This window comes from Tenrec ecaudatus, chromosome 6 (genome assembly GCF_050624435.1).
Source record: "Tenrec ecaudatus isolate mTenEca1 chromosome 6, mTenEca1.hap1, whole genome shotgun sequence".
Lineage (NCBI taxonomy): Eukaryota > Metazoa > Chordata > Mammalia > Afrosoricida > Tenrecidae > Tenrec > Tenrec ecaudatus.
The window spans coordinates 97286039-97574396 of NC_134535.1; the positions used below are offsets into that span (position 1 = coordinate 97286039).

A 288358-nucleotide genomic window follows, 5' to 3' on the forward strand; every position below is an offset into this window, starting at 1 on the left:
CCAGCTCAGAGCTCTCTCGCCTGTGTGATGCGGTCCCCTGTCAAAGGGCAGCTGGTGGCGTGCTCAACTGTGAAAGAGGCAGGGTGGCTCCAGAGATAAGCTAAACGGGTTTAAGATCCCATTAAAGAGGACATAGGATTGTATTTCTGTTATCAGAACATTAGGGAGGATCACTGATTGTAAAGCTCCTCCCAGTGGCTTTTCCTGGTCCTCTGTTTAGGGGTGCAGAGAGAAACAAAGGAAATGTTAGAATGTCAGAATATATGACACGTGAGAGGAGACCGAGGAGGAGGGAAGAGGGAGCTCTAGCCATAAGGCAAAAAACGTGTGTGTGTGTGTGTGTGTGTGTGTGTGTACAGTGAGTAAAAGGAAAATGGGTTTTATGCAGCACACTATCCAAAAGTAAAAGGAACACACTCGATGCAAACAGGTGGCATGTAAGTCGCATAGCTTACTGTGACTCGCCTTTCCAACACCGATCAGGGGTCTTCTCCTTTGTACCCTCAACATTATTTACAGTCGTGCAACCTCAATAAGAATCTGGAATGGGAGAGTGGGTGGGCCTCATCCTTGGTTTCTGGGTCTGTCTGTAGGCATCCAACCTGGCATCCTCGTGGCCTTTTGTTTTTGACATATAGGTTGTCCAGCTGCTCCTTGGTCAGCACAGGTTGAGCAAGGGCACCTCTTTCTCATCCCGGTCCACATCCATGGGCACAGCCTCCAAAGCCCCCTTGCCCCCATCCTATTAGGCCCTGACCTCTACCATGGATTCTACCACAACCCATAGCTCCATGTCCCAAGTCCCCCTCCTAGGATCTCCACCACCTTGAACACTACCTCTTCTTAAGTCCAGTTGGGTCCCTACGGTTTGTCCACCTCGGGACAGATTTTGACCTTGAAGGGACATCCAGGTCCTAAGTAGAGTTCTCAGGCCACATTCCTGGTGTGGTCCTCCCCTGGGCCAGCCTCTTTGGATTATGGGCTGGTCTCACCCTCCGACTGTTCCCCTGACCAGGGCCCCAATGGGCCAGGGTGTTACTCTTACCCAGGCTCTGCTGTAAGCTCCACTGCTTGCGTTTTAATGCTGCCTGCACAGAAGGTCTCTAGTCTCCGTCTGCTGGGCCAGTCTTCTGATTCTGGGACTCACTAGCTGCTGTTGTTGCTGCATCGCAGCTCGAAGATTCGTGGCGTTAGCTGTTTGCTCTTCGCAGTATTACTAATGCGCTCATTTAGAGACTTGCTGGTGATGGTCCTCAGCTTTCAGAGCTGACCGTGCAGCCATCTTCAAATCTCCAGAATCGATGGAAACAGAAGCCAGTGCTCCACCTGGGGCTGCCACCACGGCTGTTGCAGCAGGGCCGGGGACCGGCTAACCTGAATTAACAATGGGGGCTGGGGACTTGGGCAAACTTGGTGGATGGTTGTTAATTTGTGCAAGTGATCGAGATAGCTAAGCTAAATTTTTGAGGGTTTTTGGTAGATCCGGTGTGTTCACAGGGCCTGCCCTTCCTTTGGTTTATGTCTCCACAGTGCCCCAGCCCCAATCAGGAAAAAAAAAAAAAGTGAATGCTGTCTTTTGTTGCCAAAATTTAAAAAAATATCTTAAATTAACCTTGACAGCCTTTTCCTATCTTTCCTAACGTCAAATTCCTTAAAAGTTTTGCTTACTTTCAAAATGTATACATCATTTGATGACTTGCTTCTCTGTGTCTCAGTTTAAGGCAGCAAGTCTATCCTGAATCCCTGCCACACAAACAGCATCTTCCCCGATCTCTAGGGCTTTCTGCGTGATCCTTCACGAGTCATTCCACAGCAGTCAGAATAGTGCAAACTCCAGTTCATCCTGTCACTTTGCTCTGGACCCCAACGCTCACACCGTGCACCCCTGTAACTCAGAGTTAAAGCTAAGGTCAGCACACTGGTGCACCACCGCAGAGTTTACTGTCTTAACACAAGCCTCATATTGCAGCCAGGTGTTGCAAACTATAGGATAGTTCTGTTCTGGCACATGCAGTTGACGTACATTAGAAGCGATTTAAAAGCACACACTACTCCCCCCATACAATAGCACCTCGCCCTGCTAGACGGTCATTGCAGGATACCCACCTTCCCGACATGATCACTGAAGACAGACGTGTGTGTAAGCAAATGTGGTGAAGAAAGCTGATAGTGCCCAGCTATCAAAAAGATATAGCATCTGGGGTCTTAAAGGCTTGAAGGCAAACAAGCGGCCATCTAGCTCAGAAGCAACAATGCCCACAGAGAAGAAGCACACAGCCTAAGCGAATACAAGGTGTTGAATGGACCAGGTAGCAGACACCAAGGAACAAAACCAATCATGTGTGATCACCTTCCTCACATAATCGCTGAAGACAAAAGTGTGCATAAGCAAGTGTGGTGAAGAAGGCTGATGGTGCCCGGCTACTGAGAGATATAGCATCTGGAGACTGAAAGGCTTGAAAGCAAACAAGCGGCCATCTAGCCCAGAAGCAACAAAGCCCACATGGAAGTAGCACACCAACAAAGGTGATTGTGAAGGGCAGAGGAGACCAGGTCTCAAACAAGAAAGGCGGGGTGGTGGTGAGAATCACATCACCATGAATGAGGGGGAGTGAGTGATGGGGACTCAATGCCCATCTGTAGACAGCTGGACATCCCTTCCAGAGGGGTAGTGGGGAGGAGATGAGTCACTCAGGGTTCAGTGTAGCAACAATGAAACTCAAAACCTTCCTCTAGTTCCTGAACGCTTCCTCCCCTCCCAATTATCATGACACCAATTCTACCTTGCAGACCTGGTTAAACCAGAGGATGGACAGCAGTGCAGTAGGGATCTGGAAACACAGGGAATCTAGGACGGACGAACCCTTCAACACCCGCGGTAGGAGTGGCGACACCAGGAGGGAAGGGGGTGTAGAAGGGGAGAACTGATCTTGGAGATCTACGTGTAACCTCCTCTCTGGGAGATGGGCAATGGGGAGGTGGGTGAGGGGAGACGCCGGGGAGTGTAAGATAAGATATAATAATTATTTATAAACTATTAAGGGACCAGGGGGAAGAGGGGAGTGGGGGGGGAGGGGCAAAAAGGGAAACCGAGCTGATTCCAGGAAGCCCAGTGGAAGGTAAATTTTGAGAAAGATGAGTGCAATGCATGTATAAGGGTGCTTTGCACAATTGTTGTATGTATGAATTGTGATAAGAGTTGTATGAGCCCCAATAAAAAGATTTATTAATAAAAATAATAATAAAATTAAAGAGAAACTGAATAAAACTGAATTGCTTATTAAAAAAGGCACACACTAACAACAGCAAAGCTTTAAAAATAATGTTTTAAGCCCATATTCTGGAATGAACGATTAAAAAGAAAACAAGAAAATAAAACCATAAAGCCAATGCACTAATAAGTTGAAATTCAGTGACAGTTTATACTATTAACAATAAACAGATCACCAATGTTTCCCCCCTAAAAAACCCAAAACAACAAAAACCAACCAACCATCCCCCCCCCCAATAATCATGTATTTATTCATGCTTCTCTAAGCTGGGCAGGTACATCTCCATTGTTCTTTTTGTAGTTCGCTCGAGATCTTTCATCCTGCTACCTGACCTAACTCATGGTAGCTCATTCGGGCTGTAGGTGGGGTTGACCTCAATAAGGAGGACCTTACTCACTATAGAGCACTTGCCTAGAGTTGTTGGCCAGCTTTGTTCCCACGTGGAGCCCCTATCAGAGTAATCTAAATTTCTTTACATGATCAGGATTTCAGGACAGCATATATAGGATTTTCAAACCAGCATAATGTGACAGACAGAGAAGAGGTGGACATATTTATTCTAAAACCAGTGCCATTGAGTCAGTTGTGACTCATATCAGCCCCATAGGACAGACTGCATCTGCTCCGTGGAGTTGCTGTGACTTAAGGTCTTGGGACAGACAGACCTCCTCATTTTGCTCCAGCAGAGCAATGCATGGGGGCCAACGGCTGACCTTAGACTTAGCAGTTCCATGTGTAACCCACCCCACCATCAGGATTACTTAAATACGGTTATTAGCCACAAATAAATAAATGAGCTGTTGACTTGTCCACATGAAAAGCAATTCAGTTGTGTTAAAAACAAGACTTCCACAATATTCAATTTTTATTTGGGTTCATAAGTCCAATTCTTCAGTTCATAAACTGGGGAATGTCTGGTCTGAAATTTAGAAGAGCCTCCTAGGCACAGAAGAGGAAAACTTTTGTTAAGGCGGATAAACAGGAAATAAGAAGAAACAAGAGGCCATTGGGGGATGGTCTCATTTGGTGAACATGGGAAAATTTTAAGCCACATTAAACTGATTTGTCGAGAACAGATTGGCTACCTTTAGTAGCCGATGGATGACCCAGATTTTGAGTCCAAAGTAAATTAAGCATTTACACAGATAGACATTTAGGTTTGGTTTGCTGATGGTTTGGTTTGGGTGCTGGTGAGGACCAGCACAACTGGCTGCAGTTTGGGATGAGTTTAGTCAGATTGTCAGCTGTCAGTCAATGCATAGCGTTTCATTATTCCTCGTGGCGTACGGTGGTGGACTCATGTGAAATTCTTACTTGCTTTGTTTGGTTTGTTGATTTGCTTTGGTTTTCTGCCCACTACAACTCATGAGTCTCACAGACCTTGGCCTTGCTGCTCCAACAGATGACCGCGTCTCCTATATTTTTGACCCCCCTCTAGCCTCCCCAGAGACCTCTTTGTACGTTGTATCTATATTTTAGACTACACAAATGATAGAAACACCTTTTTGTTTCTACAAGTTAGTGTACCTTAGTTATGATTTTCCATTTTATTTAATTGCTTCTTTTTCTTTCCAATACTCTTTCTTCTTACTGAAAAAAGTTTTGTTCACCCTCATGTTTCTGCTCTGTATTGCTATAAGTAAATAATCCTTATTGATACCTTTATTGGAGCACCTAGAGACTTCTATTTGGAGAAAAATTTAGCCATCTTTTGCCAATTCTTCCCTCACCAAACTTATCCCTTCTATTTCTCATATCTGCAGGGTGTATCATGGTGCCAGTCAGCACTTTCACTTATAATCAATTAATATATGCTTAACATATGGCATCTCAAGAGACATTTGCATTTTAATGAACAACTCTAATAGATTAGATATGTCAAGGAAAGGACTCTGTAAGTGGGAATCTTAGATTCTGTAGCAAAGCAGCTGGGAAGTTATTTTTGGCAAGAGAGCCTCTTCTTGGTACTCTGCAGATCTAATACCCTCTCGTACCAGTACACAAGCATGGCATGATATTTTCTGTTTTCACAGAGAAGTATGGCTATATAGAAGGCAAATGTGTTTCGATAGGAATGCAGTCTGAGGTATAATTAGCATGAGCAAATGTTTGCTCTGTATAAAACCAATGTTAAGTATAATCTATTCACCATTAGTAGTTGGCAGATCCAAAATTTGGATCTAGGTAGCCTTATTCTGCACCGTTGTCTGCCATATCTTTCCATATGAAAAAATATACTTTTCTTGGTTCCTTTCATTAAGATTTTAAAAATATTTTGTAGGCATATTTTCTATTAACAACTTTAGAATTGACTGTCAATAAGTCAACATTGTGTATACATTACATTCTCAATTCTCAGTCAACAGTTCCATGGGGGAATTATAAACAATGGGAAGGGATAAGAGTTCTGAAAATACAGGTGTGCACCTAGTTGTAATTATTTCCTTTCCTTTAGCAATTTTCACGGCATACATTTAAAAGGGATTTCTTCCACTTGTGGTGAAATTAAATGAAAAGCATACACCATTCTCTCAGGCTGTAGTAGATCATGGGTGCTTTTAAATCTGAATAAACCAAGGTATATATTTACACTAACAGTCAGAGCCCCTGCGCAGTGTACCCTGAAACCAGCAGAACACAGAGCAGAGTTCAGGCCAGAGGTGATTCTAAAGGACACACCAGCATCGGCGCATTTCACACAGGGAATTCTACCTCAAAAAGAATACGCTGTTGCAAGAAGCACAAATGAAAATACAAATTAATTCATCCCAAGATGAAAAAGATTACTGATGATTTGTTTATTCAAACTGATTGATCTTAATATAGCTAAGACATTTTAAAGCCCTGGGAAGCTGGGCTCATTTTTAAAAATCGAATGGTAGCTATTGCCTCACCACCCCTCCCTTAATTTCTTTAATGACTAAAAGCAACGGGCATTCGAATAGAGAGATTTAGAAAAACAAGTTGATATCAAACTGAGAGGCACTAGATTTTTCCTGTAGTTTTTTTCTTTTCCTGCAGGTTTCTGGTAAATTAACTACAGCAATTTACTGAAGCCCTAAGCACAGTGGGGTTTTCCCAAGTCAATTGTAAGGACGCATCCTAGAGAAGAATGGAGTTAATATGGCAGATTATTGAGCATCGCAAATTATGCTGAAGATTTCCCTTTGTAAATAAAATTGTGTTGATTGACTGGCCATGGTGGTCAAAAAGGTAACAGAGCTGAGCGAGAGAATTGAGTGTGGAAACAGCAGCTCAGAACAAATCAATCAAAAACGACACAAGGCATATAAATTGATATTCATACATCCCAAGTACATGAATGCAAGCAGACTTATTAATTTCACATTTTTAACATGACTACACTACTTATTTCTATCATTGTAAAGAACATCTTTTTAGAGGCATAGTTTAAAAGCAGTTGCTACTGACCCTGGGGTCACTAACTACCAGGGTTTTATACATGTAGTTTCTTTCTTATGTTGGAAATGAACTTGTATGTCATTAAAAATTCTAAGTCCACTCAGTTTTACTTTTGCTTCTTTTAGTAGACATTCAGACCAATATTTAAATCCAGGGGTAGAGAATCTGGAGGGTTTTTTTTAAGGCTATGAGCCTTCATTCCAATTAAAATTTAAAAAAAATTTAGTTTCTAAAGAAGCATATTTGATGTAATTGCACAGCCGGGCTCAACAAATTAAATCACTAATGGTGTTCTGTTAACCCCTGGTCCCCTCTCATTCTTCCTTCCGCTCTCTACAATTTCCTCTCACTTTTCCTGGCCTGGTTCCCACATTAGGCCTCCTCATAACCTTCAAAGTTTTATCTTTTGGTGTGAAAACCATTTTTATTTTTCTTCATTTTATTTTTGTGTCATTGAATATTACTCTTCATCAGATTGACTAGTTTTGCTAAGTAAAACATCCTCTAATTGTGTTGATTACTTGCAGGGTTTAAGGATGTTCACACTGGTTTTAATTGATGCATGATATTCCATTGTGCAAATGTACCAGAGTTTGTCTATTTATTCCTCTATCACAGAAGCTTTTTGGTTGTTTCCATGTTTTTGTAATTATGGAACCTGCTGATATAAATGTGTGTGCATATGTCTGTTTGTGGTCCTATGCATTATTTCTTTAGGGTACATACCCAGTGGAGAGATTGCAGGACCATAAGTTAATTATTTCTGAATTTGTTTGAGGAAGCATATGTTATGTTTTTAAATTGAATTAAAAAGTTCAATTCAAAAGTTAGTAACGCATAAAATGCAAAATCACAAACTGACCATTCATCCTCTTAATCATTGCTATCGAAACACATCACACTGCTAAACTTTGCTACCAGTAATTTTTACTGTAGATGTCAACTTGTTGAAATATGGACAAAATCCATTGGCAAGAATGAAGATATACAAAGTTGAAACAAAAAAGAAAGTACAAAACAGGCTTTTGAATTAAATATTTGAAGATTACAAAGGCAAGTTTATTCCTGCTGCTCAATCTAACCCAGTACATTACCTAAATATTTTGTTGCAAAGATAGAGATGTTATACCCAATGACTTTCGCTGCTCATCGAAATATAAAACAGAGCAAATAATCAAGTTCAGATATCAATGTACCCCACAGATTGACAAACTGATGCAGATATTGGTTCTTTGTTAATTTCAGGCTTTGTAAGTACAGAATTCATCCCAGATAATATCTGAATGGATAAATTTCTATCTTAAAGCGTAATAGTATTTTCTCTTTGGCAAAGGGGACCAAAGGAGTTACCTGTCTTGTTTAGCAATCGATGGTCCCTTGTTCACTCTGTGATAAGTTCTCTTTCCCTCCCCCAGTACCGAGCTAAAGATTTAGCTGCTCTCAAAGGTGGTCATATCTCTTATCTAAAAAGGTACTAATAGGTATCATTTATTAAGTACTTACCATTCCCAGGCATAATAATTGCAAGGAGTTTTCTCTACTCTATTTATGTGCAAAAATTCTATATGCGACATTAAAACCTTTGATTCATAGATGAGGGCACTGAATCCAAGAAGTCAGACTTGTTAAAATCATAGGAATTGCACCTCAAGACCTGACCTTTAATTTTAAAGTTGGTTCTAGCAATTAGAACATTTTGTGCAATTAATGAAAAAGGCAAAAAAAAGAGAAAAAGAATTGTCCGAGTAATCAGCAGGCTGTTTTGAGTTCCATGTCTAAAGCGACTCTGACTCTAAAGCTATTTGAAACTTCTCCCACTTTGTTTCTGGGTTTGAGCTCACATCCGACGTTTCCATTCTATTCTATCCTTGTATCAGATGTCATGGAGTCAGTTCTAACTCATGGTAATTCCATGTATGTCTGAGCAGAACTGAGCTACATAGAGTGGACTCATTCTCCAACCTTCTGTGAGCAAGAAATCACATGAGCTGTTTACATCACCCAATGATACCTACAACCGCTTATTCTCCAATTATCTAGGCCCCCCAAACTCTCCTAAAACAAATGGGGCAACTTCTTTGAAAGTATACGATAGAGTAAGTGGCCAATGTCACAGTACATAAAAGATTAGGATTACAAATGATGATGATAACAAATGTACAAATGCGCTTGACACAATGGATGGATGTATGGATTGTGATAAAAGCTGTACAAGCTCCCAATAAAATGATGTTTCAAAAGGATTAGGATTATAGTGTAAGAATAAATATAAAGTATTAAAAATCTAGTGAAAAATTAAATATGTAACTAAATAAATGATAATACCATACAGACAGCTTTAAAACCCATTTTGAAAGAATATCTGCATATTATATTGGGCAAATCTACTGCACAAGATCTGTCTGCTCTTGAACACAAGAGCAAGGATGTAACTTTGAGGAGAAGGGTACTCCTGGCCTAAGTACGGGATTTTCAATTGCTTCCTATGCTTGTGAAAGTTGGACAATGAATGTGAATTACTGCAGAATAATTAATACACTTGAATTATGGTGCTGAGGAAGTATTTGAAATATCATGGATTTCCAGGGGAACAAGCAATTTTTTTTTTTGGGAAGAACTGCAGCCAGAATGAGCCCTAGAATGGAAGATGGTGAGATTTCCTTTCGCATGCTTTGGACGTGATGTCAGGGAAGACTGGTCAGGGACAAGGACCTCGTGCTTGGTAAAGTAGATGGTAGCACAGAAGGGAGAGTTCCGGGATAAGACAGGCTGACCCAGTGCATAACAACGCGCTCAGACAGGACACAATCTGCAAGGGGGGCGGGGACAACACTGGACAGTTCTCTGTTCTGTTGTTTACACGTTTCTAAGAGTGAGAAGCGACACAATGCAACCTAACAACAACAATAACAGGATACATATTTGCAAATGTATTGTTTATAAGCATCATCAACCCTTGAACTCTGCCTTTAATTTTTAGAGTATATAAACAATTCAAAAACTATTAGAATCCCATCTTTAATTTACAAGAAAAGTTCCATGTTTTTGTTTTGACTGGTGATTGAATTTTCCAACTGGTAAAAATTAATGCTATCAGTTTTATTATTTTGGAAGGCTCATGTTCTTGACTTCCAAGATATATGAGAATATAAAAACCATTCTCAGTTCTTTTTATCTGGGTCTGAATTTGTGAACCTTCTCACACAATCAGACAAATGACTGAATTTTGTCAAAATAATGTGGGGAGCTAGTTCCGGAGATAGAAATCTTTCCTAGGGAAATACTACCTAAGAAAAGTATTGTGGAAGCCAAGTCTGAGAGAAATAGCAGCAGATTTAACTGGCTTTCAGGGTGAAGGTGCTACAGAGGCACAATGGGAATTAGTAAATTCCTAGTCCTGGTTATGAATACATATAGAATTTAATTATGAAAAGGCATGCTTTACATTGTATTGTAAGAGAATTCCAGAAAAGCTTTATTTGTGTTTCATTAACTGTGAAAAGGCATTCAACTGTGTGCATCATAACAAACTATGGATAACCTTGTAAAGAATGGAAATTCCAGCACACTTAAAATGGTACATACACCCAGAGGCAGTCAATGAAACACACAAAGGGAGGCCACATGATTCAAAGTCAAGAAAGGTGTGAATCAGGGTGGTATCCTTTCACCATCCTTATTCAATTTGTTTACTGAACAAATAATCCAAGAAAATAAACTAAATGAAGACCTAAGAAAAATGAATAAATATATACAGCCCTTTAAAAATCATCTTATACATATCTATATGTTTAATAATGAGAGCAATCTCTTTTGTTGGACAGAAGATATGTTATTCTTCCCTTTTTGTCTTGGTGAACTAAGGCTAGAGAGCTTAAGCTCTACACGGGTCATGTTAGGAGAGGAAACTGAGGGTGGCTACTGCGGCCCTGGTGGCATAGTGATTACATGTTGGGCTGATAGCTGCGAAGTCAGCAGTTTGAAACCAGCAGCCTGTTGGAGATAAAATGATGAGGCGCTCTACTACCATTAAATGTTTCAGTCACAGGAACCTTCAGGAAATTGGCTCAATGGCAGTGAATGAGGGTCGTTATCTTCCGCGCCTCTTTCCTATTTTTCAAGCTGGTCTATTTATATCCGAAGATTGTACGTACAAATCAGACAATCCTATATTCTACTCTTTCAAGAATGACAAGTTAAAGACGAATAAGGTCGCATTCATTGTTTGCTAGAGCATTTCAAGATATATCCAGAAGTACAAAGAAGACCAGTTAATACAACTCTTATTCAAATTTACAAACCAACTACTAAGGCTGAAGATAAAGAAATGAAAGATGTTTACCAACTTCTGCTATCTGAAATCGATCAAGCATGTATGTAATCAAGATGCATGAATAATCACTGATGTAAACATTGAACATGAACAGGAAGATTTAGTAGGTGTTCATAATAGTCTCTCATAATTTTTTTATTTTTGTCTGGTCAGCTGACATGTCACCTCTTTCAATAGACAGAAACTATGGCCGTGGACATATAAAGGATGCCAGAGATTTCATGACAGAACTTTGCAAAATCAGTGACTTACTCAATTCAAGTATCTTTTCAACTCCCTAAATAACAACTGTGCACATGGACCTCACCACCAGATACACCACACAGGAATAACATGAACTAAATCTATGAAAAGAGTTGATGGAGAAGGTCAATATCATCACTCAGAACAACCTGAGGGCCACACTTTGGAACAAAATATCAATTATTTATGTGAATGTTCATGAAAAAAATTAAAACTCCACATGAGCCAGAATATTACCTTAAGAATATGTCATATGGATTTAGAAACCATCTCAAGAATATATTTAATGCATTGAACACTAAAGACTAAAGACCACATGATTTATGAGATTGTATCAAAGACATCATACAAGAACAAAGAGGGGTCATTTAAAAGACAGCAGAGAAATAAAAGAGCAAATTGACAGAAGACCCATTGAAGTGTGTCAGAAAGCTGAAGAAACATTGGAAGCACTCACTCGTCCATGCCAGGAAATTTGGAAGCCATATTTGTGCCCATTCTAAAGAAAGGTGACAGAATGCTCAAACTATAGAATGATATCGTTATCACAGGCAAGTACATTTTTTCTGAAAATCATCCAACAATGGTTGCAGCAGTACATTGACAGGAAACCGCCAGATGTTCAGGCTGGATTCAGAAGAGGAGATGGGACAAGGGATATCATTGCTGATGTCAGATGAAACATGGTTGAAAGCAGAGAATCCTAGAAAGATTTTTAGTAGCGTTTTATTTACTATGCAAAGGTATTTGACTGTGTGGACCGTAATAAACTGTGGATCACCTTGAGAAGAATGGGAATTCTGGAACACCTCACTGTGCTCATGCGGAACCTGTACGTGGATCAAGAGGCAGTTGTGCGAACAGAAGGGACTACTGCATCGCTTACAATCAGGTTTGTATCTTCTCACCATACTTATTCAATCTATGTGCTGAGCAAATCATCAGAGAAGCTGCCTTATATGAAGAAGAGTGTGGCATCAGGATAGGAGGAAGGCTTATTATCAACCTGTGATATGCAGACGACGCAACTTTGTTTGTTGAAAGTGAGGAGGACTTGAAGCCCTTGCTGATGAAGATCAAGGATTGTAACCTTCAGTAAGGACTACAGTTCAATGTAAGGAAGACCGAAATCCTCACAACCAACCCAATAGATACAATTATGATAAAGGCAGAAAAACATTGTGTTTTGTAAGGATTTTATCGTATTTGGCTGCATAATCAATGCTAATGGAGGCAGCAGTCAAGAGATCCAAAGATGCATTGCACTAGGTAAATGTGCTGCACAAGAACTCCTTACGGTATTGAAAAGCAAAGATATTACTTTGAAGACAAAAGTGCAGCTGACTCAAGCTAAGTTATCTGCTATTGGATCATATGTATGTGGAGGTTGGACATTGAACATGGAAGACTGAAGAATTCATGAATTTGAATTCATGCATTTACAATGGACTGCTAAAATGACAAACCAGTCTGTGTTGGAATACGTAAGGCCAGAGTGTTCCTCAGGGGCAAGGATGGCAAGACTTTGTCTTACATGTTTGGGACATACTGTTAGGAGAGACCTGTCCTTGGAGAAGGACACCATGGATGGATTGATACAGTGGTGCATCAATGGGCTCAGGCATAGAAGCAATTATGAAAATGGCTCAGGACTGTGCAGGGTTTCATTATTTTGAATTGTGGTGTTGGTGAGAAATATTAAATATACCATGGACTGACTAAAAAACACACAATTCACTCTTGGAAGAAATTCAACCAAAAAATTCTTTATAAATGAGGATGATGAGATGGTCTTATGTATTTTGGGACATGCAATTAGAAGGAATGAAGCCCTGGAGAAAGAAATCATTCTTGGGAAAATAGAAACAGCAACAACAACAACAAAAAACACACACAACTTAGGTCCATTGAGTATATTGCTGTTAGGTGCTATTCAGTTGGTCCCATGGCATCCCACATAGCATTGCTTCAGATCAAGGAACTCACTACACAGAAAATGCAGTGCGGCAATGGGCCCATGCCCATGGAATCCACTGGTCTTATAATGCTTCTCATCATCCTGAAGCAGCTGGCTTAATAGAACGATGGAATGGCCTCCTAAAGACACAATTATGGTGCCAACTAGGTGGCAACACCTTGTGGGGCTGGGGCAATGTTCTCCAGGTAGCTGTATATGCTCTAAACCAGCGGCCAATATATGGTGCTGTGTCTCCAAAAGCCAGAATTCATGGGTCCAGGAACCAAGGGGTGGAAGCTGGAGTGGCACCACTCACTATTACTCCTAGTGATCCACTTGCAGCATTTTTGCTTCCTGTCCCAGCAACCCTGTGCTCCTCAGGCCTGGAGGTCCTGTTCCTGAAGAAAGGAACTTTCCCACCTGGAAACACAGCACGGATTCCACTGAACTGGCAGCTGAGAATGCCCCCTGGCCACTTTGGGCTTCTCATGCCTTTGGATCAACAGGTCAGAAAGGGTGTCACTGTACTAACTGGTGTGATTGATCCTGATTACCAAGGAGAAATTTGACTGGTGCTACATAATGAAGGTAAACAAGAATATGTCTAACTCTTAGTGCTACCATGCCCTGTGATTAAAGTGAATAGTAAGTTATAGCAACCCAATTCTGACAGGATGTCAAATGACCCAGATCCCTCGGGAATGAAGGTCTGGGTCACTCCACCAGGCAAACAAACCACAGCCAGCTGAGGTGCTTGCCGAGGGCAAAAGTAATACAGAATGAGTAGTAGAAGAAGGTAGTTCTACCTATCAGTTACGACCATGTGATCAATTGCAAAAGTAAGGTTTGTTATTGTTAGTTTATTTTCTTTATATGTGCTTATTGAATATCTTTTCTTTGTTCATGTATAATATATCAGATACAATTTGACTAGTGTGTTTTCATTTATATGTATGATAGATGCTTAATATTAAGTATAAGTATGATTTCATTAGTGTCTGGAAATTATATATGGCTAAGGAATTGTGTACAGGTGCCAATTTGGCAAGGGGTGGATTGTGATAGGTAGGTTTATTGTGCCAACATGACCAATGAACACATGTGAGGATAGTTGGACAGTGGGGAGATAAATGGCTTGGTTAGCCTCACCTCTTATCTTGTTCTTTGATCATTAGACCAGTGTGCGGCTGCTTTGCTTGTTTTGTGCCTCCATTTGCAAGCTACACAAACTGTGGGATGCCTAACCTGTGGACTGTGTTGCTGTAATTTGAGGTTCCTTCAAGATGTGCTTCGCCGCGCTACTGGAATGTACATCTCTTGAGCTGGGGACTGCTGGACCCTGCCATCTAGCTGACTGTTGGTGACCTGCCTTGCTGTTTGCTGCCTGTGACTGGATAACCTGGATTGCTCTGAAGACTTGAAGGCCTGCCAGTGGACTAGCTGTCTCCTAGAAGTGAGCTGCACTGAGTCATTTGTACTGCTTTATAGCTTAGTTGTTTATTTCTTATGTTATCTATCTATATAAATATATAGATAAATTATTAATGTCCTGGTTTTGTTTCACTAGAGAACCTTATCAATAGGATGAAAGACTGTCTGTTCCAGTCCAATTGTTAACATTGTTCTTATGTTTGAGCCTATTTTTGCAGCTACTGAATCAATCCATCTTATCGAAAGTCTTCCTCATTGTTCCTGCCTTTTCCCAGGGACTGTTCTCTCCTGATAACATGTCCAACATATGTGAGATGAAGTCTTGCCACTTCTTCTAAGATAGGTTGGCTTGTTCTTTTGGTAGTCTACAGTGTTTTCAACATTCTTTGCCAGCACTGTAATTCAAATGCATCGATTCTTCTTCAGTCTTCAATATCCAGTATCCAACTTTCAAATAAATGAAACACCATGGCTTGGGTCAGGTGTACCATAGTCCTCAAAGTAACTGCCTTGCCTTTCAGCAGTTTAAAGAAGTCTTGTGCAGCAGATTTACCAAACACAATGTGCGATTTGATGGTTTGACTGCCGCTTCTATGTGAATTGATTGTGGATGCCAGGAAGATGAAATCCTTGACAACATCTATCTTTTCTCCACTTATCAGGATGTTACCTACTGGTCTGGGTAGGAGGACTTTTGTTTTTTTTACATAGAGTTGTAATCCACTAAAGGCTTCAACCCTTTATCTTCATCAGCAAGTGCTTCAAGTCCTCCTCTCTTTCAGCAAACAAGTGTGTCATTTGTATATCACACACTGTTAATAAACCTTCTTCTAACCTTGAGTTCACATTCTTCTTCTAAACCAGGTTCTCCAATTATTTGCTCAGCATACAGATTGAATAAATATGGTGAGAGGATGCAATCCTGAGACACACCTTCCCTGATTTAAACCACTCAGTAGTCCTTTGTTCCTTTGGTATTACCACCTCTTGATTCATGGACATGTCTCACATGAGCAATAATCAAGTACAATTCATAATGGCCTTGTTTAGGCTTTCCAAGATCGTAAATCCTGATGAGAGCAGACAGTGTCGTCTTTCTCAGGTGGAATGGCGAGTGGACTGCAGCAGCGAGCTTAGAGGTTAGCTGCCCAATGCCTAACCCCCAGCACTCCAGAGGGTCATCACCAAAGAGACAGACCCTTGAGATCTCAGTCGATCTCAGGGTTGCAACGGATGTTAAAGCATAGGAATGACTGTGAGGATGATATAGGAAGCATTGTATTCTCTTATTCATGGATTCACTATGCATTTAACTGACAGAAGGCTTTTAACAACAAGATTACTTGCAATGACATACAATATGCTCTTAAGAACATGTGTATTCCATTTTGGGGGTAAAATTTTAACCTTTTTCTTAATATGAAAGTAAGCATACCTATATTAAGGGAAGAATTCATATCCTCATAATTAGAAAAATTGATTTAGGACACACACACACAATTAAAGGCTCTTCTTTCTCTCGCCTCTCTCCAAGTACTTACACATACATATACACACATTGAGTTGCAACTCTTTTGCCCAAAGAGAATATAGGAGTTGTATGTAAAAAAAATTATCGAGAAAATAACAAGAAAAAAGATGAAAATGTAAAGCAATGAAACTGGATACTCTGTCAAAGAAGAAATGTTGCGTTTTCTTCCTATTTAGATGTAGTGTATCCTGAGAAAGCGATAGAGCACAGAAGAGGGAATCCCAAGGTAATAGTGAATGCCACAAAGAGAAAGGGGAGCAAATATAAAAGAAATGAATAAGCGCATGGTTTTATAATAAAGTAAATTACCACAGCAAAGTCTTCCTATGTCAGCAAGAGGCAGAAAGAGGAATATCTTCTACTACCTGTCTGTTCTGCTCCAGTGAATAAAAACAGGAATACCATCGTTTGACAAGATCAATCTTTTTATATGGAAGTCCTAGTCAGTTCCAATTTAAGAGAGAAGTATGTTGGGGAAACAGATCTATATAAATATAGAGAAAATGTTAACATAAAATACATATCAAATACTCAGTGATTGTTGCTTTTATGGGTCAACTTGGGTAGTCTATGGGGTCATTTGGTTAAAAATTAATCTAGATGCTCTTGTGACATAACTTAATGGTATTAAATCAGTAGGCCAAACAAAGTAGAATACCTATCATAATGTAAAAGGACCTTAATCAATTTATAGACTTAAGAAAAAAAAGAATATTTCTCTAAGTGTTTTTCTACTTTTAGAAACAGCAAGGTTCTCTTACCTACATAGTGAGGTCTGTTAATGAGCTTTCCTCTAATCCTGCTGCTGTGTTCTGCTTCATAGAGCCCACCTCCTCTGACTATTTAATCAACATACAGATTAAATAATATAGTGAAAGATATATCCTTGACACATACCTTTCCTGATTTTAAATCACACACTTGCTGATAAAAATCAAAGACGGTAGCCTTCAATATTGATTGTAATTTAATGTAAACAAAACAAAAATCCTCACACTTGGGCTAATAAGAAAAACACATCATGATAAATGGGAAAAAGTGTCAACTTGTCGAGGTTTCACCACAGTCGATGCTCATAGAAGCAACAATCCAAAGATCAAATGACTTGTTGCTATGATTGCACGTGACCTCTTTAAAGTGTTGAATAATAAGGATGTCACTTGAAGGCTGAGGGGCACCTGAACCAACCCATGGTATTTTTAATTTTCTCATATATGTGTGAAGTTGGATAATGAATAAGGACTACTGAAGAATTGACATATTGATGGTGTTGGTGAAGAATATTGAAAATATTGTGGACTGATAGAAGAACAAATAAATCTGTCTTAGAAGAAGTACAGCCAGAATGCTCTTTATATGTGAGACTGGTAAGACTTTGTCTATCTGCTTTGGACATGTGTTTAGGAGGGACAAGTCACTTGCAAAGGACATCATGATTTTGTAGAGAGTCAGTGAAAAAGAAGACTCTTGAAATATAGTCAATTATTATGGCCCTTTTATCCATAATTCTTTATGTGATGTGGGACAAATTCTATACTCTATGCCTGTGGTTGCAGTCTCTTTTTGGTGGTGGCTTTTTTTTTTTTTTTTGGTTTCTTAATGGACAGAATTAAGATGTGTTTAGTCACATCCTTTGTGTTCTTTCACCTATGGGCTATTGAAATCCAAAAGCCATTCCTCAGTGCACATGAGACGTCTCCAAATCAGAGAGAACCCCCAGACCACCGCAAGAAGAGTATGCTGGAGCTCACCTTCTGAAGGGATGGAGGTCAAGACTAGAGGCCAGCCGAGGTAAGAAAACCATAGACAGACAGAGGTGCAGTGCCAAGAGCTGTCAAACTATAGTATCAGCGCCAAGAGTATCAGGCTATAAGGCAGAGCAGTGGGCAAGCTTCCTGACCCATTGAGACAGAAGGCAAGGGAGGCAGAGAGACAGAAAACCAGGGAGAGAGACTTGCTGCTGGCTGACAAGAGAGGGTGCTGTCGATCACAGACTGTGTCTGTTAGACCAGGTTGACTAGAGAAACACATCAGATGACATTCATATTTGTGTAGGAAAGAGCTTTATACCAAGAAGTAATGATATATCAAGAAAGCATTCCAGCCCAGTCCAACTCAAATCCATTGCTTCAATATTAGTCCATAATGTCTCTTGAGACTCATGCAGCCACATGCAAGGATGGACGTGGGAAGATCGCCGGTCTGCAGTGCAGAGCGGTGTGGATCCAATGTCGGTGGAAACATGGCAGGGCTTCAGCAGCCCGCACGGTTAGTGGCAGAGAGGTGAAGGGGGAGGGAGAAGGGGTTTTCAGGGCCCTCCTTATAACAAGGCAGTGCTCCCAAGGAGACAGCATCGGGCTGTGGCTCCAATGAGGAGCCTGACACCCACCTAACCAGTAGGGGGGACACTCATTTACATTCATCAAGCCAATTCGGAGTCATGGTGACCTCAGGGCAAGGTAAACTGCCCTGGCTGGTTAGAAACACCCATCTTTTTACCTCGGAGTGCCTGGGGGTTTCTAACTCTAGACTTGTGGACCACACCCCAACTTGTAGCCACTGTGTAACCAGAAGTGTCTAGTTGATATAAAATTATCTAACTACCACAATGTCCTTACCTCTTACTGATCCTGACTTGTAACCTGTTAACTTCCCTGATACACTCCATGGTTGCGAGTTTTGTCTGTGAGTTCTTTGTGGCCATGTCAATGGATTATCAAACCCAGCAAGGAAGTAGAATGCTATGGGAGAAATAGTTGGTGTCAGAAAAAGGAAAGAAGGATGGAAGACGGAAAGGTGGGCCTGAACTCTGCTTTGAAAATTAGGAAAGCCAGAGTAGTCCAGATATGGTCCCTTCTCTTTGCTGTTTTCACATCCTTCAAGATGGGCTGACACAGTGACAGCATCATGGGCTCAAACATAACAATGCTGAGGACACTGCAGGAACGGACAGTGTTTTGTTCTGTTGTACATAGGCTCACTATGAGTTGGAACCAACTCTATCACCAGGGTATAACCAGATATTTGCCAGAATTCCACTCTTTACTATTATCACTGGGTTTGGGGATGCAGACATATGTGGGCCCCCTCCTGTCTCCTAATCTACAGGTTTTAAAGTTGCTCAAATGAAAAACCAAACTCACTGCCATTGAGTTGATTCCAACTCATGGCAACACTACAGAACAGGGTAGAACTGCCCTTTAAGGGTTTTCAAGACTGTAACTCTTTACTAGAGTAGAAAGCCTCTTCTTTCTCCCATGGAGTGGCTGGTGGTTTCAATCTGCTCACCCTGCAGTCAGCAGCCTAGTGTCTAATCACTCTGCCACCAGTGCTCTTTAAACTCACTAACACCCCACAATCGTGTAAGCCAATTCCTTGAAGTAAATCTTATGTAACAGATAGATAGATGATTGATAGATAGATAGAGAGATAGATAGATAGTTAGATAGATAATCATCTCACTGGTTCTTTTTCTCCAAAGAACCTTGATAAACACACATCTCAAACTTGAAGCAAAAACATGTCAGAGTAGTGGTAATACACATAAACAGAAAGCTGACAGAGATTAGTTAAAATATGGTTGCCTAAGTTAAAAATAAGAGACCTTAGTGGTACAATGGCTAAGTGCTTGGATCCTAACCAAAAGGTTACTGGTTTGAACCTACTCAGCTGCTCTGTGACAGAAAGAACTGACAATATGCTCCCATACAGATTACATCCTAGACAACTATATGGAGCACTTCTGTGTTTCATGGGGTCACTCGCTGCTATTGAGTTGCTTCTGGCCCGTAACCACCCTGTAGGATCCAGTAGCAGTATTCTTTTGGGTTTCTGAGATTTTCCATCTTCAGGGGTGCAGGCAGTCTTCTAGGTCTCCCAGGGAGCGACTGGTGGCTTAGAACCATTGACTCTGTGGCTAGCAGCTCAATGTATAGCCAACAATGTAGCCAGGGCTCCACAGGGTCACTACAAGTTGAAGGTCAACTCAGTATTATACGACAGTGTGGTGAAGTAAAACTGCTTAACTATCAGTGTTCTTTCCAAGTCTCTGCAACCCCCACCAAATGACTGGATGGGACATTACAAAGAGAGTGTATGCCTATAAGGGCGCTCTCTCAGAAGCAGTGAGAGGACCCCATGCCTGCATGGAAGAAGAGCCACTGGTGGAGCCCATGCAAGATCCCTAGCTGAATGGCAGCAGCAGAGACACCAGAAACTGCAGCACCAAGATCTGAAGACAGATCAGAGGAGCCCCACCCAGACCAGGAGACAGTAGAGTGGCTGTACCGAGACATGAGACAGAGCAGAGGAGCTGGACAGAGAGTGAGAGGCAGAGAGAGTACCTGGCTCCTGGTCGGAGGGACAAGGCCGAGGACAAGAGACCGCATGACTAAGAGGTCAAGAAGTGGAGAGAGGCATTCCTGTCAGCATGACTGAGAAGAGGCATTTCAGACAAAAGGACTGAAGGACAGGATCCAAAGTGCTTTGAAACCTGCTAGCTTCCCTAATAAACCCTTATAATTGTGAGTTTTGCCTCTGAGTTCTGTGTGGAGGGCAGGGGGAGGGGAGGGGCTTGGTGTCAGATTTGGGGAAAGAGGGTGGAAGATGGAGGCCTTGAGTTGGTGTGGAGTTGGATTCTCTATAATGACCACAGTTCACATTTAAATTAGGCTTTGGAAGGAACCCTAGTGGTGCCGTGGTTACCAGTTGGGCTGTAATCTTCAAGATTTGTAGTTCTAAACCACCAGCTGCTCTGCAGGACAAAGATGGGGCTTTCTACTCCTATAAAAACTTTTTTCTTGGAAACTCACAGGGGCAGTTCGACCCTGCCCTATAGGGCACTATAAGTTGGAATAAACTCAATGACCATGAATGGCAATGAGTTTGGTTTGTTTCTTTGAGTTTGTAAGATAACAAGAGATTCCAAAATAAACAGCAATAAGAAATAGAAATAATCAAAATGTTAAAATGAAACGATGAATGGTTTAAGAGGAGTTCCATGACTTAATCTCCATATTTCTGTCATGCTTCAATTTGTACGAGAGTATTTTAATTTTATTGTATGGCATTTTCGTGATTACAAATACAATTTGAAGTAAGTTCTATACTGGGTGAATGTTCTATAATAAAGAATGGTAGAAATAATGTTTGTGACAATAAAAATATAGCTTATTCTAGTAATGTTAGCATTATAAATAATTGTTTAGCAATATTAATTCAGATATGTATTAAGATTCTGCCTAGGCACCTGTCAAATGGTCTGTACTAAATGAGGTAAATGAATATTTTAGGTTGTGATTTTAAAAATGTATACACAATGCCTACATTGTTACTGGACATATTCTATATTTTTAGAATGACATATTTTCTCTATTTTAATAATATTATAAAGATAAGCTAACACTTATGCCTATACAAACCTAAAATATAGATTTTATTAGTTAAGTTTTATATTTTGAACATGCAGTTTCAACATGAACTAAATATTCATTCTTTAGAATTACACTGAACTTTTTGATTTTCCTAGATAAAGAATGAGATGTTTTAATGCTTTGATTGGCCTAAATGATTTAGTTTCAGTCTGCTATTTTGCATATAATTATTCTTTAGTAATAAATTAGGCTCCAAATTGTTTATCTTACCTACAGTTAGTTGTGATTCTATTTTAAGCTTGGACATTACTTTAGAAATGCAATAAAAATATTAAAAACATAAATTAAAGAAAACACGAGGCTCTAGAGGTTTTTCCAATATTAGATTTGGACACATTTTCAATAAAGAACATGTTTCAGGCTCTGAATATTGTAGTGCCAAATGATGGGAGGAATAAACCAGTCATTTTATATTCGTTCAGTTGCCCCAAGTTCAGGTTCAATCTAGTAGAAGCTATAAATACTGAGTCTGACCATGTAAATTCAGATTACAGATAAATGCTTTATCTCCTCCTGATTTGTCCAATGAAGCAAGTTATCCCCTGTCCCCGGCCCACCACTGCAAGAATTGGGTGTGTCTCCTTTGCAGTATACTCAGATTTACAGAACTACCAGGAGTCATGGACATTGGCCACATTGTCTAGTTATTGATGGTTGGGCTCTGTTCTGGATTTCTTTCTTTCATAAAAATTTTATTGGGGGTTCTTACAACTGTTATCACAGTCCATACATATATCCATTGTGTCAAACACATGTGTACATATGTTGTCATCATCCTTTTCAAAACATTTTCTTTCTACTTGAGCCTTTGGTATCAGGTCGTTTCCCTCCTCCCTCACCCTCCTTCCCTCATGAACCCTTGATACTTTCTAAATTATTATTTTCTTTCATGTCTTATATCAACCGCTATCTCCCTTCACCCACTTTTCTGTTGTTTGTTGGTTCTGCCTTTCTCCCTATTCTGAATTTCTTAATGGGCTGTATGCCAGGCATGCTAGCCAGCTAGGATTAGGGGGTGATACAGTTATGATGAAACATGGCCAAATCAACTGGTTTCCAGAGGTTTCCATGGATGTCATCAGTCTCACTAACTAGAAACAAATAAATGAACATAACTAGCTACAAATAGCACTAGGATAATCTACAAGGGATGCTCTTGTTCTGTTCCCTTGGTATTTTTCCTTTTTTTCTTATTGAAAAAAATTTCAATGTTTCCCATTCCAAATGCTTTGAAGTCAACTCTGGCTCACAAAGAAATCTCTATTTATTTATTTTAAGATCACCAGGCCTTTCTTCTGAGAATCTCTGAGTAGAATTGAGCTTTCAAGCTTTTAATTAGCAGCTTAGACCATTAGCAATTTGCACCATGCATGGATTCTATTTTTAAGTTGTCACCTTTAAAGAAAACCTTGATTTTAATCAAAGGGAGCATTATTTCTTACTATAGTGGTTAATTTGAGGACATATTAGAAGATATTACAATAAAATTTAATGTGATGAATGAGTCAAGTTTACAGGTGGAGGATGAGAAGAAAGACGCAGTCTTTTCTTTTTCTTCCTCCTACCCATTTTCTTTGGAATAAGACATTTTCAAAACAAGCTTAAAGTGAAACTTCATATTAAATTTTTTAAGACTAGAGTTTTGGGGTTTTTAAATATATTTTTATTGGGAGCTCTTAAATCTCTTATCACAATCCATACATTCATCCATTGGGTCAAGCACATTTGTATGTATGCTGCCATCATCATCTTCAAAGTATTTTCTTTCTATTTGAGGCCTTGATATTTGCTCCTCATTTTCCCTTGTCTCCCTCATGAGCCGTTGGTAAGTTATAGATTATTATTTTCATTTCTTACATCATCCTCTGTCGCCCTTTACTCACTTTTCTGTTGTTCATCCCCCGGAGAGGGGTTTGTATGTTGATCATTGTAATTGATTCCCTCCTCCCCCCACCCCTACCTTCCCCTTATCCTCCTGGTATCTCAATTCTCATAGTTGGCCCTGAGGCATTTATCTATTCTGTATTCCCTGTGTTGCAGGTTCTTGTCTGTAGCAGTGTGCATGTTCTGGTCTAACCTGATTTGTAAGGTAGAACTGAGGTCATGATATTGGGGGGAAGGAAGCACCAAAGAACTAGAGGAAAGTTGTGTGTTTTATCAGTGCTATACTGCACCCTGACTGGTTCATCTCTTCTTTGTGACCCTTCTGTGAGGGGATGTCCAATTGCCTACAGATGGGCTTTGGGTCTCCACTCCATGCTCCCCCACCCCCTCCCCATTCAGATTGGTATGATTTTGATCTGTGTCTTAGATGCCTGATCAGATCAACACCTCATGATCAAACAGGCTGGTGTGTTTCTTCCATGTGGGTTTGTTGCTTCTCAGCTAGATGGCTGCTTGTTTATCTTCAAGCTTTCAAGACCCCAGATGCTATATTTTTTGAGAGCCGGGCACTATCAGCTTTCTTGACCACATTTACTTATGCACCCATTTGGTCTTCAGTGATTGTGTCAGGAAGGTGAGTACCACAGAATGGCAGATTATTAGAACGAAGTGTTATTGTATAGACAGAGTACTTGAGCCAAAGCCCAATGTCCATCTGAAACCTTAATTCTTAGCACATAGATATAAGCACATAGATCTATTCCTCTCTCATTATATATAAATATATTTACATATATACAAGCCTGTATTTAGACCACTATAAATGATCTTTGCCTCTGGTTATTTCATATATTTCCTTTTACTTTCCTCTTGTTCCACCATCATTTTAGGCCTTCATTCAGATTTAGTAATTCTTCTCTGCTACATTGCCCTTGATTAAGCCCCTCTAGGCATCCTACAACCTCTTCTCCATTGATTTGAGTTCACTTGTTGTTCCATTGTCCCTGGGTTGGTTTCCCACCCACTTTCTTTCTCCCACTTCCCCTTCTCCCGCATCCCCCTGGAACCCATTCTTTTCATCTCCAAATGCTTATCCTGCCTACCTTATCTAGAGAGACATCCAGAGACAATAATAAGTGCAAAAACCAGGCAGAAACAAACAAAACAACAAAGGAGGTCAAACCAAGCAAACAATAACAACAAACACAAAATAACAAGAAAAAGAAAGCCAGTGACAAAAATGGAAAAGCCTATAAATAGTTTAAGGTCTGTTTGTTGGCCTTTATGAGTGTTTTGCTGTCAAGTCTGATGGGGTGGCACACTCTGTCTCCAAAGTCTATTTTTGGGATTCCCCTGGGATTTCATCACTTTGCTCCCCTTGCTGCTCTGTTGCATACCCTTAGTGTTTCACCCCAGAGTGATGGGGTCAGATTGGGCATTATTCCCACACTCTGTCTCCAATGTTGTCCCATAGCACTATGGTTCAGTGAGAGACATCGTGTCTTGTGGTGCCGCCAGCCCAATGGTCCTCTCTATGCATTGACTACTCTGAGCAGGAATATTGTTCTCAGGGCTTTGTGGGTCAGGATGTGTTCCCCTCATTCTCCATCCCTATTCGTTTCTCCCATGTGTTCTAATCAGATATGACCCTCTCCCCAAGTTGTAGCTTCAGTGCTGTCCACTGAAGTGCATTCTTCTGGGCAGTGGGGACTGGAGGGTGTCCACATAGTTGGGATTGAGACTGGCCCTGCAGACCTCTCTATTGGTCACCTGGTACATGCTGGTATGTGGTGTTCACATCTTGGCTCATCGGGTTGAATCCTGGTCTCTCTCTCCCTCTCATGTGGAAATATAAACAATACCATCCGTGGAGTAGGTAAGTGCCCTGCTCCCCCTCTCCCCCATGTCTTTTCCCCCTCTTTCTCCCCCCCTTCTATTTAGTTGGATGCCATAAGTATCTCTGGATTGGGTTTGGCCCCTGCCATAGTACCTGGACCTCACCCCAGGAATGTATGTATATAGTAGCTTTCCCCTATGTCCATTTTTTAAGCTTACCTCAGTGGGCTCATGTTATACTGTCCTTTTGTGCTTGGCTTACTTCACTTAGCATAATTTACTCCTGTTCTTCCCAAATGGCAATGTGCTTCACGCATTCATTGCTGCTTTTTAGGGATGTATAGTACTCCATTGTATGCATGTACTACAGTTTTTTAATCTATTTGTCCGTTGATTGAAATTTAAGTTGTTTCCAACTCCTTGTAATTGTGAACTGTGCTGCGATGAACATTGGAACACAGATGTCTGGCTGTGGTTTGTTTCTTGCCTCTTCTGAGTATATGCCCAATAAGGGGATTGCTGGGTTGTATGGTAGCTCAATTTCCATCTGTTTTAGATATCGCCAAATCAATTTCCATAGTGGCTGCACATACCTACAGGTCCACCAGCAGTGGATGAGAGTTCCTATCTCACTTTAGCCTCGCCAACCCTTATGTCCTGATTTTTTGAATCGGGCTATCTTTGAGGGTGTTAGGTGGTATCTCATAGTTGTTTTAATTTGCTTTTCTCATGGCTAATGAGCAGGAACATTTTCTCATGTTTATTGGCCATTCGGATTTTTTTCCCTGGTGAAACTTCTCTTTAGGTTCTTTTCCCACCTCATTAGTGGGAAGCTTGTTTTTTTCCCTTATGGTAAGCTTGCAAAGTATTGTAGATTTTAATAAGGCATTTGTCTGATGCATCATTGATAATGATTGTTTCACAGTCGGTGGGCTCTCTTATTACTCTATTGGTGAATTCTTTAGATGTACACAGATGTTTTATCTTCAATATATCCCACTTGTCCATTTCTGACTCCTCTGCATTTACATCCTTCCCTGTTTCCAATAGCCTATGTATTCCCTGTGCCAAGGTTCTCAGGTTTGCCCCAATTCCCTCATCGATGGCTCTAATGGTTTGGAGTGTTACCTCAAGGTCTGTGATCCACCTTGAGTTTACTCTTGTGCATGGAATGAGGTAAGGATCTTGCTTCATTTTCTGAAATGGTTGATATCCATTTATTTAAGCACCACTTTTTGAAGAGGGCACCTGCTTCCCGTTTGATATTTTTGAGCCCTTATCAAAAATCAGTTGTCTGTTTGCTGATGTTTTTATTTCTGGGTTTTCAGCTCTTTTCCACTAGTCTGAATAGCTGTTATTATACCAGTACCACACTGTTTTGACCATAAAAGGTGCTAAAGTCAGGTAGAACAAGCCTTCCCACTTTGTCCTACTTCTTGAGGAGTTCTCTGCTAATTCCAGGCTTCTTCCCTCTCCATATGAAATTGGTAATCATTTTTTCCAATTCTTTGAAGAAGGATGATGGTATTCATATCAGGATGGCATTAAACTTATATAGTACCTTGGGCAGAAATGACATCTGTACTATATTGAGTCTTCCAATCCACGAGCATGGGATATTCTTCCATTTGTTGAGGTCGCTCTTGGTTTCTTGTAATAGTGTTCTGTAGTTTTCCTCATACAAGGATTTTGGGGGCTTTTTTTCAGTCGGGTATATAAGACTAGAGTTTTAAGGTATGTATTAAGGAGGAATTTATGATCGATAAAGTATAGGGTCAAGGAAAAGAGGAAGACCAGATATAGTGGCCCCAACAATAAGCTCAAACGTAACAACAGTGATGAAGCTGGCACAGGCTACGGCACTCTTTCTATTTCTGTGTATATAGGCCAGTTATGAGTCAGAGCCAACTCTATGCTACCTAACACCAACAACACCAACAGTAGGGAGGAGAAAAGCAAAGGGACACTTATCATGAAGGAAGTGACATTATTTAAACAATGAGCAGTCTCCCACCCGTCTCCCTAAAGGAGGCTTCGCAAAGATGTTATTGCCCTGGAGTCAATGATGACTCAAAGTGACCCTATAGAAGAGGTAGAACTGCCCCTGTGGCCTTCCAAGACCATAACTATGTACTGGAGTAGAAAGCCTGCCTTTCTCTCACTGACAAAGATAGAGAAATTTGCATTGTGGGCTTCTGCTACACCTTTTTTTTAATTGCTATTAAAGGCCATTTATTGAATTAAAGTTCCGTAGGGTAAAACTTCTACATTAATGGTTAAGAAATTAAAGGAAAACCAAAGAAGGTAGGTTAAAGAATGAGCAAAGCTGATCTTTCCTCAAACATTGTTCTGAATTCTAGTAATACTAGTCATGTCTTATTTTGTTCCCTTCTCAGATTGAATTTTGGCTACCTCTTCCTAGGCTTGGCTTATGCTAGAAATCTTATGTATCCTCTTCATTCACTTCCTATCACTCTTATATTTGCGATTATTAAATGAACATGCTGCTGCCTTGTAGATAGCCAGTCGATTTAAAATTGCTTCTCTCCAAACTGCATGGTATATCAGAGACACAATCATCTCATGTTCTCTATGGTTCCAATCGCTGTGTTCTAATGTCGCTCAGAGCTATCTGTCCAATCACGATATCAGTTCTGTGTCACAGGACTACTTGTTTGTTCGTCATACTGTGGTGGCTTGTGTATTGCGGCGATGGTGACAGCAATATCACTGGTATTGTCTGCAAGGTAAACTGGTTGCAGCGGAGCTTCCAGACAAAGAACCAACTACAAAGAAGGAGTAGGCCATCCCCTTAGGGCAATCAGCAACTGAACACCTTATGGATAGCAACAGGAAACTGTCAGATACATCATGAAGAATAGCAGAACATTTTAAGAGATGGTGCCAGAAGATGAATCTTCTCTTCGGAAAGCACTCAAAATGAGGAAGAGCTGCCTTCTCAAACTTGACCCAAACGGAGTGGACACAGTACAGTCTTCAGGATGAAAAGGTTTGAGATCTTCATTTTTTGATGGGGCACAACTCAAGAATCAAATGAGAAGAAATATACTAATAATCAGAACTTGGAAAGTATAAAGCCTGAGGCTAGAAAAATCATGTTTCCCTATGCCAGGAATGACAAATTATATCAATGGCATTGCATTATTAGTCAAAAGGGCATATCTGTACCCATTCCAAAGGAAGCTGACAAAACAGAATCCACAAACTAGAGAACATACCATTCATCTGACAAGTAAAACTTTTCGGAACATCCTTCAACATCAGTTGGTCAGTATATGCACAGGGAGTTCTCAGAAATCTAGGCTAGATTTACAAGACATAGAACAAGACATATCACTGCTGATATCATATGGATGTTGGTTGAAAGCAAAGTCTACCAGACAGGAGTTTACGTGTGTTTACTATGAAAAGACATTTGACTCTGGACCACAACAAATGATGGATAGCCTTGAGAAGAATGGGAATTCCAGAACACTGTATTGTGCTCATGTGGACCCTGTGCTTGGAAGATAGTTCTATGAACAGAACAAGAGAATACTTCATGGTTAAAAATCAGGAAGAGTGTGTTTTAGGGTTTTGTCATCTCATGACACATTCAATCTGTATGCTGAGCAAATAATCAGAGAAGCTAGATTATATGAATGTAGTTCCTGGGCTCCATCTCCAGATTTTCTTGCTGTGGCTTCTCAGCTCAGATTGGGTCCTATGCTCTGTCCCATGGTATCCATACTGCAGCCTCTGGTGCCACTGGCTTTGACCTCCATTTCCAGTGATCCTGGCATTTCTCTCGGTGTTCTTGCTTCTGAGATGGCTTTTATACCCAGGGAATGGCTTCGATGGAGGTAAGGCTCTTGTCTTTTAGCAGGCCATAAACCCAAAGAAGCAAATGGTGGTGATTTAAATCATTCCCTCTACTAAGATGGAAACTCAGGATAGATCTACCTTAATCCTATAACAGAAAACTCCCTCGACCATTGGATTATAACCACGGCAGAGAAGTTAGAATTCATAGACCCTCACACAGGGAGTTCTGGTTAGAGGGCCATTTGAAGTAGTTGACAATATCTCAACCCTCCCCCTCATTTTTGGTTCACTTCTTTTACTCCCCACCCTTCCACACATGCTTCATGCTCCAGCTACTGTAGCCAGTTGTTCTACCCCAAAACTCTGAGCCAGTCTTCAGCCCCAGAGTCACTGTACCTGCTCTTCAAGGTTGTTTTCATGACTTAGTAAAATGTGATCTCAATGAGGGCTTCCTCTCTTGAAATAGAATTTAGTTATTTATCTTTGTGGTCTATATACACTAGACGCTTTTCACCAACCATGCTCTATCCCCCTTTCCCTGCTTCCTGCCTGTTGAGTGTTTTAAAAACTAGCTCAAGGAGTCCTGATGGTATAATATTTAAGCATGCAGCTGCTCACTAAAAAGCTGACAGTGTAAACCTTTTTACTAGCTCTGCGGGAGTAAATTTGGGTGGTGTGCTACTATAAAATTACAGCCACAAAAACCATATGGGCCAGTACTATTTTGCCAGAGGGCATTGCTTTGAGTCAGAGTTGACTTAAAAACATCTAACAAAACAAGTACATGCACTTACATGTATACTGATTGCAACAGGGAGCTCAGCAACAGTCATCAAAAAGGCCCCGGGTGGGTAACAGTCCATTGGTTTTACATCAGGTTATCCTGAGTTGGAACCAACTCAAAGTTAACTAAACACATCATGCATACAGGCGCACACACACAACAATTTAAGAAATTTTAACACTATCTGGCTATTTAATGATATTAAGAAATGATTGTTACAATGGAAAGCCATGGAGGTGGGCATATTTGACTTCCTCTGTCTGCCCTATTGCCACTGAGACAGGACGCTCCTTCTTTACCTGTCCTGGCACCACTGTTCCTCCCAGGGCACTCTGTTTCTAGGCTGGCTTCAATAACTTGTTGCGATGGCCACACATAATGCACAGATAATACTCACTCATTTAGGGGGTTGGTGAGGGAAGTCAGGATCAGCAAAGAGTAAGGATACAGTCATTGTCCACAGCAATACTATGCCTCGGCCAGCAGCCAAGTCTCTCTCCATGCTCCAGTGTCTCAGCCACGTGGGCCTTGGCCTCTATTTCCATAAGCCAGGAAGCCAACACACCTGCTGCCCTGTCTCACAGTTTCTTAGTCTCAAGCCAGATGAGGCAAAGGCACTTGACTCTCTCCGCATCACTCCTCTGAGTTTCTGTGGCACAATTTCTAGCTCATCTGGTCTTGACAACCTCTACCGCTTCAGACAGAGATCTTGGATATTCTTTCCAGATAGTTCTGTTGTTTTCTCTGTGCATCATAAATGAGTCATATACACTGACGAATGACTTTGTTGGTGGAGTGGTTTTCTTTTAGCAGACCCTACATGCAGGAGAAATGTAGGATGATCTACTAGCTCACACCCTCTAGTAGAGTTGAAAGAAGTCTCACAGGGTGCTCCAGAGGGAAAACCAAACCAAAAAAAAAAGCTCCCAGTCATTGAGTCAATGCTGGCTTGTAGACACCTCACTGTGGGTTTTTGAGACTGTAATTGTTCACAGGACTGGAAAACCCAGGCTTTCACCTGAGGGGCTGCTGGTGGTTCTGAACAGGCATCATGTAGGTTGCAGCTCCACGCAGAATCACTGCACCACCAGGGTTCCTTTGTAACAGAGAAGCCCCTCCAAATTGGGAGCACAGCCACAAGCATATAGAGCTCATTCAAAATGCATTACTTAAGGATTTATAGCTATAGGGACCATATTAATTGACTATAGCATGATTATATCTGACGATGAACTTTGAAGAAGGAAAAAAAAGACTTCACCACCTCTAAAACACTGATAGCCAAAATGAAATTATATGAGGGATTTCCTGTAAAATAGGCTGATGTGCAGAAAGCAAGAGAAAGAGTGGGGATATGCACAAAACAAGACTCCCCATAATTGCCTGACTTTTGTAGCTTCGTGATGAGGAAAATGGTGGGTCATTGAACTATTTTCTAATTTATGTTTAACATTTTCTAAAATAAAAATTCCTCCTTAAAAGAAAATAGTAAAAAAAATTCTGGCTATTAGACTGAGAATGTATTGGGGAGTACAATCAGGAAGATCCCTTAGTTAAATGTGGTGAATTAAACTGGAGTAACTGGTGGAATTATTGGAAATTGGTCAGATGCTGGGTATATTTTGAAGGTTCAAATCCACTCCTTTGTTCTGATTTGCTCTATGAGAGAAAGAAGTGGTGATCTGCTTCCCTAAAAACTGCAACCAAGAAAAGCCTCTGGGACAGTTCTCCCCTCTCTCGAGGGTCACCCTGGGATTGGGCCTGGAAGGGCAAATACTGCCATGAGAAAGGCCTTAATCACGATATGAAATGGCGATTGGCCATCTGAGTAGGCAGCCATATGTAACTGTGCTCCCACGGGGGCAACCAAATGCTGCCGTCTTTCAGATTATCATTAACAACAGAGTACATCAGCTGAACTCATTGTTATATAAGAAATCTTTAATATAAACTTTAGTTTCTCGCTTTGTGCACAGTCCAAGGGGTGACCAGTAGTGCGGTCTATATCCTTCTTTCGTGGGTTTCCTGAGTGAATTCACCAACACTCCACAGTGTAAATCTTTGCTGTATGGTATTTTGACTTCATTAGTATGTTTTTAAAATGTAAAGAAAATCAGCAGGAAGATATTGAGTGAGTTAAGGAATTCAAATTTTCTCAAAATGCTCTAATATGCAACTACCCAATTCTATACCTGGACATATTTATATTTCTCACAGTTGGCTAACAAACCTTGCACTAAAACTTTAAAATAGTATTTAACAATAAATCTTAATAGTTTATTTGATAATGAAATTTGTACCTCACTTTGAGAATAATCAATCAAAGTCCCAAATGCATTAAATACCCTGACTGTGGACTGTTTACCTACTTCACATAACCATTTTTCTTTTATGGCTCTACAAGTTTCATTAAAATAAAATTATATATATATATACACTACAATATAAGGGTCACACTCCAGAAAGTCAAGGAAATACATCTTCCCAGTGAAATAATGTCATTTGGAGAATCAAAATTTAATTTACCTAGTCAAAGACATTTTTTCTCTATTTGCAGTACTAGTATAATACAATTTTATAAGACATCTTCTCCCACAATAGTATAACATAAATATACTTCTAAGGTATTGCATAATCTTCTTAATCATTTTAGGACAACATAACCTTGCATCAAGCAGATATTGCCTTAGTTAATCTCTTTCCTGTTAGCAACACACTCAGATGCACATATATTCACACAGGTAGTTTTTCTTTTCTTGGGGATGGGAGATAATTTCCTTCAGCACATATGTTCCACAGAGCAGTTAGTCAGAGGTTATGCAAATGTACATGGAATTATCTAATTATTTTCTACAAAAACATGTCAATTTACATTGCTTGCAGCTACACAGTTGTACCAATTTGAAAACACCTTGTCAACACTGAAAAAATTACCATAAAGTGCATTTTAGTCATTTTATATGTTTACTCATTGTTTTAGTTCCATATATTTACTTATCTGTGAGAAACAGCTTCTCTCTTTTTTTGGCTATTGTGTTTCCTCTTGCAAATTTTATTTATTTTCTGAGATTATCTATTGTAGTCTTACTTTGGTTATTCACCAACTTGCATGGCCTCTTTATCTTTGTCCTGATTACAACAATATTCTTCCAATTTATAAAATTTTACAGTGATTTCTTACCTTAACAAGAATAATAATTTACTTTCTTTTTAAAATTTGCTTCATTAATCACACAAAACATGACCCTGCTTAAAAATTTATGTGACTTTTTATATACCCAACAATTGCAAAGCATGAGATATGAAATGTACTATATAGTTTATTAAATAAGTTTAGCTCAACAACAGTTACAATTATTTTTGTATTGGAAAAACATTGTAAAACTATTATTAAATACAAATCCTGGACTTTCACTAAAACTCATCAAATTCTCACAACAACCTTTTATTGTGATTTCTAAATTTGTCATGGTCCTTACTGCCAAAAACCTCTTCAAACTCACTGCAATTGTGTTGATTTTGAGCCCTGGTGGCATAATGGTTATGCATTGGCTGCTAACCACAAGGTCAGTAGTAAAAACTATCAGGAACTCCATGGGAGAAAGAGGATACTTTCTATTCCCATAAAAAATTAGTCTCACAGCTAAAAGTAAGTTCTTTGAAAGGATTAACAGAATTGATAGGCCACTGGCAAACCTAACCAAAGAAAAGAAGGAACAAATTTTAGTAGCAAGAATGAGGGATGAAACAGGGGACATTACAATGCAACCTAATGAAATCAAAAGGATATTTATACAGTACTATGAAGGCCTCTACTCTAATGAATTCAACAACTTAGAAGACATGGACAAATTCTTGGAAAAACAATCCCTCTCTAGCCTATCCCAGATGGATGTCAAGAACCACAACAGACCCATAGCAATAGAAGAAATAGACACGGTTTTCAAGAGAGTACCAACAAAAAAATCTGACCATCGGGCCAGATGGTTTCACAGGAGAATTCTACCAAGCATTAAAGGAAGAAAGGACACCAATCCTACACAAACTCTTCCAGAACATAGAAAAAGATGAAAAATTCCCAAACTCTATGAAACTAGTACAACTCTGATACCTAAAGTGGGAAAGGATCCCACAAGAATTGAGAACTACAGATCAATATACCTAATGAATATCAATGCAAAAATCCTTAACAAAATACTAGCCAATAGAATACAAAGCATATAGAAAAATAATTAACCAAGACCAAGTGGGATTCATACCAGGGATGGAGGATTGGTTCAACATACGAAAGACCATTTGTATTATTCGCCACAGACATGAAAAATTATAAGAACCACATGATAATATTGATAGATGTAGAGAAAGCATTCAACAACATACAACAACTATTCCTTTAAGACACTCAAGAAGATAGAAATTAAAGGGAAATTCCTCAATATCATACAAGCTATATAGGGAAAACCAACAGCCAACATGGTAATCAATGGATAAAAGTCAAAAACAATCCCCACTCCTATTTAACATCGTACTGGAGGTCCTACCTAACAACATAAGACAAATAATAGACATCAAAGGTATTTGTCTGGGGAAGGAATGGGCAAAACTATTGTTATTCATATACAATCTGATTTTATATATTGAAAATCCCCAAAACTCCACAAGTAGTGTTGGAAGCGATAGAGGGATATGGCTGAGTGGCAAGATACAAGAGCAACAATCAGAAGTCTATCAGACTACAATACACATTAGAAAAGATCACAGAAGAGGCAATTTAAAAGGTAGTAGTCTTTACAATAGCCAAGCACAAATTGAAGTATCTAGGGACATACCTGACTGGAAAAAAAAAACACAAAAATTTTGTATGAGGAAAACTACAGAACACGATTACAAGAAACTAAGAGTGACCTCAACAAATGGAAGAATATCCATCCCATGCCTGTGGATTTAAAGACTCAAGACAGTAAAGATATCAGTTCTGCCCAAGGCTTTATATAAGTTTAACACTATCCTGATACGCATACCATCATTCTTCTTCAAAGAACTGGAAAAAGTGATTACCAAGTTCAAATGGAGAGGGAAGAAATCCAGAATTAGCAGAGAACTCCTCAAGAAGAAGGTCAAAGTGGGAGGGCTTGCTCTACCTGATGTTAGCCCACATTATACAGCCACAGTGGTCAGATACTCAGACCCATGGAAAAGAGCTGAAAACACAGAAGTAAAAACATCAGCATGCAGACAACTGATTTTTGATAATGGTCCCAAAATTATCAAATGGGAAGTAGATGCCCTCTTCATCAAGGTGCTGGAAAAAATTAATATCTACCTGCAGAAAAATGAAGCAAGACCCTTACCTCACTCCATGCACAAGAATAAACTCAAGGTAAAACACCAAACTTCAGGACCATTAATGAGGGAATTGGAACAAGCCTAAGAACCTTGGAACAGGGAATACACAGGCTACCAGAAATAGGGATGGATACAAATACACAGGAGTCAGAAATCGACAAATGGGATATACTGAGATAAAACACCTGTGTACATCAAAAGAATTCACCAAGAGAGTAATAGGAGAGCCCACAGACGGGGAAATCATCTTTAGCAATGCCACATCAGACAAACACCTTATTACTAAAATCTACAATATTTTGCAAGTTACAATATGAAAAAAAAAAATAAACTGCCCACCAAGAAGATGGGCAAAGAGACTGAATAGAAGTTTCACTGGGCCAGAAATTCAAATGGCCAATAAACATATGGGAAAATGCTCCCGATCATTAGCCATCAGAGAAAAGCAAATTAAAACAACTATGACATACCAGCCCAACACCTTCAAGAGAGCCCAATTCAATAAAATCAGAAAGTAACAAGTTGGAGAGGCTATGGTAAGTTAAGAACTCTCATCCACTCCTGGTGGACCTGTAGGTATATACAGCCATTGTGGAAATTGATTTGGCGATATCTAAAACAGATGGAAATTGAGCTTCCATACGAAGCAGAAATCCCCCTACTGGGCATATACCTAGAAGAGGCAAGAAACAAACCACAGCGCCAGACATCTGTGCTCTAGTGTTCATCGTGGCACAGTTCACAATTATAAGGAGCTGGAAACAACCTAAATTTCCACCAAAGGGCAAATGGATCAAATAACTCTGGTACATGCATATGATGGAGTACCACACATCCCTAAAAAGCAGCAATGAATGCATGAAGCACATTGCCACATGGGAAGAGCTGGAGTAAATTATGCTAAGTGAAGTAAGCCAAGTACAAAAGGACAGGTACAACATGAGCCCACTGAGGTAAGCTTAAAAAAAACCAAAATGTCCAAAAACTATGGCAGGGGCCAACCCAATCAAGGGATACATACTCTGCCAACTATTAAGAGGGGAAAAGTAAGAGAGAAAAAGCCTTGGGTAGGGTAGAAGCAGGGAATTAACCCATCCAAGGGGAGGGTATTGTTTATATTTCCACAGGAGAAGCAGAGAGAGACCAGGCTTCAACCCAATGCACCAAGATGTGAATACAACATACTGGCATATACCAGGGATTCAATAAAGAGCCCTGCGGGGCCAGCCCCAATCCAAACTATGTGGACACGAACCCCCATCCTCAGAAGGATGCACTTCAAAGGACAGCGCTGGGGCTACAGCTTGATGGGCGGGGTGCATCTAATTAGAGCATGTGGGAGAAACAAAAAGGGATGGAGAAGGAGGGGAGGACATTGTGGCCCACCAAACCCCAAAGATGTTGTTCCTGCTAGGGGCAGACAATGCACAGAGAGGACAATAGGGCCATCCCCAACACAAGACATGACCTCCTTCACTAAACCACAGCAGGGTGGGGGACAATACTGGAAATACAGTTCTGGAATTGTGTATTATCTGAACCCATCTCACTGGGGCGAAACACTAAGGGCATGCAACAGAGCAACAAGGGGAGCAAAGTGATGAAGTCCCCAGGTCATACCAAAAATAGACTTTGGAGACAGAGTGTGGCACCCCGTCAGACTTAATTGCAAAACACTCGTAAAGGCCAACAAACAAACCTCGAACTATTTATAGGCCTTTCCATTTTTGTCAGTGGCTTTCTTGTTGCTGCTGTTGTTGTTGTTTTGTTGGTTTTGACTTCCTTTGTTGTTTTATTTGGCTTTGGCAAGTTTTTGAATTTATTAATGTATGTGCATGTCTATGTAGATAAGATAGGCGGGATAAATAATTCAGAGATGAAAAGAACAGGACCAATGGTTATGGGGGTGTACAGAAGAAGAGGAGGTGGAAAAAAGGAAGGGGGGCTGGGAAACCAATCCAGGGAAAAGGGAACAACAAGTGAACTAAAATCAATGGAGAGAAGGGTATAGGATGCCTATTGGGGCTTAATCAAGGGCAATGTAGTAGAGAGGAATTATTAAATCCGAATGAAGGCTTAACATGATGGTGAGACAAGAGGAAAGTAAAAGGAAATAGAGGAAAGAACCAAGAGGCAAAGGTCATTATATATATATGTGTGTGTGTGTGTGTGTATACACACACATATATTAAATATGTATATAAGTAGAGGGGGATAGAACTATGTATTCATATCTATTTGTTAAGAATTAAGGTTGCAAATGGACATTGGGCCTCAACACAAGAACACTTTGTTCTAACAATCCAGCATTCCTTGATGCTCACCTACCCAACATGATCACTAAAGACAAAATGGGCACATGAGCAAATGTGGTGAATAAAGGTAATGGTGCCCAGTCTTGAAGATAAACAATCAGTCATCTAGCTCAGAAGCAACAGTCCACATGGACGAAGCACACCAGCCTGTGTGATCATGATTTGTCAATTGGATCAGGGACCAGGCATCTATGACCCAGAACAAAATCATACCCAAGGTGAATGGGGGGCAGGGAATTGAGTGAAGAACCAAAGCCCATCGGTAGACAATTGGACATCCCCCTACAGCGGGGTCACAGGGAAAAAATGAGCCGGGCAGGATGCAGTTTAACACCAACGAAACACACAAATTTCCTCTAGTTCTTTGGTGCTTCTTTACCCCCAAATCATGACCTCAGCTCTACCTTACAAACCAGATTAGACCAGAACATGCACACTGCTGCAGATAAGAGCCTGCAACACAGGGAATCCAGGATAGATAAATACCCAGGGTCAACAACGAGAGTACAGATACCAGGAGGATTAGGGGAGGGTGGGGAGAGAAAGGGGGACTCGACCACAAGGATCAATTCTAACCCCCTCTGAGGGGGATGAATAATAGAAAAGTGGGTGAGGGGTGATACAGGATAATGTAAGATATGAAAATAATAATCTATTACTTATCCAGGGTTCATGAGGGAGGGAAGGGAAGAAGGGGGAGGAAATGGGGAACTGATATCAGGGGCTCAAGTGGGAAGAGAATGCTTTGAAAATGATGGCGGCATATGTGCAAATGTGCTGGACACACTGGATGAATGTATGGCTTGTGATAAGAGATGTAAGAGTCCACAATAAAAGTATTTAATAAAAATTTTTTTAATCATTATTTTCAGAAACTTACAGGAGCATGTCTACCCTGTCTTCTAGGGTCACAATGAGTATGTTCCAACTTAGTAACTGAAAATAAGTCATAATGATAGAGTGAGGGCATTAGCTACTGTTAGTCAAATACTGGACATGTAATGCAATTTGGAATTTAGTATATTGAGAGTTAGTTTGTTAAATTTAATAATTCCCTCCTTTGTAGTTAGAGAAAAAAATCATTTAAAATCTAATCATAAAGGATCTTCTAATTCAGGAAAGGAGAAGCAGACCCTTTTGATAAACAATGGAGCCCCAAATCTTGGAGAGGATCAATCTGAGGAAACCTTGTTGGGGACTGGGGTGGGGGTGGGGGTGCAGATACCAGTCTGACAGCCCTGGAGTAATGATGATATCAATTGGTGGTTTGATAATCTCTTGAATACATGTATATTGTTTTCCTTCAACCTCGCTCCCATTGTCCTATTGCTACAAAGTCCTCTGACCCTTGGAAAGCCTGTTAATTATCACCTTGGACAGCCTATTTCTTGTTACATAGTTTAAGGTATATAGCTTGTTTGTTACACAGTTTCGGGTCTGTAACGTGCTTGATTGTCAATGGCAGCAAACCCCACTGTTTCTCTTGTATCAGTGCTTTCAGGACTAAACCTAGAATTTCTCTAATCAACCTGGTTTCTGCCTTTGGCTCCAACAGACAGACTTTCCCAGACCCCTTGTCTGCTGGCAACAATTAGACTCAATGAATATGTAAGCAATTAAAGATAACTGAACAATACAAGCACCATTTCCTTTGGAGTAAAAATGTTAAAAAAAATTTTTTTAGTATGGCTAGTCAATCTTTTGTGTAGTAAAAAGGGAACTTCGATTATAGAATCCTATTTCATTCACGTTAAGATTCATTGGTCTTTGAGTCAGCACTGACCCTCGCCCTCATTTCAGTATTTCATGAACCAATACACTGTTTCTCCAGAATCTTCATTTATGGCTGCTTTATTCTATACACCTGATGTGCGGTCAACAATGCCAGAGTCCAAACTATAGGACACTTGACCAAAGTAAAATGCTCGATCTCGGTCCAGTCTCTTACCCTTCTTTACTTCCGCTTCTTCCTAACAGTCTATGAACCTGGACACAGAGCCATGCTTGTACCTAAGAAAGGTTTGCCCTGTGCTTAGTCAAGACAGAAGGTACTTATGGGTCGACAGCAAGCATTGCAAAGGCATTTATTTTGAAGTAGGCTGCAATCCCAGCACATTGTACAAGAGGTTCTCAGGGAATGGATCGGGGCACTTACAACTCTGGGGGTTTGACACATTTTGTCCCAGGAGCTGCATCTGTTTCTGAGAAAGTGACCCGTGGAAGCTGGTGAGTAAACAATGCATGAGTAGCTTGATTGGAGGGAGAACAGGGTTGAAAGTGAATTAACTAATATGCAGAAAAGTGCTTATACAGACAACTTGCCCAGATCTTGGGTGCAGCCTGTACCTATTTTCACAAAACAATCTCCCACTCGATTTATGGTCTCCACGTACTGGAAGTCTGTGATTCCCTATTCAAATGCTTTTGGGCTTTCAATAAATCCTTTATTTGAACAGAATCGGAGAGTATTTTTCTCAATGAGAACAGTGAAGCTAGATAAAGTTTTCATGAGGCCATTGGAAAGACTTTGAGGTCTGCCATTGGAGTTCTTTATTTTCTGTTTAGAAACCAAGTTTCCACGCACAGAGTGCTCTCATGTAACAATTCCCTCTTTAGCTTATCTGGAATGGAAAGTACTGACCTCAGAAATGACTGCCACGGAGCCCTGAAAGAGAAAGAAAAAGAAGATTCAGATGTCTTGATGTCACCCACGTGAATGGGCAATGCACGTTTATCAGTAGGACTTGGGCAGTGTTGTCTGATAAGCAATCTTTTCTTCTTTCAGTCTCTCTAAAGTACAAGCTGCTTTATATACGTACGTTTGTGTAAGGCCTTAATATTTATTTATTCATTTATTTGTTGTTAGTAGCATTTGCAAAATACTGTACTCCAATGTCAGATATTTATAAAATATATTCTTCATGTAAGACTGAAGATCATGCTATTTTGTTTCTCCCCTTTGAGAACATGCCTGATACTTTTGCAGGGAGTGAATGGGATTAATTGCAATTGATCACCGCCTCTTGGCATATTCTGCGCTGTAAACACCCTCATAGAGGAGACTCTGTTCTTGCCCTGGATACCTTTCGTTCTGTGTTAGACCAAATGGCAACACACTTTATACCCTGTCTTCGTGATATTTTTATTCTACAGTGAACGGGAAGAGTTTCATTTCATTTGGTTCACAAGCATAGTTTTCATCATTGTTCAATTACAAGGTGGTCATCTGCACGCATATATTGTGAGGGAAGTATTGAATAGCAATACTTCCTGAGCATTGCTCAGAGATACTGGGTCACAAGGGATGTAACTAGGACTCAGGGAGGGGTAAGTAAAAAAAGTAGGAAAGAAGCATCACAGAAAACTTGGAGCAAAGAAAAGGTTGTTTTAGATAGGTAGAAGAGAAAAGAAAAGTCTAACTTAGAGGTTATTATTTTGCTTGAAGCAAACTCAATGGCAAAATGTATGAGTTTCCTAAAAGGTGGACTTTGTCACGGCTCCAGCGGTGCTTGGTGAAGCACTGGATCCTGAGGTACTCACTTTTCCCGAGACACACTCTCCATATGTTTCCGATGTCTTCAATTTATTCACATGACTCCTTCTCTGTTCCTGTAATTGCTTCTGCCCATATATAAAAATGCCTTCCTCTAAGAATGTTAGTGATTTTAATACTATGAGCCCACAATTTTTCATATTTAAATTTACATGTGGGTACTGAAAAAATCTAATTGTTAATTTATATTTTTATTAAAAAAAATGTGTTGTTTGGAAGTCAAACAGTAACCCAAGGCCTATAAAGAAAACCAGAAATATCATATTCTTCCCAATCACAAATTGTACTCTTCAGAGATGATAAAAAATAATTCTTGAAAGGGAGAACATCATGACTCTCAACCATCGATAAAATGACCACTTGCAAAGATTCTGCTTAACTCATTAATTAAAGAGGACATTGTTTCTAAGGAGAAACCTAAATTAATATATATATCAGCCTGCCAGGAATTAGTTGAATTCTTACCAGTTTGCAGCAGCATGACAATATAAATAAAGCTAAAGGAAAGAAATCAACTATCTCCATGGAAAGAAGCACACGTTAATTGCTCATATGCAGGATCATGTTGAAGCTGAAGAAAAAGAAAAGAAGTCCGTAGGAGCCCAAGTAAAACCTGTGTATATCCTACATTGATTTAAAGATCAGCTCAATATAGCATTAACACATGGACCACTAATGACTAATGATCAGATGAATGGTGAGATGACATCAAGGGTATATCATATATGAAGAGAGCAAGGTCATTAAAATGGCAGGAAAAGGAAAAACCACCAAATGGATGTCACAAGAGCTTCTGAAACTTGCTCTTGGTTATAGAGTACTTAAATAATGAATAAAAGAGCTAACCAAAAGTATAACAGTTGAACAGTGCAGATTGAGAAGTCAGAGTAAAGTAGAACAATGAAATGGGCAAAGACTGAGAGACAGAAAACACACAAAAAAGAACTGTAGAAAAATTTCAATCCTTGCATTATAATATTGGGGTATTCTGTTGGCAAAAGATTAAATGACACAGAAAACATCAAAAGAAGATATAAGGAATACATATGAATTACTGTGCTAAAAGAATTGGTTGACATTGAACCATTCTAGTATATGATCAAGAACTAATGATAATGAATGAATCCAAGTTGAAGACACTGGTGAAAAACAAGACCCTAGGAATTAATAGAATACTAATTGAGATTTCAAGATATAGCTACACTGTTGGAAGCATTCACTCATTTATACCAAGAAGACATCTTTCTTTGTGTGTATTCCCAAAAAAGCCAATCCAATGGAATGCACAAATTATCTCACAATACCATTAATATCACTTGCCAGGAAAATTTTACTGAATTATAAAACTTGTCCAGTAGTACACTGACAAGCACTGCCAGAAATTCAAGGTAAATTAAGAATAGGAAGGGGAATAAAAGATATCATGATGGATGCTGAATATATTTTGACCAAAAACAACAAATACAGGAAAGAGGTTTCCCTGTGTTTTGTGGACTATGCTAAAGCATTGGACTGTGTGGATCATAACATATAGGGAAAATTGCAAAACGTCGCATTTCAAAGCACTTAATTGGGCTCGTGTATAATTAGTTCATGGACCAAGATGTAGTTATCTGAATAAAACAGGGATACTTCATGACTTTAAATCAGAAAAAGGTGTTCTCAAGATTGTGGCCTATCCCCACACTTAATAAATAACTATACTGTACAAATAATTTGAGAAGTTGGACTACATAAAGGAACACGCAATAGGTGGAAGGAAGGCTCATAAGCAACCTGCAATACACAGTTGGCACAACCTTTCTTGTTGAAAGCAAAAACTTGAACCACTGAAGAAGTTAAAACACTATAGCTTTCAGTATGAATTACAAAAAGAAAGCAAAAATCTTCACTTCCGGGACCAAGACACCACATCATGAAAAAATGGAGAAAACATTGTAGTTGCTGAGCATTTTACTTAGGTCTACTAGTGTTACCTAAATCTATAATTGTATTAGTCTGGGTACTATAGAGAAACAAATCCACAGAAAGAGAGAATTTTATATAAAGGTTAAATGCACGTCGAGAAAACATCCCAACCCAGTGCTGCCCGAGCCCACAAGTCCAACATTAACCCATATGTCCAACACCAATCCACAAAATCCTCCTCCATCTCGCAAAACACATACTATGATGCCAACTGCAGGAGGAAAGCCGAGTCAGTGAATGTGTAAGTATCTCAGCACTGGCAGGTGTCTCCACACGGCTGATCCAGCACCCAGGGCTGCATCGGGTAGGTCCATGTGGCTTCTCCTCAGGGATGTCTTGCAGGTAGTGAGCCTTGCCAGCTGAAGCAAGGAACCGGCTAAAGCAGCTGCACCCTGGTCCAACCATCAGAAAGTAAGAGACCCAAGAACTAGAAAGGCGAGAATCACTGAGCCATTTATCCTTCCACCCTTCAATTAACCCCACATGTGTTTATTAGCCAGGTAGGCACAATAAACTAACTATCTCAATAATCATTACCCATAAGGCAACAGTAAAGAAATCAAATGGCATATTACCTTGGGAAACACTTCTGGGAAAGATCTCTTGAAAGTGTTAAAGGGCAAAGATGTAATCTTGAGGATGCATCTGAGCCAACCCTTGGTATTGACAATGAACTCATATGTATGGTAAATAGCAAGGGAGGTAAATTTATCAGGTCTCCTCTGGCTTCCCTATTTTGAAGGCAAGAGTCAAGCATGCTTCCTGCTCCATCTTTCTTTACATATACCACCAATTGTTCCTTGTACTCTATGTCCATGCTGTATTTAATAAACTATTGCCACGGCTGCCACACAGAACTCACAAATAACACTTACAATGAAGGAAGCTTAGCAGGGAAGTTACTGAGTTACCGCAAGGCACAATCAACAAACAGTAAGGATAGAGTCATTGACCCACAGCAAAAGCAACGTCTCTCCTCAGACAGCAGTGACATTTCTCTGATCCTCAGTCTCTCAGTCACGTGGTCCCTTGGACTTTGAATGGACCAGGGACACAGCCCACCTGTTGCTCTGGCTCACAGTTTCACAGTCTCAGGCCAGAAGGGAGAAGGTACTCTCTAATCTTGGCACTGCTCCGCTGAGTCTCCATGCCACATTCCCTGGAAACTTTAGTCTGGGACACTTCCACAGGGTTCTTGGATGCGCTTTTCTGTGATTTCTCTTGGTGCCCCAGATGACTCATGTACAGCGAGGAATGGCTTTGTTGGCAGTGTGGTTATTTGTTAGTAGACCATAAAGTAGAAGGGACCCTGGTAGCCTAGTGGTTATGCATTGGCCTACAATCTGCAAAGTCTGCGTTCTGAAACCACCAGCCACTCAGGGGAAGAAAGACAGGGCCTTCTACTCCCACAAACAGTTACAGTCTCAGAAACTCACACAGGCATTCCGACCCCACCCTACAGGGTCACTGAGTTGGCATCTACTCAATGGCAGTAAGTGAGTAAAGTGGAAAAGCTGCTTCTGAGCAAACAACAGGTGTGACTTGGTTCACACCCTCTACTAAAGTCTGGATTTAGTCCCACCTTAATCCTATAACTGGAGCCCTGCTGGTGTACCCGTTACTCATTGGGCTGCTAACCAGAGGGTTAGCAGTTCAGTCCCACCAGTAATAGAAAGCTAGGGCTTTCTATTTCTGTCGAAAGTTCCAGTCTTGGAAACTCACAGGGAGCCGTTCTACCCTGTCCTATAAGGTCACTCAGAGTAAGTATCAACCCCATGGCTGTGAGTTTGGCTTTTGGTTGGTAACTTGTAATGCAGAGCTCCCTCTTAAGTGGGATTATAACCACAAGCACATAGTTCATAATTATAGCTAGAAGGGCCATATACATTCACAATATCTCAATATGTGTGGGAGAGATGGACAATAAAAAGGAATGCAAAAAGGAACTGATGTCATTGAATTATTGCATTGGTGAAGAATAATAAATACACCATGAACTGCCAGAAGAACAACCACATTTGCGTTGGAAGAAGTATAGCCAACTGTATAACTCCCCAATCCTTGCCTTTCCGAAGTACTTTGGACATTTCATCCTAGGGCGGAGTTGCTGGAAAAGGGCACGATGCCCGGTAGAGCAGAGGGTCAGTAGAAAGCAGACCCCGAGTGAGCTCAACTGGCACCGTAGTTGCAGCAGTTAGCTGCAAGTTAATGACTATGAGACACGGTTTTGTTTGTGCTTGTTTATTCGTACAGAGTTACATGGAGTGGGAAGCAAACAGATGTCCGCTAACAACAGTAGCATCTTTTGCCTACACCCTGCAGTCTCACAGAGTTGCAAAATCAAAATATAGTCGAAAGACAATGAAAGGCCCATATCTCACATAATGTACTAACAGCAAAGGCGATGCTCCAAACAGGACCTAGCGCTTCTTTGATTCCCTGGAAAACTTTTCACCATAATTGTTGCTGAAGCCACTGCTGACAACACGTCTAGCTATTTAGTTCCCCTCATATTTTAAAATGCTCAAATTATTCTTCCATAATGGTTCCGCTTTCCAAATCAGAAACCAAGCCAACTGACACGGAGTGCATTCTGACCCAATCAGTTCCTCATAGCACAGAGTAGACGTGCGTTCCACAGGGTTTCCAAATCCTGGAGTGTTTTATAAAAGTAGATTGTTTCATAGTTCCCCCATGGAGCGGTTGCCAGGTACGAACCACCGACCTTTTGGTTAGCAGCTTAGTGTTTTAACTCTGGTGCCACCAGGGCTAAGACCCAGCTTTACCCCCAAACCCACAGCCATTGAGTCAATTCCACCTCATAACAACTGTATAGGACAAAGTTACATGTTGGGCTGAGAACCCATTCCATGTGCTCTCCTTTCACTCCTTTGATGAAACCTTTGATGCACGTAAGCGTCTTACATTTAGTTCGTCATTTTATTTTATAATGGACCGTGTATGTCATTCATTACATAGAATAATGTATCAATTTCCAGGACTTGGGTCCTTTAGTTTGTTCCTATTTTCTCAGTGATGATCTTTATAGCTCTGGGTTTTACATTAGGTCTTTGATCCCTTTTTTGGACAGGGGGGTGAGGTTGTGATCCTGTTTTAGTCTTCTACAAGTGGAAATCCAATTTTGCTAGCACAACTTTTTAAAGAGGCTATGGCTACCCCATTTCATGTTTGGGGGCCCATGGTTGAAGATCAGTTGTGTGTAGGTGGATGAACTTATTCCTGAGTTTGCTTCTGTCCCATTGGCCTATATACCCATCATTCTGTCAATGCCAGGCTGCTTTATCTCTCCTGGCTGTGCTTGTTGAGGCTGAGAAGCAAGGGCCTCCTAATTTGTTCTTCTTCTTCAGATGCTGTTTGATCATCATGGGCCTCTTCCCTCTCCACATAAAATTAATTTTTCTATTTTGTAAAAATAATAACATTTGGAATCTAGATTGAAATTGTATTGTATTTAGAGATGGCATAGAGTAATATTGTCCTTTTCATAATATTAAATTTTCCTATCCATGAAAATGGATTATTTGTCCATTTATTTAAGTTTCTTTTGATTTCTTATACTTTAAAAAAATCATTTTATTGGGGCTCGTCAACTCTTATCACAATCCATGCATACATCAATTGTGTAAAGCACACTTATACATTTGTTGCCCTCATCATTCTCAAAATTTGCCTTCCACTTGGGTTCCTGGAATCAGCTCCTCATTTTCCTTTTTCGCTCCCCCTCCCTCCCCACTCCCTCCTCCCTCATGGACCCTTAATAATTGTACTTTTGTTCTGTAGACAACTGTGAGATCTCAATAAGGAAGAGATGAATAATTCAAACAAGAAGTGGATAAGAGACATGAGGAGAGAGTTCACCAAGACAATAGACATGTGAAAATGAAATGCTCATTATCACAAGCCACCCGGAAATGCAAATCAAAGCAACACTGAGATGTCACTTTACATCAGCAATAAAACACAAAATAACAAATTCCGGGGATGTTGTAGGGAGACTGGACCCGCAGGAAAGACAGAAAATATCAAAGTGGATGTCAGAAGAGACCCAGAAACTTGCTTTCAATTATAGAGTAGTTAAAACAAATGGAACAAATGATGAGCTGAATAGAAAACTTCAAAGGGCAGCTCAAGAAAAAAATATTATAATGCACTGTGCAAAGATCTAGACTTAGAAAATCAAGGAGAACAACATGCTCACCGCATCTTAAACTGAAAGAACTCAAAGAAAAATTCAAACCTTGAGTAGCAGTGCCGAACAATTCTCTGGGAAAAGTCTTGGATGATGCAGGAAGCGCCCTAAGAAGATGGAAAGAACACACAGAATCACTGTACCGAAAAGAGTTCGTCGATATTCCACCATTTCAAGAGGTAGCACCTGAGCAAGAATGAGGGTACTGAAGGAAGACATCCAAGCTGCACTGAAAGCTTTAGCCACAAATGAAGCTCCAGTTATTGTTGGAAGCCTAACTGAAATGTTGCAGCCAGCTGATGGAACACTGGGAGCTGTGTTCGGATCTCACTCCTGTTAGGTGTACAGATATCATCCTGTTGCTGACAGAATTGTATTTCGAGATAGGCTTTGAAGTCTTCGTGATGATGAACGTGCCGCTGTCCTTGAATGTCATTCTCGGCCAAATCAATTAGATGATTGTGTAATTCAAAATGGCCAGTCCCAGTCTATTTCAGTCCACTCATTCTTGGGTTTTAGATCTTGAAGTTCATTCTAGTTTTAACAACTTCATTTTGTTTTGATTCACACTTTGTACATTCCATGTCTACTTGTTAATGAACGGCTGGCTGCAGCTGTTTCTTCTCATCTTGACTCATGCCATATCAAAAAATGAAAGTCTAGAAAGCTCTGCTCTGTCCACATTGTTAAGAGTTTGTTGTTCTTAGTCTTGTGTTGGGTGCCTTTCAATCTGAGGGGCTTCTCTTTGGCACTGTATCACACACAATTAAGATTTATTGAAATCCTCACTTACATTTTGTTTCACTGAAAGGAATCCTGGAGGAGTTCCAGTTGAAGTTCTTATGAAAGTGCTCTTGGAGAAATCGCCTCAGTAGTACAATTATTAACTCATTATCTACTAAAGGCATTTTCATCATTTCACAATTTATCTGGTGCTCAATTTGATTAAATTTTATGCCTTTGTTCTGCTTTCACAGATCATTGAATCTTGTTCAGAAAGCAAGTTCCACTTTGTAAAAAATCCCTTTGCTTTTTGTAATCAGTCTCTTCTGGTTAAAAGTTCCTCTGGGTGCCCCAAAGGATATGCTGCTCTTGTTTCCATAGTATTTTACATGTGTCTTGGCTTTGTGGTATTTCTAGTTGTCTTTTTAGTTTGGGATAGGGTGCATAGAAATGATAGTAAAGGGGGAGGAAATTCTGCTGATTGCATATGGGCTTATATAAGACAGGCGTTACCTGCCAATAAAGCAATACCTACATTTTCTTAAGTGTAGTTAAGGGTACAGGTACTGAACCAATATTCTACAGAGTGCTTTCTGGCAATCAAATGAAGAAAATAGGAGGAAAATACAAATGAATGCAGCAGAAAGCCAGTTATGCATTTTTGTTTGTCTTGGAGTTTCAACATCCTGTGTGAGGTTGGACTTTGTAGATTAAGGATGGATCACTGAAATCTTCTAAGGAATTTGTCTTGGTTTACTAGTGGATCTCTGAGGAAAGAGATCCATTTCCCGCATATCCTGAGCTGATAGCAACTTTCTGCTCCTTTATCGTCATTATACCAGAAGTATGCTTTGGCTCCTCCTGGGATGCAGGCACTCTGACTGTGACACGGACCAGCACACTGCTAACCGTGCTGACGGCCTCTCAGGGCTGGCGACAGGCTGACTAATTCAATGCTTTCCTACAGAGTCTCAGGCTGGCCATGTATCAGAGACTCCGTAGCTAATGGGAAATGGAAAGACTAAGTCAGAATCCCAATTCTGGGGAGTCAGGGAAGAGGAGATGCCATAAGATAGCTTTTGGGAGAAAACGAGGCACTTACCAGACAAAGGGAACGCTGTCCGGTTTTCGTTCGGTTTCATCAAGTTGGGTATACTTCCTAATGATCCTTTACGCAGCAGATGGAAACACTGCCTGTTCACGGTTCCTGCTCACAATTGTTATATGTGAGCCCCTTGCTGCAGTCTCCGTGTAGTCCATTTCATGGACCGTCCATCTCTTTGTCTTTATCAAGCTGGTGTCCTTCTCCAGGGACTAGTCTCACCTGATGAACTGACATCTCACCTGATGCTCACCCGATAAGCATCTTCCCAAATTATGAGCTGAAGTCTCACCATCCTCACTTCTAAGGAGCAGCCTGGCTGTGCAGGTTGTACTTCCTCCTAGACAAATTTGTCTTTGTCTGGTAGCCCATGAAACTTACCGTATTCTTTGCCAACACCATCATTTAAATGCATCAATTCTTCTGCAGTTGTCCTTATTCTTTGTCTACCTTTCACATGCATATGAGGCAATTCACAAGATCACAGTTTGGTGTAGACATGCCTTTGCCTTTAAAGTAACATCATTGCTCTTCAATACTTCAAAGGGCTCTTTTGCAGCAGATTTTCCCAATGGTTTAAGCCAATTGACCTCTTGCCGGCTACTTTCATGAGCATAGATTGTGAATCCAGGCAAAAGAAAATGCATGAGGACTTCAATCTTTTTTTAAATCATAATGTTACCTACTGGTCCAGTTGTGAGGATTTTTGTTTTTCTTACATTGAATCTTATTCATACTGAAGGCCACAGTTCTTGACCTTAACGAGCAAGTCTTGCAAGTTCTCCCTGCTTTCAGCAAGCCAGGTTGTTTCATCAGCAAGGTTGCTGTTGATAAACCTGCCTCCAATCCAGATGCCACGTTCTTCTTCATGTAGTCCATCTGCTCAAGTTATCAACTCAGCATACAGACTGCATAAGTGTGGTGAAAGGGTAAATCCTGAAGCACACCTGTCCTAATTTTAAACCGCATAGTATTTCTTTTTTTCTGTTAGATGACTAACTCTTGGTCTATATATAGATTCTGTTCTGGGACTCCCGTTATTTTCAATGTTGTCGAAAATGTTCTTTGATCCGCACAGTTGAATGCTTTTGCCTAGAAAATAAACACAGGCAAACACCCTTTTTAGTGTTGTCTGCTTTCAGTCAGACTCCATCTGGCACCAGCAGTGATATCTCTCATGCCACCATCCTCTTCTGAAACCAACTTGAATTTCTGGCAGCTCCCTGTTGATCTACCACTACAACAGTTTTTGAGTGATATTCAGCAAACTTTTACTTGCATATGATGCCAATTATATTGTTTTATAATATCCACATTGTATTGCATCACTATTCTTTGGAATGAGTACAAATATGGATCTCTTCCAGTCTGATGGCCATGGCGATGTTTTCCAAACTTATTGACATAAGTTAGTGAGCACCTGTAGAGCTTCATCTGCTTGTTGAAATATTTCAGCTGGCATTCCTTCAATTCCAGGCGTCTTCTTGTTCGCTAGTGTTCAGTACAATGTGGACTTTGTTAGCATCATTGGTTCATTTTCATATGCTACTTCCTGAAATGGTTGCATGTTTGACCAATTTATTTTTTGGACAGTAACTCTGCATATTCTTTCCATCTTCTGTTGATGCTTCTTGTATCATTGAATATTTTGTCCATATAATCCTTCAATGTTTCAAACCAAGGCTTTAATTTTTCCTTCATTTCTTTTCACATGAAATATGCTAAGAATGTCCTTCTTTGGGGGCTTTTTAAACTCCAGGTCTTTGTATATTTCTTTATAATTCTTTGGTTTCTCAAGCTGCAGCCTAAGGCGTAGAGTGAGTGTGTTCTTTAAAAATAAGAAACAGGAAAAAGAATGAGTGTATTCTGAGAGGGCAAAGCAAGTGGCATGAGAAAATCAGGAAGATAAAAAGTTATGCAAATGCTAACAGACTGATGGGATCTGAAAGCAGAGTGGAGGAAACAGTTGGCAAGATAATGGGACTATTGAGCTAACTGACGGTAAGCTCATGTGGTGATGGGTAAACTAGATATCAGCCTGTTAAAACAGAAAAACATATTTCTAACAAAGGAGCAGTTATATATGCACACACATAGGATTTCTATAAGATTTAAGTATTCTACTTAGACCATTTAAAATAAACTGCAATATATATTTACTTTATATGTCAGATATGAATATTATGATTTATTAAATATTTTATATACCCTTGACCACCAGAATATTGGCAATTCTAACACACTCATCAGTTGTTGTGCAGGAGAAAGGAGTGGCAGTCTACTTCTGTAAAGAATGACAGGTTTCAAAACCCCATGAGGTAGGTCTACATTGACTTATAGGGTCACTAGCAGTTGACTCTACTAGATAGCAACTGTTTTTTTTCCCTTCATAACAGGGACTAATTTGACTGAGCCTCCACTATAGCTTGTAGTAGTATATGCTTGCAGATAACTCCTTAAGCATTATTTTAAGGGTTTATGAAGAAAAGCAATAATATTCCAAGGAACCTCTCCAAATTGTTAGTCTCCTTTCTGAACACCTGACCTGCTTCCTTAGGACCTTCAAATCTACGTCTCTCAGTCCTCAGTTGGAGGACTACTATTCACCCAGAAAGAGCATTTATTCTGGTAACTATTAAAACATTAAATTATCTAACTTCTCTATGTCAATTAACTAAAATTTCTCACTGTCAATTACATAAAAAATACAACAAAGAGGCATGGACATATACAATTTATTTTGTTAAAAAAGTCGGGTGAATAGAAACCAATACATGCTTTTACTGACACTTATTCAAAATAAACCTGTTATGTGCCAGGAACTATTTATATTTGAAGTCATATTTTAATATTAATAATTATCATATTAAGCTAGACCTTAAATGCATATTTAAAGATAATAATATGTGATCATTATCCAACAAGTAGGCCATTATGAGATTTTCAGTGTATTACCTAGTTTGTAGACTGTTTCCATCTTCCAACAGATACACGTGGTTAGAAGATCTTTCCACAATGGTTGTTGGACGTCATCTGTGTAGGACCCGAATTCTTCTCTAGGATCTGAGTTCTCCATTGTCTGCCTCCTGTTCACTTTTCCCATTATATTCGAATAGCTCATCCTCTTTTTCTCTAGGGATTCTGGTTAATGTATTTTCATTACAGTTTGTTAATCTAGAAGACAATGAATAAGGATTGATGGATTAGAATTATGATGTTATTAAAGAATACTGAATATATAGCATGGATTTCCAGAAGTTCAAACAAATTTGTCCTGGGAGAAGTACAACCATAATGCTTTGGGTATATCTTTCTTTGATGTAAATTTTTTAAAATGTGTTTTTATTTTTCCTAATCTTACCTCACCCTCCATTCTTGGCACTATAGTTCAATCCCTTATCATACATTATTTCCCAAAGCATCTTTATGAGAACTCGCAAGCTGGAACGTTTAAATCTCAATTGTCAAGAATGGGCTAAGTCAAAAACTTTGCTACTAGGATTCCAATTCACATATACATGGGTTGAGTTAAGCACAGTTCCAAATAAAATGTGTTTACATATATCTCTGCAACCAGTTGATAACTACAATTTCTCAAAAAAAAATGCCTGTGCCTTAGTTTTACCATAGTGCCTTCAAATAACCAAAACAGTGGCTTCCACGGGGATCAGCTCGGCCAATTAAACGTAGGCAGAAAGGTCAGCTCAGAAGGTTCTAGTGATCATCTGGGGGGACCCCACGGGAAAATCTCGATAGATTATTCAAAAGACATACGACAATCATGGTGATTTCTAAGGAAGATGTTTTAAGAAAATTTAAACCTACATTGGTGAGAAAAACGCCAGGAAAGTTGCTGTGGGGAATTTTAATTTTTCCATCATGGCAAGGCGACAGCTCATTATAGGAGGATAGGAAGGGCTGTCCCGGGAGACTTTTGTTTGGAAACCTTACCCCCTCTCCCTACAGCTTTGATCTTGCCCCTCCAGCTTTTCTTTCCTCCCCAAACTCCAGCCCGCTGCACAGTAACAGGATCTGAGCCACTCAGGGATGCTCACACTTCCGTTTTGATGTGCAAGTAGGAGCGCGCAGGCGTCTCTGGGGAAACCGGGGGGAGGCGGAACCACCACCTGCAGAAGTGTGTACACATCGATCGAGGATTGACAAACAAAACTCCAGTAGCTTTAGCTTTGGGTATTTTTGTTTAATAAAGGTGTGTAGCAATATATCTTGACTTACCCTCGGATAGTAGGCATTTCTATTATTCACAATTTTTCAGCTCTTTAAAATAATATCTCATTTTCCAGAGTTCGGAATTAGTGTCTCCCTCACACCGTGTGGTTTAGAGGTGTTATTCTCCGTTTTGCTGAGCTGCTGATCAGGTCACCTACAGAGTTTTGGCTTACTGATAAGCACAAAGTGAAGTTGCTGGTGTGGGAAAAAAAAATATTTCTCCTTAATTTCCTCTCATAATCCTCCTAAGGAAAATTTAAATCTCCAGATAGGAAGATGCAAAGAAAAAGCTTTTGTGGAGACAAAAACACCTGCCCTGGAACCTGCTGAGCAGATTGTGCCGTTCTAGTTCATGAGAGCTGTGAGAAAGGGGCTGGGAATCAGCTAAGTCAACCAAGGCTCCTTTCATGCCATTTGACAGACTTCCAATAGAAACTGGGCTATGCTGCTATTTGGAATAAGGAGCATGGGGGGGCGGGGGGCGCACAGAGACTCAGAGCTCAGGAAAGGCTGTGGCAGCCTGAACATTTTGCTGGAGTTTGAAACTGCTCATTAATAGATCTGGTCTCTATCCAAAGCAAAACGATAATGGATTGGAAGAAAGTAATTAGAAAACGACCTGACAGTGCGAGCCAGGAAATGTCACCGAATAGAGAGGCGATTCTTTGGATAAAGTGAAAGTTTCACTGAAAAGTTAGGTGCATACATTTCTCTTCCACAGGCTTCAAACTAAACAGATCTCTGGGTGTAGACATTAAAAGACTAGGCATTGGTGGAAGAGAAGTCAGTGACTGATGAAAACTGAATCATAGAGAAATAATAGACTTCTTGAATTTAATGGGGGGAAATGGCAATGCAACTCAGGTTTTCACATGAAGACCTAAGATTGAGTTGGGATTTTTTCTTCTGTTGATTACCAAATAGCGTAACTTGGTGTAGAGATTTGCCTTGTGTCCCATCGCAATTTATGTTGAAGTCCTAACGCCTGATGCTTTGACCACATTTGGAAATGGAATCTTTGATGCTATTACCAGTTACCTTATGATCACACTGGAGTAGTGTATCAGGTTGCATTGTCTAGAGAAACAAACCAATAAAGACATAACAGAAAGACCTTTATATCAAGAAGCAACTGTACAGCAAGAAAGTGCCCCAACCCAGTCCAACTCAAGTTCATAGGTCCAATGCTACCAAGGCCCTCTTCAGACTCACATAGGTGCAGGCAAATGACATCAAATGGTGAAACAAGAAAAGAGGGAGATCACAGGCCAATGAGGGCAGTCATGTTGATCCAACCTGAGGGAAAAATGTCAGGGTGCTGGCAGCTCATAAAGACAAGCAGCCCATGTGGGATCGCCTGTGGCAGCAGGCATGGAGTCCCAGTGGAGTCCTAGGCAGGAGGATGGGGAAGTGGAATCATCTCTGATGATCTTGCTCTAATACATATGGCCACCCCCCCCACTCCATCTCCAAAGAGGTATCCTCAAGCTACCACTTGATTGGCAAGTTACACTCTGTCCCTAGCCAGAAGTGCCTCACTGACATAAGATCTAACCACCACATATCAGCGGGTTCCAATCCTCTCTGGGTGGAGCTCTATATAAAAGAAGAGGCACCGAGAGAAGTGACCAGTTGTGCAGGGGCTGCAAACCAAGAAACAGGGGGGCTAATGAGAACTCAGACCAAAAAGCAGTGTTTCTCAAATGATGGGACTCCTCAGGTTGTGGTGGTCCCCCAACCAAAATATTATTTTCGTTGCTACTGTATAACTGTAATTTTGCTACTGTTATATGAATTGGGCGACCCCTATGAAAGGGTTGTTCATCCCCAAAAGGGTCACGACCCATAGGATGAGAACCACTGTGCCTTCTATGAGAACATGGCCCTGCTGATACAAAGCATTTGGCTTTTGTGTTAGTCTGGGAAACTTATAGAAACAAATCCATAGAAACTCATGTATAAGACAGTTTCATATAAAGTTAAGTGTGATCAAGAAAATATCCCAACCAGTTCTGCCCAAGTCCATGAGTCTAACATTGACCCATTAACCCATATGTCCAACACCAATCCACAAAGTCCTCCTCCATCTCACAAAACACACACTATGATGCCGACTGCAGGAGGAAAGCCAAGTCAGTGAACGTGTAAGCATCTCAGCGCTGGCAGGTGTCTCCAGCACCCAGGGCTGCATTGGGGTAGGTTCTTGCAGCTTCTCCTCGGGGATGTCTTGCAGGAAATCAGCCTTGCAAGCTGAAGCAGGGAACTGCTAAGGCAGCTGCAGTGTGGTCCGACCATCACAAAGCAAGAGACCTGAGAACTCAAACGGCAAGGCTCACTGAGCCATTTATCTCTCCACCCCTCAATTAACCCCGCATGTATTTATCGGCCAGGTTGGCACACTAAACTAACTACCTCAGCTTTCTAGTCCCCAGAACTGTGAGACAATAAATCTCTGTTCCTAAATTCATTAATTTTATAGTATTTTGTTTTGGTAGCTATAGTAAAATTACTCCAGCCCAGAAAGGCAAATTCAAGAGTCTAATTGGTAAAAATAAGTGCATGAAATCAGCTAAGTATGGAAGTCAGAGAAGCAGTTGCAACTTAGTTCCAGCTGGACATGATCTTGGTGTAGTCATAGTGGTCCCAGTATGCCAGATCATCTCAGTTTTCAGGAGAAACCAAATTCTGTGTGAAATATTCAAACTTTTAAGCATTAGCTTAAATTTAAAATTGAAGGAAACATTTTTTGTAGTTATACTACTGTCTTGGTTGTGAGTGCTCAAATCTCTGTTTCAGGAACCTCATTCATGAAAGAGACCATTCCTGCTTCACATAGCTATTTAGAAAAAAAAAAATTTAGATCCCAAAATATTGAGTTAAGAATTTGTATCTTGCTCACCTTTCCAACACGATCACTGAAGGCAAATGTGTGCATAAGCAAATGTGGTGAAGAAAGCTGATGGTGCCCGGCTATCAAAAGACATAGCATCTGGAGTCTTAAAGGCTTGAAGGTAAACAAGCAGCCATCTAGCTCAGAAGCAACAAAGCCCACATGGAAGAAGCATACCAGCCTGTGTGATCACAAGGTGTCAACGGAATCAGGTATCAGTCATCAAAGAACAAAAAATCAAATCATTGTGAATGATGGGGAGTGCAGATTGGGAACACAAAACTCATTTGTAGGCAACTGGACATCACCTTACAGAAGGGTCGCGGGGAAGGAGAGGAGCCAGTCAGGGTTCAGTATAGCAATGATGAAACATAACTTTCCTCTAGTTCCTAAATATTTCTCTCTCCCCTCCTCTCCCTCTACCCACCCATTATCATGATCCCATCTCTACCTTACAAATCTGACTAGACCAGAGGATGTATACTGGTACAGATAGGAAATGGAAACATAGGGAATCTAGGAAAGATGACCCCTTCAGAACCAGTGGTGAGAGTGGTGATACTGAGCGGGTGGAGAGAAGATGTGATAGAAAGGGGGAATTGATTGCAAGGATCTACATATAACCTCCTCCCTAGGGGGATGGACAATAGAAAAGTGGGTGAAGGGAGACATCAGACACTGTAAGACATGACAAAATAATAATAATTTATAAATTATCAAGGGTTCATGAGGGAGGGGGGAGTGAGGTGGGAGGGATAAAAATGAGGAGTTGATACCAAGGGCTCAAATAGAAAGAAAATGCTTTGAGAATGATGATGACAACAAATGTACAAATATGCTTGACACAATGGGTGGATGGATGGCTTGTGATAAGAGTTGTATGAGGCCCCAATAAAATAATTTTAAAAAAAGAATTTGTATCTTGCATCAGTAATTTAAAAATAAGGTTTATTCCTACACATAATAGAAAATTAGGTACTCTCCATATTTAGAGCCACAACACAGGGTAAAATTAGGCATAGATTTAAAAATTATTTTAAAAATTAAAATAATAATGTCTAACAGCACATGTCATGTCCTTAAAAGAATAATTATGAAATGTGGCAACAGGGAAGAGGAAGCTTTAAAATCTTCCACTTTTCCAAATGGCTTTCTTTTGACATATAAACACACATTTTACATGTAACACTTTATACAATGAAGTCATCTATAAGCATTATTTTTTAACTGCTTAAAAGAAACTAAACACCTTGTAACTAGCAGTATAGATATATATTTTCATTTTAATGAACTTCATATAATTCTAAGATGAACCTTTATATTACAAAAAGATCTTTTAGTTTTTATTTAAACAGTCCTTGATTGGTATGTGAAGGTTTGTTACAGTATTTTATTGTTAAAAACAGGATCTATTTGTCAATTTGTAGGTCTATATACGTTTTTCCCTTTGTCAGTCTAGTAGGTAGAAAATGAATAATCAATTTTGTCCTTAATTTTATTTGCCCATTATTATTTGTAAAGTTTAATTTTTTTCATGTAATATTAAAATCATATTTCCTGTGAACTGCCTGCTTGCTTTCTTGGCTTTTGATTTTCTGTTGATTTATAAGAACATTTTTCAGTTTAGTGTACCAATATTTTGTCAGATGTGCCACAAATATTTCTTTCCCCAATTTGGGATTTGCTTTATATGTGTGTGAAAGGTGTATTTCTCTACCCACCACCCCCCACCTAGAGAATTTAACTTTTTTTTAATGTCATAAATTCCCAATTTTATTTCGCTTAGTGCTTCCTTTTCAGAAAAACAAAAGTAAAATGTTCAGCCATTCCTTTTTTTTAAAACATTTTATTAGTAACTCATACAACTCTTATCACAATCCATAGATAGGGAATTTAACTTTTAAATTTTACCATGTAATTAAATCTACCAAATCTCTTTATCTTCTGAGATGAATTAGAAAGACCCTCTTGATTAAAATTCTGTTTGAAAATCTCATCTAACCTTTTCTGACAATCTTGGTTTTATCTTTCATACTAAATCTGTATCCATTGCTTTTTTTAAGTAATTACTTAGTTTTTAATCTTTGGTGAAAATATACACAGAACACCCATTCCCATTCCATCGTTTCCAGACACAATGCTCAATGGCATTGGTTAAAGTTTTACTTTGTGATAATATTCTTATTTCTGTTTTAGTCCTTTCACTCCCATTAACTTTATTTCCCCACCAACTCCTAACCCCCTCCTAGCGCAAACTGCAAACTCTGCATCTGTGCTTTAAAGTGACAACAGTGGCAACCAATCCTTACCATTTTAGCTAAAAAAGGTGACTTTAGGGATATTTTCAATGCAAGATTTGAAGAGTAACCAGGGCCATAGTCTAGGGGACTCCTTTAACCTGAACCTCTCCAGGAAATTCTGATTCTTTTGTGATTTAAAGTTCTGTTCTAGGTTTGAATTAGCGTTCATGTATGATGTTCCCGATGAAAGCATTCAGTAGTGGAAACCAGGCACTGTCTAGTTCTTGGTTGTATCCTTTATATTTTGAATTGAAATTTGGTTTCATGAATTATTCCATTTATGTTTCTTAGCACTATCCTAATTTAATGATTAAATCTTTATAATGTGTTTTATAAATGAGCAAGCATAAACTACGATTGCCTCACTATTTCAGAATTTCTTGACTTGTCACAAATGCATATTTCTGAGTGAAATTTACATTCTTTCTGTCCGATTAGACAAACGTTACATTGATATTTTTTCATCTAAATTTCATTGCTCATAGATTAATTTAGGAAGCTATGTCTTTACAATAGTGGATCTTCCTGTCCGAGAATAAGTTGTTTCTCCCTTCCTTTAAAGAGATTTTAATACTTTTCTTCAAAGCAAAACCCACTACCCTTGAGCCAACTCTAGCTTCTCACAGCCGTCTAGGACAGAGTGGAACTGTTTCACAGTGGTTCTGTAACTGTAAAGCTTCAGGGCACCAGACACACTCACCTTTCTGCGATGGAGCTGCTGGAGAGAGTGAACTGCTGAACATGTGGTTGCAGCCTGACGCTTAACCCTCTGTGCCATCATTTTAGGAGATTAAAAAAAATTGTTGAACTATTTTATCCCGTTTGTATTTTGCTATTTTAAACGTCATTTAAAATATATCCGTAAATGCTTCTAGCTGGTTATTTTCAAGTGACAAGAAAGTTACCTAGTTTGAATATTATTGTGACAATCATGATCATGCTAATCCACCCTAGATTGCGTGGGTGTTCCGTAATAGTATACCATGGTCATTGCGCTCCTTCTCTCTAATAGTTTCAATCTCTGATTTTCTACTTGCATGTTTAGGAGAAAAGTATCAATTCCCCCCTTTTTAACCTTCAATTTAAATGACTCCTTGATCAAACATGACCAGGAATGCTACACTCTCCTCACCATCAATTTTAGTACCCTTGCTATTCCCCTGTCCCTGTCATTATTGGCTCCTCTCTCCTGCCTCCTGTTTCCCCCCAACCCCCACCCACTAGCCCTTGGTCCTGTGGCTGCCTCCTTGGGCTTGCTTATCTGCCCATCTTAAAGAGACAGACACCAAAGGAAAGAAAGAATTCAAAAGAAAGACAATACATGCAGTTCCAAGTCTAACTGCTAGTCCCACAAGTAGCTTTATAGATGAGTAGCATTTTTTAAAATTAAATAAATCATTATATTGGGGGCTCTTATAGCTCTTATCACAATTCATACATATATCCATTGTGTCAAGCACATTTGTACATTTGTTGCCATCATCATTTTCAAAACATTTTCTTCCTACTTGAGCCCTTGGTATCAACTTCTCACTTTTTCTCTTCCTTCCCCCACCCCCCTGCTCTTATGAATCCTTGATAATGTATAAATTATTATTATTTAGTCATGTCTTACACTGACCAATGTCTCCCTTTGCCCACTTTTCTGTTGTCCATCCCCCTGGGAGTTGGTTATATGTAGGCCCTTGTGATTCATTCCCCTTTCTACCCCACCTTCCCCTTTCCCTCCTGGTATCGCTACTCTCCTTATTGGTCCTGATAGGTTTATCTGTCCTGGATTCCCTGTGTTGCGAGCTCTTATCTGTACCTGTGTATATGCTCTGGTCTAACTAGATTTTTAGGGTAGACTTGGGATCATGATAGTGGGGGTGGGGGTGGGAGGAAGCATTAAAGAACTAGAGGAAAGTTATATCTTTCATTAATGCTATGCTGCACCCTGACTGGCTTGTCTCTTCCTTGTGACCCTGCTCTATGGGATGTCCAATTGTTGCAGATGAGTATTTTTCTGTTAAACAGCGAGAAGGACATGTTGTGGGCTGTCAGTCCAGGTCTCATTTTTTCAGGGTTCCAGATCTTACGATGCGCTTACCCAACAGCATTTATACCCTTTTAGCCCTCAGCATTCATGTCCAAGAGGCACACCTCCTATACGACCACATTACTCTTCCTGTAGTCAGGGATAGGGCACTGTGCCCCTCATCACCACCCCATTATGCCTTTAGACTTTCAGTGTGGTCCCCTTGTGAGCAACCCCCAACCAGCTCAAACGAGGTGCCAAGCGCTGGCCCCAAGTTGTATCTGAAAGGAATTACTGAGAGGTAAACATTGGATATACATGATGGTGGGGCAGGAGGAAAAGAGAAAAGAAGAAAGTAAAACTTATATATAGGTATATCTATCTATCTATTGATCATCTATTGATCTATCTACAACAAGGAAGCAGATGGACTTTGACCTTTACTCAAATTTTATATAAGTACAAGAATGCTTTGTTCTAATAATGTGGCACTATATAGTACTCATCTTCCTGACATGATTGCTGAAGACAAAATGGGTTCATAAGCAAATGTGATGAAGAAAGCTAATGGTACCGGCTATTAAAAGATATAACATCTGGGGTCTTATGAGCTTGAAGTTACACAAGTGGCTATCAGGGAAACACCAAAGCCCACATGGAATAAGCACACCAGACTGTGTGATCATAAGGTGTTGATGGCAGCAGGTAACAGAATTTCAATATCAAGCTATCAGATTGACATGAAGAAGCATAGACAAAGTACAAACCCAAAGCCCATCTGTAAGATAATTAAACAGTCACTCACAGCAGGGCCACCCAAAAGGGATGATATATCTAGGGTGCAATATAGCACTGATAAAACATAACTCTCCTCTAGTTCTTTAATATTTTGTCCCCTTACCATTATGGTCTGTTTTACCACATTAATCTTGCTAGCTCTACCTAGGTCCATTTGTATAATTAAGATCATTCAATGCATGAAAGCCAAGAGAGATAAGCCTTCAGAAACAGTAACAGGAGTAATGATTCTGAGGGTATGGGAAGAGAGGGGTGGGGAAGGAAGGGAAGTGGGAACTGATGGTAATGATGACCGTATAACCCCATGTGAGGGGAATACACAACAGATTTACAAGTTAATGGATACATTGGTGGATGTAAGATATGGCAAAAATAGGGAAAAAAGCAATTATAATAACAATAATATATAATAATAAGGGTTCTGGGAGGGGGTGGGAAAGGAAGTGGATAAGGAAAAGTTGATATCAAGGAATTTAAGAGGAAAGAAACTGTTTTGAAACTGATGGTGGCAGCAATTGTACAATTATGCTTGATCTAATGGAATTATGAATTGTTACAATATCTCTAAGAGCTCCCAATAAAATGATATTTTAAAGTGATTGTTATAGAAATGAAGTATTTTCACATACATTTTCTTATTTGATCCTAATTTAATCAGCATGTGATACAGTTTGTATAACCAATCTGATGTCTTCTACATAGATGGAAAAACCAAAAACTCACTGCCATCAAATTGACTCTCACTCACAGTAGCCCCATAGGTCGAGGTAGAACTGCCTCTGGGGGTTTCTGAAACTATGACTCTGTATGAAGTAGAAATCCTCACCTTTCTCCCATGGAGTGGCTGGTGACAGACCAATGCATAACCACCACAGCAAAGAGTTTATAATCACATGGTGATAGATCATATTCAAATTCTTTACAACTAATTTTATTTATAATCCTTGATCTAGGAATCGAGCACACACACATATGTGAAATATACATACAATTCTATTAGGTCCTCTGATTCATACTAAGCATTGCCAGTATGTAAACTGCTCTTCTCAAGGTTAGGGTTGGTGTTGTTTCTGTTGGGTGCCATATAGTCTGTTCTGGCCCATAGGTTCCCTATTGTACAACACAAAGAAACACTGCCCTGACCTGTGCCATCCTCACAATTGTCCCTATGCTTAGCCCATTGTTGCAGACACTGTTAACCCATATTGTTAAGGGTCTCCCTCTTTTTCACCCCCCACACACACTATGCCAAGCAGGCTATCCTTCTCCAGGGACTGGTCTCTCCTGACTATTTGTCCAAAGTAAGAAAGACAAAGTCTCAGCATCCTTGTCTCTAAGGAACATCCTTGTCTCTGGCCGTACTTTTTCCTAGCAGACTTGTTTGTCCTTTGGGAAACTGATTGTCTTCAATATTCTTTGAAAGCATAGTTCAAATGCAAGTCTTACGGTAAGATGATGAAATAGTCTTTTCTCGAGGAAGGAGACAGTTCTCCAGCATTCCCGCGTTAGCTTCTGTCTTTATAAACACAATAACTTTACCGAGCGGCTTGAGCTTTTGGTTACGCAGCACAAGGTCCCAGACCTCTGACATTCAGAACTGTAAACACATGCATGTAAAATTAATTCAGCAGTTTCTTATTTTTATATAGGAGACACTGACAAGTCAAATCCATTTATTTCTCAAAGAGATGAGAAGTGTTACTGTCATATACTATTAAATTTGTGTGAAATGTGGACCAGTTGTCATTGATGTTCTGTAGTCCAGGCATATACGTATGATAATGCTAAACTAATAATAAATTGTATCATTTGTTTCATGTGTTGGTATGAGTGTGTGCTTGTTTCACAGGCAGGTGTCTTAGTTTCTTGATGCTACTGTATTAGAAATACCACAAGTGGGGGGATGTAAAGAATAGAAGTGTATTTCCTCACAGTTTGGGAAGATAGAAACCTGATTCCATAGTGCTGACTCTAGAACGGATCTCTTTCTGCCCAATCCAGGAGGAGAGACTTTTCTCCCTGTCTACAGTGCAGCACTCATCGGCCTCTGGATGATCTCCGTGGGCATTCAATATCTCGCTCATTTGTGTTTGCTTGACTCTATGTCTGGACCCTGTGTCTACACTGCAATATACATGACTCAGAAGTGATTAAGTTAAGACAAATTCTACACTGATTGAACATTAATGCAAGTATACCTATTGTCCAGTAATAATTACATAACACAAGAAATATAAAATAATAAAGAAAACAGCTTCCCAAAGACAGATTCTATCAACAAGGCTAGTATTTCAACACATATTTTGAGGGAAAAAATATCAAATCCAGAAAAGCAGAATTGTTTCCTTTCCCCAACATTTGATAAAATTTGAATACAGTGCCTTTATTGCACGCATGAATGGCTTATGAAATAAAAGTATAACATCCAATGAACACTATTTTAAATGGTTTTAATATAAATTGAATCAATTTTTCTTTAAGATATTCATTCACATTTGCTTTTACAATGGAAATGATGCTTTCCAGGGTTATTAATGCATATATATGCACATCTGTGTTTTATGTTAACCTAAAAAAAATAAACATAGTCTGCCAGATTCTCTGCTCCAGGAAATATTATTAAAAGTTAATGATGTGTTTTCCCAAAACACTTATAATTCAATACTTATACAAGCCAAGACAACATCATTATTGCTAAAATCCTATATTTTATCTTCTCAACAGAGTTCTTCTTGGCCCAGGAGAATGATGGAAACTTCCAAAGCAGTGCCAAATTCAGATGAACCCTGCAGACCTCATAATGAAATTTTAATTGTAATGAATAAAATAAATGGTTGGTAGCACTCCAAAGAAAAACAAAAGTGTCTGGGTGGGTTTAAAACTAACGAGGAGAAAAATCGAATTGCACAAAGACTGATTAATAATTCAAAGAAACGAATTCTTCTGTTTTGATCACTCTGAGCGTCTGAGCTATATCTGGAGACCGCAGATCTCAGAACACAGCTCCCATGGAGAATCTGACAGCTTTCACAGTGACTGCTCCAAACTTGGTCAAGTAGTCAAAGTCAGAATCCCCTCGCACTAAGTTATATCAAAAGGAAACACATTGCTCCCATATATATCACATTGTTTTTCCCTTTTGCTTTCTCTCCTAATTACCAATCATAAAGAGTGAATCTCTTAATAATACCATCTAAAAGAAAATCTCAGAAACATAATATCAGGTTAAATCAATAGCAATGGATTTGATTTGGCTAATAGACAGGATTTGCATTAGGTGTTTTCAAGTTGGTTCCAATTCACAATTGAGAAATGGGTTTTAAAAAGAAGAGCAGATGAAAATTTATTCATACATCAGTTTAATCATAGGTATCTTTCAATAGATAATTGTGTTAGTCTGGGCACATTACAGAAAAAATCCATAGAAACTCATATGTATAAGTGAGAGCTTTATATAAAGGGTATGTGTACATCAAGAAAACATCCCAACCCAGTGCTGTCAAAGCCCACAAATCCAACATTAACCCATAGGTCCAACACCAGTCCACAAAGTCCTCCTCCATCTCACAAAACAGACGCAGTGATGCCGACTACAGGAGGAAAGCCCAGTCGGTGAATGTGTAAGCATCTCAGCACTGGCAGGGGTCCCCACACGGTGCTCCAGCAACCAGAGCTGCATCAGGGCAGGTCCATGTAGCGTCTCCTCAGAGATGTCTTTCAGGAAGTGAGCCTTGCCAGCTGAAGCAGGAAACTGGCTAAGGCAGCTGCACCCTGGTCCAACCATCAGAAAGTGAGAGATCCGAGAATTCAAAGGTGAGGCTCACTGAGCCTTTTATCCCTCCGCGCTTCAATTAACCCCACATGTGTTTATCAGCCAGGTTGTCACAAGAAATTACCTACCTCAATAATATATTTCAGAATATAGTTTTATGTGTAACTGTACTACAAATAATGTAAATGTGCAACCCAAATATCATTAGGAAACCAGGTACTGTCAGTCTAAATATAATAAGTAGAATTCAGATAAAATAAATTAAAATCCTGGAAATGACAACCATCCCTAGAGACATATTAAAATGAAGAGGTTTTATAATTAATGACAAGATATAGAATGTCATCATATCCCAGAATATTAAAGTATCACAAAATGTTAAATATGTATGCTTCTACCATGTCTAGACATTGACTGTGATGAGTAGCTAAACCTGTTACTTGTTTTCTTTTGAAATGATCTCATAAAGGAAATGACATGTTCTGAAATGCCTATTCTTTGCAATGCTAGCCATCATTTGTTCTGATCCACACAGTTGACTGCTTGTCATAGTCCATGAAGTACCTGCAAACATCAATCTGTAACCCTCTGCTTTTGGGTAAGATTCATCTGTTATCAGTAATGGCACCCCTTGTTCCATGAGCCCTTCTGAATCTGCCTCGATTTTCCTGCGGGGACCTGTTGATGTACAGCTGCAACTGCATTTGAATGATCTTCAGCAAAATTTTACTTGTATGGGATTGAGGTGATCTTGTTTATTACCCTTGAGTTCTGCTGGAGCACATTTCTTTAGACTGGGTGCACGCGTGGCTCTCTGAGTTAGTTAGGCAGGCAGGTCTCTTTCCAATTTACTCTTTAACATAGATGAATGAGCATCTCTAGTGCTCCATCAGTTTGTTGGGAGAAGTATTTCATCCATTCCTGGAGCCTGTTTTTTCTTCAGTGTCTTCGTGAAACATGGACTGCTTTCTTCAATGTCATCAGCTATTTATCTACTGGAATGGTTCTAAACTGTCACCCAAGAAATACTTTTTCATCAGAATAATTGTTCATCTGAACAAGGGAGACTGCATGGTTTAAAATCAGAAATGATGTGTGTCAGGGTTGTATCCTTCCACACACCGAATGCCTATTCAGCCTGTATGCTGAGTAAATAATCCAGGAGCTGGACAACATGCAACAATGAAGATGTAGAATGAAAATCAATGGAAGATTCATCATCAACTGGAAATAGGAAGATGACACAAATTTGTTTGCAGAAAATGAAGAGTACCCAAAGAATGAACCGATGAAGATGAAAATGACAACTTTCCTCCATATCAGCATAAAGGAAACAAAAATCTTCACAGCGGGGCCACTGGGCAATATCGTGATCAACTGAGAGAAGACTGAAGTTGAGAAGGATTTCATTTCCCTCGAAGGCACAATCAACACCCATGGAAGCAGCTGTCATTAAACTCAATGATGTGTTGCATTTAACAAATCATCTGCAAAAGACCCCCTGAAAGTATTAAAACACAAAAGATGTCACTTTGAAGACTGTGTGTATCTTCCAACCAATAATACATTTAATCACCTCATATGCTTGCAAATAGTGTATGATCAATAAAATTACATTTGAATTGTGGTATTGGCAAATAATCAAAAATATGCCCTGGAAACCCAGGAGTATGAACAAATCAGCCTTGGAAGAAGTACAACCAGAACTCCCCATTGAAGCAGGGCTGGAGAGACTTGGTCTTTCATCCTCTGGGCATTATTCTGGAGGCACCAGTCCCTGGAAAAGGGACTGTGACCAAGGGTCAGTGACCAAGAAGCCCTTCCACAAATGAACTGGCACCAAGATGAAAAGAATGGGGTTCCGTACACTAACAATGGCACAACCCGGAGCATTAGTTTATTTTGTCCTGCATTCGATTGCTCTGTATTCAGACCAAATAAGCATAGTCAAAGGATACCTGATACTTCAATGACGAATGATTATCTGGTTAATCAAAATTAACCAAACTCTTATAATAATATTGAAAATCCCCTAGTAGTCTTATCATCTCTTCATTTTAAACATAGAATAGGCTAGACTGGTAAGTAACAGAGCAGAATTCGCACCTAGTTACTCTCATTGGTCCCAAACCAAACAAACCCTCCCTGCCATCGAGTTGATCCTGGTTCCTATGACCCTATGAGACAAGGTAGACTGTCTTTGGGGGTTTCTGAGACCACAGCTCTTTAAAGGAGAAGAATGCCTCAGCTTTCTCCTGGGTAATTGCTCCCAGTGCTTCTATCATTTGCACTAAACCAGCAACTCTATTGCCTCATCTCTATAGAACTCTCATTTTTACCTTCTTGGATGTGCATATACTCTCTGATTTTTTTTCTCTCGGGGTAACATAAGGATAACTTGTAAAGTACCAAATAAACTTTTCATGATTATTTCATCTCTCCTTTAAAAATAATCAAGCCTTCTTTTAGGTGATATTTTAATATAAAAGTTATTTGGAAAGAGCCCATATTGACTTTCATATATAATTCTCACCTTTCTTTCATAAACCTGGCAGTACTTTTGGGAAACAGGTCTTACATAATCTGTGGGAGCTTCCCTTAGCATGGGAAGTGAATGAAGGCATGTGTCATACAATGAATCCATTTGGATGGACTCTTCCAGCTATAGTCCGTCGTTCTCCTCAAGTGCCTGGGTGGGATACTACAAGCAGGCTGTAAAGGGCACACGCATTGGTTAGTTCTGACATCCTGCTGTGTTTTACATGAACCATCTCAGAAGCAAGAGTGGCAGATCTCACCAGCATCAAGAAAGATGATCCATGATTGAAGTGTGCCCATTAGACCCCGCGATCTCCACACTGAACCTCTTAAATCCAAGAGAAAGAAGGCTTGTATCAGAGAAGTTGTGATAAAGTAAGGAACAAGTGGTGGACACAGAGGCCAAGAAGCAAGAACACAAGAAAGAGCAGAGGGGCTCGTTTGTCCACCTAGGGATCCAAGAAAGCCTCGCTGGTGGACTGGGCACTCCAGACACTACATAAGAAGCCCAGTTTGCTGAGCCCTGGTGCTCAGGCTGGCCATCTGGAGACCGAGGCTTGTGGCTAAATGAGCATTGATCGGCTCCACTAAGAGAGTTTTGTCACATTGCCCAAACAGGGCAGAGACCCAGGACTGTGCGGCTGAGGACCAGAAAGAGGCACACCTGCAAATATAGATTTTAAAACAGTGCAGTTTTCCCTGAAAGAATTGTACCTTGAGCATCTGCAAATCTGAATTGTACCATATCAGCTTCCCTAGTAAACCGCATAATCGTGAGACTTGTCTGTGCTGTGTGGCCCTTGAAATGGATGCTAGAACCCAGCTGAGCTGCAGAGTCCCAGGGAAGGGAGCTTAGCCTATGCCTCAGAGGAATCAGCAAAGGGTTAACGATGATGGTGATTTTCCTCTTACCCCTTTATGAAGGAAAAGGAACTCAGATACTATCTTCATATCACTTAAATCACATTGTAAAATCGATCTTTCATTTTTCTCTCACATCTCATGCCCAATTCATAAGACAATAATAGCGATTCTATCTTCAAACTTTATCCACAAAGCAACCATTTACCACCACCACCAACGCTGTTCTCTGACTCACTCCTCCACCAAATCTCCGCTTGAGTTCTGATAATTTTCCAATTGATCTGGCTGTTTCTGCCCTCACCTTCCAAGAACACAGCTTCAACATATCAGGCAGCGCAATCATGAGAAAACATCAGCCAGAAACGATCCTTTTTCCCTTTACGTTCTAACTGCTTCCAGTGAATTACAACATTATAAGTGGTCTTCCACTTAGTTGCTCACTGAATTCGTCTCTTGGCACACTCCTTTGTAAGCAGGGAGGCCTCTGTCTCACAACCTTTGCAGTGGCTCTTTGCACCACACGGATCATTCTTCTGCCAGACAGATATCTGTATGTCTACCTGTTCTATTCAAGTGCTTCCTCAAATGGCATTCCATCAAGGACTACATGTTGCAGAATTGCGAAATTTCCCCTTTCATCGTTAGCACTACTATACATTTTTCCCTATCAACAATTATGTCTCCTCATTTATCATACTTATTGATTACTGTCTGTCTCCCCTGTCTCTACACTAAAATATTGTATTAATTTCTTAATTCCAAATTCTTAGAACCTAGCACAGAGTAGTTAATAATTTATTTAATAGATGGGTTATGTTTATCTTAAAAGTAGTAACATTTAATTAGTGTTTAGTTGTTCTTGGATAATGTTGAATGATCTCAACTTTATGAGTTAATTTAATATTCAAAGCAAACCCATAAATGTCAGTAGTATGCTTCCTTAGTACACAGATAATAAAGCAGAAGCATAAACGTCGACCAACCAATCGTGATAATTAACTGAGCTTTTGTCTCAGATGTTGACGCAGAGAAAAAGAAGAAAAGCTAGGAAGACAATTACTACCCATCTCTTACATACTTTTAAATACTTCTGAGTTCACGTTCATTGAAACAGCTGACTTTGATTCATGAAAATGTGTGAAGACTTGTATAAATACTGAAAGTAAATAATTACTGTATATGCCCTAAAGAAACGATCTATTTTAATGCTAGCTCTTCCACTAACTTGTTCCATAGACTTGTCCCAAGACTGTTTTAGCCCCGGCTACTAAATGACATGAAGACACCAGGTACAATAGGAAGTTAAAAGAAACATGGTCTGCTATTTGGCACCTAGTAAATGTCTTGAGATGCTTAGCAGATGTAAATTAAGCCTTTAATCTGCTTTATCCATAGATGTAAGAAGTTAAAAATTACAAAAATAATCACGGTAAAATTATTTTAGAAGCATTTTCAGTTTTTCACACACTCACCTATGCGATCTAATTGGATCACCATACTCACTCTGTGAGAAAGGTATCTCACACATTATTACGCTCATTTGACAGGGAAGAAAATTCAGGTTCACAAGGCTTACGTGTGTTCGTGTGTTTGGTTTTTAAGGCCACTCCATTCACAGAGCTAAGATACAAACTCTGTATTTCTTCCACCAAACCTAGCTCACTGAGACTCTTGGAAAGCATTCTGAGATACATGACCAGATGAATCACCAAAAGTAACAGATGGAATATCCTGAAAGTGGTGATTTTGAAACCCAGCACCATGCTTCTTTAGCAAATATTTACTGAGAGAACGAAGCTAGAACTAAAGACCTGCACGGAGAGACCAGCTGGGTCCCTTCGATAGCTTCTCAATGGTGGAGGACATGAGAGTGATGGCGGCCGTGTGTGTGGGAGGGGGGAGTGAAGGTTTAATTGTTGTGTGCATCAGGGTATTTGGCTGCGCTAAGGAATTTACTGCCTCTGAACCTTTTCAATCTGTCCTCCTGACTCTTTGCCAGGTCTGAGTGCAATGAGAGGAGGGAAGCTCTGTTTCTGTGGCTGCGTTCATAAATAGCACAGGACTCGGGAGAAACAGATTTATGCTGCTGTCGCAGGCAAAACTAGTGCTTGTGCAATGTCAAAGTTTTTATTTCGGAATATTGGGAGAGAATTCTTATTCGGAAACAATCTCATTCTTTAGAACACTGGATACATTTACATTTCCCCCCCATCTGTCTACCATTTCATCAACATATTGTCACTGAAAGAGCATTTTCAACACATGGCTTCTCTGACTGCCTGCGTGCGCAGCCAGAGGATGAAATCAGCCTTCTCCCTTTGCAAGGAGGAATAAAGTCCTGATGATGAAGAGATACGAAGCATCGGTATCCAAATTGTGCGCCATGCATTTTTGCATCATCAAAGCATCCCTTTTGTGAAAAAGAATAGAAAAACAGAAAGCAATATCATTGTTTGTGTTTGCTCTTTTACATCGACTATGAGAAAGATGATTACTATGCACTTTACTATCAATCAGGTACCGTTTTCATTTTATGTGCTGTGTATTATGGATTGGAGTCCCTGGTGCGTGCACTCAATACACTCAGCTGCTAACTGCAAGGTAGGGCTCTCGAGTTCATCCGGAGTCATCGCGGAGGAAACGCCTGGTGAGCCGCTTCTGAAAAATCAGCTATTGAAACACCCGGTGGAGCACAGTTCTACTCTGACACGTGTGGGATCCCCATGCATCAGAAGCAGTTCCAAGGCGACTAACAGCTCGGTTGCTTGTTAGGGGTTTTACATTCAGCTAAGGTCGTTCAAAGTTAGAATTTGCAAGGATAGAAAAACAAAGTGAAGAGAAACACATGTGCTCCCCCCTTTTCACCTGTGGAGTTAGTGAGAAAGGCATATCACAGAGGGGTGCCTGCAACTGGAATGCTGGCTCAGTTATGTCCCCCAAAATGAGAAGCAATGAATCTCATACTAGTCAGCATTTACGTCAGACTTACCACTGATCAAGATGGAGAGGCAGCTTGCTAAGTGCGGCAATGCAGGGAGTCCCTCCGCTCACGCCTCACCTCTTGATGTCAGTTTGAGACTTAAGAGTCAAGGGGTGGAGGTTAGCCTGTCAATCAGGTTGCAGCTTGATGACCCCATTGGGAGGCACTAAGGAGATGAATAGCTCCTTGGAGGTGGGACACACGCTCACTCCCTGGGAGACATTTCCATAGACAAGACACGTGGCGCTACACAGGAGCTCTGGGGCTGGAGGAACCGCGTGGAGACCCCTGCCAGCTCGGAGATGCTCACACCGCCACTGGAGCCACAGACCTTGCACAAACTTTGCCTGTACCTCTCCACTGCGAAAATGGCATGTCAGGGGTATCTGCCTCCTCTACCGACCCTAAGGGAAAGGAGAAACAACATCTTAAACAGCCCAACGTTGATTCCTGTCAGGTAGTGGTAAGACATTCCTCTAAGCCCCAAACTCTCTACCAATACAGATTCCCACTGTTCTTCCAAAGCACTCTCTACTTCTATGCTGGGAACAATAACTTCTTGCAGTGGCCACACCGAACTCAGTGTTCAGGATTGTGAGACAATAGTAAGGATTATGAGGTTTATTAGGGAAGTAACAGTAGCCAGGAGCAGAAACAAGTCAGGATACAGTTCTTCATTCAGGCCAGCCTCTTCAAAAAGGACATGCAGGAACCTCTTTCTCTGACCCTTGGCCTCTCAACCTCAGGACTCCTTGCCCTCTGCCACACTGAAACAAGTGTTGCACTTTTTTTATCTGTCAGTCAAGTTTCAGAGGTACCCTACTCCACCAGTAAGCCCCATACTGGGGGCACTTGGCTCTACTCCATGGGCTGGCAAACCTAGCTCCACCAAGTGCCCAGAGGCACCTCCTCTGCCAGCAAGCATGCTTCTAGAAGGTACTCTGCATCCGTGCTCCATATGCGTGGGAAGCCCAACCCTGTCCTGTGCTAGTCTGTTCACTTGACTGCCTCTGCTGACGTCATTTCATGGCGATTGCTTCTCACCAGCTGCTGTTTCCGGGATCTCTGTGTCTCCTGGATGAAGAAGGTTTTCAGTGCAGGGAGACCATGTCCAGAAGATTGCTCCTGATTTTTCTTTCTCGGTGATTGTGACATTCTCCTTACTACCTTGAGTATTTTAAACTTAGTGGGATGGAGAAACTGAGCAATCCCCAGCTTAGGGTTCTCTGCCCCTTATTTGCATATACCCACAAAGGTGGCATGCATTTTATTTACCTAACACCTTTGGTGAGCATAGTCCTGCCAAATCATTCGGTGGGCGTTACAAAGACGAGGGCTGAGAGCCATCTTCAGTAATCGCTGTGTCACATTTATGTACATTGTTTCCTGGAATCTATAGTGCAAGTGGAATCTTAAGGAATACTGTGACTCTGAAAAGTGTTCAAAATCATTGCCTAACTCTGACTTTCAGGCCATAACACGCATTCATAGCAACCACATGAAATTCAGAATGAGAGAAAATCAAGTATTAGTAAGAGCAAGAAGAGGTATTCTGACACTTCCCTAGACATTTCCACAACTACAAAGATGAGGAACACAGGTTAAACTTGCCACTGAATTGTATATGTGAAGAATGTTGACAAGACAAAAAAATCCTCGCATATATATGTATCACAGTAAAAATATTAAAAAATTTCAAGAAAAGTTGAAAGAGTAAAAAGGAGAACACTGGAATTCATTTGAAAGAAAATATTAAGTTCACTTGAGAAGCATAAGTGATAACAATAAGCAGAGTACTATCCACAATAATACATCAGAGAGGGAAAGGAAGACTAGGTCACTGTTTCTAGCCTTCATTTACTGCTCAGTCAATGAGACAAGAGTGTGTACACAAGCAGCCATCTAGATCAAAGCATTAAGGCCCGCATGGAAGAAGCACCCCAGCTTGTGTGACCATGAGGTGCAGAAGGAACCAGGTAGCAGACATCAAAGAACAAAAATCATATCAGTGGGTGCCCACCTTCCTGACATGATCACTGAAGACAAATGGGTGCATAAACAAATGTGGTAAAGAAAGCTGGTGGTGCCCAATTATCAAACAATATAGGATCTGGGGTCTTAAAGATTTGAAGATAAACAAGCTGCCATCTAGCTCAGAAGCAACAAAGCCTACAAGGAATAAGCACACTACCCTGTGTGACCACAAGGTATCGAAGGGATAAGGTATCAGGCATCAAAGAACAAAAAATCAAATCATTGTCAATGAGGGTGAGAGTAGAGTGGAGACCCAAAGCCCATCTATAGGCAACTGGACACCCCCTTACTGAAGGGTCACAGGGAGAAATGAGCCAGTCAGGGTGCAGGGTAGCAGCGATGAAGCATACAGCTTTCCTATAGTTCTTGAATGCTTCCTTCCCCCACTATCATGATCTCAATTCTCCCTTACAAATCTGACTAGACCGGAGGATGTACATTGGTACAGATAGGAACTGGAAACACAGGAAATCCAGGACAGATGACCCCTTCAGGATCAGTGGTGAGAGTGGCGATACCTGGAGGGTAGAGGGAAGGTGGGGTAGAAAGGGGGAACCGATTACAAGGGTCTACATATAACCTCCTCCCTGAAGGATGGACAACAGAATAGTGGGTGAAGGGAGATGTCAGACAGTGTAAGATATGACAAAACAATACGTAATTAATAAATTATCTACGGTCCATGAGGGAGGGGCGGTGGGGAGGGAGGGGGAAAATGAGGAGTTGATATTAAGGGCTCAAGTAGAAAGCAAATGTTTTGAGAATGATGGTGGCAGCAAATGTGCTTGACACAATGGATGGATGTATGGATTGTGATAAGAATTGTACAAGCCACCAATAAAATGATGCTAAAGAGAGAGAAGAGTGAATTCTGTGAAACATTTAGCTGCCAATATAACATAAAATATATTTTTGCTATAATTCACATATTAAATGCTCAAGCTACACACATACATGCACAGCATCGGTAGTAGGATTGCAATGCATGCATGTATAGGCTTGTTTCCCCAAAAAGTGTTAATCTTGTCACTTCCATCAGTGAATGGCTACAGACAGTTTGTCTCAGTAAGACCCTAAGCCTGGTTAGGCTGCATTAAAACAAACAAATAAACAAACAAACAAACAAGAAAGAGGGTCTAAGCAAAACAATGTAGTGGTTTCTCAGGATATCTGCTCCCCCCAAACTCCAAGCTCACTGCCTTTGAATCCATTCTGATCCCTGGTGACCATTTAGGACAGAGCAGAATGGCATCTGGGGGTTCTGAGACTGTAACTCTTGATGGGAGTAGACAGTCTCATCTTTCTCCTACCGAGCTGATGGGCCAGGTAGATTCAAGTGAGAAACCTCAACCCAGAGTTTATGGTGACTGGTTTGGTGTGGGAGACTACAAAGTGGTAGTCTTTCTAGATTTGTCTTGAAGGAAAATAACAATCATGAAGTCTTACTAGTAGTTAGTGAAACGTTTAAGAAAATGGAAAACTTTATTGGTAAATAGGTGGCCGAGAAATGTGTGCTGAGGAACTCTTTCCATCATCAAAATGCTCCTACTCATGCTTTGAGGGTAACATGAGCTATCCTATGCGATTTTTCTTTTTAATGGGAGGGGGCAGGACCTTACCCTATTCATGCTACAATCATGCCCTTGCCTTCAGACTTCTCTTTGTGCCCCAAACTAAAAGAGCATTTAAAAGGAATATCATTTGAGTTCCTAACTATGCCCAAACTGCTTTTTGACGTGGTGGAAATGAAGAGGACATGGTGCTTTGGAGATGGAAACGCTGCCAGCCAAGGTATACACAGCCCTAGACAGAGGATGGGTCAAAATGAAGCATGTAATAACTTCACATTTTGTTGCATTTGCTTAAGAATGGTTTCTATGATTTTGTACTTATACATCTCCACTTATCCTGTGTGAGTGTGTGCAGCTATAAAGTCTATAGAAAACTGAGTGCAAGATGTAATATTGTAAACCATGAAGAATCAGTTTATTCTAAAACATTCTTACTTTGAATTTACATCTATCCATCTAGAAACTTTAAGTATGTTTGAAGACATTTAAAAACTATAATTTATCATTTTCCACAGAATACAAAAGAGCTTCACTTGTAAGAAGCCATATTAAAAAATTCAAATATCCTGTGATATGGTTTGGTGTGCCAGGTGTGATATTGTTCTTAAAGATATGCTCCTTATATCTCCAAAATCAAAGTAATGAGCATTTTGTGTGTGTACAAATGTGCACACATTTGCAGTTAACAATTGCCATTTCAATTGTTTCCAATTGAAAGGAAGAAATCTTGTGGTATGTAACATTTTAATTTGTTCCTAAAACGCTGGAATAACTTTTTTTTCCATTCATTTGCCCAATGTTCAAACTAATATTTATTATGTCATATCAGGTCCAAAGAATAAAACGATCTGAAAATTATGAAGCACACTAAAACTGAGTGAGTATGGTTTGGTTGAGGATGAACTTGTGCAGAGACAACAACCCAAATTCAGCAAGCAAGGTTGTGTCATCTGCATGCCGCAGGTTGTTAGTAAGCCTTCCTCCGATTCTGATGCCCCATTTTCCTTTATATAATCCAGTTTCACTGATGATTTGCTCAGCATACAACGTGAATAAGTATGGTGAGAGGATACGAACTTGACACACCCCTCTCCTGTTTTCAACCATGCGGTGTTCCCTTGTTCTTTTTCCACCACTGCTTCTTGACCCGTGCACAATTCCACGTGAGCACCATGAAGTGTTCTGGAAGTCCCATTCTTCTCAAGGTTATACATAGGTTCTATGATCCACACAATTACATACCTTGGCTTAGTCAATAAAATACAAGTAACATCTTTCTGGAATTCTCTACATTCAGGCAAGATCCATCTGACATCAGCCGTGATATCCCCTTTTCCACATCCCCATCTAAAACCATTGTTGGATAATCTTTGGCAAAAATGTACTTGCATGTGGTATCAATGATATTGTTCTATAATTTGTACCTTTTGGTAGGTCATCTTTATCTGGATGGATAGCAAGATGGACCTTTTCTAGTCATGTGGCCAGGTCTCTGTCTCCCACATTTCTTGGCCTAGATGAGTGAGCGCTTCCAGGACTCCATCACTTTGTTGAAACATTTCAATGGGCGTCTGTCACTTCCTGGAGCCTCATGTTTTCAGTGCAGCTTGAATTGCGTTCAGGATTATTGGTTCTTGCGCACACGCTACTCCCCAGAGTGGTGGAATGTTGGCAAGTCCTTTTCGGTACAATGACCGCATAATTTCCCCATCATCTTTGGATGCTTCCTGAATCTTTCAATGTTTTGCCCAGAGAACCTATCAATATTGCAACTGCAGGCTTAATAGTTTCCTTTTGTCCTTTCCATTGAAGAGATGCTGAGCACACTTTTCCCTGTTGGTTTCCTAACTCTAGGGCTTTGCCCATTTCATTAGAATCATTGACTTTGTCTTCTCAAGCTGCCCTTTGAAAGGTTATGGCCAGCGCTTTCACTTCATTACTTCTTCCATTTGCCTTGGCTATTCTACAGTTTAGAGCAAGTTTCAGAGTCTCTTTGGGCATCCACGTTGTTCATTACTTTCCGGTCTTTGTAATGACACTGCACCCTTCATATATGATGTTCTGGATTTCCTCCGGCAGCTCATCAAGTTCTGTCATTAATATTCAATGCATCAAGTCTGTTCTTGAGACATTCTTGAAATCCAGGTGGGATAGACTCAGGGTCCTATTCGGGCTCTCATGGACTTGTTTTCATTTTCTTTGGTTTCAATCTGAACTTACAGTGAGCAAATGGTCATCTGCTCCAGAGTTGTTCCCTCTTAGCTCCTGATATTCAGCTTCTTCATGATCTCTGTCCAAAAATGTAGTCAGTTTGATGGCTGTGTATTCCATCTGGAGAAATTCATGTGTGAAGTCACATTGTGTGTTGTGAAAAAAAAGTGCTTGAGATGAAGAAGTCATTAGTCCCGCAAAATTTTATCATGCAAGCCCCATATTAACTTCTATGACCCGGGATATTTTCTAACAACTTTTTCTTCTTCTTTGTTTCCGATTTTTGTATGCCAGCCACCAATAATTATCAATGCATCTTGATTAAAGTTTTGACCAATTTCAAACTGAAGATATTGGTAGAGTGTTTCCGTTTCGGTAGCGCTAACTTTAGGGGTTGATGTATACATTTGAATAATAGTTTCACATCTTCTTTTTAATAATAGTTCTATTGACTGACTTTCATTGCCTGAAGAAAGACATAGTCCTTTCACAGACACCATTGTGCTTCAGATAGTTCTTGAAATGTCCTTTTTGATGATGGATATGACAACCTTCTTGTTGAATCTGTTATTCCTGGTTTAGTAAACCATAAGTTTGCCTGATTGAAAATGGTCAATCTTTAAAGGAGCAGAAAGATTCCTCTTTCCCCTATGGAGTGTTGGTCATTTACAATTACCAAGCTGTGCTTAGCAGCCTGAAGTATGATCCATGATGCCAGCAGTGTGTATGAACACACACACACACACACAGGATGTAGTTGCTATTAGGTACCATGAAGTTGCTCCTCAGTGTCAGTGGCCTTATTTACAACAGAATGAAACATTGCTTGATTCTGAGTCATTCTCAAAAGCCCTGCTATATTAGAGCCTATTGTTGTAACACTTTATCCATTCTTTCTTCTGGCCTTCCTTTCTTCGTCTCTGACCTTCTCCTTAACCAGGCATGATATCCTTCTCCAGGAATTGGTCCCATCTGATAACATGCCAAAATTATGGACATAAGGTCAAGTCTCTCCCCATCCTTGCTTCATGGTGCACTTCTTCTGACCGCTCATTGTATATTCAGTATTCTTCGTCCGTACCATCATTCAGAGGTATTAATTCTTCTCGGGCTTTCCTTATCAATTCTCAGCTTTTGTATGCTCATGAGGTGATGGAAACTACTATGATTGGGTTCAGGCACACTTTATGCCTTATTTTTGATTTTTTTGTTTTAGAGAAGCACTTTAGGGAGGCCTTTTATGAAAACATTGATTAATGTGATAGTTCATATGTTTCCATTAATGTTGATTGGGCATCCGAGTAAAATGAAATCTTTGACAACTTCAAAGTTTTCCTCATTGATCACGAGGCTGCTTATTCGTTCACATGTAAATCTTTTCATTTTCCTTATGTTGAAATAGAATCTGTACTGAAAGTTGCAGGCTTTTTATCATCACCAGTCAGTGGCTCATGCTCTGTCCACTTCAGAAAGCATGGTTGCATCATCTGCATGTTACAGGCTCTTATGGAGTCTCTCTCCAAATCTGATGCCATCCTCTTCTTTATATAGTTCAGTTTCTCTGATTATTTGATCAGCATACAGATTAAACAAGTTTGATAAAACATAAAACTCGGACGCACACCTTTCCTGAATTTAGACTACACAGTATTTATTCTCTTGATCTGTTTGCACAACTACGTCTTTGTCCACGAAAAGATTCCACATGAGCACAACGACATGTTCTGGAATTATTGGCTGTGCAAGACCTTTGAGTGCAGGGTACTAACCGCTCTCAGGATCGGTAGTCTGTCTGGAGGTCACTCCGGAGGCAGACGAGGAATCCAAGCAAGGAGGAAGGTGAAGGGCTAGAGAAAGGTTTCCAATATCTCTGCTCTAAAAATGGCCACACTCCCAAGGAGTTATCGTTAGGCTGAGACTTGATTAATAGGTTGGGCTCCACCTTTATACAGATTCAGGTTGGCATAAAAAGCTAACCATCACAGAGGACAGGGAGCAGGAGCAGACAAAACGTTGTAGTAGTCAAGGTAACAGAGAGAGCATAATCAAGTATATGAGGCATGGCAGTGAACTTCCTGGTCCACAGAATAGTTGTATTTATTCTATACCCCTATTACTTATGCCAAGTGAAGGCTTGCTTTTATATCTTATGTTTAGATAAGGGCACTTTCACAAAGAAAGACAACATCCTGCGTGGGGAAATGATGAGCTACCGGAGAGAGCAGTGTGATACTTGGAAATGTCAAAGAGTTTCCTTTTAGTTAGGTAAACACTATCGTGAAACCAGCAGAAAGATGGGAGGCACTCTAAAATGGTTTCACGAAGAATAGCAGGATCAAACTAGGGTGTGCTTTCTTTCAACTGTTATTAAGCCAGGAGGGAGAAATTGACCCCAATTTGAGCAAAATGAAAAGAAGATTCCAATCAATAGCTGGCTAAAATTCAGTCCTCAATAGAAATGAAGCATATTATTAAGTCACAGAAGAAACGCCAAACAGTTTCCAGGTTTCAAATGGTAGGTCTATTAGCAGACCTCCCTCCTAGGCATGTTCTCCTAACCGTATATTATACTCTGAATCACATTTTTCCCTGGACATTTTTGTGTGGTAACAGGGGGTAAATTAGAACTTGAACTACCTGCATAATAGATTTGTGTTCAGGTGATTAAAGACGTCAGCTGGAGTTTTGACTCCCGTTGGCATGTTTAGGAGGAAAAAGGGAGTGATCCTTGAGCGGCATGCGGGAATCCCAGCGGGGTAAAGTGGGTTTCACAGGTTTAGTGATTAATCTGCGCTCACAAGAGCTCTTAATCCTCTCACATCTCTGAACCCTTAATAATTTCATGTCTCAAAGTGTTCCACTCTAGAGTTTACAAATAACATGACCTTGTAATAAGTATGATAAATCAGAATTAATTTTAAAATAACTTCCAAAGGATTCAGAACACTGGCTCAAATAGTAAAACTGGTTGACTAAGCAAAAGTTGGTTCTGGGTATCAGTCTCTCAGATAGGGGTGTGACTGGTTTTTTGTTGGTTTTTTTTTTTTTTTGCAGTTATATAAGAGGAAGGTCAAACAAGGTCTTGGGGTTTCTTCCCCCTTTCTTTCCTCTTGCTTGCGTCCATCCTTTTTGGCATTCAGGGTTCAGTTTTATTTGCATAGCTAGTCAGAGGGTAATGTCAAAACATCAATTAATCAACTCAGGTATCTGGGCAGAATGGTGCCATGCCAGTTTAAAACTGCCTATCATGTCATCATATACCAAACCAAACCCACTACCATCAAGTGTACCCCAAATCATAGAGACCCTATAGAGCAAGAACTGGGTCCTAGGGTTTCAGAGGCTGTAAATCCTTTTCAGAGCAGACTACCTGGTCTTCCTTTGGCTAAGAGGCTGATGGGGTGGGAATGTTGCCCTGGTGGTTAGCAGTTCAATATGTAATGGACTACATCGTTAAGTGTCTAATATGACCCAGGGAAGATTAAATGACTTTGCCCTGTTATCATCAAAGGCCACTTTATTTTAATTATATATAATTTAATTGGGACTATTCTGGTGCAGGGAAGATCTTTCACTTGCCTTATGATGAGTATGATTGAACCTGCCAATCCTTGAACATCAAAGGGCTTCAAGCAGAAAAGAATTTGTTGCTTTAGTTTAGTCTTCAAATGAGTCAGATAAAAAAAAAGATTGTGAAGATGAAATACATAAAAAAAGATTTTTTAAATTTCAAAATTGCAGAAAATGGTTAAAATGGAATTAATTTTATAAATATAGTCCTTATTAATTATTTTAAATAGAGGAACACTTGGTAAATAACAGAGGCAATGAAGAGAAGTTCACGTTAATGTACTCATCACTGCCTCTGCCTTTAGCAGTTTCCCATAAGTCCAGCATTCCCATATGAAAGTCCAAACCATTCTCATACCCATGTGTTTGCAATTGGTGAAAATTATTTGCACGACTATCTGCTGTCTGTCATTGCAATGCCTCTGTGTAGACAATTGGACATAATCCTTAGAGGATCGCATGCTTAGGAGACCTGGGAAAGTGAGCACTCCCGGATTCCACCGTTCAGCTGTATTTTGACACTCCTGTCTCTGCATGCTTGTTTAAAGAAGACAATGCATTTCAATGCCCATGAATAAGGGCAATATAAGGAAGATTTAACATCATGTGTGATAAGAACATCAATATTTAAATAAAATAAGCAACAAAAAATATATAAAGTGATATCATTCATGAAATATAAATTGTCGCTGCACTAATAATATACTATTCAGTTCTGATATGCAGAAAATACAGTTGAGTTAAGTAAGATCTCACCCTTAAGACTAACTCTTTCAAATGGAATGCAAAGATTTTCCTATCAAATAAATGTATGATTATAATCCAGTGTTAGGGGTTCTATAAAGTAATCAAGTATAGACATCTGTGGGTAGCTTGGCTTTAAGATTGTTGTGTGTTTTGAATAATGCAAACCTACTTGTCCAACTTTGCAGTATTGCCTTCCCTCCAGGTGAGAAAGGTAGAAGAAGTGCATTTAATAGTCTCAGGAAGCGGGATGATCGTAACACAAGGCTGTGTAACAGCAAATGAGTAGTCCTCTCTCTTTCCCCATCTTTTAAAGAAGTAACTTTAGCTGAGATGTGGTCTCCTCTGTCAAAGTGGTTTTGTTTTTAAGCTACTGATTGGGATTTAACACACATATCATTCCATAGTTCAATCACATCAAGCAGAATTGTACCATAGCTACCACAACCAGTTTCCAAACATTCTTTCTCTTCCTGGACTCCTTGACACCATCTCCCTTTTATCCCCCAACCCCTCCACTCTACCCCCTTCCTCCCAAAACTCTTATTTTCTTGCTGTCCCTATAGGTTCATTAATCCTGAGTTTCTTATACCCCAAACCAGAAAAACATATAGCACAACTGCCAGTATCCTCCAGTGACCTAAGTCCTCTGACATACACCCCATATGCACATGTGAAAAAGAAACTAAACAATGCAAACCAAAAATACAGAAACATTGGGAAACCGGATCCAGTCCAGCCTGTATCATATGGGGAATCTACTAAAGGAGTTTTAATGTTCAAGTCAGATTTCTGCTTTTGATTTTCTATGTTCATCTCTCCCAAGCACTCTGTTCAGTGACCGCTTTCCTCGCATCCTTCAATTATAGACAGAGCGAGTTCTCCGGAGGAGCCTTATTTCCTATTTAGTTCCTCAAATGACCCTTGGGCTCCCACTGTCAACCATCGCTTTCTGCACGCTGGATTCTCACAATGTAGCCTCTTTACTTTATATGGATTCCAGTCTTTTGGTGACTGATGATGGTGTGCTTCTTCCATGTGGACTTAGTTGTTATCTCACTTAGGTGGCTGCATGTTTGGATACAAGCCTTTAAGACCCCAGATGCTGTTTTATATGATATCTGGGCACCATCTAGATTCCTTGCCCAGTTTGCTATAGTACCCGTATTTTCTGTGTTCCCTTCCTGAGGGTGAGTATAGAGAAGGGCCACGATGTGAGAACTAATTGTTCTTAAATTGGAGCTAGGATTTAGTGTAAGTACAAAACCCATTTCTGGACCTATGCTTTTTTAAAATTTGTTATTACTTGGGAGTTAATATATATGTCATATAATTCCATAGCTCAGTCCAGTCAAGCAGAATTGTACGATAGCTTCCAAACTTAGTCCAAACAGAGTAGTCTCCAAAGATATTCTTCCTTCCTGGACTCCTCGACAACATCTCCCTTTTATCCCCCTATCCCACCCCCAAACCCTTGTTCATTGTCTATCCTTACCATCTCATCAATCCTGTCTTCCATTTACTTCAAAACAGGAAAAACAATAACACAATTCAAGAGGGTGATCCCCATTGGCATAACACCTCTCAGATGAGCAGGCATAACAGAATAAAACAAAATGTCACAGGATTTCTGGGATAATACATATCTTAATACAACACATAGATCATTGAATAGCAAGACCCTTTTAATCCACCAACTAATAAGACCCCATCTTGGCAAAGCTGTCTTTTGCTTCCTCAGACACCATATATTTCCCAGACTAAGTCCTCAAGTTACAGGTGTGTCTAAGGTCATGTCCAACTCATGCAGTGGAGTTCCTGCGTGGGGGTCTCACGATGCAGTCTCTGGAGCATACAGTGCACCCCAGAGATCCAGGATTCAGTGTTCCACTGTCCCTGAGATCCCCCAGACACCTGAGTTCAATGTTGCCCACTCGCTGCATGCCACCAAAGATGCTCCCACCTAGTGACTCCAAAAGCATCCTCAGGACTCCTCCTCCGACCTGGAGCTCAAGACCTCTCTCCCCTCCCACCAACAGGCAAGTAGCTGTGCTCCCCCAAGTGTGACCATTCCCTCCTCTCCCCTCTCCTTTGCTGCCCCTCCCAACAGTAAGCCTCATCCCTCTGACAGGGCCGCCTCCCTCTCTGGGGACCTCACCCCGGTTCCACATGGCAGCCACTTAGCAGACAGCATCCTCCGCCACCCCACCCCCCATTTTATCCTAGCTGACTTGAAGTGTCCCCCAGCCAGGTGACCTACACTATACTTACATAGAGTGGGTGGTGTACAGTTCATTGGCATGGGTCAGACGCCCTACCAGGCTGTCTGGCCCCCCAGCCAGGAGACTGGATAGGAAGTCCTGCAGGCTTAAGCTTGTGCTCATTCTGCTGTTTGTTCCCACGCAGTGGACTCACACAGTATTTGTCCTTTTGTCCTTGACTGACTTCACTCAGTATAATGTTGTCCAGACCCTTCCATGAGTTGAGGTGTTTCATGGTTCATCACTGGTTCTTTAGAGATGTTTAGTGTTCCATTGTGTGTATGTACCAGAGCTTTTTCATCCACTCTTCTACAGATGGGAATGTAGGCTGCTTCCAGCTTCTTGCTATTGTGAACTATTCTGCTGTGAACATGGGGGAGCAAATGTCTGTTTGTGACCTGTTTCTTATTTCTTTGGGGGTATATACCCAGTAATAGTATTTGCTGGATCATATAGTAATCCACTTGCTATTGGGTTTAAGTATCACCATTACTGCCTACTGTATGTGCTTATAAATCCACCAGCAGTGGATAGGGGTTCCAACCATCCCCCCTCCAACATTTGTTGTTTTAGGATTTTTAAAATTGGGTTACTGAAGTGGGCCTTAGGCAGTAGCTCATGGTTGTTTTGATTTGTATTTCCCGGATGGTTAATGACCGAGAGCATTTCCTCTTGTGTTTATTAGTCTTTCGAGTGACTCCTTTGTGCGCCGTGTGCTCAGGTCCTTGGCCGTCCTTCTCAGAGGGCTGCTAGCCTCTTCTTTTCTTCTTTTTCTAAGCTTGTAAGATTCTGTAGATTTTCATAATTGTTTTGTCTACTATGTCTTTACTAAATATCTTTTTCCTAACTGTGAGCTCTCTTTTTGCTATTTTAATGTCTTTTGTTGTACACAAATATCTAATTTTCAGTAGGTTGCACTTGTCTACCTTATCTGTTAAAGTGTTTTTTGAATGTCCATCGAAGAGGGATAATGTGTGGCTCATGGACTCTAGGCAGGCTCTCTACCTCTGTGTTTGGGAGACTGGATTAAAGCTTAGGTGGCCTGTGAGCAGAAGCTTGTCTTTGTCTTGGTATTTATCCTTAAAATGTATCACCACCATCAAGTCAATGCTGACTCATAGCGACCTTCTGTGTGTTTCCAAGACTATAACTCTTTTTTTGTTATTTTTTAATCTTTTTATTGGGGGGCTCTTACAGCTCTGATCACAATCCATACATACATCCATTGTGTCAAGCACATCTGTACATATGTTGGCATCATCATTTTTTTTGCCATCATCATTTTCAAAACATTTTCTTTCTACTTGAGTCCTTAGTATCAGCTTATTTCCTTCCCTCCCTCCCTCATGAACCCTTGATAAAGTATTATTTATAACGTATTTATAAAGTATTGTTTTTTTCATCTCTTACACCTACCACTGTCTCCCTTCATCCACTTTTCTGTTGTTCGTCCCCCTCGGAGGGGGTGATATATCGATAATTGTGATTGGTTCCCTCTTTCTCCTCCCTCCTCCCCCCAACCTTCTCCTCCTGGTATCACTAGTCTCATTATTGATCCGGAGTGGGTTGTCTGTTCTGGATTCCCTGTGGTTTGAGCTTTTTTTGGAACCAGTGTACATGCTCTGATTTACTGGACTTGGGGTCATGGTTGTGGTGGGGGAGGAAGCATTAAAAAGCTGGAGGAAAGTTGTAGGTTTCTTTTGTGCTGTACTGCATCCAGACTGACTCATCTCTCCTTTATGACCCTTCTGAGACTGCAACTCTTTTTGAGAGTAGAAAGCCCAGTCTTTCTCCCAAGGAGTTGCTACTGGTTTCGAACTACCAACCATCCTTATAGTAGTGGATTACCATGTTTGTCTTTCTGGAGAAAGAACATGGCTGTGTAGTTAAAACTGTTCTTACTCCATCTCTCAGGAAAAATGGTTTAAAAGATCATAGCAGTTTTAGTTACAGACTCCCGTCTGAGAGAAGCAAACAATTTCCATTAGCATCCCAGCAGAGAAACTGTCCAAAAGAACCCTAGAAAAAGGAAAATAGCCTTGGATTCTGTTCAGCCCTACCAGGACCCGAAGTATTAACCAGCTGGATCCATGGGGAGCTAATATGCCCCTCCCTCTCTCCCTACATCGATTAATGCAACACCCTCACCATAATAGGGAGAGGCTGGGTGGAAACTTGACAGGAAGGATACATTAGCCTCTGAGCTCCTGGACTGGTGGATCGGGCCAGGGTGGCAGTGGGTCCCGAGGTGCTCCTACAGTACTCCAATTGTACTGGGGAGACGGGTTTGTCATAGATTAGTTCCCAGCATCTAGTGGGACCTTTTGTGGTTTGGATTGTGACCGTGTTTGTCTGGAACTCCAGGACTGATTGTCTCTGCGTGAGTGCAGAATTAAGAGGGCACATACTAGGAAAGACAGTTGACTCAGTAGTGAGCAAGCATTTCTCTACAAGCCCATGCCCAAACTGTGACTGGGCCCGACGTTGGTGTAAAGGCCCAACAGGAATTAGTTTTGGTGAATGTTGTTCTAATTAGTCACTTATCTCTTTCAACATGCTGGTTTGATCAATAATTTCCAGGTTTAATTGTTTACTTACTTTGGCTCCTGCTAAGGGTAATTGGGTGCCGATTTTCCTAGCCACTCGACTTCACAGCTTTGTCAATAACTGAGTGAGGATAACTTTGTATTCAGAATCAAACATTAAAAGCAAATTAACAAACAATTATGCTACGTCTTGGGAGCAGCAGCTGATCTCTGCACACTTGCAGAAGAGGAGGAAATAGCACAATTAAATACAACCCACAGAGATATGGACCTGGAGGAGGAGGAGATTGTGGATCCTCTCATGAGGGAGAGTACAGTGATGGTCTCCAGTTACATTAAGCAATTCGGGTGTGGAAGGGATGGGTGGAGGCATGATGGGAAGGGGGGTGGTGAAAATAGATACAAATAAAAAAGAAATACAAGACATAATTCAAGAACTCAGGAGTGCCTTAAAGGAATATTCTAACATTAAGCAAACGTTAGTAACAATACAACTTCAAACAGAAAGACAAAAGGCAAACACCAAAATATTAGAAGTGAAAACAATGTGAAAGAACAAAACAGCAGACTAAAAAGAAAAACAAAGTCAATACAGAAGCAACGGACAGGAAGCTAAATCTAGAGAACAAACACAAAATGATGAGTTTTTCAAACAACTAAAACACTGAAGAAAATCTAAGAATATTATTGGCACATTCAAAAGGAACAAAATACACCTGAAGAATTTCCCAGACCAGAAAGAAAAAATAACTAGAGACAATAGTCGATGAAATGTTAAGAGAGAACTTCCCTAGCATTATGACAGAACATAAAATAACTATGCAGAACATGCAGTGAATTCCAAACAGAATTGACCCCCCCCAAAAAATCTCCTCAACATATAATAATCAAACTTTACAATACTAAAGAAAAGGAAATAATCTTGAGAGCAGAATGACAAAGAGATAAAAAAAATAACATATAAAGTCAAAGAGATCAGGTTAAGTTCAGATTTTTTTTTTTTTACTGAAACCATTCAGGCAAGAAGACAATGAAATTATATATTCAAAATGGTGGGGCAAATGTCAACCTAGAATACTATATGCAGCAAAATTATCCCTCAAAATGAAAAGACTTGATAAAAGTCTTTCCAAGAAATATTGAAAGGCATTCTATAGACAGAAAAAACTCTATAACAACAGAGAGCAACCTGACAATATCTGAAAATAAATTAGTATGGATAAAACATTCTATTTAAGACATACTCAAAGTGAAACAGAACTAAGCATATTCAAACAATGAGCCATAGACAACAATCTTTTATGAAGATAAAACTGAACAAAAAATGAACAAGAATAGACAACAAATGGCTGAATGGAGAAGCTATCAATCTGTTTCAAACATATAACAAATTGTTTTGTAATTGGAAAGAAAACCACAAATAACAAACAACCCTCAAAGAAAAAGTTAAAACTTCAAGAAAGCAAACAAGATGAAAGCCTTATAAGCGAGTTATACAATAAGATAAAAATTTAAAAAGCAAAGAGAATATTGATAAGAACAAAAAACAAGAGACAAAATACAAAAAAACTGAAAGCAGTAACACCATTTTAAAACCCCCCAAATGACACCAATAATAAATATTGATAATATGTATCAATAACAACACTGAATGTAAATGGATTGAATTCACCGGTAAAAAGACACCCAGAATGGATTTTTAAAATGAACTATGAATATGTTGCTTACAAGAAACACATCTTAGATATAAAAATAAATATAGACTAAAATTCAATGTGGAAAAAATATTCAAGTTAACAGTCAAAAGAAAGGTAGAGTGGTAATATTAATTTCAGAAAAAGTAGACTTCAAATTTAGTGATATAATGAGAGACAAAGGACACTATACAATTCTTATCAAATGGAAGACTATCAAAATACATTAAGTTCTTATAGAAATGAAGAGACAAATAGATAATAATACCAGAAGACTTCAATACATCACTTCCAACTGAAGATTGGTCAGCTAGAAAGAAAATTAATTAAGATACAGAAAAATGAAATAATACAATCAATCAACTTGATCATATGTACATACACACACAGAATACTTCACCCGACAAAATTTTATTTCATTTTCTTCTCTAGCAATTATGGTACAAATTCTAGAACAGACCATATTTTTGGACATAATGCAAGCATCAACATATTAAAAACATTGAGATAGTACTAGCCATCTTTTCAGATCATAATGCCTTAATATTCGAATCAACTATAGAACAATAACCCCAAAATAAAATGCATGGAAATTGAACAATGCCTTACTTGAGAAGCACTGTATAATTGAAGAAATAACACAATTGAACAATTCCTTGAAACAAATATAGGGGACTTCTGGGAAGGTGGTGACTGAGTAACACACACCAGAGGGACTCCACAGAAATCAGCCCAGTAGCGTTACTAAGAGCGAAGTCCAACACTGCTGGATCATCATAAAGGTGATCATAAAGATAAGTAGGCACAGATGCACAAGGTTTTGAGGAGTTGGGGGCTTTTGGCTTACCACACTGGAGGTCACTAGGGTTTGACTTTAGCCCCACCACTGTCTCAGCCGGAGCTGGGACCATTGGAGCCAACCAAGGGCGTTATTTCAACAGAGCCATAGCTTGCTGCTGCCTGGGGTCAGGGATTAAACCCTTGCAGCCCCACAGGCAGGGATCAGGGCTCAACGATATTGTTACTTTTGTTTCCCTCTCTTCTTTCTATCCCCCCACAGTCTCAGCAGGTTTAGTTGTTTTATTTTTATCCCTTTGTCTCCACCCTGTGCAGCATAACCCAAGGCTGGGGAAAGCCCACCCTCCCTCCACCTGAGGATATTCCACCCAACTTGTTTCCAGGGAATTCCTGCCTGTGTGGCTGGGGGAGCTCCTATATGTACTCTGTGGGCTCATGTGACTGAGGGAACTTCCTCCCACCTGTCTTAGTGCCTCACATAGCCTAAGGCAGCTTGGCCAACACTTGCCAACATTCCATGCTGCTGCAGGAACTTCTTCCTAACCTCCATGGGATCTGCCTCACCATGGCAATTCTGCCCAATATTTGTGGTGCTCTGCACCAAAGCAGGCAACCCAACAGTCTTCTGTGGCATTCCCCTTGAGAGTGAAGCCACAAGAAGATAACGTGGTAGGCAAATTCCATAGTGAAATTAGCTTCAGACAGTTTGAAGAAGCATTCCTATGACTCTCCCAGAGAGTGTCAGTGCTCTTTGACTCCATGGAAAATGGTACCAGGCTCCTCTAAAACAATGCAACACAAGCAGCCTTCAGCCCCAACTACCTCAACAACAGCAACAGCAACAACAACAACAACAAAAACAAACATGAGAAACAAAAGGCAATGGCAGAAGATTTCCTGAACATAACAACATGCATAGAAGAAGCATACATTGAGCTGCCACAGAAAGAAATTTTCAGAATGCTGCTTGGAGTCATACAGGATATGAGGGAAACAATACAGAAAAGAGATGAAATGATAGAGGAGATAAGTCCATACACCAAAGGGGAATACAAGAGCTTAGGGAGGAGATAACAAAAACCAGTAGCAGACTCATGGACCTCAATAATTGACTGGAGGAAGCAGAGAACTGCACCAGTAACTTGGAGGATAGCTAAGCAGACTTTAACAAACATGAAAAAAAATCTAATAAGACTAGCTGAAGAAAACCTAAGAGCTATGTCTGATGCTATGAAACAGAACAGTATTAGAATTATTGGCTTACCGGAAAAAGACACAACAAAGAAGTCATCTGCAACAATAGTGAAAGAATCCTTGGAGGAAAACTTCCCAGCTTAATGTAAGAAAACCAGGCAACCATTCAGGAGACTGCAAGAACACCAGCTAGACTGAATCCTAAGAAGTCACCAAGTCACATAATAGTTAACTATCCAACTTTAAGGAAAAGGAGAAAATCATGAGAGCAGCTAGGGAAAAGCAAGCAATCACATATAAAGGTTCCCAATTAAGAATATGTTCAGACCTGTCAGCAGAAACTATGAAGAAGAGGAGAGAGTGGAGTAACATATTCCAAAAATGGAAGGAAAATAATGCAAACCCAAGAATACTCTACCCAGCCAAATTTTCAATCAAGATAGATAGAGAAGTAAGAGTCTTTCCAGACAAGGAAAACTCAAAGAATATGTTAGAAGAAACCCAGCCCTACAAAATATCCTTGCCGAGCCAGTATGGGCAGAAGAATAACACACACCAAGCATAAATAAAGACTCCCACATAGAGCAACCTTACCCAGAGGGCAACAAAGAGAAAACAGACCTCAAGATAGCATTGGCTTAAGGATGGAAAGCAGTCAAGAATGATACACACACACACAACACACTAATGAAAAAAGAAAGGAGGAAAACTCACAACACAAAAGGTATAAATAAGATGACATCACAGAGTCCGAAGATGGAGATAATAACCCTGAATATCAATGGACTGAACTCAGGCATTAAAAGATTGTGACTAGCTGACTGGCTTAGAAAACACAACTCGTCAATCTGCTGCCTGCAGGAGACACATCTCAAGGCTACAGACAAAAATAGACTGAGAATGAAAGGCTGGAGAAAGTCATACCAAGCAAATAGCAATACAAAAAAGCAGGGGTTGCAGTCCTAATCTAGGATGAAATTGACCTCAAAGTGCAAACCATTAAAAGAGATAAGGAGGGACACTATATAATGCTCCAGGGAGTGGTAGACAAAGAACCACTAAGTATTGTAAACATATATTCCCCGAATGAGAGACCTGCTGAAAACATCAACCAAACACTCCAAAAGATTAAAAAAGAAATCAGCCTCAACAATTATATCAGTGACTTCAATACACTGCTCTCTGAGAAAGATAGATCGCAGGGAAAGAAACTCAACAAGGAAGCTAGAGATCTAAACATTACAATTAGACTATTTGACCTGATAGATATTTACAGAGCCTTTCATCCAAATACAAAAAAGTTCACATTCTTTGCAAGCCCGCATGGCATGTATTCAAAGATAGAAAACATGCTGGGCCACAAAGTGAATCTATATAAATTTAAGAACACTGATATCAAGAATGAAAATATAACTTATCAAAACTTTTGGGACACTGCAAAAGAGCATTACTCAGATGACAGTTTACAGCACACATTAGTAAGGCAGAAAGAAGTAAACTAAACACTTTAACACACCAACTAAAAATTGGAAAAAGTCTAGCAAAACAAAGTATAAGATACTAGAAGACAAGTAATAATACAGATTAGGTCAAAAAGAAATGAATCAGAAAAATTTAAAAACTATTTAAAAACTCAATGTCAACAAGTTCATTTTTTAAAAAGATGAACAAATCTGAGAAACCACTGGCAAACCTAACAAGGGAAAAGAATAAGAGTATATATTATAAAAAATTTAAATAGGTGATATTACAATGGAATCAAATGAAATAAAAACAATCATATAGTATTTTGAAAAATTGTAATCCAATATGTTTTAAAATCTAGAAGAAATGGATAAATTTAGAGAAATGCATTACTTATCTAAATTTCCAGGAAATGATATAGAAATATCAGCAAACCTATATAGCAGAAGCAGATCTAAACATTAATAAAACAAAAACAAACCTCCCAATATAAAAAAGTCTAGGTACAGATGATTTCCCTGGGGAATTCTTTCAAACATTCAGAGAAGACATAATACCAATTTACATAACTATTTCACAATAAATAAATGGACAATTTACTACCAAATTCATTTGATGAAACAAATATAACTCTGATACTTAAACTAGGTAATGACATCATCAGTATTGAAAATTACAGAACTATTTCTCTAATGAATACAGATGTTACAATCTTTAATGAAATCCTAAACAAGAGAATTCAGCATATGTAGCAGGTTCTAAGATCAACATACATAAATCAGCTGGATGCTTCTATATTAAAGATAATGATAAAAATACATATGAAAAAGCACTATTTACAATAAATACACAAAAGATAAAATATTTGGGAATAAACATTACCAGAGAAACAAAAAACATACCAAGAAAACTACAAAATACTCCTACAAGAAACCAAAAGAAACACAAATGGAACAAAATACCATGTTCCTAGATAGGCAAATTAAACATTGTAAAAATGTCAATATTACCAAAAGTACTTTACAAATTTAATGAAATTCTAATCCAAATTCAACTACCATTCTTCAAAGGAAAGAAAAAAATAATCACTAACATTTTTATGGAAAGGAAAGGAAGCCAAGATAAAGACAACTATAATTTCTAGTATTAAAAAACACTAGGAATAGGAAACCTTTCAATCCCAGACTTTAAAACTGATTATATAATCAGCCTGATATTGGTACAAGATAAATATGAAGACTAATGGATTAGATTTGAGAACACAGAAATCAAACCAAGTATCTATAGATTGATAAGGCACAAAAACACATCACGTGGAGAAGAGAGGCCCTTTTTTCAACAAATGGTTCTAGGAAAATTGTATCTTCATTTGAAAATAATGAAACAGAATCTATACTTCATACCATGCACAAAAATAAATTGAAGATGTGTCAAAGACTTAAAACCACACAATTATAAAGGCCATCAATGAAAAAAAAAGAGACAAATGTAAGGACCCTAATATGAAGCATAAATACATCACTAATATCCACAATATGAACATAATGAGAAATATCCACTCTATAGAAGACAAAATAAAGAACTGGAATATACTAAATATTATGTTTATGCACATCAAAATATTTCCTCAAAATAGTTAACAGAAAATCCACTGATTGGGAAAAATATTCACTAATAATGCATCAATCAGATAAAGGGTTAATCTCCAAATCTATAGAAAATTTAATCTTACAGAAAAATACAAATGACTCAATAGAAAATGGGCAAAAGCATGAATAATAATTTATCAAAGATGATATTCAGGTTGCCAGCAATATAATGAAACATTTGTGTTAGTTAGCAATATGAGAAATACAAATTAAAACAATGAGATAATACCTCAAACCGATACATATAGCGGAATTCAATAAAAGAGAAAATGATATTTGTTGGAGACGCTTCAGAGATCAAAATACTTTTATATTGCTGCTGGGATTATAGTTTATAACTATTATGGAAATCAGTATGGCTCTTCCTTAAGCAAATACAAATACTTTATGATCTAATAATCTCTTTACTGGGTATACACTCTAAAGAAATCAAGAACATAGCACGAGTAGACATATGCATACCTATATCTATTGCAGTAAGGCAGCTGCACACTGGTCCGATTATCAAAGAGCAAGAGACAAGACCCAATAGATTGTACAAATTATAAAACAATATCACTGACATTACATTCACTATGGAGAGTAATATAATGTTTCTTATGTTGCTGCTGGGATTATAGTTTATAACTATTATTCTCTGGCCCAATTTGCAAGCTACACTACCTGTGGGACACCTAACCTGTGGACTGTGTCGCTGTAGTTTGAGGTTCCTCCAAGACCTGCTTTGCCATGCTTCTGGAGTATACTTCACTTGAGCTGGCAACTGTCGGACCCTGTCATCTGGCTGACTGTTGGTGACCTGCCCTGATATTTGCTGCCTGTGGCCGGATAGCCTGAGTTGTTCTACAGAGGACTCAGCTGTGTCTGCTTCCTTGACTTGCACCCAGTGGCCCTCAAGACTTGAAGGATTTCCAGTGTATTAGCTGTCTCATGGAAGTGAGTTGCATTGAGCCATTTGTACTGCTATACAGATTACAGTAATTAGCTGTTTATTTCTTATGATATCTATCATCTATCTATCTATCTAAAATCATAAGCATCCTAGTTTTGTTTCTCTAGAGAACTCTAACATAAACCTCTTCTAGTCAGTTTATCAGCTGTTTTCCAAATTTCTTGTCATAAGTGAATGAGTGTGTCTAGTAGTTCACCAGTTTGTTGAAACATTTCAATTGGTATTCTATCTATTCCTGGACTCTTGCTTTTGCTAATGCATTCAGTGCAGCTTGAACTTCTTCCTTCAATGCCATTGGTTCTTGATCATATTCTATCTTTTGAAATGGTTGAATGTTGACTAGTTCTTTTTGGTACAGTGACATATATTACTTAAGTTTTTATTTTGATACTCCTTGCTTTGTTCAATATTTTGCCAATAGACATTTTCAATATTGCATCTCAATCTTGAATTTTTTCTTGTTTCTTCAGCTTTAGATATCTAGGAATGTTCTTACTTTTTGGTAAGAGGGCTTTTCCATATTCATTATAATATTTCATTTTGTCTTCTGGAGCTACCCTTTGAAATTTTCTGTTCAGCTCTTTGACGTCATCATTTCTTCCATTTGCCTCTTTCCTCTCTGAGTAAGAACAAGTTTCAGGGTCTCTTCTGCTATCTCCTTGATCTTTACTTTTCTTCCTGTATTTTCAATGACCTTTTGCTTTCTTCATGTTTGATGTTCTTGATGCCATCCCACAGTCCATCGGTCTTCCATCATTTGTGTTAAATGAGCCCAATCTAGTCTCAAAATGCTCTAAAATTTCTGCTGAAATATGCTCATAGTCATATTTTACCTTTTGTGGACTTTCAAATGTTTTCTACAATTTCAACTGGAACTTGCATATGAACAATTGGCCTATTCCACAGTCAGTCTCTGGCCTCACTATAGCTGCTGATTTTGGATTTTTCCATCATCTTTCACCACAGTAGTTAATTTGATATCTGGAGAAGTTTACATGTGAACTTGAAAAAGGCATTTGTAATGCAGAAGTAATTGGTCTTGTAAAATTCTATCATGCCATCTCCAGCTTTATTTCTATCACCATGACCATAATTTCAAAGTACTATTCCTTCATTTTGTTTCCAATGTTTGCATACCAATTATCAATAATTATCAGTGCATGTTTATTGCATGATTGATCAATTTCAGACTGAAGACATTGGTAGAATTCTTCCATTTCTTTATCATTAGCCTTAGTGTAAAAGTAGTGTGTTATGAGTTCGGAGGTGAGCCATGAATGGTCCCCAGCCACCAGCTCATCTGAGGGAGAACGATGAGGTTTCTAGGCTCATAAAACATTTCAGTCTCAGAAAGCCACAGGGGTAGTTTTATCCTGTCGTACAGATTCACCATGCATTAAAAAGAACTTGGTGGTGAGTTTTGAAGCTTTACTCATTGGTATATCAATTTGAATGATGGTTGCATCAGCTGGATTTCTCTGTGTGCTAACACAGACAGTATTGTACTTCAAGATGGATTTTGATATGTGCTTTTTGAGTGGAGTTTGACACGATTCCTCTTTGTCATTCCTGACTTGGAAAACTAAATGAATGTCTGATTAAAAATGACCCAAACCATTCCATTTCAGTTCACTGATATATAGGATATCGATCATTTTGGTTTATTTTAAACTTTTATTGGCACTTAATCCATATAGGACACAATTCAATAGTTCAATAATATAATGAAGAGTTGTAAAATCATTACCACACTCAATTTTAGAGTGTCCTCCTCACTCCCTGACTAAATCACATTTAAAATGATCTGTGTAATCACCATCAGTTGTAGTGAGTGCTCCCTCATCACTCCCACCTACATTGTTCCCCAAGCCCCTCATCTCCCTGTCTCCCACCCCCTCCCTATGTCCCATATAAACCCTTGCATCGGTTCCTATCTCTATGCCTTCACTCCTTTTGTGCTTTGCAACTGGAAAATCCAACAGAAACAAACAAAAAAGTGGTAAGGATAAAATAATAATAATAATAATACAAAGATAAAAGTAGTGAGTAAGAAAAAAAGGATACCGTGAATATTTAAAAGGCCAGGGAAGCAGTTTTGTAACAGAACAAGCAAGAAATACTTGCGCCTAGTGCAATTTCAGGTTGGGTCAAAAGGGAGATCACTGATCATGTGTCAAGTTCGATCCATTTTAATCATGATTACAACTCTCTATCTGATAGTAAAGCTGTCCGAGGCCCTTGCTTGTGGCTCGTGGGGAACTGCCAATGGCTTAATCAGGCTAGATACTCTGCAGATGAGCTCCCACTGTCTTCCATAACCTTCTATAAATTGAGGTTCATAATTTAGACTCTGATACTTTACCCTTTTGTCCCATTTGAATTTTGTTGTTGTTGCCAGCGGATCACGAAAGCTGGTGTGCTTCTTCCATGTAGTCTTAGATGACTTCTTGCTTTGAGGGCTGCTTGTTTGAATATAAGCTTTTAAGACCCAGACACTATTTTGATAGCAAGCCACCATCTGCTTTCTTCCCCACATTTTGCAGTGGGACCCTTATCTTCAGTGATCATTTTATGAAAGTGAGTATTGAGCAAGGCCATGTTATCAGAAGGGGTATCAATCTTCATGCATTCCATTTCATTTTTGCTGACTTCAAAATTTCCTAGATTCATACTTTGTTCATTTTGAGTTCTGATTATTAATTGATGCTGCTGTTTTTCTCATTTTGAGCTCCCTACTGGAAAAAGGAAAGTCCAAATAGCCTTACTCTGTCCATCTTAGTTTGGTCGGTTCTACCTTGAGAAGGTTGCTCTTCCTCAGTCAGGTGACAATCTGAGGGACTCATTTTCTGGCTCTATACCTGACGAGGTTCTGCCTCTATTCATGAGGTTTTTAGTATCTGGCAATCTTCTACTGCTATTTATAAGATGCTCAAGGGCTGATTCATCTAAAACTGGACAGCGTATTCCTTCTTTTAGTCTATTCTTAGCCAGGAAGCACTGTGGAATCTTCACCTAGGGTGACCCTGCTAGGACCTTAAGTACCAGTGACATAGCTTCCAGCATCACACCCACACACAAGCTACTACAATACATGGCAAAATGACAGACAAATGAGCCACACCAAGGCATATAAAAGTTATACATCTACTATACTGGAGTGTATAATTCATAGAAACCCCATAGGACAGAGTAGGACTACCCTTGTGGATTCCTGATATTGTAACTCTTTATAGGAGCAGAAAGCCTCATCTTTCTCCCATGGAGCAGCTGGTGGTTTCAAAGTTACCTGAAGGTTATCAACCCAAGATGTAGCTCACCATGCCACTAATTCTACTTTGTCCTAGAAGGGTGCTATAAGTTATATGTATTCTTCAGATTCTGGAAATGAGTTCTAGATGGAGCTGATAAATCTGTGAATAGACTCCATTTATGTTTGCTACAGAAATATTCTAAAAAGTTACATCTCCTGGATCTAGTACAGAGGTCGGCAAATATGTCAACATATGTCAACCATATTATGTCCCTTTAATGATATACATCTGGCTCTGAAGTAAAATTGAAAATAAAAATGTAATAGTCTCATTCTCAGATAATGGGGTTATGATTTGTTTATAAAAATATTTATGGCTTTCTAATAATTTCAAAGTTATTGTGAGGGACGGGATTGGTTCCTCCATCTGAAACGTTTGCTGACCCTGCTCTGGTATGAAAACAGCTTTGTGATTTGTTCTTGGAGTGCAGGTTTAGAGAATGAGCTTAGAGTCCATCTACCTTGCTTTAAATCCTGACTGTGTGATTCGGCTAAGCAACTCCACATCTTTACCCCTCCGTGTGCTCTTATGTAAAAGGGAGATAATAACAGTATTTCTCTTTTGTGACTGTATGGATTAAATAAAATAATCATTGCAATTCCCTTGCTTCAATACTTGGTATATAGGAATCATTGAATAGATATTATTTACAATAAAGACTATCTCATCCTGCCTCATTTTTCATTTCATCTCTTACTATAATGGCCAAACCAGGCATTAAATTTCCCTTTACTTTCCTGTTCCTTCACGTTACTTTCCTCCATTTATGTTTTTATCACTACCTAAAATTCCCTCCACACTCCTTGTATCAAATTCACTCTTACTGTCCCTTGAAACTCTGTTCTAATGTATCTCATCTCGGCTAGTGAGATAATCTATGTAACATGCTTTAATCATGCTTGGTACATAGAAATCCTCCTGTAAATGTTAGGTATTCAAATATCGTTAGTTCCTGCTAACTGGGTTTTGACTCATGGTGACGCTAAATATAATAGAAGGAAACACTGCCTGGGTCTAGAGTATGCTCACGTTTATTCTTAACGTTGAGCCCACCTTTGAAGTCACTGTGTTTATCATTCTTGTGGAGGGCCTTCCTCTTTATCATGGGCCCTCTACTTTACCAAACTTGATCTTCTTCTACAGCACCTGCTCTCTCCTGACAACTTGTCCAAAGCACATGTGACAAAGTCTCACCATCCTAACTCTAAGGAATATTCAGGCTGTCCTTTCAAAACAGATTTGTTTGGTTTTTGGAAGTCCATGGTATTTTCAGTATTCTTCACCAGCATCACAATTCAAATACATTGGTCTTCCTTATTTAATGTCCAACTTTCACATATGGATGAGGTTCACCTTTGTCCTCAAAGTAAGCTCTTTACTCTTCAATATTTAAGGAGGTCTTGAAAAAAAAAAAAGAGGTCTTGAACAGCAGATTTACCCAAATGCAACGCATCATTGGATCTCTAGACTTCTCCTTCCATGCAAATTGATTGTAGACTCAATCTAGACCAAATCCTTGACAACTTCAATATTTTGCCAATAGAATCTTTCAAGATTGCAACTCGACGCTTGACTGTTTTCTTGACTTCCTTAAGATATGCTGACTGTGTTCTTCCTTTTAAAAGTCCTAACTCTGTCTTTGCAATTTCATTATAATATTTTGCTTTCTCTTTTCAGGTTGCCTATTGAAGTGATCTGTTCAGCTTCTTTACTTCATCAGTTCTTCCATGCCTTAGTTAATCACTGATTAAAAGCAAATTTCAGTCTCTTCTAACATCTACTTTGATCTTTTTAATAATACAAAGACACACTGGCTTTTTAATGACCAGTTGCTTCCTTCATGAGTGATGTTTAGATATCATTCCACAGATGTAGTCATTTTGATTTCTGTGTATTGCATCTGGAGAAGTCAATGTGTACAGCCACCCTCAGTGTTGCTGAGAAAAGGTATTTGCAATGCAATTGTTGGTTTGGCAAGTCTATCATGTGGTCTCCAACTTCATTCCATCACCAAGACCATATGTGCAACTACTCTTCCTTTATCTTTGTTTCCAAGTTTGCATCCCAATTGCCAATATTTCTCAATGCATCTTAACTGCATGTTTGATCAATGTTAAACTGAAAATGGTAAAATTTTTTCAATTGCTCCTTCACTAACTTTCGTAGTTGGTGTGTAAATTTGAATAATAACTGTATTGATTGGGATTCATATTATCCTACCACGGATAGCATTGTACTTCAAGAAAGATCTTGAAAAGTCCTTTTTGGCAACGGATGCCAGAGCATTCCTCCTGAATCTTCTGTTCTGTGCATAGTAAATACTATGATTTTCTGATTCAGAATGGCCAATATCAGTCCACTTTCTGCTCCCTAAAACCTAGCACATCCATCTTTCTGTATTCTACTTCATTTTTTACCAACTTCCAATTCTAGGTTTGCACTTTGTATTTTCCAAGCTCTGATTGCTAATTGGGGCTTGCAGTTTGTTATTTTGTTTTTCTTATATGAGTCACTCCCCATCAGCAAATGAAGATCCTGAAGTCTTAACTCCCCCAGGATTTACTCTATCCATACCGTTATTGTAGAGTCTCCTTTGAGAAGGAGCATGGTCTGCCCTCAGCACATGCTGGCCACCCAAGGTCGGCAGGTTCTATAAGGGACCCAATAGCACAGTGGTTTAAACACTTAGCTACTAACTGAAAAGTTGGTCCTTTTAACTCCTCAACCACTCTGTGGGAGGCAGATGTGGAATCTATGTCTGTAAAGTCACTTCTTTTCTACCCTACAGAGATATATTGAGTCAGAAATGGTTCCACAGCATGAGCTCAAAGGACTTGTTGTATCTGGTCAGGATGAATGTTTTCATATGAAGAAGTCATGACTCTTATCAGTGGCACACATGACACTCATTCTCCTTTCATGCGGTGAAATCATATTCTTTCGTTGCACAACTCTTCATAATGGTGAAGAGGCAGAATGACACTCTTAATTCCCCCAAACTGCAAGATAGAAAACTGGAGCCCAAGAATCTCATCCTTCATTTTCAGTTCCAAACAGAGGTTTGATGGTTGACAAATTCAAAATAAAAATATAGAACCATAAGAACCTCAAATCTACAAGGACATTAATAACAAATACCAGTTATTAGTTAAAGGACTAAAACTAAAAGTGGTCTCAGGGAGTTAAAAGCTAATGCAATTTAATTTTATGGTACTGATGCTATCAAGATAAGAAATGAAGTTACTTTTTGTGAGAAACATGATGAGAATTGGCACTTGTTGAGTCATAAAAGACTAGAATACCTGGCTTTCATTTGACACTCAGATCCAGTTAGACATGGGCACCCCATAATAATCTCATTATTTAAAAGTGAAGAAGACCCACCGCTTCTCCTGTACCTCTAGCGATTTCTGGTTTCGGAGACATGGATTCATGACAATGACAAGATATATTCAAAAAGTAAGGTGCATTCCCCTCCACCAGCTGGCACCTCTGGGGGAAAAAAAACCAAACCAACAACAACAAACCCAGCTTCTAATAAAATGTAAAAGGCAAGGGCAGAAAAGTTTTCTTTTAGTCAGCCGTGATTCTCTGGGATTATTGGCTAGTATTCTTTTCTTTTTTTAAAAAACAATTTATTAGGGACTCATACAACTCTTATCACAGTCCATACATATACATACATCAATTGTATAAAGCACATCTGTACATTCTTTGCCCTAATCATTTTTTTCTCCTCTTTTCTATTTTTTACATTTTATTAGGGACTCATACAACTCTTATCATCATCCATACATATACACACATCAATTGTATAAAGCACATCCATACATTCCCTGCCCCAATCATTCTCAAAGCATTTGCTCTCCACTTAAGTCCTTTGCATCAGGTCCTCTTTGTTTTTTCCCCCTCCCTCCCCGCTCCCCCCTCCCTCATGTGCCCTTGGTAATTTATACATCGTTATTTTGTCATATCTTGCCCTATCCGGAGTCTCCCTTTCCCCCCTTCTCTGCCGTCCCTCTCCCAGGGAAGAGGTCACATGTGGATCCTTGTAATCAGTTCCCCGTTTCCAACCCACTCACCCTCCACTCTCCCAGCATCATCCCTCACACCCTTCGTCCTGAAGGTATCATCCACCCTGGATTCCCTGTGCCTCCAGCCCTCATATGCACCAGTGTACAGCCTCTGCCCTATCCAGGCCTGCAAGGTAGAATTCGGATCATGGTAGTTGGGGGGAGGAAGCATCCAGGATCTGGGGGAAAGCTGTGTTCTTCATCGGTACTACCTCGCACCCTGATTGACCCATCTCCTCTCCTAAACTCCTCTATGAGGGGATCACCAGTGGCCGACACCTGGGCCTTGGGTCTCCACTCTGCACTTCCCCCTTCATTCAATATGGTATATATATATATATACATACACACACACATACACATATATACATACACACATATATACATACACATACATATATACACATGTATATATATACATACACACACACATATATACACACATATGTCTTTTTTTTTTTTGCATGATGCCTTATACCTGGTCCCTTTGGCACCTTGTGATCGCACTGGCTGGTGTGCTTCTTCCATGTGGGCTTTTTTGCTTCTGAGCTAGATGGCTGCTTGTTCACCTTCAAGCCTTTAAGACCCCAGATGCTATATCTTTTGATAGCCGGGCACCATCAGCTTTCTTCACCACATTTGCTTATGCACCCATTTATTCTTAAACTATGCACATTTGCACAGATTCCTGCTGTAGTCATCGACATTGTTAACTCCCGGTCGCTGTATGAGTACTGCTGCTTGGGCATTTTAGACCGCATTTTCTTCCGCACAAGGAGCCCTCAGGCATGGAGCACTGTTTGGTAAGTTCTGGACTGCTAGCTGCAAGGTCAGCGATTGAAAGCTACCAGCTCGACAGCCTCAGAAATACTGTACCAGGTTGCTATGAATTGGATTCAACTTGATGAAAATGGGTTTGGTCTTGAGTTTTTGGTTTCTTCAGCAAAACAAAAATATGCAATAAAACAGGGGAGCTGTTTAATTTTAAATTTGAAGAGATTGTTCTTTGGAGAAGGAAATACTTAAATGTCCCCTTTTTAGTACTTATTCCAACGTTCATTCTATTACGTGATTATTCCCATTACTCTATTACTTTTTATTACAAATTTTATTTTCTTCAAAATACAGAAAATCCTATGAAAAGCTATATCTGCTTATAGAACACTTTACCCTTGAATACAAGAAGCTTTAAATATCTTTTCACCATTATTTCTTTACATAATATACCTAGAATCTCAATTATATTATATTGAATGAATAAATAGGAAATTAATATCAAATGTAGTCAAAATGTATGTCACAAATTAGGTCGATAGCTTCAAATAGTCTCAATCATAAATAATAATAAATAGATAGTATATTGGGAATATGGCCTCTAAAAATTCTTTAAAACTAACACAAAAATTGTAGATGTCAGCGTAAATACAAGTAGTTTCCTATTGGTCTACGACTCGTCGACCAATTGGAAATGACTTGTATTTACAAAGAAATATAATTATTTAAATTTTGCTTATACACTTCATGAAATGTGCCATTCCTCTTAAATTGCTAAAATAAAGTCTTAGATGTTCATAATATATTGTCAAATGAAATAACAGTGAAAGGGTTTTGCCTATAAAATAGTCTTAAAAGCATAGGAATGAGAAGAGTCAAAATTAAATTTAAGAAATTATTTTTACCAAGGTGTAAGTGCTGAGGATGACTTCCTTATGTGATATTTTAATTTCTGTTATCATTATAATATTGCTTATTTTTATATTGTGCTTATTGGAAAATTATTGGGGCCTATCCTGGAGAGAGTCAGCATTTGAATTATTTTTTAGTTTCTCTAAAAAAATCTCCAAAATTGACTAATTTCATGTATATTTCACTAAGCAAGATAACAGGCTGCCTACCATTTGGGTTGACTAACAACTGGCATTTACATAGCACTCTGTGTATTTATCACACAGTGATTCATTCTATTACTGCCTTTCTCTGTTGATAAATGCCTCCCCATTCTTTCTTGTTTTTATTCTAAGAATAGCTATCACAAACATTATCGCCTTATAACCAGCATGGGCATGATATACATGTGGGCTTACGTGTGCGATATTCTACAGCAATGGAAAGCAGCAAGAAGCACCGGCCACAGAAATAGAACCACCCACATAATTCTTTTTTCAAGAATTGTTATCAGTTTTTTGTTAGTCTTTTTAAACATCAAGGATTCATGAAATTGTAAAAGATTGTATAGAAATAAACAGCTATGAATACTGCACCTATGGCATTATATTTCCTAAAACCAACCCTTTTTTATGGGTTATCTTCTTTCATTCAATAGCCCCAGGAGATGAGTAAAGCAAACATTACTTTATTTTCAAAAACGACTTTAGTAAATGTTCCTACCAGTTCTTTAAAGCTCCTGTTCCCTCTACCCTTTGCCATTGAATATCATTTTCCTATAAGTGTGATAAAAATATTTTCCTTCTTTACTAGTATCTTGTTTATTTTTAAAACAAGATTAGTTAGAATATTTTACATTTCTATGTAGTTGTGTGTTTTATAAATTTTGAAATTTGCAAACATGATGATGTTTGAAGCACTTAAGTTATAGTCTCCAAAAATCTGTTAGAGTTCACATCTCTATGTGTAACTTACCTTCAACATGACTGACATTGAAATATTCAAGATGCTAACTGAAAAATCAGGGACTTAGCATTTTGACTATGATAATTTGAAAAAGACTTTCATATTCCCCCCCCCCTTCCCACCCAAATATTAGAGATTACTGCCTCCCCCTTTCTAGCAATTAAAAGTTTTCAGGTTTAGGTGTACTCTTGCCTCAATTTTTGAAAAATTAATTTTGTTGTTGTTGAGTATGTACATGGCAGAGCATACACCAATCCAGTACTTTCTACATGTACAATTCGGTAGAGTGATTATATTCTTTAAATTGTACATCCATTCTCACCTGGTCTCTTCTGAGATGTTTTTCCTTCATTAACATAAATTCATTGCCCCCTAAGGTTCTTATCTAATTTTTCAATTAGCTGTTGCCACTTGGGTCCTATATTGACAGACTCCAGGAGCTATTTTCAGTTGAAGTTTTAAAGATTACCTCAAGACAATAGTTGCATCCAGCCCCCATGGCTCCAGGACTCTCAAACGTTTAATGTATTTCTATAAGTGAGGCTTTCAAAAAAAGACAGTATGAATTTTATCTCATGGAACTGCCTACTAATTTAATGAATGTCTATAATTTTCTGAAGGAGAAATGATTAGCATCCATAGTTATCAAAGAAATAACTAAAACAGAACAGAATACATTTTGGAAAAGGTCATTGCACCTTGATTACATGATGCCATTGGCGATCATGGACTACAGGTTTCCAGTTTCCTGAGGGTGAGAACGAGGATGGCATTGACATTTAGAGCTGTGCATATTTTAGAAGTCCAATAAATGGCCATTTGTGATCAGAGAACGGCTTCCTTCTTGGAATGAGGGAGCATAATACGTTTTCTCACACTCTCCTCTTTTCCACAGATGCCATCAACCCCCTTTCATTCTTGCTGTGAAACTGAAAACCAAGGCCACTGCTGCTGAGAGGATTCTCACCACTGGACGAATTGGAGCTACTCTATGGGATTTTGCAGGCTAGACCGTGTCCAGAAGCCGACTTCCACACTGGTCTCCTGTGGACTGCCTGGTCAGTGAGGAAGGGGTGCTTCAGCCACTGTGCAACCAGTGCTTCTGTATCCCCAAAATCCCTACCCAGGAAGATAGGTCGGTGGTTCCTCCAAACAGTCTGGGGTGGAATCGCTCCTGGCCTCCTCTGTGGGGGAAGGCCAGCCCCCACAACTAATTGCAGGTTCGATAGGTGCAATTGTATGGTTAAAAGAAATTATATATAAAGTCACAGAGAATTAGGAGAGAGAGTAAAATGAAGGAATCAGACACATTTCATGGTTGCATGCTCACCTCCTGAATGGCCATGATCTCAACAGCCAGGTCCGCCCACAGCATGGGTAGAGAGGGCAGGGGAGAGAGCAGGAGAGAGAGGATGAGGAAGGACATAGGGAGAGGGGTCAGGGGAAAGGGGTGGGGGGAGAACGCCAGGGAGAGAGCTCTTTATTGCTAACCAAGGCTTATATGTCTTTGGGGTGTGTGCAAGCTCCTAATTACAGGTCACAAGAAGGGGTTGTACTATATAGGTAATACAGTAATGAGAGGGGGACAATCTAGGGGTATACATGCATGGGATAGGAAGGGAAGGGATTAGGGATCTATATGTGTCCAGAAGGGTGGATCTTAGATTCAGGATGGAAGCTTAACTTTGGATGTCACTAAGCAGGTTTGACCTGTTTTCTGGATCTCCATGGAAACCATTATCAGTAAGGTGTGAACCCACCTACAATGGACCAGACTGATGGCTGAAAGGCTGCAGGGAGAAGCAACCCATTGTCCTTAACAGCAGGGAGTGGGCTCCACCTGGGGTGGGACCAGACAGTAGTCTGAAGGCTGAATGTCTCTGACTTCCCACCATGTGCTGGAAAGATAGCCTCTAATGTTTGGCATATCTCTGGGGGAGACAAAGTGGGGGGAGTATCTTCATAATCCCACACTCCTCAAGCTTCTGGTGTCTCCAAGAGTAAGTGGATAAATAATGGTCCCAAAAAATAAATATCTGTATTCTAGTACCTCACTGGAGAATGTGATCTTATTAGGAAAAAGGGTAATTTAGTTAGAAAGCTTGAGATGAGATCATCCTGAATTACCTCATTGGGATCTATGACAAGTGTCATTCATTAAAATGAAACAGAAGAGGGGAAGAGGCCATGCGAAGAGAGACAGAAATTAGAATTTTGCCACCCCAAACCCCAGAATCTCTGGAGCCCCCAGAAACTTCAAAAGGCCACAAAAATCTCAACCCTAGAGATTGCAGCACTGCCTACATCTGGTTTTCCAGACCTCGGATTCCCAAATTTTAATAAATAAATGTGTATGGTTGTAAGTCCTCTCGTCTCCCAGTTGAAGGTAATTTGTTTCCAGGAGCTGCAGAAAACTAATACCAGTGGCAAGTGGTAGAGAAATACATCTGAACTATTTTAAGCTTCGTGTGTTCAACGCACGTCATAGTCTGAGAAAAGAACAAGATGGCTTGGCTTATGTAACAATACAGAAAACACTTTTGCTTAAACTGATGTTCCGACTCAAACCCACTGTCAAATAAATGATGAATCCTATTCAGGGTTTCCAAGGCTGCAATCCTGAGGGAAGTAGATAGCCTCATCTTTCTCTCATGAAGCATCTGGTGAGTTTGAACTGATAACCTTATGGCTGGCAGCCTGAATTTCCTGATAGTGCTAACAGGGTTCCTTTAGACAGGATTAAATTCACTATAGATATTCAGAATTTACTCTTTTGGTTCATTTGTCTTATAAACAGCTACTAGCCTACCATTAGAAATGGAAACAAAACACTTCAACTACTCTAAATACCTAGTGTTTCCCAATAATTTCTCTTCCTGCATTAAAACTCACTAACTCTGTGTATGCAAGGATGTCAGAGTGATACAAATGTTTAAGCTCCTAACCAGTAGCTAAAGCATGGTGCTTTGGACCTACCCTGAAGCCTGGCCTGCTGATCTGTTTGGGGAAGATCACAGCCTTGGAAACCCAAACAAGAAGGTCTAGTGACGTGATAGCAATAAGGATGACAGCACCATGAGCAGAAAGGAGAGTAGTCACGACGGTGCCCAAAGGTTCCCTTTGCAAGCTGTAATGATCCACCTACTAACATTCGCTTTGCAGTGGGAAGATTCGTTTTGGCTAGAAAAACCAGAAAGCACGTAAAATGTGTGTGTTGTCTAAGGTTGTGGTCACTTGATGTTACGCCAGTGTTTCTCAACCTGTGGGTCACGACCCCTTTGGGGGTCGAATGACCCTTTCCCAGGGGTCACCCGATTCATAACAGTAGCAAAATTACAGTTAGGAAGTAGCAACGAAAATAATTTTATGATTGGGGGTCACCACAACATGAGGAACTGAATGAAAGGGTCGCAGCATTAGGAAGGTTGAGAACCATTGTGCTATGCATATAAAATGGCATTCTGATATCTCTCTATTTCATAATGTAACACCAAGTGGCATGTCTTAAAAATAAAGTGATTTTTCTCATTTGTATTTTATTATAACACAGCTTACACGGAATTATAAGATAATAAGCCCTCAACTACTCACTTTGAGGGAATTAGTAGACACATAATCCAAGCCAATGACTAATCAAAGAAGGTATTGACAATTTCATTTGGCACAAAAAATGAGCATAATTGTCTCTGAGAGACAAGAGAGCCCAGCTGTGTCTGCTCATACTGGACTAAAGTACCTCTGCCAAATATGAGCTGTTCAAGTGGATCCAGGGACATTCCAAATGGGTTATGTGTCCCTGGTTTTCTTCCGCTAATCCTTTGATTAAAAAATTCCATTTCTGATCATCTGAGTCTCCACCAGTCAATGACTAGCACATGATCAGAAAAATAGCTGCCCATGATTTACTGCCACATCAGCGATCGGACTTGCTTACCTCCCACGTTATAGTCTTTGCCACTGGACTCTGTGCTCACTTAGCAGGTTGGTTTTCATTTCTTCTTGTATTATGTTCTTGCAGCTCACTTTTAGAAATGAAGATATAGCCTTTGTTTTTGAACTTTACAATTGAAAACAGTAAATTCGGGAACAAGGCATATGCATATCAAGCCAACCCTTGACTTAAGTCTTGGGAGTCGCATGCATTCCGCCTGCTGTTTAATGATGCCCTCATCTTCCAATTTCCGATGGAAACTTTCCCCATTTTGTTCTTGGTGAATTTCTGAACTTCACCATCCCTTAAACCATCCTTAGACCATCCCACGGAAGGTCCACTAATTAATGCTCTTTTTGCCTGAACCACAGCAGAATGCTGGTTAGGGTCTGAGGTAGAACTGTATTATGCAGAATTTGTGCCAGTTTAAAGATTGTATTTTAAATCCACAGAACATTAGAATTACAGGGGAACTGCTCACTACATAAAAGAGGAAGTAGTTTCTTTGTACTATCAGTACAGTATCATACAGAACTGGTATTATATAGCAAGGGTTTCGGGGACAACCACACACTAATATATGACATTATTATTGGAAAAAAAATAAACTAAGTAGTTGAGAAGCATCAGAGGCCATATTTTCCTTTAAGATAACTAGTTCAACTCCAGTTTCAGTTTAATTGAGTTACTTAATGGTTATCAATCTTCTACAGCCCTGTTAATCTAGTCTCTTTGTGAGAAAATGAATGATTGAATCCAATAATACCAAATCTATGCAACTTATCATTCTGTAGCTCACGTGGTATAAACATGAAGAATCCTTGTGCTAAATATAACATTATAAATATTTCCAGAGCTTCAATAAAACTCCAACGTGCAATAATAATGCATGTCACCAAGTGAGGTAGTTAGATTATTGTGCCAACCTGGCCAAAAAACACATGTGGGGTTAATTGAAGGGCAGAGGGATAAGTGGCTCAGTGAGCCTCAGCTTTCTATTTCTCAGATCTCTTGCTTTGTGGTGGTCGGACCAGGGTGCAGCTGCCTTAGCCAGTTCCCTGCTTCAGCCGGCAAGGCTCACTTCCTGCAAGACATCCCCAAGAAGCAGCATGAACCTACCCTGATGCAGCCCTGGGTGCTGGAGCAGCCGTGTGGAGACCCCTGCCAGCGCTGAGATGCTTACACGCTCACTGACTGGGCTTTCCTGCTGCAGCCGACATCATATTGGGTGTTTTGTGAGATGGAGGAGGACTTTGTGGATTGGTGTTGGACATATGGGTTAATGTTGAACTTGTGGGTTTGGGCAGCACTGGGTTGGGATGTTTTCTTGATGTGCACTTAACCTTTATATAAAACTCTCTCTTATATGTATGAGTTTCTGTGGATTTTTCTCTAAAGTACTCAGACTAACACACTAAGTTAATAAAATACCACTCATATTTGACTAATCATCTTTCATTCAAGTAAAACCAGAAATTATATACTAAGGTCTAATTTGTCATATCTATTTCCCTTATGAGAGGGAAGAAGATGATTTCTGGAGAGAGGCTGATTATCTAATAAATCATATATGTTAAAAGTAGAGCTAGTTCTGCATTGGTTAGTCACCCCAATTTACCATATTAGTCAACTAGGGCTTTATGAAATCTCCCATCATTCCAGCAGAGAGCACCTTTCTCATGTTCCGAGTAGATGCTTCGATCTCCCATAGGAAAAAAATCCAATCTTATGAATCCAATTTTATTAAGATATTTTATATTCCCCAAATTATTTTATATTTCCCATTTCAAGCACAATGAGTATGTTGAGTCCTCAAATATATTAAGTTTGATATTATTAAGTTGACCTGGATAAAAGTGCCTAAGTTACATAAAAATAGTAACTATTCGCAGATTCACATGGGTTGTTTTTATTAAATACGTTGAATTTCTCCCCTTTGGCGTAAAGGTCTCTATGATTGTGTTTTCTTCCCACTTATGTAATCTGTATAGGTCATAATTCTTAAGATTAATACTCATCGAATTTTTCCCATCCAAGTCTTCATTTCTTATTTCCAGACATAATGAGTCCCACACCATTGTCATAGAGTTGATTATGACTCACAGTGACCCTTTATTTCTATAATTTATATCCATTACTCGTTACATATACTTTAATTTAATTTAAATTACTTAGTATTTTTTGTATTGGAGTGTTATATATATATATATATATATATATATAAAATTCATAGATTTTAAGTATGTAGCTCAATATATTTTCAAGAGAACTGAGCAGATCCCTGTACCCGGTACCAAGATCCAGAAATAGAGCATTGTCAGCACCTCAAACGATACTTTCCTGGCAGGTCTTTGTTAGTGAGATGGAAGGAAATTTAGCTTTGCTTTTCCAAAATTATTGGGTTAGCTCTTCATGCTTTTGTAAAGTTATATAATTCAACAAGAATCTCGGGAAGAAAACCAGCTGTGCGCTTGAAGTTCTTTGACTTTCCAATGTTCGCTGGCTAGTCATGCCCAAGTGCTTGAAGTCTTGTTCAGTTTTCTTTCCACTGAAAGCTTCCTCTTGCCAGGGTCATTCCATGCCCACACCAGAGTTTAAACCGAACTCCTCAAGAAATAAGAGATGCCCTGAGCCTTCAGTTATCCTGTTAACAGGTTTTATGCTCCGGGATTTTACTCTCTCAAGTCTGTGTTTTCATTCCACAGCTCTCTGTTTTAAAAAGAAAAGGTGAATTTCCTAGTTTATTCAAGTTGTGTAGCTGTTGTGAGCAGGAGCATTGTGATCTACTACATGCGACCCCAAAGAGAAGTCAGTGTTTTAGTTCGAATTTCCATTTTCTTTACTTATTGGTAGAGTAATATATTAAATACATGTGATACAAAATCAAAAGACATAAAGAAAGAACACAAATTATAAAGAAAATCTTTTGAATGAAACGCTTAGGCCAGTTCCCTTCCCATGAATCATCATTATTGATTTCTTATGTAGTCTTTAAAAGGTTTTCCAGTGCTATGCAAGAAGGCATACTTATACAAGGGGTACCCAAAACAAACTGGAATTTTTTTTCAAAGCTATGTGTTTAATTTTTTTTACAAAATAGACTTTTCACCTCAAAGTACTCTCCATTACACTTAATACATTTGTCAAATCTGCAATTCCACTCTTGGAAACATTTTTTTTTCAAACTCATCTGGTTAGATGGCTGACAGCACCTCCCTTGGTTTTTACTTCACCTCTTCTACATTGTTAAATCACTGTCCTTTCATGTCCCTCTTCATTTGCGAAAACAAAAGGAAGTCTCACTGTGTGAGGTCAGGTGAGTAAGGTGCATGGGGCAAGAGAGGCATGCTGATATTTGCCAAAAACTGGCACACTGAGATGGATGCATGAGCAGGTGCAATGTCGTGGTGACAAAATCAGTCCCCTATCTGTCACAAATCAGGCCTTTTATGTCACACACTATTATGCATTCTTTTCGGAACCTCTAAATAGAAAGCTTGATTAACAGTCTGACCTGGTGGAACAAACTCCAAATGCACTGAGTTGACTTTTTTGTCCATTCAAGAAGTTGGTGGATGTCCAGAACATGGTTTGTCATCAGTCAACATTTCACCTTTTTTAAATGAGAAAAGCACTCATGCACTTGAGTTTTTCGCATAGTGCTGTCCTTGTAAGCTGTGTTCAACATCACAACAGTTTCTGGGGCATTTTTCTAGAGCAGGAAACAAAATTTCACAGCTCTACGCTGTCTCTTAAATCGACCACCACCACCACACACACACACACACACACACACACACACACACACACACACACACGTGATGGAAGTGAAACTATTGTTATGAAAAAATTCACTGTCACCAGAGAGAAGCTTCTCAAACTATACCACTGGGTGAACTAACTCATAGCCTGTTGCTCTATGCTCACCTAGCAGGAGAAATGCGTACTATGAAACTTCTGCCCAGTGGAGCTTTTTTCTGGCCTTTATTGGGTACCCTTTATATAATTTTAGCAGCTTTATTGAATTATACCGACTCTAAAATTCATTAAGTATAAGTGGTTTGGAGGTGTTTTATTAAGTTGTATAAGCATCATCACAATCCAGTTTTAACTTTTTTCATCACCCTCAAGAGTTTGATTTGTAGTTGCTTTCCTGCTTCTCTCTATTGTGAGTTAACTTCCGGTCTGTTCTTAGACTCTTTCAATTTACCTTTTCTGGGCATTTTACATAAAGATAATTATATACTCTGTCGGGGGGGGGGGGGGGGGGGGGGGAGGCCAGATGCTTACAGACATCCTCCCTGAAGTCAGTCAGTCACCATGGAGTAGGCCCAGCTCCCTGCTGTTAAGGACAATGGACAGGCCTGCAGTCATTGATTTGGTTCCTGTAGGTGGGGTTTATACCCTACTGATAATGGTTCCTATGGAGATCCAGAGAGCAGGTCAAAGTTAAGCTGCCATCCTAAATCTAGGATCTGCCCATCTTGTCACATGTATACTCCCAACCTCTCCTCTTCCTTTTGCATGTATGTCCCTAGACCATCCCCTTCCATTACTGTACAACCTATAGTGCAACCCCTTCCTGTGACATATGTCTTTACCTGTAATTAGTGGGCTTGCACACCCCCAAAGGTATATAGGCTTGGGTTAGCAATAGAGAGATCTCTCTTCCCCACTCTCTTGGCTTCTCCCTTGACTGCTCAATTGGCTCCCCACCTCCTCTCCCATCCTCACTCCCCTATTCCCTTTCCCTTTGCCCTCCTTCGCTTTCCCCTCTCTCCACGTGGACCATCAAGTGGGGCTGAGGTGAGCATTGCTATCGTGAAATGTGTCTGACTCCATTATAGAAATATCTCTTTTATCGCTCATGTTTTCAATGACTTTAATATAATATTTATATGTCTCAACCAAACAATTGTGCTTTCTGAACCCCATGATTAGTGATGGGGGGCTGGCCCCACCAACTCATACCACAGTACTCTGCCTGTTGTGTCTTGCTTCTTCTACTTAGCAGAATGTGGTTGAAATTGTCCCATGCTGTAGCACATGGCAGTTGTTTGCCATTTTTATTGCTAAACCATATTCCACTGTACCAGATACACCAAATTTTGTTTATCCATTCACTAGTTGATGGGCATTTGAATTGATAAATATTGGCATACAAGGTTTTGTGGGAGCGTGCTTAATTTCTGAGCTCTGTCCTTCCTCTCTTTTGGTTTTGTTAATGCCTTCGTCCAGCTTTCTAGACCCCCGTACAAAGAACAAGCTATTGTAATAGTGGCTCAGAGTTACTGTCCAGGAAGATCTAGAAGATTTGGCAGCTTTATTACGGTGCCAGCAGAAGGTTTGCTTGAACTCAAAATTGTTGTAAAGATTAAATTGTATTAAGTAAGGAAAGCGAAGTTGAAATTTTATGTGGGTAGTCAAGGAATTCATATTAATGGGACAGATAGAGGAAAAAAGATGATTAATAGTAGCAGTTATTTATACTGTTTATTCTTTAGGTTCAGGATTTTATACAGTAACTCCATTATGCTTGCTGACTTCCACTTTTAAAAATAATAAAATTTGGTATCATTATTACTAATAACTTGCTGAAGATCACACTGGAATTTACAAGAAATCTCTTATCTTATGAAAGCTTTCTCCCAATGTCTTCTTGGGACTTTAACTCATTTGTGAAAAGGATTAATAAATTACAGTAAATCTTTAACTATAAAATATCATTCACCTGCCACCATACAGGGCAAAACACTAAGGCAGTGGTTCTCAACTTGTGGGTCACAACCCCTTTGAGAGTCAAACAACCCTTTCACAGGGGTCACCTGATTCATAACAGTAGCAAAATAGCAGTTATGAAGTAGCAATGAAAAAAATTTATGGTTGGGGGGGGTCACCACAACATGAGAAACTGTATTAAAGGTCGTGGCATTAGGAAAATTGAGAATCACTGAACTCAGGGCATGCAAAAGAGCAGCAAGAGGATTAAGCAATGAAGTCCTTGGGGAATACCAAAAAATAGACTGTGGGGCCAGGGCGTGGCACCCCATCAGACTCACTGGAAAACACTCCTAAAGGTCAACTAACAGACCTCGAACTATTTATAGGCTTTTCTTTTCTTTGTTATTTCTTTTATCCTGTTGCTTTGTTTTCCTTTGTTGCTTTGTTTTGCTCTGTCTTGTTTTTGTGAATATTATTGTCTCTGCATATCTATCTAGATAAGTGGGGGGGAGGTGGGAATTCCAGAGGAGAAAACCACAGAACAAAAGGTTCTGGTGGGACAGGGGAGATGGGGAGGTGGGGGAAAGGAATGGGATGTCAACAAACCCAGGAACAAACCCAGAAGCAAGGAGGACATTGGATGCCTGGTGGCACTTGATCAAGGCAATATATCTGAGAGGAATTACTGAAACCCAAATGAAGGCTGAACATGATAGTGGGACAAGAGAAAAGTAAAGGGAAATAGGTGAAAGAACTAAAGGCAAAGGACAGTTATAGAGGTTTAAATATAAGCATATCCATATGTAAATATATTTATATATAATGATAGGGAAGTAGATCTATATACATATATTTATACATTAAGTATTAAGGTAGCAGATGGACATGGGGCCTTTACTCAAGTATTCCCTCAATGCAAGAACATTTTGTTGTAATAATTGGGTGTTCTGTGATGCTCACCTTCCCTGACAAGATTGTTGAAGACAAAATGAGTGCATAAGCAAATGTGGTGAATAAAGCTGATGGTTCTCGGCTATCAAAAGATATAGCATCTTGGGTCTTAAAGGCTTGAAGATAAACAAGCAACCATAAACAAGCTGAGAAGCAACAAAGCCCACATGGAAGAAGCACACCAACCTGTGTAATCATGATTTATCTATGGGATCAGGCATCAAAGACTCAGAACAAACAATCATATCGATGTGAATGAGGGGGAGGGTGGACTAGAGACCCAAAGCCCATCTGTAGACAATTGAACATCTCCTTACCGAAGGATCATGAGGAAAAGATGAGCCAGTCAGGGTGCAGTACAGCACCAACGAAACATACAACATGTCTCTAGTTCTTTAATGCTTGCTATCATTACCTTACAAATCCGGATGGACCAGAGCATGTACACTGGTGCAGTTGATCTGGAATCCAGGACAGATGAACCCCTCAGGACCAATAATGAGAGTAGCAATACCAGGAGGGGAAGGGGAAGGTGGGGGGATAAAGGGGGAACCGATCAAATGATCTACATATAACCTCCTCTCAGGGTGATGGACACCAGAAAAGTGGGTAAAGGGAGACAGCAGTAGATGTAAGACATGAAGATTTTTAAAATAAATTATCAAGGGTTTATGAGGGATGGAATGGGGAGGGGGAAAACGAGCTAATGCCAAGGGCTCAAGTGGAAAAAATGTTTTGAAAATGATGATGACAATCTATGTACAAATGTGCTTGACACAATGGATGGATATATGCATTGTTATAAGATCTGTAAGAGCCCTCAATAAAGTTACTTTTAAAAATTTGTTCATCATAAAGGTCAATTAATTTTCTTTTTGCCTGAACAATAGCAGAATGTTGCTTAGGGTCTGAGAACCATATTACATAGAATCTGTGCCACTTTAAAGACTATACTTTAAAACCACAGAACTTTAGAACTACATGGGAACTTCTCACTCTATAAGTAAAAAAACAGGTTCTTTGCAGTATCAGTACAGTATTATACAGGGCTGATATTAGACTAAGCATTTCAGAAACACAACCACACACTACTGTATTGGCCCATCTCAGTTAATCTTTTGTTCTTAATGAGAAACTTTATAAACTCTAGCATTCAACAAAAGAGAATTCTAGTTTGACAAACATATGAGCGATGGCTTATTTATTTGATTGATTTAGCTAGAAATCGTTGGTATCTGAGGCATTTTATCACACAAGCAAATTTTTTAAAAATTAGCATGCAGAGAAACATATTTCTTGCTAACTGAGGTAAGCAAGGTTAGCAGCCAAACTCCGCTGTACTCTTGTTAACAGAGTCTTTGCAAGAGCTGAGAAAGGTCTCACGCTGTACGTTGGGATGTCATAAAGAGTGTCCCATCATCAGTGGTTGAGCGCTGGGAGCTGGACCAAGGACATGTTATTAGTCCAGAAGTTTTGGTTCGTGCTATGTTTTGTTGCTTTAAAGTCAGCAATGTCAAGAGGTTCATTTGCTCAGGCACCAAAACAATCACCTGGAGCTGAAGGCACCGGTGCCTTCCTTTTACAAATGAGCAACTGGGGACCTGTTCGTTACGCTTCCCTTAACATGAGCAGTGATTTAAGGACAGCTGGGAAGGCCAGAGTCCAGAAGTCTGCCTAATGGGCCATTTGTTTCCAGGTTTGGGAGCACTGACACTGTCAGAGCGATTGAGGCTTTCACACACAGACTTCTCTCCTTTCGCCCTGTGCAGTGATGATGCAGACATGCATCAGTCGCCTTCCCCTGCTGATATCTGATTTGGCATGCCTTTGCTGTCACGCCAATGAACAGGCCAGCCATTCGCAGCCCCCCCTGCCTCCTGACAAGCTCAAGCATAAGGCTACACCATCTAAAACCTACAGAGAGCAACAAGACAACAATACAAATGAATGAGGTGTGGCTAAGGGCAAGAGTTAGTCAGAAATAAAGGCAGACAACCAGAACTTTTCCGTTTTGAAAGCTTCCAGTCAGGAATTTGTTGAGTGGAGAATGGGAGTTGATTTCACCAAGAGAAACTAGGCATAGTTGCTTAAAGACTTACTTGTGTTTAAATGATAGATTTCCTCTATACTGAGACATGGATATTTCAGCAGCTTCAACTCGACTGGCACACATAGGAGGCCTTATTTGATAAAGCATTGCTTCTTTAATGAACAGTCACTGAGTGTAGAGTCTGATGTCAAGGATGTGCACCAAGTTTAAAACAGATGATAATTAAAAATATTAAAAACAACTAAACCTTTTATGAATTTTATGTAGTATGGCTACGTGTTTAACTTCTTTAATTTTTGCCTTCAAAATTTTACATCTCCAGTCAATGAAATTAACATTTGTAACTATTTTCTTCAACAGCGATGACAAGGTCTTTACTGATTTTGCTACACTTTTTAGTAGTTTTTATTGTGCTCAGTGGCATAAATTAGTTATCAATAAATGAATCAATTGTCAAATGTTTCGGTGACACTAATGATCGGAGTAAAAGTCTCAATCCCTGGAGTCCTGATGCTGGAGGTTCTGTTGTGGGTTGTGATGAGCAGTTTGAGCCCATCAGCTGTCGACTCCCCTAAACAGTTACAGTCTCCGAAACTCAGTCCTGCCCCACAGAGTTGCTATTGACTCGATGGCAGCGAGTTGCTGCTGTTCCTTTCTTAATGTGCTATAGAATGGAACCTGGGCCTGTTCTACACTATTCTCACAATCATTGCCATGTTTGAGCCCATGGTTGCCAACCGCGGTATCCCTCTATCTCTTTGAGGGACGCTTACTTTTCCAAACATGATGTTCTTCCCTAAAAACTGGTCCCTTCTGATCACATGTCCAAAGCATGTGAGAAAAAAACCATACCATCCTGGATTCTAAGGAGCATACAGGCTGTACTTCATTCAAGACAGATTTGTACATTCTTCTTTGCTAGGATCATCATTCAAATAAATAGATATTGCTGTCTTCTTTGTTTGTTGTCCAAATTTCAAATACGTTTGAGGTGGTGAAAGTGTCATGGCTTGGATCAGATGTACTGGAGTCCTCAAAGTTACCTCCTTGTTCTTTAAAGCCTTAAAATAGATGTCTTCTGTAACAAATTTGCCCGCTGCAGATATGCCACGTAACATCCTTACTACTGCTTCCATGAGCATTCCTTGTAGATCCATGCAAAATGAAATCTTTGAAAGTGTCAATCTTTCCCTCTATTTGTCATGACGTTGCTTATTTGTTTGGTTGTGAGGATTTTTGTTTTCTTCGTGTTAATCTATACTGAAATCTGCAGTCTGATCATTAATAAGCAGTTCAAGTCCTCTTCCGCAGTGAAGTTAGGCCATCTGGATAGCACAGATTTAAATGAGTCTTTCTCCAATCCTGCTACCCTGTTCTTCATGTAGTTCAACTTCTTGGATGACTTGCTCAGCATAAAAATGGAATCCATGTTGTATCAGAGCACACATCTTTGTGTTTTTAGATGATGCCAAGTCCCTTTTTCTGTTGCAACAACTTCCTCTTGGTGCTTGTACAGATTCCATAAGAGGATTCCACCGGAAGTGTTCAGGAATTCCCACTTTCTGTAACACCATTCATATTTTGTTACAATTCACACTTTCAGATTTCTTTGCATGGGCAATTAAGCACGTGTAAACTGTTTTCGTATCCTCTACTTTCCGTCATGGAATCCCTGTTCCACATCCTATTCTAAATCCCGTTTGAGTATCTGGCAGTTAGTTCTTTCTCTAGGGACTGAAGCAACCAGCTTTAAGTTATCGTCAGTAAAACTTCACTGTGCGTGATATTGATATTGTTTACTAATAGCGGCATCCTTTTGAACCACCTTTCTTTGGATCCGTTCCAGTCAGCTGGCCACGTAGCTATCATCCAGATTACTTAGCATAGATGAGTGTCTGAGTGTGTTTAAGAACCTCAGCTGGTATTCTAACAGTTCCTGGAGCCGTTCCCCACCTCCACCCCCAGTGTTACAGTACAGCTTGTTTTTCTTCCTTCAGTACCTAGAGTTCTTGATCATATATTTTCTCTTTAAATGGTCAATGAATTCATTTTGGAGCATGATTCTGTGTATTCATTCAATCTTCTTTGAATGCTTCCTGAACTTTTCAATATTTTGTACACTATTGAATTTTAATTATGCAGCTCAAGGCTTAATTTTTTTCTTAGCTTGAGAAATACCACGTAGATTCTTTTCTTTTCAGTTTCTAATGTCAGGTCTTTGCACATTTTCTGGAAATATTTTATATTCTACTGTGTATTCTAGCAAACCATAGATAGCATTGAGAAGAATGGGAATTCTACATCACTATATTTTTATTATTTTTTGTTATTGTTTGAAATGAACTTATTTGGTACTAAAGACTCCAACTCCATTTCAGTTTTACATTTCCTCCTTTTTCCTTTAAGCCACTCCAGAACACTTTATTGAACTCATGAGGAATGTATACGTGGACCAAAAGACAGTCAGATGCACAGAACAAGGAAACCTTGCATGGTTTAAAATCAGGAAATATGTGCATCAAAATTGTATCCTATCACCATAATTACTACATCTGCATACTGAGCAAACAATCAGAGAAGCTGGGCAATGTGAAAAAGAAAGTGGTGTCAAGATTGGAGGAAGGATTATTTATTTATATTTTAATCGTGTTATTAAGGTCTCATACAACTCTTATCGCAATCCATACATACATTAATTGTGTAAAGCACATTTGTACATTCATTGCCCTCATCATTCTCAAAATATTTGCTCTCGACTTAAGCCCCTGGCATCAGGTCATTTTTTCCCTCCCTCCCTGTTTCCCCCTCCTTCATGAACCCTTGAAAATTTATACATTATTATTTCGCCATATCTTGCCCTGTCTGACGTCTCCCTTCACCCACTTTTCTGTTGTCCGTTCCCCAGGGAGGCGGTCACATGTAGATCCTTGTAATCGGTCCCCGCTTTCCAACCCACCTTCCCTCGACTCTCCCAGTATCGCCACTCACACCACTGGTCCTGAAGGGATCATCTGCCCTGGATTTCCTGTGGTTCCAGTTCCTATCTTTACCAGGGTACATTGGAGGAAGGATTATTGCAGCTACATGCAGATGACACAAACTTACTTGCTGAAAGCAAAGAGGAATTGAAGCTCTTGCTGATAAAGATCAAGGAATGCACCCTTCAGTACAGATTATAACTCAGTGTGAAGAAAACTCAAAACCCTCACAGCTGGGTCAGTAGTTAACGTCATGACAAACACAGAAACGATTCATGTTGTCAAGGATTTCATCTTGCTTAGATCGTAGTCAGTGCTCACGGAAGCAGCACTCAAGAAATGAAATCACGCATTACACTGGACAAACCTGCTACACAAGATCTCTCGAAAATGTTGAATATTTTCCCATGAATGTAGGTCTCTTGTTTCTTGTAGTAGCATTCTGTAGTTCTCCTTATAAAGTTTTTGGTTTCTCTGGTTAAATTTATTCGTAAGTATTTCATCTTTTGTGTGCCTAGAATAAATTGTATTTTTCTCCTGGATTCCTTTTCCAGAGATCTCTCTGTTAGTATGCAGGGATTCTATTGGTGTGTGCATGTTAATCCTGAAGCCTTTTGTGCTGCTGAGTATCTTAATTATGTCCATTAATTTTTTGTCTAGTCTTTGGTGCTTTCTTCATCTAAAATCACATCATATACAAATTGTGAGAGTTTAATTTCTTCTTTGCTACTCTGACTTACTTTGATCTCTTTTCCTTGTCTGATGGTTCTGGCTGAGACTCCCCGATGATGTGGAATAAGGTTGGTGACAGGGGTGTTCTTGTCTGGTTCCCATTCCCTGGGAGACCATTTTCAAGTTGTCCCCACTGAGTAAGATATTGGCCATTGGTTTTTCATATATGTCCTTTCTTGTGTTGAAAACATTCTTCTGATTCCTTTATTTTTGAGTGTGTTTATCAGGAATGTGTGTTGGGTGTTGTTAGGTTCTTTTATGCATCAACATGGGGGACCATGAGTCCCATAGGTTTGGTTCTGCTTACGTAGCGGACCACTTTGGTGATTTTTCTAATGTTGACCCATCCTGTGTACCTAGTGTGAATCCCACTTACTCATGGTGTATTGTTTTTTGTTAGATTGTTAGATTCTATTGGCCAGGATTTTGTTGAGAACTATTTTATCTATATACTTACAGGATGTTGGTCTGTAGTTTTAATCCTTGTGATCTTTTCAACCGGGTTTTGGTATTAGATATGCTCATTTCATAAAATGAATTTGAGAATTGCTATCATTTTCTATATTCTATAATAGTCTGTAGACAATTTGTGCGAGCGCTTCTCTGAATACTTGGTATAATTCTTTGGTGAAGTCATCTGCTCCAGGATTCTTTTTTGTTGGAAATTTTTTAATGACCTCACTTATGTCTCCTTTTGTTTTGTGTTTGTTGAGTTTTTTCTGTCAGTCTTCATTAATTTGGGTTGATGGTATGTCTCTTGATGTTTGTGCTCTTCTTCTAGGTTTTGAAGTTTGCTGAAATATAGTATTTTGTAGTAATGTATTATTTCTCTTCAATCCCTTTGGTTCTTCTATGATGCCAATTTTTCATTTCTAATTCTAGAGATTTGCACCTTCTCTTTCTTTTCCTTAAATTTGCCAGCAGCTTGTCAATTTTGTGAATCCTTTCAAAGAACCAACTTCTTGTATTGATTTCTTCTATTGTTTTACTATTTCCAATTCATTTATTTCTGCTCTAATTTTTAGGGTTTCTTTTCTCCCGACGATGGAAAGTTTATTTTGTTGCTCTTGTTTCAGTTGTTGAAGACGCTGTTAGGGTTTTTTCTTCTTTCATAAAGGTGGTTTCTATGAGAGCTGCTTTTGCTGTGTCTGAACGATTTTGGTGTGTTTTCATTCTTATTTATTTCAAGGTCACTAATTTGACTTTCTATTTTTTTATACTTTATTAATGGAGTCCCCTCTGACATTCACTTTGATATTTTTTTTCTTCCTTGTTTCCTAATGGCCTTTTCCTTACATCATATATGATGCCTGCGATCGATCCCCTTCCCCAGCTTGTCTAGAATTTGGTCATTAGTAATCAAGGTTTCAAATCTATTTTTGAGAGGCCTCCAAATTCAAGTAGGTATAATTGAATATATACTGAAGTTTGTCCTTTAGCTTGTGTGAGAACGCTTTCATGTGCTTCAGCTTAAAGCGCTTCAGCTTAAACTTGAACTTCCACAAGAGTAATTGACAGTCTGTTCCACAGTCTGAAACTGGCCCCATGTGTGCTGCGTATTGCTTGTTAGGGCTTTCCAGGCCGTGCCATTTGAAAAGCAGACACAAAGCACCTTGTGGCTGGTAGTTGAGCAATGATCTGTGCCCCTCAGGACTCGCTCCTAAATCACATCTAAGAGCTCTCTGTCACAAGCACTTTTTTAAAGCTCCGGGTTTGATGGGTTAATTACCGAATCTCATAGAGCTTGTAAAATCACGGAGCTATTTTAGAATGTTAGAAAATGCTAAACTTCCATTCTCCAGCACATTTTTGATAACGTGGAAGCATGGAGGTTGACATTACTTGTTACCCTCACAAGAGCACATTCAAGAATGATCAGCATTTCACTAACAGCGTTTTTGTGTTAAATGCTTTATAAGACCTATGTTAAGTGATTATTCATGTTCATTATCTCATTTAAGAGCATTCACATGACCGTCAAATTTCTAGATAGGAGAGCTTTTTCCTTGACCTCACCTGCTTGCTTCCTCCCTGTCATTCATAATCAAACATCTCAGCCCCATAATTGGAAATGAATATATGTGTTTTGAATATATTCATGAAGAATTAATGAAATAATAGCTTCAAAATTGACAAGCAGCATATATTGACTTTGACCTTACCTTTGAATCCATCAAATGAGCCTCTACATGGTATATAGCACATTTGAAATACTCAGCAAATATTTCTTGAGATAATTTATAATAAAATCATGAATTAGAAAGAGACACGTGTCTTGTTTTTAAATTGCCCCACAAGAAATCCACATCATATTTTCACTATCAGAAGATGATATATTATTCTCAATTTGGTTTTATCCCTTCTTTTAATCTTCATAGTTAGGATTTCAAGTAAAGTAACCTAATTATCAACTTTACAACTTATACCATGACTCCTTTTTTATTGAGATAATCAGCATATATTTTACAAGGAAAATAATACTTTTCTTTATAGGTGAGAATTTCACACATTCTTGTTCCAGCTTCTATACAAAAAGTTCTTTCCTAAATCCACTAGGGTTTTTCTTCATGTGACTTATACCATTTATTTTTGCTGCTTTTTGGGAAAAGGGAAAGATTGTACGTCAAAATCCTTTTCTTTTTTACTTCTCTAATTTACATTTTAAAATTCTATAGCTAAGGTAGTTTTTATTACAAGTAATAAAATTTGCCTCTGACATAAATAATGAGGCAATTCAATATTTCATGAAATTAACAATGTGGTGGAAAGGCATACTGCGCTTGACTGATCCAGTGCCTTAATACTGTCATCAAAGACTCACGCGTTAGTAGTGCTGTTTTCCTATTTTTTGCTTCCTCTTCCCTGCTTAATCAATTAGTCCCAATTAATCCTCAACTGGCGTTCCCACAAGACAACCTAGCGTAAAGCCACAAACAAGAGGGCACACTCTTTTATGATGCTCTGCCCTCATCTCTTGACCGGCCTCTCCCCGGCTGTGTCCCATAAACTCCTTGGCTCAGGGCCACCGCCTTGATTCTAGCTGTTTTTTTCTCCATCTGAAATGTTCCCTTTCCACATATCGACTTTTTCAAGTCCATGATATTTTTCAAGCCTTTTCAAAAATTCCAAAGTTTTAATACAACCACTTTATTTAACTGGCAATCAGTTTCTGCTCCCCTTCTGGGCATTCTCAATTGCTGTGCTCCTCACCTTTTCAATCCCATGATATTTATCAACATTTTATTTATCATTTAGCTTTAATCAGTTTATAATGTCAATGTTTTATTGTCTGTCTCCTTCCCTGTCTCCACAAGCTAAGATTTTTGATGTGCTGATTAGTGTATCTAGATGTCTATAAAGTTCGTAAAGAATGTCTTTAGAATGACTATCGGTAGTAATTAGGACTATAATCCTTCCTCTTTATTTACAGGAGAAAGGCAGACCTGAAGAGAACCAAGGAGGTCTTTGGAACTACATTTTTGGAGCATACCTCTTTTGAAAAAAAAAAATCAGTTTTAAACTCAATGGCTAAAAATAAGATCACAAGCACTTTTCTAGCCATTCTTGATAAGAAAAATGAATTTACTAAAATTGGCTTAAACTCGCCAGAAATTACTCCAGAGGTGAGGATGAGTTGAATGTGTTTATCTAAGCTGGGCTTCATAAAGGAGAGATGAACACATGTAAAATTTAAGTTTTCTAGGAAGAACGAGAGAATTAAAACAATTAGCTAACCAGCTATGCTTGCTATGATTCCCAAGTGATATTAAAGAGCTCTTCCAATTATTTTCCTCTTTTATGTTGAGGATTTCAGGTAACTTTGATCTGGTTCTGTTATGGTCAGTGCAGTGGAACCATAATAGGCACGAATGTATAAAATATGGGTATAATGAATCAATATACACTGGAATGTATGTGGAAACTTTAGATTAGGATCTCAAAAGATGAACAGCAAGGATTTCAGAAGGCTGATGCAGGAGACTGGATTTCCAGGTACGATGCAACAATTTATTTCTTTACCTCCCCCCTCCCCACGTAAAATCAATGCTGACTCATTGTTGTGACCCCTGTGGGGTTGTGGGACTAGAAACCCCACTTCTTTCTTTGGCAGTGGTGCTGGTGGTTTGGGACTGCCAATCAAGAGGACTGCAGCCCAACTCGGAACCACTACATCCACCACCACACCACCAGCCTCCTCCTAATGTATATCGCATTGCCTTACTTGGCCTCTGAATTACATACTCTTATATGGGGCTATCAAACCCTAGTATACAGAGCCACTATGAATCAGAATGGAGAGGATGGAAGTGGTTTTGCTGTTGTTTATTTTAGAAACTTGCTTCCACTGTACCTTATACCTCTCATAACAGCATTCTAGGAGTCCTGGAAGTTTTTTTTTTGTTTTTTTTGGGGGGTGGGGGTGGGGCTGAGCAGGGAGGGGGGAAGCTTTGGGTTGACAATGACAGTCAATGATGCAAATCCACCAGCCACTCTGCTTTAGAAAGATGAGGCTATCAATTCCCATAAAGATTTATTGCCTTGCGTTGAGTTCATTTTAAGGGCGGTGAAACAATTAGGAGAGGGAATATCATTAATGGTTTTACAACACAAAAAGTATAATCCATTGCACTGAATCATACATGTAGGAGTTGTTGTATTTTATATGACTGGTAAAATCTCAGTGTTCAAATGCATACTTAAAATTTATGTGTTTCATTTATGTGCTTCTTTTGCAAATACGTAAAAGGAATTTGCATGAACTGGTTTTATTTCTTTTTAAAAAATAACTAAAAATATAAGGAAGCAGAGTATCATGATAGGATTCTGAATACCTTGGCTCTACTTGGCTCGAAAGGTGTTTCCACTTAGAAAGGTTTCCTGGGACAGCCCACTTTCTATAGCTCGGACTTCCATACTTTATAAAGAACCAGCTAATGGGTTCACAACTCTAAATTGTTCACTGAGGGATGTCAGAAAGTTCTCACCTTTACTCTTGGATTGGCCTTGAGCTTGAAGATTTGATTTGTGTGAACTCAAAGAAAAGCTGAGGCGAGTTAGAAAGGTTATGCCTAAAAGTGTGCTAAGAGAGAACAGCCTCTTCAGCTTTTATCTGCATGTTCATTGATGCTACTAACTCCATTCTGCTAATTGCTGTGAAAAAGAAGTGCCCGTGTTCTCCTGCCGACCCGAGCAAGACAGACACATTACTTGGCTCAGGCTCACAAAAGCTTTGAAAAATGCTTTGCACTCTCTTGAACCTGGTCTGGTATCGAAAGATGTGACTGGCCACTGAATGCTTCAAACGCTCCTAGAAAGATAATATTCAAATACTGTTTGCTGCATTTCAGCTCGTCTGTAGCAAAAAGTAATAATAATGTTTATTTTTAAGGTACTGAAGGTCTTCTGCGATTTATTTTGTTAACACTGTTCTTTCCTGCAGAATCCCTCCATGGCTTCATCGCTCCTTGCGTAAAACCTGGCTCTCTTGGCTTCCTTTCTGATGCTTATTCTTTCTGACCGAAATGTGTTCAAAAGTGAACATTGTTGCTGCCCATGCTCTGGGCCAGAGAGGAGGCATTTAGTTGAAGATTATATTACTTGGATCCCTGGTAATGCAGGGAGTTAAGTATTAGCCACATAATCTAATCGTTTGGGATTCTAATCCACCAGTCACTGTGCAGAAGAAAGATGTGCTGTCTGCTCTGTAAAGATTTGTAGCCTCAGAAACCCCATGGAACTGGTCTACTCTGTCTTCTGGACTGCTATGCGTCGGCGTGACCTGGGGAGCAGTGGGTTTGGATGACTTGATTTTAGTCTGGGTTGAGTGTATCTGGGAGCCCTGGTGGGGCTCTGGGCTAGAAGGTTGGTGGTTCAACCCTCCAGTTGCTCTGAGGAAATTTATGCTTCTGTAAAGATTTATAGTCTCTGAAAACCCAAGGAGCATTTCAACCGTGTGCCCTACGAGGTCACTATGAATTAAAATTGACTTCATGGCAGCAGGCGAATATCTTCTCTGGGATAATTCAATTATTGGGAGGATAGGATAATAGTTGGCTGAAGGCTTTTCTTAAAAGCCTTCACTTTGGCGTTTTCCTTTTAGTTTTATTGACGTTAGAAATTAGGCTGGGAAAATTGGTGAATGGCACTGATACTATCAGTGTGGGCCTCCGATGTTTTGCTACTCTTCGTCTGCTAGACGAGATGCATTCACTCATTCCACAGGAAGACCACGTAAAGGTCTCATCCAATGTTAACATCGAACTGACTGCCCGAAGATGAGTGAACGACGCCCCTTAGTCTATAAATCAGATTCCAGTATGCAATGGTGGCAGAAGGACAGAATAACTGCCATGAACACTCTTACGAAGAAACGGCAAGACTGAAAGACAGAAAAGTTACAGATCCAGGTGACGCTGAAATCCTACTGGAGAGGTGGAAGAAGAGCCCTTGATCTGGGTATGGATTCTTTCATTAGACTTTGATTGTGTTTCTTGAATATAACTCTTTATCCCTAGTTCTCCGTGACTTTTGAAAACTTCTTCGAGGTTTCTGTTCATTGTCTTTATCATTTTCATATCTGAAGTGCATCTTGGGGAAAAATATGTATCTTCATACATTGAACATTTTTCTCTCTGCCTGCTCCCTGCCCACATGTAGGAACATGTCAATGGGCATGATTAGGACAGGCATAGGTGTTTTGGATTCAGGGTGCTGGTACTGTTGGTAGTACAATCATTTTTAAAACGCATCGAGATTTCTTATCTATTTTATTCCAGTTAGCTCCATGTGCCAATTCTTAGATGGAAATTTCTTACTTAAACATCCTCATTGAATTTGCTGTTTTTCTACATTTCCTTGATTACATATTTTTCTCTATCAACTTAATTGCAGATACTATGAGGCAACCAGCCTTTACTCAGAAAGCCATACTCTTAGTCTATTCTCCTTGATTCCTTTTTTCCTCCTTCCGTGCAATTGGAACGATTCCCCGAGGCCTACAATTTAATTAGACATCACTTGGAGGTACATTAATCCATTCAAGCATGTTCAAAATGGCACATAATCACAGCCGTGTTCTGAACTTTGCAGAAAGTATGAGTTGTAACTAGTCTTGTCTGTCAGTGGGCTTCTTTAATTCATCATATACCATTTGAGTGGAAAATCAAATTTATTTTTCTAAGCCAAAATGCTGGACTCCTTTCCCTTTCATGCTTGGATGCAAGCTAGCCCATTTATTCTGAACTCGTCTCCTCTTTAATGACTTGTCAAGCACAGCTGACAGTGACCAACATCAGCTACTAGTATCATTTTCTAATCTCCTTCCTAACTCTGAAGGCCTTTGGGATGTATCATCTGCCTTCCTATCTAATTTACACTATATTTTACCGAATGCTTTCCCACTGCATAAATCCAGAGGTTCATTCAGCTACCGATACTGTTCCCTTGCTGCTGCCCCAGTTCCTAAATCAATGTCTCGTTATGTTAGTTTTGTTTCCATGGAAGCCATCGATTTCTGTATCAATAAGAATAGGATAAATGTTTGCCGTGGTAACAAACAATGCTGAAATATTTGCTGCTTTTATCAACCAGCTTAGTTTTTGCTTATGAAACATGTCCATCAAGGGTTGGTTAGAGGTTTTGCTCCATCTATTCTCACTCCAGAACCCAATTTGATAAGAAAACACATCAATATTGCTGCATATTACATTGAAGGCAACTAGATCTAGAAAAAGTCTCATATCAGCAACTAAATATTAACCACCTCCACAGTGAAATATGGGACTTGTGTTTAAAATGCATAGTTTGTAAACTATCACACGGCTCAGAATAACCACAGAGGAATATCAAATTCTGTCCTGTGATGGGCCTGAGCGTCAGAGCACAGGAATTTCAGTAATGGTGATCACAGATATTAAACTGAATTTGCCACAGAGTCTTCAGATAGTTTGTAAGCATGCCAGCTCTAAAACCAAGCCAAACGCAAAGCTGCCTGTGTTCGCAGGTCGGAAGGCCAATGAAATGAAGAGAAAAACAGTGAATAAAAGGCATACTCAGTAAAGGCCTAGCTTCAAAACAAAGAAAAATCAGAACAAATGCACTTTTGAAGATTTTGAACAATGCTTGTAAAATTCCCAGGTTAAGCCTATTGTTCTGTGACCTGCCAAAGTATGTAATTAAAGAATGGAGGAAAACAACAGTCATTTTCAGACATTAAAAACCTCAAAATGCACCTCACATTGAAACACTATAAATAACTCAAACTCACTATCATTGAGCGACGTCCAACTCACAGAGACCATATAGGGCGCAGTAGAACTGCCCCTGTGGGATTCTGAGACGGTAACTTGTCATGGGAGTAGAAAGCCCCTCTTTCTCCTGAGGAGCAGTCCTTTGTTTTGAATTGCTGACCTTGTGCATAGCAGCCCAACACACGACCACGATGCCACCATATTGAAAATAATAAACATGTTGAAAATATATTTCAGGATCTGATTCCCTGATAAATGACTCAAAAGACTAATAAGCACAGCGCAAAAATGTGGGAAACTATCCTATGGAACAAAACTTGTCCAACGCGAAGAGAGAAGAAAGAGCCTACACAGAAATCGGATTTCTCTCCACGGCCGGTGCGTTTTGTCACTGTGGAGCCATTCGTGCTGCTGAGCGGCGCTGTGTTTTCTTCACAGCTGTGGCCCGTTCAGTAACGCACTGTGTCAGATTTACTTTCCCTCCGTTACGCCTTTAACCCTCCCCCGGCTCCTGTTCATTGCAACTTTAAGCCCCACAAAATGTGAACATAGCAAGTTTTCCTCCAGATTTTGTAAGAGAATTGGTCCTAAGAAATTGGATTCGAAAACTTAGTAAAACCTTCACAATCTTATATCTAACGTCTTAGTATAACATTCAATGCGTGTAAAACCCACTGTCGTCTGGTCTGCTCTGACCCACAGTACTGACAGGCCCAACGGTCAGGGATTGCCTGGCACTGTTTCAGCCAAAGGCAGAGTCTGGGTTCATTCAAGGAACTCTACGTTTATTCTGTAAATGCAAAGTAGAAGAAAACAACGGATTTTGCAATCTCCAAAGTGCTTCACAAACCCAGTGAAGATCAAGTGTAAAATCCCCTAAGTATGTGTCGAAAAGCGTTTTGCCATAATCATCAGAAAGAATTATTTATAGCTACATTTCTCTCAGGGCTTTCTGTCCATCATTCCCTGAAGCACTAGATTCCATTGCTTATCTCAATAGAGGATGCTGCCTACCTTAACGTATTTGTACCCCCATCCTGAGCTAGAAACTCCCCCCCCCCATTGATTAAGTATAAAAGGAATGATTACTGAAATGGAGGAGACTGTTACATTTCGGCTTTCCAACAACGAAATTTTGAATTGTGTCAAATGTATAGTATTTTGATTAGCAGCTAGTTAACAACTGAAAATCGTCGCCAAAGTAGACAGCCTCCTCCTGCCCAGTAGCGTGTGGGTTTGAACACATGAGTGTGTGGCTTGCAGCCCCACGTGTAACCCACAGAGTCAGCCGGGCACTAAATACAACACCGTGTGTGGATTGCCTCTTTCTCTCGAGGCAATTGGGGCTCTGCTGCTGGCCGCGGATGAAGCAGTCATCACTCGTCATGAATCACAGACTCACAGGGATTTAAGCTCTGACCTCTGGCGCTTGTGGACGATAAGGGATGCAATGATCCAGGGACTGCTACACTGATCAGGATGGCACACTGAACATGACAAAATGCTTGCTTCCTTTTGAAGTCATCTGACACCATAAATAAATTAAATAATAGGTTCAATTCAGCAAATTGACAATTGATGACTTCAAGCACAGACCTTCTATGGCACAATGAGAAGAAACACTCATTTTTTATTTTCAAAGGCAAATTGTGCTAAAATTAGACCTAGTGTCTGATTATGAGCATGGCCTTCCTGAAAAGGCAACTAACTAGAAAGCCCAGAGAGATCTGTCCCAGTCAAGACCTGGATAGGAAAAAAGGATCCCGTCACCTAGACTGGCGACATGTGTTTGACGAAGCTGTCATTACAACCCTGCAAAACCTTTCTGTATTCTCTTCGCCTTTTCATTGCCTCGACACTAAAGTGAATTCTCCTCAAACAGATGGCTTGTAAGACGATACCTGTTCTCTTTACGATGTAGTCACACCTCCGACCCCTTGCTTTCACAGGCCACCACTTTGTCAGCAGAGAAGAAACGCCACTGCTCTCGGAAGCAAAAACCTAGATGGCAACCAAAGAAATGGCAGGACCAGGCCACGAGACCAGCAGGTAATGGTGAATGTATCTGAGAAGGGTCTTGTGGCTGGATAGAAAATCCATTGATATTGTGCTACTAACTTAAAAATTTTTTATTTAATTCTTTAAGTCACTTTATTGGGGGGCTCTTACAAACCTTATGACAATTCATCATTCAACTTTATTAATGTGCTCCTAATTTATGCTGCTCACCTCAACAGTTATATTGGGCCTGGAGCTGACCCTAATGATATATTTTCTTTATAAATTAATTTGGGAATTGTGACTATCTTTTTAAAAGAGTCTTCCAATCTATGAAAAAGTTCTACTTTAGTCAAGTCTGCATTTATGCTTGCAATAAAATTTTATCATTTTCTCAAAAATCATATTGGCTCTTTCTAGTGAATTTGAAAGCTTATTTTAACATGTATAAACATTTGCATAATGTTTCCTAACTATTGCTGGAATTTAGAAAGGCTATTAATTTTTTAATATTTTCTATCTAGTCACCTTTAAAGCCCCTGTATTAATTAATTTATTATGCTGTTGGCAGATCCTCTTGACTGCAAAGGTGAATTATCATTTGTTCTGCAAATTACATTTTTATTACTTCTTGCCTAATCTGATATTAGCTAGTTTTCTTGTCTTTCTTAATTTTCTTGAAAGTTAAGAGCCTACTGGAGCATGATTAGACATAGTCTTAACAATCCTATAAGGCAGTTCTGCTTTGCACACATGGGTCCCCATTAGTCGGGAATGATCAACGGCAGCCAACACCTACCACCACAGTCCAATACAAATCGTGTCCTTAGCAAAGTACAAAAGAAACTTGTTTTTTTCCCTCAGAAATGATGTGCAGGAAAACTAAGGAGTGCCTTCGGTTACCCGAAACCAGGTAAGCAAGAAACAATCTTCCCTCCAGCCGTCGATGCCCATAGTCCCACTCGCCATTCTATTTCCGGCTCCTCGTGGGAGCCCTGCTGGTGTCGTGTGTGACACACTGGACTGCTAGCTGCAGTTTAAATCCCACTCTTCAAAGCCACCGAGGCCATTCTCACGTGTCCATTCTCACGTGTGGCCATTCTCACGTGTGGTCGCTACGACTCGGAAGTGACTCAATGACAGTGAGTTTGGTTTGAGTTTTGGAGTCTCCACAACTGTGAGAAAACACATTTCTGTTCTGATGGGCAACTCAATTTGTAGTACTGTGTTACTGAGACCCTATGAAGCTAACGCAAAAACAATTTCCTCTCTTGTCTCAAGTTTTGCTGTTTGAAAATCTTATTTCATGATTTTTGCATCTGTCTGCCATGCACAGAGTCCCGGCGACATAGTAGGTTCTGCATTGAGCTGCTAATCCATGGCCAGTTATTTGAAGACACACTTGCTTTTTGGGAGAAAGGTGAGACTGTCTCTCTCACCAATGAAGATTCACAGGCTTAGGAACCCAAAGGAGCCGCTCTGGCCTCCCCTATAGGGTCACTGTATAGATGTCAATGTGTTTGTTTGAATTTTTGGTCTTCCACTTATTTTACCTTTTTAATATATTTCTTTTATTTCTATTGATCAATTTGCTCCTCAGCTATGTTAATTTTGTTGTTTAACTCATTAGAATTCACACATTTAAGTTGCCACTTTCTAATTCATTGAAAAAAATGTGCCTAATCTCTCTTCTCCCCCACCCCCCATAAATTATGCCTGTTCTTTCTTTTAAAAATTCTCATTACAAATCCATAGTCATTTTTTAAGGACTCTCTACCCTCACATGTAAGTTCCTCTGTTAGGGGGATTTGAAGCCTCATTTACTCAATTTATTCACCCTCCTCATGTAACGTGATTCTTGAAGATCATCATTTTCACTGATTTTGTAAGTTAGAACATGTCGTGCTATGCTTTGTGAAGGTGCAAGAGCTCCTGCCTACAGGGATAGGGCGTAATTGGTAGATGGTGCTGCCGGGTGTGTCGTATTCTGATTGTCGGAGCTGTGTATTTCCCCCAGATAGTGCCAATCACCCAGGTTGACATTTAGCTTTAAGATCCCATGTCTACTGATCCTGTGTGTGGACAGTAACCATTTACTTCCTGGTTCATTTGACATCAGAGGCTAGGGCATGTGTCAAGGTTGGGTGCATAGCTTTGGTCACATTTGGGAGCGTTGGGTGTTCTTTGGTAGATAATTGGTCTCCTGCTTCTTACTTTGGCCATCTTTATGGCGATATTTATTTTTCTGAACCTTGTGGCATTTTCATGTTTCATCTGGTATTATTTACTACTGACTACTGCTCCACAGACTCAGTTCCAACCAAAGTCTCGTGAGCTGATAAGACCTTGTATGCTAAAGGAGAAAATTATATCATGTGCTCATGTGAGAATACAATTATTTTTAGGTCGTCATCAAAATAGAAGGGAAAACTGAAACAGAACATATAGGAAGAACGTTCAGAGCATCGAGGTCATCTCCTCAGACTTCATTTTCAAAACAGTTCTGTTCACCACGTGACTCTGAGTAGAGACGGTCTAGTGCGGCTCTCTTGCCATTTTGTCACTGGGCTCCTTTTGGTCTTGTTTTCACAAACATCTTTTTTAAAAACCCTGGAAAATATACTTCCTGTCTTGAGAAATCTGTCTTGCCTACACATCAATTTGTAAAGCAAAGCAGGTGTGAAATGCATGAAGCAGTCCAATTTGCACAGATGGTGTGGAGGTCAAATGTAAACATAGTATATTCCCCGGAGTTGACAGTTGTGGGTAGTGTTAAAGCCCCAGCTACAATATTTTGATGATAATAAGCTCTGTACGAGTTATGGGAACTTGGTAGCTCTCCAATAACATTTGTTCTTTCAAGATCTAATAACTGGAGAAGGTGTATTAAGCATATGGGGTCCTTCTTTAATGAGTTCAGAAAGCACTGGCCAGGGAGAGTAGTCCAAAGAGATTTTTCATAATAGTAGAACTAGTGGACCTAAATCAGTGAGCTTCGTGAAGCATATTGCACATTTTTCATTACCAGAAAAACAGCATTGCATTAATTATTAAGCCAGAATTCTTGAGACAGCTGCCAAATTGATGTATTGAGTTGCCAATACAAAAATGAGCCATTTATAATTAATTTTCCCTAAAGCAATCCTTTTCAAAAATCAACACATTTTCTTGGATACATTAACTGAGTTTATATAAACCCTATCAATATTTTCACATAGTAATCATTAACAAGAACTGGACACAAGCACATTTTGCAAGATATGTGACTCAAAAGGCAGGAAGTAACCAAGGTACTAAACTTCAAAAATTTAATTCTCATTTAAGAAATACTATCAGAGTTTCTCAGAATCACATCCAATTCACATGCCTACATTTGACTCTTCCTCGTTTGCTTTATGTACTTTCCAGTCATGTGCCCTGATTCCTCTGCCGACTTGGTGAACATCACATGGGTGTCGTGGGCATCACAAGATTTCTTCAGTTTGGGGGCTATATTAAGCTCTTGAGCCTACTTTTGGAAGCTGTGTATGGATAATCTTGTAAATACAAGCATTTGCCCTTCGCCATGAATTATTCACCTTTGGGGATAACTCAGAAAGAAACAAAAACAAGCCCACTTCTGGCCAGTAGATTCTGAATCTTAATAGCCCTCTGGTTCCAGAGGCTTCAGGAGCAGTCAGGATCATTTTTCTCACATGGAACTAGGGGTGTAATTCATTGTCACCCCCTACCTTGAGTTCATTCTAACCCATGGCAACCCTGTAAGACAGCAGCGGAACTGCCTTAGTGGGTTTCATGGGCTGTAAATAGTTATCAAAACAGAAAGCCTCAATTTTTTCCCACTGAGCAGCAGGTGGTTTCAATCTGCTGACCTGAGGTTAGCAGTCCAGTTTTTAACCTACCATGCCATCTGTAAGGGATAGTGGAGACCATAGTTTCATTACATTTAGAATCTCATCAAACTTAAAGTAAGTACAAATTAGTTTTAAGTGATTTCATGCTTGAAAATAATCTTGGAGTTCTATAGGATAAAATGAGGGACAGCCACATCAAAGAGACCAGGAACTCTAATTCACAAGAGAAAGACTGAAGTGCAAAATACGTTCACCATCAGGCAGGGACATGCTCTTCCCTGGGGATTCGTACTTATTCTGAGTAGTTTACGGATCCACAAAGTCCACAAACTGTTTGGATCATTGTCACAACCATGACCCCCATGCATCCAACTGCAGGTAAACCTAGAGATTATGCTGCGTGAATACAAATCCTAATTAAAAAAAAGAGACAAGCATCAACACTAAAGTCCGACAGAGTGGCATTTCTGGTGTCTGCTATTGCTTACTGAGGTTTTCCCACAAGGATCTGTTAAGGATCCAAGAAAGTAGTAACTTCCCAATGAGGCTTCATGCTCCTATAAAGAGTTACTGTCTTGGAGACCCACAGGAGCAGTTCTACTCTGTCTTGTAGAGTTGCTATGATTCCAAATCGACTCGATGGCAGTGAGTTTGAATTTTGAGTTCATTTTGGTAAGCTGATAAGGTTTAAAACAATCTGGAGTACCATAAGCACATATATTTTCTAGTTATTCACAAGTGCTTTAGTACCTGTTTCTTGAGAGAGAAGCTTTGCTCATGCCCTTAGACACATCTCCTCAAAACCCACACAAAACACAAACCTTGAGAAGGTCTCCTAGGCCAATAGAGATTCAAGTCCTGAAGGACACTTGTAAAGCCAGGCGGAATGGAGTATTTCTTGAATGACTCCACTCACCAGTTGGTCACTGCCTGTGGAGAGGGTCTGAGAGAGATGGGAGTGGAATCGAGACCGAGTGTGAGCAGACAGACTTAGCTTTCCCTCTTCCGTTCACAAGCCACACGTTTAGTGATCTTGATAAAGTCTCTGCATGGATGTACTAGGCTGGGAGATAGAGAGCTCAGTAAATACTTTTCAGGTTTGTATGCCTGATGTGTCGATAGAGTAATATCTACAAGGATTGTACTTTACACAAAATCTTATTTAATAGTCACACTAGCTCTCCAAGTTGTTATGATTATTACATCCCATTTTACAGAGAAAAACTAAGTTCAAAGAGAAGAAAAACTTAACATGAATCAAGGACTAAGTAATCATTAAAAGTTAAGAGGTATTTCCATTGCTTTCAGGGGTTAGCTCTTACTCTATAGCCTCTGCCTGTCCTCTATCACTCCTGCGGTTGTTTCTGAACGCCAACAAGACATGTTCAAGTAACAGCCATCCAATGTACCACAAAATAAAGCACTGCTCGATTGGTACTGCGCCGTCCTCACAATCACCGCTCGGTTTAAGCCCATTGTTACAGTCACTGTGACCATATATCTTGTTAAGGTGATCACCCCGCTGTTTCTGCTGACACTATGTATTGCTAAGAATGACGGACTTTTCTTGGTATTCGTCTTTCCTGATTACATAACCAAAGCATGTGAGACAAAGTTTGCTATCCTTGTTTCCAAGGGTCATTCTAGTTTTATTTCTTCCAAGAGATATTTGTGTTCTTCTGACAGTTCATATTGAATATAGTCAATATTCTTCACCAACATCAGAATTCAATGACATTAATTCTTCCACAATTTTCTTTATTCTCCCAGTGCAAAAATAAATTCAACAATCCTGGTATGGGCGCATACATAGATTAAGACCAGGAGATTCAAGTTCCCAAGCCCGCAGTCTTGCAAAGCTGACAACTCCTGAAGCCGCATGACACAGATTGTGGGCACCTGTGAGAATGAGAATTCTTTGTGCTAGTGTATGCCAATTATCCAAGGTTAAAATTAAACACACACCCCCCACCGCCACGCACAAGAAGATAGAAACTAAGTGAGGTTCTTCAGACAGATGTCATGGTTGACAGCAAGTAACTCGTGCTATCATCTTTACTATACCTAGAATGACATAGTACAGAGGGATGGTAGCTCATACATAATCAAAAGACATTCAAACATCTCCCTTGAAATACAATAGGATTATATCTAGCTGCTTCAAGGAAATATAGTGAAAAAAACTTATTCAAATATATGCACCAACCAACAAAGCTAGTGATGAAGAATTCTACCAACTTCTTGAGTCTGAAATTAATAAAAAATACAATCATTGTGCATTGCATATTGATAATTATTGGTGGTTTAAATATAAATGTTGAAAATAAAGAGAAGGAAAAGTAATTGGAAAATATGGTCTTGGTGATAGAAACAAAGCTAGAGATCTCATAATAACATTTTGCAAGATCAATGATATGATAATATATGTGCAAATATGTTTGATACAATTGATATATGGATTATTTTAAGAGTTCTAAGAGCCCCCAATAAAATTATCTTATAATATAAAAATAACAGACTTGACATATTGAACACTAATAACAGAAGCTTGAAGTGCTTTGGGATGACATCTGTAATATCATACACAAATATTATAATGAAATGTGCAAAGGCCTAGAGTTAGAAAACCAAAGAACATGCTCAGCATAGCCTAAGGAAAAAAAACTTGAGTTGCAATACTGAAAGGTTTTATGGGTAAAATCTTGAAAGATACAAGAAGCATCAAAGTAGACTGAAAGAACACAGTCACCGAACCAAAAGAACGAGTCAACATTTCACCATTTCAGGTGGTAGATATGAGCAAGAATCAATGATGACAAAGGAAGAACTGTTTTCATAAGATCAATATTTGTATCCATCCAAATAAATTTAACCCAGCTAAATGCTCAAAGTATAGAATAGCATCATTAACATAACATGAAAGTAAAAATTTACTGAAGATCATCCAACAATGGTTGTAGCAGTACATTGACAGGGAGTAGCCAGAGGTTCCAACTGGATTTAGAAGAGGATGTGGAACAAGATATTGCTGATGTCAGATGGATCTTGGCTGGAAGTGGAGAATATCAGAAAGATGCTAATTTGTGTTTTCTTTCCTATGCAAAGGAATTCAACTGTCTGGGCCCTACCAAACAATGGATAGTCCTGAGAATAGTGAGAATCTCAATCCACTACATTATGTCCATGCGGAATTTGTACATGGATTAAGAGAGAGTTGTGCACAGAGAACAAGGGAATAGTGCATGCTTTAAAATTAGGAAAGGTGTGTGTCAGGGCTGTATCCTCTCACCATACTTATTCAATCATTACCCTGAGCAAAGAATCATGGCATCAGAATCGGGGAAAGACTTATTAACCACCTGTGTTTTGCAGATGGCACCATCTTGCTTGCTGAAAGTAAGGACTTGAAGCCCTTTTTTTTTGATGAATACTCAGAATTACAGCCTTCAATGTGGATCACAACTCGATGTAAAGAAAACCAAAGTCCTCATAATCAGAGCAGTAGATAATATCATGGTAAATGGAAAAAAAAGATAGACATTGTCAAAGACTTAGCCTTTCTTGGATCTATAATCAATGCTTATGGAAGCAACAGTTAAGAAATAAAAGGAAGTATTGGATATGGTAAATCTGTTGGACATAACCTCTTTGAAGTGTTAAAAAGCAAGATTATCATGATCTAAAAGGCGACTGATCCAAGCCATTGTATTTTCAATGACCTCATATTGATGTGAAGGTTGGACATTGAATAAAGAAGCCTGAAAAAATAGTTGATGCATATGAGTTATGTTGCTGAAGAATATTGAAAGAGCTATGAACTTCCAGAAGAATAAACAAACATGTCTTGGTAACTGGGGCCATACAGCTTCTCAGAGTCAAGCATGGTGAGACGCTTCCTCAAGTCCTTTGAACATGTTGTCGGCAGGCACCAGTCCCTGGGGAGGGACATCTTGTTGTAAAGCAGAGGGGCAGTGATAGAGATGGGCCCCAGTGAGATGGATTGACCCCGTGTCTACCATGATGGGCTCAAACATATTTACAATTGTGAGGACGCCATAGGACAGGGCGGTGTTTAGTGTTGTTGTAGTTAAGGTTAGTCGGAATCTATTCAACAAGACCTAGCAACAACACAAACAACGACAGCAACATTGCCTTTGGATAATGCTAGTCTTTTTGTGAAATCTTATTTTACCTTTCAGTCTTCTGACTTAAACACAGTTTGTTGTTGTGAGGCGCAGTCAAGACGGTACTGACTCAGAGTGACCCAATGTGCAACAGGATGAAGCCCTGCCTGAGCCTGGGCCTTCCTCACAGTTGCTTTTATGTTTGAGCTCCCTGTTGCAGTCACCAAATCAATCCATCTCGCTGAGTATCTCCCCGCCCCCGCCCTGCTCTTCTACTTTATTAAACATGAAGTTCTTTTCTAGGAACTAGTTGTCCCGATAACATGTCCAAAGTATGTAAATAATTATCCTATTTTATAGATGAGGAGACCTAGGCTCAACTGATAATATTCAAAGGTCACGGATATGCCAATAATAAGACAAATTCTTTTCTGTAATATGATTTAATTAACTGTGATTTTATTTCAGCCCAATCCTAGGTAAAACCTTTGTCCATTACAGTGGAGGCAGCTTCTACAAGAGCATGAAAATTTCTCTGTATTACTTGAAGCCATTCCCATTGTAGTGAGAAAATCTCACTACCTGCCTTCAAACTTATCTTCAAAGGCTTTTTTTTTTTTATGATTCTGGTCATGGGTTCATCTTCCTTGCCTACATTTTTGAACGGTGGCACATTCCAGAATTTTTATTGCCATATTTGGGTTAAAAATTATTCGAAGTGTCAATCTAGAGGTAGGGATGGCAACTAGGTGATGTAAAGCAACAAACCATTGAGTAAATATGCATTCTCTTTCTAGCCTGTAGATTGATTACATATGAAAACAATAGAATTCAATGAGACCACTGTTAAAAAGATAATCCCCAGAGATCTCAGTCTACACAAGGGCTCCAGAGGTTTGCAATATTCCTAACGGAGGACAATTACAATAGGGAGAGGCTCCTGATAAAGGAGGATGCATCCTGCGATAGGGAGAATTGTGTGTGAATTGATATATTTATAGATTTTTCTTAGGGTGAGAAATCAACTTTAATCAAGTTAGTGAAAAGGACACACATGCAGAAATTCAAGACTCATGGAAGCTTGCTTCCCCAAAGTGACCGAAATGACACAATTCCTTCTCTCAAGATGTTTTTCCACTTGATGTGAACACACGCACAGTCAAATATATAATTACAAGTTGTGATAAGAATGGAGAAATGAAGGAACATTGTTCTGTTGCAAATGAAGGAGGGCTAGTAAGATCGCGAGATTCAGAGAAGGCCTATGTGACAGAGTAGCTTTTAAACGAAGAGATGAAGCAGAAGTTAGGCAGGAAGATAGGAGAAAAGAGTATTGCAGAAAGTGTTCCGAATATATCTGACGCCGCAGAATTCAGAGAATTCAGGCATTGTCACGATAAGGGTTGGAGTCCCAACATGTGACAGAAGGGAGGACGGTGGGTGGGAGAAGCGATTGAATGAGTAGGCAGGGATAGATTGCTGCATTCACAGAGCAATAACAAAGTCATGGGAGAGTTTAACTGAGGAGTCCAGCCACCTGCTTTAGATGTTAAAAGATGGCTGTGTTATATATGTGCATAGGAAGAGAAAACAATGGAAGGAAGAATCTGGAGAGAAAGCTGCTAAGTGATACTTGTTTGGCTACAGAGATAAGGAGACAAGTGATGCTCAGAGCTGTCTCTTTTCTTTAACCTCCGGTTTTCAGTTTTGTGTGGTTTTGTTTGCTTTTTAAATGAAACCGTTTTCCCTTTTCCAATTTCATCCTAGTTTTGCCGTTTATTGCTAAATACAAGCAGTGAGCCACGAGGGAGGTTAAGTTGGGCTAACACTGGTGGTCTGCAACACTATGATTCTTTCCGTGTTCTTGCAAAGTGGAAACTCTACATCAAAATCCTCTTTTTAAAAGATATCCTGGTTGGTCTGTCGACACACTTCTATGATCTAAATCCTCCATTTTGCAAACGTGCTCACCAGCAACCATCTCAAGACACTTCTGCAAATAATATTCTTAGATTTTTCCAGCTTGGATCAGGCCTCAGAGCATGCATAGTTTTTAACCCTGGATCGAAGTCTTTAACCCTGGATCGAAGTGTCTTTAACCCTGGATCGAAGAATCACCAGGCAAGGACACAATATCTGTGTCTTCCGCAAGACTATTTTTCAAGCAAAAGGTCAATTTAGAAAACCCCCAGAAGAATATGACTCTGCTTATGGACAGAGACAGGTTAAAGGGGAGGGATGGACAGGAGGAAGTCAGAATCTCAGAAGGCTCAGAGGATAAGAAACCTCTTTCCCTCCCCAAGAGATACCCACCAAACTCACTGCCTTGGAGTTGATGTCAACTCATAGCAACCCTGTAGAATGGTGTTTACCTGCTCCTGTGGATTTTCAAGACAGTAACTTTTTATGGGACTAAAGAATCTCATCTTTCTCCCAAGGAGTGGCTGGTGGTTTCAAACTGCAGTCTTTTTGGTTAGCAGCCCAACCAGGGCTCCTGTATAAGAAACGCAGGTGCCCCCTATCCGGTGAGCCACACGATTCTGTTTAGGAGATTCCTTATCTGCACAGACATCTCTTTCTGCTCTCCTTGCATGTAGCATAGATTTTATTTCAACTGGCTAAGAAAGTAAGTTTGGTCAGAAATACAACTGATTATTAACGAATGTCTCTTGGTGTAATCCAATTCAGTTGGGTTTTTAGCTTTCTAGTGGCCTGTCTTTATCGCCCCATTTCCTCTTTTGTTTACAGACTTAAAGCATATGCTAGATTAATATATAAATCAGCATGTGAGTAAAGAAATGAACACATGAAGGCATAAAGGGCCAGTGCATCTTCCCTAGTTGCTGGGACTATTGCGCAGAGATGGGATGGATTCCTCCCACACTCCCACTTGGTTCAGATATCAAGACTGGTAACACCTCACCCACTCCAAGAGTTTAAGGAGGTTCAGTACCCGCATGATGAGAAAGACTCTCTGAAGAGACTAGGGCTGCCCTGCCAAGCTGGTCCAAGAATGGCTTGTGAGACTATAGAGAGACTGGCTTGGGGGGAGTGGGGTTGTGATGGTTAAGAGAGTAGAGCTCAGTGGCGGGGTTCGCAGTGTGAGACTTGAGCATCTCATCACCCCCAAAGGAGGAAGCATAAGGGATTAATCAGCTCATGCAGATAAGTGGCAGAAGGGGAAGACTGAAGGGTGAGACCTAAAAGCTAGCAATAGTCAGACATCAAAAGCATTTTTTCTTTCTTTACTTTTATTTTAGTAAATCATTTTATTGGGGCTCTTACAACTCTTATAACAATCCACATATCACTTGTATCAAGCATATTTGTACATGTTTGCCATAATCATTTCCAAAACATTTTCTTTCTACCCGAGTCCTTGGTATCAGCTCCTCTTTTTCCCCTCCCTCCCCAACACCTTACCCTCGTGAACTTTTGATAATTTAGAAATTATTTTAATATTCATATTTTACACTGTCTGCTTTCTCCTTTTACCCACAATTCTGCTGTTTGTTCCCCTGGGCACAGGGGGCGGATATTGTACATTGATCATTGTGATTGGTTCCCCCTTTGTCCCCCTTCTACCCCTTCCTTCTACCCTCATGGCATCACTACTCTCGTTATTGGACCTGAGGGGTTTATCTGTCCTGTATTCTGTGTGTCGAGAGCTCTTATCTGTACCATTGTACATGCTCTGGTCTAGCCAGATTTGTAAGATAGGACTGGGACCATGATAATGTGGGTGGGGTGGGGATGAAGCATTAAAGAACTAGAGGAATGTTGTGTGTTTCTTCAGTGCTATACTGCACTCTGGTTGGCTTGTCTTTTCCTTGTAACCTTTCTGTGATGAGATGTCCAATTGTCTACAGACATGGGCTTTGGATCTCCATTCCAACCCACCTCATTTGCATCAAAATAGTTGTTTGCTTTGGGTCTTCTGTTGCTGATCCCTGAACCTTCTCTGATAGATGACATTAAAAAATTGTGCCAGATTCTCTATTATACCTGTTTACTAGAACGAAACTTTCAAGTAAGCAGCAAAGTGATGTGCGTCAGGGGAGAGAAGCGTTCACTAACTATATAAGTCGTGCAATCCTGGGGGTCAAGCAGTTAAACAGTCAGATGAACCCACCAGCGGCTCCGTCGGACACAGTTATGGCTGTCTGCTTCTTTGATGAGTATAACCTTTGAAACCTGTATGGGCCAATTACCAAGAGGTAATCGATGTTTTTTTCCTACTAAGCTTTCAGTTAACAAGTATTATATTTTGATCAAATATTGCTCAGTCCCCTCACAATAAATGACCACCTGTATAACCAAGCTAATCTTGCCATTCTCTTAATAAAAAAATGTTATCACTAATTAAAAACAAGTGATACTGTATTCAGTAGGAGGCTCTTGTCAAATGTTATCTTATTGCAAACATTCAGGATGATTGGCAACCCTTTCGTAGTAAGCACCTTGAAGTCAGGAAATTTGGTCAGAGGTAAAAGAGTTCTAGTGCTATCTCCTTAAAACTTAATAATCAGAATAAGCACATTGGAATAGCTCACCTTTTTCTTGGCAAGACTCGAATGAATTGGATGTGCCCATCACAATCAACTTAATAGCAGAAAAGAAAAATAATGACAAAGAAGGCAATATATGAAATTTTGGAGAAAAACAAAAACATTTAGACATCAAATATATGTTAAATACAGTCTGAATACAGAAACAAGTCATTGAGATTCCTTCAGCACATTTACGTATTAGAAAAATGAGATCTTGCTTTTGTATCTGGTGTGAGGCTGTTTTATTGACTCCTGAACATCTAGCGTACTGAAATTAGCCACAATAGGGAAGCATTGAGATGTGAAATGTGTAAACTTAAAGGGTAGGAAAATATGTTTTAAATAGAATGGGTTAGGGTTATTAAGTGTTTTACATTTGAATTTGCTTAAATTTTTTATTTTAAAAAGACATAGAAAATAATAACAGAGATTATAGACATTTGTCTTCTTTTTATTATAGTTTTTGTTTTCCTTACCTTCATCTGTCTGCTTGAATATGACATTCTCCATCTTGCTGGGACCCTTTAGCATTTGTCTCAGCATTCTCTTCTTGACAATTGTGTTAACCTATTGGTCACTTAACATTTATGCCAAAGACCTGACAGCTCCTAGGTCTCAAATTCTCAGATTCACAATGGCAACAGCCTTCTCTCCACCCTGTCTCAGTTTTTTACTAGCATTGCGGTACTTTGGAATCAGCCGCATGACATTTAAAATCTTAGACCCTAAGATACTTTCTGTCCATAATTTCCTGTACCCTAGATTCCTTATACTCTGCACATGTTATCTCCAGTATGACTACCAGCTTTTATAAATAATTCTAAATTATCTGAAAAACATAATATTTAAATGGAAAGAATATCTCCAAATAATGCCTATTTATTTATATAAAATATGAAATCCACTATTTTATATTCCTCCAGCCTTGCCTCCTGGATGAATCATTTTATTACAGCCTGATGCACATCGTTCTTGAAATTGTCCTATCAAGATTTTATAATCGTCTTATACATAATATCCAGATGCTTATTTATATTTTAGTTTAATCCCTTTTCAGGACTAATGATCTACTTTAATTTAGTTAGCCTCCCTGGACCCAATAGCTTCTTTTTGCTGATCTAGACCACAGTATGACAATAATCTGGGAGTTTATTACAAGTCTAGAATTTCAGGTCTCATATATTTATTGAACCAGAATCTACATTGTTATAACACCCCCATAGAATTATGTGCATATTGAAGTTAGAGAAGTATTAATTTATGTTTTATTTGTTAACAGGATCCAGAACCACTAAAAAATAAACTCCCCACAAAATCTACTTACATAGAATACAGTCTACACCCCCTTAGAAACTTCACCAGGACCATGATCTGAGTAGGAGGATTGCTAGCTACTTTAATCATTTTCAACTAATTGACTGGTCACAGCAGATACCATTTGGGGGTGGATTACGCTGTGTTAGGTTACATTATAGGAAATTACTCAGCCTTACTTGCTGAACCACTGAGAATCCTGGTCCAGCCAAGTGGACACAAAGCCCAACTATCATAGCAAGAATACTGGACTTTCAGAAACAAACAAATCTGTCTTGGAGGAAGCACATCCAGAAAGTTCCTTATATACAAGAATGGAGAGACCTTGTCTTGTGTACATTGCACATGTTTCAGGAGTGACCAACCCCAATGGACACCACGCATGCTAAAGTAAAGGTCCCATGAACAAAAGGAAAGCACTCCGTGGGAGGAACTGACACAACAGTGACTCAGGTATGGATAAGACCGTGAGGATGGGACAGCATCAGACAGTGTTTCACTCCGTTGTACATCGTACTGCTAGAAATCAGTACCAACTTGATGGCACTGAACTACCAAACAACTTATTTCCATTCTTCCCCAAGAGAGATGATAGTGTCATCCAGTGACATTCTAAATACACACACACATACTCCCAAGGTACTGTTGTGGTCTAGTTAGTTATGTGTTGGACTGCTAGCTGCAAGGTCACTGGTTCAAACCACTTGAGAAGATGGAGTTATCTGCTCATCCTTATAGATTTATAATGGTTGACAGAGGGCCAAACAGGGCAATTCTATTCCGTTCCTTAAGGTTCCTGGGAATCAAAATTCACTTACTGGCAGTGAGGTATTTTTTTGCTATGGTTGATTTTTGTTTTTAAAATTTAATCCAATTCTGGCTTTACCATGTACTTTCTCTAATAACTTAGGCATTTTTTACAATTGTTTTGTGCCTAACTGAATTCATTTGACTAATAATTCTGACTAGTGAATTGATTGAATACAATAAAATACACACATAAATCAAATAGTAAATATACAATAAGTATTACAATGTTTATAATCTCCTAACTAATTATTTAATCTTATTTTCTTCTGAGTACCATTAAGTCACTTTGATTTAAACAATTTTAAGTGCCGTTCCCCCAAATCACTTGGGCAAGATGGCCTTTTTAACTAAATTACATGGGAACATATGGACATGCATTTTGAGAAAGATAAAAGTAGATCTCACATGCTCCTAATCATACAAAAATAAACTATGAGTGGATCACATATCTAAATATGAAAAGAAATCACAGAATTTGAGGGTAAAATATGAGTGACTGACTCTTTAATATCAATTTAGTGAAAGACTATTGCAAAAAAATATAGAGCCAATAAAATATTAATAAGTTCAACTACATGAGAACTTTATTTTTAATTCAGGGGGAAAAAGTACCCTAAAAATCCAAAGACAACTGGAAAACTGGTATTGGTAACATATAACAAAGGGAAATTGCTAATAATCCTAATATATAAAGGGCCCTTATAAACTGACAGTAGCAGGTAGGACTGGCTAAGACCAAAAGTTAGTAGAAAAAAATATGGGAAGAACATATTAACAAATGATTCCTAAAACACTTTTTAAATGATGTGTACACATATGAAATGTTTTCAAACATATTCAAATTAGAAAAATACCAATTAAAACAATACTGAATGTCATTTCAAAGATCATTCTATTGGGGACTCATACAACTGTTATAGCAATATATCAACTGTATCAAGCACATTTGCACATATGTAGCCATCATTATTTTCTAAGCATTTACATTCTATTTGGTTCCTTGGCATCAGCTACTCCTTTTACCCTCCCTACCCTCTCCCATCCTCATGATCCCTTGATAAATTATAAACTATTATTACCAGTATTTTCATATCTTATACCAACCGCTGTCTCCCTTTCCCCCGTGGTCTCTTCCCCGATCCTCTCCCTGCCCTCTTGGTATTGCTACTCCCATTTTTGTTCCTGCTGGGTTTATCTGGATTCCATGTGTCCCAAGATCTTATCTGTACCTGTGCACATGCTCCATCCTAGCCGGGCAGTGAAAGGCAGAATTGGGGTCATGATAGTGGGGGTTGAGGAAGCTTCAAAGAACTAGAGGACTATTGTATGTTTCCTGGGTGCTATATTTCACCCTGGTTGACTCATCTCTTCCTTGAGACCCTTTTGTGAGGGGATGTCACATTGTCTGCAGATGGGTTTTGGGTCTCTGCTCTGACCTTCATTGTCAACAATTTGTTTGTTTTGAATCTTCTGATGCCTGTTACTTGATCCTATCGACACCTCATGATTGCACAGGCTGGTGTGCTTCTTCCATGTGGGCTTGTTGCTTCTCTGCTACATGGCCACTTGTTTAACTTCAAGCCTTTAAGACCCCCAGATGCTATATCTTTTAATAGATGGGCACCATCAGATTTATTCACATTTGCTTGTGCACCCATTTTGTCTTCAGTGATTGTGCCAGGAGGGTGAGCATCACAGAATGTCAGGTTGTTAGAACAAAGTGTCTTTGCATTGAGGGAGGGCTTGGGCAGAGGCCCAAATTCCATCCACTTCCTCAATGTATTGTCATATAAATATATGTATCTATGCCAATACCTCTATTTTTATGAATTAATATATTTACCTAAGTACACACCTATGTTTGTACCTCTATCCATAGCTTTGCTCCTAGATCTTTCCTCTGTTTCCTTTTACCTTCCTCCTTTCCCACCATCACACTCGTCCTTCTTCTGCCTCTTAGTAATTCCTCTCAGCTAGACCTGTTGCTTCAACACCCCCAGAATCTCTATGTCCTCCTCATTGTTGATTTTAATTTCCTAATTGTTCCCCTGTCTATGTCACTGCTTGCTCCCTGCTCTTTTTCTCTACCTCCCCCTCCCCCTAAGTCCCTCCAGAGCCTATGGTCCTGTTGATTTCTCCTCAGGCTTCCTTCCATTGCCTATCTTATATAGGTAGGCAACCCAACAATAATGTAGACAATACCAAAAGAAAACAAAAAATTGAATAAAAGGAAATAGAAAATATATATATATATAAACAAGAGTAATCATAACTAGCATAACCCCCCCCCACCCAAAAAAAAAGCATAAATAATTCCAGGTCTGTCTGCTGATCTTTATATCTCCCCATTGGTCCTGGGGGGTTCCAGGAACTGCCCCCCCTTGCCTGAAGTCTATTTTGGGGTTCCTCAGGGGTTTTGCTTAGCTCCCCTTGCTCCTCTGTTATGTTCCCTTCTTGGTTTGTACCCCTCCCCTTGTTCCACCCCCCGGGGGTTTCAGACTGAACTCATTGCTTGCCATGTGTCCCCAGTATTGTCCTTTGGCATGGTGTGCTCCAGCAAGGGTTCATCATGTCTTGAGCTGTTTGTTGTGGGCCCTACGGTCCTCTCTGTGCCTAAGCAGCTCCAGGCAGGGACTTCATCCTTAGGGTTTGGTGAGCCAATATGGGGTCTAGACCTCACTCTCTCTTTTTTCCTTTTTGGCTCGCTTGTGTGTGCATGGCAGTGGCCCCCTGTAGCACACACTTCTAGGGAGGCTGTCAGTCTGGTTCTGATTGAGGCCAGCCCTGTAGCCCACTCAAGACAGGCATTCTTCATGCTAATGAGAATACAAAACTGGTAAAAAAAATTCTGGAGGGAAATTTAGTTTTTATTGATAGTCATTCAACTCTTAGAATTTATCCTGAAGATACTCTTCAAACAACATGAAAAATATATTTATGAGATATGTTGTGGATGTATAAGGAGCTCTGGTGGTGCAATGGGCTACCCAACGGGATGACCATCGGTCAGGAATTCAAACCAAGCAGCCACTCATGGGAGGAAGAGTAGTCTTTGTGTTGCCACAATATTAATACCCTTGGAACCCACAGAGACATTTCTATTCTGTCCTATATGGTCACTATGAGTTGGAATCAATCCAATGACAAGGAGTTCGGATCTTGCTGGTGGTGATGGTGAGGCCGTAGAGGTATAAGGTGTTATTTCAAAATAATGAAAGCAACGGAAAGATCCCTAGCTAAGAAGTATGAAATAAGCTATGTTACATTCACAAAATAGAGTACTTTACAGCTGAAAGATACAAACAAAAGAATGAGAAAGATAATGTGATATGCATGCATCTTTATAAAGGGATTGCCAAGAAATGAACTACACTTTATGTAAGAAAAAAATGGAGGTAACAGAAAGTATACAAGTGTCTGCTAATTCATGCAGGAAGAAATATAAGAAAAATGAAGAAGAGTAGCTGATGAGGAAGGTGGATAGGAACCAAGTCAAAAGGACGAGGGCATGGGAACAGGCTCAAGAGGCTCGATGAGGCTGCAATGAATGCACTTTCTGTGCACAGTTCTGACTGTTAGGATCAAAGAGATGCTTCACATAGCTACCAAATAAGAAAGAAAATTACAACCAACCATGATGTGTTGCCAACTCAAAATGAAAGTATGAGGACAATAGCTATGAACCCAATTGTGTTACAAATGATTAACAACCTATTGAAGAGGTTGGGATAGACCAAGTAATTTTGGAATAGCAGTGGATTGCTAACTGCAAGGTTCATGGTTCAAATCCACCAGCTTTTCCTTGAGAGAAAGATGAAGCTATCTAATCTCATGAAGATTTACAGCCTTGGAAACAATATATAGGGTCACATGTGTTAGAATCGACTGGATGGCAATGAGTTTTGGCTTGGTTTTGGTACTGTAAGTCTCAAGGCAAAAGGAAATGAACACATATATTGTACTCCTGTTAGAATATTTTCTTTTTACAGAGGATGGGCTAGCTAGCAAATCTAAACATATTTTCCCATGAGTTCTAGGATGGAGAAAATGAGTAACCATTGTGAATAATGTCAGTAAAGTTTCTAACTGTTGGCAATAGAAAATACATATAAGGAAAGGGGAAAAGCAAAATCTATTTTGTACTGTCGGGTTAAGGCCAGTGTGAATTCCTGGTACGTAAGTCATAGAGGAGAGGTAGGTAGGTTGATGACAGAGATGACAGAAAAGCATACAGCTGTTGGTATGTCTGTTACAAATTTAAATGTCTACAAATTATTTGATAGTATTCCTTTCAAAAGGTGAAGCCTAATTCTTCTTGCCTTGGCTGTTGGCTATACTTAGTGATTCAATTTTAAGGAGTAGAGTATAGCAGAAACAAATATATGTGACTTGTGGTTTTAGGAGATAAAAGGCATTGTGCTCATGGACCCTTACTCTGGGTGAAGCTTGTTACCATGTCACACGGACAAGCATGGAGATGTAGTGAGCGGTTCATATTGCAAGTATGTCAGCTCCTGCCCACAGCCAGGAAACTGAGACTTTTGCCAGCAGGCGTGCAAAAGTGAACACACCCTCTGACCTTAACCACTGTGGTAGTCCGGGGAGACTAGAGAAACAAATTCATAGACACTCATATGTGTATGGGAAAGAGTTTTATATACAAGAGCAATTGTACATTGAGAAAACATATTCAATTGCCAGCCCAGTCCAATTCAAGTCCATAAGTCCAATATTAGCCCATATATCCGATACCAATCTATAAAGTCCTCTTCAGACTCACTAAATACATGCAATAAAGCCGAATGCAGGAAGATCACAGGCCAGTAGGAAACTTGAGGATCCAGAGCCGTTGTAAGCCTCTCAATGCTGGCATGGGTCTTCATGTGATCTCTACAGCTCAGCGCACTAGCAGAGTTCCATGTGTTTTGTCAGCAGCTATGTCTCCCAGGGTGTGAGCAGAGAGAGAGTGTCTCCCATCTCCAAGGAAGAAATGCCAGCATTCCCAGAATTCTCAGAAGGCCATGCCCACACAGAGACTTCATTGGCTACCCAATGATTGACAGGTTAGACTCCACCCCTTCACTCTTAATCCTCAAATCGACATGAGATTATGTAACTACCACAACCACCTGGAATTTCCAAATTGCAAGCTCACTACCATCAAGTTAACTGCGATTCATAGCAGCCCTATTGTCCTTATGTTATGGTGGCAAGCTTCTCTCAGAGGATGGGTCCATACGAGCAATTACTTTTATTTCCTAAATTCATAGGTCACACATAATTATTTCTGCCATGTTCTATTCATGTGAAGCCATATTGGAAGCATATAAATGTAGGTTGGGCTGACATCTTGATTATAATCCCATGAAACACCTAAATAAAAAAAAAATCTAAATCACTCCCATATTTTTAACCCACAGATATAGTGAAATAGTGAATGTTAATTGCTTTTTTGATTTGCTATATTAGGGGTGGGGGTGGTTATTGGTTAGACCAAGAGAAAATTAATACAGATTTGAGAAGCAGGAAAGAATGTTATACCCAAAATGCTATTATGGAATTGAAACTATACAGAATGGAAAAAGTAAAACTACTTTAAAAAGAATGTTTGTGAAAACTTAAATAACAGTGGAAAGGTAGTGAGTTGAGGTCTGGTACATTTTGAGGACTGCGCTAAGGCGGGGTGAAGCCGGGAAAGTGAACAGAATAGTATTGAGTACTGATGGGGTGGTGTGTGGAACCCCAAATTCCTTCTATGCGAACATAAAAAAATTTCAGCTTTTTATTTCTCTGTTCTGTTCTGATACCTGTTTTCCATGTAGCACTTCTTCCTCTGACCCCAGCCAATGAGCAATTCCAAACTTCAACTCACTGCCATCAAGTCGATTTTGATTCACAGCGGCCCTATGGCACAGGATAGAACTCCCTTTGTGGGTTTGCAATTACTGTGACTCTTCCCAAAATAGACAGCCACCTAGAATAAGGGTCAATCTCACTTTTAAGGAACACCGTCTTTCAGATTGTCCATGGGCTTAGATGTCAGCTTGTTCAGAAGTCCAAGTGATAGCGTTACTTCTCACCTGCAGGTTATAATTTCAGATGTTCACTACTTCTTATTTCCACTTACAAGTTCTGGAGTTGCCTAGGACTCCTGGCTTCTGACCTTCTGGTTTCCATTACTTCTTTGAGTTTAATAATTTGCCAGGTGACTCACAAGAACTTCTGCAGAGCTTCATAAAAGCAGGAAGATTGAGGCGGGGGACAGGGAGAAGAGTATAAAATGAAGAGGCCCACAGGGTGAGGTACCTAGCACAAAACAAGCATGTTCCAGAGGACATACTACCCTCCCACACGCATCAGTCTTAGCATCATTGACTAGGCATGATTCATTGAATAGTCCCGCCCTCCCCTGAACTCAGACGATAAGAGACCATGAGGTGATCTTTTGGTCAGGTAAAGCCCATCAATTAGCATAAACCCCCAGGTGAGAAATAGAGATCTATCTAGCAAAGACATTTCAAACCAACCCACAACTCACTGTCATCAAGTCAGCTGGGGCTCAGAGGCCCGAGAACACAGCGTAGGACTGTCCTTATGGGTTTCCAAGACTGTAACTCTTTATGGGAGTAGAAAGCCTCTTCTTTCTCCCTAGAAGTGGATGCTGGTTTCACATTACTGACCTTGCAGTTAACAGTCCAACTAGTAACCCCTACGCCACCAGGGGTCAACTTCTAAAGGGTCAAAATTTTCTTTCTAGAACCAAGGAGCAAGGCCAAATTACCTGAGAGAAAGGAATTCTTTACCCAATAGATAGAAAAGGGGTCCTTGTTATATAGTGATGGAAAATTGGTAACATTTTTATTTGTTGTAATATGGGAAAGAGAACATGCCTCTAATGAACGGAAAGGTCAGTAGAGAGGATATTCAAGCAGAAGGTTGTATGTTCTTGTGATAGGTAGGTTTGTTGTGCCAACATGGCCAATGAACACATGTGAGATTAGTTGAAGGGCTGAGAGATAAATGGCTCAGCGAGCCTAGCCTTGCTCTCTTTTGCTCTCTGATCATTGGACCAGTGTGTGGCTGCCTTGCCTGTTCTGTCTCCATTCGCCAGGCACACTACCTGTGGGATGCCTACCTGTGGACTGTGTCGCTGTAACTTGAGGTTCCTTCAAGGCCTGCTTCACCACACTACTGGAAGGTCCATCTCTTGAGCTGGGGACTGTTGGACCCTGTCATCTGGCTGACTGTTGGTGACCTGCTTGCTGTTTGCTGCCTGTGCCCGGATAGCCTGAAGTGCTCCACCAAAGAGGACTACCCCGCAGCCCTTAAGACTCGACGGACTGCCAGTGCAGTAGCTGTCTCACGGGAGTGATTTGCACTGAGCCATTTGTGCTGCTTTATAGATTAATTATTTATTTATTTTGTATCTTTCTATATAAATATTTACAACATTATTAGTGTCCTGGTTTTGTTGCTCTAGAGAACCCTGTCTAACACAGTTCTCTCCAGCTTTCCTCTTGCACACTGACAAAGGAGATAATCTAAGGACGATATGCCCAAAAATGAAAAGGAACCAGGAGCTGATGTTGTTGTTGCTATTGTTGCTGTTAGATGCCATATCTATCTAGTCAGTTGTGATCCACAGCGACCTTATGCACAATGGAATGACACACTTCCCACTCCGTGCCATCCTCACGATGCTCCTCCACTGTGTGCCATCCTCACGATGCTCCTACACTGTGTGTCATCCTCACGATGCTCCTACACTGTGTGTCATCCTCACGATGCTCCTACGCTGTGTGTCATCCTCACGATGCTCCTCCACTGTGTGCCATCCTCACGATGCTCCTACACTGTGTGTCATCCTCACGATGCTCCTACACTGTGTGTCATCCTCACGATGCTCCTACACTGTGTGCCATCCTCACGATGCTCCTCCACTGTGTGCCATCCTCACGATGCTCCTATACTGTGTGTCATCCTCACGATGCTCCTACGCTGTGTGTCATCCTCACGATGCTCCTCCACTGTGTGTCATCCTCACGATGCTCCTCCACTGTGTGCCATCCTCACGATGCTCCTCCACTGTGTGTCATCCTCACGATGCTCCTACACTGTGTGTCATCCTCACGATGCTCCTCCACTGTGTGCCATCCTCACGATGCTCCTCCACTGTGTGTCATCCTCACGATGCTCCTCCACTGTGTGTCATCCTCACGATGCTCCTCCACTGTGTGTCATCCTCACGATGCTCCTCCACTGTGTGTCATCCTCACGATGCTCCTACACTGTGTGTCATCCTCACGATGCTCCTCCACTGTGTGTCATCCTCACGATGCTCCTCCACTATGTGTCATCCTCACGATGCTCCTACACTGTGTGTCATCCTCACGATGCTCCTACACTGTGTGCCATCCTCACGATGCTCCTCCACTGTGTGCCATCCTCACGATGCTCCTACACTGTGTGTCATCCTCACGATGCTCCTCCACTGTGTGTCATCCTCACGATGCTCCTCCACTGTGTGTCATCCTCACGATGCTCCTACACTGTGTGTCATCCTCACGATGCTCCTACACTGTGTGTCATCCTCACGATGCTCCTCCACTGTGTGTCATCCTCACGATGCTCCTCCACTGTGTGCCATCCTCACGATGCTCCTCCACTGTGTGCCATCCTCACGATGCTCCTCCACTGTGTGTCATCCTCACGATGCTCCTCCACTGTGTGTCATCCTCACGATGCTCCTACACTGTGTGTCATCCTCACGATGCTCCTCCACTGTGTGTCATCCTCACGATGCTCCTCCACTATGTGTCATCCTCACGATGCTCCTACACTGTGTGTCATCCTCACGATGCTCCTACACTGTGTGCCATCCTCACGATGCTCCTCCACTGTGTGCCATCCTCACGATGCTCCTACACTGTGTGTCATCCTCACGATGCTCCTCCACTGTGTGTCATCCTCACGATGCTCCTCCACTGTGTGTCATCCTCACGATGCTCCTACACTGTGTGTCATCCTCACGATGCTCCTACACTGTGTGTCATCCTCACGATGCTCCTCCACTGTGTGTCATCCTCACGATGCTCCTCCACTGTGTGCCATCCTCACGATGCTCCTCCACTGTGTGCCATCCTCACGATGCTCCTCCACTGTGTGTCATCCTCACGATGCTCCTCCACTGTGTGTCATCCTCACGATGCTCCTCCACTGTGTGTCATCCTCACGATGCTCCTACACTGTGTGCCATCCTCACGATGCTCCTCCACTGTGTGCCATCCTCACGATGCTCCTACGCTGTGTGTCATCCTCACGATGCTCCTACGCTGTGTGCCATCCTCACGATGCTCCTACACTGTGTGCCATCCTCACGATGCTACTACGCTGTGTGTCATCCTCACGATGCTCCTCCACTGTGTGTCATCCTCACGATGCTCCTCCACTGTGTGTCATCCTCACGATGCTCCTACACTGTGTGCCATCCTCACGATGCTCCTCCACTGTGTGCCATCCTCACGATGCTCCTACACTGTGTGTCATCCTCATGATGCTCCTCCACTGTGTGCCATCCTCACGATGCTCCTCCACTGTGTGTCATCCTCACGATGCTCCTACACTGTGTGCCATCCTCACGATGCTCCTATACTGTGTGTCATCCTCACGATGCTCCTACACTGTGTGCCATCCTCACGATGCTCCTATACTGTGTGTCATCCTCACGATGCTCCTATACTGTGTGTCATCCTCACGATGCTCCTCCACTGTGTGTCATCCTCACGATGCTCCTATACTGTGTGTCATCCTCACGATGTTCCTACACTGTGTGCCATCCTCACGATGCTCCTCCACTGTGTGTCATCCTCACGATGCTCCTATACTGTGTGTCATCCTCACGATGCTCCTCCACTGTGTGTCATCCTCACGATGCTCCTACACTGTGTGCCATCCTCACGATGCTCCTCCACTGTGTGCCATCCTCACGATGCTCCTACACTGTGTGTCATCCTCATGATGCTCCTCCACTGTGTGCCATCCTCACGATGCTCCTCCACTGTGTGTCATCCTCACGATGCTCCTACACTGTGTGCCATCCTCACGATGCTCCTATACTGTGTGTCATCCTCACGATGCTCCTCCACTGTGTGTCATCCTCACGATGCTCCTCCACTGTGTGTCATCCTCACGATGCTCCTATACTGTGTGTCATCCTCACGATGCTCCTCCACTGTGTGTCATCCTCACGATGCTCCTATACTGTGTGTCATCCTCACGATGTTCCTACACTGTGTGCCATCCTCACGATGCTCCTCCACTGTGTGTCATCCTCACGATGCTCCTATACTGTGTGTCATCCTCACGATGTTCCTACACTGTGTGCCATCCTCACGATGCTCCTATACTGTGTGTCATCCTCACGATGCTCCTATACTGTGTGTCATCCTCACGATGCTCCTCCACTGTGTGTCATCCTCACGATGCTCCTCCACTGTGTGTCATCCTCACGATGCTCCTCCACTGTGTGTCATCCTCACGATGCTCCTACACTGTGTGTCATCCTCACGATGCTCCTATACTGTGTGTCATCCTCACGATGCTCCTACACTGTGTGCCATCCTCACGATGCTCCTATACTGTGTGTCATCCTCACGATGCTCCTATACTGTGTGTCATCCTCACGATGCTCCTCCACTGTGTGTCATCCTCACGATGCTCCTATACTGTGTGTCATCCTCACGATGTTCCTACACTGTGTGCCATCCTCACGATGCTCCTCCACTGTGTGCCATCCTCACGATGCTCCTCCACTGTGTGTCATCCTCACGATGCTCCTCCACTGTGTGTCATCCTCACGATGCTCCTCCACTGTGTGTCATCCTCACGATGCTCCTCCACTGTGTGTCATCCTCACGATGCTCCTACGCTGTGTGTCATCCTCACGATGCTCCTCCACTGTGTGTCATCCTCACGATGCTCCTCCACTGTGTGTCATCCTCACGATGCTCCTCCACTGTGTGTCATCCTCACGATGCTCCTACGCTGTGTGTCATCCTCACGATGCTCCTCCACTGTGTCATCCTCACGATGCTCCTCCACTGTGTGTCATCCTCACGATGCTCCTCCACTGTGTGTCATCCTCACGATGCTCCTACGCTGTGTGTCATCCTCACGATGCTCCTATACTGTGTGTCATCCTCACGATGTTCCTACACTGTGTGCCATCCTCACGATGCTCCTCCACTGTGTGTCATCCTCACGATGCTCCTATACTGTGTGTCATCCTCACGATGTTCCTACACTGTGTGCCATCCTCACGATGCTCCTATACTGTGTGTCATCCTCACGATGCTCCTATACTGTGTGTCATCCTCACGATGCTCCTCCACTGTGTGCCATCCTCATGATGCTCCTATACTGTATGTCATCCTCACGATGCTCCTACACTGTGTGTCATCCTCACGATGCTCCTACGCTGTGTGTCATCCTCACGATGCTCCTACGCTGTGTGTCATCCTCACGATGCTCCTCCACTGTGTGCCATCCTCATGATGCTCCTACACTGTGTGCCATCCTCACGATGCTCCTACGCTGAACCCATTGTTGCAGCTTCTGTGTCAACAGATATCATTGAGGGCCTTCCTCTCTTTTGTTGCCTCTCTAATTTACCAAACATGACGTCCTCCTCCAGAGGCTGGTCTCTGCTGACAGCATATCCAAAGTACTCTGGCCGTACTTCTTCCAAGACAAATTGGGTTTTCCTTAGCAGTCCAAGATACTTTCAGTAGACACACTCCTTGACAACGTTGGTCTTTGTCTCCGTTTATTCTGATGTTACCCGTTGATCGAGTTGGAAGGATGTTGCTCTTCTTTACACTGAGTTGTAATCCATACTGAAGACGACAATCACTGATCTTCGTCAGCAAGGGCTTCAGTTCCTCCGCACTTTCAGTGAAAGATTGTGACATCTGCATATCGAAGGTTGTTACTATGCTTTTCTCTGATCCTGATGTTGCATCCTTCTTCACACAAGCCAGCTTCTCCGATGATTTGATCAGCATTTGTTAGACAGCATTTGTCCGTTATTTGTGTAGCATCCTTGCTTTGCGACACTTTAAAGAGGTCTCCTGCAGCACATTTACCCAATGCAATGCGTCACTTCATCTCCTGACAGCTGTTTACATGAGCATTGATTGTGGATCCCAGCAAGATGAAATCATGGACAGCATCAGTCTTCAAGGTTAAGATCTTACAAAGATACAAAGGACAACTCAGTAAACTCAGACAACGGCTCAGTGACTATTTCAGAAAAAACAATGTTGTTGTTTCCAGCTACTGTGAACTTGCCCGCGCACAGGAGGATCAGCCTCTTAGCTTTACGGTGTTTTTACTGGCAGATTTTCAGACACAGATTGCTAGACCTTTCTCTCCAGTTTGTCTTAGTCTGAAATATGGTCAACATTATGGTAACATGCAAGCTTCCTCTGACAGTCATTGTCAATGCATCATGATTGCATGTTTTATCAACTTCAAACGGAAGAACTTGGAAGAATGAATCAATTTATTCATCATACCTTTTGGTGATTGGTGCATAATAGAATAAAAATTGTACTAATTAGTCTTGTAGTCACATGGATATTATATTGTCATAGATAGCATTGTGCTTCAAATAGATATTAAAATAAATACTTTTTTGTCAATGAATGTGAAAAAAATTTTCCTTGAGTTTGTTATTCCCAGAATAGTAACTCATATGATTGTCTGATTCAAAATGGCCAGTTTAGTCTAATACAGCTCATTAATGTCTAAGAAACTCATTTTTATGCATTTCATTTTTTATGACTTCCAAATTTATACATCCTATGTTCCGATTATTAATGTATAATTGAACCTTTTTCCTTCTCATTTTAAGTTGTGCCCCATCAGTAAAGGTGCTCTATCTATCTGTCTAAAGCTGCTCTATCCACATTAGGAAGACTGAAGAAGAATCAATGCACTTGAATTATGATGCTGACATTTATGAAAATTACCATGGATTGCCAAAAGAACAAACAAGTCTGTCTTGCAAGAAGGACAGCAAAGTGTTCCTTAGAATCAAGAATGATCAGACTTTGTCTCAGGAATTTTGGACATGTCAGGAGAGACCATTCCATGGAAAAGACATCATGCTTGATCATGTAGAACAGCAGGGGGTTAGAGGAAGACCCTCGCTGAGACTGAGTGGCACAGTGACTGCAACAACAATCATAATATAGCATCCAGTTGTGGGGATGGCACAAGACAGGCCAGTGTTCCATTCTGTTGCACACAGGGTCAGAATGAGTTGGAACCAACTCAAAAGCACCTAAAAGCAAAACAAAACCGGCATCATTAAAGTTGACCCTATATTGAGCATTTCTTTCTGAGGCATGTTTTGAGTGTTTTCCTGTCTGAGGAGCTCATCTTTTGACATTATATCAGACAGCATTGCATTGCTACATCTAAGATTTCCAGGAACGAATCCCTCAGAAGTAGACCACTTCTCCTACATAGTCTCTCTTAGTCGGGAAGCTCCACTGACCCCTATCCACCCTGGGTGGTTCTGCTGCCATGTGAAATGCCTACGGCTTAGTTCCCAGCAGCATCGTAATACGAAAGCTACCAGAGTAGGCAAACGACAAATGACTGGAGAGATTGGCCAAAAGCAATTTGTAAATCCACTTAACCACAAATTGGCAACAATCCCTTGGTTAGGATCCAAAGGCTGCCGTTATCCTTTGTGGTTCTCGGCTTCATCCTCTGTGCCCTTGGCTCAGTTGTCTCCGACACCTCTCCATTTTGTGAAATTTTATCTGCCCATATTTGAAGACAGAGTTTTCAGTCAAGTTCTTGTCTTTAAAGCGTTGTAGATGTTAAAAACCTCATGTAGTGTTTAACTCTCTCTGCCCCTTTCAGTTTAAACTGGTGACATGCCTTCTCATAGTATGCTCTGTTAAACGCCTTGTATATTTTAAGAATTTTATTAAGATTCAATGACGTCTCTTTTTTATTTCAAATATCTTTTTTCAAAACATAAGGAGAGATTATACATGTGGATATCACCAAACAGTGATGCAGAAACGATGCTAAAACAAGGCCACATTCAGCTGAATAATATTAAAAGTGAGTCTTTGAGAACCAAAATATTATCTTTAGTATATCTCACGTGAATTTAGAGATCTCAAGTACAGATTTCACACATTAAACACTAATCATGAAGATCAGACCGGTTGTCGGATGACATCAAGAAAACTAGATATGAGGAAGTATAAGATATCTAAAAAGACAACAACAACAAGCAAGTCCAAAAGGCATCTTAGCAGAGTCTCAGAAACTTGCTCTTGAACCAGAATAGCTACAGAAAATGGAAGCAGTGAGGTAACAATAAATAAGCCAAAACTGAAGAGAAAATTCCAAAAAACAAGTGTATTAAAATAAAATGTGAAAAGACCTAGAGCTAGAAAATCAACAAGGGAGAACACGTTCAGCATTCTAAAGCTTAAAGAGCTCAGGAAAAAAAATCCACGCTTTGAGTGGAAGCATCCAAGGGCTCTTTTGGCAAAATATTGAATGACACAGGAAGCATCCAAGGAAGATAAAAGGACTCACACAGCCGATGTTCCACAAACAACTGTTTCGCACGCCACGACTTCAAGAGGTAGCATGTGATTAAGACCCAGCAGCACCGAAGAAGGAAGTCCAAGGTTTACAGAAGGCATTATCCAGGCTCCAGGAATTGACAGAATGCCAGCCGAAAGGCTTCAACCCACTGAAGCACTCATTCATCTATGCCAGAAATGATGACAGCTGCTGGCCAACCAAGTAGCAGAGATCCATATTTTTGCCCATCCCAAAGAGAGGCGACACAAGAGAATGTAACAATTATCAAACAACCTCATTAATACCACTCACAAGTAACATTTGACTGAAAATAATTCAAACATGGCTCCAGCAGTACATTAACAGAAATTCCAGAAATTCCGAAATTCCAGTCTGATTCAGAAGAGGACAGAACAAGGAAGATCATTACTGATGTTAGGTGAACGCTGGCTGAAAATAGAGAACACCATAAACAAGTATGTGATCCATTGACTATACAAAGGTATTTGACTGGCTGGATAACAGCAAACTATGGATAATCTTGTGAAGAATGGGAATTACAAAGCACTTCATTGTACTTATGTGGTATTAAGAGGCAGTGATTTGAACAAAACAAGCTATATGAACAAAACTAGTGATTTGAAAAGAAAAAAAGCGTGGTTTAAAAATCAAGAGAAATGTGCATCAAGGCTGTTTCTTTAAATAGCCATATTCACTCTGTAAACCAAAGCAATAATGAGAAAAGATGGACTATTGAAAGGGGAACTTGGCATTAGTATTGGAAGAAGGTCCCTTATAATGCTTCAATACGCACGTGCGATAGCCTGGTTTCCAGTAAAAAGGACTCAGAGCTCTTACTGATGAAAATCAAAGACTGTAGCCTTTACAATGGATTATAACTGAATGTGAAGAACAAAATCCTCACAACTGGATGAAAAACTCCTGATGAACAGAAAAGATGGACGTTATCAAGGATTTCCATTTATGTAGATGCATAAACAAAACTCATAGAAGTAGCCAAGAAATAAAATGATAACATTGGGTCAATCTGCTGCAAAAGACCTCTTGACAGTGTTAAACGGGAGAGACTTTCAAAACTGAGGGGTGCCTGGCCCCAGTCGTGGCTTTTCAGTTGCCTCGTGGGTTTGCTAAAGATGGACAATTAATGAAGAATACCAAAGAGTTGATGCTTTTGAATTATGAGGCTGGCAAAGACTAATAAATGCACCACGGGCTACCAAAAGAACGAATGAACCTGTCTTGGAGGAAGTGCATCCCGAAGCCCCTTTCAAAGTGAGACCGGAGGGAGGCGTCTCGTGTACTTTGAACACGCTCTCAGGAGAGACAAGTCCCTAGCACAGGACATTTTGTCTGAGAAGCCAAGAGTCAGGAAAAATAGGAAGCCTTCAATGGAATGAACTGGCACAGTGAATGCAGCAATGGGCTCAAAGTTACTAACACTTGTGAGAATAGTACAGGCCTAATCGTTATTTCCTTCTGTTATATGTTGATCACCGTGTGTCAGAATCCACGCAATAGCACCTAGCTGCAGTAACATAAGTCAATGACTCCTTTGTGCCTTTTAATCTCTGAGTAGAAATGTTTATACTACTTATTCCTATCCGTTCCACTTATTACAAACTGAGAACGTGGGGAGAAGATAACCTTATCTACTTCGTCACTTTAGTTTCAAGTTCTTCAGATCTAGAGGAACCATACAGAAGAAACCGTATTTAAGAATGTATCTTTGAAGATTCTCATCTACATGGGGCCTTAATTTAGGTGCTAAAACAAATTAAAGGATTCTCAGAGGGGTGAGACCACCCTCTGCGGGGCACTGGAACAATCTAGGGGAACCTCAAAAGCAGATACCGACACGTTATGCTGTATTATAGACTGTAGTGTGAGTGTTTTTAAGTGTTTAGTATTTTATTTTTTCTGAAAAGGGGAAGTAGGTGAAATACGTTGGGGAACCTATGTGCTAACGTAAAACAGAATGGAATGATCTGTGACTATGAGGCGGACTTTGGTGGTTCAGAAGATTTTTCTTAGTACCCATTATATTCCACCCTTTGAAGAATGAACATCGTCCCACTTTCCTTGAGTGCAGGGCTTAGTGGCTCACGTCTATGAAATGTGATAAAAATGATAGTTAGTAGTTGCTGAGAGTTAAACATAAAATATACATAGGTTTATTCCTCACTCCTTCTTTCTGATGTCCCGTTCCGAGGAAGCCTGATGCCACATCCTGAGGAAATCTCTAAGCCCCTCTGCAGAGCACCATGTGACAAGAATATACGACCTCATAGCAATAGACAGCAGGAGCTGAGAACTTCTTTGAGCAGTCATGGGTGGGCTTAAGATAACTTGGAATCAACTGTTTCAATGCACACCAAATCTTGAGATTGACTATAGCCTGGCCCAACATTGAAATACACATTGTGAAAGACTCTGATCCAGAACCACCTAGCAAACTGCTTCTATAGTAAGAGACACAGAAAGAGAAGTAGTGTATGCTTTAGGGCTTTTTGTTTAAGCTGCCAAATTTGAGATCATTTGTTACACAACAGTGAAACCCCAAACCCATTGCCATAGTGATTCTGATTCATAATGACCCTATAGGACAGAGTAGAATTTCTTTCTTGAGTTTCAGAGACTGTAAATAGTTTTCAAAGTAGACAGCTGCCTCTTCTCCTGTTGGATGGCTGGTAGGTTTAAAATGCTAATCTTGTGGCTCAGTCCAATAATTTCTCCACTGCAACATAAATCATAAACTATATGTGTGTGTGGGGATGTATGCACTCATTCATACAATCATATCGCTTGCTACCTTTGTCCACTGAGAGATCCTAGCTGCAATAAACCTCAGTAAGCTCAGTACACTTGTCACTAAGATCTTGGTTTTTAAATACCATTAAATAACACAAAGAACTAGGACATTTAAAAAATGACTGAATTTAAAGCAAAGGCAGATAATCCTGAAACATCTGATAGTACTAGATATAAGCAAATTTAACAAAAGAGAGATAGGGACTTGCCAAAAGAAATAGCTCCTAATTCAAAATCTTGAACAGTCTGAGCAAAATAAAAATAATACTGTATTATCACTCATTTAAAAAAATAAATATCCATAGGCTCATAGTTGTAAATATTCAGTGAACATATTCATTTATAAATTAGTAATTGTAAAAGTAAATGTAGTATAGGGAGGAAATCTCTTCCATAGATTGGAATGCCTATTTTCAAATGCATAAGAAAGTACACAAAGAGAAAATTGTCACTTGGTGGACATCAAAATAGTAACAGTATAGGCAAGCATCATAAGTGGATGCTACACTTATAATAAGTATATTTTTATAGTAACAATATATCTCCCTACAATGTACTTATCACTTCCAAAATCAAAAACCAAATTCACTACCAACTGGTTGATGCAGACCCATAGGGACCGATAGGGCAGGGTAGAACGGCCCTGGTGACTTTCCAAGCCTGTCATTCTTTATGAGGGTGGACGGTCCCATCTTTCACATGAAGAACCCCTGGTGGTTCCAGAATGCTGACCTTGCACTTAGCAGTCCAATGCATACCTCCTCCTTAGAAAAAAACCCAAACAAAAAACCAGCAACTCCAAAGGGAAAAACCCGGCAGACACTCCTTTCTCCAAGTAATCAACATTCAAAAGGTCAGTAATGACACATAGTGATATCATCATACGCATGACGCCAGGCACTGAGTAAAACAGGACATCATTTTGCTGAAAAGAACGAGTTATAATGTATCTATGAGGAATCAATAGACAGATTCAAATTGTGAGACAGTCCACAAGATAGCTCTCCAGTAACTTTTCAAGTGTCAAGAGGAGGAGTTGACACCAAGGGCTCAAGTAGAAAGCAAATGTTTTGAGAATGATGATGGCAACAAATGTACAAATGTACTTGACACAATGGATAGAGGGATGAATTGTGATAAGAGTTGTATGCACCCCCAATAAAATTTTTTAAAATAAAAAATAGCAACAATAAAAGATAATGAATTACAAAGACAGACTGAAGGAGTGTGCCAGCTTAGAGAAGACAAAGGAGACAGGCCGCATAAATGCGAAGTGGGTGCTTAGACTGGATTCTGGACCAGCAAGGGAAACTGTTGGCCTGGTCTAACTTCCATGGAGAGAAATGGTGACAAGACGAAGATTGGGAGAAAGAAGTTCCCTGAGCAAGAATGGGAGAACTCCATGACTGCAAGAGTAGATGGGACTGAGTGAACAGACAAGTGAAAAAGAAGCTTGTATTCAGAATTTGAAATCTAGTTCATTTTTAAAGTGGCACTCATTGATAAGACCATAGGATTAGGCAGCTGAAATGAAAGAGACCTTAAAAACATCACCAGAAGCCCAGAGCCAAGAATCTAGGAAGCAGAGTCTTTGGGACACATTGACCACAGAGCTATTGACTTGCTTGCGTTGCAGGACTTCCTCTGTATTGGGGACTTTGCATTGTTTTCCTAGGGAAGCATGTGCATATCTTAAAATCTAAAAATGGATTACTCAAATTTTGGAAACAAACTTTCAACACTTAATTTTACCTTCAGGAACAGAAGAGGAGAAGGAGCATTTCCTACTTAAGAAAGATAACTGAGTCCATAGAAAGAATCTAGCATGTATTTCTTTATCAGGTTCTGGGGACTCCTCTGTGCTAAAGGTAGGAACTTGGGGATCCTCAGCAGCACTGGACCGAAGAAAATTGGCCCGTGTCGGATAACTCAGTGTGGATTCGGCCCGATTTCTCAGTAAGTGCGTTAGACTCACTCAGCTAGTTTCTTCAGAGGCCCGCGGCTCCTCATTTTCCCTCTGCAAGCACGTTTGGCCCTTCGTTGTTGAGAGCATGTCTAAATTACCATCTTTAACCAGAGACTCCCCAGTACTCATTTGGGACTCATAATCTTTTCTCTTTCATAAGAAGCTACCTTCCTCTTCGGGGGTATGTTTGCTTCCTTTCTAGCATCAGTTACCCCCAGGATAGTATTCAGATTTAATTTCCCTAGTACTCTAAATTGCCTGTTGAACTCTCAAAGGGACATTCTCCTGACCAGATATTTGCCACTGCGATGGCCGCAGTGTCACTACATGTGTTCCTTAACTCTTCGCTCTTATGCAGCATTGAGAACAATGCCATGTGCGTCCTCACTACTGCTCTTCGAATCTGGCAAATGTGTCACGCTCCAGGCCTCACTGGAGCCCCCAAACCATGGCCTTACCAGCCACCAGAGCCTGACCTATGATCAATGGACCGCAAGCCCTGCTGTACTCAGATCAGCCTTCATTGTGCTCTTTCTTGCAGTTTGGAATTTATGCAAACCCTTACCATACAGTAAGCTTTAATATCGAGGTTAAATTAAATAAAGAGTCTGTGGCTATACACCATGATTTGTACTCGGCTAGGCAGGGAATGTGTCCCTGAGCCAGCTTATGGATGCTGCCGGAAGGAAACCCTTTGCTGGAGCTCCTCCCCCTGGACAATCAGCCGTTTGTAGCCGCTCCAAGAGGGAGACAGAGCAAAGGTCCAATGTTCAATACCACCAACATTCTGAGCTAACCCATCCTTGGAAGAAGCGGTTATGGGTTGACCCTCGTCTCTCTGTAGCTGAAATCTGAAAACTGAAATCCCTCAGGCTGTTACTTCTTTATATGTATATAATGTTCCCCCCCATTTCAACAAGCAGCTACCATGAATCCACCCCAGGGAGTAGGGCAACTCAGCTGTGTAAAGACTGGAATCCAGACTCACCACCAAGTTCATTCTGTCGCATAACGACCTAGAGGACAAGGTAGAACTGCCCTTACAGGTTTCTGAGACTGTAACTCTCTGTGGGGGTAAAAAGTCTCAGCTTTCTTCCATGGCGAAGCTGGTGGTTTGAAACTGCCGACTTTGAGATTAGCAGTCCATGTAAACCATAAGACACCAGGGTTCCTTCCCCCACTACCTTAGATATCAGGAATAAATCTATTCTTCTGAACCCTGAGAAATACAGATATGTCGCCCTACAGTGAACACTAAAGGTTTGTTAAACTAGCAAGAGCTACATGGTTGTTAACATGCTTTCCCCAAAGACTCTTTCATTGGACTCTGTACAAAAACCCTTGCCCTTTTCTCAGAGGAGAACTGGAAACCTTAATCTAGGTAGAAGAAACTTTCTGCTTTCCAAAAGTTCCTTTGCTTGTTTACTCTGAGCCTGACTTGGAAGTAACAATTTCACCTAAGTTTTCAAACGAACCACCTCTTATTATTTTCTCATGCCACAGAGCTGCCTTGACATTGTTTGCTCATCCTCTGTAGAGAGGATGAGCAAGTTTGTCACTGATATTTTCTGTCCATTTTATTTCATCTTCCATCTCCTTTGCTGCCATTTCGGGATCTTTATAGTGAATGGGAAGAGATTAGGTCCACCAATCACAGGTATTTTGATTGACTTTTATTTCCATATGCATTGTTACCTGTGAGAACACAAATATTCTCTTGCAAGAGAGCTGGATCAAATTTCTCAGTCTAATTTAAGCCTTTGATCTTCTTCACTTCCCCTCTGAGTTACGGCCATAGTCTGTGCATCTCTTAATCATTGGCTATTTACTTAATAAACCTTGGCCAACTCTGACCTCCAACTCTGTAGGAACTGATGAGGATCCTCCTGCCAAGAGGTCAAGATTCCTTTGGTGGTGGTGTTAGGTGACACAGAACAACCTGAGGCCTCATCGCAACATTCTGCATAACAGAACAAAACCTGCCTCATCCCAGGCCAGCCTCATAATCTTCGATATTGTTTGAGTCCAGTGTGGCGGCCACTTGGGTAACCCCGTCTCTGATGTGCTTCCTTGTTTTTGATAACCCTCCACTGTACCAAGCATTATGTTCTTTGCCAGGGACTGGTCTCTATCGAAAACACATCCAAGGATGTGCGCCGAGACAAAATCTTGCCTTCCCAGCTTGAAAGATTGCTATGACTCTACTTCTTCCAGGGCAGTTTTATTTGTCCTTATGGTAGCCCAGAGTATTTTCAACATTCTTTACCAAATTCATAATTAAAATGTACTAATTCTTCTACAGTCTTTCTTATTCATATGCAGATAAGACCATTGAAAGTACATGACTTGGGTCAAGCACAGCTTAGTGTTCAAAGTGACATTTTGATCTTCAAATATTCCAAGAATTCTTGTGCAGTAGATTTGCTGAATGCAACATGTCTTGATTTCTTGACTGCTATTTCTATGAGCATTGGCTGTGGAGTCAGTAAAATGAAATTCTTGACAATCTTTTCTCCATTCACCATGCTGTATTTATCCCATTGTATTTATCCAACTGAGGGTTTCTTTACATTGAGTAGTAATCCATACACAAAGCTGAAATCTTTAAACTCTATCAGCAAGTGCTCTAAGTCCTCCTTGCTTTCAGCAATCAAGGTTGGCTCGTCGGCATACCTCTGGTTGTTATTAAGCCTTCCTCCACTCTTGATGCCACACTCTTCTTCATATAAGCCGGTTTCTCTGATTATTTGCTCAGCACACAGATTGAACAAGTATGGCGAGAGGACCCAATCCTGATGCATATTTGATTTTAAACCACTTACTATTCATTTGTTCGGTTCATGTAACTGCCTCGTAGTTGCTGTACAGATTTTGTATGAGCACAATTCTGATTCTGCTCAATGTTGTCCATAGTTGCTATGATCCACACAGTTGAATGTGTTTGCATAGTCAATAATGCACAAATAAACAGCTTTCTGCTATTCTCTGCTTTCAGTCAAGATCTAGCAATGCATATATGAAGAAAGTAAAAGGTCATTAAAAAGAAAAAAGAAAGAAAACACACAAAAAGGCATTGTCAGAAGATATTCAAACTTGCTCTTTAAAGTAGCTAAAGTGAATGGAAGAAATGAAGTTAAAAACGGAATAGAAAAAGTTTAAAAGGGTAGTGCAAGGAGGCAAAGTAAAGTATTATAATAAATTTTTAAAAGACCTGGAGTTAGAGAACCAAAGGAGGGAAACATCCTCAGAATTTCTTAAGCTAAAAGAACTGAAGTAAAAATTCAAGTCTTGAGTTGAGATATTGGAGGATTTCAGAGGCAAAATATTGAATCACACAGGAAGCATTTTTTAAAATGGAAAATTTCTTAGCCACTGCACCCTAAAGAACTGACCGACACTCAACCATCTCAAGATGTTGATTAAGAAACTATGATATTCACGAATGTCCAAGCTGCACTGAAGGCATTAGCAAAATATAAGACAGGAAATGATAGAATTCTTATTAAAATGTTTCCACATGTTGATGAAACATTGGAAGCTCTCACTCACGTATACCAAGAAATTTGGAAGACACCTGGCAGGCTAACTGACTAGAAGAGATTATTCATATTTGTGCCCATTTCAAAGAAATGCAAACCAACGGAATATGGAAATGATCCAACATTATCATTAAAATCACACACAAGTAAATTTTTGCTGAAGATAATTCATCAAAGGTTACAGCAGTACATCAACCGGGAGCTCCAGGAAATTCAAGCTGGCTTCATAATAAGACACGGTTTGTTATGAAAGTCAAAATGCAAACAAGTTTGCATTTATCATTAAACATATCATTGGAATGTGGTTATTAATATAATCATATTTTAGCAGTGAGGTAATTAGTTTATTGTGCCAACCTGGCCAATAAACACATCGGGTTAATTGAAGGACAGAGTGATAAATGGCTCGGTGAGCCTCACCTTTTGAGCTCTAGGGTCTCTTGCTTTCTGATGGTTGGACCAGGGTGAAGCTGCCTTAGCCAGTGCCCTGCTTTAGCTGGCAAGGCTGACTTCCTGCAAGACATCCCTGAGGAGAAGCCACATGGACCTACCCTGATGCAGCCTTGGGTGCTGGAGCACCCATGTGGAGACCCCTGCTAGCACTGAGATGCTTACACATTCACTGATTCAGCTTTCCTCCTGCAGTCGGCATCACAGTGTGTATTTTGTGAGATGGAGGAAGACTTTGTGGATTGGTGTTGGACATATGGGTTAATGTTGGACTTGTGGGTTTGGGAAGCACTTGGGTTGGGATGTTTGCTTGATGTGCATTTAACCTTTATATAAAACTCTCTCTTACACATGAGTTTCTGTGGATTTGTTTCTCTAAAGTACCCAGACTAACACAAGCAGCCAAAAGATTATTAGCTTTTTTGAAGTGAAGGATTCTGACTACTCATTTTTTGTGTTTAAGAGTACAGAACCCTATAAATGATCCACATGGATTCTTCAATTATTTAAATTTAATGTAACTTAATGTATGGACATGTTTCCATAAATAATTGCAGATAAGTTTCAATATTGATCATCTAGATTCCCCGATCCTTCAACCCAACTATTTTTAGTTAGACCTTTAGTTCTCATCCCTCTGATGGAACCATAGCTGTTGACTCTCTATGTCCATTGTCACCCCTTACAGTCTATTGTGTTCACAGCTGCCAGAGCATCATGCAGTAACTAAACTTCCCTCCCATAGAAGTTAGATGAAAGAATTAATTACCATGCAGTCTTTTCCATTTCCAAACAGTTCCAATTGTTACTCAAGGTCTTGTGTTTTCAGAGTAAGGACTAGACTTTAAACAATATAGCTAACTTTATTTTAAGGAGTCTCAGTTGCTAACGGAAAGATTTGTGAGTAAATCAAGAAGATACAGCCTGACTTTGGGGAATAACCTTAACATTACGTACATAGACTCCCAGTGGGAGAATCTCCCCAGGATGGTCTTGCTGATCATGCATTTCTGACAAAGTTATTTGTTCCCCTTTGTTATTAGCTGCCTGTGTCTTATCTCCAAGTTAGACACATCTAAGGATCCCTAGTAGTGCAGTGGGCTTGGGCTGCTAACCACAAATTCTGAAGTTCAATCCCACCAGCCACTCAACATGAGAATATGAGGCTTTCTGCTCCCCAAAAGATTGCAAAAATTTACAGACTCAGAAACCCAAAGGGGGAGGTCTTCTGTGTCTTGTATGATCATTGTGAGTCAGAATTTACTTGATAGCCATGAGTTTGTTTTGATCTGTTTGGGTTTTTTGTTGTTGTTGTTGTTGTTGTTCTGTTTTGTTTTGCTTAGCAGATAGAGTTGAAACTCCGACTCAGCAAGATTGTCTGTATTGGCCTCAGTTGATTAGAAAGTGAGATGTCTTTCTTCCACCATCATGTTTCTTAAATCACTGACAGCCTCAGTGGAAAATAAATCTTTTATTAGAAGTATCTTTAGAGATTCACGTTCATTTTTATCTTGTATCCTCTTCCAAATAAAAATCTACTAACCTACCTACTTATTTACCTATCTATTTAAGACATTTATATTTATACCGCTTTTTGAATATACAAGTGAAACCACATCTACATGGTTTCAGTATGACTTCACACTGACTAGTATATCTTGGAGGACTATCTTGCTTCTCTAAATTGACTTTAAAAAATACTTTTAAAAATTACATCTCATCACAATCCATACATTCATCCAGTGTGTCAAGCACATTTGCACATAGGCTGCCATCATCATTTTCAAAGCAGTCTCTTCCCACGTGAGCCCGATATCAGCTTCCCATTTCTTCCCCCCCCTCCCCCCCACCCCTCCTCACAAATGCTTGATAAGTTATAGATTATTATTTCCAGATCTTGCATCGTCCTTCATCGCCCTTCGCCCACTTTTACATTATTTGTCCCCCTGGGAGGGAGTTGTAGGTTGATCCTTGTGATCAATTCCCCCTTTTCCCCCCTTCCCTCCCCTTATCCTCCTCTACTCTCCTTGTTGGCTCTGAGAGGTTGATCTATCCTGTATTCCCTGTGTTGCTGGATTTTATCTGTAGCAGTGTGCATGTTCTGGTCTAATCTGATTTATTAGGTAGAATTAAGGTTATGGTAGTGGGACTTTCTTCTAATTTATAGTGGCATAATATTCCATTGTTTGTAGCGAGCTCCATTTAAATGATATTGGATAAAGTGGTTCACTCTATTGTTTTCATTCAAAGTCAGAGAATCTAATTCACCACTTGATGTATTTTAGCATGGCAATGTCAGACCTAGTTTTCTCCATTATCCATGCTGGTGATTGGGGACCGGTTATACTTTCCTTTGCTGCTTCTTTTCTCCTATCATATCCTGTGAACAACTTATCTTCTTCCACGATCATTTCCAAATACCTTCTTTAATCCTGCAAACCTTCTATGAAACTCTAACAATGTTATCACTAGATGAGTTCCCTCACCAAACAGCATTATCGCCAACAGAAATCTCTTTATGGGTCAGATGTATATCTCCTGTATCTTTGCCTTTCTTGTCACATAGAGAAGTAATAGGTATGCATTCCCTTCAGAAAGAACTTTCAGATAGTTTAATGCAGTCCTGGGCCCTCTTCCTTAATATTTAGGATAACTGCTAATATAGAAAATATAAATTTGTTAAATATGATACGGTTGTACTTTACTTAACACAATCATGAGGAGCTTCGGTGGCATAGTGGGTTACACAATGGTCTGTTAACAGTAAGATTACCAGTTCAAAACCACCAGCAGCTGCTCCACGAGAACTAGAGGAGGCTGCCTATTCCTATAAAAACTTACTGCCTTTGAAGCCCACAGGGGCAGTTCACCCTGTACTGTAAGGTTGCTGTGAGTTGGAATCAACTCGATGACAGTGAATCCCAAACACTTACATTGCAAGCATTGCATTTTGAAATCACAGACACATGTACAGCGAACCCTGTGAGAGCGACCCTTGACTGGACTGTCTTCTCAGGTCTCACACATTTAGCACTTTTCTATCATTGATTTTAGTGGGACATATTGGCACTTTCCTTCTCTGACAAGTTCCTACTGTACACAGATCCTGGCTTTCACAAGTTCACTATGTGTTTGAATAACGGTACACATCTGGGAAATAGATGTTGTTGTTGATAGTTGCTACTGAAGTTGGGTGTTTGGGGTTTGTTTGTTTGTTTTTTCAGTAAAAATATTTATTGCAAGACATCCAAATTTCATACCATTAACTAGTTCAATCATATCAAGAAGTGTTGTACAAATGTTACCAGAATCAATTTTAGAATTTTTTCTTGTTCTTTTTTGTTATTAGCTTTCCATTTTCCTCCAAACTTCCTTGCCATGCCCCCAAGGAACTACCATTCCAGTTACTGTCTCTATAAATTCAGCCATCCTGGACTTAATATACTGAAAAACATACAAAACCAAGAGCCCAAAAGCTAACAATAACAAAACAAAATAAGGGAAAACACCAGTTGAAAAGAAAACAGAAAATATTAGGAACTAGAACAACTTAACCATAAGTCAAAAGGGAAATGAAATGACAAGGTATTGGATTTGAATCTCGTTAGAGCTGTCACAATGTGTGACTTTCACTGTATTCTATCTGATAGCAAGGCTACTCTCCGTCCTGGTCTGCGTTCAGTAGGATTCCCTGGAGGCTCCACCCACATGCATTTCCCATTCACTTTCTTCCTTTTAACTGCTAGAGCAGTTAGATGTGTCACAAAGGGGATCAATCAGATGGTGCATTTTCACCATTCAAATCAGATGTTAGATTTCAATCTACTATAATCATCTCCACCATTGTGTCTCTGTCAGGGGGAATCACCAAAGATCTAGTCTACGTGTGGGTCCTGCAAAGTGATCTGGGCCTTCCACCGCCATCCACAGTCTTCTGCAAACCAGGAGTTTACAATTTAAGCTCTGGTGCCATATTCCTTCCTTTGGATTTGGATCAGATTATCTACAATCCTTGGGTCACACCCTTGCTTTCTCAATGTATATTTAGTTGACACCTCACTTAGATGGCTGCTTGTTTGAAGACAAGCTTTTAAGAACCCAGACGCTATTCTTTCCGATAGCCAGGCACCATCTAGTGTCTTCACCACACTGTGCTGTAGCCCCCATGTCTTCAGTGATCTCTTCATGAGGCTGAGCATCAGACAGAGTCATGTCATAGGAACTAATTCTTAGACTGAGTCTAGAATTAAGTGCCAACCCCAAATCTGTTTATATAGTTATGATTTATGTCACAGAAATACAATTGCTGCATAGGACTCTCTAGATGGTAATCTTTAAAAGGGGGGTTCCCTGACTGCCCAAGTTCAGCACTCAGCTGCTCACGGAAAGGCTGGCATTGTGAACCTACTTGCTGTTACCTTAGGAGACAGGACCTAGAAATCTGCTTCTCCACTTTTCCCTTATGGCTGTCAAGTGGATTCAGACGTACAGTGGCTCTACATGTTTCCAAAGCTGTAAATCTCTCTAGAAATGCAAAGTCTCGCACAAACTGAAAATATTTCATATAGCTACTGGTGGCAGGTACACACTTTTATGTCAACTTGATAAAATAATGAAGTCTAGCCTGTCAATCAGGTCACTGCTTGATGATCCCACCTTGTGGGCGTGGCCTTCTCATGAGGTTTCTGAGAACTTCCCCTTTTTCTCCCTTGATGTGGGACACACTATCCCTCTGCTTGACCTTCCTGTTGACAAGCCACATGGGAGCCACACTGATGACAGCCAGAGCCCTGGAGATGCTTCCACCATTATTGGATCCAAAGAACTTTCCAGTCCCCACCCTGTGATCTTCCTGCATTTGGCATCATCGCTCAGGCTGTGTGAGTCTGAAGAGGAATTTATGGACTGATATCGGACGCATGGGCTAATATCAGACTTCTGGACTTGATCTGGACTGGGCTGGGACGTTTCTCAGTAGACAACTGCTCTTTGATCCAAAGCTCTCTCTCACACACAGGCTGTCTTTGGATTTGTTTCTCTCACCAGCCTTGGGGCTTGGGTAGGAGAGAAACAAGTAAGCCACATGGAGAGTGGATGCTTGTTTGATCTCTGCATCATGCTAGGTGTACTTCTTTGGCTAGCCAGAGGTCAGGCATGACCACGCAGTTTATAGAGTTGTTTTCTGGAAAGAATATGGGAAGCTTTCATTCTTTTCTTTGGTTGTTGTCTTGGGTTATTCCTATTTGAAGTGGTGAAAATAAATGTGATTAATGTGTATTGTGAGCCCCGGGGTGAAATCACCCCTTGAATTTCTCAGAGACCATGCTTCTTAGAGAAAATGGCTGACAAAAGGGCACAATGGCTGCAGAAGGCCCCACTGAGGCGCAGAAGGCCCCACTGAGGCTTGATGCCGTCCAGGCGGAAGGCCATATTTTGAATGAATGGAATCGTTTAGATAAGGATGAAGATAAGAGCGATAAGGGACCTTGGCTGTTTCAAGTTTGAGTTTCCGATCTGGCTCGGCTAGGTTTATACTGTTTTCTTTTGCCTATTGATATATTGATGGATAGAAATGATGATTGGGAAGTATAAATAGAGCATTTGTAAGCTCACTATTTCAGCCATCAATGTGAATCTTTAAATGGCTTCGGACACACAGCCAAAGAAGGCTCTGAAAATATTAGCCCCACCCAGTGCTTTGAAACACTCACGACATTGGCTTTTGGGGCTAACAGACTAAACAATAAATAAACCTATGTTTTTTTTTTAATTTATTTTAAAATTTTAAAATAGTGGTTGTGTCTGAAGCATAAAAAAAAAATGGTGGCGCCAGGAAGAAATTCTCTTCTCTAGGATTGAACCTTAAGGGAACCTGCAGGTAGCCTGAAATGCTTGCTAGATGACCACCTGGATCCATTTGTTGAGTGGAAGTGGAAAAAATCCAGCAATAAAGCGATGGCTTGAGCCTGGCCACTGACACCCATGGACTAGACTCCATGGGTGAAAATGAGAGCGGGTTGACTGATCTTAATTGCATGACCTAGTACAAGGGGGATAGAAGTGTTGAGAATTTGTGATGAGGCTCATGGTCGAAAGGCAAGGCAGCCAATGGGGATCCTGGTGACACTACGCAAGGTGGCCACATTGAGTTGACCAGAACCTGACAAGATGAAGAAAGATTTTTGAGTCTATGAACTGGTGCATATTGCTGCTGATGGAAGACCTGTCTTGGTTTGACTTTGCTTATGGATGTGGACTCAAAAGTTTCCAACTGGAGTGAAGATTCTTCACAACAAAGAACAAGCTTATCTCCTCAGAGCACTGGGTTGATGTTATTAGCTGGCCACAACTAGTTCTTGCTTGTGAAAACAGAAATAAATTTTGAGGCATATTCCTTTACTTTCTATATTGGTAGGTGCCATCAAGTTGGCTTCAACTCACAGCAGCCCTGCATACCAAAGAGCAAGGCACTGTCCAGGCCCCTGCCATCCTCACGACTGCTATTATGCTTGATCACATTGTTGTAGCCTTTCTGTCATTCAATCATGGAGAGGATCTTCATCTTTTTCCATGACCATCTACTTCTCCAATTATTTTGTCCTTTACTAGAAAGTGGCAACGTCAAAATTTGTGCATAGGCCCATCTGCCTCTCAAAATCATCACTATTCTGATGGGAAATAGAAAACTGTACTTTAGAAATCAAAAAAGAAACAAAACAAAAACACACAGGTCTTTGTTCAAAGAGCTTTATGTCTGAAAGCAGACATAGAAGCAGATAATTTATTATATATAAAATTACATTTGTTTGAAGTAAAGTAAAGCACTTCACTTTAAGCATTTCATGAATTTTAGAGACTTTTCCTATTGGTCCCTAAGTCAACACTAGCAAAATTAAATGCTATCAAGTTCTGTTTTTCTAAGAGGAGATTATCAATCAACAAGTTTTAAAAAGAAATTAGAATTGCTAAATAAGTACAGGAAGAAAGGCAAGGCTTTCTTCTCCTGTAAATAATCACAGTCTCAGAAACTCACTGGGGCAGTTCCACCCTGTTTTATAAGGTTGCTACAAACCAGAGCTGACTCGATTGCAGTGAACATGTGCAAGGCACTGGGGATTAAAATCGTGTGTAAAAAAAGTGAGTGGGATAAAAAAAATCAGTCTGGTTAGAAATATAAAACTGAATCCATAAACCAATAATCTTCATTTTACAAGGGCAGTGGGCTAGAAGATCAGAGGGGATATGGTTATAAGTGAGAGCATCATGGGTGAGATGACGTTTGACTTGAACCTGGAAAGAGGAACAGCACAAGCAAGACATACGCAGAGGAGGAAAAGGAGGAAGAAGACCTGTTTGGAGGACAAGAAAGAAGAGACACTACTGCTATTGACGTGCATTATAGAGAGGTCAGAATACATGGGCAGCCCAGTGAGATTTCTTGCTGATGCTCAGCTGATACCATTAGTCCCTCCCCTCTCAATTGTCTTTGTTTCAAGACAAGCAAAATACCAGAACGTTAAACTATAATATTAGCCATACCTATTTTAAAGCTACAAATGGCTTCTGAATTATCTAATGTTCTACTGTGTTCATTCCACCTCTCCTTTCTAAGATATAGATTTTGGAGATCTGCCTGATTATGAACATGGAGAAGTTTTCCAAAATGGAAAAAGAAATCGTTCCTTCCCACCAGCAGTACTGCATTTTTATGCCAGTCTGAAGCAATTCTCTTGTTGGGTTACCACTTTGTGCACTCTGCATAAAGAATAGTTTCTCCACACCTTCCCACGTTGCATTCATTAAAAACAATGGTCAATTTGAGTTGAGGGGAGCCGGAGGAAATCATGGCTCTGAGAAGTCACATCAAAAACAGTCGCTGTCGCCACAGTGACTATGCCTAGTGGATCACAAAAGCAGAGAAAACCTCAGGAGCCACAGAGGTGCAGCTCCGGCCTTGTCTTCTAGGTGGTGGGTGTCCACGGCTGTGTGCACATTGAAGCACGTGTAGATTGCACTTGCAAGAATGAAAACTAAGCAACCACCAAACATTTAAAATTTTCTTTGTGGAGGGAAATATTTACTTTAAATTTCAGTTTATCTTGACATAAGAGAGCCAGGGTAGGTTTAGCAGAGAATCTCTCACAATGTTGGCTTTCTGCTCCCACCTGATCCCAGAGAGCACATTTCAGCAATCCAGGTGGGCGCTCTTCATTACCAATGAGTGCAGTCACCAGTGGGCTTGGAGATAGATGGCTCCATGCTCTCCTTCATTCACGTAGGTCTTTCAAGTACCCTCAGTTTCCAGGCACCAAGTCAAAGGCGCCTGTCAGTGTCAATGTGGAAGCACATTTTGAATTAGAGAGCCATGAATGTTTACCCTTTCTGGCTGCTTTTCTTGGCATTAAAAAAAAAAAAAGGTCACGCTATGAAGCATTCAACACTTTTTCCTTTCAAAATAAAGGCTGCAAAATTTCTTTTCAAGATTATTGATTGACACTTCATTCTTTTCCTTGCTCTTTCAAAAATTGATGAGTGTGGCAGGGAAACTCAGATAATACACAGTACCCATTGAAATATATATTTCAGAGAGAGAATGAATACACAAGATGTAGGGGAAACCAGCCCCCCACAACTAATCATGGGTTCAGTAAGCACAACTGTACGGTTAAAATATACATAAAGATTATAATAAAGGCATTGAGAAATAGGAGCGATAGGAGAGAGAATAAGATGAAAGAGTCAGACACATTTCATAGTAGCATGCTCACTTCCTGGATGGCCATGATCTCAACAACCAGGTCCACACACAGCATGGGTAGAGAGGGCAGGAACGAGAGTGATTTATTGCTAACCAACACTTCTATATCTTGGGGCCTGCAAGCCCCCTAATTACAGGTAAAGACGTATGTCACAGGAAGGGGTTGTACAATAGGCATAAGCGTAACAGAAAAGGGATGAGCTAGGAGTGTACACCTAATAGGAAAGGGACGGACTAGGGATACATGTGACAAGAAAGGCAGACGCTAGATTCATGATGGCAGCCTAACCTGGGTCATCCTTGAGTGGCCTTGACCTCCCTGGCTCTCCTTCAGGGAAACAATCTACTGATATGCATATCAGAAGGGAGTCAGCCCTACTTAAGGTGGGACAGACTATAGAGTCTGATTGCTCTAGACCAGGGGTGTCAACTGGCAGCCCGTGGGCCGCATGCAGCCCCTGAGGTAATTTATTGTGGCCAACGATGCTTTGAAATAAAATGAAAATAGAAAAAAATTGTTATGAAGAAAAACACGCATAGCCTATTTTATTTCCGAGCATACTGTTGCTTGGTTTTACTCTGTCTTGTTTTTGTGCATGTTATTATCTCTACAGGTCAGGCTAAATAAGACAGGCTGGGTGAACTATCTGGAGGAAAAACAACAGGACTGACAGTTCCGGGGGGACATGGGATAGGGGGAGGTGGGTGGTAAGGAAGTGGTGTTAACAAACCCAGGGACAAGGGAAAAACAACAAGTGATCCAAACTGGTGGTGAGGTGGGTGTGGCAAACCTGGTAGGGAATGATCAAGGGTAATGTAATGAAGATGTATAGCTGAAACCCAGATGGGGATCGAGCATGATAATGGGACAGGAGGAAAGTCAAGGGAAATAGAGGCAAGAGCTAGGAGGCAATGGGCATTTATAGAGGTCTATACAAAGACATGTACATATGCAACTATATATATGAGGAAATAGATCTATGTGCCTATATTTATAGGTTTAGTATTAAGGTGGCGGAAGGACATTGGGCTTCTACTCAAATACTCCCTCAATGCATGAATACTTTCTTGTATTAAATTGGCATTCTATGATGCTCACCCTCCCGGCACAACCACTGAAGACAAAGCAGGTGAACAAGCAAATGTTGTGAAGAAAGCTGATGGTGCCCAGCTAGCAAAAGAGATTGCGTCTTGGGTCTTAAAGGCTTGAAGATAAACAAGCAGCCATCTAGCTCAGAAGCAACAAAGCCCACATGGAAGAACACACCAGCCTGTGTGATCACGTGGTTCCAAAGGGATCAGTTATCAGGCATCAAAAACACAAAAAATCATATCATTGGGTACACACCTCCATGATACAATCACTGAGGACAAATGGGTACAATAGCAAATGTGGCGAAGAAAGCTGATGGTGCCCGGCTATCAAAAGAGATAGTGTCTGGGGTCTTAATGGCTTGAAGGTGAACAAGCGACCATCTAGCTCAGAAGCAACAAAGCCCACATGGAAGAAGCACACCAGCCTGTGTGATCACGAGGTGTCGAAGGGATCGGGTATAAGGCATCATCCAAAAAAAAAAAAAAATCTTACTATAGTGAATGAAGGGGGAAGTGCAGAGTGGAGATCCAAAGCCCATTTGTCAGCCACTAGAGATCTTCTCACAGAGGGGTCTAGAGGAGGAGATGAATCAGTCAGAGTGTGATGTAGCACCGATGAAGAATACAGCTTTCCTCCAGTTCCTAAATACTTCCTACCCACCCCCCCTCCACACACACACATACTACCATGACCCGAATTCTACCTTGCAGGACTGGATAGGGCAGAGGTTGTACACTGGTACATATGGGAGCTGGAGGCACAGGGAATCCAGGGTGGATTGATACCTTCAGGACCAGGGGTGTGAGGGGCGGTACTGGGAGGGTAGAGGGTGAGTGGGTTGGAAAGAGGGAACCGATTACAAGGATCTACATGTGGCCTCCTCCCTAGGGGATGGACAACAGAAAAGGGGATGAAGGGAGACATGGGACAGGGAAAGATATGACAAAATAATAATTTATAAATTATTAAGGGCTCATGAGGGAGGGGGGAACAGGGAGGGAAGGGGGAAAAAAGAGGACCTGATCCAAAGGGCTTACGTGGAGAGCAAATGCGTTGAAATTGATGAGGGCAAAGGATGTACAGATGTGGTTTACACATTTGATATATGAATGGATTGTGATAAGAGTTATATGAGTCTCTAATAAAATGTTTTTAAAAAAAATTTCCTTGGGGGCCGCATGTGACCCGCAGGCTACCAGTTTGACACTTCTGCTCTAGACAACTGATAACCCTTAGAAAGAATAACCTCTGACCTACTTTTGTTGACCTCCAAGTCTATAGTCAGTTACCATGTGGAGCAAGCATCTAGGTTCGGCATATATTTGGGGGAGACAACTTGGGAGAAATCTTTCCATTTCCCACAGCAAGGGACTTTAAAAAGTCTGTAGAAATGTTGAATTAAAAGATAATGGAATTTTTCTATGAAGTTTTTTGAGACTTCTCACTTCCCTCCTCCCTAAAATGGACAATAGTCAAACCATATATGACAATACAACTCCCCTCCACAAACCACAGCAACAAGCCAAACCGATGGCTCTGCAACAATTGGCCTAGCACACCCAGGACTTGACCAATGCCTGTCAGCTTCCCTAATACCCGATCCCATTTTCAACTCAGAAAATCAAATAGGCTTCCTGAACAATTACAGAGGAAGTTCCGTTTCTAGACAGCCCATTTCTAGCTTCCGCAGGCAACAACCTCCAAATCAAAGAATACCTGGAGCCTTTCCCCCAGGAGCATTTCAGCCTGTGTGAGTTTGGGCCAAATATAAGTGATGGTGACTAATTCCCTGAGAACTTTGGGTTGCTAGGTGTAGGGCCAGCAGTTCAAACCCATAAGCCTTTCTGAGGAAGAAAGATGAGACTGTCTACTCCAGTAATAACTTTTAGTCTTTGAAAACCCACAGAATAGCATGGAACAGACTCAATGACAGTGATTTTTGTTTTAATTCTCCTTTGGGTTGTCATTTGCACAACCCTTTTCTCTTGAGGGCCCGACCAGCTGAACATGTGGTCAAGCATCCAGGAGAGTGCCTTAAGATGAATCAACCATCCAGTTGATTCTGACTCACAGCAACTTAGTAGGACAGAGGAGATCACTTGAGGAGTCACCTATGCCTGAGCCAAGCCATGGTAGTTTCAATTGCCTTATATGCATGTGAAAGTTAGATATTAAATAAATAAGACCAAAAGGGAATTATTGCCATTTGAATTGTGGTGCTGGAAGAAGAATATTGAAAATACCATAGACTGTGGAAATGACAAACTGATCTGTTTTGAAAGAAGTACAGCCAGAGTGCTCCTTAGAGACAAGGATGGCGAGACTTCTCTTACATACTTTGGACATGTTGTGAGGACAGGCCAGTCCCTGGAGAAGGACGTCGTGTTTGGTAAAGTGGAGGGGTGCAAAGGAAAGGAAGGCCCGCAAGGACCGAGGCAATGGCTGCAACAATGGGTTCTAGCATAAGAACAATTGTAAAGATGGCGCAGGAATTGTCAGGGAGTCATTCTAGGTGCGTCAGGTCGCTATGGATCAGAACCACTCGATGGCACCCAACAGCAGGAGCAACACGGAATCCTACGATAACAACTACTGCAATAATGTATAAGGAGCTATATAGGTAAATTGTGATAAGGAGGATGGGCGTATACCCATGAATAGATGTATGGGTTCGAGGGCTATTGCTATATATGTATTTACAAATGCTACAAATCCATGAATACAATACAGCACACAGGGGAAATGTTCTAAAGAGTCCTTGGCTCTAACCAAACATCTGGCTACAGCCTCAGGGAACATCAGTCAATGGTTACAGCATACTATCCAAACAAAATGTTCTACATCTCACCCTGGTAAGTAGTAACAGGGGTCTTAAAAATTTTTGATCAACCATAGAAAGTGCAACTATTGGTCTTTCTCCATCTATACAAAAAAGGATTAAGAAAATTAAAGTTACATGGAAATGCTTAGTCTAAAGAAGCAATGGGACACACAAATTCCAGCTTTCATGACCACAAGGCATGAAGAACTAGATGACGCCAAGCTACCGTACCAAGTATTCTGGAAGAGATCGCACTGGAAAGTCCTGGACCGACTGGGAGGATTATGTGAAGGAGAATTCAGAAAAGTCAAAAGGACAAGGCTTGCTGCTCTGAGAGATTTCTAGAACTGGATTTACTTCTGAGGTTCTACTTTCATCCAAAGGATAGGTCTATGAGGTGAACAGTATTACCAGAGTGGCATGTATTCCTTAGAAGAATCCACCATTGAGTATTCAAAGGCAGTACATGCCCATGGACAAAGTTTAGATGGCAGGGAGGAAGAGGCATGGAGGAGGAATGCAGCCAGGAAACCCAGGGAGGAATGGGGAAAGGCAATACTCCACAGTGTCAATTGCAGTCTATAACATGAAATGCACAGTTTTGAATTGCTTAATCAAAAACAGATTTTCTCTGCGAAATTTCATGCAGTTCACAATAGAAAGCTATTTTTAAAATTATAAGACAGACTATCCGGAGCTATTATGAAATTTTAAGTTGGCTAAGGTGTTCGATATTTCTATGTAAGTATAAAAGTTTCACGGTGCCAACCTCAAATACAGAGGATTAAAAGAAGGAAAATATAACTAAACTGAACTCATATTTAGTGACTAAAACTCAGAAGAAAAAAAAAGAATTAATAGAAACTCATGGGTAATCGCTAGAATAGAGAATATGCTCAAAATTTAGCTCCTTTCAGTCCAGGTAAATGGAACACTGTACAGCCTACCCAAAGGGAAAAAGGTTAGCGTCTGTGGCTTCTTTCCTTATTTTATGCACAGAATGATTTTTTGATTGTTTTCTTCTTCTGTAAAGTACCTTGTTTTTCACTTCTTTTTTTTCTCACCATAGTTTTAAAACTATGGAAGGAACAGAAACATAAAAACAACAATAACAAACAAAACCTCCCACAGTGGTTTTATATGCCAGTGGTTAAGTAGGCCCAGATATATGTAGGATGTGCAGTTTTCTAGGACTGACTGACCAGGACATGGAGAAACAATGCAAGAGTTTGAGATTACGTTGCCCTGACTTTCAGCTACTGAGAGGTACAGGATGAACTGGGTAGATTAAAGATGCCCTGTGGGAACTGTCAGACATTTGTGTTATATGTTACCATTCATAACCCGAGTTTCCATTGTGTGGACGGCCTATTCTAAATGAACTCTTTGTGACAAATGATCCAACCCACCATCGGAAGTGTTATCAGTCGTGAGGACAGACTAACTAGGCAATTTTGAAAAAAGCGGTTTTACCAAACCATCTATACATTTTCCAGAAACCCATAAAGATTTTGCCTTCCTAGGAAAAATTCTTCAGCTTCCTCCCATAAAAGGGGATAATACTACAAATGCATCATGACTAAGAAACTTGTAAAATTTTAGGGAGTAAAATGTCATCTGAAAACAGAAAATCACAAATTGGCACAATGCTTCAAAATAATTTTATAGGTAGACAAAAAATGAAAAAAATTAATAACAATTAGATCACAAGGAGTGCTTGTAGTTAAAAGTTGAGCTGATAACCACAAGGTTAGTGGTTCCAATCCAGCAACTGACTTGATTAAAAAGATGAGGCTGATCTCTTTCTGTAACAATTTACAGCCTTTAAAAAAGCTAGGGAGAATTTATATTCAGTCTTGTGGGCTTGCTAAGTGTGAGAATTAACTCGAAGGTGGTTGGTTTTATGAGATTATGATTATCCACAAGTCAATTATTTATCTGACATGAGTAAGCTTGAAAAAGATAGCCACAGATTATGGAAGCATTGATTCAATTCTACAATAGTAATGTTAAAACAGAAAGAAAGAAAAATAACACTTATTTTACTGTTAGATATTCTAGGTAAACATAAAATCATGTACCAATGCATGATGGAAAATAAAATGGCAGTAAGTCTAGAAAGCATGAATTATTTTACATAAATTAACAATAGATTTTAGCACAAAAATCCTCATGTAAGTTTTCTTAAAAATCAGAGTTTGATACAACTTGATTTTAACAAATCATGCTAATATAAATGTATTCTGGCCTGCAAAAGGGAGAGGAAGAGAGAATGCTTTTAAAGGCTCTCATAAATAGAAGGCTCATTCTTTTATATACAGAACAATCATTCTACTGGTAGAGTTGTTTAACTGGCGATAAGAGCGCAGGTGGGAAACAGTTAAGAGGCTATTGCAGTACACTGAGAATATGGCTATAACGTCGTTGAGAGGATTGTAGGGGAATAGGAGGAGGTAGCATATAGGAGTGCTGCGTCATAATCAATTTAATGTGAGTCAACAGTGTTTAGAAGGATTAAGAAGACATCATCTATGGGTCTTTCTGAATATTTAGAAATAAAAAATAACTAAAAAGAAAGTAAAATGAATTAAGTTTCTCCCTTGAGATAAGGGATAGATGGCCACCTGGGGAAAGATGTTGTGTTTCATTCTGAAAATGTACTATTTTTAATACCTGTGGAACACCAACTAGAGATATATAATAGACATATGCATTAAGGGGAAAGAAATAATATGGTGAAAATTTAAACGGTATATGTTATAAAGTTTTGTGTCTATTCGACTGTACCAAATTATTAAATGCTTTGGCAGTTCAGACCTAGCCATCCCATGATGAGAACTCAAGGGTGTGGCCTGAATCCAATATAAATGGACACTGTGAGAAAAGTTTACTTGTGTTTTTCTGAGTCTGGATCCCTCATCTGGCTTGTTAACCTAGTTCTTTGGACCTGGGTCAATAGCCTGCCATATTGTCTACAGACCCTGGGAGTCATCATCAGCCTGTTATATTATCTACACACCTTGGACTTATTTGTCTCTGAAGCCAGAAACTTGACTTGCTGACTTTTAATTAATTAATCTCTAAAACCAGAAGATTTATCTGTCAATTTGGGACTTATCAGCCCCTTTAGTAACTTGAATCAGGAGAAATCTTAGCTTTCCATCTGACCGATAGACTTTGAACTTGTTTGCCTTTTACTGACAAGCTTTGGGGTGATATCAAGAACATAATACACGAAGAAAAAAAAGTTTATTAAAAAGACAAGAAAGAGTAACAGATCAAAGAGGATATCAAAAGAGACTAAATTTGATCTTGAGCATAAGGTAGCTAAAGCAAATGAAAGAAATGTATACTGTGGGACCAATTATCAATTGCTCATATTAAAGTTCAAGATTAGTAAAACAAGCCTAAGAACAGGAACCAAAATAGAACATTGAGCACATACCATTTGAATTTTAAGAAAATCTCCCAAATAGAATTTACATGTTGAATACTAATTAATGACTGAAGACCAGCTAAGTTGTGGGGTGACATCAAGAACATCATACATGAAAATGATAAAATGTCATGAAAGGTACATGGAAGAAATGAAAGTCAAACATAGATGTCAGAACATAACCTGAAATTTTCTCATGAATGCAGCATCGGGAAAGCTAGTGAATGAAACGATGAAGTAAAGGAGATGAATGTAAAATTTCAAAAGACAACTGTAGAAGGCAAAGTATTCAAGGAAACAAAGTAAAGCATTCTGATGAACTATACAAAGACCTGGAGTTAGCCATCCAGAAAGGAAGACCGTTTATCTCAAGCTGCGTAAACTGAAGAAAAAAAAAAGTCAAGCTTTGAGTTTCAATATTGAAAGAATTATAGAAAAAAGACAGAACATTAGCAGAATCATCAAGAAAAGATTGAAAGTGAAACACAATCTCTGTACCAAAAAGAACTGGCCAGCAGTTTCAAGAGATAACTAACATATGATCAAGAACCAATGGTACCGAAGGAAGAAGTACCAGCTGCCTGATCGGCATTGGTGCCAGACAAGGCTACGGGAATTGACAGAATGCCAATTGAAATGTTTCAACCACTCGATGAAGCACTGGAAGCACCCACTTGTCTATGCCAAGGCATTTGGGAAGACAGAAACCTAGCCAGGCAAATGAAAGAGATGCACGATCTGACAAAAATTGATGTGGAAATTATCCAACTATTGTTAATGTCACATTCATAACATGTATGTCACATCAAGTAAAATTTTGTGGAAGATAATTAAAAAATCGATTGTCCATGATGATAACCATATCTAACTTGTCACTTAGGTGCTACCACTTGGCCTCTACCAACCTGGAACCTCTAGTTCAAAGCTAGTGAACGAAATGATGACGTAAAGGAGATGACACACTGAAGTTTTAAAAACTCAACAGTCATTTAGTCACTTCTGACTCAGAATGGCCCCATAGGAGAGGGTCGAACTACCCTGTGGGTTTCTGAGACTGCATCTTCTTCCTGAAGTAGGAAGCCTCGTCTGTTATCATGAAGTGGTTCATGGTTTCAAAGTGCTGTCCATGTGGTTAGCAGACCAACACATACTCCAGGACTAGGCCAGTTCGGCTCTTAACTTATTCAATGTGGTGCCTGCTGTCAAATACGATTTGCCTAAAACAGTAATTGCAGCAGTCGTCATGGCCCTGAACTCCCTTCAAACATTTTTCCTCGCTGTTATGGTCAATACTACCATTTTAACATGGCAATCTCCTTAGGCATGTAGACACGTTATTTCTCATTATAACAAGGCAGATGTGGTCTTGCAACATGATATTTCATAGGCCACCAGGCAATCCATCCTTCAGTGAACCAACCAAATACACTATGAGACTGTCTTCATGTGCCCAGGAAACATACCTTTTACCACAACAGTGAGGAATCCGCTCTTAGTGGGCCTATCTCACCAAATTTCGATTGATCCAACTTTGCATTTCTTGCACCATTATCCCACACTCTAAGTAGCTACTTCCACCCGGAGCTATTCTCTGTATTTCTCTTTGTACATATTTTCAAAGTCAAGCATTTCTTTATGAGTGTAGTGCACTTCTTCCTGGCTTACAATACATACTTCCCCATTTGTGGTTTGCTGGTATTTTATTACAGTTATAGATCTAGAAGCAATAATGGGGATAGGGGATATATATACTGGGAATAGTCAGCAAAGTCTTACGAGTCACCTGCCTCAAGCAGTACTCCAGTTAATACCCAGGTGCCACGTTAGCAGGCACAGTGGTGCTAGTCTCATCAAAAGTGTGTGGAAGAGAGATTGCTTTACTGAAAATGGGTTAGCAGACAAGGTGGAGCAGTCCCTTCAGATGGAAGAGGTGGTGTTGTTGGCAACAGGGCAGTACTGATTCAATGGAATTTAGGATCCCAATGTCCCCATCTCACATATGCTTCCTACCGACTTTCTAGGATCCTTCCCCCTGCCTCCAATCAATGCTCTCACTTTAGCATCAGACATCCCCTTAAGATTGGAAATTCAATTGGCATTATAACTCAATAACTACAGCTCTGGGTTTGGTTTTCAGCAATAGCAGCTCTTTTATTATAACACTAAGACCGAGGTCTGTTATTTGGTGCATGAGCCATGACTCTAGAGCCCAGAGTTCATCTCTTGCCTTTACTACTGTAATTATCATAGTAAGTAGAACCAACTAGCCAGCTTTGCTAGACGTCTCATCTCGACAAAATTGTAGAAAACTATCCTATACACAATCCCCTAGAACCTAATTTCCCACCACCACTTGACCTATTGACCGTGATATTTTGTGTATTGTCATTTTATGCCATGGATTAGCAGTGCCTGCTTTACTAATGGAGGCCGAATTATCAGTACCTTTACAATTAATCAGAATACTAACTTCACAGTCAGCAGTTCGAGCCCAACAGCCACTCCCCGGGAGGAAGATGAGACTTTCTGTTTCCATAAAAATTTACCGCCTCAGAAACCCACAGGGACAGTTGTACTCTGTCACGTAAAGAGAAGGCCATATCAAGAGGAGAGTAAGTTATTGGTAGAAAGTAAGAGAGTGACATACTAGATGGTAGATATAAAATAACTGTTATAGACATAAAACAACTTAGGACCGAGTTTGGAAAATGGAAAATATTGTATGTGATATTTTTAGAAAAGGATAGGCAGGAATAAATGATGAATAAATGATGATGTTCAAAGTGACAGGAGCTCATCAATCAATTTCTTCCTTCATTGATTCACTAACTTATTTCATTTATTAATCTATAAAATAAGAAAATTTAATTATCCAAAGAACAAAGAACTTAGAGTAATAAAACAAAAAATTGACTTCTAACTTTTGACTATTTTATAAATCCGTTTAGGAGTTTAATCTGAAATTCAGGTTCTTCATCTCATGGTGTTAGTAATAAAGTTATCCTACACATTATGATCAAATTAGATATTGTGTCTTACTTTCTAGTGTACAAAACCCTTTCATGTATAATTAAAATGCATGCATTCCATTTATTTAAACCCGTTTCACGTAGCTATAGTTACAGGAAACTATTATGAAAAGCACAGCATTCAAAAGGAAGTTGTTTTAATTTTTTCCGGTATTTCATCATCCACAGTTGGAACTGCATGGCAGCAAATGTTGAAAGACAAGTAAAAATAGGATAAGTTCCCTGAACTCATGGGACACAGACAAATGTAAATGAGATAACTGAGTAATTTGTAAATCAACCTCTGATTAAAAAAGTGAAAAGAAAAAAGGAAATTATGCTCAAAGCATTGTGATCTAACCATTGTTGTCCAGGCCCATTAAAAGTATAATAGAGGCGACACCACTTGAATTAGGCATTGAAGTATGCACAGAATTGAGTTAGATACATTCTAAAGTATGACGAGCTTAAAATCTTTTCCTAAATGCTTTCAGGGAGGAGGCTTGTTTACTCTTAAAAAATTAATTTTAAAGTTTAATCAAATACAGTGGTGTATGACATATCACCCTGCAAAGGTTAACAGGCTTAAAAAATATGGGATGGAACTCAGAAATAAAAACATGTACCAGTAGCTAATCTAAGACTTAGATCATAAAAGGAAAAATACTTCTTGTTACCCAAATTCAAATTAGAATCATTAGCTGATATCATCTCATTCTAATGCCTGACAGAATCATAAATACAGCCATCATTTGAAATTGAATCTTTAAATTCCCAAAGATATATAAGAATAAATGTTCCTAATATGTGTGGTAAGGTGTACTTTACATCACAAAGAATTAATGTGGTCATTATACCAGAAGTTTCCAAAAAAAATCAGTGGTCAACTTTTTATTAAGAACCATTTCAAATATGCTTCCTGATACCATTGAGCCAAATTCTGTACTTACATGACCAGCATTGTACCAATTTGAGATTGCATAAGAACTGATTGCGTAGGAGGCTCAGTCTCACTGCGTTGCTGAGCAACAACTTCACCTGTTGTATATCTGACAACCTGGCAGGAAAAGTTTGCTTAAGATTGAATTTCCATCGTTTTCATTTAAAAAGAAATTGGGAGATCAGTAAATTGCTCTCTGTGCTCTCGGGAGTCATGATCGCACATTGCTCGCTATTTTCTGTCTGTCGGTACCGCATGGAGACCATTCCTTCTTATGGAATCAGGACTAGAATAGAATGTTTAAAAGTAATAGTATAGACGTTTGCTTTAACATGCAAAAATATTCTTTGGGTCTTACTAAATGTTGCATGATGTCCCAGGCATATTGTTTTCCATATTTTGTCCCGGGCATATTGTTTTCCGTATTTTGGGTTTTTGCTAAATTATCACCTTATCAAGAAACCTTCCCCTGACCCCCTGCACTAAAAGCACACGCAGCCTGCTCCTCATCCTAGACACCTGACCCGACTGATTTTATTCATAAGGCTTAGATACTTTTGTCAACTAACATGTGTATTGTCAAAATGCTGAAGTAGAGGGTGGTGACAAAGAGCAAGGCACGCACAAGGTGACTTGACCCCGTGACCACAGCAAAAGTCTAACCTGTCAGGACAGCTGTGGGAAGGCAGCAGGCCCGGGCAGTGTTTCTGTTGCATTTTAAACCATTGCAACATGAAGAACTAAAAAATTCCCAGAAATGTTTCACTAAATAAAATATCCGATGGAAATATAGACAAAGGTTTGGAATAAGTTACTCACTGAAAAAGGAATGCCCCAAAAGTAAACACATTGAAAAAGTACCGATAACAATATAATTATAAATGACATAAAGTAGAATTTTTAACAAAACCTAAAGATTCCTTCCACCTATAATGATGAAATGATGGGCAACACACAAACCCATTTTCTCTGGGTAACACTCTAGTGCAAAGACCTTTTTAAGGATTCCAGCAAAACTTAAATACTTATATCTCTCTATTTGCATTTCTATCCCTTGTTTTCTAAAAAGAAATGCTTACTCTTCTACACAAAAGTACCTGTTCACAGGGGTGGGGGTGGGGGAGTGGAGGTCAAATTGTTTCACAACTTCAAATCCTTAAGTATCTCAAAGATTGAATCATAGGAACATAGATAAAGAAATCCAGGTTATAAAATATAGAGATATTGTTCATAAAATAAATATTGGGGATCTGAAATTGTCCCCAAGATAGTGTTACGGTGAGGAAAAGAAAATCATCAAACAAGGCAAGTGGTGTGTGTGATGGTTTGTGCTATGTGCCAACTTGCTTGGGTTATGCCTCTCAGTGGTTGGGCAGAACTTGGAGTGCTGGTGCTTCGAAAATACACACAACGTCATTATTCCCGTGGAGCTATCTGATATGAGCAGGCAATGTGCTCCAGCGTGAGCGTCCACTCATCTGCCTTTAGTATATAAATTGCTGTTCCCATAAGGCTCAGGTTTGATCGGGATCCTATCTATATGTGATGTTATCATCTAATCACCAGTTTTTGGCATGGGAAGAGACAATTTGCCATCTGACCAGCAGATTTTTGGTTTGTTAAACTTTGTAACCTCGCCAATTATAAGATTACAGCCTGATATTGACCCCAAGGATTTGGAACTTGTCATCTTCCACAACTAAATTAGGGACTTCTTTGAATTAAATCTCTCACTAGACAGATACGTTACTAGCTGCTGTGATTCTGAAGCCAGAGAGATTTGATGAACTCTGCTATCCTCCAAATGTGTTACAATTCCAGGCCATGTTTCTATTGGGTACCACTGCTCATAGAAAGAACTGCTTTAAAGGTAATGGCTGGTTCATAGATGCCATCATTTGATGACGTTAGTCTGTACTAGAGAACAAGTCTAGGAGACCTGGTGGCATAGTGCGCTATGCACTTAGCAGCTAACCACGAGGTCAATAGTTCAAACCTACCAGCAGCTTCTTGGGAGAAAGATGAGGCTGTCTACTCCCGTATGTATTTCAAGTCTCAGAAACAAAAAGGGACCATTCTACTCTGTCTTATATGGTCACTCTGAGTTGGAACAGATTCATTGACAGTGAGTTTGGTTTGGGTTTTATTTTTAAGAGAGGAAGTACAGATTCTGGGTTTATCTAGAAGTGCAAAATGGAGATGTTGTTGCTGTCACAGTTCACTTTCTAGAGCGCAAGAGAAAAATCATCATATGAACAATTCTAAGTAATTGTGATACCAAACAACTCATTGCCGTTGCGTCAATACTGATTCATATTGACCCTAAACGACAGTGTAGAATTGTTCCTCTGGGTTTTTGAGACTGACCTCGTAGCTAACAGCCCAATGAGTAATCGGCGATGCCGCCCAGGCTTCCTGAAGGTAATTGTGGTACAGACTATAATATGAAAATGCAGTAACATTTGTGAGTTTAGGTCACCAAGGGAAGCATCACAGGAAAAATCATATTTAAAGTGAGAGATGAAAAATAAATGGGAGTTAAGTGAAAGCGTTGGGGAATTCTCATTTCATCTTGCAAAACAACCAAACTCAATAAAAACTTCAGCACTGTGTCTTCTCATTATTACTCCAGATCTCCAGCCACATGTCTGCAGCTCATAAGAAATACATAATCTTTGCTCAGTCTTTCACTTTACACATATCTGACACATAAAATTTAGGAAATTTTGTAAATTTTAAATTTGCCTTTTTTTAATTTGAGGATTTTTCTTGGGAGGGGGGAGGGCTATTTTTTTTTAAGTTCATGCGTAATACCAGGGAGGTTCTTTCAGAAATCCCTACGTGGAAACTAAGATTATGTTATTGTCAAATATGGAATCATTTCCATACTTATGGGAGTGAAGAATATTATAATTAATGTTGGAAAGTAAAACACTGTTCCCAAAGTTAACATAGTTGAATTTTTGTATTGAGGGAGCATGAGTAAAATATGCAAATTCCGTGCCCTTTGTTTAGTTCACATCTGTTTAGAAAGAGGATTTGTTTACCTTCTAATAGGATTGCCTAGATAGGAACTTTGCATAATAGACCGGGATTAATCCCTGTGAAAGCTGTGATGGATTTTACTAAATCACAACCTATGCACAACATTCTGTGAAATGTCCAGGAAAGGGATTAAAACAGCCTTCCTAGATTCAGGAGGAATAGTTTATTTATAGGCAGCAACCCACTGCCACATGGTCATACATGCCCTCGTACACAGACACACGTGTTCCTTTAAGACATCACTCATTCCCAATATGGGTAAGAAATAGGAATCCAGAATTAAAAAAAAATTCACATTCAAGTTAATGCCAAGGAAAACATAGGAATATCTAAGGATTCCTTAAGTCTAAAATCAAATAGCTACTGGTAGGACACATTATGAAACACTAACCCATTGGTTCCCTATTTAGTAATGAAATATCTAATCCATTGCAATAATAATTATAAAACATAGTACAACCAAAGAATGAAGACATTCTTATTATTTGAGGCCCAGTTAAAATTATATACTTACTGAAAAATAAATGTATACAGCCCAGAGTTGTATATCATAAGTCCTTATAATCCCTAGCCTTCTGAATTTTTCAAATAATAAAACCTCACTTTATAAAGCTCTTATCTATGTACCAAGCATTGTTCTAACTACTTACTTCATGTGTTATCTCATTTAAACCTCCAAACAACCCTTGGAGCTGGTTTACATTGTGGTCATTATTTTTAAATGTTGGAAAGAGAATGACAGATGTTAAGTATGTGCACACGGTCTCATCACACATAAGTCTATTGATGTTTTCCATAGTTTCTCCTTAAGCTGGTATTTTTCAAGAAGGGTTTCTCACAGTCAGATACTTATTACAGAGTTACCATGTTTTCCTCTGTCCCCCCTTGATGCCCACATTCTTATGGTTAACTCTGTTGCACCTAGAATTTATTCTATTTTGGGTGGGAAGAAATAAGCCATTGTTTTTCCTTAATTTTATGGCACACCTTTTAACACTGCTGGAAACAGACTCTCTCTTATAACAGAAGTCTCTCCATCCTGTCTGAAAGGCCACAGACGCCACCTGCCAGCAAGATCTGGATGAATCGACATCAAGTGTGAAGATGGACGCACGGGACCTGGGTGGTGGTGGGGACCACTGAACACACTAATTTGAATATACTTTTAAGCAATGCTACTGAAGCAACGTTTTAGATAAAATAGAGGAAACTATCCTACGGGGAAAAACACATAGACTTTGACAACGGCAAGTGGAGAAGAAACTCTAAAGAGCTAAGTTCTGAAGAGAAAGTTTTATATACCTTAATGGTTTCAATTCTTCGATGATGACAAGGATTCAAAAACATTACTACAAAATCATAGAAATGCCTACTAAACAAAAAATATCAAAATGTGAAGCTATTAATTTTTGGTACATCCCACATCTAGTTCTGTATACTTCTGCAGTTAGTATTTCTATCACTCTAAATGTACCTGATCAATTTAAAACTGAAAGCCTTAGAATTCTTCAACTTCTGTATTACTAGCTTTAATAGTTGGTGCATGAATTTGAATTATAGTATCGACTGGGTTTCCCTGTATGTGGATATAAATTCCACAGAGGACAGCACTTACCTGCCAAATAGATCTTGAACTGTCTTTTAGACAATGAATGCAATGTAATTCCTCTTGATTGTGTCATTCCCAGCATAGCAAACCACATGATTTACTGATTCAAAATGGCCAGTGCAAGCCCATTTCAGCACAAGAACGTCTACAACATGAATCTTTATGATTTCTCTTATTTTTAACCACTTCCAATATTCCTAGATTGATACTTTGTACAGTCTAAGTTCCAATGACTGATTACTAGTCATAGCTTTTCTCCTCATTTTGAATCCTGGCCCATCAGCAAACAAATATCCCAAAGGATTTAATCCCCAAGGCGCAGGGTTGCCCCATCCACAACATTATGGGAAGCTCTTCTTGAAGAAGGCAGCTAGTACTCAGTCTCACTTTGAGTGCCTTCCACTACTATCTCTGACAACATCTATTCTAGTAATGTCTTCATTGTGAAAATGATCAAACAAGCAATCAAAATGCATTGATAATTATTGGCAATTTGAATATAAAAGTTGGAAACAAGAAGGAACAGACGTTAAAGTATGCTCTTTGTGATGGAAACAAAACTGGAGATAACATGATAAAATTTGCCAGACCAGTGACTTCTTCATCAGAGAAACCTATTTTTCAGCAACACAAAAGGCAACTATACACATAGACTTCTACAGATAAAATATAAAGAATCAAATGGACAACATCTGTTGGAGGAGACATGGGGGAGCTCTGTATCAGCTGCTAAAATCAGTCTAGTGGTCAATCGCTCATATGTAAGTGCAGGTTACATGAAAGGAGACACAAACAAGTCCACAAGAGGGAAAATATGATCTCAAGTACAGATTTGGTGCATCAAACCCTAATGACAGAAAGCCCGATGAGCTATAGGAGGATATCAAGAACATCATTCATGGATAAAGCAAAGGACAGCAAGGAAATAAAATATCAAAGTAGATGTCAGAATAGATTCTGAAACATGCTCTGAATTACAGAGCAGATAAGACAAACAAGTTGTTGCTGTTATTGTTGTTGTCGTTGTTAGGGGCCCTCGATTGAGCTCTAACCTATAGCAACCCTATACAAACAGAAGAAAACATGGCATCGTCCTGTGCAATTCTCACCATTATTCCTATGCCCGAATCCACTGAGGCAGCCACTGTGTCAATCCACCTCCTTGCGGGCCCGCCTCTCTACCACTTCCCTTCCACGTTACCAGCATGATGTCTTTCTCCAGGGACGGGCCTCTCTTGGCAACACAGCCTGAGCTTGTAAGGTGAAGTTTTGCCATTCTTACCTCAAGGAGCACTGTAGCCTTACTAACTCCAATGCAATTTGGTTTGTCCCTTTTAGAAGTACTTTGAATATTCGTCTGAAGCACCATGTTTCAAATACATTGCTCCCTCTACTGTCTTCCCTATTCCATGTCCAACTTTCACATGCATATGACGCAATGTAGAATACCATGGCTTGGGTCTGGCATACCTTAGTCTTCAAAGAAATGCCCCTGCTTTTCAATACTCTAAAGAAGACTTGTACTGAAGATTTATCTAATGCAATATGTATTTTGATCTCGTCACTGCTGCTTCCATGAGCATTGATTGTGGATCCAAGAAAAACAAAATCCTAGACAACTACAGACTTTCTCCATTTATGATTTTCCTTATTGGTCCAAGTGGGAATACTTTGGTCTTCTTTACATTCAGTCGTAATCCTTGGTCTTCATCATCAAACTTCCTCCTCACTTTCAGCAGGCAGCTGCCTTCTACAGGTATGATACACATTCTTCTTCAAAAAACCAGCTTCTCTGATTATTTGCTCATGATACAGATGGAACAAGTATGGTGAGAGGATACAAACATGTGCTAGTCTAGGTAAACTAGAGAAACAAATTCATAGACACTCATGTGTATAAGAAAGAGGTTTGTCTACAAGAGAAATTAAATATTGTGAAAACATCCCATCCCATTCCAGATCAAGTCTATAAATCTGTTTAGACCATGTGTCTGATACCAATCTATAAATTCCTCTTCAGACTTACACAATACATGCAATGATGCCGAATGCAAGAAGATCACAGGCCAGTGGGTGGGAAGTCTTGTGGATCCAGTGACAATGGCAGCATCTCAGTGCTGCCAGGGGTCTCCACATGGCTCCTTCAGCTCCCAGGATCTAGCATAGCTCCTTGTGTCTTGTCAACAGTAATATCTGCCAGGCAGAAAGCATGTGTCCCATATCCAGCGAGATTTTATCTTCTTAGCACCTCCACAGTTTATTATGGTCCACACCATTAAATGTCTCTGCATAGTTAATGAAACATAAATAATCATCTTTCAAATATTTTCTGCTTTGAGCCAAGATCCATCTGACATTAGGGTTGATATCCTCTTCTGAATCCAACCTGAATTTTTAGCAGTTCCTAGTCAATGTACTGCTACAAAAATTATTAGATAATCTTAAGCAAAATTTTACTTGTGTTTATCAGTGATACCGTTCTATAATTTCAACATTCTGTTGAGTCACTTTTCTTTGTAATGGGCACAAAGATGGGTCTCCTCCAGTCAGTTGGTCAAGTAGCCAAGAAGCTATGTCAGTACCTGGCATAAACAGGTGAGTGCTACTGAAGCTTATAGAAACATTTCATTGGATATTCCATCGATTCCTGGAGCCTTGGATTTGGCTAATGAATTGTACTGTTGGAACTTCTTCCTTCAGCACCATTGGTTCTTGCTCACATGCTCCCTCCTAACATTGCAGAATGTCAACTAGTTCTTGTTGGTGCAGTGACTCTGTGTATTCTTTCCATCTTCTCTTGATGTTTCCTGCATCAATGTATTCTGTAAAGAATCTTGCAGTACTGTAACTGAAGGTTTGAATTTTTTTAGCTCTTTCAGTTTTAGAGATGCTGGGCATGTTCCTCCTTTATTGTTTCTAAGTCTAGGTCCTTGCATATTCATTATAATATTTGGCTTTGTCTTCTAGAGCTGCCATTTGAACTTTTCTGTTTCATCACTTCTTCCATTTGCTTTAGCTCCTCTATGATTAGCAACAAGTTTCAGAGACTTCTGACCTCCACTTTGATGGTTTCTTTTTTTCACTATAATTTTTCTTCCGTGTTTCAAAGAGAACTTTTAAAAGATTGTATTCTTATTTTCAAAACAATTTTCTTGGGAGTTAATATAGATATCTAATCCTTCCATAGATCAATCACGTCACAATTACAAAATATTCTTTCCTTTCTTGCCCTCCTGACATCAGCTCGCTTGTATGTACCCCCTATACTGTGCCCCCAAGAAACCCTTACTCTATTTGCTGTCCCTACAGGTTTGTCAATCCTGGGCTTCATATACTGAAAAATACCTAACAGACATTGAAGAGATTCACCCCAATGACAAAACACATCAGAGATAAACCCAAATATGAACAAACAAAACTTATAGAAAAGGTTGAAAACCGAGACCGTGCATCAGATGGGGAATTAAATGACAAGGTTTTAACCGTTCAAGCCAGGTGTATCATTTTGATCTTCCATAGTCATCTCTCCAATGCACTGGTAACCAGTTTCTTCCCATCTCTCTACTATGGGTAGAGGAACTCCCCAGAAGCCTTTTCCCTATGCAGTTCCAACAAGTATCTCTTGGGCTCCTACTGTCATCCATAGCCTTCTACAAACCAGATTCTCACACTTTAGGATCTGATACGATTCCCTCCTTCAGCTTTACCATACTTTGGTAACTGATGTTCACGTGCTTCTCCCATGTGGATTTAGCTGACATTTCACTTAGATGACTGCTTGTTCGCAAATAAACCTTTAAGACACCAGATGCTATTTTACCTGGTAGCTGGGAACCATCTAGTTTCTTCACCACACTTTCCTATAGCACCCATATCCTCTGTGTTCCCTTCCTGAAGGTGAGTACCAAGCAGAGCCAGGATGTAAGAACTAATTTTTCTTCAATTAGAGCTAGGATTTAGTGCAAGCTCAAAACCAATTCTTGGATCTATGTTTTCATGTATTTTTCAAAACCTCCTTGTTAAATTTTGGTAGAGAATCAATCATCCCCCAGGGCAATAATGATCTTCTTTAACATTATCTTTGAATAGCCCCTGGTACTAGTTGTTTTAAGGCACTGTTGAGAAAGGGATATTGTATCAATGTAGGCCAACTCTACAGCACAGTACCTGAATTATTCCCTAGCACAGAATCAGTCCTTTTGTGGCTGGACACTACAGAAACTATGGAAGTTGGTTGTCATGGAAAATTTACAATGATATTCACTGAGAATATTAGTCACAGGTTTGCCAGAATAATATCTTAATACAGCATATGGGGCATTGGTGTAGAATGACTGTCTGCCTACCACCATTTCAGCTATCTTGGTACAGCTGTCTTCTACTTCCCCAGACACCGTGAATTTTAAGTCTCAGGTCCTCAAGTTACAAGTATATCAGAGGTAGAGTTCAATGAAATTCACCCAGTGGATTTTCCACATCACAGCTCACTGATTAAGCCTTTGGAGCATCCTGGAACATTGGAAGTGCCCTGAAGATCCAGGATTCAATGCTCCAGGGTTCCGGGGCACCCAGCCTACATCCCCAGGATATGCACCGAAGCCCGGATGACCCATTTGGTGCATACAATCAGGTATACACCCCCCTGAGGGTTCCCCAAAGCATTTTCAGTCATCCCCCCACCACACACACACCCCACCTGAAGGTCAGTCCTCCCACCTTTCCTACCAACAATCATGCATTTGTGCTTCCCCAGATGTGTTTGCTCCTTTCTCTTCTCCTCCCTTGACTTTCCCATCAGTGTCCCTCATCCCTATGAGAGGACTGTCTACCTGTCCGAGTGGACCTCGTCTTTCTAATGACCCTTTGCTCTCCTCATGAGTGATGTTCTTGATGTCCTCCCACAGCTCATAAGGTCTTCTGTGATGTGTGTTTAATTCATCCAATGGGTTCTTGAGATGTTCTCAAAATTAAAGTGGGTTAGTTTCAAGATTGAAGTTTGGCTCTCTTGAACTTGTTTTAATTTTTTTTTTTCAGTTATGAACAACTGATGGTTTGTTTCACTGTCAGCCACTGGACTGGTTTTAGCTCTTGAGACTGATATTCTCCATTGACTCTTCCCACAATTTGACTTTTGTATATTCCATCTGGAGAAATCCATGTATTGAGACATCTTTTGTGTTGTTAAAATGAGGTATTTGCTATGAATAAGTTGCTGATCTAGCAAAATTTTATCGTGTGATCTCCATCTTCAATTCTTATCACCAAGTCCATATTTTCCAACTTCTGTTCCTTCTTCTTTGTTCCAATTTTTTTTCATTCCAATCACGAATAATTACCAGTGCATATTGGCCACATGTTTAACCAATTTCCAAATGAAATAGTTGTTAGAATTTCTAAATGTCTTTCTCCCTAGCTTTTGTGGCTGGTGCACACACTTGAAAAATATTTTTATTGATTGGAGTCCCTGGAAAGTGAATAGATCTAATCCTGTCACGGACAGTATTGTACTTCCTGGGGGAAAGTGCAGTTTCCTTTGTGACAAATGCCATGTCATTCCTCTTGATTATGTTATTCCCGTCACAGTAGATCCCAGGTTTTTCTAATTAAAATTTGCTAATACCAAACCATTTCGGTTGCTGAATACCTAGGATATAGACTTTTGACATTCCACTCCATTTTTAACCCCTTCCAATTTTCCTAGATTCAGACTTCACACATTCCAAATGCTGATCACTAGTAGATTTTTGCAGCTGTGTCCCCTCACCTCAAGCCATGCCCCATCAGCAAATGGAGAGCTGGAAGGCTCTGCTCCCATAGGCTTTACCAGACACACGTGACCCTGGTCAGAGCCACTGCAAGAACTTAGCTTCTCCCCAGTCACAATTCAAGTGCCTTCCGATTTGAGGGGCCCATCTCCAGGCACTGTCTCCTACAATGTTCTCCTGCATTGGCCTATATTAGATGACAATGTTTCAAAGCAATGCATGCTTTCAGTGGTTCTTCTCTTCGAAGTGGTGAGTCTAGTCCTTCTTTGTGGCCTGTTCTTCATCTGGAAGCTCCGCTGAAACCGGTTCCCTCTGAGCGACCCTGCTGGCATTTGACATACCCGTGACATAGCTTCCAGCATCACAGAAACACACACGCCACCGCAGTGTGACAAACTGACAGGCAAGTGGTAGGTTGAGAAGACAGACAATTTGTAAATTCCATGACCTCAGATGCTGGCGTTAACTGTTTAATTTTCCTGAGGAAGCCTTGCAAAAAGGAAGTTCTTAAAAATATTTAACATGCAGAAATTTAAAAAAATTCAATAGACTGATATGTAAGGTAGTCAGAATAACATTTTATTTGGTCTTATGAAAATTGTATTGGTATAGGTCCATAGAAATTTGTTTCATTACTGTCAAATTCGAGGATGCCCAGTGCAATCTTATGTGTGATAAAGAGCTTTGAAATGTCCATCTTCTCTACATTCCATCTCTACGTATGTGAATTGCACTCTGAGAACAAGATTTGTTCAAAACTGCTATTCTATTTTAGATATTTAACTGAGTTTTACTTCTTGCCCAAAATGACTAGAAAAATTTGAGCAACACACGTGTTACGTCTTCTGTGTGTGTTTTCAGAATCTAATAAAGGAATACAAGCATATTTCAAAAGGTTTAAAAATAGAACTATGCAGGTGGCTGGATGTTAGTCATGATGCATGCACTGTTCATAAGCAGCCGGAAAATAATAGTCACTCTACACATGGCATCTCTTTGGCTAAGGAGTAAAATATGTTGCTGTGTGTAGTAATTCTCTAGGCCAAAAATAAATGGGTATCACTTTAGTTTTTAATTGCCACATCTGTTTTTACATTTAGTCATGGCTTTAACACAATGGGACATGACTTCATGGCCAGCAGACATAATATGAACTATTTTCAGCTCACAGAAAAGGTTGCCAAGAGACTCCCATGCATGGAGTAAATGTCCACAGAGTTTTTCAAACTATAACTACTGGTCCATCCACACCACTGTCAGCACTGAACTGCTTGACAGTCTCTAATTAAGACGACCACAGTGGTGTTTCGGTCAAAGGCAACCACACTGTGATTGGTGTGGACACACTTCAGCCAAGTTTCTGATTATTGGATGGCAATCCAGACCCAGCTGGTGAAGAGCCTTTTATATCTGACCCTTTAACACTAAAAACGCCACACATTTTCTTTGAAAGGAAAGCAGATATGACCACTAGGTTAATGTACTCAATTTCCTGAATTTCTTAAGAAGATCGATTCTGTATTTTTTAATGTAAATTATTGCATATCCTCCAAAATACAAATTATCCTCAAATCCAGTTCTATTGCTTTATATACATGCCTCCATTTATTTGTAAGTAAAGTATTACTTATAAAGAACCAGATGTGCACACCATTAAAGTCCAGTTGCTATTGAATTGACTTCAACTCAGAGACAAGCTACATATGTCAGTGTAGAAATGTGCTCCATAAAATGTCCAATAGCTAATTATTTCATAAGTACATTGGCAGGTCTTTCTTAGGAGGCACCTCGGAGTGCTCAAACCTCCAACCTTGGTAACAGCAGCAGAAAGCAGCAATTGCTGATACCACAGGACTCCAAGTATGTCCACCAGAAAAACAAAACCATAAAACAACCTACTACCATCAAGTTGATTCTGATTGGTAATGATTAGATAGACAATCAAATAGAAAGATAGATAGATACAGATAGTTTCATCTTTTTCCCACTAGAGCATGGTGGCTTTGAACCTCTAACCTTGCAGCTAGCAGTCCAACATTTACCCAAGAATGCCACCGGGGCTTCTTAGATATGCCTATCAAAAATAAATAAACTCACTGTCATCAAGTCAATTCCAACTCATAGAGACCCTATAGCACAGGGTAGAACTGCCTCTGTGGGTTTCCAAGAACAGAAAGCCACATCTTTCTCCCATGGACCAGTTTTTGATTTAGAACTCCTGCCTTTGTAGTCACCAGCACTTCAAATATGACCACAAGTGTCCCCAGTTATACCTCCCAACTTCAAATTATAACCCCAATAAATTAGTCATCACATTGCTTCATGAAGCAAACAAACTCAAAGGCCACTTATTGCCATTCACTGGCATAGTCTAAACGGCTCACTCACTAATCCAATATCCTCTTCTGCAAGCTCCTAGCTTTGTGAATCTTCTCCAGGTCTCTCTGCTTTCCTTTATTTCTTCAGGCTCCAACCAGACAGATGTCATCTCATCGTTTTAATCGCACGATGTTGTGGAGGAGCCCTGGCGGGGTGGTGCGCTGCCATCTGCATGTTGGGCAGTTCAACGTCACAAAAAGTTCTGCAGTAGAAAGACCGGGCTTCGTCTGTGGTAATCAGCTATGGTCTCAGAAACCCATAGGGGGTCACTAGGAGTCAGCATTGACTTCATGGCAGTGAGTTTGGTTGTTTTTCTTCTTTTGAATGGTACAAGCTGAGTCAGCAAAAACCAGCAGTCCTCTGACCCAGCACTAGCTCTTCCAAATTCCTTCAATATTTTCTATCTCATTGAAAGTCTCCTATTTTGCAGGTGCTTTACATTTCACCGAGCATGACACCCTTCTCCAGGGTCCAGTGCCTCTATATAACATGGCCAGGAATCTCGCTAGAATCTTCCTTTAATTGGGATAACATCAATTGATCAGGAACGGTTTTGAATTAATTGTAATCATTTTTCTAGGTGCGGTTGATATTAACCTCCCCATTACATTCATTTCTCAGAGCGGCTATTAAAAGTGCTCTATGATATACTACTTACCACCTCACCTCATCCTACATTCCAATGTCGAGTTACTTGAAACACTTCTCAGGTCCTTTAAAATGTTTGCAGGGAAATTCCATTATCGTTTCATTCCGTTTGTCCTGGACACTTTTTGAAACTCCTTCATGTAAGGTCCGGTAAGGCCCACTAGCGGTTTTTAGAGAGCTTTACCAAACTGTACTATATTTGCAGTGTCGTTCAAGGCCATGTTCTGATCTTCAGCATCTCAAACCAAAAATTCTATCTCGTCTGTCTATTAGATTCGATCAAACTAGGGATGCTTATTCTCTATAACTAGCGACTCAGTATGAAATAGGAAGAAGCACAGCCCGGCATTGTGTATCATCCTCACAATTGTTATTGTTTGACACCACTGGTGCAACTGCTGGGTCAAACCATCTCATGGAGGTCGTCTTTTTTGTTGTCCCTTCACTTCACTACACCCAATGTCTTTCTCTGAGGATCAGTTAACATATGCCCAGGAGGTGTAAGACAAAGTGTCAACATTCTCATTTCTAAAGAGCCTGCTGGCTATATTTCTTGCAAGATTCATTCATTCTTGGGGTCTTTCTTCATTCATTCATTCTTATGGCAGTCCATGGAATATTCAATATGCTTCCCAATACCATAAATCAAATGCATCAATTCTTGTCCACCTTTCACGTGCACATGAAGTGAGTGAAGATACCATGGCATGGATCAGGTGCATGCTAATCTACAAAGTGACATCTTTGTTTTTTAACTAAAAAAGAAAAGTATTTTCAGAATATTTGCCCAAGAAAATGTAACTTTTTCTTTCTTCTTTCTTTCTTAGCTTTTTCTTGTGACTTGGGTGGTGGTTTTAGGGCTTGACTACTGTTTCAATAAGTATTGATTGTGAATCCAACAAAATAATTGTTTATCATTATGTGGCCCACTGGAGAGCTTTTTGTTTTGTATTTTTCATTAAGGTGTAATCTATATTGAAGGCTGTAGACTTTGGTCTTCATCAGAAAGCGCATCAAGTCCTCTCCACTTTTAGCAAGCAAGATGGTGTTAACTCCATACTAGGTTTTAAATTAGTCTTCCTCCTTATCTGATGCCTCATTTTTCAACATACAATAATGTTTCTCAGATAATTTACTCAGTATACAGACTGAATAATATAGTGAAATGACACAACCCTGATGTACACCTATCCCGAGTTTAAACCATGAAGTATCCCCATATTTCTGTTCACATGTTTGATTCTTGGTCTACATAGTTTCCAAAGGGGTACAAGTTAGTGTTCTGGAATTTTCATTCTTTGCAATTTCATCCATAATTCTACATATTAAATGCCTTTTCAATAAAAATCATAAGTAAATATCCTTCTACTACTCTCTTCTTTCATCCAAGGTCCATCTGACATCGTGTGTAATATTATCACCCTCATGCCACCTTCTCTTCTGAATTCAGCTTGCATTTCTGGAAGTTTCTTGTTAATGTTCTGCTGCAATAATTTTAAATTATTTTCAACCAAATTTTACTCCCATGTGACATTATTTGTTTGATAATTTTCCCATTTTGCTGGATCACTTTTCTTTGGTATGATCATCTATATAGATCTCTTCTAGTCATTTGGCTTGGTGGCTATCGTCCAAATTTCTTGGCCTGGAAGAACATGTGCTTTCCGTTTGCATCTATTTGTTGATACATCTTAATTGCTATTCTATCCATTCTTAGAGACTTGATTTTCATCAATACAGATAGTACAGCTTAGACACTTTCTACAATATCATAATCTTGATCAGATCCTACCTCCTAAAATTATTAAATGTTGACCAGTTTGTTTGTTGTTTAGCACAGACTGTGGCAGTTAAATAATATCTGTCAACTTGAGGGTATTAAGAGTGAAGGGCTGGAGTTTAGCCTGTGGATCAGGTTGCAGCTTGATTGGAGGGCAACTGAGATAAATGGCTCTCTGGGGCCATGCCTCCCTCTCTCTCTGCCTTCATCTTCCTGTTGACAAGCCAGTGGAGACTTGCTGAAATCTGCTAGACTCTCTCTTTTTCTCTCTCTCTATGCTTCACCTTTCTGTTGAAGAGTGAGATAGTTAAGGTTTATTGTGCCAACATGGCCACATTGGGCCACAACAACACATGTGGGATTAATTTAAGGGTGGAGAGATAAATGGCTTGACGAGCTTGGCCTTTCTAGTCTCTTGCTCTTTGATGATCAGACCAGTGTGTGGCTGCCCTGCTTGTTCTGTGTCTCAATTTGTAAGCTACACTAACTGTGGGACACCTAACTCATGGACTGTTTGCTGTAATTTGAGGTTCCTTCAAGACCTGTTTTGCAGCAAATGCCTTGAGAGTGATTGGGACAGGGAGTGTATGGGTGTGCTTTGTACAATTGATGTATGTATATGTATGGATTGTGGTAAGAGTTGTTGGAGTCCCTAATAAAATGTAAAAGAAGAAAAAAAAATAAAATAAAAGCCAAAAAAAAAAAGACCTGTTTTGCCATTCTACTGGAATATACATCTCTTGAGCTAGGGACTGTCGGACCCTGTCACCTGGCTGACTGTTAATGACCTGTCTTGCTGTTTGCTGCCAGTGGCCGGAGAGACAGCATTGCTCTACAGAGGACTACCTGGTGGCCCTGAAGACTTTAAGGACTGCCAGTGTATTAGCTGTCTCATGGAAGTAAGTTGTACTGAGCCATTTGTACTGCTTTATAGATTAATTAACTGCTTATTTCTTATGTTATCTATCTGTCTAAATATATATAAAATTATTAGTGTCCTGTTTTGTTTCGTTTTCTCTGGAGAACCCAGTCTAACATAAAGAGCCACGCTCAGAGAGTTGCAGGAGCCACGTGAGGACCCACACTAGCACTGAGATGCTTCTACCGCCATTGGAACATTTTTCTAGATGAAGCTATCTCCACAGAGTTTTCCTTAACTTACTTACCTGGAGACAGTCTCTAACTTTCAGGTTTCCAGTTTAGTGATTCCAAGTATCTTCTGCTATTTATTTGCCTAGTTATTTCGTTTCTTCAAAAAATACAATGTACTCCCTACATCAAGCAGCACATGCCAGGAAAAATGGAATTATATTTTTTCTTTTGAGTTTTTTCCTATCCAGAGTGGAGAAGACTCAGAGGCAGGTGGGTGCTATCCCCTCAAAGATGTATTGCTTTGGAATGAACAGAGAAGTTCGAACTGAAAGGGTCTCAGTGCATGGCCCTCAGTGCTACCCCGTATAAAAATAATTTATCTTAAAAACACATAGATTGCCTCTTTGCAAGAATAATTTCCCTTAATATCACATAAACCATAGGTCAAAGCCTTACAGTACTCTCTACCTTTTCCTTCAGTCAGTACAAGACCTGTACATGGTGTATAATGATAATATGAGCCTGAGCCACTTTTACCAGACACAATGGATCCTGGGATATATGCCATAGGAATATAGATGTCATAGAAAAATTTGTAGTCTTATAATGTTGGTTTTAAATGGTTCTTTTAAATTTTAAAATATAATATGTATATCTGTAAGAGCTCCCAATAAAATGATTAATATATAATCTTTAGATAATTACAAATAATAAATTCTCTACATAAGGGTTCCAAAATGTCATACCATGCCAAGAATATCCATTGCAAATCAAGATGATTGCTAGGTTCCATATTTCTTTAGGCATGAAGCTATAATGATTCAATAAGCCATACAATGCTTTATGGTATGCAATTGAGAAAGTGGCTGTATCCTAGGATGTTTAGAGACCAGAGACTCAATTGCGTGGAATCAACTCCAGATTGTGCTACACAACTCTTTGAGAGGCCTCTGTGATACTATGTTGAACCTTAACATTGACTATGCCATACCACTTTATATTTGTTATGTTTGCTTCCTTAATTATATTTTTAAATCCTTGAGATTGTGAAATGATTGATGGACATTTTAGTATCCTAATGTCAAGTAAAATGTTTGGCACTAAATTAACATTTTCTCAATGGTGCTCAATGTTTGGTACTGAATGAATATTTCTCGACGACGGTCCTCTAGCACTACCAACATCAAAACACTACCTGTGCCATTTCTTTCAACTTTTAGGACATGACTGGATTTCTAATGCAAATTTGATTTAAGGTCATAAAATTTGGGAAGACTTTGATAGAACATTTATTGAAAATATATCAGGAAGCCAGTGATTTTTAGGTGTTATTCCATTAAATCCTTTCATTAGAGATTGTTTACCCAAAATAATGTCATTTTGTTGTTAGGTGCCCCTGAATCGGTTCCAACTCGGATAGACCCGATGCACAACAGAACAAAACACTACCGGGTCCTGTGTCATTCTTACACTTGTTCTTATGCTTCAGTCCACCTTGAGGCACTGTGTCAAGTCATCTTACCCAGGGCCTTCCTTTTTTTCCTTGCTGCCCTTCTACCTTACTAAGCATGATGTCCTTCTCCGGTCACTGGTCGATCCTGATAACATGTTCAAAATACATGAAGTCTTGCCATCCTTGCCTCTAAGGAGCTTTCTGGCTGTACTTCTTCCAAGACAGATTTGTTTATTCTTCTGGAAGTCCACAGTACTTTCAAGAACCTTCACCAACACAGAATCTTCAAATGCATTGATTTTTCTTTGATCTTCCTTATTCGATATCCAACTTTCACATGCATATGAGGCAACTGAATTTTTCTTGTGATTTTTATCTGTTTGTCAGCGTGCATGTTTTATAAGGAGCCTTGGTGGCACTGTGGGTCAGACATCGGGCTGCTAACCACAAGGTTAGTAGTTCAAACCCAGAAGTGACTCTTTGAGAGAAACATGAGGCTCTTGTAAAGATTTCTATCTTGGAAACCCTGCATAGGGTTACTATGAGTCAGAATCAACTGGATGTTAGTCCATCATGTATGTTTTATGGGTATGCAGATAAGGGAACTCTTTTTTTTTCTTTTTTTTCTCTTTTCTTCTTTTACATTTTATTAGGGACTCAAACAACTCTTACCACAATCCATACATATACATACATCAATTGTATAAAGCACATCCATACATTCCCTGCCCCAATCATTCTCAAGGCATTTGCTCTCCACTTAAGCCCCTTGCATCAGGTCCTCTTTTTTTCCCCCCTCCCTCCCCATTCCCCCCTCCCTCATATGCCCTTGGTAATTTATACATCGTTATTTTGTCATATCTTTGTTGGGGGAGGGGAGAAATTATAGAAAGGAAAATAATGCATATGCACAGGGACCACTATTCTAAACAATTATATTCTAAAATGAAATTTCTTCATGTAAGTCTAAGTTTCATGCTGATTTCAGCTAACTCCAATCACGAAAAGTTCTATTCTTTGTAGCATTTCATGAAACAAAAATCACAAGATGAAGAAAAGTTAGCTAAATCCATTATTTGAAATGCTAATGATTTTGATTTTCACTATTCAAAGGGGGCACACTTAATCAGCAGGGAAATTTGATTTATTCCTGTAGATAGTAGGTTGAATGCATATTGCAGTTTCTTCTAGCATACAAAAATAAATGGAAATTCTTCATTTGAAATGAATACCACTTGTTCACTTGACTTCAGTTTTATCAGCTATAAAATCAAAGGGTAGTGTTAAATTATTTCCATAACTCATTTATACTTGAAATGTTTTTAAGTGTATAAATTGAAAAATACACAGCAACATAAAAGTTAAGATGATATGTTTTGGCAACAGACAGACATGGATTTAGGCACCAGCCCTATCCCTCCCTAGCTAAAAAGCTTTGGCACATTATTTAATTTACATAAAACTTAGTTTACAGGTTAACTACACGACCACTTAAGCAATTGCTCAAAATTGGAAACCCATTCATGACCTCTCTCCCCCTTGTCTACCTATCCTAAAGAAACAATTCAAGCCACAAAACTCAGAGCAAACTCACTGTTTCAAGTTGTTAGCAGTCCCATAAGGCATAGTAGAACTACCACTTGGAGTTTCTGAGGGTGTAAACCTTTGTAGGAACAGACAGCCTCATCTTTCTCCCTGGTGGGTTTGAACCAGTGACCTTCAGGTTAGTAGCTCAGTGTGAAGCTCACTGAGCCACTAGAGCGCCTCTATCCAAACCCCAAATAGTATAATTTTGTATTCAAATTACACCATGAACTCATCCAATTCCCTCCATTTGCACAAACACCATCCCAGACAGTACTGCTATGACCTCACTTGAACAACAGAAATACCTTTATATGTATTATTTTATCTGCACTTCAAATTATACCTAATAAAACAGACTGAAGAATAGTCTCAACTTTAGTTAGATGGTATAAATTTCCAAATTAAAACTGCCCAATATATTCTCCTGAATTTAAAATAACAACTCGCTGTTACTGACATCAGTTTATTCTAATTCATAGCAACATTACACAGGACAAGATAGAACTGCCCCTATGGGTTTCTGAGACTGTAAATCTTTATAGACTGTGTTATCTAATTATGATAGCTGGAGAAGAGTTTGGTGCATTTGTCAAGTATTTTGACTTGTTTGGATCCACAGTCAATGCTCCTGAAAGCAGTCAAGAGATCAAAAGGCATGTTGGATTATGTGAATCTCCTCTACACAAGTCATCTTCAGAGTATTGAAAAGCAAGGATGTTACTTTGAGAACTACGGTGAGCCTGATCCAAGCCATGATATTTTCCATAGTCTTTTATTCATTGGAAAGTTGGGCATTGAACAAAGAAGATGGAATTGTGGTGCTGGAAAAGACTATTGAAAGAACCATGGACTGCTCAAAGGACAAACTGATTGGTATTGGAAGAAGTGACATCAGAATGCTCCCTAGAGGCAAGGATGGCGAGACTTCATCTTACATTCTTTAGGCATGTTGTCAGGAGAGACCAATGCCTGGAGAAGGACGTTACGCTTGGTCAAGTAGAGGAGCAGCAAGAGAGAGGAAAGCCCTCAAGGAGAGGGACTGACACTGAGGTTGCAGAAATGGGCTCAGACACAGCAACGATTGTGAGGATGGAGTAGGACTGGCCAGTGTTTCATTCTGTTGTGCAAGGTCTCTACGGGTCAGAACAACGTGATGGCACCTAACGACGATGACTTGTTATGGGAAGTGAAAGCCTCATCTTTCTCCTGAGCAATGGCTCATGGTTTTGAACTGCTGACCTTATGGAAAATAACATCAAAATACTTGAATTGGAACCCAAAGCTTTTAATGTCTAAACACCATTTCTTCTATAACATTCCCCAAGCTGAACTCTATCTGAAATGTTGGTTTTTTTCTTAACTGACATCTTTGACTTAGTTTCTTTTAAAACATCAGACCTCGTTTTAAATTGTACTGAAAGTTAATAGTGATTGTCATCATAGTTTTGTACCGAGGGGCACACGGATAGGAGACACCTTAATTCTGATTCTGTCACCCTGGATCATAACTGGAGAAGGCCCTCCACCTGAGCCTGGTGCTTTGCCTGTCCAGCCGTACTATCTGCTGCTTGTTCCTCTCTCATTCCATCTGCTCCACCCACATACCTCCTATGTCAGAGAGTCCACTAATCCAGCTTAGTTGTGAGCATACAAGTTTTATTTTTGTTTTTGTTGTTTTTATGACTTTTATTGTAAATTAGGTGAAGGTTTGCCGAACAGATCATCAATTTTACATTCAGCAAGCCATAAACATTCTGTTTCAGTTCTTCCACTACAATCTCCTCAACGTACTATCATTTTCACCCCATCTTCCCCATGTTTCTGTTTCAATGCCTCCTTTTCCCCCTAACCCTCTAAAGTTTCTTCCTAGGAAGATTCTGCCCTTTGCCTCTTAAATAGGTGATTAATATAGAGGAGAGCATTACTTTTTTTGATGGTTACAGCTTTTTATAACCAGTTCTAATATGCATTTAAATACACAGTTCTAATACACAGTTAAAATATACATATCATACAATTCATCCATTAGTTCAAATATAAAATTTATTCTTAGAGTTCTTTAGTTCAATCATATTAAGAAAAGTTGAATCACCACTACCTAGTTTTGACTCAAAATTATATTGAGATTCCACTTCTCATGATACAGTCATTGTAAAACTCACTCCCCAGTTTCTTTACTACTAAATGTTTTTTAATCTTGATAAATATTATATTAGTTTTGCCTTTGTTTTGAAATTCTCCTTCAATGCAGAAGGGGCATTTGAGTTAGAAATTTTCATCTACCTCATTCATAACAAAGCTGTTTGGAGATCTGAAAAAAATAGTAATATTTTTTGGTAAGTAAAGTGGGCTTGACATCAAACTTACCTGTGACAGATTTAATGAGCAATCATACTCCTTCAGTCTTAAGAATGATATGCCTTAGTGTGAGAAGAAGCCGATGACTGCTACCCAGGGTTATGGAATTGGTGGTCTTTAGAATTTGGTTCGGATCATTGGTTTGAAAATGTCCAATGAAAGGTGGCACTGGACTGTGGTATATTTACTGTTTTAGTGCCCCATTGCTTTCTTATGACATGTATTAATATAGTAGACATGGTTCTGCCTTACTGAATGAAAGTATTGTAAATCTTGTCCTATCACCAACCCCTATCATTTGTGTAAATAGACTCCAGTCACTTAAGAGTTTAATTCATGTATTATTATCTGAAGCCAGTCTATACTTGCATAATTTCTTTTCCTCATTAGTGTCTTAGATTTCATATCATTGGATAAATTAATGACACTACTAGTAAAATTACCCCATGCCCTGGAGGTGGGGGTGATTAATAATGTTTTCTCTCATAAAATTATAATAATATCTCTAAAGTGAACCAGAGACATATATAAATATTAGGTGTAATGGAGTTTGAAAACACAATTAATTCCAGCCCTAATACAAGAACAATTAGTTCTTATGACATGACCCTGCTTGCTACTCACCCTCAGGAGGAGATCTCTGAAGATGTGGGTGCTATACCGGAGTTTGGTGGAGAAACCAGATGGTACCCAGCTAGCAGAAAGAAGAGCATCTGGGATGGTAAGTGTGGGCTCTTAAGGTTTGTCTTACAACAAGCAGCCATCGAAGTTGAGGCATCCATAAAGAGCACATAAACGAAGCACAACAGCCTGTGTGACCCAAGGATGGTAAATAATCAAATCCAAACAAGACAAGGCTATTAAAGCTTAAATTGCATACACCCAGTTTGCTTAAAACTATGGATGGCAGTGTTGTGGTTGTTAGGTGCCATCCAGTTGGTTCCAACCCATAGTGACCCTACTATGCACACCAGAAGGAAACACTGCCCAACCCTGTGCCACAATCACAACTGTTCCTATGCTTGCACCCATTGTTGCAGATAGAGTCTCCATCCATCTCTTGGAGGGCCTTCTTCTGTTTGGCTGCCCCTCTAGTTTACCAAGCAGCATGTCCTTCTCTGGGGATTTTTCTCTTCTGACAATATGAGATGAAGTCTTGGATCCTCGCTTCTAAGGAGCAATGCATCCTTTGGCCATACATCCTCCCAGACAGATTTGTGTGTCTTTTTGGCGCTCTTCAGTACTTTCAATATTCTCCTCCAGCACCACAGTTCAGATTCAAAAACTCTTCTCCCATCTTCCTCATTCAATGCCCAGCTATCACAGGCATATGTTACAGTGGAGAATACTATGACTTGGGGCAGGCCCACCGTAGCACCCTTGCTTTTCAAGAGTCTGCATTCGGAGTTCTGCATGGATTGCCATCCCGACTCGCGGCATGCAGAACCAAAGCCTGTCCAAATGGAAGAAAACGCTGCTTGGTGCCATGCACTGCAGATCAGAATGTTGGGATCCCTGGAGTTTTTGTTGACTTCTTTTCAGAAGCAAATCACCAAACCTTTCTCCCACGTCTGGAAGCTCTACTGAACCAGCATTTTAGCAAGCTACCAGCATCCATGACTGATGTGCCGTGGCTGTGCGTAAGGGACACGGAGGGGCAATGGAATCCTGGTCTCCCACATGAAAGATGACAATCCTACCATGGAAACATCCCACACCTTGTGGCTACAAGATTTTTATTATTCAGCTAAAAGGATGAAAGAGAGAAGAGTCTACCAGAGGTTCTGACATTCACCTTGCAAGAGTCCCATAGCCCAACTACTGACCAAAGGGTTTCGGTAAGAGATGCGGAGGAGTCTTACTTCCTGACCTCCAAACCTATGACATGGCCACAACAGTAGTGCAGCTAGTACTGGCGCAGTGATAGGTATGTTCACCAGTGGAATAATAAAAAGAACCCATAAATTAAGTCATCTACCTCAGACAAGTGATCTTTGACAAAGTGAAAAAAATACATGGAAAAGGTATAGTGTCTTTAACAAATAGTGCTGACAATATAACTTCCATCTGCAGAAGGATGAAACAAGATCCATATCTCATACCTCTGCCCAGGGACAAAAAATCAAACTCAAGGTCTATCAAAGACTTAAATATAAATCCAAGAAATATAAATGTCATCAATGAGAAACTAAGGACAAACCCAAAGGCCTTACTGCATGCAAAGAAAATATAATAAGGCAAAGAGATAGTAGATGGCAAAATGGATGAATAGGATTTACTGAAAATAAGACACTTACATACACCAAAAATGTCATCAAAAAAGCAAAGAGAGCAGCCACAGAGTAGGAATTTTTTTACAATGGCACAATAGACAAGAGACTAATCTCTAAAATCTCTAGAAAACTGAAGCAACCCAATGAGGGAAAAGGTGAATAACTCAATTAAGAATTGGGCAAAGGACACGAACAACACAGTTCACCAAATATCACATCCAAAGGGCCAAGAACTCATAGCGAAATGCCCATGATCATTTGCAGGAGATGCAAATCAAAACTACAGGATTATCATCTTACAAGGACAATGACAGCCAAGTTAAAAAAAAAACAGAAAATACAAATTCTGGAGATGCTGCAGAGAGATCTGAACCCTTTATACACCACTGGTCGGAATGTAAATATGTACAACCACCATGGAACGGGAAACCGTGCGACCTCAAAGAACTGGGACTAGAAATGCCATGTGACCCAGCAATGCCTCTGGAAATGGGATGCATTTAAATGCTATGCAAGTGGTGAAAGCCAGGATCCTGCAAGTGGTGAAAGCCAGGATCCTGCCTCCGATGTTAAATATTGCTGCAATAATCAAACGGCTTCTGTGGACAATTATCATTGTGAAACCTAAAATGATGGCAGAATCTTAAATGCTTGATCAACTCTACAATTCTTGTGAAAACAGAGAAACGCTAAGGGGTTTGGGGTTGTTTTTCTATGTCAATACTTGTGATTTTTGTTTTGATAAGAGTCAGAACATGAACAAACATATGCACACATATGTTCACTACAGCACTGTTCACAACAGCAAGAAGATAGCCACCACCTAAATGCCCAGCGGTAAAACAGCTCCAGAAACTCTGGTGCATACACACACGATGCAGGACTACAAACAAGGACAAAACCACCAAACACCTCCTGGCACCTTAAAAATTGGGGAACATTGTGCTGAGTGAAATTAACCAACCACAAAAAGACAAATCTTTCGTGAGACCACTGTTATGAGGGAAATGAAACAAAACCAAGAACAGACTTTGGAGATTTCCAAGGGAGGGAAGGAAGAGAAAGCAATGGGCTGATCTGTTGACCGGTGCTAACTTGCTTGAAGTCGACTTTAGTAGTCAACAAGAGGGAGCAGAGAAATCAAGAAGCAGATGAAGAATAAACCTATTGGGGGGGGGGTGTGACCAGTAGTTTAAACTGTTGAATCAAAGTTGATAATCTGAAATGTAAACCTCATCCTAAATTTTATGTGAGAGAGAGAGATAGAGAGAGAGAGAGAGAGAGAGAGAGAATGGGGAAGTAAAGGGGGTAGATGAAGAAAATTAAAGAAGCTTTAGGGTCTGAGATAGTGATAACTCTCAGAAACTTGAAGCAGAGGAGCAAATCATCTATGTTTTTAAAAGTAATGCTTAGGAGATTATTGGGGAGGAAAAAGGAAAGAAATTCAGGAAGCTGGGTTGTATGCTCTGTGTGTAACCAGTATGCTTTGTTCTATTTTAAAGAAAAATCAATGCAAATATTAAATTGATTTTCTTTCTTTTTCTTCCTGGATTGACTTTTTTTTTTTTTTTCAATTTGACACTTGAAAAAGTTTGGGCTTCAAACGGTTCTTGTTTCATTTAGGGTTTCACAATGATAACAGTTGTACAAAGCAGTCATTTCATTACTGCAGCAACATTTAAAATTCAGAGGTATCACTCCCAACTTTTTCACCACTTTTATCGAACTTAAATACATTCTACTTTCAATTGTGTTACTGAAAAGCCACCAACCTATACAGTCACCAATTGTATAAATATAATAAAGTGTGCATGAATAGACTTTCATAAGATACAAAACCAGTGAGCATTCATAACATTCTTAAAATACTAAGTATGTAGAGTAGATATTATGTCCATTTTACAAGTTAGAACACGAAGCTAATAATAGCAAGCTCCCTTGCTCAAGTTCATGAAACTATGCATGTAGAAACCAACAGCATGAAAAATAAAGCTATGTCTCTGAGTTCTATTGTAGGGCTCCTTAAATGATTGATAGACTGTATAATTTTCAAGGAAAGAGTAAAATGCAGAGGCTGTTTGGGCTTGTTTTTATTTTATTTAATACATCTTTTCCTCTCTCTAAAATTTTTTTAATTTGACAGACTTCCTCTCTAAAATTTTCTGTTGGCTTCAACATTAAACAACTTTAAAAATTAGAACCTAATTCCATGGTTTTTCTCTAATGCTAACTCTTACCTTGCTCTTCCGAAAGGAAGTGGCCTCTGCTCGCTTACTTTGCTTAGCTGCAGTGGAGCTGGCCGCATAGAAGCCATGTGGCCGTTGGCAAGTCATGCAACTTCTCTGAGTTTCAATTTCCTCAGGAATAAAATGGGGTTGTAAAGTGTCAATTTCAGAAGACAATGAACCAAGCACACAAATTCATTGCCATGTAGTTGATTCTGAGTGATAGTGACCCTATGGGACAGGGTGGAAGTGTGCCTGTGGGTTCCTGAGCCTGTCACTCTTTAGCTACTGTGGGGTAGCTAATGGCTCGGCCCGTGGTTCGCAGCACACCGTGCAGCCACCATGCCACCAGGAATCCTCAGGAGGTGATAATGAGGCTGGAGTGCGATGTCACAGTAAAGGACACAGTTGGCCCCCAAATGTTAACTCTCCCTTTCATCTCCCTTCTTCTTTTGTTCCCCTCCTTCCACTGAGCTCATCCCAAGCGGCTTAACTACTCGATTCTTCTATTTCAATCTTTGAAAAGCAAACGACACTACAATATCCATTTTTCTGTTCTTTTTGCCTGTTCCTCCTTGAACCAGTCAAAGTATTCTTCATTTAAAATATGAATCCACATGTCTAAATTACAATTATTATTACCAAAGACATCAACTCAGTGCTACAAAGTAAGCCACACAGCAGTGCACTGAAATCCAGAGTCATTGAGAATGCCTGAAGCCATTTTACCTGAAGCGTTTTTATGTCACTTTATTCCCTTTATGACAGTCTGTGATATTTATTTTAAAATACTTAATTGCAAGGTCCTTAGCAAAGGCAGGCGTTGTTATGAAGGGTCACTCCAGTGCGATGCAACATCATGAATTCCTCTGCAGCTTTTTTCCCCTCAGCTGTCTTTTCTTAAAGGATCCCAACAGGAACACCTTTATTGTATGACACATTGCTCATTTAAGTCCAATCCTTTAATCAAAGGTTCTATCTTGATGAATAAACCAAAAATAACATATGACGAGTTATTGGGTGAGTTTCTCTTGAAAGTGTAATTAGCAAATACACTTTAGGTCATCCCGGTTCCATGATATTTGAAGATGCCCCTAGCTTCCCATTTTGTGCACCAGCATGATAAAAGTGAGGCGGGGAGTGGGCAAAGGGGCAGGTGGTAAAGATTGACTTCCTGCTCTCCCACTGGAGATTAAGTTCAAAAGGATGGCAGGACATGGCAGAAGATAAAGCAATTTGTAATAAAGGGTAGGACTGTTATTCATTAGAAATCTTTAAAGAAGAGGACAATGTCTTGGAGTGGCGGGGAGAAGCTCAGAGGGGGTTGAGTTGGGTCTGGAGGAAGGAAGATAGTTTTTAGGGTGTCAGAAGCCCAGGGAGCTAAGAGTTTAACAGGCTTTTCAAGAAAAAAGGGTCACGAGACTAGAAAAGCAGTATGTCGTCTTAAAATTACCAATGACTCAATTTGTTCCGTTGATGGCAAGGTTGAGTGGGAAAGGCCTTTTAGAAGTAATTACATAGGCCTTTGGGAGCTTAATTTAAAGTTAATTTCATAGCCAAAAAGAAGCCTCATGGTCAGAATTCTGCTTTAAAAAGATGGTAACATGCAACTGAAATGAATGTGAGGCAGGTGGGTATGAAAGAGGAACTACAACTGTCTAGGTTGCACAATAAGGGCCAGAAACCAACACGAGGCTATCAGAATGTCTAGGAGGTATCAAAGGTGGGAGATAATGATGAGATAAGTTATACAGATACAGAACATTAAAATTTTTATTTGAAGTGTAATGTGCAAACCACATAGGACACATATCCTAATCTTACTCTGAGATATAAACTCACTGAATTTGCTCAATTTAGCACCCAAAGCAAGCATGAAAATCACTAGTAACTGCAGAAGATTCCAGTTTCGATTCCTGCCTCCACCCATTATACTTACCTTTAAAGTAGTTTATTTTCAACTATGTTGAAAGCGCACTTCATGTACATAGAATTATCCATGAGACTCCTATGGACTTTGTCTTTTTTCACTCAACTCACGCTTGCGAGGTTTACATGTATGTATCATCAGTGTAGGATCTGGCTTGATCTCACTAGTGTGTGGTATTACAGACAATATTGTACTACAATCTATTTAGCCATTTAACTGTTGGTGGGCATTTGACTAATTTCCAGTTTAGAACAAATGCTGCAGAAAACCTTTTACATAGATTCCTCTTGGTGAACATATACATATATTTCTTTTGAATAAATATGTAGGAGTAGAAACTAGAGTTATTCTTCATAACACAAAAATACCTCAAAATGGATGAATAACCTAAATGAAGAGCTGAAGTCACAGAAGTCTTGGGATCAAACACAAGGATAATACTTTGAGACCTAGTGGTTTCTTAGATATGACTCTCAAAGCTTAAGCAACAAAAGCCAACATAGATAAATTGGACCTCATTAAAATTGAAATATTTTGTACATCAAAGGGTTTATCAATAACATAGAAAGAAAATCTACAGAATAAAATGTTTAGGAGCCATATATTTGATGAACTCCTGCAATCTAGTAACAAAACAATCCTATCAGAAGGTGGCCAAAGGATTTTAAAAACACTCCATCAAAGAAGATATAGAATGACAAAACACACTTGAAAATATGTGCAATGTCATTAGGCTTTGTCTGGACACAGACCAGGACTGGAGAGTTGACCCAAGGTGCTAAGATGTGGAAGAACGAGGCTGGCATATTCAAGGTGATATAGGTGTTTTCTTTCAGAGGTAACTTATCAATGTGATGCCGGGGAAGTAGCAGACCCAGACTCGTCTACATGCACTCTGCCACCCCACCCCTGACTCCCCACAGGAGGCAAGGGCTTGTACAGCTTTGATGGGCAAAGGTGGCATGATACCTGGAGCCCAAACGTTCAAGGTTAGCCTAGCAAGTGTTACATAAACCCGAGTTTACTGATGAATGTGAGCTTGCAGGCAGCAAGGGCCGATGGGACTGCCCTCCTCTGCAGAAGGACTTCACGGGGAGACATAACTGCACGGAGAGACGGATGCAATGCTGCAGCTGGCGGTTCAGGCCACAGCAGCAAGCAGGCACACGGAGGAAAATGCTAGACCCAGGAATATCAACGACACAGAGCAAAACCTCCCCCCAGTTAGAGAGGGAGGAGGAGAGTCAGGTGGCCACAGCACACCAGCCATCAGGAGTATCCATGACCTCTCTCAGCTGTTGCATGTGGTCTAACAAATCAGGAATGTTTGGGTGTATGGGCGCACAGTCCAGGATGAAGGCCAACATTCAGGCTTCCCTACTGGACGTGTGCCCTGAGCAGAGGTCAGTATGCCCTGAGCCATGTGTTTCTGGAGGACTGCCTTTCTTTTGGGGTGGTTTTGGAGTTAAGGCTGCAAGCTTTCCTTGTAGTCATTTAGGGCCTGTTTGGTTAAGTTGGTCAGAGCTTCCATTTGTCCCATGATTTTCACAGAGCTGAGGGAAGGGACAAAAACGATTTATATGCGATCATATTACTGAAAAACACTATACTTAATCGACTTGGCTTTCATTATGAGGTCATTCAGAGGCTTTTGTATAGACCCCCTGCAGCACAGGGCACCCCCAAAGGAGCATCACCCCCCCCTAAGGACATGGCAAGTAGGGTCACAAGTAGCCATTACACCCCAGTCGGGGTCACACGGAGTGAATTAGACTACAACCTGTCCGTGGAATTCAGCATGACCGTTGCCTGCTGGAGGATTTGGAGGGAGATGAGGGATTCCGTGAGGTTTTACTCCACTCAGCAGACACAGAAATAATGTTCCCAGCACACATTGTTCCACCAACACCAACCAAATGACCATCTCATCTGTGATAAATGCCCTCTTGAGTCTGAGACCAGGACAAGTGTTCCTGCAGTGAATATCAGACGGTCACTGCCACTTCTGACTCAGCGCGGGCCCCGGAGGACAGCGCGGACCTTCTCTGGTGAGTTCCCAAGACTGCAACCCTTTACAGGAAGAAAGCCTCTTCTTTCTCTCAGGGAGCCACTGGAGTTTTTGAACTGTTGACCTTGCTATTAGCAGTGCAACACATCACGCCACCACTGACATTGTGCAGCGAGGCTTCCTCTTGGGTTAACCTGCACTTCGTCACAGTCTTCCACAGGTGCCACGTGTCTCCCACGGCCCCACATGCCGAGACGTGACAGGGCAGCTGAGCCCAGACCCAGCAGCTGCTTTTCTGGTTGTTGTTACTCTTGTTGCTGGGGGACATTGAGTCGCTTCTGACTCATGGTGGCCCTTTGTACCCCAGAAGGAAACACTGCCGAGCACGACACCAAAGTCACAACCCCTGGATCAATCCATCTCACTGGGGGCCTTCCTCTTTTTGTGCTGTCCTTCTAGTTGACCAAACATCATGTCCCCTTCCAGGAGCTAGTTTCTTCTGAGAGCATGCCCGAAGTATGTGAGGAAAAGTATCTTGAATTACCACCTTAACAGAAGGTGTGACTCAAGCCATAACCCTTACCTCTGAAGAAGTGGTCTGAGGGTCATGTTAGACCTCTTCTGGCCATACAGAGGAAAATCCAATTCCACATCCACCCAATGATTATTCCTGTGAAGCAGAGGTAAGACATGCCTCCCTCCTCCAACTTCCTTACCGTACTGACAACAGCCACTGTTCCCACAGCGCTTTACATCTTTGCTGCTTTTGATGTTTCATTAGAGCAGCCATACAGAACTCATAGACATACTCGTGGTTGTGAGGTTTTTTAGAGAAGCTAGCAGGTTAGATAGGATGCAGCTTCTTTGTTCCCCTCAGCCACGCTGACAAGTATCTCACTCTGGACCTCACCCGCTCAGCCACATTGTCCTTGGTCTCAGCCACATTGTCCGTGGTCTCTGCCACAGACTCAGTTCTGCTCGGCCTGCTGGTCTCAGGCCAGCTCTCTTGTGCCTCCTGATTTCAGGGCTGCAGCCTCTGGGCCTCTCCTTCCCCTGCCACTTCTGGCAGAGATTTTGCATGTGCTCTGTTGGTGGCTCTCCTTTCTCCTTTTGGTGAGATCCTCTCTTCCTGTTTCTGGGACGGCTCATTGATAGACCCATTAGAATGGCAACACTGATCATTTTAGAATGGCCCCCCCAATGATCATTTAGAATGGACCCCCCAATCATTTGGTGGGAATTGCAAAAGACAGAGACAGAAGATTATGCCAACTAATTTCACTTTGCCATATCGCTCTGATTCAAGTCACACTTCTCCAATACTGTGCTCGAGATAGGAGGGTATCATGTGATCAGTGTTCACTATATATCACATATAGATGCATATATATATATGAATTATCTTGCAAAGTTCTCATGCTTTCTTTAGATTTTGCATTTAATTTCGAATCATCTGACCTCTTGTTCTTGAGCCAGCAGCCTATCATCTGATGCGATTTACCAAATTCCAGGACTGTGAGCCAATAGCGTGCTACCGGACTTGCCTAACCTTTAGTTCCTTCCGTCCCTGCAACCCTGTGAGTGAGAAGAGGCCTCAATCTGATGCTTTGTCAGCTACTGGAATCGTGTCCTAGATGGTCTGGGAGCTCTGTGAAGTCGTTCAGAAAATTGCAGAACACAGCGACAGGAGAGAGTCTTCAGAGGGAGAGGAGCGGCTGATGTCAGAGATCATGGGGTGTCACAGCTATTTGAAAAGGTTGAACATTTGGAACATCTTTAGCTTCAACTTTCTAGGAGCCAGTGTTGTTCTGATCTTTACAAAATACATTATTCTGACATCTCGCCAAAAGCTACCACTTGTCTTGTCAGTTTGTCAAGAATGTTGCAGTGATAGTGAAAGCTATGTACCTGGTCTTTCAAATACCAGCTGGGCAATCTAAGAGAACAGATTTTCGTGGAGTTTTCAGACTAAGAACAGACTGCAAAGAAGGTTGTCTACTTCAGAGAAACTAGCCACTGACAAATTCTGGTTAGCATCAATACTGAAAACTTCATGAATAGAAGAGAACATTTTCAGAAATAGTGCCAGACGATGACCTCTACAGGTCAAAGGGCACTCAAAATATCACCAGGAGCTCTTCTCAAAGTAGCATTGACCAGAATGAAGGAACTAAAAAGTTTCCATCTTCATGTTGCAATATTGAAAGATGCTATAAGCAAAATATGGAATGATGCAGGAAGCATCCAAAGAAGTTGGGAAGATACACAGTCTCTGTGCTCTAAGGAGCTAGCTGGCACTCAGTCATTTCAAGAGGTAGCAAATGAACAAGAATCAATGGTACTGAACGAAGAAATTCAAACCAGTCCAACTCGGAAGATTTGGGGCAACATCGTGCTAAGTGGAGAAAAGATTGAAGTTGTCAAGGATCTCATCTTGCTTCGCTCTTCAGTCAATGCCGTGGAAGGAAGAGTCGAGCTATCAGCCTGCATGGCAGTGGATACACCTGCTGCTGGAGAGCTCGTGCAGGGTTTAGAAGCAAGATGACTTTGAGGACTAAGATAGTCCTGACCCACGCCATGATGTTTTAGATCGCTTTGTATTCATGTGAATCTTGGACGTTAGCTAAGGAAGTCCAAAATAGAATAGATCCATTTAAATAATGGCAGCAAAGAATATCGCAAGTACCGCAGACTGCCAGAAGAACAGACACATCAATCCTGAAAGAAGTGTCACCAGAATGCCCCTTAGGAGCAAGCATGGCATGACTTCACTGCATGGACTTCAGACACGTTATCAAGAGGCCAGTCCCAGGAAAGGACACCATGCTCGGGAAATTAACAGGGCTAAAAGAAGGGAGAAACTTCTGACACGATGGAATGACACAGTGGTTGCCATGATGGGCTCACACATAAGGACAATTGCGAGGATGGTGCAGGACTTCAAGGTGTTTCGTTCCATTGTACATTGGGTCCCTAAGAGTTGGAAGTGATTCAGTGACACCTAGCAACTTAACAACTTACTCCAAAGACTTAAAGTTGGGGACCGAATCAGACACTTGCCCATCACTGTTTATCACAATTTCTTTTACAACAGTCAAGAGGTAGGGGGAGAAGTGTTCATGAACAGATACAGGTAAATAAAAGGTAGGCTATATGAAAGGCATTATTCAATTTAAAAAAAGGAGAGAAAGAGAGAAACTTCTGATACATACTATATCACTTTGAATGAACCTTGACAATGTTATGCTGGGTGGAAATGAAACAAGTCATATACAAAAATAAAAAATGCTGCATGGTATCATTTATGTGAAGCATTAAAAATACTCAAAAGCATACAGAAAAGTTTGTTAGTGACTGCTACACACAGGTGAAAAGAGGAAAAGATTTACCGCTTAAGAGGCGGAGACTTTCTGGTGAAGGTGGTGGGCCATGGCATCAGCAGTTGTAACAGTTGTACAGCATAATTAATGTCACGAAATTATACATGCACAAAGGGTAGAAATGACATTTGTGTCCTTATGTATATTTTATTAATAAAATAGAAAAATCCAATAGAGCATCTCCAATGTCATTTTAAAAATTATTTTAAATTTTATTGTAAAGATGAAAAGAACACAATGTTTTACCATTCAACACTTTTCATGTGTAAAATTTAATAAAACCAATTGTATCGCCTAACCAATTAAAATTGCCAAATTTTCAATCCACAAAAATAAAAATACTATGCTGGTAAACAAGCGGCCATCTACCTCAGAAGCAACAAAACCCACATGGAAGAAGCACACCAGCCTGTGTGATCACGAGGTGCCAAAGGGATCAGTTATCAGAAATCAAAGAACAAAACCATCATATCATTGTGTGCTCACCTCCCTGATACGATTGCTGAAGACAAATGGGTGCATAAGCAAATGTGGTGAAGAAAGCTGATGGTGCCCAGCTATCAAAAGATATAGCATATGGGGTCTTGAAGGCTTGAAGGTAAACAAAGGACCATCTAGCTCAGAAGTAACAAAGCCCACATGGAAGAAGTATACCAGCCTGTGTGATCACAAGGTGTTGAAGGGATCAGTTATCAGGCATCATCAGAACAAAATATCTTACCATAGTGCATGAGGGGGTAGTGCAGAGTGGAGACCCAAAGCCCATTTGTAGGTCACTGTAGATCCCCCTGCAGAGGGGTCTCGGCGGGGAGATGAGCCAGACAGGGTGCAATGTAGCAACGATGAAAAATACAACTTTCCTCTAGTTCCTAAATGCTTCCTCCCCTTTGCCCCACTCCACTATCATGGTCCCAATTCTACCTTCCAAATCTGACTAGACCAGAGGATGTACACTGGTACAGATGGGAACTGGAAACACAGGGAATCCAGGGCGGATGATCTCTTCAGGACCAGTGGTGTAAGTGGTGATACTGGGAGGGGATAGGGAGGGTGGGTTGGAAAGGGGGAACCTATTTCAAGGGTCTACATGTGACCTCCTCCCTGGGGGACGGACAACAGAAAAGTGGGTGAAGAGAGACGTTGGACAAGGCAAGATATGACAAAATAATAATTTATAAATTATCAAGGGTTCATGAGGGAGGGGGGAGCGGGAAGGGAGGGGAAAAATGAGGACCTGATGCCAGGGGCTTAAGTGGAGAGCAAATGTTTTGAGAATGATGAGGGCAATGAATGTACAAATGTGTTTTACACAATTGATTTATGTATGGATTGTGATGAGTTGTATGAGCCCCTAATAAAACAATTTAACAAATACTATGCTACCTAAACAATTAAATCATCCCCTCCCCCCATTCTTCCTGCCCCACAAACTCACTGAAATCAAGTTCATGCTGACTCATGGTGACCCCCTGGGGGCTTCCTGAGACTATAATTGTTTGTGGGAGTAGAAAGCCTAGTCTTTCTCTCAGTGGTTTCAAACTGCCAACCATGCAGCAGCTCACAGCCCAATGCATAACCACAACACCACCAAGACTCCTTCTGGCCCCTTGTCATCTCTGTTAAACTTTAACCAGTAAACCTTTTGCAGTGTTTTATACTAGTAGAATCATATACTATTTGTCTTTGGGGGATTGACTAATTTCACTCGTGTTTACAAGGTCCATCTATGCTGTAACATTCATCCGACTTTATTTATCTCTATGACAGAATTAATATTCCATTGTATATAATGTATATATTTTGTTGATCCATTCATCTGTGGATGTCACCTGGATTGTTTCCTCCTTGTGGCTATTGTGCGTTGTGTTCAATAGACACTAGTGCACATGTGTGTTTGTGGATTGACTTTCAAGTCTCTTTGGTACAGACCTGAAAATGGAGTTCCTGGGTTATATGGTAGTATTAGACTTAACATTTTGAGGAATGGCCCTAGTATTTTCCAGAGTGGTTGCATCATTTTAAACACATTTGAATTAGGCATGGAAGAGAGTTTTAATATTTCTACATTCTAGCCAACACTTGTTATTTTCCAATTTGTTTTTAATTCCTGTTATCCTAGTGGGTCTGAAGTGAAATATCATTATGGTCTCGATTCACATCTCACTAATGGCTCACATCTATGGGGTAACCCTATGCTGTCTTGCATTGATGTTCTGAGTCAGAATCAACCAGATAGCACACAACAACTTTTTAATGTGCCTTCAGGTCACTAATATACACGTATTTTTACCAAGAAGTTTCATTGATGGTAATTGAAGTTTGGAAAATAATTTTCTGCTGATTTAAGAAAAAGTAAATAGATATATTGGGAGTAAAGTTGTGGGTAAGGCAGGGAGAAAAATATCAACCTGAACCCTAACATACTACCAAATCTTCACATCCCCATATGTTTTCAAGCACATTTTCCATCATTTTCTCATAACCAAAAGATATACTATTTAAAAGCAACCCTTTGGCAATTGGAGCCTATGAATGCTGAGTGAGGAAGCAGTTGGAATACAATCAGGATCTTTTAACATTGAGCACCTTGGCACAGTGATAGCATTCCAAGTCTGCATTGCTATTTTCACTTCTGCGGCATGTCTCTGAATGTTAAGCATGCCAAACATTGCATTTCAAAGATATAATATCTCAATTGATTCAAAGCTCACTGAGTTGGAACTTGACCTAGATATAATGTTTTCCCTTTCACTGAAATTGAATTTAGATTAAAAATGCCTTAAAAAAAACTACCATGGACCTGAAAACTTGACATTCCCATTGTAACTCATGTCTGAGACTCGCTATCACGTTAAGAAATAGTTCCTCACACGGCTTTGACGGAGCCATCAGTGGTTTCTTCCCATTGGCAGAGAATATATAAAGGGGTATGACCTTAGAAGATCCTAGCTAGTCATAAATCTAATAGAAAATAACTCATTAAAAAATAAAATAACTCAGATATAAATCATGTAACTGACAAGGAAAAGAATGAATTAGCATGTCTATTTTATATACAGTTATTAAGTACGTGAAACTGGGAGCCTAAAGATGAAAATATAAGTGCTCGGTGGACAAGGGGGGAAAATGCAGTTTCCAGTTGAGTTGTGAAGGCAAGAATGGAAATAGAAATATCAAATATGTATGTAAGTAGATCACTTTGAATACATAAAGGAAAATATAAAGCAAATGAAGATAAGTAAAGACATGGCGTGAAAATACAAAACATGAAAAATAAGTAAACATGAGAATGAAATAATAAACATGAAAATAAAAATAAACATGAAAAGACAAAGCATGAAAAATAAGAAAAAGCCAGCAGAGCTGTCTATGTAATGGTGAGAGGAGAAACCAGGAGGTTAGGTGTTGGAAACTGATGCTGGCTTGCGCCATGGCGCTCCATAGCTGTTCAATCTGGGGCCGAGTGGGTCCTCGAGCCCTTACACAGAGATCAGAGCATCTGAGATCTTGTCTAGCTTTCAGGCTCTATGAATCCATAAGATGAAACAAAGTAGGTGAAACATGTTGAATGATAGAAAAATCTATGCCAGGACAAGATGGTCTTTGGATGGCTGACATGTATTACTTTAAGAGAACAAGACACATTGGATAACTGTTAGCAACAAATATGGCGATTCTGTAAGCAGATGCCATGTTCTCAGGTCGCTTCAGGCCAACCATGCCGGAGTGAGGAGCAGGACTGCGAGCAGAAACGGTGCCGCCTGGGGCCTGCAGATTCTGGTCGCTTTGCAGCAACGCACACGGCAAGGGCAGAACGGTGTAGCATCCAGACTTCATTAGCTAAGAATTTTAAAAGCAAAATGAGGTACAGGAGCCCTTTAGAGGCAATTCCCTATTTCAACTCAAAAGTTTCCCCTAAATTACTCTTTTCTTACTCATTGCTTTAAAAAATACATATCAGTTTATTTATATATGCACTCTTTGGTACTTACGTAATAGTTTATATCATCAACCATCAATATTTTTTAAAAACCTACTGAAAATGTTTCTGTCTATCCAATTTATTTTCTGCCTTTATAGATGACTAGCCTTATTAGTTGCTTTTGTATCTATAGAACATATCTCCATACACAGTTAAATAATGATATGTATGTATATTCCAACACTTTCTTAAACAAAAACTTTTATACTAAGTATGCTCTTGAAACGTTTCTAATGCAGCCCTGCCGTTTAGGCACTTTTGAATGGTACAGTCATATGGTCGCACACTAGTAAGCAGAAAGAGCCAAGTGTGATTCATGGAGAAGGTTATTGCCCTTCTGCGGCAGAAATGAAATCCTATGTAGCAATTTTAATTTTAAAGTAAATTGTGGCTCGGTGGCATAGCCCTGACCCTAAGCAATAATCTGGTCTCACAGCTTTGGAAGATGCTGTTGGTATTTGATGTCCTTCACATATTTAAAGAATTGCATAAAAGTACTTTGTAATTAAAAACAAAGGCGTGTCGAATTCATCTCGATTTAAAGAGAAACTTGGCTGCTTTTTGTTTCTATTTAAATTTTTAAAATGAGAGGCCGAGGAAAATAACTTAGATCTCAAAACTAAATAAAAAGTAGGAAGATAATGGGACAGTCTATCAAATGTCCCACATTAATCTATTAGTACAAAAATTATGGAATCACATTATATTAAAAAATGGTTCTAAGCACTAGGAATATAGTGATTTTAAATCAAGTTCCTGCCAGCTTGATATTTATGTTTTAGTCTCTGGTACATTCACTAGCTCATTAAAAAACAAAAAGAAGCACCATTATCTCTCCCTCAGATTATTGCTCTGTCTCCTACCTCTTCTCCTTCTCCGTGCTTCTGTCTGTCCGTCAATCTGTCCTCAAGAGAGTACACAAAATTCTCTTTTCAAAAGGTAGGTCAGATCACGTCACTGACTTAACACTCTTCAATGGCTTCTCCTTCTTTTACAGTAAAAGCCAACATTCCTGTAAAGCCTACAAGACCTACATTATCTAGCTCCCTAGCTTCATAGTGAATCACATAATAATATATGCAAACATAACATCATGTTAGCTACTAAAGTCTATAAAAGAATTAGAGAAATATGTGGGCTCATTTAGCCATGCAGCAAATTAGTAAATCCTTAGGATAATTAATGCTTCCACTTCTTTAGATTCCTGTATGAGATCAATTATGACGAATCTCTAAATACACGCCTCAAAACTACCACAGTTTTCCACTAAGAAGTATCCTCACATCGCTAAGGGGTATGAGTATAGTTACCCACTTTCATTATCTTTCATGCATCGTTGCTCTATTGCAATTCTCTGAGAATTCACACCAGAAAAACAAAACAAACTGAAAATTGTAGATCAGGGAAAGGCTGAATTAAAGATACTCTGTTTTTTCCTTTGGAAACTCATAGAGTTCAGAGACACTAATAAAATAATTCACTATCTTACAAATCCTTAGGTTTCTATTGCTTTATTTTTCAAATCAGTGAAAAGATGCCAACTATACATTTCCCAGGATACTCAAGCAAGGAGTTAGAAGAGAGCTGATTTCGTTTGTTTCCATATGTGCTGAGTTAGATATTCGATGCTAGAGGCAATTTTCAGCTACCTAAAGAGCAAACGTGTATGATTTATGTCCTTCCATGTAAGATTTGCAGCAGGTTTTACTGGAATTCCCACGTGATATACACACTGGAAAAGTCCCATCTCCTCTTTGGAGGAATAAAGGTCATACTATTCGTCACAACTACCAAAGGTTAGGCCCCACCTCTAACACAAACACCAGTTACATGTATCAATGAACCAATAAACGAACAAATATGACTTTTTATATACATTTTTGAAAGAATATAAAGAGAAGACAGAACGTGGGGCTTTGTGCTCCCATTGGCAAGTAGTCTTGGAAACGCATCAGGACAGTTCTACCCTGTCCTCAAGGGTCACCATGCATCGGAATCAACACCGTGGCATTGAGAGTGAGGTTGAGAAGGAGCCACACCATCGAGTCGACTTAGGCCAAGAAAGTAAAAGCACCACTCTTACTTTGGAATTGCTTACTATTATCCGTGTTGAATTTGGGTTTACATCCCTTGAAGTTGAATGGTTAGGAAAATGAGCCTAGATTTTGTGGTAAGGCAATTCTTAGTTGATTTCAGGAGCTGCACCTACTGGCATATCTTATGCAAATTACTTCAGCATGTGTCCCTGTTTTCCCATCTAATCCTACTTATCACATAGGAACCTAGAGAGGATTAAAAGAGACCATATGTATTTGAGTTTATTAATGCTCCTATAATTGAAATATCACAAATTGGTGGCATTAGATGAGAAAAACAAATTTATTTTCTCGCAGTTTGCCGATGGTGTTTTAAGTGTATTGAATGGGCTCCAGCTATATCCAACAGACAGAAACTATCCCTAGGCCTGAAGTATCCTCACAATTGTCCTTATACTTAAGGCCGTTTACGATGATCGAATACTTTGCATAGTCAACAAAATACCATAAACGTATTTCTGGTATTCTCTGCTTTCAGCCAGGCTTCAGCTGGGGTGAGCATTGATAACTGATATCCCTCGTGCCATGACCTTTTCTGAATTCAGCTTGACGTTCTGGCCACACCCTGCAGATGTGCTGCTGTAAACACTGTTAATATGTGATAATGATGACTGTTCAATAATTTCCATACTCTGATGGGTCACTTATATTTGAATGGGCAAAAATATGGATCTATTCCAATCAGCTGGCCAGGCAGCTGTCTTCCCCATTCCTTGGCATGTACTCATGAATGCTGCTAGGGCTACGTCAGCTTGCTGAAACATTTCAATTCGTATTCCATCAATTCCTAGAGACTTGTTTTTCACTAATGCCTTTCATTCACTTTGGACTTCTTTCAGTGCCTGTAGTTCTTGATCATATGCTGCCTCTTGAATAATTGAATATCGATCAATTCTTTTGGTCCAGTGATTCCATACTGCTTCCATCATCTTCTGACTTTCCTGTATCATTCAATATTTTGCCCACAGAATCTTTCAATATTGCAAGTCCTTCAATATTACAATTCAATGCTACTGGATTTTTCTCTAGCTCTTTCAGCTTCCAATGTGTTGAGTGTTTTTTTCTTTTAGGCTTTCTAAACCCATATCTTTGCTCATTACATTTTAATACTCGACTTCATCTTCTCAAGCTGTCCTTAGAAAATTTTCTACTCAGCTCATTTATCTCACAACTTTCCCCATTTGCTTTAGCTACTCTGTTCAAGAGCCAGGGTTAGAGTGTCTTCTGACATCCATTGCTATAGAATCCTCATGAGAAGGAGCAGATCGAAGGGAGGGACAGCTTTCCTAGTTGGTCCTGGGGGAGGTGCCGTATCTCTTGCAGGCTCTTCCCAGGCTTCAGTGGTGACCTTCCTGGGCGTGGCATCTTTCTTCTCTCCTCTGTGCTTCCTGACTCCTTTCAGATGAAAATAGAGATGGACTGAACACAGATCCGCCAGGAAGATGGCTTCAGGAACCTAACATAGAAACCTCTATTCTCAAGTGGAATTACAACCCCAAGGTACAAAACGAACCCATTGTCGGTGAGGCCATTACAATAGTGACTCTGTAAGACAGAATAAAACTTCTCCACAGGAATGACCAGGCTCTCATGCTTACAGAAGCAAACTACTACATCTTTCTCCCACAGAGCGACTGGTAGGTTTGAAACACCAGCTTTTAGATCAGCCGCAATGTGGCACCACATACGTGTTCCAAGGTACAGAAGCTAGGACTTTCACACGTGCTTTGGAGGGTCACAAATCATTCAGCAAAATGTGTGAATATCTCAGGGTCTTTCTATATATTTTTCCCTTCTCTCTTGTTGGAATACTCTTCCCCCAGCATTGCCCGTAGAGGCTTCCTTCTGAACATTTAACCTTCCACAGAGCGAGGTTCTTCCTTGCCTCCAGGGTCCTCTTCTTGACCACTTTCTCACATCACCCTTAAAAGGTTGTCTCTGCTCTCACTGCCAACTCACAGTAACCAATAGGACACAGCAGAACTGCCTCTTTGAGGTTCTGAGGCGGTAATCCTCATGGGAGCAGAAAGCCTCATCTTTCTCCCAAGGAGCAGTTGGAGGGTTTGAATTGCTGACCTTTCATTTATCAGCCCAATTCATAACCCTCTGTGCCACCAGAGATCTCTGCATTTTCTTCATCACACTGACAATCAAAATACATGATCTTGTTTCCTCGATCATAATCTTTTAAGAATGTAACGAGTTGTTGAGTCAGTTCCAATTATTGAAACATCATATACGTCGGAATAGAACTCTGTTCCGTAGGTGTTCAGTTTTTCCTTGGCTGATATTTTGGAAAATAGATCATTCCGTTCTTTTGTCTTTTGTGCCTCTTGGTGAAACTGAACCTTCAGCCTTTCAGGTCACATCAGATAGTTAACCATTTGCACTGCCTAAGGTTTCCTCTTAGAAGGTAATTTCCTTGAAATCAGAAACCTTTGTTCCTACTTTATTGCTCCTTAAAAGTAACTGGAAAATAATGAATGACAATGTCAACCCCATAAATATTACCCCATAAATAAATGTTATTTTTCTTTCTCTTCCTGAAGGTAGGACTGATATATAATGCTCAGAGCACCAAGTGAATAGGTAATAAATGTGAGAAAATATGAGATAGTTCTGTCTTGTAATAACTACTAAACATTCTTTAAAGTATAAAATTTATAAATACATATAGATCCTGTGATAACTTTAACTTGCACCAATTTTACACAATGTGTGTGACTCTTAGTTCACACAAATGCACACACACACACACACACACATTTTTTCTATGAACCATTTTGGCAGTCCCAGCATGATCTCTATACAAAGCTGAATAAAAGAATCTTCTAGAGTTTATAGGTAAGTAATGCCCTCAGAACGGCCAGTGTTTGCTTATTTGTCTCTGTTTCTGGTGTCTTAAGAACAACTACTCATTTGAAGGGGGCTTTAAGGCTTACTTTTTAGGAAGAGAATGGACATAAAAAAGAAAGTGCTCCTGGCCCTGATGAAACAGCCTGAGAGGCAGGTGCAATAGAGGGGTTAACCCATACAACCTCTTCCAGCCTCTGCACTGATGACAAGAGTTTTCAGAGTTGGGAGCTTGAAATTTCATTCAAGAGAAAATGTCTCTTCTGACGTCCAGCTTCCCCATCTTTTGACGATCATTTTCTCCCTTCATGTAAGATGCTCTGGATGGCGTCTGGTCCTCAGTCGTTAGTGTTCAGAGTCAAATCTGTCCTGGAGATGATCTCTAAGTTCAGGTGGGATATAGTCAAGGTCATATTTTGGCTCTTGTGCACTTTTTCTTCAGCTTCAATTTGAACTTTCATATAATTGATAGTCTGTTCCCAAGTTGGTCCTTGATTTTGAATTTCTCATTAACTCTTCACACAGAATGGATTATCCCACAGACAGTTCAATAATTTCTCAACTACTGGGATACCTCTGGCCAGTACAGAATACTTATGTTGTTTCTTCAAAACACCACAGTAAAAGAAATATTCTTTTTAAAATGTATAAATAATCCTAACTATAACGCTTATAACAAAGAAGAAAAAATAATGCAAACCTTAAAAAGAACTTATCACAATGAAGATGGAATGCATCTAAGATTGTTGACAGTTTTACATGATCAATTACTCTCCAGTCAAAATGATATTTAGTCCTTTTATTCTCTATCAAATAAAGCCAGAGTTCATCATTTTCCAACTCTAAACGTTCTGAGTTATCATTGTTATATGATATATGTCACATATATGTTGTTGTTGTTATTAGGTGCCATCAAGTTGGCTCCAGCTCATAGTGACTGTATGCACAGCAGAATGAAGCACTACACGGAGCTGGGTCACCTTCCCAATTGTTCCTGTGCCTGAGTCCACTGATGGAGCCACTGTGTCAGTCCATCTTGTTGAAGGCCTTCCTGTTTCTGCTGCCCCTCCACTTTACCAAACATGATGTCCTTCTCCAGGGACTGGTCTCTCTGGACATTATGTCGAAAATATGTAAGATGTTGTCCTGTTATTTTTACCTCTAAGGAACCCTCTGGCCTTACTCCCCTATATATATGGCCTATATAACACTTGTCTATTAGTTTGTCATACTGTGGTGGTTTATGTGTTGATGGGATGCTGGGAACTATGTCACTGGTATTTCAAATGACCATCAGGGTCATCCAAAGCAAACAGGCTGCAGCAGAGCTTCCAGCCTAAGAAGAGACTATGAAGAAGGACTTAGCTGCTCACTTTGGAGGAAGTAGCTGCTGAAAACGTGATGCATAGCACAGAAACATTGTCAGATACCGAAGGGTGACAAGGTGCAGGACTGAGCAGTATTTTGTATTGTTGTGAATATGGTCACTGTGGGTCTGAACTGACCCTATAGCACCTTAACAACAACAACAACAACAACATATATGTGGGTGCATGACTACAAATGCATTTGAAATTCCTATTATATTCAGAGATTCAGATAGTGGCCATTTTAATTGACAAGCTAGATAAAAAATAAAAATTGCACCACCATAAATTGAGTCAAAAGTATTGCTGTCAACAGAACAATACCAATACAAATCACATTTACATTTCAGCAGGATAGAATTTCATAAGCAATGGGAATAAAATAAATGTTACACTTCAATCATTTTTGGCATGACTAAATTTTCATAAAGATGTATTTGTGTATCAAGGTAGGCATATCATTAAAAATTGTCCATGTAACATTAAATTTGTTCAAATATAACCACACCGAGAGCTTCAGCATATCATCCAAATACAGTCATTGAGTTGGTTGGCTAACAACTGTATTAATATCACTGATATAAAGAATACTACTTGAATGAGGTAACTCGCAATAGACAGAAGCTTTATTATAATTGCTGCTGTTGCAAAGAATAATCCTCTTTATCTTTGGCCTCAACTTCCTTTTCAATAAATCGGTCTCTTGATTTTTCTATATCATTTTACATGCAGAAATATTTTAATTTTAAATAGCATCAGAAAGTGTTTATATATTTTAATTTTAAAAAACATGTTTTGAAATGTTTTATATCATTATGATGAATAAACTATTATAGTAACTAATCCTAAATTTTAAAAAAGATTAACTATAGCATACACTTGTGTATACTCTTGGTTAATTTCCGAATAATGGTAAGTATAATTCTAAATACACATATTTCTAAAATATAATCCAGATCATTTACATAAAATATGTGAATTAATAACATTAAATTGCTACCAAGAGAATATCTACTAGCAAAAAATCATGTCTGCCTTATTTTTTAAATTAAGGATATCTTCTACAAGGAAAACAATTGGTGTTTTTGCATTAGAGTACTTGAACCTAAGATGAACTAGAAATGACAATTCCATAGGAAGTCTCTAGACTTGATTCTGACTAGAGTTTTACATTTAAAGTCTGTACAGTTTTCTGGTTGGCTCTGGTTAGGTGTGTGTTTTCGCATACTCATTCATATAACCTAGCCAACTGTATTAATTGACCATCATGTGCCTCGCACATGAATGTAATAGACACAATATTTTACTTTATGGAAACGACGGTCTAGTAAGAAATACATATAAATAGAGGGGCAGTTTCTGTTGTATGATGGTGACTATGAATACAGAAAAAAATTACATTATAAGAAGAATAATGTCAACAGAAGCTAACAACGTTATGGAAGGCTTCCAAGACATATTCTTTTATGTGTCATTTTTCAATTGATATTAAATCTTGGATAGTCTTACCAGCAAATGAAGTGTTGGGTACCTAGCAGACATTTGACTGACAAATTAATTCAGTTGTACTTTTATAACATAAATATTAAAATTATCGTAAAACCATATAGACATAATTATTTATTATGTTAAAGGGCTTCTAGATATTACATAGAGAAAAGTATAGCCATATGTGAGCTAAATCTGTGACTATTGGTCCTACTGATCCATCTTTCCTAGGAAAGCAGTGCGAAAGCATCGCTGAATCAACAGAGCCTGTGGCAGGGCTTCTCGTTGCAATGACCAACTGCTCGGCTGGCCGCACGCAGCATTCAGGTCACAGGGAACCATTTATGGGCTTTAGAGGGTGAATCTGAGTCTAATCCAGAGTGAATGCCTATCGTATGGGCTGAGAGTGGGATCTAGTGCGCTGAGCTTATTATAAACTGTGGGATTTGGCAGTTGTGGGAACAGCGGGCAGCAGCCCAAAGAGAAAGTGGAGAGTTTGAACTCAGGCTCTAGCTCATTTCTCACACGGTCTGCCGTCCATTCTGGCGAGATCAGTGACCGACTAGGTAGACGCGAAACAATAGCCTCTCCCAACTCATGCGTCTTTTTCTCCTCTAAGTGATTCTTGCGTCTTAAAAACAGTCCACCAAATCTGATTCTAAACGATGCACGGTATGCAACATTCTAAAAGCATAACAGATAGAAGAGTTGCTACTCTCTTTCAAATAACCAACTTATTAACTATTAGTAGTAAACATACCAAAGGAATTCGCATAAAATGTTAAGGACAAGTTAAGTTCAGGTAAACTAAAGAAATTACATTTGCAAATACATCAATGACCCTCTCACAAGGCTTCCACAAATAGTGAACAATGATTTATTTATCTAATAATCTTTAGCAATATCCATTAAGTGCCAATAGAAGATAATGAAGCTATTTAGTACTTGGCTGAGTTGTATTAGTAAGCAGTGCCTATCCCTTACACATATATATTTTAAATGTCTTGAAAAGGCTGGGCACAGTGAATGAGGAAGAACAAAGAATCACTTCATTTGAATTAATGATGCCGGGGAAGAATATTGCATAGACCCTGGACTGCAAGAAGAACAGATAAATCTAGAACTACAGCCAAATAAATGCCCATTACAAATGAGCATGGTAATAATTGTCAGATATCCTTTGGATATGTTATCAGGAAGGATTAGTCCCTGGAAAAAATCCTCATGCTGGTTCAGTAGAGTAGTAACAAAAACAGGAAGCTCTTCAATGAGTTGAACTGACTTCATAGCTACCGGCGTGGTTCAAGGCCAACACTCGTGAGGACATTGTGGATAAAGTTGCTCTGAATCAAACCATCTGAATTGTTCTAACCACAGCATCTCTTCCCCTCACGCTGTATGTGATTCCTAGCTATGAAAATTTTTACGTGTGTTATCTTATCTCATTTAATTTTGATAGTCACTTATCTAGGATCACATAGTATGTTAATGAAGAACTCTTACTTGAATCCGGGTTTTCTGCTTCCAGATTAAGTGTTTTTACAGACACACACAATATATGTGTGTATATATATAAAATATTAAATGCTTTACTACTTTAAATGAAAGACTGTGTATCCAAAAGTATTGATTTATTTTTATTCAATTCCTTTCTTCTTTATGTATTGTTGAGGAGGTATTTTAACACTTACAAAACAAGAGTTTTATCCCAAATATTTTAAAGTCTAATTTTCATCATGGCTAATTTGCTGTTATTAAATGCTAAGCCCAAATTACTAACCACCACCACCCCTTTAAACATTTTATTAGGAGCTTTTACAGATATTAAAATCCACAGTTCCATTAGATCAAGCATAATTGTACAATTGCCGTCATCATCATACTCAATATATTTTCTTGCTTCTTGAACTCTTTGAAATCAGCTCCCCTTTGTGCCCTCCCCTCCCTCCCCTACAACCCCCATGGACCCTTAATATATTATATATCTTTATTATTATTATTGCCATATCTTATACCATCCAATGTATCCATCCACCTACAATTCTGCTGTTTGTTCTCAGTGGGGTTATACATTAATCGTTGCTATCAATTCCCCTTCCCCCCTACCCTCTTCCCCTTCCTGTGCCCTCAGGAAATCGTTACTCCCATTACTGCTTCTGAGTGGTTTATCATTCTTGGATTCCATGCATTGAAAGATATTGATTGTACGAGTGTACATACACAGGTCTAGCAAGATTAGTGAGGCAAAACTAAAAATTAAAGTACTAGAGGAGAGTTATGTGTTTCGTCAGTGCTGCACTGCACCCTGGATAGATCATCCCTTCCATGTGGCCTTTCTGTGAGGGACTGTCCAATTCTCTTACAGGTGGGTTTTGGGTCTCCACTTTGTCCACACTCCTTAGAAATTCTGATACCTATTTTCATCTAAAACTCATGGTCACACAGGTTGGTGTGCTTCTTCCATGTGGGCTTTGTTGTTTCCCTCTACATGGCTGCTCATTTAACTTCAAGCCTTTAAGATCCCTGGTGTTATATCTTTCAATAGCCGGCACCATCAGCTTTCTTCACCACATTTCCTTATGCACCCATTTGTTCTTTAGGGATCACTTTGGAGAGGTGAGTATCATACCTTGCCACAATAGTAGAACAAATCATCCTTGTAAGGAGGTACAATTTAAATAAAGGCCCAAAGTCCATCTGCTTCCTTATAATATTTAAAATATTATATGTATGTATATACTGATATATATGACCATATTTATATATTTACATAGATACATATCTATATTTATTCCTATATAATTTTTACTTCCTAGTTCTTTCCTCTATTTCTTTATTCTTTCCTCCTTCCCCACTTTCATGTTCACCCATCGTTTGCCTCTCAGTAATTCCTCTAGGATACATCACAATTGCTCAAACACAACCATGGAAGCTACCCCTTCCTTGCCATTGATTTTAGGTCCCCTGATCTTCCAGTGGGCCAGTCCTTGAGGGCGACGCACCTGCACGGAGCAGCTCATTAACAGAGAGGACTGCGGGGCTGGCTCCAGCTTGAGACATGATGTTCCCATCCCCCCACCCCCCACCGTAGATCACAGCGCTAGAGAGGACAGCACTGAAGACACAATGCAGGGAGTGGGCCGGTCGATTTCCTCCCAGGCGCCCCCAAGGGGGGAGCACAACAGATAACCAATGAGAGGAAAGCCATGAAGTCCCTGTGGAATCCCAAAACAGACTTCTTGCACGGGGAGCCAGTAGTTGACACCTCATCTGAACTCTGAACTGCCTGGAAGATAGTCACAAAGGTCAGCAGTTAGTTCTGGAACTATGTATATGTTTGTTTCCTTTTTGATGTCTATCTATATAAGACAGGCAGGAGAAGCAATCCCAAGGAGACAGCAACGGGACCTACAGTTCCAGGGGGAGGTGGGGACGGGGTCATGGAAGAAAAGGAGGCAGGGGGAGGGGAGCTGTGCTCTATAAACATCAGGGACAGGGGAATAGCAAGGGAACTAAACCCTTAATAATAATTAAATAAAATCTGATTAGAATTTTCTCTCCTATTTCTTAAATATTTGCCTGTTATTTTTGATAATGAGCTAGATTCCATCCCAAATTTTTATTATTATTTCAATTAGATAACAATATGTTCTCAATGGAAGAAAATAGGTTTGAGATTAAACTTAGTTTATTAAAAATGTAATTTAAATAAATATATATTAAAATTATACTAGTCCTTTACAGTTAATGGTGAATATATAACTAAGGATTACTATGACTATGCATATGATCTTCTGAATTGAGTTATGCATCTTTTTAGATTGGAAAATTTCACTAGATGATATTAATGCTAAAGGATTTCTTTTAATACAAGGAAAGAACTAACATCAAGAAAGAGCTATTATAATGCCAAACAGAAACTAGACAAACTAGACAACTTTCTGGCTACACAGAATTCAAACACACTAAAAGCTAGGTGGCAAGTCTAACACAATTCAAAACCATTTGGAGAATTACAGAAACTTCCAAGCTTCATTTATTTCAGCTAACATGCATGAATTTTTAAAATTCACTTTTCTAAATTAAATACTTTTATTAGGGGCTCTTACATCTCTTAATACAATCCATACATGCATCCATTGTGTCAAGCACATTTGTACATATGTTGCCATCATCATTTTCAAAGCATTTTCATTCTACTTGAGCCCTTGGTATCAGCTCCTCATTCCTCCCCTTCCTCCTTCATGAACTCTTGATAAGTTAGAGATAATTATTTTCATATCTTATATTGTCCTCTGTCACCCTTCACCTACTTTTATTTCTGTTGTTCGTCTCCCTGGGAGGGGGTTATATATTGATCCTTGTGATAGATTCACACTTTATCCCCCCCACCTTCCCCTTATCTTCCTGGTATCGCTAATATCCTTGTTGGCCATGAGGCATTTATCTATCCTGGATTCCCTGTGTTTCCCACTCTTATCTGTAGCAGTGTGTGTGTGTTCTTGTCTAATCTTATTTGTAAGGTAGAATTGAGATCATGACAGTGCCAGGGAGGAAGCATTAAAGAACTAGAAGAAAGTTGTGTGTTTCATCAGTGCTATATACTCCACCCTCACTGGCTCATCTCTTCCTCTTGACCCTTCTTTGAGGGGATGTCCAATTGTCTACAGATGGGCTTTGGGTCTCCAATCCTTGTGCCCCCATCCCACCCCCATTCACATTGGTATGATTTTATTCTGGGCCTTAGATGACTGATACCTTATCCTATTGACACATCATGATCACACAGGCCAGTGTGTTTCTTCCATGTGGGCTTTGTTGCTTCTCAGCTAGATGGCCTGTTGTTAATCTTCAAGCCTTTAAAACCCCAGACATTCTATCTTTTGTTAGCTGGGCACCATCAGCTTTCTTCAACACACTTGCTTATGTACCAATTTTGCTTCAAGGGAACAACAAGTGAGCTAAAATCAATGGAGAGAAGGGTGTAGGATACTTATTGGGGCTTTATCCAGGGCAATGTAAGAGAGAGGAATTACGAAACTCAAATGCAGGCCAAACATGATGGTGGGACAAGAGGTAAATAACAATTTTTTTTGGTTATTTATAGAGGCCTAAATACAGGCATGCACATATGTAAATATATGATATTTATATATAAGAAGAGTGAAGTAGATCTATGTACTTATATCTATATATTAAGAATTACGTAGCAGATTGGGTCTCGACTCAATAACTCCCTCAAGACAAGAACACTTTGTTCTAAAAACTCGCTTTTTATGTCATTCACATACCATTAAAAATACAATTATTTTGCTTCCTTTCCTTATCAAGTAACCGGCTCTATAGCACAGCTGTCAAAAAATGGCTGGCTGTTTGTTTAACGGCCAGATAGAAAGAAAATGAAACCTTACCATCAATAGTTTGGGGGAAACTTTTCCTCATCATTAATGCATAAGAAATTCTACATTAATTAAAGCTGTATTTAGAATTCCAGGTTTGACAGGCATTTCAACTGGAAAGAGCAGTGGAAACTATAAATGTTTTCACATATTCTTAATTATGGGAAATGGGTTGAAATTGTGAGGATTTGATTCAAATTTCCACTAATCACCTGATTTCAAAATGCTCAATGATAAAAGTAAACAAGTATATTGGCTTAACACTAAATCTATTCACAGAATACCTTTTTAAAATCATTAACATGTATAACATTATAAGAGTAAAATACATTGACTCTGTGTAAACTTATCAACTGAAAAAATGCCAAAGATCGCCACCTTGCGTGAAAGTAATGGCAGTGCATTTTGAAAAAAGATTCAGAAAAGAGTTAAGTTACCTTCTCAGGTATTTTCACTGGATATTTAACATCAGTTGAGTTTTTATTAATAAGGTTAGGATAATCTTACTTCGAAGAAAGACCGACATATTATTTCGACCTTCAACTAGGTACTCTTACCTTCTTTTCAAGAGAGAGTTCAGAAATAAAAGCAAGCATATGGTAAATTGATGTTTCCCAAAGTACCAAGTTTAAATAGGATAAAAGTAGTTTTTACAACAAAATTATTCTTAATTGTCTCTTTTATCTAGTGCTTATTTAATGCAAATATCAATAGCGAGTCACTTTTAAAAGCAGGCATCTATTGTCTTACAGTTCTAGACACTAAAAGTCCGAAACAGGACCTTGGCTGTCTCAGTTCCATCACTGTCAGTAGGCCCAGGGTTTATTGGCTTGCAGACAAACCTGAAATGCCACTTGTCTTGTTTTGTGTATGTTTCCCTCTTGTTTTTATAACTCAGAAATGATTAGGTTTAGGATCCACCCTACACTGGTCTAGTTTCGTTAGCACAACAAAACTATCAATTTCCAAAAAGGATGATATTTACTCAAACAGGAATCCGAGTAACTGTTAAGGGGCTGACATGCCTAAGAGTGAAGAAGAATTGATTGCTGCTGTTAGGTGCCATTGAGCTGGCTCCAGTTCACAGCAACCCAATGGACAACAGAGTGAACCCCGCCCACTCCTGCCCCATCTTCTTTAACGTTGGTGTTACCGTTGTTTGCTGCCATCGGGTTGGTGCTCACTCACAGCGACCCTGTGCACAGCAGAAAGAAACCCTGCCCAGGACTGTGCCATGCTCACACTTGTTCTTGTGTTTGAGCCCACTGTTGCATATCATGTGTTTTTAAAAAGCTTCAACCCTCACCTTACATCATATACAAAAGCAACACAAAATATACTATAGAAGTACAAATCAGACCCAAGCCTGTAAAACTTACTTAAAAAACCCAGAAAGGAATATTTCTGGTATGACTTTAGGAGGTTTCTCAGGTTGTTGCTGAGTTGTCAGTGAGGCTGTTCTGTCTCACAGCAGTCCGCCGTGTAACGGGAAGGCCACACCGCCTGCTCCTATACCCGTCTCACAATTGTTTGTTTGAACCCATTGCTGTAGCCACAGTGTCAACCCATCTCACTGAGGGTCTTCCTCTTTCGGAGCTGACCCTCTGTCAACCATGATTTGCTTTCCCAGGGACTGGTCTCTCTGTTAATGTGTCCAAAACACATGAGATGAAGTCTTACCAGCCTCACTCCAAGGAGCAACCTGGCTGCATTTCTTCCGAGACAACTCTGTTAATTCTTTTGGCAGTCTGTTGGATTGTCAATATTCTTTGCCAACTACATAATGCAAACACATGGATTCTCCTTACTCACAATTTGGGCTTTTTAGTCCCGAAAAGGAATTCTTATTCAGAATAGAAACCATTTACAATTAAATGACAAGAGAAACAAGATAAATTGTTCAGATGTGCAAAGATTTGAGGAGACACACCAAAAGAGGGCATGGAGATGTCCAATATTTTCAGAAAAGTTACTCAACATCGTTTACTGCTAGAAAATGCAAATTCAAGCTGTGCGATACCGTTGCACGAAGTGGCTATAATGGAATGTGACTGACATAAGTAACTGTCGATGCGAATGTGTAATACCTGGCGCTTCCATACGTAGCTGGTGACAATGAAAGGTCCAGGGGGCGAGGGTGAAGGGGTGGGACACAGGCTACCCTGTAAACATACGGCCAAGGAGACCTATTCCGAGCCAAGAGCAACACATCTACACAAAAAGTAACCATTGGTATCCATGATTCCACCAGTGAACAGCTGTGCTCCACATCATTCCAAGTAAGGCCTAAATCAAGACCCTTACATATCACCCAGCTACACCGACTGTAAAATGCTATGTTCTTAAAGCACGACTACTGTGACGATCAGGATTCGCAGGGAGGGGAACAGGACTGACTGTAAAAGCACCCGACTTCTGTGGCTCACACAAAGGCTTTGGTATCTTGATTCTCATGGCGGCTCAGCCATTCACTTCTCATAGCTCACAGAGTGCCCACTGCCATGGGTAACTTACTCAATGTGACTACACTCCTCCTATAAAACTACTTTAGAAAACTAAAAACAATCAAAGAGCAGAGTGATAAGCATCCATATCAACTGTTACATAAAACACAAATGGGCCAAACATCCCAAAGAAAAGGCAGAGATGATCTCAAGGAGCAACAACCGAACAAGCCCCCGTGGCTATTTGCTGGAGATAAGAGGCTCACTTAAATATTAAAGAAGATCCGTTTAAATGAGTTAGAATGAACTTGAGCTATTTCATATACATAGTAGACATAAGGAAGCTATATATGGCTGTATTTTATTCATTAAAGTATACTTCATGGCAAAGAGTGTCATCATGGATAAAAATGAACATTTTCCTATTGGCATACACTTGTTGGATTAGGTGTGGTCTAGAGGTCTCACCAAGGATGCTAAATTACTGCGGACATTCCAGAGTTTTGGAGGTTATCTTTCAAGAACCAAAGACAAAGTTGAAATGGGTACACTGCACAAATCCCACATAATAACAACTGTATGTGGGCAAATACAAAAAACTAGCGAACACAACCCTACAAACACTCTACCCGGAAGTGGATTCTGAATCCTACCGACCCGATAGGGCAGGGCACAACTGCTCCTGTGGGATTCTAAGGCTAAAAATCTCGACAGGAGCAAAAGCCTCCACTCTCCCCAGCGAGGCTGGTCAAAACATCCAACCTTCCCTTTAGCAGCCTGGTGCGTAGCCCCAACAGCGAAGGTACACACAGGCGGCCCTATCACCCCCTTTTTCCCTATCTTAAGCTGATTGGGGCAAACAGGTTGCACTGAACTAAAGGGGAGATAAAGTAGAAGGCAGCAGAAAAGAGGCAGGCTCTCAACAAGACACACTGGCTAAACCACGGGTGAAGCAGCAGACAAGCGGTGAGGCCCGCGCAGGATCCGGGGTGCTGTTCTGGCGTACAAAGGCCACGATGAGCCAGAACTGGCTTGAGGGCGCCTCACAACTGCTAACCTCAGGACGGCATTTCAGACCCACCCAAGTCAGCAGCACTGAGCCGGTGAGGCCGGCGATCTGTTTCCACAAAGAGCACAGCCAAGCAGACCCCAGGGCCACTTCTCTTCTGTCCCAAGGGGTCGTCATGGGTCAGAATCAACGCAGCAGCAATGGGTTTGGTTTGTTTGTTTGTTTCAATTCCCCCAAATAGACTGGAAGACCCTCTGTAAAAACCCATAGATTTCCGTTTGGACCGTTACTAAGGTTTCCTCCCCTAGAATTCCATTTCTCCTCTCTGCCTCACTCTGCAGAGCCAAGAGCCTCTTGCCGGGGCCATGCTCCTGGAGTAGGTGGTGGGGCCCAAAGAGAAGCCACCGAGCTGAAGACAAAGGCAGGGTCACCGAGGGACGAACTGGGGCAGGCAGCTCGCCAGCATGGCCTTGAGTTGTGGTAAAACGAGAAAAGCACTGTTTTAAGATTTTGGGTGCATGTTTCCAGATAGCTCACCTGGACATTTGTCTGGAACGACTTGCTTCTTGGCTTTCTTGAAGCTGGAATGAGTAATGTGAGGTAGCAGAGGCCTGTCTGAGTCTGTCTTTCCTTCTATCCCCGAGGGCTTCTTCCAGGTTCTCCAGCAGATGAACAAGCCTTTGGAGCAACAAGAGCCGGACACGAGCACCACCGTCATTGGCACCTGGGTATGTCCACCATCATCCCTCGTTCCCCTCAGGCCCCCAACATGGAGTGATGCTCTTGTTAGGCCTCAGCCCATCTCTAAACAAGCATCGCCTTCACCTGCAGCAATGGGCAGGAGGCAGGAGGTCCGAGATGCTGGCTCCCCAAGAGCCGTCCCCAAACCAACAAAAGCCCAACACCCCTGCAAATGAGTCCATTTTGACTTGTGGTGACCCACTTGGGCAGAGTGTAACTGTTCCACAGGGTTTCCAAGATGCCCACAGGGTCACTTTAGGCAAGCCGACTGCCACAGCTTTCTCACCTGTTGAGTGGAGAATGGGTTTGAACCACAAATATTTTGATTAGCAGCGAAGAGCTAAACGGATGCACCAGGAGGGCTTCAATAAGCAAACACAATAGCAAAACCACCCAACCCATAGTCGTTGACTCAATGCCTACTTTTAGAGCCCAGGTGAACAGAATAGAAATTCCCTATTGATTTTCCCAATGGAAATCAGCCATGTGTAATTGTGGGTCGAAGCTGATCCAGTGGCACCTAACAACAATAACATTATCATTACAAAGTAGATTGTCATAAATTTCTCCTGTGAAGCGATTGATGAATTCAAATGACCAATCTTTTGGCTAGAAGGTGAGGGTTAACCACTATTGGCACCAGGGAAAGTTCTCGGTAAAAGATTTAAACACCAAGGTGAATAAGTTCTTTGGCACTTTGTGAGCCCTGAACAACTCACCAAGGTGCATTACAACACTCTCTCTGAAAACCAGAACAAACGCCCAAGCTCACCTGTGAGGAGTCCTGTAGACTTAACAACAGATGATAGGAGGCAGACAGGTCCATAGATACAGACTGGTAAATTTGAGTTTCAAATCAACCAGTACTTTTCAGGCATAAATATTCTGGTAAAGAAATAAATATATACTGTCCAGTTAATTTGAATTGCATATGCCCAACAAATGATTTTTAGTATGTCTTCAGCTAAAAGTAAAAATATGCATGCATGCACACAGTGGGTATAAAATTAAATGTGGATTTCAGATAGCAGACAATGCATTGGGATAATGTTAACTTAAAAAAAAAATCTGTTATTTGAGTTGATTTACCTGGGCATCATGTGCGTTTTTCTGGCAAGTCTCCTGGATCTTGCCTCCTCTTTCCCTGAGCAGAGTCAGCCAGTCACCTGTTAGGACAAGTTCTCACCGGGGCTGGTTTTGTCGAGGGGAAAAGGTATTAGTATTAACCTTTCACAGAAGGGCAGGGGCGATCTCTACGTAAGACCCAACCTTGGCAAGGTTGAGTGGAAGGCAAATGGGCCTTCCAGGGGGGTCAGTTGAGAGTATCTCCCGAGCATCCTATGCCTTACCATCTTTTGATGGCTCCTGACCCTGCTTCCAGCAGCCCAGGTACTCTCCCTGTGCCTCTCCACCTCTCACCAAGACTGTCAGACACACTGTAGTGCCCTGGTCAGTGTCTTCTAGGCTCCCTGTCCTCCTTCAAATACCCTCTCCCGACTTCACCTTCTAGTTTTATTAAAATTCTCTATTATTTCATATCATTGCTTTTTGCCTTACCCTTGTATGAGGAGCAATTTCAAAAATAGAAAAACACATCCTTTGATCTTTCAACTCATTTTAAATTTATTTTTAATATTTTATTTTTGATTTAGGTTTGTAATACTTTTCTATTGTAGTTGGTTTGTATTTTAGAGTTTTGGGTTTCTTTTTGTGCATGTTTTCCTGTATATGAGATCCAGGTTAGGTAAGTCCAGACTGGATTAATAGTGTCTCAGGTGGAAGGTGAGGATGGGGAAAATTGAGAACTAATGAGTACAAGAAGAAAATGTTCTACATGGATTGTGATGACTGAACTTTTCATAATATGGTTCGACTACTGAATTGTACATGTGAAATATATGCCAATAAAGCTGTTTAAGTTTATGGGAAATTCCCTTCTCTTTGGATTCCATTTTTCCAGACTTTTCAAAGCCACAGTGGATTCTGTATTGGACTCCCGATCACAAGGCAGCCAAGGCTTTCTGCTCCTGTACGTGTGAAGCTTTGGAAGCCTCACAGGGCACCTCTGTGCCCTAGACTCACTCTGAGTATGAACTGAGGGTAGCGAGTTCAGTTTGTACTTTTCAGTTCACTTATTTGAAGACTAATAGAGTTGAGAACTAGGTGGAGAACTCTGTACCAGGGTATAAAGTCTCATCTTTCTCCCTGAAAATGGCTCGTGGATTCAAACTGCTCACCCTGTGGTTAGCAAGCCAAAGCCTAACTCACTCCGCCACCAGTACTCCTTCACGTGGATAGTGGACAGGGGCAAGTAACTAATGCAGGAAGCGCGGTGGGGTGGAGGGGAGAAAGCCAGTAGCAGTTATAGAGTGTTAAAGCAGACACAAGTTAAATATTATAAAACATGAATTTATTTACAAAACTGTACTTAAATAAACTCTTTAAAACAGGGAAGTCAGCCTTCATTCTTACAAAGAATGTTTATTCCCAAATTTGAAATGGCATGAGTCCACAATTCAATTTAAAGTCAAACGACCATCTCCATTTTAGAGTAATAAACAGCCTAACAACATATAAAACTTTGCAGAGCATGTAAAAGGCTCTTGCAGCCAACATTAAAAGGAAAAATTACACACAAAACATTACAGAATGTTTACCGAGTTTACTTTCAAACAGATTTCTCTTTGAAAAACTACATTTTTAGATAACCATACTTGGTGGCTGAACTCATGCTAATGAAAACAAAGGTGTTTATTTTAGTGTGAATTATACAGTCGAAGACTCCGGTCTGAGTTGGGCTTATACACACGTATCACTTTCAGGTACTTCGACAAAAACAGAAATGGAAGACAGAATTGTAGGGGGATGAGCATCTACCTGTGGCAGATAACAAATCAGCTCAGGTCTTTTTCCTGATTTAGGAAACTAGGAAGCATAACTGTATTATTCATTTCTCTTCCTAAAATGCTCAAGCTTATTGATCTTCCCCTCAGCCCTGCTAGGACCAGGCTCTAAGGTTGTTAATGAGCAAAAAACATCCTTGAAGCACTTCAAACAGTGCCCAGTACAATGCTTCTGGGTCTTCAAGTTGTCCTGGTCATCACTCATTCTTGGTGGGAGAAGGTTAACTTGTGCTACATTATATGAACAAGGTCATGGACAACACAAACACAATTATTTTTCTTTAACATTTACCTCAGGGTCATAAAATTCAGGAAACATTCTGAATAACATTTTAACAGACGAGATCAACTACAAATCACTTTGTGGTTTAAACCGCGACATAAAATTACACAAAATTTAATGCCAATAAAAAAAAAAAATACAAGAACACTCAGAAATGTAACACAATATCACCACCTAGTGGACAAAGGATCTACTGATTTACCAATCCCTGGCTATGCAGGCACCTGATTACAGAGGACTGGACTCCATGTGCCCCATTTAAAAGTATGTAAATTTGTCCTCACTTTCAAACAATTGACTCAGCCCCTAATCCATAACAAATTCCGCATCAAAATCACCTTCGATTGCTGTATGTGCTTTTAAATCACCGAAAGGATGAGAATTTTGTGCACTAAAGTGAACTATTAAATAAGACCCAAATAAAAAACCCACTGCCATTGAGTGGATTCCAAATCAGTGACCACATAATACATACACACATGCACACATATATGTAACTGATTCTGACTCATAGTAACCATGTATTAAAGACCGTGTTAGGTAGCTATCTCATTATGGGAAAAATAGTATTTACTGTTGGTAGCAGGAATAATCTTTTAAAATAAATATTTTAATATATATAAAATATACCCATTCCTGTCAATTCCAAATAGAGCTACTCTCTAGGGCAGGCTAGAACTACCCCTACAACCTGTCTGTCATCAGGGCGAAAGCTGGCTGCCTAATCTCTCTCCTGAAGTACGGCTAGTTGATTTGAACCGCTGATCTTGCAGTTGGCAGCCAAGTGTTTAACCACGATGCCTCTGGGGCTCCATTTCTCTCATGTGAGAGAGAAAAATCATGTAAAACAAATTAAATGCTTTATTAGCAGTACTCAAAAACATATCAAAAATACTTTACTAAATTCTGCATCTTAAATTTGTTCCCTCAGGATGATAGAATTGAGTATTTCATGTTCAGAAATTTAAAATATATCAAACAGCATACAAATGACTAAAATGTTCCATCTTGACTATCAATGAAAAAAATTGTGACAAGCTTATAAACTTAAAAATCACAGAACGAGAAGCATCCTAAAAATCCTTTTACTCCAACTACCTAGTGGTTATCTGAATCTCTTCTGACTTTCCTTTTATAAAAACCTCTTTGGGGCCATTCCTCTACAGAGATTAAATAACCAGAATGAATTGTAATCTAACTGTAGGCAATCTAGGGAATATATCCAGCCCTTCTTCCAAATTCATTTTAAATAGCATGAGCATTTTTCAAGTCACAGAATCTCTTGTTAACTATTATTTTTCTTGCAAAACAACTTTGAAGTTGGCTTTGAAGTTTCTAGAATTTCTAAAAATGACTGCAGCCAATACAAAATAATGCACTGCATGGTTTGGCTGAAGCACCTTTCCTTCACTCTACTTCTCTTGATGAAAAACTTTCAGAGTAAGATTGGCAGTCAAAACTCACAGAAGTGCAGGTTAGTGCGATTTAAGGGCAAGTTAGCGCAGTCTATGGACAATGTGAACTTGGGGGAAGTTACCTGATTCACGTGCTACTTAGTTTCTTCAACAGTCACATAGACATGGACCTGACTTCTCAGGAATAGAAGTAGGATCACGAACTATTTGTAGACCAGCCAAGATAATTACTGTCTAGCCCATTGCCGGATTTCAAAAGGGAAAGTATTATTGCTACTGTTTTTACCCTTCTAGTCCTTGTCCTGTTTGTGCCAAACACATATGCACATGGCTCAAGGAAAGTGAATCAACTTCAGCTTCAGTCAATGTGACAAACCAATACAATGTTGAAACTGTCTCTCTCCTGAAAAACCACACACTTTCTTTTGGTCTGATAGTGATGGACTAAGCCAAACGAAATTCAGCAAAAGCTTGTTTTGAAAAAGCAGAAGATAAAAACATCATGTCACCCACAAAACTTCAAGATGTTTTGCTAGATTCACAGATGTGCTTACCAAGTATAGTCTCAATGTATTCCTTTTTGTCCTGTAATTTTCTCACCTCTACAAACTTAAGTGGATTGGAAGTGTTTACCTTGTCAAGACTTAAATATGAGTATTTTAATGAAAGGATAATTAATTCATTCAGTGCCATCGAGTCAATGCTGATTCACAGCAACCCCCTTTGATTCCCCAAGTCTGTAACTGTTTACTGGAGTAGAAATCCCAGTCTTCCGCCCCTGGAGCTGCTGGTGGTTTTGAACTGCCTGCCGACTAAGTGGATCACAGCCCAATACCTAATCACTACAACACCGAGGCTCCATAAAGAATAATAGTTATTCCTAAAGTAATACAATCTAGGCTAACTAAAATTATACAAAATATTTGGATTTATTAGTCTTTTACTTTAAATTCATAACCATCAAGGAGTCTATAACTATTATAATTTAATGATTGAAGGTTACTTATTTTTTCTTTTTTACTAATAAACAATATTGAAACCATGTCCTACTATACAACAGCATATTTAATATATTTATGTATATAAGCATCGATCACTATAGTAAATAATTTTTAACATGGATCACAAGTTTAGGCAGGACGATGAAGATAACTTTCATTACAAAACACTATTTGCTATAACTTGCTCAGGATTACAGGGTAGTTTGAAATTTGAATTTTCTGAAGTATATACACTTCCATATATACTAAAAACGTCATTCAGCATACCTTTATTCATTATTTATTATATGACACGCTTATGAACTTTATGCATATATGGCAGGAGCTGAATATTTTCTGGAGTTTAGACCTGTCAAGTATTGACTAATTAGAATACACTCACATTTCGAATGAGGACCAAAGAGGAAACCACTTGCTTTACTGACAATGGAGCCACACTAAGTATATAAAACCTAACTACCAGGGTTTAATGATTTTTCTACCTATTCATAGTTCATAAGACATTTACAAGTTTCTATCAGGAAAAAGCTTCACATTTGAATGACACTTATTCTTGTTTCACATTAATAACGCTACAAATCTGCTCCGAGGCTAATACTCTACAGTCCAGGCAAGATGACAGCACACTGTTGAGGAATCTGCATACACCTGAGCATCGCCTCTCTTCAAACAATTAGAGTGCAAAGCAAGCCAAATGAGAGTTCAGGACAAGGGAGAAATACTGGTAAGTTTCTGCATTAAGCTATTTCAATTAAAGTACTTGATGATAGATGAAATGCATATTAGAAGTAACTTTCAAAGAAGAGGTCCGACAACTAAAATTATTTCTTTTCAAAATGGCATGCTATGTTTAAGCTCAGGAACACTATTATAAAAGATTTCTGGGTATCCACTAAGAAAAAACATAAATAATATGTGTCAACATACAGCATGCTACCAACTTACTAATAATATTCAAGTTCTATAGAATTTCATAGGGTAGAACCAGTTCAAATGGATTATTGGATCTAAAATAATTCATAGACTAAACCCCTTTATAATACTCTTTAAGTAATCCTTCAGAGACTTCATTTACAATTACTCCAAAACTCCATGGTCTTCTGGCATGTCAATCCCCTTAAAAAGTCATCACCTTTTAATCAATTATGTCTACTTTTTAAAATCCACATTAAAAATACCCACTAATATGGCACCTGTGACAAATGATCAAAATTTTACAGGCCAAAAAATGGTTGCCTTCCCAGTTGTGTCAAATGGAATGACCACGGTTGGCAGAGGACCAATACTGACCAAGAAAGCTGGTTGCTCTTGGTCCTAATACAAGATATGGAATCACTCAGGGCAAAATGATCTGGCGAGGCGAGACAGCTCAGTTAGTGCATCTCTTAAAAAAACACATCTGCTAGATAGCTTGAAAATCTCACCAAATGGTGATCTTCTAAACGCCTATGGAAGTCTAGCTATAACATGTATCTTAAACTCAAAAGTACTTTTAAGCATCTCTATTTTTCAAAAGTAATCAGTAAAAAAATAAATAGCACCTTTTAATTCTTGGCATTGTTGTCTAAAACGCCAAGTATTATATTTTTAGGTATTTCATGGAAAACCATGGAAGATTTACATGCTTCCCCATAAACTCCGATTTTCCCCCAAAGCCCCCTACAAACAGTGGGGACTGAACACTGAACATGCCTGGGAGGCGGCCTCCCCGACACAGTGGCATTCAGCGCATGAGGCAGAAGAGGTCCCTCATGTTTAGCGTTACATATCACAGTTAAGGTTTTATTTCTTCTCATAACGTTCCTAAACACAAAGCTTTACATTAGTAGTATCACACAAAAAAGCTTTTTCCTAAATTACATATTTGTTTTTACTTTTGAGGCTCAAACTTGCAATGTGTTAAATTCATAGCAAAAGAATATAATTAAATGTAAGTGCTTCCTTAAAAGAAAAAAAAATCTGGTAAAACATGTAGTCTACAATCATTGCTTTGAATAATCAAATAACATATTTTCTAAGTATTGAATGGAGTATAACAGTTACTCTATGTTTAACTCAAAACTAGACTTGTACTTTTCACGTACACACAATTTCACATTTACATACACAGAATACTTTCCAAATCTATTCGTTCTCTAAAACCTTGGGAAAACAATACAAAACTGAGGAAGAAATAATCTGTTCAGTTAGAACCACTTTAAAACAAACGTTTAAACATGTCTTATTAGATTAAGAATAAATCCCACTGACCACTTCACGTTTCCAGGTGCAAATAACCCTTTCTTGTACTGGAATGGCAACCACGCAGGACATGGACTCTGGACAACAGACCCACAATCCCAAACCCACACACAGACTCCTCCAGGCAGCGGGTCCCTCTCCACCCAGGAGCAGGCGTCCTTCTACTTCTAACTTTTAAAAACACATATAACAGATCCTTAAGCTTTATATGACTTCAGAAGTCCATTTTTAAGCCTCTCAGGAAAAATGCAGTTTTATTTAAAAGGTCTCAGCAAAGAAATTATCTCCTACAAACCTTGTATGGGTTGATCGTAATTGTCCTTCAGTAACTGCAGTGGATTAAATAGTGCTCCACAAAAAGATTTGCAAATGTGGCCGTAAGACCCGTTGCAGATGTAATTAAGAATTTTGCGATAGGTCATGCTGGGTCAGGATGGGCCTCTACTCAATGATAATGTAAGAGATGAAAAAGTAGACATAGAGACCCAGAGTGAAATGCCACGTAAGACAAGAGGCAGACACCACGCTCATGTCTACAAGCCAAGAAGGCCAAGAATCACCAACAGCAACCAGAAGCTAGAGGAGAAGCATGGATCTCTTCCTGTCTCCAGAAGGAACCAGCCCTGCCAGAACCTTGATTTTGGACTTGTGGTCTCCAGAGCATACATTGCTGTTTTAACCGGTCACGTGGGTCCTACTGTTGTCAGCCCGACCAGTCAACACAGTAACATCCTCCAGCATCATCAACACTGCATCTTGGTCATCATGCATCTCCTATTATGAAATAGTGAAAGTGCTTCATCATGTCTCGATTGCAAACACCACCAGCTCAATTCCTGCATAAACATGAGCTTCAAATTTATCATTTATGATCCATGAGCCTAGTCTGCCTGATCTCTGAATCTACAAGCATTTAGAAAAATGTGCAACAAAACTTAAATTCTGAAAAATGTCCACTTACTGGACCAATAGACTGGAAGCACCACCAAGACTACTGCCTTAAGCCACTCTTTCAAACTGAAACGGAAGCTGCTCTTGGAGTTTCCTAGCATCCAAATGATAATGTGCCTCATAAAATAAATCAACATAACCCATGAGTACTAGGCTCCCTTAAATAATCAACTATCAGAGACCAAAATAAAGATGAGACTGTAAAGTGGGGCATGGAAGCTAGATTAATGGAAATGGAACAATCAGAATGGACTGAGATTGTGAAAATGTAACCAAAGTCACAGAACAATTTATATAAAGATTGTCAAAAAAAACTCAATTTGCTGTGTAAACATTCATCTAAAACATAATAAATCTTTTAAAAAATACCTCTATGTATTTATGGAAATGTCAAGCAACATTGCAATCAAAACTACCACCCTGATTATTTGTATATACTCTTCACTTTGCTATTGATTTTTGGACATTAATGAATAAGTTCCATTATGTAGCATATTCAGGTTTCTGAAACTGGTTCTTAAATTTGTGTGCATAAAAAATCCCCAAGGTTTCTATTAAGCTGCAGTAGCAGAAGGATACTGCAAGTGCAAATCATTTCATTTTCCGACTGTTATGATTCAGGCTTGTTTAGCAGGTCCTTAAGCTTCTTCTGGTTCTTTATGATTTAACTTCCTTGGATTTGTTACATATGCTTAAGGCATTTGTAACAAATCTGAGCTGAGGATCACCACTGTGCCTCAAAGAAATTCCAGTTTCTACCTGTTCAGTTGTGTATCCAGGAAATAATCCAAATATTAAGTCTGATTTCAGAGTTCAAACTCTCAAATTACCACATAAATCTCTGAATGTCATGACTATTTGGCCACTGGAAAGTCTTGTTCAGAAAGACATAAAAAGTTAGGAAATTCACGACTGCATAGCAGCCCAGTTCACAAACAAGTCGGGATGTGGGTGGCAAAGGGATGTTAAGCCTATAAATAACATAAGGTAAAATAAAGTAGCGGAATTCCAGCAGCTTCTGAGGAATAGTAACCATACATAAACATATGAAAAACATTAAATTCCAGAAAATTGATTTTGATTTCAATGAATCAGCTATACTCCAACCAGCAAATATATACACTGGAACTACCAAATATCTTACAATTTCATATTTTTGAAAAATTCTTTTCCACACATAGAACGTATAATGTCTATTGTCTGCTAGTAAATATTTGTGAGTGTAGGTGAATTTCCAAACTAAGAATAAGGAGACCAAAGTAATTATAAAAAACGGAATTCTACGTTTCCAAACTAAGCAAAGAAAAGTCTTAATCTTACTGGGCAAAAGTAAGTGAGGAAAGGAGAAAAAGAGAGTGAAAGCGAAAAAGTAAAACAGCTGAGGAAAATGCAGACAGGCTTCGTGACTGCTCCGGTCACCAATTACAATCCCACCATTAACTACTACAAAAGCACAAAAGGCAAACACCAGAAGGATATAGGGCCAAGTCAAAAGGACAAGCATACTCAAGTTCTTAAAGGACATGGCATATGCCACAAGAAAGTGAAGGAGTTTCCTAAATTCTGAAAGTGGTCCTTTGACAGAGGGCAGCCGCTCCTCCTTCTTCTTCTGTAGCTCGGTTTTCCAGGCTTCCGTCAGCCTCTGTGCAATGACGTGCCCCGCACAGAAGACCGCCCAGATGATATTTGTCTGACGGAACATGAAGCCACAAAATCCAAGCAAGGCTGAAGTCTTATGATTCCCATAGAGGCTCATCAGATAGGCAAACAGAGTGAAAAACATAGATCCTGCTTCTGTATAATAAAGGAAATTAAAAAAATAGAGTGTGGGAAATACTGCTAGTGTCAAGGTTGACAAAATTCTCTGGATACTTGAGGCAGCCTAGGAGGCAGAGAAAACACAAACACGAGTTACAATTATTTTATCACAGAAAAAATGCTATAGCTGATGGGTCAATAAAGAGATTTAACAACAAACGACAACTTGGATTTTATTTAAATAAAATATCCATGTTAATTTTCATATCAGGCTTCACAAAATCAGCAATATACAGTTATCAGAGTACTTTCTGGTACATTTTTAGTTTCATCTATCAGCTTGGAAGCCACTACAACTTGGATGTGCCAGTGCATCTGCCTACAAGCTCATTAAACAGATCCTTAAGCAACCACTGCATACAAGACACCGAACAAAGTTCTTTGAGGAACATGAAGGTGGAGCTGAATAAATAGGATACGGTGCAGGTGCTTTCATGTCTCTGAGCTTAAGCTTTAAGACTTTGAATAAGCACACCTTTATTCCATTATCATTATCAATTTCATTTAAAGCTTATGCTTCAATATATGTTCATGAGAGATTATAAGCATGCACATTGCATTCATGATGAAAATTCAGGGTGTTTCCTGAAAATAACGAGCCCACTCTGAAGTTAAGAATCTTTGTTAGCCTTTTTGATAGACTACTTCAGAATCTCAACGTGTTATCTCCTCGAATTGCACCTTCTACTGAATGTAAACCACCAAATCACACTATGCCAGTCCTTGATTAAAATGGCTCTCCATCACTTATGAGGTCAAATCCAACTTCCTCTCCATAATATACAAAGGCAGTCTATCTACTACCTCTCCTGTCTTAAACCCCTAACTTTGTAAATTTTGTAATTCCAATCAGCATTTCTCTCCATCTCTTTGCTCAATGACTTTGTACCTTTTTATAGTGCTTTTCCTATTAGGATTCCTTTGTCATCTACAGTCGTATGCATTCATCAAGAGTCAGCTCAAGTAGCACCTTCACTGTGACGCCTTACCCAGTATCACTCACTCCCCTCCCCTGTAATCACTGAAAGTAAAAACTGCACGAGGAAAGGATGTCCCTCATTTAGCTCCATATTCCCTGAGCTGAATAACAAGATACTGAACTTGTTTGATCCACTAACAAATACTTCCGTTAGATTTCACAAATAAAATATAACTTTGAAAACATACCTTGTTTCTGGGTTGTACCTTGCGGAAAAGCAAATAGAGTAAATAGAAGTTGCCGACACTGAAGAGAAGATTAACAAATCGGAGCATTCCAATGGAGCAGACTACATGTTCGGACCATCCAAAGATCCAATGCGCAGGTTTGACCACTCCAACCGACACCAGGTATAAGCCAGGCAAAGTAGTAATCATGGGGTCCCACTTGAAAATGAAAGGAGGCAATGAAACAAAGACCAAGATACTGTATTATCTGCATAAAGCATACCCGTATATACAAAGCACGCAGGAAATTAATGTGTAGGAGTTTGGAGAAACCAAACCTGCATGGTCTGGAGAAACTCTGTACTGAATCCTGTACCCAACTAGGAGCACTGTCATATTACAAGCGAATAAGCTGAGATTCAGAAAATCCCCAAAGAGGCATAATTAGTAAACAGCAGTGCCGAGGTTTAAAAACAGGCCTTTCTCTGACTCCAGACTTCATATTTCTAACCATTACTATGAGCGGCCTCACTCCATGAGGAGGGATAACAAGCTATTTCTTAAGGAGGTTGGAGAAACCAAACAAGCATGGTCTGGAGAAACGACGACACAATGAGTGATATGTGTAAAAAAACCACAGTAAGGATTTTAGGGCTGCAAACAACAAATGCAGCAAGTTCACTGTCAGGCAGTGTGGAAAGGTACTGTGTGACACAGACAAGTCCTTGTACTATCAGACACCTCCATGGGAAAGTGTTGCTTTGATTTTTGCCCCTTCACATACTCTGATTGTTATCAGCAACCAGGGGGCAACAACCTCAAATCTGTTGTACTTTCCCAGAGTCTGTTTCAGTGACTTGATAGCGCTGTTGAGTAAGTGCTGGGGTGCTAACCACAAGGCTGGTAGTTCAAACCCACTAGTTCTTCCATAGGAGAAAATTGTAGCTCTCTGCTTCCTTAAGGATTGGCAGCCTCAAGGACACCCTATAAAGGAACGCTATGAGTCAGAGTCCCCTAATGGCAATGGGCTCTCTGTAGGTTTTTGTTTAGTTTAAATGCAGTTTTTAAAAAGATGGATACATTGATTAGAACACTGATTGGGCTTACGGAGAATAAGGGTTGGCTACAGATTCCATTAATAATCCATTAGATGACATTCACCAAGCTAGATATTGTGCCAAACTCTATTTACTCCTGTACTCAACTAGGAATAGTCAGATTACAAATGAATAAACTGAGATTCAGAAACTCCCCAAAGTGGCATAATTAGTACACAGCCGAGGTTTAAAAACAAGCCTTTCTCTGACTACAGACTTTATATTTCTAACCATTGCTATGTGAGGCCTCACTACATGAGGCCGTATGGAAATAGCAATTTGTCATCTCTGCATGAGGCTGAAGAGCCTCACCTAAAGCCAAAATCGCCCAGCAACGGCCTGGGCAAATAAACTACAGGGGTGTTTGCTGGTTATTTCCTTGGATCCGCCTCATTGCCTCTAGTCCCCAGGCTAGAGGGGAGCAATAACAAGACTAGGCTAGATATCCTCAGTTATCAAGAGGGTCAGAGACTCAGTCCTCGACCACTCCTTCCCAGGAGCTCGACTGCTTATTTACCCATTCATTTCACAGAGATGCCATACAACGCTGAGCTGGCCGAGGTGGGGAGAGCTAACCATCCGATGGGAGGATGATGCTGGGGCGTTTCTGCCCCCTCGGGCCTGCGCGGGGGCAGGGACAGGCCGGGGATCCCACCTGTGAGAGGGAGAAGTGGCCCTCACAGTAGCGCTGCGCCTGCGGCAGGTGGAAGATCTCATCCATGTACGGCTCTCGCAGAGCCCGGCTGAAGGCGGAGAAGAGGAGGCAAGAAACTAAGAAGGTACAGCTCAGGGCAGCCGAGAAATAATAACCCTCCAGCTGGGCCACTCCTGCCCCCATGGCCATGCCCACCCCTCGGGCGCCGCGATTCTCGGCCTGGAAGCTCGAGCTCGTAATTTGGGCTCGAAATGGGCGCGCAAGGAGGGACTGGTCAAACCGGACTAAATGCCGCCGGAAGGCAGAGGATGCTGGGAGAAGGCGGACACTGAACTTCCGGGAAGGCCGGCTCTTTGTTTCCGGAGTGACGAGTTTAAGTGACGGACCCGGCCGCGGCGCCGTCAATCACATCGCTTCGGGCGCGCGGAGTGGTTGGAGCCGCGAGGCAGGGCGGGTCTCGGAGCCGCCTGCGCACGCGCGGGGGGAGCTTGGCGCTGGGCCGTGAAGGCAGCTTCGCCCGCGGCTCGTCGCGGTTTCCGGTTCCGTTCCTCACCAGAAGGGGGCGGTGTTTCTCCGCGCTCACAATCCCCAAATGCTGCACTTAGGTGTTCAGTTCCCTCCAAGGTGTGCCTGTCTTTTCTCAAGCGACAGGACTTGCTAACCTTCCAAAGCCCAGGCCTTTTTTTTGCATCATCTTTAGGAAATCGAAGCAAAGATCATGCTTTCAATCACGATGTGAAGGACTGGAGAGACCTTTCTGAAAAAGGATGTTATTGGCCGAAGGGTACTCTGTGCCTGTCATATTCTGTTGTTCCTTTTAATATGTATATTGCAGCTCTACCCCCGCCCTTTTCTTCCAGAACTAGCTTTTTAGTACAATTGCTTAGGTCCATGTTCTGGCTTTCCTACTGCACTATAACATGGGCATTAGTTACCACTGTGTATTGCTTCGGTTTACATTCCTCCTTAAAATACATTTTGAGAACAAAAAGCAGCAGGTTCAGAGCTGTAGAGAAGTTTGGGTAAGGTTTCCCAATGAAATTCTCACGGGCCAGCCATGCCTACCCTCAAAGAATAAGCAGGTACATTGTTGTGATGGAACAAAATTCCCCAACGCAACATTTTTGGGTCTTTTCCCCACTGATGCCATTTTTAGTTTATTTTAAAACTGCTTCTGAAAAGTCCACCAAGATCATCCTATGTCCATCAAGAAAAACATAAAGAACTTTTTGTAATCCCCCAAATAATCCGTTTAGCCTGAATGGACTTCTCTGTCTTGAATTTAATTGGCCCAGTGGAATCACTGGAATTCGCTGGTTTGATTGGGCTTTGTTTTTGAGATTATGGTGTACATTACTGAAAGAATTTGTCTGAATCCCATCACTGATTGCAGGAATCTCTTTAAACATGTTTTGTTTGGAATAAACCCATATGTCTGAACCCTAACAAATACTTCATTTTTCTTATTTGTATCATTGTGTTACTTCCAACTCGGGTGAACAGATATGACCTAGTAGAACGATCCCTAAGGATTTCAGCCACTATAATCGCTATGGGAGAAGATTGCCAAATCTTTTTCCTGCAGACCCACTGGACTGGTGGATGCATGGTAGTGCACACCCACTCTTAATCTTTCTCTGACTCTCTGGATGTATGTGAGATTGTGTGAAAATCTTACTTTAATTTAGAGGCAAGTTTGGGAGTTTGGGGTTGGGGTTATTTGTTTCATTTTGAATATTGGACTTTAGAACTTAGGATCTTTATTAATAATTGTTTTATTATGCTTAATAAAAAAGCTTCATTTTATAGAAGACGTGGCTTGCCTGGTTAAATAGGAAATTGGGGCAGAACCAGTGAAGAATTCAGTACATTTACTCAACAGGGTCATGAGTAGGAATCGACTCAATGGCAGTGAGTTTCTGTATTTTGGAACGGAGAACAGTAAAATAACAAGAACATCTATAGCCCTATGGTTTAAAATAAGGTACATTATATACTGAACTGAATGCTTCACCAGACCTATTAAATGAACTCTCCCTTCTGTTTCCATCTTTTAAGTTAAAAATAGAGGTTTATTTATTTCTTTTGAAATGTGTACAGCACAGGCTAAATGCAACAAAATCTCCTGGTTGGCTTTCTGAAAACAAACAGATTCCAGGGTACCATCATAAACTGACTAAATAATAATCTCCAGATTTGGTAAATCATCCTTTTCATGTTGGGGACTTGGCTTTTCCAACTCCTCTTCTCTAGGCTTCACCCTTAAGTCCACTTAAAACAGCGTGTGGACTCCCTCTTCAGTGGGTAGAGACAACATTTGACATGTTTCCACCATAAAAATTCAACATTTTTCTATCATACAAATTCATATCCACACAATTCTTTTTTAAAAAATTAATTGGGATTAATAGACATATAATTCCACAGTTCAAGTATATCCCACAGAATTGTACATTTGCTACCATAACCAGTTTCCAAACATGCTTTTTTCTATATGGATCTCTTGACATTATCACTCCTTCACCCTGACACCCCCTCTGTGACTCCTTTCTCCCCAAACTTTTATTCCACTTGCTGATTCTATAGGGTCATCAGTTCCAGTTGTCATACCCTGAAAAACAAAACAAAAGCAAAAAAAAACATATAACACAATTTTAAGAGGTGACCCCCACATGGGAGAGGGGGAGGCAGGAAAAAGGAAGGGGTGTCAACAAACCCAGGGCCAAGGGAACAACAAGTGATTTAAAATCAATGACAAGGAAAGCATAGGATGCCTAGTGGCGCTTGGTCAAGGACAATGTAGGGGAGAGGAATTACTGAAACCTGAATGAAGGTCCAACATGATAGTGGGACAAGAGGAAAGTAAAAGGAAATGGAGGAAGGAACTGGGAGGCGAAGGACACTGATAGAGGTCTAAATACAGGCATGTATATATGTAAATATATTTATATATAACAATAGGAAAATAGATCTATGTACATATATTTATATGTTAAGTTTTAAGGTAGCTGACGGACATTGGGTCTCTACTCAAGTACTCCCTCAATGCAAGAACACTTTGTTCTAATAACTCAGCGTTCGATGATGCTTAACTTTCTGACACAATCACTGAAGACAATGGGTGCATAAGCAAATGTGGTGAAGAAAGCTGATGATGACTGGCTATCAAAAGATATAGCATCTGGGATCATACAGGCTTGAAGATAAACAAGTGGCCATCCAGCTGAGTTCTTCCATGGGGTTCCACATGGAAGAAGCACACCAGCCTGTGTGATCATGAGGTGTCAAAGGGATCAGGCATCAAAGACTCAGAACAAAAAATCATATTGATGTGAATAAAGGGGAGGGCAGATGCAGGCCCAAAGTCCATCCACAGACAATTGGACATCCCCTTACAGAAGGGTCACAAGGAAGAGATCAGCCAGTTAGGGTGCAGTATAGCACCAACAAAACATACAACTTTCCTCTGGTTCTTTAATGCATCCTCCCCCCACTATCATGACTCCAATTCTAACTTACAAATCCAGCTAGACAGAACATGTACACTAGTACAGATAAGAGCTGGAAACACAGGGAATCCAGGACAGATAAACCCCTCAGGCCCAATAATGAGATTAGCGATACCACAAGGGTAAGGGGAACATTGGGGGGAAAAGGGAGAAGCGATCACATGATTTACCTATAGTCCCCTCCCAGGGGGATGGACAAAAGAAAAGTGGATGAAGGAAGACAGTGGTCAGTGTAGGACATGGAAAAATGTTTTAAATAAATTATCAAGGGTTCATGAGGGAGGGTGGGTGGGGGAGGGGGAAATGAGCTGATACCAAGGGTTCAAGTGGAAAGACAATGTTTTGAAAATGATGATGGCTACATAGGTACAAATGTGCTTGACAGAATGGTGGATGTATATACGGATTGTAATTAGAGCTATAAGAGCCCCCAATAAAATGATTTTTTTTAAAAAAGAAGTGACCACTCAATGACATAACATTTTGAGATACCCCTCATATGTACAATAAAAAAACAGACAAAACATTATGACCCTCAAAATACATAAGATTTTGGGAACCAGATCAGGTCTAGCATGCATCCTAGGGGGAATCTGCTGACAAGTTTTAAATGTTCAAGTCAGGTTCCTGCCCTTGACCTTATATACACAACTCACCAATGCACTCTGTTTAGAGGCCACTTTCCTTCTAACCCTCAATTGTGGACAGAGGGGGCTAACTGCAAGTCTATTTCCTCATAGCTCCACCAGTGAATTTTTGGCTCCCACTGTCATCCACGGCCTTCTGCCAACTGGATTCTCTCATCTGATGCTCAACTACCAATGACATGCTTCACAGTCCTTCAGTGACTGATGATGGGGTGCTTCTTCCATGTGGACTTAGTTGACAACTCTCTTAGATGGCTGCTTGTTCAGACACAAGTCTTTAAAACCCCTGATGCTATGTTATCTGAAAGCAAGACACTGTCTATTTTCTTCCCCACATTTTGCTATAGCACCCATCTCCTTGTTTCCTTCCTAGAGACTAATATCAAGCAGGGTCATGATGTAAGAACTAATTGTTCTTCAGTTGGCGCTTGGATTTAGTGTGAACCCAAAAGCATTCCTGGATCTATGTTTGTTTGCTCTTTCTATTTATTCTTACTTGGAAATTAACCCAAATGTCGTATCACTGCATCATTCAATCTCATCAAGCAGACTTGTACCATTGCTTCCATAATCAGTTCCCAAACATCCTATTTCTTCCTGGGGACCTTGACACCATCTCCCATCTTTGTCCCTCTCCCTGACCCCCTTCTTCTACTTTCTAGTCCTATAGGTTCATCAATCCTGGGTTTTGGTCACCATAAAACAGAAAAACTTATTTCACAACTTCAAGTGGTTAATTCCCTGTGCCATTCCACCTATGAGATAGACCCTGATATGATGAAGCAAAAGCCAAATACATCAGAATTATCATCGTTGGTTTGCCAGAATAACACATATCTTAACACAACATATAGGGCATTGGTGTAGCAAGACATTTGTCTTCTGCTTCCTCAGACACTTTGTATTTTCCAACTTAAGGCCTCAAGTTCTAGGTGTGTCTGAGGTGGAGTCCAATTCACCCAGAGGAGTTCTGGTGTCACCCAGGTCTATTGTGTTAAGTCCTCAAGTTCTAGGTGTGTCCGAGGTAGAGTCCAATTCACCCAGGGGAGTTCTGGTGTCACCCAGTTCTATTGTTTCGTTCAAAAGCGTGATGTAAAGAGAAACTGTGCAGTTTACAGAGAGTGTGCCTAGAATGCAGTTGAGTAGCTGTTCGTGAGAGAAAAATGCATGAGAAGATACTTCATGGGAACTCTGCCCTTCACATTGCATAACATGTAACTGAATCGCACATTGATGTAAAATATTAAGAAGTTATATTGAAGAAAATTCAATATGATAATGTGAAGCAAAGTGCAAACTTAGCAAGACACTGGCCTATTTTTAAGTTTACAGATAATTTTACATTTTAAATAAACACTGTAATAAGATCTTTTCAATTTTTAAATTCCAGAGGTTGCAAAGAGTTTTATGGTACAATTTTACTAATGAAAAGAGGTATTTCCCTAGCTAATGTTAAATATTGAAGGGATTTCTTTTAAAATGTCCATTTTAGTTTTAGTGGCAGAACCGACCTAAAAGGTGGGGCTCCTTGGGCTGGTTTTGGTGGCCCTGTCTAGATGAAAAGGAGTCCCTGGTTGACAGTAGGAAGTAGGGGTTCCCAAGAAGTAAGGCCCTGTTACTAATCTACTTCCAAAAGGTTAAATCCTTGAACACCTATGGAGCAGTGTACTCTACGAACATGAAGCTGTCATGCATCAGAACTGATCTTACAAGATGGGGATATGGTTTTAGTCACAGACTTAAAGCTCCATACATTTTGAAAATGTGGTTTTCTTAAAAATAAATGGAAATGTGTATACTATTTATTTAGTGAAAGCAGAGATCAGAGATTTCATCAGCAGCATTTAAATACCAAAACCTTCCTCTGGTTTTCATTTGCGTCAGGTAAGGAGCAGACGCATTCTGGACCTCGCTCCCGCCCTCACATGCCCCGCTTTGCCTCTCAGGTTCCCATTTGTTCTTGTTTTTCTCAAATCAGACAACAAGCTGTGGTTAAATATTTTTAATTCGTTTAGTAAAATAAAATGATTTATTATTTAGCCTCAAAACTTGAGTTTCTGTCACTGATTATCAGTGCAAAAATATGTGCACACGTGGCTGATTATTTGCACAGATGACTGATTATCAGTGTAAACATATTTGAGTTACATCTGTGCTCAAAACAAAACTCACTGCCATCGAGCTGGCTCTGACTCACAGTGACCTGATAGGGCAAAATGAATTTCCAAGTGCCCCTGTGAATTTCCAAGACTGGGAGTTTCGGAAGGATGCAAAAAGTCTCATCTTTCTTCTGGAGAGCAGCTGCTATATTTGAACTAATGACATTGTGTTAGCATCCAAAGTAAAACCCACCATGCCACCAGTGATCCTAGGCCAGTTCTACAAATGCTTTTGTTGTTGTTTCTTTTTTTCTAGATTTGTTATTAATTGGAAGTTAATGCATACATCATTATCATTCCATAGTTCAATCATACCCAGCAGAATTGTACAATTGCTACCACTCTCAAATTTCAAACATTCTTTCTTCCTGCACTCCTTAACATGGCCTACACACACACACACACACACGTGGCTGTACTCCTCCCCTCCCCGAAACCCTTATTCTACTTGCTGTCTCTATAGGTTCATCAATCCTAGTTTCATATTTTATTTTGCTATTTGGGACATTTAATTTCCACTAGAGGGTGCTGACGACTTCAGCAGACTATGGACCAATTCATCACCTTTCTCAAATTGATTCCACTAAAGTTTTAGTGGCGTTTAAGGGTACCTAATAAGCCTGCACCTAAGATGACTTTGTAGAGTTTCAAGTTTTCTATTTTCAAACCAATCATTAATCACCATCTTCATTTTAGAGGGGGCTTATAACAGTTACATCATTATGCAAGAAATGTTGGCCGTAGGCAGTAGACTGGAGGGAACCCTCAGAGGTGAGGTATGTAGGGAGAGATGGGCTTCTTTTGCTGGAGAACAGACCCACACTGCTGCATTCTTTCCTGGCCTCTTCACATCCTCTAAGGAGAGTAAACAGCTGTTTGATAGGCTCTGTGCTGAGAGATAGAAGTAAAACTATCTGCCTCTGATGAAAACTTTTGAGCCTGGAATCCTGAACCAATGCAAAGCAGAAGTCAACTACTATTGGCAGAGAAGCCAGGAACTCTGCCTCCTTGTAGACCTGCCACAGATCCAAGGCACAGTTTGCCAGCTATTGCAGAGAAGAGCAGAAACAGTGCCAAAGCATACCCTTGTCGTCCAGACATATAGGACCTGCCTACCACTGGGGCTGGACAAGGAATACTGAACCTACTGCCTGAGCCCACTGCCTCTGCTTACACTGTGAATGCAGCGTGCAGTGGTAGCAAGCCACCTAAGCATGCTAATGAGGACAAAACAATGAAGGATGCTCACCTTGGAGATGCAGGATCAGAGGCACTGCTGGGCTTGAGCATGGAGGAGCCCTGAGGGAAAACTTTGATACTGCTGCCTAATAGTTAGAATGTTTGTAGTAGCTTAAAGGTAACAAGATAACTGTGCATGAAAACCCAGATCAACCTCTGGCTACATTGCCTCAGCCACCCACACAAATAGGTGTACAGAAGGCAATGCGACCATTAAGGTTTGTGTTAACTTAGTTGGGCCAGGATTCGTAGTGGTTTAACAATTAAGATGTAGTCATCTGTACTATATGTTTATTATAATTATCAAATGTCCAACAGCAGTTATCTACAATATGATTTCTTAGGAAGCTAATGTTTAACCTCAGAATTGAACCATGCATATGTAAATCATAGATATAGAAGTGGATTTTGAGCTCACACTGTAAGGAATGAACCCCAATCTGAGAACAATTACTTCTTATAATATGGCCCTGCTTGAAACTGACTTTGTGAGGTGATCACTAAAGATCGGGACGCTACAGGAGAACACCATGAAGAAAGCTGACAGTGCCTGGCTGTCAGAAAGAATAGCTTCTGGGTTCTGAAAGTCTTGACTTAAAAACAAGTGTCCATCTAAGTATTGAGTAGCTCATTTGGGAAAAACCAACTCTCCAGCCTTAGTGTGGTCAGTGAATCTTTTAATAAAGTCCATGATAAGAAGAGGGAACTGTAGTAGAACTCAAATTGTGAGCACTAAGTGTTCAAGCGGCTACAGTTTCAGGGAAACCCCAGGGTGGGATTTCATTTTTTTATGTGTCTTCATGTGCATCAAGTCTCCATTAAATTCTTCTCAGAGTAGATAGAGATAGCCTTGCCTTCAGGTAGAATACATTGGAGAGTGAATTACTAACATTCCCTAAGCCAGTATATGGAGGGGCAGTAACCCCCATAAAGCTCCCTAATAAATTTGAGAAAACAGGCAGGGGTAGTGTACTTACAAGACAGAAGTTTGCTTTAAGAGTGGCCTCCTCACACCTAAGACCTGTGGATAAAGAGCTGTCTTTCTGTTGTCCTTCCTCATGCTGGCCTGGTAATTCAACAAAAACCTCTTCCTGATTGTCATTACCACAAAGTTACACGAAGGAACTCTGGGAAAGCAAACTGTTAGTAAGAGGTGCTGTTGGTCTCATATTGCTCTGGAGCTGACATGCTGCTGCTGCTCTCCTGTTCTTCTTCTGATAACTGTGTTAATTCCCCAAGGTCAATTCTTTTGTGTGATTGTTGCAGGGTTTTCTGAAACAAGCGTCAATCAATCCTGACTAGACCTCAACTACAAAGGAGAAGCAAGTCAAAAATAAAAATTAAAAAAAAGATCCTGTCTTCTAAAACGTACACATTTGTCTTCTACGCCTCTGAAATTAAGACAACAGAACACTAGGAGACTTAGGCCTGTGACTGATGTACAGAAAATCACAGCCCCGTCGCAGGCCTCTGCACCTGGAATTGTGCTCCCCTAAACACAGAGCAGATTAAGAGAGGTTTCCATACTTGTAGACAGGAGGACCCTTCACCCTGAATATGCAGGAAGTAACCACAGAGAGACCTTCACTCCCCACCCCACAAGGAATTTTGCATATGAAATCTCTCTTGGGGGACGGAGACATGTTAGAGACAAGAGATGGGTGAAAGTCAGTCTCTTACATAACTGTGAGTGATAATAGAGCTCAGACGGACATGCTCCTATCAGCCAGGCTGTCTCCCTCTTAATGAAACGATTAAGCTATTTTCCGGAGATATTGCCTCAAAGGCAAAGGCCCAGTGTCATCCTATGAGAATCGAGTGTGTCACCAGCTGGTAGGAACTGAGGATGTATGCCGTTCTGTGAAAGTCAAACTTGTTTGGGACTACATCCCCACGATCCCTCATACCTGGCCCCACCTGGCAGACCCCATCTCAACCAAACCCAGTAAACTACCATGCACAGAATCCCTCACACACAATTGGTCCCTTTTAAAATCCTTCCTCCGAAGCCCTAATAACTATTTCCAGTGTTGCCTCTATGAGCAGAATAATTCTTTCATTCAGTTAAAGACAAGCCCCTGACGCTGGCAATCCCCTGGGAGGGATGGTTGGTGTCAGAATCAGTGAGAAGGTGGGAGGATGAAGACACACACGTCCAACCTCCACCGCAGAAATTGGCTTTGAGCTGTTGACTTTGATTCTCCTTCCCACCTGTGAAGTTAGAGGAAGTTGGACCCTACCTTCATGCTGGTTTTTGTTGTTGTTATTGTTTGTTTGTTTGGTAATTTTTGTATTGGCATCAGACGTGGGATTTGTTGCAATGGCTTCACAATTGTGGTAGCATTGTGTCTTGTAAAAGAAAGAAAAAGGGGGCTTTAGAAGTGGAATTTTGATCCTCATGTTGTTATTTTGGTTGTTGTTATCTATAATAGCCAAAATAAAAGTTTAGATATGTTGCAACATGGGGGAGAAAATCCCTATCTGGAATGATCTGGCAGTAGCTTCAGTGCACTAGGCAATAAATCATGTCATAATCTAGAACAATCTGGACAAAAACCTAAGGACTGAGGCAAGGTGCTGGATAAGGTACAAGGTTCGTTGATTCCACTCAGTCAGGGATCTCTGTGCTTCCATTTAACTTTTGAGGACTTAGCGTTTTTCTGAATTTATTCTTCATAAATTTCACATTCAGACAATGTAAGATATGACAAAATAATAACTTATAAATTATCAAGGGAGGGGAAGGAGCTAGGAGGGAGGGGGAAAATGAGGAACTGATGCCAAGGGCTTCTGTGGAGAGCAATTGTTTTGAGAATGATGAGGATAAGAAAGGTACAGATGTGCTTTATACAATGGATGGATGTATGGATTGTAATGAGTTGTATGAGCCCCCAATAAAATGATTTTTAAAAAACCCACAATGGAATACTATGCAATATTAAAAATAATGATGAATTTTAAAATTTCACATTCAAATTATTAATGGATGTTTACAGCTGTTTATTCTCATGTTGATTATTGCCTCCATACGCAAATGAACTTTCCCCCAAAAGGCCCCAGCCATTTCATCAAGGTCCACTCTAATTCCAGGAGTCCGTTTTCCCCAGCTGTGTTTCAGAAACCTTCCAACACGAGGGCCTCAGGTTTTAGCACTGTATCTTCTAGTGTTTTGAAACTCACACAATTTTCCTTGTCTAATATCTCAGCAGTGAAAAGCTTATTGCTTCTTCTTCGGCTCTTCTGGATCTGGAAGTTCTGCTGAAACCTGTTTCACACAGGTGATCCTGCTAGTACTTGACATACAGTGGAAGAACTTTTGGCAACACACAGTCATCACAGTGCAACAAACTGGCAGACCAGTGGTTGGCTTTCTTAAGATGCCGTTGAAAATACCATGGCTTGCATCAGGCACACCAGTACATTCTCAAGCTGACATCTGTGTCTTTAATGCCATAAAGAGAGCCTTTTCAGCAAATCTCCCAAATGCAATGTGTCCTTACCTGTTGCTCTATGGCAGTTAACTGTGAATTCGATGAAAATGAAATCCTTGATCTCTTCCATCATTTTCCCAGTCAGCATGATGGTATTCGTTGATCCAGTGGTGAGGGGTTTTGCTTTCTCTAGTTGTGCTTCATATTGAAGACTGTGGTCTTGGACCTTCATCAATGAGTCTGTCACGTTCTCCTCACTTTCTGCAAGAGCCTCTTGTACCATCTTCATTCCACTGGTCGCATTAGCCTCCCGTTCTAGTCAAATGATTGCCTCTTCGTTTATGTAAAAGTTCCGTGTGTGTGTGTGTGTGTGTGCACGCATGTATATGTAAGTGTTATGGAATCCCCATTCTGTCCGGTGTTGTTCATGGTTTGCTAACGACCACACAGTGGAATGCCTACGAATCGTCAATAAAACACGGGCAAACATCTTTCTGTCATTTTATGCTTTCGGCCAATATCCATCTGACACCAGCAATTATATTCATAGTTCCAAAGCATTGTCTTCTTTATCCAGTCTCAACTTCTACTAGTTCTCTGCTAAGTGCTTCAACCACTCCCAGGCTGTTTTCACCAAAATGTTACTTATGTGTGAAATTAATGATAATTCCATATTCCACTGGAGCACCTTTCCTTGGAATGAACACAAAATACGGATGTTGCCCAGGTAGCTGTCTTCTTGTTCGGTTTGTTTTGCATAGACAAATGAGCACCTACAGAGCCGCATCCGTTCGTTGAACCATTTCAATTGATATTACTTCAATTCCGTGAACATTGGTTTATGCCAATGCCTTCAATGCAGCTTGATTTTTTTCCTTCAATATCACCAGTTCTTACCGTATGCTGCCTCCTCAAGTGGTTGAATCTCACCATTAAAAAAAATCATTTAACTGGGGGCTCTTACAGCTCTCACAACAATTCATACAACCGTTGTATCAAGCACATTCGTATATATGTTGCCATCATCATTTTCTAAACATTTTCATTCTGTTTGAGCCCTTGGTATTAGTTCCTCTTTTTCCCCTCCTCCCCCCACCCTTGTGAATCCTTGATAAATTATAAATTATTATTATTTTCATTTCTTACACCATCCACTGTCTCCCTTCACCCACGTTTCTGTTGTTCTCCCCCCACTTTTTTTGGGGGGGTGTTATACGTCTATCATTGTTACAATTGGTTCCCTCTTTTCTCCTCTTTTCTCTCCCTCCTCCCCCCACCTTCTTGGTATTGCTATTCCCATTTCTGTTCCTGAGGCATTTTTCTGTCCTGGATTCTGTGTGTCAAGAGTTCTTGTCTGTATTTGTATACATGCTCTGGTCTAGCCAGATTTTTAAGGTAGAGCTAGGGTAATGACATTGGGGATGAGGAAGCCTCAAGGAACCAGAGGAATATTGAGTGTTTCATTGGTGCTGTACTGCATCCTGGCTGACCCATCCCTTCCTTGTGACCCTGTGAGAGGAGATCCAATTGTCTAAAGATGGGATTTGAGTCTCCATTCTGACCCCCCTCATTCGCTTTGATATGATTGTTTGTTTGGTGTCTTCTGATGTTTGATACCTGATCCTGTCTTAACATTGTGATCATATAGATTGGTGTGCTTTTTCCATGCGGGCTTGTTGCTTGTCTGCTAGATGGCCACTTGTTTAACTTCAGGCTTTTAAGATCCCACATGCTATATCTTTTGATAGCCGTGCACCATCAGCTTTTTTTTTTAAACCACATTAGCTTATGCACCCATTTTGTCTTCAGCGATCATGTCAGGAAGGTGAGCATAACAGAATGCTATATTGTTAGAACACAGTGTTCTTGCATTGAGGGACGGCTTGAATAGAAGCCCCAAGTCTGTCCGTCCACTTCCTCAATATATTGCCATATAGATATATGTATAGAGAGCATTTTCTTTTTGGAAAGGTGACTCTATATTCGTTCTACTATCCTTCGAAGCATCTTGCATTATTTTTATTTTGGCCATGTAATTCTTCAACATTGAACTTTTAGGCTTGCACTTGTTCCCCATTTCTTTCAACTTGAGATGTGCTGAGTTTGTTCTTCTCTTTTAATATTCCAAATCCAGGCTTCTGCACATTTCATCATAATGCATTCCTTTGTCCTATCAAGTTGCCCTCAACACTCTTCTGTTAAATTTTCTTCCTCATCATTTTTACCTCTTGCTAAGCTATTTTACACTAAGGAGCAAATTTCAGGTCTCTTGTGATATCCATTTTGGTCTGTCTTTCTTGTCTTCCTAATGACCTTCTGTTTTCCTCATATATGATGTCCTTCATGATTTATCTGGTCTTCAGTAATTAGTGTTCTATGTTTCAAATTTCTTTTTGAAATGTGGAATATAGTCAAGGTCATAGTAGGGTGTCATAGACTTGTTTGAACTTGCATATAAGCAATGGGTGGTCTGTTCCACACTCAGCCCCTGACTTTGCTCTGACTCATGATACTGTGCTTGTCCATAATCTCTCCCCACCTCTCATCTGTCATGTATTTTGTATGTTGGTGGCTTGCATGTTGCTGAGATGCTGGAGACTATGCCACTAGTATTTCAAATTCCAGTAGGGCCTCCTTTGGTGCTCAGATTTCAGCAAAGTTCCTAGACAAAGATAGACTAGAAGGAAGTATGAATATTTGTGTGTGTGAGAGAGAGTATATTAATTCCCATGTTTGTCAGAGTATGCCAGCCTCTAACAACCATGGGGTAGGGTCTGTAGGTGCAATTGTAAAGTTATAATATATAAAGATCATAGTAAAGTCATAGAAGATAGGAAAGATAGGAGAGGATATAAAGGAAACAGACACATTTTATGGTAGCATACTCACCTCACCCCCTCTTGGTGGTCCACATAGAGGTGGGGGAAGAGAGGAGGAGGAGAGAGAATATATTTCTAACCAAGGCTTACATATACTTTGGGGCATGAAAACCCCCCTGAATACAGTTAACCACATACATCACAGAAAGGGGATGTACCGTAGGCAATACAGCAATGGGAGGGGGACAACCTAGGGGTGCACACATGATAGGAAGAAGAGGGATTATGGGTACAAATGTGACAAGATGGGTGGATCCTTATCAGTAGGGTGTGGTCCCCACCTACAGTGGAACAGACAATAGTCTGATTGCTCTGGATGGCTGATGCCTTCTGGGAGAAAGCTCTAAGCAGCTGACTACACATGAGACAGGCAAGCAGGAAACAACCTGGGGGAAATTCTTTCTGTATCCCATAAGTATTAAGTTGTTCTATTAATGTGTTTTACTATAATCATATTTTCATTCTGTTTTTGTTTCTCATTAGTCTAAGACAAAAGAATAGACAACGGTCCCCCATAAAACAAAACCTACTGCCTTCAAGTCAATTCTGACTCATGGCAGCCCCACGTGTATCAAAATAGAACAATGCTCCGGGGTTCTCTCAATGGCCCATTGACTGGTCTTATTTAAATCCATTTTAGAAATATTGTTTAATATAATAAATATACATTTATTTTTTCTGAATACTTTTTAGAATATGGTTATACATTATATCTTTTAAATATACCATCCTTGAATATATTCTGTAAATAGATTTTTAGAGGTATTTTAAGGAATACTCCTGTTAAATTAAGCAACTTAGGATGGTTTTGTTTTCTTATGAATGCATTTTAATGAAAAATATTTCCAAAGAGATAACATGTACATATTTTAAAATATATCAAATAATTTGATACTACTGTATATTATCACATTATTTATATATTTAAAATATATTCACCTGCATTTGCATATAATTTGGTACTACTGTATATAATCTACCACATGTCTATCAGCTTGTCATACTGTGGTGGCTTGTGTGCTGCTGTGAGGCTGGAAGCTATGTCACAGGTGAACAGGTTCCAGCAGAATATTGGCATTAACTACAAAGAAAGAATTGGCTTTAGTTTTTATACATTTGACCTGTATGTTTGAGTCTAATATTGCCAGTGTAAGTACTTATTTGTGAAGTGAAGTAGGGAACAAGATTTTTTTCCCATGAAAAGGCCAGTTATTTCAACACCATATGTTGAAAAGGATTTTCATTACCAATTAAATTGCCTTTGTGTATTTGTTTTTTAAAAAAGAAAAGTATATTTATCATAAAATGTAGGCTTATTTTTAGACTATCTCTTTTATTTCATTTTTTCCATATGTCTAGTCTTATGTTAATAGAAACTGACAAGAGCACAAACTAGTCAATCTTAGGAAAAAGCACAGCTGGAATGCTCTTTAGAGGCAAGGATGCTGGGATTCTGTCTCACATTGGACAAGCTTTCTGGAGAGATCATTATTGGAAGGACATCATGCTTGGAGAAGTGAAGAACAGGAAGTCCCTTAACAAATGGATTGACACCATGGCTGCATGAGTGGCCCCCCAAAAAGCACAATTGTAAAGGTAATGCCAGCCTGGGAAGTATTTCATTCTGTATCCACAGGATCGCTGTGAGTCTGAACCAACTTGATGGCACCGAACAATCACAAAAGCCACATGTTAACGGCTTACTCTCTGGATTCTTCCAGTTGTATAGAAAACCTTGAAATTAGGGAATGCTAAATTCTTTAATATGCTTATTAGTTCTCAAAGAGTTTTGTCTACTTAAGGGTGGTATTTTTTTGCATTTTCATATACATTATAATAATTTTGTCAGTTTCTATAGAAATTGCTCCAGAATTAGGTTAAATTATACATTATTTGGGATAAATTGATCTATACAAATCATTACAAGGATCTCCATGTGACCTCCTCCCTGGGGGACGGACAACAGAAAAGGGGGTGAAGAGACGCCGGACAGGGCAAGATAGGACAAAATAATAATTTATAAATTATCAAGGGCTCATGAGGGAGGGGGGAGCAGGGAAGGAGGGGAAAAAAGAGGACTTGATGCAAAGGGCTGAAGTGGAGAGCAAATGCTTTGAAATGACGAGGGCAAAGAATGTACAGATGTGCTTTATACAATTGATGCATGTATGGATTGTGATAAGAGTTGTATGAGTCCCTAATAAAATGTTAAAAAAATCAGTGCATCTTTTAATCCATAAACATGGTACTTCTCTTCAAAATTAACTCCCAATTATTCTTTGTTAATATTGAAGAATGATTTCTAATTTCATATTACCTTTGTGAATAACTATTTTAGTAATTTCTATTAGTTCTGTTTTTCTAACTTTATTATTTGTGAAAACAATCATCTTTCATGCAAATCAATATGGTTTTACTTGTATCAGATGATGTGTGTTATTTCTTACCTCATTATAAAGACCCACCACTTGTCTGTTTGTCATACTGTGGTGGCTTAGGCATTGCTGTGATGCTGGACGTGATATCACTGGTGTTTGAAATGCCAGCAGGATCACCCAAAGTGACCAGGTTCCAGCAGAATTTCCAGGCTAAGAACAGCCAAGAAGAACTCAGGTACCCTATGTTGGAAGAAGATGCTGAAAATCTTATCCATAGCTTTGAAGCCATTTCAGAACCAAAAGCCCAAAGGAAGCAGAACATTGTCAGAGATACTGCCGGTCGATGGGCTAGTTCTGTGTGAGGTCACTGGAAGCGTGAGTGAGAAGGAGATGATTTCATAGAGGGGAGTAGACCGTGGTGATGTAAGTTGGGTAAAACCTGTGGGAGTGGAGCCTTCGCAATCTTCATTGGCTATGGGAGCCATGACAACTCCAAGTAGAGAGACACAGCCACAAAAATCTTCTAATGGCCGGGACTTGGAATGTGCGAAGTATGAATTTAGGAAAATGGGAATTTGTTAAAAATGAAAAGGAGCTCATGAAGATTGATATCCTAAGCATTAATGAGCTGAAATAGATTGGTATTTTGAATCAGTAAATCATAGGCTTTACTATAATCAGAATAACACAATCAAGAGGGATGGCATGGCATTCAGAAAGGATCTTGCCATCATAAAGTACATGACTTACTGTGATCAGATTATATCTATCCACCTTCAAGCAAATCCAATCAATATAACTATTATTATTCAAATTTATGCACCAACCACAAAAGCCAGTGATGAAAAAATTGAAGAATTCTACCAAAGACTTCATACAGAGAGCGATCAAACATGCAATCATGATGCATTGATGGTTATTGGTGACTGGAATGCAGAAAGTTGGAAATAACGAGGAAGGAACAGTAATTGGAAAATATGGGTTTGGTGATAGAAATGAAGCTATAGAGCTCATGATGGAACTTCGTAAAACCAATGACTTATTCATAGCAAATAACGTTTTTGTTTTTCCCAGCAACACAGAAGGCAACTCTACAGATGGACTTCACCAGATGGAATGCACAGGCATCCAATTGACTGCACCTGTGGGAGGTCACCATAGAGAAGTTCAATATCAGCAGCTAAACCAGACTAGGGGCTCAGGCATAAGTTCAGGATAAAGCTGGAAAAAATGAATACAAGTCCACAGGAGCCAAACTATGACCCTGAGTCTATTCCACCTGAATTCCAAGAGCATCTCAAGATCATATTGAACACATTGAATTCTAATGAGCTATGAAAGGACATCAATATTATCATCCTTGAATAAAGCAAAGGTCATTAAAAAGGCAGGAAATAAAGAAAATAATAAAGTGGCTGTCAGAGAGACTTGTAAACTTGCTACTAATCTTAGAGTAGTAAAAGCAAATGGAAGAAAGGATGAAGGCAAGGACCTAGATAGAAAATTTCAAAGGGCAGACACCACACTACAGTAAGACTGGTTTATAAGAGACATATCTCCATTCTCCACCCTTCTATACCCAATGCTGACAGTAACCATCCTTCTGATAGCATTCTGCTTCTCTGCTGGATTCAATAATAATCTTTCATAGCACTGACACAGAATTGAGAGACAATACTAATGATTATGGGGAATGGGGATTCATTCGGGAAGTTAAGAGCCCACTTTGCCAAAGCCAGCCCCTGGGGGCATGCAGCAATGCAGCTGGGGGAGCAGAACAATGAAGTCCCCAGGAAATTCCAGGGATAGATGTTGGGCCAGGGCATGGCACCCCATCAGACTTGACTGGAAAGCATTCTTAAAGGACAACAAACAGACCTTGAACTATTTATAAGGGTCTTTTGTTGTTGTTGTAGCTATTGTTTATTTTGTTGCTTTGCTGTCACTGCATGTCTACCTGGAAGGGATATGCAGCAGAGACAAGCCAGAAGAGAGAACAACAGGGTAACAGTTCCTGCGGGACATGGGAGAGGGGGAGGCAGGGGACAGGAAGGTGGGTGTTAACAAACCCAGGGACAGGGGAAAAACAAGTGATCCAAAATCAGTGGCAAGGAGGATCAGGGAGTCTGGCAGGGCTGGATCAAGGGCAATGTAGCCTAGAGGCATTGCTGAAACCCAAATGAAGGCCGAACATGATAGTGGGACAAGAGGAAAGTACAAAGAAACAGAGGAAAGAACTAGGAGGCAAAGGGCATTTATAGAGGTCTAAATAAAGGCATCTACAGATGTAAATATATTTATATATGATGAGGGAACTAAATCTATATACATATATTTATAGGATTAGGATCAATGAAACAAATGGACAGTGGGCCTCTAAACATGTACTCTCTCAACACAAGAATACTTTGTTCTAACAATTTGGCAGTCTGAGATGCTCACCTTCCTGGTATGATTGCTGAAGAAAATGTGCACCAGCAAGCAAATGTGTTAAAGAAAGCTGATGGTGCCTGGCTATCAAAAGATATAGCATCTGGGGTCTTAAGTGCTTGACGAAAAACAGGCGGCCATCTAGCTGAAAAGCAACAAAGCCCACATGGAAGAAGCACACCAGCCTATCCCAACACGATCGCTGAAGACAAAGTGGGTACATAAATAAATGTGGTGAGGAAAGCTGATGGTGCCGGGCTATCAAAAGATAGAGTCTGGAGTTCTATAGGCTTGAAGATACACACGCAGCCATCGAATTGAGAAACAACAAAGGCCACATGTTTGCTTCTTTAATATTTTTTTTCTGGATTTCTTTTGGTTTAATACAGTCTTTTTAGTAACCCATTTGTGTTGGTCCAGGTAGACTAGAGAAGCAAAGTCATTGACATCATATATGTGCCAGAGAATTTTGTATCAATAAGTAATTATGTATCAATAAAACACTCCAGTCCAGTCTAGATCAAGTCCATATGTTTGATATTAGCTGATATGTCAGATATTAATCCATGAATTTCTCTTCAGACTCACGCAGCACATGCAATGATACTGAAAGCAGGTATCACAGGCCAGTGAGTGGAAAGTCCTTTGGATCCAATAGCAGTAGATGCAGCTCCATGGCTCTAGCTGCCATCAACCTGGCTCAATGTGGTATATCAGCAGGAAGACCAAAACAGAGAGTGTGCCCCGCCTCCAGTGAGGATGAGAGGGAGTTCCCAGAATATTCATGATTAGGCCCCATCCACAAGGAAACATCTTCAGGTTGTGACCTGTTTGGCAGGCTAATCTCTACCCCTTCATGCTTTTAATAAGTTGACATGAAATTGTGTATCTATCACACCATTATACCACTGTTATTTATTGGCTATAGTTTTCCCTTGTTAGATTTTATTGTAGTTGCTCTAAGCATTACAATATCCATCATTAATTTATTATAATCTTTTTGTTATTAAGTGCTGCCAAGTTAATTTTGATCCATAGCATCCCCATGTGTGGTAGTTACATAATGTCATGTCAATTTCATAATGAGGGTAGGGGTGAAGTCTAGCCTGTCAATCAGGTCACAGCCTGATGATGCCTTATCTTGTGGGCATGGCCTTCTCATTAGGATTCTGGGAACTTCCTCTCTAGCTCTGCTTGCACCTTCCAGTTCACCAGCCATGTAGAGCCACACTGAGGCCTGAGACAGCCCCTCTCTCGGCTTCAACTTCATGTTGAGGAGTCACATTCAGAGAGCTAGAGGAGCCATGTGAGACCCATGCCAGTGCTGAGATGCTTCAACCGCCACTAGGCCCACGGCCTTTTCACCCACCGGCCTGTGATCTTCCTGCGTTTTGCATCATTGCATGTTACTGTATGAATCTGAAGAAGGATTTATAGACTAGTATTGGACTCCTGAGCTAATATCAGATTTATGAACTTTATCTGGACTTGGCTGGGATGTTTTCTTAATAAACAATTATCTTTGCTATAAAGCTCTTTCTTATACATATCTGAGTGTCTCTTAATTTGTTTCTCAAGTCAACCCAGTCTAATATAGAGTATAATAATACAATAAAATAATATTACAATTAAAATAACAGAGTAGGATTTTCTGTAGGATATTCTGTAGAATTTTCTTGACTCTAATTTTTATGGAATTACAGTCAGAATAGTTACACAGAATAAATTATTCTGTGAGCTACTTGGTGGATATGAACTTTCAACCCTTGAGTTAGTAGGCAACGCTTAATATTGTCTCACCAGCACTTTTTTTTTTTATCACAATCTACTTTGAATAAGCATTCTACTTCATATAAAATAAAACTATCTTACAAGATTCTAAGAACATTTTTGGTGTGTCCTTCTTTGTTATTATTTCATATATTTTACTTTTACATGTATTACCAACTATATATATGTTTACTTTAAACAATAATATATTAGATAGTAATTAAGATAGAAAAATAGTTTTATATTATTACTTTTATCTGGTATCATTTCATCTGAATAAATGTACTCAGTATTCTTTTTAATGTGTATCTCCTGGAGATTAAATCTCTAATTTTTTATTTTCCTGAAAATATCTTTATTTGGTCTTCATTTTTAGTTAATCTTTTTTCTGGGTACAGAGTTCTAGATACTATATATATTCAGTTTATAGAAGTCATTAAATTGTCTTCTGATCTTTCAGCCATCTTCTAGTTGAAGATAATAGATACTTTATCTTTGCCATGTAATCGACAATGCCTGCTGTAGGAGGAGTTTGCATACCTGCTTATTGATATTGTGCTTGATATGCTCCAGCCAACTTAAAGAGAGTAAATTCAAAGTTTATCTCATGTAAACGGAACCTTGTAAAACCACTATAGAGTTAACTCCTGCTGTTTGTTTGTTTGTTTCTCCTTTGCCATGAAAATGGTAGGTCTCAAGTCGAGACTTTTTAAAGTCTGCGTCTGAAATAAAAATACATGCAAACCAGAACCAGAGTAGCCCACTCATAGACACTAATACATTGTGTGAATGAAAAATTATCATTGTTTGAGGTTGGTTTGCTACTGCCACCAACTAATGTAGTGTATTTGTTGTGTTGCTAAAACTTATCAGCAAAAACTGAGGAACTAATACCAAGGGCTCTAGTAGAAAGAAAATGTTTTGAGAGCAATGATGGCAACAAATGTACAAATACGCTTGACACAGTGGATGTATGTATGGATTGTGATACGAGTTGTATAAGCCCCCAATAGAATGATTTAAGAAAGAAAACAATTAAATTATGCCAGTAAATGGCCACATTTATGTATCATTTAATACCTCTGCAAAGCAAAAAAATATTCATCATGAAGGGTTGAAATGAATCAGAATTGACTTGATAATGATGAGTTTGGTTTGATTTAAACACCTGGTAGAAAGTATCTTCTAAGCCTACTAGTGTCACTTAATAATTATTTAATTAGAATGGATGAATGACTAAACAAAAGGAAGTTAGGTGGTCCCATTGAGTATAAGGTTGCCTAAGTCTGGTTGAGAGGGAGGAAAGTGGAGAAGGTCCCTGGAGACTGCTTGTGGAGATAGGATCAGATTGGGCCCCAGGAAGCTGGGAGACTCCTGAAGCAATTAGCCCACCTCTATGCAGTGCCAATGGCCCAAGAACCTCTACCTAATTCAGCATAGCAAGGAGCTTGGTAAAGCTTGACTAATGAGTTCTGTGCTTGTCATACTTCCAGCGAATATTTAATAAGTATTTGTTGATTGAAATGCCATTTTAAATAACATTTCGTGAAAAATGGAGCCGGTCTTATTAAAATAAGGGAATAAAGTAGAACCCAGCGATAAACCATTGACAATTAATGTATTTATTTGATTAGTAGGTGATTGAAAATTTTTGTTACTAAATCAAGGCCACAGCAATGTAAATTTGCTTGGTTCATTTATTGTGAGGAATGAATTTTAGGCTTAATCATTCATGACAATTTTCAGCATGCTTGCAAATGCACTGCCTTGTTTGGAATGTATAATTAAATCTCTGCTTTGGAAGATCTTCATATTATTAATGTAAGAACAAATCTGAAAGCACATTTGTGAAGATGGGAGCACTAATAGCTTCGAGCCAATAACTGCCTTTCTCTTTCAGGACTTTAAGCCTTATGCACGGGTCACTGACATCCAGAAGAGTTACAGTGGGTTGTACAAGAAGTCTCCTCAGGGCTGCTACCATTTTCTCTTTTTCAATAGCAGAGAGGGTACTATTTCAATGAGCCACCAATAGCTTTTTGTAAGAAGTGTAAATTGTAGCATGGCATCTCTCATCCATTGTTGAGAAGATTTTCCTAGACACTATAGTTGTTCTCAACCTAAAGTTAGTCTTCATGAACTGATATTTTTTTCCAAGTGGTATACTGACTTCCTCATAGAGAAAATTCTATAACATTCCAATGCTATCTTACAAAATGAAGTACCAAAATTATAAAGCACAAAGACCAAAGCTTAATTATTTATTTCATTGCTACAAAATTCCATTTGAGGCATGTTTCCTGCGAATCTTTGGGAGTCTTTAATGCATAGCCTTTAAATAAGACAGGTGACATGCTAACTACAAATGGTTTATATGTGTACATGTGCATACAAATATATGTTTACACATACACTAGTACACAAATATGTGTATAAATGTGCCTGACAAGTGTCTAAAGAAATTATACACCTGAAAAAAAGATCACAAACAAGATTTTTTTTTATTTCTAGTGTTAGAAAAAGTTTCCTAAAGTTATTCAGACTCAAAATAAAGGCAATATTATTTTGATAGATGCCAAAAATATGTGGGAGAGACTAGAAAGAGAGCATTCCATTTAGAAGCACCAGCCTTTGAGAGAGTAAGAAAATAAAAAAGATGAAGGTTTGAAGAAGTTTATTTAAATTCTTGGAACAAAAGAAAACATTATGGAAGTATGGAAATAGAAATGAAATAATCTGATCACGGGCCATCTGAATCCCCATGGCAGTTAGTCATCTGCTCTAAGTGCATAACTTTATTCGAGGATACCAATATTAGTCCAGTTTCCAAAATTACTTTATGGTGAAAGGCATGTCAATTTTTTAAGAGTCATTGGTTCACAAAAGTATATATTTCATGTTTTGGTGTCCACAGTCATGCCTGCTTTTTTGATCTTTCACGGTAATTCACATCAAACTGTATCTAGCTGAAATTGATGTGGTTAGGTGAAATATAGCTATTTATTCTATATTTTAGAAGTACTTGCAACTCAAATAGATCTTTTTTTAAAATTGAGGACTGAGATTACTTCTAAGCCAACACTTTATTCTTTCTTTGAAAATAAACCTATACTATGAAAGCATTATTTTCCAGCATGAATTGAATTATAGTGCTCTATATTTTCTGCTGGATAGAGTAGGTTACTGGCAAAATGATGTTACATTTGCATTTTGATAGCACAGAATTTTAAGCTATTTTCTTTACATTCAAAAATATACTAGAGCATTCTCAAAAGAAATATTAAATATCCCATTATATTTTACTAGGCACCTTCATAGACTTCTAATAAAATTATAACTTTTGAAAATCAAACTGCGCAGGTAATGAAATACCGTTATTTTACATAAAATAGGAAACATGTATCTATATCATTATGAAGCTTATTTCAGTTCTCCAGGAAGAAAATACTCTCTAGGAGACCTTTCTATTTCAGATGGGTTTTAAAATGCCAACTTGTGAAGTCTTCTCTCTTTCTTTTTTATTTTAAAATGAAATTAAGACATAAATAATACAAGAATGAATTTTCAAATTACAGAAAGATTCAATGTGCGAAAACAAATCAATAACAAAAACAGCAGGGAGTTGGGGCTGCTTTACCTAACAACTTCCCCAGTTTATTTCAAGAAGTTTCTGTTTTTTGAACTTTCAATGTTAGTAAATATGTGTTTGCTACTGTAGAAGTGGTCCTTGATTCTAAAGTGTCCATTAGAATAATAAATCAAATAATTCATTATTGTTCTTTGTCTTATAAAAATAGTTAAAAATTGATTTGTTTTCAAAAGTATAAAGTAACTGTATAGTTATTCTTCATGTAAGGTCTAATGTCAAGCAGAGTGCAGTTTGGAGAGTTCAAGTCAGTTCTTCAAGCAGTAGGCTTTCCCACTTCAAATTTAGTGTGACCATACTCAAGCCCAAATCCAAACCAAGTCAGTTCTTAGGGACCCTATAGGGCAGAGCAGAACTATACTATAGTTTGCAGGACAGTAAATGTTCACAGAAGCTAACTGCCAGATCTTTCTCCCAAGATGTGGCTGGTGGATTAGAACCACCACCCTTTCTATGAGCAGATGATTGCTTCTGACCATTGCACTTCTAGGACTGACTACCATTTAACATAGTGGTGAAGTAATGAGCTATGTGGGAAGTAATTGTTGTAAATGGAGTAATGTAAAGTTTGATAAAGAAAAGATTTCTAACACCTATTTGCTCTCTCATAGTATGTTTAATCCATCACAGAACGTCTTAATTTCATAATAAACTATATATACAGCTTGATTATCAAACCTCAAACCTAGGAATCAGTTTTTCAACAAATATTTATTAAGCACTACACATTAAGGAAAAAGTAGTTAACAGGAGAGGAACAACAACTCTATTATCAACTCTAAGGAGCTGCAATGGTGCTGTAGGTTAAGAGTTGGTCTATTAACTGCAAAATTGATAGTTCAAACCCACCAGCCATTGTGTGTAAGAAAGATAAGTCATCCTTCTACCACTGAGAGGTGATTATGTGCCTTCTAAGAATACGAAGTTTCTGTAAGAAGTTTTGTATTAGTCCAGGTAGACTAGAGAAACAAATTAATAGATACTCTTAGGTGTATAAGAAAGAGCTTTATATAAAAGAGCAATTGTATATTGAGGAAACATCCAAGCCCAGTCCAGATCAAATCCATAAGTCTGATAGTAGCCCATATGTCGGATACTAGTCCATAAATTTCTCTTTAGACTCACACAGCACATGCAATGATGCCTAATGCAGGAAGATCACAGGCCAGTGGTTAGAAGGTCTTGTGGATCCAGTTGCGGTGGAAGGATCTCATCACTGGCACGGATCTCCATGGGTCTCCTCCAACTCTCTGAGTGTCTCAACAGCAAGAAAGAGAAGGCAGAGAGAGGGGGTCTGGCCTCCAGTGAGCTATTTTTCTCCATTGTGCCTCCAAATAAAGTCATCAAGCTGTGACCTGATTGGCAGGCTAGACTCCACTCCTTCACTCAAGTTGATAGATTATATAACTATCACAATTTTCAATTTTTAAAATTTTAATGATAATCTAAAAAAGATAAATATAAATTCATTCTAAACCAGCACTGTCTAATATAATTTGCCAAGATAATAAAAGGATTCCAAATTCTGCTGACCAATTGGGTAGTGTTATGGGATGAGTTGTTTTTTCCCCAAAAGATATGCTAGCTTTGGCTCTCGTGAACATAAACTCTTTTGCAAATAGGGGCTTTAAAGATGTTACCAGCTACATTACCACGGCCACAAAAGAACAGGAGAGGTCCAACTCCAATTTGAGTAGGACTTTTATGAAAGAGAAGCGGCAGAGAAAGACAAGGCCTAGTGAAGATATACTTGCAAGCCAAGGAACATCTTGGGGTACAAGAGATAAGAAAGGATCTTCTCCTACAGACTTTGGAAAAAGTATGGCCCTGGTAACACCCCAAATTCTCACTTCATGGCCACTTCCACTTCCAGCTCCAAACTCGCTGACTCATAGCAACCCTGTGGGCTTCTGAGCCTGTAATTGTTTCGCTTCATTTTTGCCTTACGTTATTTATTACTAACCTCTCAATGGGGCAGCGTAAAAACCAAGAAATAAACCAGATATTTGTCAATACAAATTCAATTAATCAGATGATGGCAAAGTCTTACTCAGTGTGCCAGGCCGCTCATGAGCCTTGGTAAGTGCAACTTGTGTGGTATTACCGGGGGGGGGGGGGGGCAGGAGGGAGGGGAAGGGGGGGCACTCCTTTTAGACGCAGTTATGTTTTTGTCCATCTTTTTTAGAGTTGTTCCTGATCTTGTTACCAGTTTTAATTTGAATCCACTGGGGGATAGGTCGATTCTGATTTTGTTTCTTGACCAGGAATCTCTTGATCCTCAAAGCATTATGAGAAGATATGAATGATTGAATGATACATGATACCCCCACATACCTGTACCAGTCGTGTCCACAAAGTGACTCTCTGGCTCCTTGACTGAGTCTGTCATTGTTTACTGGAGTTGAAAGGCCAGCCTTTCTCCCACAGAGATACTGGTGGTTTTGAACTATGGACCATGGAGATCAGAGCCCAGCATAAAACCACTACTCCACTCAGGGTGGTGCTCCTTCCAGTTCCAGTGGCAATAAAGCAACAATCAGACATTCCAGGAAAAAAAACCTACATTATATACTTCTATTTACATTTCAAAAGATGTTTAATGACCAATTCATTAAAGATCTTGAATATTCTCTTGAAATTGTTTAGTTTGTTCATTTGGTGATCTGGCTTATCATTCACTTAGGTAGAAAACAGAAATGTAACAGACACATTTGGTCTGGAAACGTAACTGGGACACTAGAATATTCTAAAGAAAAATGCTCTCAGAATTATCCACTGTCAATATTCCTCTCTCTGATGATAACAAAAAATTCATGTCATTTTCACAAACAGACAATAAAAAGGAAGAAAGAAAAGAATCTAAGAAGAGGATGTGAGTTATCCTGTGTTTCTATTAATGCTTTATATAAAAAATTTAATTAATAAAAGCCACTTCATATCTTATATGAATTGTTTATAATTTAGTAAATGGTGTAATCATTTGTACTTGTTTCACAAAGATCCTATTCCCTGTTTTTTGTATTTTTCTGAATTAGGGGAGAAAAAAAACATAGTTTGTGTGGTAGTTACATAATCTGGTGTCAATTTGAGGATTAAGAGTGTAGGGGTGGAGTCTAGGCTGTCAATCAGGATACAGCCAATGAGGCCTCCATGTGGGCATGGCCTTTACCTAAGGATACTGGGAATTTCTTTACTTCCTTCTTGGGAGGCAGAAGAGACTCTTTCTGTTGGCTCACTTCCTTGGAGACTCTCTATTGATAAGGCTAACTCCCTGCTGGACATCCCTAAGGAGAAGCCACGTGGACCTTCCCTGATGCATCCAGAACCCTTGACCTGGAGAAACCACATGGAGACCCCTGCCAGTGCTGAGATGCTTACAAGTCTACTGGATCTACAAGATTTCCCATCTACTAGCCTGTGATCTTTCTGCATTAGGCTTCATTGCATGTGTTTCGTGAGTCTGAAGAGGACTTTATAGATTGTTATTGGACATATGGACTAATATTGGACTTATGGACTTGAAGTGGACTGGGTTGGGGTGTTTTCTCAATATTCAACTGCTCTTGTATATAAACCTCTTTCTTATACATGTATGCATGTTTATGAATTTGTTTCTCTAGTCTACCCAGACTAACACAGTTTGTTTTTACAGCTTTCATATTTTAATTTTTCAAAGGAATTTTTTGTAAAAATAGAAAAGAAATATGGATTTATACACTATAAATATACATAACCAAAGAAAATTTTTTACTATATTTAAATATAAACAAATATATTACTCAAGATATTAATGTCACCTGTTTTTATAAAAGATCCCAATTTACAAAACTGAAGAGTATGACTTATGTTCTTTCCATCAAACCTGTGAACACTAGCAAAACATTTATAAGGTATCTTTTTTTCCAAAACCATTTTATTGGGAGCTAATACAGATATCATATCATTCCATAGTTCAATCATATCAAGCACTATTGTACAATTGTTACCACAGTTTCAAATCATTCTCTTCCTTCTTGGACTCCTTGATATCAACTCCTTTACTTTACCAGACAGCCCCCCCCCCAATGCACACACACACACACACACACACACACACACACACACACACACACACTATACCACTCCCAGAAATCCTCATTCTACTTGATGTCTCTATGGGTTCATCAATCCTGGCTTTCATATACAAAAAACAGGAACACATATGAAAATTCAAGAGAGTCACCTCCAATGACTAAATACATTTGGGATAAACTAAATACATCTGTCCAATATGAACAAACAAAAACCAAAGAAGTAAATAAGATATTGAAAACTAAATCAGACCTAACATGTATCAGAGGATGGAATCAACTGATAAAGTTTTAACCCTTCAAGTCAGGTTTATCATTCTGTAGTCATCTCTCCAATGCTCTCTGTTTCGTAACCAGTTTCGTCTTGTCCCTCTGTTGTGGATAGAGGGACATCACTGGAGGTGTGTTTCCTATGTAGATCTCACAAATGCATCTTGGGCTCCTACGCTCATCCATAGCCTTCTGCAAACCAGAATCTCACAGCTTAGTCTCTGATACTTTTCCCTCCTTAGGCCTCGGGGTGTAAATTTTACAATTCTTGGGTCATGGATGTTGGTTTATTTCTTCCTTGTGGACTTAGTTGACATCTCACTTAGAATAATGCTTGTTTGGAAATAAGCCTTGAGGACCCTAGATGCTATTTTATCTGATAGTCAGCTATTTTATTTGATATTTTATCTAATGTCTTTACCACACTCTCCTATGGTACCCATATCTCCTGTGTTCCCTTCCTGAGGGCGAGCATTGAGCAGGGCCATGATGTGAGAGTTAATTGTTCTTAAATTGGAGCTAAGATTTAATATAAGCCCCAAACCCATTCCTGCATCTATGGTGCTTTTACTGTTTTGGGTTGTTTTTTTTAATCTGCCTTGGCTTCCTTTAGAGAACTCCTGATTAATTCGTGGTAGAGAGTGTTATTGATCATTTCCCTGAGGCACAAAAATCTTCTGTTAATATTGTCCTTGCATTAATATTGATTAGCCCCTGGTACTGATTTTTTAAAGCACTGTTTAGAGAGGGATATTGGGCCAATGCAGGCTAACTCCATAGTGCGGTGCCTCAATTATCCACTTGTACAGAATCCATCCTTTTGTGTCTGGACAGTATTTACACAAACAATGGGACTTGGTTGTCAGGAAAAATTTATAGTAATATTCACTGATTATATCAGTCACAGGTTTGCTGGAATAATATATATCTTAATACAACATATAGGGCACTGATTTAGTACACACAATGGAATACAATACATCCCTAAAACATAGCCATGAAACCGTGAAACATCTCATGACATGGAGAGATCTCAAAACATGGCTCTGAGTGAAGTCAGTCAACCTCCAAGTGGGGGAAAAATGGCTTAAGGACCCTACTGGGGGAGTATTTCTGGTAATATGCATCGAATTAGCCACATTGGCCTGAGTTTCGAGGCACATCCTGGGGACCCAGGCCTAGTGCCATGGAATGCTGGGCACTGGATCCTGGATCTTCAAGGCTCGCACCATGCTCCGAAGGTCACGCTAGTGAGATCCAATGCAGAAACTCCACCAGATGAACTGGATTCTACCTCAAACACACTTGTAATTTGAGGGTTTATGACTGAAAAGTTAGGGTGTTTGAAGAAGCAGAAGACAGCTATCCCAAGATTATTGAACTTTTGGTAGGCGGATCATCATGGACTAACTATGAGATACCATGTTGTGGCTTGTAAAAAAGGGATCTAAAGTATTGACATACCAAAGTCAAATAGAAAGCAAAGTGATACATCTATACCTTGAACACTTTCCTTGGCTTTTAAATTCACTAGGATTACTTTTTTGATTTATCAGTAGAAAACAACAACAACAAAAAAACCCCACTGCCAGTGAGTCTGCTGGTGAAGGAGTGTGCAAAGGAGAAGAGTGCTCCTGAAAGAGGGCCCTGGAAGTTTCCATGGAGAGAAACAGCTGCTTTCATGGCAGAACCTTGAGCAGGACAGTTGAGGGTAGGAACATTAACTGTTCGACATTTATGCTGGAACTTAGAGGCACATAGCTCTAAATTTTGAAAGTGATTCAATCTATCAGTTCATTTTGTAAACTTTATTTCTCTGATACAATTTCTTAAGTAACTCGTGACTATTAGTTTTTGCTTCCATATTCTTTCTGACAATCAATGATGGATGTCTCATGTGTATCATGATTGGCATCAAGGACTTGGTACTCTGCATGCTATCTCCTTTGATCTTCACAAAAGCACTGACTTGGATATTATTTTTTCACGAGAATCCAAGACTCGGAGATTGAATGCTGTGCCTGAGATTAAACCAACTCAAAAACTAAAACCACTGCCTTCAAGTCAGTTCTGAGCCGGACAACAGGAAGCCACTCTGTTCTCTGGCAAAGCGACTGGTGAATTTGGCCACTGACTTAGTGGTTAGAGGCCGAATGTGTAACCTACTATGTCACTCTGGCTCCTGAGTATACAAGGGGGCTTTAAAAAGTTTGTGAAAAAAAATTCCATTTTCCCACAAATTTTTTGAAGCCTGTGTATAGCTAGCAGGTGGAGACCCCAGGATTATTCTTTTTCCACAGTATTGCCCACCACCAAGTGTGAAGTAAGTTACTCATGGTTTTCAAGAGCTCAGCTGTGTAAATCAGTGAAAGGAAACTCCTTGGAGGGGACAATGGACTTTTGTTTTCGTTCCTATAATAGGTACCCTTCCTAAGTGGGAGCAAGTGACTGATGTCAATTATCTCGTCTTGTGGCAAGAAATAATGGGAGCAGAGTATTTTAAAGGAAAACAGCTGAATTTTTGG

General features: G+C 39.8%; 1 protein-coding gene and 1 pseudogene across 1 annotated transcript; both read right to left on the reverse strand.

Moving 5' to 3' along the window:
• Positions 1 to 509: 509 nt before the first annotated feature.
• On the reverse strand, positions 510 to 157584 carry LOC142451550 (chromatin target of PRMT1 protein pseudogene; annotated as a pseudogene).
• An 88704-nt stretch (positions 157585 to 246288) lies between these two features.
• On the reverse strand, positions 246289 to 257725 carry ALG10 (ALG10 alpha-1,2-glucosyltransferase). Its single transcript, XM_075551891.1, has 3 exons — positions 257406 to 257725; positions 255675 to 255872; positions 246289 to 254571 (listed from the first exon to the last, which is right to left on the reverse strand). Exons 1-3 carry the CDS (start codon positions 257592 to 257594, stop codon positions 253516 to 253518), a joined length of 1443 nt encoding a protein of 480 aa, XP_075408006.1. The 5' UTR covers positions 257595 to 257725; the 3' UTR covers positions 246289 to 253515.
• Positions 257726 to 288358: the final 30633 nt, after the last annotated feature.

What these genes read in the sequence shown, in the direction of transcription:
- ALG10 (XM_075551891.1), bottom strand. Translation starts at nt 257,594, where the DNA reads ATGGCCATGGGGGCAGGAGTGGCCCAGCTGGAGGGTTATTATTTCTCG. An exon ending in GCCACTTCTCCCTCTCACAG is followed by an intron (nt 255,873 to 257,405) that starts GTGGGATCCCCG and finishes TTCATTTTCAAG; the next exon opens with TGGGACCCCATGATTACTAC. An exon ending in AGGTACAACCCAGAAACAAG is followed by an intron (nt 254,572 to 255,674) that starts GTATGTTTTCAA and finishes TCTGCCTCCTAG; the next exon opens with GCTGCCTCAAGTATCCAGAG.